The sequence below is a fragment of the Bactrocera dorsalis genome, chromosome 3 (genome assembly GCF_023373825.1).
Source record: "Bactrocera dorsalis isolate Fly_Bdor chromosome 3, ASM2337382v1, whole genome shotgun sequence".
NCBI classification, from domain to species: domain Eukaryota; kingdom Metazoa; phylum Arthropoda; class Insecta; order Diptera; family Tephritidae; genus Bactrocera; species Bactrocera dorsalis.
In genome coordinates, this window is record NC_064305.1 from 88,873,196 (window position 1) to 89,119,715 (window position 246,520).

The window sequence follows — 246,520 nt, forward strand, 5'->3', positions numbered from 1 at the left end:
TGTTGCAGGGCGATTAGCGTGTGGCGAAAAAATTTACTGTCCTCTTTGTGAAGGGGGTGAGATGGGATCGCAACGACGAGTATTGACTACCCTTTGTTATTCCACGAATTTGTTTTGTTTTTCATTTACTTTTCATTTAGTTCTTCCCCATTTTTGTTTACGTTCTCGCTTTATGTCGAGTTGTTACTACTTTTTATATTTCTTCATTTCCTTGGCTGAGATTTTCTTAAGCCACAAGAGCAAATTTGTATGGCAGCACACACATACATATGTGCATATGCAACTATAAATGTGGGTGTTTGCGGCAACACACACACACACATGCATACAAATTGAACACTTGCACTTTATGCGACTGAATCCCCTTTACATGCCGCTGGCCTCTGCCACAAAGTTTACGATCTTCATATGTGCTGTGCCTGTCGTATATGTGAGTATTTGTGTGTATGTATGCGAACATTCTCAAACAAAGCTGACACTCCTTTGGCCCTTGATTGTTATCCACACATAGTGTCGCCCTCGTCCGTCCATTGAGTGCACCATGCCTTGCTTTCCCTGCCACCGTGCGGGCCATTGCAATTACTTATGTGGCAAGCGAGGCAAACAAACGCCTCTGTTTGTCTTTACAATTTATATATGAGTAGACATGTGTGAGTGCGCTTGAATGTGTATAAGTCTGTAAGTGTGTCTAAACATGCACTTGTTTTGGTGTAATGGAATATAAGCACATTGTAAATTGGTTTGTAATTTTCGGGATTAACAAAGACATGCCACTTGCCACACAGACCCTGCATATATGCAACATATGGTGCAACATATTCAACCCCACATTGTTTTTATTGTTTTTGCCATTGCAAGTGTTCTCTGGTATTTTATTGCATTTTCAATTGCTTTTGTTGTTATTTGGGTGCTTAGTTTAAAGTGAATGCGAACACTCTCAGGCGAAAGTTAAGGCTCTGCAACAATAGCAATACGGTACTCGTATTTGTGTTCTAAGAACCCAATATGTGGCCATAGATTTGACCAGCCAACAAGATGTTGTCGATAACGTCTTAAAACACGAATCTAATTTACTTTCCAGAAACAGAAATATTTCAATTCAACACACACAAGCACACATACATGAATGCATGCATATGTATGTGTGTAAGAGTTCAGTAGTTCGGGTGGTTCGAAAAGTAAAGAGGGTGTTGCATGTTAATTCTAAATTTATAAAAAAAAATTGTTGGCTTACAATATGAAGCTCGTAAGTACAATTTGCGTAGTTCTGAGAAAATATAAGTTGCAAATTCCATTTATTAGGCCATGAATTCAAGTCCCATCCTATATAAGTGATATTTTATTTATACTAAAACTAGTAACGAACTAATAGTCCTTGTAGTTCGCTACAATAAAGCTGTTAATAACTTACATAACAGGATTTGTCCGGAAAGTAGTAGGTTTGAGTCGATTTAAGAAAATTTATTGAACTAATTGTTACAATTCTTTAGAAACTTTGTCCGAGATCATACTCAAAGATCCTTGTTTCGTCACCTGTGATTACGTTATTCAAAAAATGGGGTCAATTTCACACATTTTCAAATTTTCTTGACACACTTCCACTCGCCGCACTTTTTGGTCATCAGCGATCACTTTTCGGACCATCTTCCCACACACTCTGTGTATTTTCAAGTGCTCCGTCACACCACAGATTTCGACGGTCTGTGTTCAAAACTTTTCACACACGAGTCACATTATCTGTGTTTGTCGAAGTCACATGTCTCCCAACACGATCTTCATCTGCGACCTCTTCCCGGCTCTCCAAAAAGGCCTGGTAACACACCACTTCGTGCTAAAGCAATATCTGGGTAAGCCTGGTTAATCCTATCAAATAAAAAAGTCGTTTTTACAACGGATTGGGACTAGTAATGAAAAATGACAATCCTTGATGCAACAAATCATATATTGAACCTTGCCAACCAACGAATCAACGACATATCCGAATATCCATGATGCCAGAGTAATGCCAGTTAAAACTATTTGTTAAACAGTGGTTGGGAAGTGTTGTCTCACCCGCCTTATATCCCTGGTCCTGCGGCATCTAACTATCACTTGTTCCTGTCCTGTCGATGGAACACGCTCACTGAAGCATGATTCACATCAGATCAGGATATCAAAAAATTATACAATACTTTTAATAATACTATTTTGAATTTGTTGATTATAGAATCGTTCAAATTTTGAGGAAAAAACACACGCACAAAGGTAATTACAAGGAGCGTTCTAAAGTAAACAGGACTTTATAAAAAAAAAAAAACAGGACGAATGGTTTAATAGGCAAAATCAATTTATTTTATTCAAAATAGTCTCCTTCTGCTTCAATACAGCTTTTTGCACGGTTCAAAAGCATGTCAAACGAGTGTTTTAGCCGTTAGCCGGTATGGCCGCCAGTATGCCGGTGCAAGTCTTTTAACTGGTCTCTAGGTCTGCATAACGCTTTCATGAGCAAAGGCGTTTTTTCGAAAAGAGAGAAGTCGCAAGGTGCCATATCAGGTGAATACGGGGAGTGGTTAATAGTTAGAATGTGATTTTTGGTCAAATAATCGGTCACAAGCGTCGAAACGAATGTTGGATTCCGAGCAATTTTTGGTCGTCAGTCAGTTTGTGCGGTACAAAATATGCACACACTTTTCGTAAGCCCAAATGTTCAGTCAAAAATCAATGTTTTGGAGATCTTCAATTCCGTTTCCATGAATTTTCATGCTGATTTCGACTGATTTTTGATGAATCCACGCACAGTTTCGATGAAATTTCCGGTGATCACGAATTTTGATTGGCCCACATGTTGATCGTCATTTATGTCCTCACAACCAGATACTAACGCAACAGTCGACATATACATAGATGCGGCCACCACCAGTTTGTAAAAGTCCTGTTTACTTTGGAACGTACCTTGTACCTATCCACAGCACCATGGTCAGTCTAATCGCTGTGTTTACAGCTGGTGGAGGACTACCATCTGAAACTTGTCGTTTTACCGCTTTGACAGAAATGCAAATAAAGAAAACGTAGGATTCATCAACCCACACAGAATTTTCAATTAACATTTTTTATCTCTTTTTGCTTAAAATATCATAGTAAAATATTCTCCAGCTTTCGAACACGGCTAGGATAAAGCATAGAAAATACAACAGTTGTCCGCGACGCAAAAACTATCTAACCTAACGAAGAGAGCAAAGACCTTTGAATGACTTCGACAACCTTTTCTTTTTCTGCATATCTTGCGACAAAGTTTGACATTCAGTGACTCAATGGTTGGTTGAGTTATGCCTCAACTAATTTAATAAACAGCCGATTGTTGAACGAGAAGGAAAGATTAAATTTATACTTAAAAACTGAAAGTAAAGCTGTTGGCTTAGAAAAAGGGATGTACTGATGCTTTCATTATATTCAAAACGTTTTAATAAAAATGATATCGAAAGAGAGCTAGGATATTTTGTTTTTCTTCAATTTTTATGAACATATTTATAAAAGGGAGAAATTTCGTTAAACTATTATTTAGTATACATTTATATAAGAAATACATAAGTAAATTATTGCATTATATTATTATTATTTTTTTTTATTTCATATTTCCTCATTTAACTGTTTGTTTTTTCGAACCACTTCTTATGCCTTTGTATAGATTTGCATATGCTTTTGTTCAATCGCCCAAATGTATGCAACACCAGTCAACCCTTCGGCTTACAAACTCGGCGAGCATAACATACCACAGCCGAGTACATGCATATTAGCGCACACACATAGCCATGCACATGTGGATCAATGCAGGAATTTTCAATATTAGGGGAGTTGATTGGCAGTACCCATTATAAACATGTCGCCTGCCACAACTTTGTGCAGCTAATAAAAAGTCCACACAATTTGCGACAAACCGGAAATAACTCACACCAAACACATGCATAAATGCCAGTATGCCAGTGTGTGTGCATGCATAATAAATAATACACAAAGATGAATTTATGGAGAGAGGGAATGAGGTTGTATGCACACATATACATACATACATATACATTGCTGTAAATATAAGTAAGGAGCGTGTTGGGACAAACAGCGGCCCAAGCAACGGAAATCGCATGCATGCGTCAAATTCTCACAAGTAGCCGCGAAGGAGAGTGTGGTTTGGAGTTTGGTTTGGTAAAACATTTTCGAAAGCATTTGAGGCAATTTATATTTGGACTGCATTAGGCGGCGGGGCTTGTGTCTGAAGTCGGTTTGCACCCTTAAACTTGACGTTTGTTGCTTTAATTAAGAATTTTATTAATGGCCTAGGCCGAGTTAAACGATCCAAACAAGTGGCGAAGTGGGAGTCATTAACGGAACTACACTCACATGTGGTCTACCTTAAGGCATAATATGAGAACACACAAGCATTAGCATGGAATTTCAACACTAAACTTTAATTAGTAACTTAATTAGTTTTATTAATTATGCTTTTTGGTATCACAAAAGTATTTGGCTGACTTGAACAGGAAAAAGTTTTCAACTACCTCATAATGAGTATACATTTGCTAAATAGTTTAAGTTTTTGGCGCTTATAGGAGAGTTGCTTGTAGAACCATCTTTAGAGCATCTAATCTCTGCTTTAATGCCAGCTGCTGCGTAACTTCTTCTGCCACAGCCACTGCTGCACTAAAACTGCCTACTAAGTACCCGCTATTCTTCTTTAACTGTCTTTCTCTTTTTATGCTAAGCTTCAGATTTCCAACAGGGATTGATTGCTGTGTAGGAGTAGTCGCTGCAACAATGTTGCCACCATTGCGGCACACCAGTATGTGCCAATGCCCGTTTCGACGCGCTGGAAAGTGCTCACGGCCCGTCCGCGTCCCGTATTGCAGAGCGACTTTTCACAGCACGAGGTGCAAGCGTACAGCTTCGTTCGCTCGCCGATCACGATGCAGCCGGACTCACAGGTTACAGCGCAGCGTCGATCCAGCGACCACATTTTTGGTGCGCTGGTGGAGTTCTCCGTGCTGGTTGTGTATGAGAAACGTTTCACCTGCATGCAAAACAAAAAAATATATATCAATGCCCAGCTTTGCTTGGAAGTCCCCTATGACGCTCCGCACTCACCATACAAATGAACTCCTCACCCTTGCATTTGCGTATGAAATTGGTTAGATTGCGCGTCATGACATCCACGCACGCCTCGCCATGGTCCATCGTATCACATTCGTAGCAGGAGAGATCATTAACGCGCTCCGTGGCAGCTTGCGTGCGATGCACCGTATTCGAAATCGATTGTCCATCAGCTGTGTGTAGTAAAAAGTGGCACAAAATTCATATTTCCCGTTATGTGTTTAAATATTGATTTTTTCTACTTGCAGCCAGCTGCACGCCTACCTGATTGCATCGCTCCCAATGCCAGCCAAAGCATGTATATTGCTATTTTCAGTTTGTGCGACATCTCTAAACGATTTCATAAGATGCTGAAGATATGTTTCAAATTTGATTTATCGTCTAATCACTTTTAACTTGGAACTTTCAGAGAAAATAAATTCTTTGAAACAGCTTCCGTTTTAGCTTTTGTATTATTTACACTTGTATTGACAAGCTCAACCACATTTGGTATGGGGTAGAAAGTACACAGCCAGCGAATGTCGTGAGAAGTGGAAATGTGTGAAGGACATGCGCAGTACGAACTTGGTGACTACTTGAGGTGTGTTCTTAACGGAAATTTGAAAAGCGCAGCGAAACAAATGGGTCTGGTCATGAACGAGGGAAAGACAGACAGTTGACGTACTCGCTACTTGGCTCCCATCACTGTTCACACAGTCATAACTTGGTAATCGTAGATAATTTCGTCTATCTTAGAACCAGTATTAACACCAAAAACAATGCTACTTCCAACTAAGTAAGCAATTGAGAAGTAAAGTCCTCTATCAACGAACAAAGACCAAACGTTGTAATTCACTCACTATTCCCGTGTTGTTATATTTTACAGAGGCATGGACGATGACAACATCTGAAGAGTCGACGTTACGAGTTTTCGAGAGAAAGGTTCTGTGGAACACTTATGGTCCTTTGCGCATTGGCTACGGCGAATACCGCTGTCGAGCGAACGATAAGCTATATGAGATATACAGGGTTTGTCCGGAAAGTAATAGGACTGAGTCGATTTAAAAAAATTTATTGAACCAATCGTTACAATTCTTTAAAAAGTTTCAAAATAGGCTCCTTCTGCGTCGATGCAGTGCTTCCAGCTCGATTTCCAAGCATTGAAGGCGTCACGGAAGGTATTTTCCGGAACAGCCTTTGAGTCGAGGTGCATGCTGCTTGGATCCGCTCTGTCGTCTCAAAATGCTTACCTTTCATCGACCTTTTCAGGCAAGGAAACATAAAAAAAACTCTGAGCGGCTACACCTGGGCTGTAGGGCGGCTGCGGAAGCGTTGGCATGCCGGTTTTGGTTAGGTAGCTCTTCACAAGAAAGGCGGTGTGAGCTGAGGCGTTGTTACAACTGCCAATCGGTTGGCCTTCGTTTGAGTCTCGTGAGAACTTGGGGTTGACGGTTTGTCCAGGAGGAACCAATTCATGGTGAACGAAGACTTTGAGTACACGAGTCACATTGTCGATGTTTTGAAGTCGCAGATCTCCTAGCATAGTCTTCATCAACGACCTCTTCCCCGCACTCAAAAAAGGACTGGTGCCAACGAAACACTCCACTTCTTGCTAAAGCAACATCTGGGTAAGCCTGCTTGAACATATCAAACGTCTCTGTCGCAGATTTACCGAGTTTCACACAGAATTTATTCGCGTACATCTGGTCCAACGAACGCCGTATTTTCGGCTTACACCACTCACAGAAACACGTCGCGAGAAAATGTTTGTCCCGACTTTCCAGGAGCACGGAGACAACTCACCAGACGCTCGTTCATAAGCTAGGAACGCGCTCTACCGATTCCAGTCGGTGCGCGCACGCTCCGAAGTACAGTCGCGGCGAAAGAAACGCTGTTGTCCCTTCCGTATAAAACTATAGAATTGTTTGTTTGATTCAGATTTTGTTTTTGACCGTAGACTAAAGCATCAGAGACCTTTTTATACGAAACTATAATTCTAAATAGTAGTTTGTTTTATTTAGTATTTTGATAAATATATCATAGGTTTCAAGGAAGATGGCTTGTCCACACTTGTCTTTAGCTTTCAAGTTCATTTCTTCTAATACAATCTCAAATACTGCAGCGCTTGCCGACTCTGTATGGGATACAGTTCACCGACATGGAACATCAAATCGACAATATGTGTGGGTCGCAACATGCGCCAAGGCATAAATTTCATAGTCTTCTTATCGCAGTGAGGGTCATGATCAATCTCCACTGGCAGTGGCACTTCGTTGAATAATAGACGACCGTCGACGGCGCGTTGCAAGGTACACGGCAAACCGATTTGATCGGCCAGAGCTTTGAAGAGGATTGCGCGCTCGAACTGGCAACCAGTGTGTACCATGCCAATGGGTATGAAGTTGCAATGCAGCGCACGAGCTATGTCGTACAAATGACACTTGACAGTGTGATTGGAGCACTCTTCGGTGGTGTTGAGATCCAGACGTTTAAGGTTACTGCAAAGTGCAGCCTCTACTATCTCGGCGATGACTTTGGCACGCTTGGCCAAGTTATCGAAGTCAATACAACGACTCATTTTCGCGGGATTTTGCATTAAACCGTATTTCTGTGAGATCGAAGAGTGATTGGTGGTTATTAGCTTGCTACAGCTTTTTATATGCATACACAGTACTCACTTCCAGTTCTTCATTTAGTAAATCCAATATGCGCGGTAGTTCGCTATCACCTGGTTTACGACAGTAACACCAGCTACCCGCAACATCGGGACGCTCATCCAACGGGAAACATTCTATAGGTACTTCTATAATCAGATCTGGTGGTGATACTTTGCGCTCGAAATTGACGACTAAAATCGGATGTAGCGGTGAAACATCCTCTTTGAGAATGTTTTGGAAAACGCGAAAATCATCGAACTTCCGTTTGGAGACAAGAAAGTCATTGCCAGCAGTGCTATCTGTGAAACCGAGGTGGTTGCGTATGCAAAACTTAAGACTTGGGCACTTGGAAAGTATAGCCTCGATGGCAGGTCCCCAAGTGGACACACACATAGCCAGACGCTGGTTTAAAATAAGTCTAAAATTACGAAAAAAAAGTAAATTAAAAACGAACATAGATTTGTACGGAGAGTGCGCTCACACTTCTAAAACACCCGCCTCGATGTATTCATGCACCATTTCGGGAAAACGTGCGGTTTGCATAATGAAATTCGTTACTGAGGTCTTAACCAGATTCGAGAGAGACTTCAGACCGCGCTTCATGGACGGTGCGATGTAGTGTGAGAGTAGCACGGTCCGTACTGGCGCCTCATCAGCCAAAGTGCAGAGACAGCGGAATATGTTATTCACCAGTATTGCCGTGGCGAAGGAGTTCTGCGGAAAATTATATAAAGTCAAGTTAAACGAATGTGATGAGCTGTGTGCAGAGACGAATATTGAGACCGCACCTTCAGCATGAGCGCAATATTCATGGTGAGCAGTGTTGATTCACCCAAAATTTCGCGATAGTCCTCATTTTGCGCCAACTGCTCGATGATATTTAACAGCGATAGTAAAAAGTCAATAGACAGATCCTGTGGCTGTTGACCAAATATGCGACCCAGAACCAGAGAAATTTGTAGTGCCAACAACTGGTGCGCGGTGTCATGGAAAGCGAAGCGCAGTAAATTGCCAATCAAATCGGCAGCCTGTTCGCGTGTGCGTATATCGATGCCAGGTTGAGAAATGATGGCTTTAAAAGAGAGGTGCGAAAGAAAAATAAAGTTAAAAGACTGTCGAAAAGGTATATAAATTAGTTTCGTACATGCCAAACGCTCTATCACGCCCGCTTCATAGAACTGTAATATGCGATTGGCCGCATTCGGGTTCTTCATCATGCGATTCATACCAGTTATCACATAGGGCGCTGGGCCATACGGATCCACTTGCAATAGACAATCCAGGAATAGATCCGTCACATTTGCCTCGTAGATGCGCTGTAGGAAGTGCTCATATTTTGCGTTCTCGGCAAAGATCCAAATCACCTTGCACTTCACACTCGCTGCATACTCCAGCAAATGAGCGGCCACATTCTGCATAATGCGATCGAAGAAATTATGCTCGAAAAAGAGTTGTGTCACCTTCTCGGTACGCATTGCCGTGGCCAATGCCTCGATCGCTTCGTTGCCGTGATCGGTGATGGCGTAATCGCAAAATAGTTGTGTCAATTGCTGTAGCGTGAATACACAACGACTTACGTCGGCGAATGCGGACTTATCGCTCGTGTCCACAATCAGATCTTTGACGATCTTCAGCGCTGCGCTGCGTATGTCCACAAATTCGTTTAAGATATCGCAAAGCACACGGTCGATTGGAAATGTTGGCAATGTGCTGAACGCCAGCAACTTTTCGGCGTCCAACAGCAGCAACATTTTGTGTATGGCCTCGAAGGATTGCCACAAGATGTCCGGATTTTCGGTGCTTGAGACCTGCATGAAGAACTTCTCCAGGAAATCACTCTTTTGTAACATTTCATTTGCCACTTGTGGATCTTGCAGGCACTTATTTATGATCACCGTTAAATATTCCAGACTAAAATCATCCACTTCCATTAAATACGCCTCCAAACATATTCCTAAAATAAAAATCACTCTCGCCGGCTCCAAATCACGCAACACATCCATGCTCTCAACTAGCGTACAAGCCAAGTATGTGGCGAAACGTCGGATCATTACCGCATCGGATGTCATATAGAACTTCTTCTCCAATAGCAAATCGAGCAGTTTCAATCTTTTGAGTTCCTCCACGTTTTCGTCCTGCTTGCGCGCATACTCGGTGATGTTCTTGAACACGGTTACCAGCACTGCGTCCTCCTGTGAGTTGAGCAACAACAGCGCTGTTTCGATCGCTTGTACAGGCACGATCACCTCCTTGAAAGACTCGTTCTCCTTCTTGGCACGGTCTGAGTATGAGGAGCGCGAAGTGTAAATACTCTTTGGTTTTTTCTTGTGCATTCTCTAATGCAAATACGTTTTTTTTATCAAAATATATGCACAATTGTTTTCTAAAAATAAAAAAAAATTTCAATTTTTTTTGTGCTGCTCTTGATTTTTTGTTGTCTGATCGACAAAACTAAAATTTTGTGCGAGCAATGAAATTGGAATAAGTTTTCATGGCGTGAACAATATTCAACAAAAATTATGCCAACGATTTAGAGGTGAAACATCGTAACATTTTAATTGTTCAAGTTTTTTTTAGTAATACTTATGTGTGTGTTACGAAGAATAAATTGTTCTCGCCATGGAGTTTAAATGATTGTTGATTTTGGGCCAGCGTTATTAGACAAGGTCTAGCGGAAAGTTTCAAGACCGGAGCATAGTTTCGTAGGACCCAAAGAGGTGATCTAGTGGCCGATGTCCAAAGCATACTGAATTTATGCTGAACGCCAGTGAAAGTGTAACATCTAGAGATGACGAACCCGATTCCCCAATCGATGATAATGGATTATAAGTATGTTCCGTTGCCCGACTATGAAGAAGCTCAAATAGCAACTACCCACCTGAAGAACAACAGAGTGGCAGGGACCGATGGATTTCCAAGCTATTGCTATTTTAACGACAGAGTTGACAGTCCTTGACTGGATAAAAAATCCGTTCCGTTCCGGTTACGTAGACTCGATTGTCGTGGAAATGGCGGTGTGGCAACGCCAGATTCAAAGACGGCGGCAAGGTGTGTGTATCAGTCAACAGTTCTATACAGGATAAGGTCGGATGAAAGCATATCCCACGATTGGAACCTAAATGTGCCTCGCCTAATCCAATTATCGTGGAATAAACCTCCTTAATATCACATATAAGGTCATACCGAGCGTAGTGTGTCAACAAACTAATTGATTGAAATCTACTAAATTCGCCAGTAAAGAAGAAGAAGAAGTTTAGTAATTAAATTATTGATTTTATTTGTATTTTTTGTTATGTTTTGTATATAAATGAGATGGTTAGATTACAATTTCAATTTCAAAAGATAAATTGGAAAATATCGCAAGGCAACAGATAAGCCAATAAACCACTTTTATTAGATAATATATTTTGAATTAAATTATATGAATTTGTAAATATTTATATATGTATGTTTGTGCGTGTGTGTATGTATGTATGTATAAAATATTTTGTATTACAAATGCAGAGTATTCGATTTCTTCTGAATTGGCATTAATATTTAATATTAATCAATTTTTTCAGTGTTATTCATATATAGTATTTATGTATATAAATATCCGTTTGTATAGCGAATGTTTGTGGGTAAATGTATATAGTTGTATGTAAATATGCAATAAATTGTACACTTAAAAAGCTAGAGGCGTATAAAGACGCGCTAAGGAATTAGAAACAGACTAAAGTTTTAAAAATAACTGCATTTCGTTTCAGTAGTTATGTATATATGTATGTATATGTGTAGTCAGTTTAAAGTGTTAACTTAATTTTAAGAGTAAAAATATAGTTGTGTTGACAATATTATAATTATTAGTGAAATGCAATACAACGAATGCAATAAGTACTTTTCATGAGATACACACTCGCAGTCGAGCTGTGCTACAATGGTATAAGAATATGTATGTATGTATAGGTATAAAAATATTCAAATCGCTCATAAGCCAAGGCACATATGGAGATTTCCTCGGTGTACGTGTTTTCAATTTCATTGACATCCGGCAACATCTGATTCAGAGCTGATTCAGCGGCGCATTAATGCGAAAAGGCACTGACTGGCTTTTGTTTACAGTTTCTGTTTCTGTTTTTCTTTTGCTTAAAGATTAATTTTTATTTTGTATGACACATGCGTGTGTAAGAATGTAAATATGTTTTTGCTTTTGTTGTGTACATGAGCTTTTGCTGGCACTTCTACAGTTTTTCGTTTTTGTTTTTCCTTAAAATAAAATTTTATTACTTTTACAATGGATACAAAATATATGAACCTAATCGTTTTCTTTCGAGCAAAAAGTAATCACAATCAATTTTTAGTATTCGCAAATTGTAAAAAATCAACATAAAAAAGTATTTTTGTTTTGAATTCTTAACTCTAATTTCGTGGCGCTTGTCGGTTGAACTTAAAGTTTCAATTTGATTAATTAGCATTTATTGGTTTTTAGCTTGAGCGCCGTTGTGTGTAAGTCCCAGTCGTATTTCTGTAAGGCCTCCACGGTGGCGGCCAGACTCAGTTCTTTTGCGGGTAAAATGTTTTGTAGCTTAATGATTTTGATCGCTTTGTGCACATCCCAGCCAATGAATTCGAGTGATTGCAGGCAACGTGTCGGTTCGACAATCTGAAAAGCAGGTAAAGAGAGGATTTTTGAAAGTGCTCCGATTGAAAACAAAAAACTAAAAAACTTGTTTATTGCTACTCACATTCTTCCCGAGCACTTTCACCATTATGCGCACTTCATCCGAGTCCACGCCACGTTCGCAGCCCTTCGGCTTTTTGTCGGAAAACTCTAGCAGATCTTCGCAGCTCACGGAATTCGAGTCTTTTAGACGCGCAGCGGCTGCTGCAAAGTACTCCGTTTCGGTTTGGGGGCGTGTCGTTGTTGTGGCAATAGAGGAAGCACGCGCTACTTTGTGAGTTTTGTTGGTGTTACTAGAGCCAGCGTTACTGGCTGCAGTGTTAGTGCCAGACGGCTTCTTATCCATGGCTAGATCGACGGATTCGCGCACTTTTTTAAAGAGCGCATTGCCGGCGAGCTCATTATCGGCTGTCAGGTTACACTTGCCGCTCTTCTCTCGGATAACTGCAGCCTCCGGCGCTGGTGCTGTTACAACTTTTGGTGTTGACGCGACTTCAGCAGCAGGGCTGGCTAACGTTATGGTGGCTGTGGTGACCACAGAGGCTGCTGTTGTATTGATTGTTGTGATTGACGCCGCAGCTGCTGCGGATGCTTGTGGCTGTGTGTTTGGAGCAGTAATGGTTGCCACCGCTGTTGTTGTTGTGGCTGACTTGGCTGCCGCGGAGCTCTGTTGCAGTTTTAAGTTCCTTTCGATATCCAGATTGCGCAGTTCATCTTCATTCACGTATAAACCACACATTTTGTTCGCGCCGAAATCTACCGTCTTGTCTTTGCGGTAGTGCTCTTTTTGTATGGAGAAATTGTAGAAACCATCCGTCACATCGGGTGACTGCAACACGTTGCCCTTGTCGTAGTCGGCTTCCAGTATCGATTCGAAATGCAACGAAGCGGAGTCAGTGGTATTCACGCCCGAACCACTTTCCGCATCGGCTAATTTTTCCAAGTTTTGATAGGTGTGGCCGTCGCTGGAGTGACGTTGTGACGCGTGCTTTGTTGTTGGCGTCTCTGCCGACGCCACTATCGGCGACGCCGTTGTGGCCGCCTTGTTCGTTGTCAACTTCGATTGTGCAGTATGCGGCGTTGTTAGCGCACGCTGTATCACGCCGTTGCTAAGTGTCAGCGCTGTGACCGGCTTTATGCCATCCTCCGTGGGTGTTGTCTCCGTCACCATATTTAGCGTGCGCTGCAGACCGTTCACCGGTATTATAAGCGGATATTTGCGTACATGCCGCTTGACATTGGTCTTAATATGTTTCTTGCCTTCACGCGACGGCAGCGGTATTGGATTTGTTGTGTCGTCAGTGGGCGTTGTGGCTGTTGTTGCCGGCGGCGGGTTTGTATTAGCGCTGTCGGGAAATTTATAGAATGTATTCGTTAAGTAGCTGGGGCTTTCGCAGGGCGAAGAACCGCCGCCATTACCGTCTCCATTGCAGGTCGTCGACGTTGCAGTCTGCTCGCTGGACTCACTTGTGCCGCAGCCATTAACTAAACGCGCGCCAGTGGTGCCGTCCAGTTTTTTTGCGCGCCCAGCAGCGCCGCGTGTAGGCAATGTCATCGGACGTGGCGCATTGTGCAGTGGCACCACAATTTGATCACCATTGTCACGACAAGTAATGCCGCGCGCAGGCTCGTTGCGCTCTTGCAGATGCATGGAGCGCCGCGGCAATGTTTTTGCGGTGGTCAATTCGAATTCGTTCGTGTCCAGATGCCTTAACAAAGTGGCTGCGGGACTAAGTCCCATACCTAGACCAGCGCCAAGTGAGGATTTACGCTCAATCAAACTGTTGTAAGCTTCGCGTCCCTCCTCGCCAATAATAGCCTGTAATGATATAGAAATATTGACGGGGATTGAAGGACGAAAATTATAAAATAAAATAAATGAAGAGCAAATAAAAAATAAATATACGCAAATAAAAGAGAAGAAATATATTTTATAGGAAAAAAATTAAAAAAAAAAAATTTGTCAAAAAAATATTTATAAGAAAAAATATTGCGTGCAAAAAACACTATTAAAACCAACACAGATTATGCAGAAATCATCTAAAAAAAAATTAAATTTCAAGGTTCATAGTTGAGAACCACTGATACTGTATTTGCGAAAATTTGCTCCTTCTTTCATATATACTTTCATTCATTCAGCGTCAATTTCGACTTTCTATCTGCACCTTTCGCCGGCGTTTAAATCAATAACACTTTCATCCCCCTATAACTTTTAATTCGAGCTCTTTCCTTCAGAGTCAACACATTTAGGTAGACTGTCTTTTAGATCTCGGTATTCGGTTGCAATCTGACAACTCACTTTATGACCAAGTTTGATACTTTTTATATAATACATACACAGAACGTTTTAACATGCGACCGCTTTTCGTATTGTTTACAGTAACCTAAAATATTCTTTTCGACCAAAAAATGGGATTTTATTTTTTTTTTTTACAACTAGATGAACTAAATTGAATTTTAGCGATGAAGCTCCATCAAGCATTAGGGTTTGTCGTTGGTATGGTGAATTCAATCGGTTTCATAGATCACTTCAATACGAATTGCGGGAAGTTCGTCCAAAATCAATTGTTGTTCCGGAAACTATTGATGCTGTGCACAAACTGATATTGCAACACCGTCATGTGACCTATCGTGAGATTGAGACAACTATAGGCATTAGTGGGACCAGCATACATCCAATATTGCCTCAACATTTGATTGTAGAATAGTATTTTCACATTGGCTGTCACTTCGGCAGATTTCTGCCGGTACAAAATCAAAAAATACGAAGACAGTGCTTTGAAACACGACTATGATAACGTGGCATGTGGTGAATCGTGGATTTATACTTATGAGCCTGAAAGTAAACAGCAGTCGATTGTATGGGTGTTTCAAGGTGAGTTGATTTCATCTAAAGTGGTTTGCGTACGAAGCACTTCCAAGCAAATTGTTGCCAGTTTTTTAGAAAAATTGAACATGGCTCAAACATACCTCTAGAGCAACGCGGATTAAAATTAACTAAGAAGTCAGAGTTTTTCCAACACCTGAAGAGACGGTTGATGCGTTCACAATGCATGTGTTGGAGAATCAGTTTGGCAAAAGTGTATAGAACCTAATCCCAAACTTTTAAAGGGAAAGAGAGAAATTAATTAAATGACTTGGAAAAAGCTTAGATTTCGTTGGTCTATTGCCAATAAGGTGATACAATCTCGACACAACATTATGATCTGCACCATTTCTGGTTACACCGCAGCTATTAAATTACTTGTTGTCAGCCGAAAATCAACGGCAAATAATACAAAACGTTTATCCAACGTTGAACCCATATTTTTTTAGTAAAATAAACAAATTTTCTTGTATAGAAATACAATAATGTTTTATTTATTTGCTTCTGGTAGTTTTAATTCCTTCATTATTGTTGTTGTTAATTCATATTTTTGTTGTATTTTGTAGATGTCAAATTGCGAACAACCGAACACGTTTTTGAACTGCATGCACTGAATTCCTGTACTTTCTTGTTTCAATATTTCAATTGTTTCAACTATGTGTATGTATGTATTATTGTTTGATTTGTTACGTTAATTTCACATTTGTTTCAGTTTTTGTTTTGTTTTACTTTATTTTGAACATTTTAATTAATGCCGAAAGTTAGCAACATTTTGATTCAACAGAACGTTCCAACAGTTTTGTTTGATTTTCATTAGTTTTGAAATATATAATTTTTCTTTTTATCATTTTTTCGCTTTTCTTATGGTTTTGTGTATAATAAACATGGGTAGCGTATAAGTAAGTATTTATGTATGTATGTATAATATTAGTTTGATTATGTTTTAGGCGTTTTTAAGTTGTTTTGGTTTTTAAATCTCATCATTTAATAGAATAGAAAATACAGCTGACTTTTATTTTAAATATTTTTTAATTTAATTTTTTTTATTTTTAGTTTTTTATTTTTATTTTTATTTTTAATTTTTGTTTTTTTTATTTTTTTATTTTTGTTTTTTTATTTTATTTTTGATTTTTATTTTTAATTTTAATTTTTTTTTATTTTTTTTTTAATTTTCATTTTTAAATTATTATTTTTTAATTTAATTTTTTTATATTTTTTTTTATTTTTATTTTTATTTTTTTTTTTATTTTTAATTTTCATTTTTTAATTATTTATTTTTTTTATTTTTATTTTAATTTTAATTATTATTTTTTTATTTTTATTTTTAATCTTTTTTTAATTTTGTAATTTTTATTTTTATATTTTTAATTTTTATATTTTATTTATTTTTTTCTTCTTGCTTTAATTCTTATTTCTAAAATTTTCTTTTTTCATAAATATTTTGTTTTGAAACATCATAAATGCAACCGGCAATGCAATACATGCAAATACAATAAAATACAGTAAATACATTTTTTGTGTTTTTTTTTTCTTTTTTTGCTTTTATTGCTTCCAAATAAAAGTTTGCTGCTTTGCGTTTCTTATTTAGAATTTAAACCTCGCTTCTTAGTCGATCAGAATTGAGTCGTAATACGAGCAACTAGGAGTAGAAATAGACTTTTTTTTGCCTTATCACGCTAATTGTGAATTTTTGTTATTTTTTTGCTTTAATTTTTGTCGCCAAGAAACCAAGATTCGAGTACATGTACATATATACATATGTACGCATACTTAAGTATACTTATAAGATTAAATATATTTATATGTAAATGGAGTGTGTTGCTTCATAATTATTAACTAGAATTTTGAATCAACCGCAAAACGGGATTTTTCAAATAAATATGCTGATAAGTATGCATGTAGAAAGGTCAAGTGCAAATGAGAATATAATAAATGGCATTGACCATACATTTACGATTACATACATATGTATGTATGTGGTAAATATGTATGGACATATAAGGATGATTTGAATTAATCATCGTGCTAATGTCTATGTATGTTCGCGAATATATATGGCATAATAAAATAGAGCATAATATAGCATATAATATAAATGTATGTATGTATGTAATTATAATATGAATTTAAATTTCCGCTGATGATATCGCCAAATGTTGTATACCTAAGGATATAATATATAATACGAGTAAATGTGGAGAGATATGTATGCAAGCACATACTGCCACCTATACTATACTTGTATATGTATGTATGTAATTAGTACTCGGCTTCAAATAATCTCGTTTATCAATATTGCGAGCGTTTAACATTTCATTGCTACGCTAAAAAACGCTAAGCTGTCAAGAGATCAATTCTTATATGTAACGGTTTAACTGTATTTGTGGACTGGTATAAAGTGTCTAGTGCTTCAAGCATAATTATATTAAGTTAAGTGTCTACTTTAGTAGAGAAACTAATTTTAGAAAAAGTTTATTCCTTCTACATTTAAGAACCATGTAATATGGAACACTAAGCATGCTAAAATGTGTTTTTGTTGTTGTAAAATTGCGATAAAACATCTAAAATGCCGTCAGGTCGTTGCTTGGAGAGGCGATAAAAGCGTTTAAAAACGGTTGGCTATGCTAAAAAGTGTTTTGTATTTCCTTTACAGGCACTCCTAATTTTCGGAGTATAAGATTTTTTAAAAAGACGTACATATGTAATATTGGAATTCTTCCAAATAAAATTTGAAGCGTGGAAGAGTCGACAATGAAAAACTATAATGCTCTAGAGTACACAAAATTCCTATTGGCATTCGATAGAAGAGATTGTAGGAGCATGATGGCAGTTACTATTCACTGTCTGGTGGCGATACACGCCCGCAGGATGGGGCTAACACAACGAGAAGACTGCAGAAAATGTCTAGAGCACCAGGAAAATAATGCAGCATCTCTTGTGTACCTGTCCCGCATTGCAAAGACTACGCTGTAAGTATCTGGAGTCCCCACGGTATTGTTCACTGGGGGAGGTATCGATAGTGAGGCCGCAGAGTGTGTTAAAATTCGCGTCAAGTGCAGACACTTAGCAACTGAACTCCATCTGGTCTCGCAAAGACTCAAATTGGTCTATGCGTGGCTTATTGGACTACCAGATTAACCTAGTCTCGCCTAACCTTAATGCTCTAGAAATCAAGTCATATAATATATTTAGTGTGTGAAAATAATGTTGATGAGGAGTCAAAATGATCAGCTGGCATTATAATGGCGTCAGAAGAGATACGTTGATTCCATAATACAACTCACAGTTGCAGCCGACAACTGAGATCAATGTGTGTTTTGATGTGGAGAGCGACAGATTCGTACGGACAATCATTCGGCAGACTAACTCTCAACTTTTTCCATACGAAAAAATAATAGAATATAATAAATTAATTGAGGCTATGCAAATCTATCCTTGTCTGTGGGACAACAGTATAATGAAACACCATAATCGATTGGCCAAGAAAAAATCTTGGAATTATGTGGCACAAAATTAGCGGTAATAAAGAACAGCTGATTTATGTTTACTTGCGCTACGCATACGTTGGCGTACTCTACGTTACGTACGCCACTTCACTCGCATATATACATTTCCATCATTGACGTACGAGAAGCCATTCTGACGCCGCCATTACCTTGTATGTCGTAATTTATCATTCCCTAAGTTAATTACAAAAAAAAAAAAAATATTTTTGATATTTTGTAGTCACAACCATATAACTGCTATGTAAAATCAATAAGAAAAAAATAATAGTGTTTCGGATTCGAAAAAAAAAAAAACAAAAAAAATGAATCCTTAAGATCTTAGATCCATCAACAGCAAAGATCAGAGATCGAATATAAGTTTTTGAAAAGATATTTGGAGCGGATATTGAGAATGGATTTCGAATATCGAGTATAAATTCTGAAAATGCAGGAATTTCATTGCGTCAGAGAGTCTCCTAAATTAGTTCGAGAGACCAGCGTATTGGTATCTCTTAATGTTTTAAAGACCGAATACCTGGGTTTGAGTGCCTGTAAAGTCGAAAATTAAAAATTTATGCTAAAAATATTTTTTTACGGAAATGCGGATCAGTTTGTGTGTGTATTTAAGGCGGTTTCACAATTAAGTTTACTAGCAATAAAATCAGAGAGATCTTTGTATTATCTGCTATACATGTATGTATGTATATGTATTTTTGTATATTGCTATTTATTTTTGTAAAACATTGGAATTCATGAGTTTTTTCTCAACACCAAACACTTGTTAAACACTAATTATTTAGTTTATTTTGATTTTTGTTCAACTGGCTTTTCGGTCATCGTTATGAAGCAAATCGATGATACGTGTATAATTCACCAATGAATACATGAATTTAAATTTCAAAGCTCTGCATTTATTTTTAATTAATTTTTTTTCTTTAATCTTCAAAATTTCGCTGCCAATAGACTCAAATAATTACAGTGGTAGTCAAACACACATCTACTACAGCGGCTAAAATACCAGAAAAGACAACTTTTGTGTTTCCAAATAAAAAATGTATCTGAAGGCTTTGGATGTAAGGCAGTTGAACCTTACAAAAGTCCCAGTTTTACTAGCAAAATGTTTCAGTAAGAGACCTATGCATATAAAATCCGAGTAAATTTCTTCATTTTTTCATTAACTTCTTTGAATAAGATAAATAGAAAACATTTCAGAATATTTTGGTTGCTGTCAGTTAGCTTGAGTCAATAGAGTTATTCGTACTCACAATTAAAAAATTAGTTAAAGTTTCAAGAAAATTTACTTTTAGCCCTGTTAACTTATTACATACATATATTGTACATTTTAGCTGAGTATCCGTAAAAAAAACTATTTCCGCCTGCTGTTTAGCTGATGTACAACATATGTATATTGGTAGTCGAAAAAGTCTTTTCGTATTTCTAATCAAAATTCAACATTTTTTTACGAAAAGACTATTTCGGCATACCAATATTTAATACAAGTAAGATTTTTGATGAATATTTTGCCTTTTGACTTTAGCCTCACTGTATTGACAAAACGAAGAAGTTATAAGAGAGCGGAGAGTTGCCTGATGCTATAAATGGACTACGCTTTGAAATGACAATGTATCAATATATGTATGTATATTTTTCGGAAAAGTTAACCTCAACAACTATTAAATGTTTATTATATTTTAATTATTATTTTTTTTTTTGAGGAACCTCTTTTTTATTCCTTAGCAGTTATTTTTCGCTCAATTCTCAACATGTTTATCTTATTCGCAGTTTAAAGATTATTGTTTTCACGAAGCTTCGCTTTCGCTTCTTGTTTTTGGTAAACAAATTTATAAATTGTAAAAAATATGATTTGTAAAAAATCCGTTAAGCTATTGATTGTTGCGCGTAAAAAGTCTGCAAGTCTGCATTGTAGTTGTTTTTGCATTAGGGAACATTTCACATTTATGTATGCATGTGTGTATGTTATATTATTAATGGGTGACGATGACATAAATTCGCAATTTCATGACTTATTGTTGCACGTTGCACGTATGTATTATTTGATCAGAGTTTGAGCTGCGGAAGTTGTGGAAAAACGTACGAGATGTCAATACAAAAAATACTGCGCAAAAATGTGTGAGTGTATGTGTGTGTGGGTGCGTTTGATGCAGAAAATAATTACTTTCGATAAGGCACTCCCTATGTTAAGAATTATCTGCGCTGCTGTTGATATTTTATCAATAAACATTTCGGCAACAATTCCCAAAATCAAACAACAAGCTTCGCAGTGACGGACCTGGATCAGCTGCTGCTGCCATTACAAGCCTTTGCCTTCTGCATAAATTAAAATATACGCATTTGTATATGTATATTCTCCCTTCAACATCATATTATATAAGATTTGTATAATCTCGGGGCACTGCCAACAACATTCATGCCCAACTAGTGCTTATTATTCTGAAAGCAACGATTGAGACCGGTCACAGGTGACAGGGTTAACAGCAGTCGCTGCCATGTAACATTTAATTATACATATATGCTTGAGGCCTTTCAAAGTTTTCTGCTGTTGCAACAAGTAGCATTCCTATGGTAGCGTTTTCGTTGCTTTAGAACATATACTTTTGTTTTTGTACAACAATAAAATACTGCTTTGAATAGGTATTATATTGCTTATAACTAATTCAATTCTTCAGATTACTGTACTTTCAATTCTCAACACTTCTTCGGCTTAATGCTGCTCGTCCAACACATTGCCGAAAAGTAAATTAAAAAAATATCTCAGCATTTTTCTTAGTTATGGAGCTGGGCTTGGTGGTATGTGAGGTATGAACTCGGTGCGAAAAGCGAACTCCTCGCTATCGCTGGAAGAACTGTCGCTCGTGTAGGACGCTTCGCCTGGCATGCCGCCACCGCCGCCCAGTGCAACGCCGGCAGTCGCGCTGCTAACGCGCATGCTGCCCAAGAACGCGTTGTGTGATTGATGTTTGGCAGACGTTTTGCTTTGCTGCCGTTGTTGTTGCTGCTGCTGCTGTTGTCGCCAAAGCAGCTCATTCTGCTTCACCGTTGACGCGTGTATCTTCTCCGGCCAGTGGAATTCCATTTGCTGCTTGGCGCTGCCTAAACTCTTCTGCAGTGACGTTGCGGTGCCAGGTCCTGCAGCTGGCGCTGCCGCATTCAACAGCGGTAACGGTGGCAGCGGCAAAGACTTGGGCGGCGAGGGATGTGCGCGGTTACGCTCCTCTGGCGACGAATTGGCGAAGTTGGAAGTGGGACTTTTGCCGGTCAAACGACTGACATCGAATTCATGGAAGACTGCGTTACGCGCACTGATGCCGCTGAGCGCGCTAAAACTACGTTCACCAGCGCTTCCCATGCTGGTGATAGGCGCGCCGCTATTGTATGGTGGCGCCGATGATGTAGCCGAGGATGAACCCGAACCGGAGCCACCGCCACCACCCAAACCCATACCAACTACGGTATTACCAACGCGGCCACTGCTGCCATTCATGTCCATACCTCTTGTGAGACCCCCCATAGTGGGCGCTACACTGCCGCTATAATTATTACCCGGCCCACGGCCACCGCCAAAGTCATAAATACGGTCTTCGTAGGCAAATTGTTCCTCCAGCTGACGACTGTAATGATGCGACATGCCGCGCGCACCGTAATTGTAGTGCGGCGCCGACTTTATGCTCACATTTGAACCGTACAACTTTTTCTGCGATACCGTGGTCAACTCCGTCGGGTCATCGTCCTGCCAGCCCGGCGTCAGCAATTTATGTGCTACACCGTTGCCAGCCACACTGCCACCGCTTGCTGGTCGGCGACGACGGTAGAGTGAGGAGACACGCGCGCGTATGTCGCACTCCGAACGCGCAATGCTGGGATTGCAATCGCTTATCGGGTCATCATCGCTGGATGAGCTCGAGTCCAATATGATGGGATTGTAGCTGAGACGGCGCAATGTGCGTGCGCGTATGGAACGCGGTTTGTAAGATGAAGCGCTGCGCACATGCGGATTGTGTGAAGTGCGATTCTCCATAGCCGAGTGCGTAGAGCGGCGTTTCAAGCGCTGCTGTGGTTCGGACAGCACCGGCGAGATGGGGTTCATGGGATTGTCGGTGAAAGACATGGAGCGCTGACGGTGACCACTCTCTTTATATTGTTCGGCATCGACAATGGCCAAAGCGCAAGCACTGCTCTTCAGCTGATTGCTGGAGTACACCGAAGTATTGCTCGCATTCAGAGCAGACGTTTTATTTGGTGAAACGCAGTTGCCGTATTTCGTGGCGCTGAAGCGTTCTGTTGCAAGCTGCAGGCTGTCATCCCTATGTGTCATATAGCTGCTGCTGCTGCCGCTGGGGCCCAACGTCGCTGTTTCTTTGGGACTGTAGTAGTTTTCCTGTGGACTATAATTTGACTTTTGGCTGCTTCGACGCGAAAGCGAGATGTTCGTGTCACGCGAGGCAAACCCCGTGTCCGGTGTGCTGGAGCGTTTGTCATCGGCCACTTTCTGGTCCTGCATTAGATCACCTAGTGCCGACTGCGCCTGCGCATGGCTCTGTGTATTGATATACTGCAAGTGCTTGTCCAAATGACTGGTCGCGGCATTGAAGTCGAACATTGTCTGCACGCCATTGCTATAATTGTAGATAGCGGATTTGAGACTGCCGGTGGCACTACTGATTTCATCCTCGATCGACGATACGATATTGGAGAACTGTTCGTTCAGCAAGGTCTCATCCGAGTCGGTTTTGTCCAATTCCGTGTAGGTGTGCATGAAATCCAAATTAAGCGCCTTCAACGTATTCTCGATATCCATAATGTTCTCGCTGATACTTTTTTGATTTCGCACAGAGCGATGGGATTGCGAATCGAGTGCGGAAGGGGGCGATGTGGTGCTTTGAGTTAGGGACGGCGGTGGATCTAAACTTAATGGACGACTTAATATTTCACGTGATTTTTCAAAACAAAAATCAGAACTTTCTTTATCGAAAATTGGTATACGCAAATCGGGGCCGTTAACATTCTTAATTTCACTTAAGGAGCGAAATCGCTATTTCAGCAAACCATTTGCGGTTTTCATTTTCATAAAAAAAATATACAGACATAAATGAAACAAAACAACAACAAACAAAATTCCAACAACAAATAATGATAAAATTTTAATTTTTTGTTTTTCAAATTAAATGATACACGTTAGGGGGAGGGAGAAATATACAAATTTTGTTGTTAGTAACTCGGCGAAACATAGTTGAGGGTTCAGTATAGAACGAAGCAATGGGACTTGGATGGAAAATAACACCAGAACTCACCTGTAAATCGGGTATGCTCTCCAGTTGTTCAGTGAAGTTTTTCTTCTTCGAATACGGCGATAAGGACTTTTGGCCTGCTGCATTTGCGTTCGCGCTGCCAGCTGTCGGCGAGGAATTACCGCCAGACGCCTTGTCACTGGCATTGCTGCCGCTACTCGTTAAATGCGGAAATCGGAAACTAAATTTGCGTTTTGGACTTTGTGTATTGGACGATTGGTCGCATACTAAATCATTCATGGACCTGCAAATAGAAGCAATTCAAAGAGTTAGTAACACAACAGGCTTTTCGAAAATAATGCTCTCACCTCGCGCTGATTTCGTTAGCGATTTCGATCGCTTGATTCAAAATGCGCTCATCTTTCACCGATATGGGTTTGACAGTGCCCGATGACTTCTTCTTCGAGGATGTGCCGAACTTGCTGCTGCTACTATCACCACTTTTGCCCACCAATTTCGAAGTGATTTCGGCGAATTCGTTCTTTTTGTTTGTGTGCTCAAAATCGGACGATTTCGATGCGGCCGCACTTGTGCTGGCGCTCATGGAGCCAAACATAGAGTTGATTTCATCCAGCAGTGACGGTCCAAAGTCTAATTTGTCAGCAGTCATTTCGTCATCGGAAATTTCATGGTATTCATGTGGATCCTCACTACTGCCGCCATTCTTGCCGGCGTCACGCCATTGCTGCGAACTACCTGCAGCTATGTCTCCTTGGAAGCCTTGACTATCTAGACCGTAATTATTGTTTTGCATAGCGAGTGTGCCACCACTACGCATAACTTCATCGTCACCCTTATGGGTAAATGGATTGAAAGACTTGCTGAGTGACTGTTGACCAGGAAATTCGAACGATGACTGTCCGCCATTGCCCGTATTGAAATGCTTGGGTGTGTTTTCCGTTGAGGATATAAATGTGGGGTTCATTGAGGTGCCATGGCCCTCTTCGGGGAAATAACCACTAGCCGTTTGTAAGGAATCGGGACTGGTTGGTGTCGGTGGCAGTAAAAGTGGTGTTTGCTCGATATCTTCCGATGGCTTATAAGGTGTAACGATTTGCCGTGGCACATGATTGTACTGAAAATCAAATAGAAATTAATAATAATTAAATGGAATGAAAGAATAAACTTTACATTTTGCGAATTGCCAAGAAAAGCTATATCGCCGAACGAGTCACCATCGATGCCTACATGCCCGGTGTGTTTGAAATCATTCTGCGGCTTTGATATCATTTCTGTGCGTAATTTGCGTTTGCTAATGCGTTCACTGGTGCGACAAAATGAGTCCCTAAAAGCAGTTTGAGAAAATTATTAGTAAAATGATTTTAAAAATAATTAAATTTAATCTAAATTTACCGGTTAGCAGTGGGTAAACCTTCCAAATAAGCAACAGTATTTGAGGGGTTGAAAAATCCCGTCTTTCCCGATGTAAGTACACCCTTCCAAAACGGTGTGCCCGTATTGCGGTCAAGTACTGTTATGATATCGCCTTGTCGATACAGTAAATGATCCTTCTTGGGCTCCAAACAATGCACAACCGCTTTCAACTGCTCGGGCTTCATGTCGGGCAGTAGCTCGTAGATTTCCGTGAACTTTGGACGTTTTACGGGATCATCTTGCCAACATTTTACCATGAGCGTGTAATATTCCTGCGGACAGCAGTCAGGTTGCTCGAGGCGCTGTATATGAAGAGAATACATTTTATTGAAACTTCTTTCGCTTTTTTTCACAAGCATATTCACCTGATAGTTTGGTGCATCTATAGCTTCAAGTATCTGCAACCCGGTAAGTGCAGCCCAAGGTTGAAATCCATAGGAAAACATTTCCCAGAGGCAAACACCATAAGCCCAAACATCTGAGGCGTTGGTGAAACGCAAATAATTGATGCATTCGGGTGCACACCTGTAAGGCATTAGATACAAATGTTACAAATCCAAATCAATAAAAAAAATGTATGCTATTACCAGGCAATAGGAAGTTTTAGGTTGACATTAAAATTTGTCTTGTAATAGTCTTTGCCTACACCCAAAGCTCGTGACAGTCCGAAATCGGAAATTTTAACCTTATCTTTGCTGAAAACCAATATGTTTCGCGCAGCAAGATCTCTGTAATGAGTAGGATCAGTAGGAAAAACATATAATTTTTTACAAACATATAGAAATTGGAAAAAGCTATGTCCACCTGTGTATAAGACGCTTATTTTCCAAGTAACGCATACCGTTACAGATTTGCATGGCAAATTCGCAAAGCGTTGGAATTGTAAGAAAGCTTACGCGCAAACCGGGATCTTTTAGACATTCCAATAAAGAACGCAAATGCGCCAACTCAGTAACTAGCATCAAAGAGTCTGTGGCCAAAACAACGCCATACAAACGTACAATATTTTCATGCTCAATAGAGTGCATTATGGCGGCCTCCTTCAGAAACTCCATAGGGTTCGATTGCATACGCTCGCGACACAAGCATTTAATAGCAACTTGTATCTGAAAAATAAAAGTAAATACATTTACTATTATTTGAATTATGTTATTTATTTCGGCGTGCTAACCCTTTCCGTGCCATTGGTCCATACGCCTTGTTGTACTATGCCAAATTCGCCAGTGCCCAGTTGTTTATTCACCGTTATAGAATCGGCTGGTATAATATGCTTATTATTTGGTGCCTTGCTGGGTGAGTTGGCGGTGCGCGCTGTAGAAGGCGACTCCGCCGCGCTATGCAATGATGCATTTGAAAGTGTTGTACTGCCATCGCCGCCGTCACGCTTGACGATTGTGGCAGGCGCCTGTAGTAAACGCTTTATTTTACTCAGATAGCCATGTGGAAAGAGCTTCTCGTAGTATTTGCGCAGACGACGTATTTCTGGGCGAGACAGTCCAATGTGCTTGAGGTCTTCGTCAGTCGCATATTTGACGTGGGCAGCATTTGTAATTTTCAGTTCATTTCTGTAAAGCAAAAATATGAAATGTATTCAGAAATGTGGGCGCTGTTTAATATCCATACAACTTACTTGATTGCATTATAATAATGTTGCAATTCTGCTTCTGTTAGAAACTCATATAAATCAATTTGGGAGCATTCTGGAAAAGTAGAAGGGAAATTAAAAGAATTAATTATGTTTCAGTATGAAAAATTTTTAAACTAAGGCATAAGCTCATTTTAGACTAAAATAGCCAACTCATTTTTTTCTTATGCTTCAACTTTTTACGTGAAACTTATAAGAGTGCCATGCAAATGAAAAACATTTTTGTTGTAGAAAAAATGCAGTTGTCCAAACGCCCGCGTACATCCGTTCCATCTGCCCATGGAGACAAAAGTCATTTCTTTGGATTTTACGTTTCTTTTTTATTATTATTATCGGTTGCATGCCGCATGTGGGTGTGAAGTGGGAGCGCGCAACAATTGTCGTGCTACAGCTAAATCTAGCATATGCTAGGCCGACTGTCATGGCTACGGTGAATTATTTTTGGTTGCTGTTTGTTGCTGCTGTTGCAGTTGTCGTTTGCTGCGAAAGTTGCTCTGGCCTAGTTTGACAGCAATGCTACACACACTTTGCAGTTTGTTGTTCGCTCTACGCTGTGGGAATGACTTAAAAATAGCCAACGGCGCTTATTTCGAAATGTTCCATAGCATCGCAAAGCGAACAAAAGTGGCAGCAGAGCCCTTGCAGACTTGTTTGCTTTCTGGTCGTCCCACTACCCGTGCATGAACGGTACACATACATAATATACATACATATGTACATCATATGCCGTATTGCGAACATAATTAGTTATCGCACTTGAAATGCGCTGACTCAACCCTCTGCTATCCGGTAGGTTGGTATGTTGTTTTTTATCCACTCATTACGGACACCGCTGTTGCTGTTGCTACACGACATTACAGTCCAATTCACAGCCAGCAGCCAGTAGCCAGTCTACCCTGAACTATTGTCCGTGAATTTGGTTAAATCGATTGAAGTCAGTTTGTGACTTAAGGTGGTAACTGCAAAATTTCAGAATACAAAATTCTTCAAAATATGTATGCATGGATATATATTCCTTGCCACGGTACGTAGATGACGCCGGTGTCAGTTGCGCTGGTGTTCGTCATAGGCTGGCGTCGGATTGCAAACGCGTTTGTAATCTGAATTTTATGCATATATGCACATATCAACTTGCAAAGCATTTTTTAATGTTTGTCATACTGGCATTCACAAATTTTTTCTTTGTTGATTTGCTCTTTGCTCCACTTAAGCACTGCTTACCCATTTTAGCTGCTTCTTCTGTTGTTGTTGCATTTAAGGAAGTGCTAGTGCTGCAAGTTCCGGCGACGTATACCCCACCTCCCCTCCAAAAACAATGCCTTTAATAATTATAGACAGCGACGTTCACTGTTGCGAACATAAATCTCTGCTTTTATTTTCCCTGCTGCTGTTGCTGCTATCTCTGCTATCTCAAACGCAGTATAAAAGGTCCCACACATTTCCCAAGCTACACTTTATCACTTCACTTTTGATTTATATGACGCACAATTGCAATTTTCAATTTCATATACACATTTTCTCAATTAGTACACCAATTGTACAAATTTTTATCAATATCTTCCGTAGTGCACTTGAAACACGAAGCACAACCAGACAAATGCAGAGAAATGAAAACTACATCGAAAATGAAAACAGAAATTTGATAAATGTACCCAAGCTGATTGGCAAACATTGGTTGGGAAGCACTAGAGCATAATGGTCTCATTAGTCCAATTGGAATCTTTAATGTTCCCATTAAACTCATATTTCGCAAATGTAATAAATTGGCTCTTAGGTGGTATCCAACAGAGAATCTAAATTAAAATAAATTATTTCTTGAATACAACTAACATTATTGAAAAGGAACAGCTGCGCGTATAATTTTTTAATACTTCCAATTGTCTCCCATTTACGAAATTCTAGTGTGCGGTCTCGTGACGTTTTACAACACAGTTTTCACTAGACTGTCAGCACTGGTAAAGTTTCACAGAAAAACGAGACACTGGCAGCATTGGTTTTGCTTTATTTTGATTTTCATTCGCCAATATTTGACATTTAGAATGTAAACATTGAAATTTCACATGTTACATTGATAAGCGATTCACGATTTGTGGGATAAGCATTTGCTCGGATCTAAATAGTAAAGTTCTAATTGAAAAGTAAGAAGTAAAATGACGAAGGATTACAGTTCTCGTAAATTAGAGCGTAAACAGCGACGGTGTGAGGCCATAATCCACACTGACGTTGGGATTGAAAGTAGTGAGAAGCCTACATGCTTTCTTGCTATCTTGAATGCCGGTCTTTCTACAGGTCTAACAGAAGAATCCGTTTTATCTAATGCAATCCAATATGCACCAGTGCAACAAGTAATCATGTTGCCAAACAAATCTTATTGCTTTTTGAAATGCGACAATGTGAACAATGCGGAGCGCATTTATAACCATATGCACGGACGCGCAGGGTTAGAGCAACGTGGTGGTGTGGTTTATTTGTCATATTTTAAAAGTTTACCTATCTGCAAAGAAGAAAATATTTGGACTAAACCGCTCCCAGAAGGGCTCGTACTATTGCCAGATTTTTTGACAGAATCTGAAGAAAATATGTTATTGAAAGCAATTAATATAGAAGACGTCGAACAAAGTGATTTAAAACATAGACGTGTAAAACATTTTGGTTACCAATTTATATATGGAGAAAATAATGTTGATCCAACAAAACCGTTAAACGAAAAAATACCAAACGAGTGTGATATACTCTGGCCGCTTCTAAAAACTGAAATGACTAAGCTGGGTCTACCAACATGGGATTGGGATGTACCGGATCAATTAACAGTTAACATTTATGAACCTGGGCAGGGTATACCTCCACATGTAGATACGCATAGCGCCTTTCTCGACCCTATTTTTTCATTGTCACTGTTTGGTGATGTAGTTATGGACTTCCGCCGTGGCTCTGATCGACAGCCACTCAAATTGTTACGTCGTTCAATGCTGGTAATGTCGGGAGCATCGCGTTATGACTGGACACATGGTATTACTCCGCGTACACTTGATGTTGTGCCCTCAGAGACTGGTTTGACTGTGATGCCGCGTCAAAAACGTATTTCATTAACTTTCCGCCGTTTGCGACGAGGACCGTGTGACTGTACATTTCCGACACTTTGTGATTCGCGCATAAATGCACAAAGTAATTTATGTCCTGTCATAACCGATGTGATAGCTGCACAATTAGAGGAAAAGAACGTGCACAGCGTTTATGATTGTATTGCGCCACACTTCAGTGAAACTCGTCACACACCTTGGCCACGCGTTGCGGAATTTCTGCGTAGCTTTCAAACTGGATCAGTGTTACTCGATATTGGTTGTGGCAATGGAAAATATCTTCAATGTAATAATAATGCTTTAACAATTGGTTGCGATCGCAGTAGTGGACTTATTAACGCGTGCTTAGAGCGTGCAAAAATCATTAGCGAGACCAGTACAAATTTGCCAAATGCTTTTCGATGCGATTGCTTACACGTACCAGTCCGCAGTCAAGCCGTGGATGGTTGCATTAGCATTGCGGTTATTCATCATTTAGCGACCGCTGAGCGGCGTTTGGCTGCGATACGGGAAATGGCAAGGCTGTTGCGTCCAGGTGGACGTGCGCTTATCTATGTTTGGGCGAAGGACCAACGCGCCAATGATAATAAGAAATCGGCATACTTACTGCAAAACAAAGCTTTAAATAAAAACAAGACAACCGTTGAGCAGCAGCGACAATGTGCAGCAGCGGAGGTGCAACAGCAGCAAACAGAACAATTTGAACCTTTAATACCCGGTGCTCCGCAACTGCCTGTACACACAAATCGCACCGACTTCATGCAACAAGATGTACTGGTGCCGTGGAAATTGAAGGGCGCTTCAGTTGCGAACAAAGATGCTAATAACTCTGCACCCTCAAGTACCTACTTGCGATACTACCATGTATTCGAGTCCGGTGAGCTGGAGGCAATGTTAGCGCAAGTGCCAGATGTAGAGTTAGTGCAAAGCTACTATGATCAAGGCAATCATTGTGTGATTTTCGAGCGCCGCCAGAAATGAAATAAATAGTGTATTTGTATTTACTATATTTGAAGTTTAATTCCCATTTATTTAATGACAGTTTTTATCTGGTTTTTTTTCCATGACAGGTCTCTAAAACATATACAAATGTTTGTATTTGTAAGCAAATATCGTTATAATAAATTAACATCTAGACATTCTGAAATAATCGTATATTTAATTGACATTTCATTAATGACAAAATTTGTTTACTCCTCTCTATAATTGTTGCATTAAAATTCATATTAAAATTATGTTTACTTCACTAAAATGGTGTCTTAATTACACGTTTTTTTTTATTAATTTTCAAATAATGTTGTGTCGATTCGTAAATACTTTGCATTAATTCAAAGTGAAATATGTATGTACTTATAAAATATTGGTTTGATTTTACATTTTGGCTCGGATGAACTTATTTAACTAATACGAGTATGAAATATTACATAATTCTTGTATATTTTGTGGTAATTTTAAATAAGACACTAATTTCTTAAAGAAGCCATAAACCTTTGTTGAAACTTTTTATTTAACCTTAATTAAATTCCTTCGTTTACTTGATAAAATTTGCTTTTATTAGCAAAATTAATTCGCAATTGAAATAATTATTATTTTATAAAGCGTTTAACTTAAAGATTAAAAAAAATACATAAAAGGGTGGAAAATATTTTTTAATAATTAAGCCCAAAGTTTACGTTTAGGTATGCAATACTCTCATAATAAAAGTTGTAATTTAAAACGTTTAATTTATTGTTTTATTATATATTTATGTATTTTATATGAAATAATATTTTTTTACGCTTCTTTCATGCGTATATTATTGACTTCATAGTTGTTTTTTTTTTAATTTTTTTATTTGAGTGTGATTACGAAACTATTATACTGATTTCAATTGTTTTTGACATTATATTGGACTTGGGTAAAGCTTTTGGAATTATTTTAGAATAAATGTTTTTATTACACTTATAATGGACATTCGAGTGATTGTATATTTATGTAATACATGGCTTTTATGTTGACATATTTTTGTTTAAATACATAAATTGTAACTTAAATGTGACATTTTCGCAATATTTACTTGTAACAGCTGTTCGTTGAATAAACCAGAGACGTAATTATTTTTTCTTTTACCCATTTTTTTTTAAATAATCAACATAAACAAAAATTTTGAAAAATGCAAAAAATTTCTTATTTCAGAAATAAAAAAATAACAGATATTTAAATTGAAATAGAAAATTATTATAAATAGAAAAAAAAATAAAAATTATATAAATAGAAAAAAAAAACAAATATAATAAAAAATTGAAAAAAAATAAATATAAAATTAAAACCGTTGCAAATAATATTTCTTCACATCAAAATAATGTGGTGGCCACAAGAACAACTTTTCCTTTGCTTTTATCAAATACAAAGTGTAATGGACCTGTGAGCTTGAGCATCTGCCAAATGAAAAAAGTTAATTCATTATAATTCATCATATTATTTTTATTGTTTTATCAAAACTTGTTGGTGTTTCTATTAAAAATTCGTTTTTAATAACTCTTTAGTTAACATTTAGTTTATACTGAAACCGCAAATTCATTTATCTAGTTTGTTCTTTTAGATTCTATTATTGTTTTTGGAACTTTTACATCAGTATAAAGTACACCTATGAAAATATCTGAATTACATAAATATGTATGTATATATATTCATTGGATGTACATGTTCTAGACATGTTCGAAGAAAATAATAATTAAAATATTTCTACTTTGTAGTGGAAAAGACTTGAATTCTGAAGGGTTCCAATGAGAGAACAGTTAATAAGAAATATGTAAGCTTATCATGCCAGAGTTTTTGTTGTTACTGTTATTTTGGGAAATACTGCCGAATAGACTATTTGTGGTTGTACATAAATACATACACGTACGTTTCGGTTAAAAAAAAATATTTTTTCATAAATTAAAAATGTTTTTTTTTTTAACTAAATTTTTTATAAATTACATTTTTTTATAAATTATATTTTTTTTTATAAATTGTTTTTTTTTTTTTTGTAAATTAAGTTTTTTTAGAAACTAATTTTTTTTGTAAATTAATTCTTTTTTAGAAACTAATTTTTTTTTTTGTAAATTAAATTTTTTTTATAAATTATTCTTTTTTAAATTAAGTGTTTTCATAAATCAATAAAAAATATTTAAAATTCTCCTTTATCTGTTGAATGATTTCGCATAGAAATCTAGTACATTTGAATTTCAATCTTTTCATTGACATGCTCTGTTACATAGTTCTCCAAGATGTCAATAAAACTATTTTCTTTTATAAACATTGAGTATTGGCAATATACTTATTGAAATATTCTCTCTTTGTATAGTATATACTTGCATGTGTTTAGCTCTATAGGTAGTCATTCAATTCATGAATTTATTTTTCTATGTGCATGCTTATATACATACATATGTATATTTACATTCTTTCCTTTGGTTTTATGAAAAATCAAATCCTTCGGTTGCACTGTGATATTTGGTAGGTGTTTTTGAACATTTCTCGTAAATATTCCTTAAACACTGTGAAGTATGTATACTTCAGTATTTTATACAGTAGTATAAATGTATGTATGTGCATAAAATCTTGTTGCTTACATTTAGATATTTATTTGATAGGGGAGAGTAAAGCTTATACCATATTTCTTCATTAAGTTTCAGTAGGTGTAAACATATGTATATAAATATATATTATATATGTATTTATGCGTGTAGATATTGTTTAGGTCATGATTAGTTTGCTAGTACGAGTTGGTATAAATACTACAAATATACATACATATATGTAAATTTTATACGAATCGGGTTTCGGGTCAGGGTCCTACTTGGCTTTTAACATTTCAAACTTCAAATAATTCAGTGGACTAGATGCTAACTTCTATCTATTACTAAATTTCTAAGTATTTATTAGTGTGTGAATGCTGATGTGTGTGTAGTGTTTAAAGACGATTTATCTAAATGTATTTAAGTTGCAATGATTTATGATTTATTCTTGAGCTTTGATTTTGGCCTGCCTTTGGAGCCCTGACATGCCGTTAAATTCCTCTGTGAGTACATGTTTCTGTAATTTTAATAAATATGCATAATTCATATACGATTTCTTACATTTGTACATAATTTTAAATTTTTTCATAGTTTTAATTTTTTTTTGTTTTTTTCTTTTTATTTTTTTAATTTATATTTCTTTTATGCATTTGATTAAAGCATAAATTTAAAATCTTTTCCGATTGAGTTATATTCCTTCATTTCCACAAAATTCAAATATGCTACACTGTTTATTTACAAAAAAAAAAATAGCTTTTTAAATACCTATAAATTTAAAAAATTAAATTAAAATATAAATTTCGGAAAATAATTTTTGTATATTAATTTTTGGAAAATTATAAAAAAATTATTGCAAATGACAATTTTATTTAAAAAATGTCAATTTTGAACATTGTTGCAGTATACTATAATAGACAAAAAATAGTAAGACTTTTTAATTTAAACTTCGCCCGAAAACCCTTTCGTCGAAATAATTTTCTTTCTGGGTTGGAATGACCTCTGTGCCAAATATATCAAAAGAATCATTAATGTTTAGTATACGCTTGTCTTTCTGAAGTGCTTAAAGTGCCCTCGGCGGTTTTTACTATTAGAGAAATTATTCAACAAAGAAGTTCTATTAAATTTTTTGTACGGTATGATGTCTTTGGGTCAAAATGTTCAGAACGTTGGAAAAGTCCTTCGATGGTAATGGTTTTTCGTGAGCAAATGTTTTTGATTGGTACAAATTATTTAAAGAGCGTGGAGAACGCGTTGACGACGAACCACGTCCAGGATGGCTATCAACATCAACTTATGGTCAACACTTCAGTAAAACAAAGAAACTGATTCTTGAGAATCGACGATGAACACTTAGAGATCTTACTGGCATCGTTGGAAAATCGGAAGGATCAGTGCAAAGTTCATTGGAAGATGATTTGGGTCTAAGAAAAATGAAAGCAGGATTGGTTGCAAAATCATTGATGCTTTTCGAAAAGAGGCGGGAATTATGGTCCGACAAGTTTTGGTTCTTGCATCACGATAATGCACCGTCGAATACATTGAGTCTTTGTGAGGACGACATACATTTTTGAAAAATAAATTACGAATTTTAAAATCATGAAGAAAGTCTTACTAGTTTTTGCTTCATTAGGGTGTCCGTATTTACCAAGTTTTTTTTTATTTACATAGATTTAAGAATACACACCGAAAATTTCATATTGTTTCGGCGAATATTTTCGAAGTTACACGAAAATTCGAAAAGGTTTGGAAGTGCATTTCAATTTTCAAAGCCTGTGACCAGCATTACTCAAAAACGGCATAACCGATTAGTCTCAAACTAACACGAGCTTCTTATATATATTTTTTAGTAATTATTCGACGATTTTTTCTCACCAATAAATATTTTTTTATAAACTATTTAAGACAGAAATTTTGTGCAAAAATCGATTTTTTTAGAAACCGCCATTTTGTCAAATATTTTTATTTTGCTTATTTCTTCGATTGTAGATTTATTGCAATCTGTTTGGTTTTTTAATTTCAGAGAATCCAGTTCAGAGATATAACGGTCAGAGTAAAACTACTTTTTTGAGAGGAGCTGCCGGAGATCAGCTTTAGTTCCATCCAAATAAATATTTTTACTAATACTAAGTATTAAAATACAGTTAAAAACACCTTAATATAGTATGAACAAATTTTAATATCATTAAATTTAAAAGTTTTCTCAGAAAAAAAATCGTCTTTTCCGGTATAGTAACTGTATATAATTCCTTAAACATAATACGCAGTTTAAGTTATGCAGCAAATGTTCTGTACTCCGGAACAAAAATATGATTGAGACACGTTTTAAATCGAAAATAAAGAGCTTGTTTACATTGGATCCTTACTTTTTAAGCAAAATCCGAAACTACAGTGGGCTTTTGGAAAGAAACATTCAACTTGGAACATATCGAACACCCTAATGTTTATGTCATAAGAATTTTTATATTTGTTTACGCGCTTCAACCCAACATTGAAGTTGTCACCTGCAAGATGATTTCCCTTTAGAGTATTAACACTTTTACAAAATATACAAGTCATGCTACATATAAATATTATCTTCTTGTATATATATGTACGATATTAGCCATGTAGGTATGAATATAAAACTTACAAATACATATCTAAGCACATATTTACTATTATTTAAGTACATAATAAAAAAACTAGTCACTATTTATGTATCTATATTGGATTTCACAAAGAAACGCAATTCGAAAACCTACAATGTAAGCTCCCTAAAATCCTAAGTACCTATCCTAAGCAAGTGCTTGCATGTGTTTCTTTTTGGATACATGGAGAAGTAATGATAGTAATCAATTATTCTATGACTATGTTGTTGTTGTTACTTCCTTCGATTGCTTAATATAATTTGTTGTCAGCTGTGCTTAAATCTATACAAACATATTTACATAAATACAATAAATAATTCCATACATATATACGTATATATATACTTATAAATGGTAAATAGTTGCACACATACATATGTATATGTATGTTACACTAATAATATTGATCAATAATGAAATATTAATGACGAAAAAATGTTATAAACAGTATTAACGGTATTTGTAATATTAAAGCTTGAAAGTTTTCAAGTGACTTGTTAAAGCTTTTCGCCAATCTACCAATGGCTCGGGTTGTATTTTGGGAGCTAATATCTAGTACTAAGGTTTAACAGTTTCTGATAAATATACAGACCTACATGTACACTCTCTTGTATGTACATATGTGTTTGTTTCTAACGGTTTTTTCAGTAGTTACGAATAGTTCAGTCAGTTTTGAGATTTTTAGTTAGATTTTTGACGATAGACAAGCCCAACGCGTGTGGGCCACGAGCTGTTCCAATTATAGCCGAAACATTTGTAAGTGTGTGAGCTAAGTACGTGAGCTGGAAGTTAGGAAGAGTATAGGAAAGATTCCAATTATATACTTCGCTGAGGATATGGTAGCAGCTGATTTTGTGCCTTATTGAATCGAGAGAAGCCTTTAAATCCGTCCTTTCCCCGCTGCTGCGCCGCACGCTTGCATTCCCTTCATATATGCCTCCCATCTACCATGTCAACGTTGCATTCACTTAAACTTAAATAAATGTTTCGGCTGCCATTTGTTACAAATACTCCGTTTGCGGTTGTGGCGGCGGTTTCTCGTGCGGTGGTGATGGACCCGACACCGACACCATTGGTAACGCTGCGATCTTCGGTTTGGCATGCTTTAGCGCTAGCGTCTTGGGACTGCGGTGCGGTGAAATGGAGACGGTTGAGGAACGCTGACGCACAAGCGTACGCGAACGGTTTGTTATGGCTATCTCTGGCAACGGCACCGCCGTGGCTGCGACGGTTGGCACGAGTACTAACTCCTCGACAGTGTCGTTGGAATCGCGCGAGACGGAAGTCTTCGACGACATGCCGGCAAAGTTGTTTGGACGCTGTCTCTTCTCGCCATTCTGCAAAGCGACGATGGCGGTGGTTGTGGCTGCGATGCTGGCTGTGCTGTTGTGCAGTTCATCTTTGATGTGGGAAGGTGGTGTTTCAATTGAAATGCTGCCCACAACCACATTCGTGGCGGCCATTGAAGCCGCTGCGGCCGCTGACGTGGATGGATGATCGCAGCTGGTGTTGGTCGTGAGTACGGAGAGTGTTCGCGACTCGGCGCAGCAGCCTGCACTGCAATTGTTGGCATTGGGACGGCATTCGCGTAGCTCAATGGCGCTGCCATCCATATCGTCTTGCCTGCGGTTCGATGCATTCGGATCGCTGTCATTATGCCCTTCGTTGCGCCACGAACCCTTATTGTCGGAGAAACTTTTCTGTAGTAGAAAGTGGAACCGAAAATGGTATATGTATGTATATATATAATAACGTAAATATTTAAGTTAGTCAAAAAATGTAGACGCGTTTCTGCACTCACCTTGCGCTCATTGTCGGTGATGTTCTCGGCGCTGCGTGCCTTCCGACACAGCACACTCTGCGAACCGTGTCGACGCAGAAATTCGATTGAATCAAATCCTCTGCCCTCGGACGACACAAATATGGCCGAATTGATGCGACTACGTGTGCATCGTTCCGAAATGGAGGCAGAGCGCTCCTCGTGCAACATGTGGAAATGCTGGAAGCAGAGACACAAATACGTTTTCAGTGTGGTGGCGCACAATGTGTTGGGCGTATTTCTGTCGACAGGATACATGGGACAAAAATAATACAAAAACATGGCGCGTAGACGGACGACAAAAGCATATATTGAAACTGCAAACATTTATTGAACGTTTATTGAAAAGTGAAAATCGTGCTTCCACACGAAGATTCGCTATTTTGATTTGTTGATTTTTTTCCTTAAACATACACATACGTAAATACATACAGTATATACATGTATGTATGTACCATCAAAGGAATATATGCAAGTACAAACACACACCTCTAAAATAACAAACGTAAGAATCATTCAAAATTTCTACAAAAATCGGAAGCGAACGATTTGGAAAATTGGCGCAAAAACGGGTTAAGCGGATGTGTATTACTAAATAATTTATATTTTTGCTTTGTATGTGTGTGTGAACATATTACATTTTTTTGTGTATATAAGTGTAAGTGTGCGTGTGCATAGTGCGTTCACAATCTTGTGTATGTTGGATTGAATCTTACCGTTATTATATTTGCTGCTAAAATTGTGTCTAAATTGATTTATGTTATTTATGAGTCTTTCTAATTTCAGCTATGACTTTGTTCAATAATAAAGACACTTCTTTTTGGGTGTTACAAATTTCGTAGCAAACTTAATATACATTGTTCAGGGTATAATAATAAATTTAGAGAGGAGTAGCAGCTGATAATCTAAAAATAAATGTTATTTGATGCGGTATGTGTACTAAAAGAGTTTAGTGAGCCCATCGGAGTTAGCAACGTTACTCTTTTCCGAGTTATGGAGTTTTCATCAAGTCATTGTCCAGCTGTCGTCCACGAGATTAGAAATTTATCGAACGCCACTTGGTGAAGTTGTCTGAGACTATGATACACTACAGGTATATCCTGACAACACAAAGGAATTGTTCAAGGAAACTTGACCTAGCCTGAGATATGAACTCACTGAAGCCCAACCAACTGAAGTCCATGAACTGAAAGTCTGCAACTCAAATGATGATTGAAATTTTTTTATCTTCCTCTAAGATCTTCAAATTTAATATCTTTGAGAGCCTAGTAAAAGCTGTAAAAGCTATGCTATACATTTAATTAGCCCTCTATTTATCAAACTCGCAAAGGTTAAACTGTTTATTCCAAAAAAAAAGCATTAAATTTAATGCCAGCACTGATTGCATGACTAGATATAGAGATTGAAATGTTTATTCCGTGAGTGAAGGAGCTGCTATGTAGAGCAGCAAAAACCACTGCATTATAATTAGTTATACCGTTATACCGTCCGATCAAATTTGACCAGCACTGCATGCAAACCGAATAGCTGCCTTTTTCTTAGATAGGTAAAACCCTCTTCGATGTTCGCTTAAAGTTTATTTTCTATACGTGAATTAGTGTGTGGTTGGCAACTGTTTGCTGATGATTCGAAAAATTTGTTTCCTGTATCTAAAGGAATCAAGGCTACGGAATCGTGAAAAATATACACAAGTGTTTTTTGGGGAGTCTTCTTTGTCACGAACCCAACTTTTTAAGTGTCGTTTCAGCCATTTTTAGTATGTGTTGAACTGCAATTTTTTTTCATTATTTTCAGTGATGTTTGCAATTTCCTCATAGAAAGATATACGCAGAAACAACATTTAAAAAGTATTAAATTTTATTACCAAAATAATCGTTCTCCAATGGCAGCTTTTTGTGCGCTTTTGTCATTTTATGGTCGTAATTTTCGCACACCTCGCTATTCGTCGAATAATGTTCAAGTATCGATAAGCCAAAGAACCGAGGTAGTGAAAATATTGTTGCCGTTCAGGCAAGTGTTGCTGAAGACTGCAATTTGTCGATTCCAAGACGTTCTCAAGAATTGGGACTGTCTCAAACCACAACCTGGCGGATTATGAGAAAAGATTGGGGCTCGTTTTCGTTTAAAATTGTTCTCACTCAAGAACTGAAGCCGTTGGACCACCGTTAACGTGAATTTGCTGATTTTGCCTTGGAATAATTTGAAAGAGACAACGGTTTTTTAAGAAATAAAACTGTCGGATCTGGTGCGAATAAAAACCATAAATTATTCATGCATAACCTTGACATTCAGCTAAATTGACAGTTTGGTGTGGTTTTTCTAGTGGAGTCGTCTGTTCGCACTTCTTTCGAAATGAGGCTGGTGACACTGTGACTGTCTATGAAGAGCGGTATAGATTGATGATAACCAACTTTTTTATGGCCTCAATTGGAAGAAATTGATTTTGACAACATCTGGTTCCAACAAGACGGGGTTACGGGTCACAAGGCACGATTATTTCAAAACACTGATGTGATTTAAGTCCATTAGACTACTTCTTGTGGGGTTATTTGAAGTCTTTTAGCCATGAACCAGACTCTCATCAAGCTCTAGAAGTCGATATTGAGCGTGTTATTAATGACATACGACCTGATTTAGTGAAAAAAGTACTAGAAAATTGGGTTCATCGAACTCGCTTCTGTAAAAGGAGTGGTGGGGACCATTTGAATGATGTTATATTCAGAACTTAGTTGTATCGATTGTGCTTTACACCAAATACAAAGCATTTTAATTACCTTAAATATTTGTGTGTGTTTTTTTTAAGAAATAAGAGTTATATTATTGGAAAACCCTGTATTCACAAAGTATTTTGTTAAGGTCGTGAAACTGGCAGCTTTGATGAATCGATTCAACAAAAATATTTTGGTTACTATTTTGGGTTATAAAATTTGCCAATGCTAGACTCGTACCAAAAGACTTGAATCTTTTGAAGAGCTGCATTTTCAAGTCATAGCTGACGGCCCTGCATTCATAATTTTTCCTTCCGAAACTTAGATTTTGGAGTGCTCTACCATAGTAAATGGTAATATCACACATTAGAGCTATCTTCGGAGTAATTTTCATTTACCATGGAACACATTCTTTTGCAAGTGAATCCTGTGTATATACCTGTATATGATAATAAATTGGTATGTTTATAGAAACGCATGCATACACACATATGTATGTATATAGATTCAATGGCTTGCTTTATGGCTTTATGCGCAATCAGGAGCAAGTGACTGCATGTTTGCACAGTTAAACCAATTTACTACCGGTAATTTCGAGCTACTGAAAGGCATGTTTTGATACGGCACAGGTATATGATAAGTTAACAGATAACGGTGGGCTGTAGCTTGATGGTCGTCAAGACTGAATGGACATATCAAATTATGACTTGTATAAAGATGGTGGACGGAGAACATGTCGCATGGGTGATGGAGGGAAGGCGTTTATGTTTGTCAACCACGTACACAAGCCATCTCCGCATTCTAGGTCACTCATTCTCCATAAAAGTATAATATATCAGCGGAGTATGGCGAGTACAAACAGTGCATTAACGAATCAATATACGGACAGTGTCGCATAGGCAATTAAGGGCTAATAAATTGAGTTAAATCAAGTTATTGGCTCATAAAAGCGCAGCTATGTACTCGTATCAAGGGAATTATTCGCTCTCATTATACAAATGCTTGTATTACAGCCATGAGCTGTGTAATGTGAGTAAAATGGAAGCTTTTGTTACACACTTCTACCTCAGGCAAACTTATTGCGCAGGATTTTTTTTAAAACATTTTTGGTGTAATGTGAGTAAAAAATTGGGGCCTTAAGTACACACATGTAGAGAGAGTAATGCAAATTTTATTATTACACATATTTTTGAAACAAATTTTTCAAATTTGGTGTATTAGATTGCTGCTATCAAAACACTCTGAATGAAACATCGGAGATATGACGAGCTGGGTCGTTTTAGTCATATCTGTCTGTGTAATATACACATATTGAAATAGAGATCTCAAATTTTCATAACGCTATTTTTCCTGCTCATTTTTAACAATATTTCCTTGATTATTCTTCTTTTCTTTAAATAAATAATAATTTTCCATATATTTACAAATCCATATATGTCAAATTTTGACTTTGCATAATTTAATTTTTCCAAATTTATCGTAAAATTTCGGATGTTTATTTATTATATGTATATTCCTACCGCTTTAATTAGCATTTCGACAGCTTAAATAAATATATATGTGGCATTTGTTATTTCAATTTGCAACGTCTCATTTGTTTATAGCAATAAACAGCGTTTGCTGACTTGAAATGTAAACGGCTCATGGTTTTTCACATTGCTAATACATAACAAGATTTATTTAACTCAGCTGCTAAAGGTGTGCAGAATATTTCTACAAAAAAAATAAGTTTACATACATACATATATTTGAATATTTGTTCAATGGTTTTGCGTTATTGAAAATTTCGATTTTCACAAAATAATTTTATTCGTTGTAATGTGTGCCTTGGGATGGCAATTAAAATTTATTACTCGATAATTGTGTGAAACGATTGACTGCAATACGAAAGTTATGATAATTGCGGCAAGTTAATCGATTAATCAGCAATTTTGATTTATGGTTTGCAAAAAGAAATATTTTTCATTATATTTACAAAAAACAAGAAAGAACGTTAACTTCGGCTCACTGAAGCCATACTAACCTTCACAGGCACATTTTTATAAAATTAAAAGGGTATAAACAATATACTACTATGAGCAAAAAATTGTAAGACTTTGCTAAGAATTTTAAAATGCTTCCAATCCTCGAAACAGTAGTTAGAATCAATTACCGGAATAGTCTAAAATGCGCGTAGCGATTCACTTTTTAAGTCTTCAATTGATTAATAACGGCTTCCCCGGAGTGGTCGATTGAGTTTGCTGAATCGCCAGAAGTCACACGGAGCCAAATCAAGCGAATTCGGTTGTTCTGGCATGATATTCGTTGAAAATTTGATGAAAAACTCACGAAGAATCAATGCATTATCCGACGATGCATTATCATGGTGCAAAAATCAGGAGTTGTCCTATAATTCCGACCTCTTTTACGAATAACTTTGCGCAAGCGACGCAAACATTCAAATAGTATTCCTTCTTGGCAGTTTGGCCGGTCGGAAGGAATTCGGAGTGCACCACACCTCGACGCTGGTTTTCGAAAAATTTTAATTTACTAATTTTGGAACCAACAATGCCAGTAAGATCTCTGACTGTCGATTTTCAAACAGCAATTCCTGAATTTTATTGACGTGTTGATCATCAGATGATGCTGGGTGTGGTTCGTCGTCAACGCGTTCTCGATCCTCTTAGAATAATTAAAACACTTGTTCGTGACAAGCAATTATCACTGAAGGCCTTTCCCAAAATAAATAGAAATATTTCGACGAAAGGGTTTTTTGCACGAAATTTTAATTAAAAAGTCTTACTATTTTTTGCCCACAGTAATATTTATCTTAATTTTGAGCAGTCAGTTTGAATGACAGTTATTCTGTTCGGTTAATAATTATTATTACTTGGAACTAATGATTCAAGTCAAATTTTCATTTTGATATTTTGATATATAATATTTTCTCCGAAGTAAAATTTTAGAAAAAATTGTAAAAATAACAATAATAATAACCATAACAATAAATATAACGATTAAATCCAATTAAATTGTTCAATTTTCTCACTCCGTGGCATTATTATGTACATAATGTAATAGCACTCTAATAACTAATTAGCGCTTAAGTTGGTGCTACTAATTATTTCTTCTATTTTGAGGAAATTTATTGAGAATAAAACGCTTATTACAATAATGCTTAATTGCCATCGATTTCACGAGAGCATTGGATTGGTTGTCATTATGAGTATTTACATATATATTTATTTACATACCCATGAATGCAGGTCACACATGTAACTCTGTTTACCCATTGACATGGGCTTCCGATTATGCAATCCATATTCGTTCCATAAATAAATAAACCCTTTTGAGGAATTTTCACACATTCACATACAAATTAATGGAGGTATCGAAATAATTACATAAAACTGTTTTTCCAACCGTCAGATGTATGAATGTGTCGCTCCGAGAAAGCAAATTATAACTTTAACATAACTGTGTTAATTAATATTGGCATGTGGCACACTGCATAACGTTTTATTCACAGATACATTCTCTTTGCATTGGAAATTCTTCAAATCGGCGCTTAATTTTTTTTATTATTATTTATGGACAAATATTATTTGGACGTTGTTAATCGATTCTCTTCAAGAATTTTTGCTTAATAATTACAAATTTTAATTTGTAGTAAATTATCGAAGCTACATTTTGGATTATACAAGTATGTTAGTTTACCTCATATTCTTCCCTCATGAAGTTCATATTCTGAATGTTTTCAAAACAGTTCTATTTAATATGACTCGTCCAGCTTGTAATATAAAGAACCGCTCCTTTTCTAAAAAAACTAACTCTTAAATGACTTTAAAATCTGTACACTAACTTATTGAGTTTTTTCGCCTTCACGGATTGTCTATTAATAATTACTACAAACACAACGGAAAGAAATTGAGTTGAACGAAGCAATTTCGTTAATTAAATTCACAATACTCAAACATCGCTCCATGTAATGCTTAATTTCGTTGAAGGTCACCTGTTTTAAATACAAAATTGATACAAGGAAAGAATACTACAATATGTCTAACTGATTAAAGAAAATTGTAAGTAAGGAATGGCTAAGTTCGGGTGTAACCAAACATTTTATACACTTGCAACTAGCAAGAATCAAAGCTAGAGAAATACTTTAAGGTTAAAAGCAATCTTATGGAGTAAAGTCAGCCGGAAGTTCGAAAATCCTAATAGTAATTATACATATAGGGGCTAGGCCAAGTTTTCGCTCAGATTTATCTATTGTATTTTAGGCACAAAGATGCACCGTTACGAGTAAAACACATAAGGTGGCGCACACTAAAGGCAATATTCGTGCAAAGCTTAATCCCACTTCTTTATTTGTGTACTGGAAACTGAACGACTCAAGTGGAATTAAAATTGTGCTATATTGGAAGAAAGCGTGGTTGTGGTACGAGTTTGCCCATTTTGCACAATGTGACATAAAAAATCGGTTCAGTCGTGTCCCGAGATACGGAATTTTACCAAAATTCACCAGTGCCGCGCCCATCGTCCAATTTTTATCATTTATCATACCATCCCAACTGAAAATGTTACGTTTCTGGTGCATTTAGTTATTGATTTATTGCGCTTTTAGTAGTTTTGAACACTATCGTTAAATGGGGAGTGAGGGGGGTTTTCATCCATTTTCATATTATCGGTAGAAGTTCTTATAATATTTGTGCTAGAATTTGAGGTTATGTGCAAAAGGTCAGTGAACAAAAGTTATAGATATTTTCGTTAGCCATAACATTGTCATACAGTTTTTTTCTATAGCACTTGTAGTTTTGTCGGAAATCAGGATAACCCGTTTTTAAAACTTATCTATTTATTAAGTAAAAGTTGCTTGAATACCTTTGACCAAACAAATTGATGAAGTTAAGTCAATATTCAAATATTATTCATACGATCACAGTACACGATAATAGTATATCAAAAGTCTTCAATTTACGTAAAAATATTTTAAATTTTATTTTGCCGTTACAAGCCATACTTCTATAAGGCAATGTCAAACCATCCAGACTATCCTTTTGGACCCTTCTTGTTATAACACCATGTTTCCGAACATTAATCCAAGTTATAACTTTTTAAACTTTTTTATATTTTACTTTTAAATCATTTGGTTTTTAAGCTTTTCAAAAGTTTTTATGTAAATTCCAAAGCGGTGCTAGAAAATCTCTGAAATGGTTTGCAAATTTTACTGAAAGTCTTAAGCAAATTACAAAATATAAGCTTTAAAGTAGTTTTAAACTTCAAAATACTGGAATAGTTTCTATGTAACGGAAAAGAATTCATACAGGATGCTCTAAAAACTTCGAAGCAAAAGGCAAGCGAGAATATCGAAATAAGGTGTTGAGAAAAAATTAAATGCATATAATTAAATATGATAAAAATATAGTTTTAAATAAAAGATGAAGAAGCTAGTACTTTTAATGTAAAAGTAAAGTGAATTTACAGTTTTACAGCAGAACAAGTTTCAAAGCTCACTATGTAAAAGTAGAAGCGCATAAAGTTCAGCCAAAATCGCAGCAAACTTATCTAAAACTAATAAAACTTTATAATAAAAACTGTTTTCTAGATAAGCTTTTAGAAGAAATAAGAATGAAGGAAGAACAGAGAAATTTAACTCAACCCAAACATCCTTAATCCTTCCACTTATAGCGCATCGGGTGCTACTCTTCGGGTCATCGCAATTCGACAAATATCGGAACCAAACAATCAAGCAGGGTTTGAAGCCAACTAGTTATGTAATGAACAAGGTTTTGCTCGGCGGCCAACAAGGTGGTTGGCTCTTGCATTTTGTACAGGGTGCAGTGAGATGCTGGTGTTCGTGTCGACGCTAGATATTTCAAGCGGTGGTTTTGTTTTTATTTACAAAGTGCAACTACTAAAACAACGCTAACAACAAACAGTAGTTGTACGGGGTGCAGCTTGCCGACGGCCAACGGTTGAACAAAGTACTGCCTTGGGAGGCCGTCGTGTGAGTATCGAGTGCCATTGTGCTTTCGTTGTGCTTTAGGAAGAGCTTAAAAATCCCACTTACACTGCGACGTCCCATTGTTGAGTAGGGTTCGATTGATTCTTCACGCTGTTGCAGTTGCTGTAGCGGTTGTTGTGACCGTTGGTGTGATTGTTCTTGTTGTTGTTGTTCATAGTTAATATAGTTAGCGCTATCGGTATTGAATGATTCGCTAGCCATCACACTGGCGCCCTTGTAGCGATGCAGCGACGACGACTCACGACTCTCGCGCGAATCCTCACGTTCGGCACACGAGTACTGCCGCCTGTACTGGCGGCGGCGTCGGAATGCGCCCTGCCCCTGACTGCCATAACCGCCAGCATAGTTGGTGGTCGACGCCTGGCCGATTGGCAGCGGTATGGCGCGATAGTAGCACGGATCGTAGCTGAATTGACGCCGACGCCACTGCTCGTACTGACGGTAGTGACTGAAGAGCCGTCGTCGCCGCAATATCAATTGCTTTTTGGCCTCCAGCAGTTCCTGCTCATCCTGATTGCTTGAACGCTCTGTTGAATTCTTCAATATGCTTCGTTGTTGAGTGAAACGCTTCTGCCTCAGCTTATGTTCGCCTCCTCCGCCGCTGCTGATACCGCCACCCGCTTTCGATTTCGACTGTATGAGCAGTTGATGTTGTTGTTGTTGATGATATTGCTGATGCTGCTGCTCGTGGTGCAAGGAGTGGTGATCGCGTTGCATTCGACCATCTGTGTCAATGTCGTTCTCATCAACAGCGCCATTCTCATCCGCTTCGCTAGCGCTACAATCGCTGTCGCTCAAATTATTGCGACTATCAGCGCCGGCGCCACCACCTCTGGCAGCTTCGTTCTCAAGTCGCAGACAACTGATGGCGCCACAGCTGTGCAATGGTGTCGCCAACGCGGCAGTTGGACTATCGATGCTATCGACTTTGACGTAGCCTTCCGATGATGCAACGCCATCACCATGCGCTGGTTGCTAGCTCTCCACATCGGCCTTATGCAGCAATGCAAACTGGCAGCCGCAATCGCGCTCCAGCTCGCGTCGCGGATATTGAAAGCAGCGATCGAAGATGCCACAACCCTCGCAACGCGGCAAACACTGAGCGCGTGTGTGTGTGTGCGTTTATATAATATGTATGTGTATGTGTGAGCAGCAGCGAGTGGACACACACATACAAATGTAGTGGACACGCATTGGCGCACACGGAGCACACACATTAATTGGCACGAATAATAAGCAGAAAAGCCGGAACAAAGAGAGAAAGAGAGAGAGAAGAGATAAGAAAGAAAAGGGGAGAGATGTAAACACTTTGGCTTTTGAGTGTCGACGCTGTGTATGCAAGGACAATGAATTAACTATTGTACATACATAATAACTACGAAATTTTGATGGGTGGACAGGCGCAGCTGTCATATTATCTACCGCAATGTGGACTAACCAAATATATACCTTAAATTTATAATTACTTTTATAAATGCAAGTATTGTGTAGAAATTGATTCAAGCGCTACAATTGTTACATATTTTCTTTACTTAAATACTAAAATGTTATATCATTTTTTGTCACATAATTACATAGATATTTATGTATAAAAGAGATGATAGTGCATAAAACCTTGAAATCCAAAAATTAAATGAAAGAAATAAATTGCCAAATCAGCGGAAGTGGGCCATGGAAATTATAACGAGCTTCTTTTCTTTGGGAGTATCCATTGCTGTGGGTTTAAGGTTAGCTATCATGTATTAAATAACTCTGTGAAAGGACTCACGCCTCATGAATTTCGATAGAAGTACTTGACTTGCGGTGTGCATGGTAAAGGGTGATTTTTTGAGGTTAGGATTTTCATGCATTAGTATTTGACAGATCACGTGGGATTTCAGACATGGTGTCAAAGAGAAAGATGCTCAGTATGCTTTGACATTTCATCATGAATAGACTTACTAACGAGCAACGCTTGCAAATCATTGAATTTTATTACCAAAATCAGTGTTCGGTTTTTTTTTTTTTCGGACAAATTTTGTTCAGCGATGAGGCTCATTTCTGGTTGAATGGCTACGTAAATAAGCAAAATTGCCGCATTTGGGGTGAAGAGCAACCAGAAGCCGTTCAAGAACTGCCCATGCATCCCGAAAAATGCACTGTTTGGTGTGGTTTGTACGCTGGTGGAATCATTGGACCGTATTTTTTCAAAGATGCTGTTGGACGCAACGTTACGGTGAATGGCGATCGCTATCGTTCGATGCTAACAAACTTTTTGTTGCCAAAAATGGAAGAACTGAACTTGGTTGACATGTGGTTTCAACAAGATGGCGCTACATGCCACACAGCTCGCGATTCTATGGCCATTTTGAGGGAAAACTTCGGACAACAATTCATCTCAAGAAATGGACCCGTAAGTTGGCCACCAAGATCATGCGATTTAACGCCTTTAGACTATTTTTTGTGGGGCTACGTCAAGTCTAAAGTCTACAGAAATAAGCCAGCAACTATTCCAGCTTTGGAAGACAACATTTCCGAAGAAATTCGGGCTATTCCGGCCGAAATGCTCGAAAAAGTTGCCCAAAATTGGACTTTCCGAATGGACCACCTAAGACGCAGCCGCGGTCAACATTTAAATGAAATTATCTTCAAAAAGTAAATGTCATGAACCAATCTAACGTTTCAAATAAAGAACCGATGAGATTTTGCAAATTTTATGCGTTTTTTTTTAAAAAAAAGTTATCAAGCTCTTAAAAAATCACCCTTTATATAATTTGAACATCTTATATTATCTTGTTTTGAGCACAAGCAAATTTCAAAATATATTTTGTGTTATTGTAATAAAAAAAGGTTGTGGAAAATATATTGTTTTCTTGACTGATGTTATCATAAAATATTGCAATACTGAAACCATAATTTCTGTTTTATGGAAGAAAATAAAATTAATTTATATTATTTTGAATTAAAGAGACAAATCAGCCATAAATATTCGACGCAGATGTAAGGCATATACTTGATTCTTGATTTTTAAATTTGGTTCAAACAAGCCTGTTGTGAAGACAAGAGTCTATTGTTCAATATAGGAACAGTAATCAGAGTTTCATCGGAACGAAACCGATGAAACACCTTTATAAAATTTAAATTTATTTAAAGATAGCGAAGAAGCATTAGAGAGTAATTCGATCAAATAAATTAATTTAAATATAACTGGTGCTTAACTATTTTTTTGGGCTGGGACCAAACTTGAAAGAAACGTTTTTTAGGGAGGCTCGGTTTAGATCTAGAAGAACTTTTTTTCAGAAGCACTACGATAATTCTATTTGAAGCGTATGATGATTCACTGTCTTATTTCACACTCAAACACAGCTGACTGAGCTAATTTTTTACTGAGCTTGAAACAATATGATTTACATCTTCACACGTGGAACAGAGAGAATAAAATATTGCCGCACTGCACCATTATACTCGGCCTCTTATTGAAATATTCTTTCTATGAAAAGCGCCAAGAGTTGATGGAGGCCATAAAAACAAATGCGGTGAATGAACTGACAGCGCTCATAGCAAGTCTATGCAAATTTGATTATTTGATGGAATATTTTCTAAAACACACATGATATCTATAATTTTTTAATTGACGTGACCAATTTAACTACTTACATTGTGACAAAAAAGCACCCAGAAATTGTAAATAAAAAGCAAAGCATTTAAATATTTATTATGAGATATGTATATATAAGTATATATATATTTTCCCTTAGTTCCTGGGTGGAGCATAGGGCCTCAATATATATACACTGGTCGGCATATATATTTTGACATGGCGATGCCTCAGTTTCGGTTTGAAATTTTATTTATTTTAAAGAGAAAAGTATTTATGGATTGTACATAGTTCATTTAGTTACAATATATTAAATTATAAATATAACAATTTTTCATGTTTAACATTGATTTAGATTTTTTATTTAATTAAAACTAAAAACAAAGTACTTTCATGGGTGGCATAAGTATTTTGACAAACATTTTTTTTTATCTTAATTCACTATTTTGTTTTATAAATCTATTTTAAACTGGAAATTAATAAAAAAATATAACCTCCTTTGGTGTCTATGACCTTTTGGAGGCGATTCGGGACGGATTCGACCAAGGTTTGGAGGTATTTCAAAGGAATCTCTTTCCAATTCATTGTGACCTCAGTGATGGTTTCTGGTTTTGTCCTGGTCAGATCAGTGCTTCTATTTCGCTTTATTAGCGACCACACATTTTCAATAATGCTTAAGTCAGGACTTTGCGGTGGCCAATCGAGGGTTTCCACCCCAACATCTCTTAAAAACCTAGTAATTAATCTCACCTTATGGCATGGAGCATTGTCCTGTTGGAGAATAAATTCTTTTCCTATTAATCTGTCGCCGGAAGGAAGTGCATAATTGTTTAAGGTTTCTAAATATCGGTTCTGGTTCATGGATCCGTCTATGGGAACCAAGTCTCCCACACCATTGTATGAAACTGCGCCCCAGAACATTACGCTCCCACCCCCATGGCTTACTCTTTGACACACAGAAGCAATTTTTTTACGATAATTCTTGTTAATTCTTACAAAAACTTTCTTTTGAGATGCGTGGAATTCAAAACTACTCTCATCCGTCCACAGGATTTTACACCAAAATGAAGGGGACTTGGTGATGTACCTTTTCGCGAACTCCAAACGCTTTAGTCTATTTTTTAGGGTGATGAAAGGTATTGGCTTTGCAATATATGTTTTCATATCTGCTTCAATCAAACGCCTGCGTATTGTTCTCTCACTTATGGAAGTGGATGCAGTCTCATTCCATTCCAAGGACACAGCCTTTGGTGTTTTTAGAGGGTCCTTCTTAAAAGCACGGACGATAAGACGGTCGGCATCAGCTCCTGTCTTTCGATTTCTGCCTTTACGGCGAACATTGGTGACATCGTTACATTTTCTATATTTATTGATTTGATAGTAAATGGTCTGACGAGACAAATTATATTCCCTAGCGATGTTTATTACGGAAAAACCCAAGTTGTATTTGATCACAATTTCTGATCTTATTTTGGTGCTCAGCTCAGATGTTTTAACCATTTTAAATATTAAAAGATCAACTTTATGCAATGTTAATGAAAACTTGTAATAATATTCTTGAACCACACTTTCAGCTTGCCTAGAAACAACTAAATCACGCAATGACAAAATATATATGCCGCTGCAAAAATCGTTGCTTGCCGGCATTCTTATCAGCAGAACGAAAACCTAAAGACAATTGACGAAATATTTCGCATATTTACAGTTATTAATTTGCACTTCTCTTTCATCATCATTTTCGGTTCTAATAATGCACCGGTACTTAGTTCAAGAGTCTAAAGGTCAAATGAATGCTATGACAAAATATATATGCCGACCAGTGTACATTTAGTACACTTGAAAACGATTTTTTCTGCTCCCGAAACACTTTTCGTAGAGGAAAGAGGACTGTTTCGGTACTCTTTTTGGAAATAATTCAGCTTTATTGGGACGAGTCGAGCATGAACGTGTTTCCTACCCAAATTATCCACCAAAATCTTTCGAACGAACTTGCATAAATGACGACCCTTCTTGTCATCTCCCTACCACTTGCCTGACGATTTTCAAGCACCATATTTCTTACTTTTTTTTAATATTGTAATCAGTTGAAGAGGTTGAAGGTTGTCCAGAAAGATGCAAGTCTTCAACGATCTCTCGATGGTCTTTGAATGCTTTTTACCACCTGTAGGCTGGTGTTTTTGATTAAGCTTAATCACCGCATATGCTCTCCAACATTCGCAATGATTCTGCACACGAAATTCGGTTGAAAATACAAAATTTGAGACAAGTGCTTTGTTCGATATTTTTATGCATTATAAAAATCGCAACGTACTACTGAGATGTACCGAATTGATCAACTGCTGTAAACAAACTATTTAACATGTCGCTCATGCTTGGCATAGTAATTAAGGACAGTACTATCAACTTAGCAAAATACATTTTTAAATATCATTTAGTCGGGGAATTTAATTACAATTTTCGGGTGCTTTTTTGTCACAATGTATATATATTGAAATAGGTTATGAATTCGTAAAAAAATGCTAACATCTGCGTAATTTTGGCAAATCGCCAATCTCTGCTGAAATTTATAACACAAACAACAATTAATGTCTTCGTAAATATTCCTGTACATTTATCACATTTGCAAATTTTTAATTCTTTTGGAAATATTTTAGCGATTGGCATACATATACAAACCAAAATTTAACCTTTAATATATTTGAAAATAAAATAAACAAAACAATAAGTAACCCAATTGATGGACGAGTGATTGGCAGAAATTATGGTTTGCAGTAAAGTTTTAATTGTTTAATTGTTTGTAATATTAAAAGCTGAATAGGTGTGTATGTATGTTTATGTTTACTTCGCAAATTTGTTAGCAAAATATGTTTGTGACTATGTAACTACACTGAAATGCTTAAATTTTATATACTTTGTTGTATACAAATACGATAATAGCTGAAGAGGTTAAAACGGGGAGGAAGCATTCAACTAAGGGTTGTGGACTCAGCAGCCCGTTCAAATAGAGGAATTACTAGCTATGCGAGTATACAAACTACATATAGGTATGTATACATGTAGGTGTCTTGTATGTATGCATGACAGTAAATATATTTCATGATTGATATCTAAACCGATATTTACGAGTCAGCAGGTTTAGGTTTTTATTAATAAAATGCAAGTAATAAAATTAATTGAATTGTATTAAATTTTGTAGATACCTTTACGAATATATCTGGGTGTAGGTTCTAAAAATATATAAAATACAACAACAGTAAAGAAATGTTATTTCAGTTAAAGCCGTGAGTTGGTTAGTACTATGTTTAGTTGATGAACATTTGATAGTTTATTGTTTTGCTTAAATACGAAAAAACACGATTTGGGTATGAGTGAGAGGAGAGCTGAAGTGTACGCTAATACATAAGAGACTATGTACACATTTATATTCTATATAAAATAAGTACATAACTAAGTGAATGGAGTAGTAACTAAAGCTAAGCACATTTGCATGTAAGTTGCCACATCGGAAAGTTGGTAGTTGGAGCTATTTATGCTAAATTAGTGAGCAAGTTGAAACACATTTGCGATGTTGTTATATTCATTAAAGTGGAAACTCTAGTTTGGGACGTTAACAGTTGTGTTCGGATGGAAGAAGAGCGTATATCGAACATGAAGACATAGACATTTTGGTTTAACCTTGAAAATATCAATAATAATTTAGCTGCTAAACTATAACTTCATGACAAATAAATTTTTTCAGAACATGCACCAAAACTCTTACCGCTTTGATACATCAAACAAGAACACTTCACTGCCTAATTTCTTCCTTAACGCGACTTAGGCTCCTCTTCCAAGCAAACACAGTTAATTTGCTCTAAATTTTCAAAAAATACTACAGCGTTTTATTTGTTGTTCTGAGCTACCAAAATAATCACAAAACGATTGTGAAGCCAGCGCTAACGAAAAATGTGCTGTATTGCGTATACTCCGTGTAACACTATGCGATGGTAAGTTGCGTATACGCCGTGTGGCATTTCGCTGACACGCATGCTTTGCGTTCGTCAATTTTGAATAATTTTTTCCTACTATTTTCAAAAAATGTGTTGTTTTAACATTTTTCTGATATTTTCTATTTTATAAAAATTAATAGTTTTGTTTTTGGGAAACCGCTTTTGAAATAAATATTTTATAGGAAATACCCGATTTTTTGCTTATATTAAGCACAAACACTCACTAGCATGAGTTCTCATTTCGTATTCAACAACTTAAGGTGGCTAATGAGGCACGCACCTGGTACGCAATCACGCGCTAGCAACCAAAATGCAAAACCAAGGCATGAAAGGTGTATTTGAACGCTTTAAGAAATGCCTACAAATCATACCTGATGCGAATGTTGGCCGTTGCAGCCAGCGCCAGTGCACACTCCGGTGCCGGGTACCTTCAGCTGTTCGTGCTTGTAGTCCGGTTGATAGGGCAACAGCATGCGAATTTTGCCCCAACGGTTGAAGAATAGTGCTATAGCACCAGCCCACACCATCAGAACAATCAGCACAATACCGATTTCAACGCCGCGTATCTGAGAGAAAGTGAGAGAATCAGAGAGAAACAATAGATTAAATTCAGTTAAGCGGAAAGATCACAAACAAGCTAAATAAATTCTGCGAAATTGATATTACACCAATTGAATAAATGAAATCAAGTAAGAGCAAACACACTTTTGCAATTCACACTTCAAATTGCACTCATACATACACACACATATACATAGATACACTAATAAATTGCCGCGGCTTAACACACACTTACCGTTGGCAATTCACGTGGCCGTTGCGCCATTGTATTCGTCACTGTTGACGTTACATCGTCTCCATACGTGCCATTACCGTTCGCTGCTGCCGCTGCGCTAGCCAGATTGCCGCCGATAAGCCCCGTGCCAGCAACCCCCACACCACTTCCACCGGCCGCACCAGGCGCACCACCTCCGGCGATACCCGCATTAACATTGCCAACGCTGTTTTGGCTTCCCAGCGCGCCGGCCGTATGTCCGGGCGCATAGTCCTGCTGTGACGATGTCTTGGGCATATCTGAAAGCGTTGTTTTGATTGTGCCGCATTTTTGTAACATTCCCATTTTGTTTTTCGTACATTGACATTGGTGTTCGCGTGCCATGCAGTTAGATGAGCAATTGTCGCAAGCACACACACACAAATGTACGCGCATACCAACCAGTCGCAGTTGGGTGTAAAACAACGAAATTGCAGAAGAGAAAAGTGGAAAGTGGAAATATGAATGATTGAATAGGACATTTGGGAAAAAGGCAAAAATTCGATTAGTTTTATTATTGATGTACTCGAAACAAGTTGATAAAGTTCTCAAATATTCTATTACAACTACTTATTTATATATACTACTTACATATATACATATACTTATGATTGTTTATATAATAAAGTATGTGTGTCTCAAGGTACAATGATGGCCAAATAAAATTCAACATCGCAGATACTCCACAATTTTATGGGACTGAGATATGTGTAGGTCTTATTCCATATACTCGATAAAGTAATAACACTTGCTATATGTTGTTGCTCCTGTATTTATTTTCATTTATTTATATTATGTATTAGCCAATTTTTATTGTTTATTTGAAGCGTAGTATTTTCGTATTGCGTAGCGGTTTATTTGAGAACGCCATTTTTAGATTAGTACACACAAAATAGTCTAAATACAAGTATTTTTATACATTTATTGACATTAATTGATTTAAGGTAAAAATAAAGATAAGAAAAATCATAAAATTTTCAGTTGTGATGTTATCTAAAGTTTTCGTGGCAGTACATCACTTTAGTTTACTTATAAAAGCTAATCATGGGTCTTTACTTAGTTGGAATCTTAAATATGTCATAAGTGATAGGGAAGATGACATTTACACTTCAAAAGTGGAACTCCTTTGTTCCCTATTTCGCAGTTTGGAGGGGAAAAAATCACACGGAGCCAAATCTGGTAAATACCGTGTTTGATCTAAGGCGTTAATTACGTTTTTGCCTTTAAATTCGGTCACAATCGTACTCTTTCTGAAAAGAATTCAGCTTTGATACGCAAAATATCCACCAAAATCATTCGAATGGACTCGCAAGAGATGTCAAACTCTATCGCCAATTCTTTAACTTTTGTTTAAGGATTTTCAAGCACCATATCCTTCACTTTTCGAAGGTCTTCCAGAACGAGTCGTATTTTCAACGATCTCTTGTACATCTTTGAAGGCTTTTTACCACTCATGGGGTAGCGTTTTTGTGAACCACCGTAAGAATGTCCAACATTTGGAACGATTACGCATACGAAATTTAAAAGAAATACAAAATCCTTTGTTCCGTATATTTATCCTTTGTAAAAATCGCAAGGCACTACTGAGGTGTACCGACTTAAGCAGCTGCTGTAAACAAACCTGTTGACAGATCGCGCTCATATTTGGAATAATAATTAAGCATAGTCCACCAACTAAGCAAAATAAATTTTTTCGAAAACTCTGGAGAATTTAATTACAATTACCGGTTTTTTTGTACTATTTGTAGGTTGAAAATATCCTGAAAATTTCAGCCGAAATTAAATTAAAACAATAAGCATTATGATGACATCACGCAATGACTTACGCCGACATAGTCTGCTTCCCCAAAAATTAATTCTGGAGAGGAGTCAATTGTTTAGGTTTTCAGACTACTGATGTTCTGGAATAACGACATTGATCAAATTGAAAGGTGAATTTTGATATATTTTGATATATTTTTAAATATTTATTTATTCTTTCAAATCCATTTCATCTCTTTCAAAGTAATCCCCTCCCACTGCAATACACTTATGCCAACGAATTTTCCAGTTATCATAGCACTTGGAAAAATCCTTCGTCGTGATGGCCCTCAGAGTCTTCTTCGATTCCACTTTTATATCCTCAATTGAGTCAAAAAAGTCACACGAAGGTAAATCAGGCGAAAGTAAATCAAGCGAAAACGGTGGATGCGGAACGATATTTGTTGAATTTTTGGCGAAATGATCACGAAAAAATGCGCTATGAGATGGTGCATTATCGTGGGCGAATAGCTTCATGTAAATGGCGCATAACGCTCAAATAATATTCCTTGTTGACAGCATGGCCCGGTGGAAGGAATTCATAATGCACCACACCATGATAATCGAAGAAAACTGTCAACATGACCTTGATTTTTGAGCGATTTTGACGTGGTTTTTTCGGTTTCAGCTCGCCTTTAGCACGACATTCGCTCGATTGATCGGTTGTTTCGGGATATCGTAAGGGTAGATCCAAGTCTCATCTCCAGTTACGTTATGATGCGTTTCATCACGTTTTGATAGTGAGAAAGTATTGTTTCACAGATGTTAACACAACGGGTGTTTTCAAAAAAATTAAGTGTTTATGGAACTATTCGAGATTTAACTCTTTTCAAGCCTAATTCGTTTTTCAAAATCGCCTGCACCGATCAGCAATGTCTCTCATACTAAATCGACGATTTTCAAGCACCTTCGACTTGTTTGACGTGTTGTTCATCAGCTGATGTTTTCGGCCGACTTGACACCACATTTTTCTCAACACTCTCACGACTGGCTTTGAACTCGTTATGCAACTTGTAAACACTTTTAAAAGACGGAGTTTGATAGCCAAAGGCTTTTTGCAGCATCCTCAACATATGTATATTCTCAAAAATTAATATATCTTATTGGCCACCACTGTTGTGTCTAAGTATGCATAATAAATAAACCTAAGGGAATTGTCCAACTTAAGGCAAAACACTTTAGTGTGCCTTTTTGGTGTCTGATTTAACTCATTTCGAATTTTTTTTGTCAGCCCTTGCATATTTATGTCAAAATTTGTGTATATTTACTTATAGACAGAAATATAATGTGTGCTCTAATAAGTATTTTAATGATTACTTACCCAATGTACGAAATATGATCTGTCTGCTCCGATACTTCTTGCCAAGCCAAATGGCCGTCACCGCTATCGAATACTGAGTGCTGGGCGAAAGACGATCTAAAATGATTGCCTCACTATTGCCGGCGACATCCTGGACAACCCTGTAACTTAAATTAATTCAATTACCACTCTTTGCCACAAACTACAAGCGTCACATGAAAACACAAAGGATGCACAGATGCATGGATGCTGGGTTGCAAGGGAGCAGGAAAGCAGGCTAGCGAACGGACGAGCTGAGAGGCTAAAGGACAATAAAGAAAGCGAGAAGCAAAAGAGAATAACGCCGCAAAACTAGATGACTATGCAAGCAAATACCTACAGATGCATAGATATGTATGTATGTACATAACTTTGGCTAGTTATGTATGAGGGGGTGAATGAATAAAACACGAGCTGCCACGACAAATCCGATTACAATGTTTTAAACGCAACCGAGCTAACGGTTGCTGATCTTGAGGGCAAGAGCTGTTTGACACAATAGTCTGACGAACAACCACACAAATTAGAGGATTGTGGAAAAAAGTAAGAATTTCAAAGGATACGAAAGAATATGGTCATGAAGGGATGGGGGATGTGTTGAACAACAAAAACATAGGTTGTTGGGTTTATATGAAACAAATGTAATTTGAAGCAGTAATTGCTACAACAATAACAACATAAACTACACATAAGTGATTTATACATATACATAAAATGAAATCAAAACAACAACTGCTGTCGTATCATAGCTATAGCACACTTAACAGGTGTGTTTCTTATAGAACAAAGGGCATAAGAGACCTTTATCTTAATTTTGATCGATCAGTTTGTATAACAGCTATATGCTATAGTAGTCCGATCAGAACAATTTATTCGGTAGATTGCATGTTTGCTTGAACAAAAATCTGTGCCAAATTTGGTAAAGATATCTTGTGAAAATCTGACACAGAAGGCAACATCATAATTTTCTCGCGCCAGCTGTAGCTGAGAGCCCCGCCCAAAATCTTTACAGAAACTCAACAAGTTCTTCGTACTAGACGCCTGCAGCTATTTATTACAAAAAGGCTAGCAAATACTCCGCGGTAAGACCGAAAGTTACATAAAAGTTTGCAAGTGGTTTTTGTTTGTGTGATTAAAAATTTAATTAAAACGAATGAATGAGCGTGAGAATTCAATGAGGAGCATGAGAATTAAATGAGGCGCAGAATGATGCTCAATGAATTGAAAAGCGTTCGTTTTGCTGCCAAACAGCTCATTGTGGCTAAATGACGGCCGCAATGGGTGGCGCTTGATTGCTTACAGCATCGTCCACTCGCCCAGCTCGACTTTATTATTCTCGCTTGATTGCTGCGGGCGGACGGCGGTGCATTACACGAATAGCAGCAATTTCTTTTTAATTTAGTTGCTAATTTCGTTATTTGTTTAACTGTTTGTCGTTTGATGTTTGTTGATACTTATCCACGCTCACGGCGTTGACAAGGATAAAAGGCGCTGAGAGTGATGTTGTTGCTGTTGGCGCTGCGTAATGACATTTTTAATGGCTTTTAATGCTTCTCGCTTGACGATGAAAATATTTATAAACTTGAACGTGTGACTTGTGCCAGTTAAAATGAAATTTGCCCACAAATTGTGAATATAAAATGTGTACGCAGAAGTTTAGTTCATAGCTAAATGACGGTTTAACTCAATCAAAGTTTTATTATAATTAATATTATAATTACTATAAATGTCTTTTCAGCTGTTATATACTTTAAACCAAATGCTTTAAAAGATGACGTCCATTTTTCATAAGTCGAGTTTTTTCAAGTTTAGCAAGAAAACCCCTTAACTTCAGTCGTACTGGGTATGAAACGTCTTTTTGCTCGACTCGTCTCAATAAAGCTGAGGTTTTTTCAAAAATGGTTACGTAAACAGGTCTCTTTGGACATGCTTGAACGTGAGAATTCCGATCCCTCATTCATGGAGAGCTTTAAAACTACCTCTGAGACATGGGTATATGAGTTTTGCATGCAAACACGGAAAAAAACAAGCCGAAACCAAAACAATCACGCCAAAGCCGCTCAAAAATCAAGCTGATGAGAACATTCATCGAAAACGGCTAGAATTGTGGACGAACAATTTATGGATTTTACACAATGATAATGCACCATCGCACCGAATTTAAAGCCAAAACACAATGAAAACCATCGATGAATAGTGTGATTCTTTCTTGCTCTCCAAACTGAAATAGCCGCTACGCAGTCGATCGAACAGATAAAACAAAATTCTCTGAAGGAACTGAAGGCGATCCCAAAAAGTGCTAATGAAATGTGTTCCGAGAACTGGAAAAATCGTTGGCATAAGAGTTTTACATCTAATTGGGGTTACTTTGATATCTTCTTCACATTCTCAAGTGTGAATACCGCACACACACGCTCTCTTCATGAGAACAAGACCATCTCAAAAAAAAAAAAGAAACATTTCAGCAATAAAATTAAATAAATATTAATCTGAAAACCGCATAATTAAGTATTTAAATGATAAGCTCAGAGCTCCCAGAAATCCTAGAATGACAGCAGGACATTTTATTTAATTTAAACGCACAATAATTTCATTAACCATTATATTAGATTATCATTTCATTGTAAGCCACATGCTTTGCTGAAAGAGAAAGACACAAATTCACTGGAAAATGACCACTTAATCCCAGTGGTTATAAAAAATTTACGAGCACCAGATAAAAGAAACAACAACTACAAATAAAACAAAAATAAATTAGAATTGTCAGTAGCACATAACATATTGTACAGTTGTAGACACAACAAAAAATAAACAGAAAGCAAAGCATTTGTACGCACAGACAGATAAAATATAGCCGAGATACAGACGCGTCGAAATAAGAATTAAACAGCAAACACACAAGCGCTGGGAAAAGTTAATAACCAGACACAATGCCCTCATTAAACTCATACATTGCCACATGTATACTCCCACATACACACGCACGCGCAATTTTTACGGTTAATTTCATTTGATGTATACAATTGAATAGAGTGGCTTTCACGCTTATCCCGACACGTTGAGAATACCAATATTTTTTAATTGACTTAATTAACTGGTTGACAGCGAATGAAATGTCAAACCCACATTTGCAACAGCAAAGGAATGGCCCTACACGGCGGGCATACATACAAATGTTTGTGTTAGCATATTGACTTGTTGTTGGTGAGTGTCTATCCTCCAGCCAACATGCACAACTATCATACCAAAATTAACTCACAACCACAGCACTAACGAACACAATTAAGTTGACAGTGGAAGCAACAAGATCCTCGACACAAAAATCGTCGCATATTCAGCAACAAAATTTCAACGAGTGGCATGCGTATGCGAAGAGCGATGAGTACTTTCACTGAAGGTAACGACACTTACTCAGTCAACGGTATTCCCCAAGGGCTCATCAGCGTGAATGGGGCTGAATGCAGAGTGTTGGAAACACTTAACTTCAGGTAGACAATGCCAACAAAATACACATATGAATATTAACACATTGGTGCACACATATACATACATACATGCGTGCTTTATATATATATATATATTTATGGCTTGTGGCTCCCGAACAGGTGCATCGTCTGGCAGATGGCTCAATTGATTTCAGTACGATGGGACTCCCATGGCCATAAGCCCAAGCAAATATGTCTGCCGGTCGCTTGTGGTAATATGCGCGCGTGTACATTGTGCCTTTCCATTGTTCTTGGAGCGGCAAACACACTTGGTCACTACACTTAATCTCAATTTCCCCAGTGTGTACAACGGGGACTTCAACCAACTGACGCACAAACCAATGTCATAAATGCACTTAAGAAGTAACGTTGCAGCTTTATCTTGAGTTTAAATACACACAGCGGGATGTGAGGGTAAACACTTGATAAGGGTTTGTCTTTATAAAACTTGCATATATTTAGTGTAAACTATAAAAGGTGCTATAAAGCCGGGCGCCTCTAAAAGAAAGGTACTTTGTGTTCTTATTGGACCAGTTTTCTTCTACTGGAACCTTTTGAGGTATTAATGAAGAAGACGTTAGTTATTTATAATCAGCTGAAAATGCAGTACTAAATTTCGAATTGAGAGATTAAGACAATGCTTCTACAAATCTTGAGTTACCCAGGCTTCGCCATTTCTGAGAATGTACACATCGCAATTTTAAAATTAGCTGAAAAAGCTCTCAAATTGAGGTCGCTCCATGTATAGATTAATACGGAATCATGAAAGAAATCAAAAGGTAAATGTATCAGTTTATCGAATAGACCCGGACTGACAAAAAATTGGTTTTCACGCATTTAAATAGGAATATTGAGTAGTTGAAAAAGTCTTTTCATATTTTGTCAATAGATGTCGTTGCAGTCGTATAACTCCAGTGCTACCATGCACATGTGTCACACCATATAGTGTTCGAAAAGTGAGATTTTAAGCTTCATTTAACAATAAATTAAATTCAGGGAAGTTGAAAAATACTTACAGCTGTTCAAAAATCAGTAAAAATAATGAAGAAATTTGCTATATTTTGAAAACGATATAAAATCGAACCATTTCTGAAGCGAATTATAACAGAAGACGAAAAGTGGATCAAATATGGCAATAATGTGCGAAAAAGATCATGGTCCAAACGACGTGAAGATCAACAAATGGTCGCAAAGCAAGGATTGACGCCTTGAAAAGTTATACAAAGTGTTATGTGGGATTGGAAAGGAATCACTATGAGCTGCACCAGCCTGGTCGAACGATTGATATTTTACTGTCAACAATTGATGAGATTGAAGCAAGCAATCGACAAAAACGGCCAAAACTGATCAACAGAAAGGGTTTTGTCTTCCATCATGAAAACGCTAGACCACACAGATTTTTGATGACTCGGCAAAAACTGAGAGAGCTTAACTGGGAAGTTTTAATGCATCCACTATATAGCCCTGACCTTGCACCATCGGACTACCATTTGTTTCGGTCAATGCAGAACTCCCTTAATGGACTGAAGTTGACTTCAAGAGAAGCCTGTGAAAATTACTTGTCGCAGTTTTTCGCCGAGAAACCAGAAAAGTTTTATACTGATGGAATAATGTCTCTAGCGAAAAAGTGGCAAAAAGGGGTCGTACCAAAATGGTATTAGATCAGAAATACGAAAAGACTTTTTCGACTACCCAATGGATGGAAGCTTACCTATATTTGCAATAAAAATGGGAGTGACTTCTGCATAGGTTGTTTAAGATATTTCCTTATTATTATTATTGAAAGCCACACACTGATACCACTCAACCACGACGACCAACGCAATCATGTTCAATTGCAAACACTTATTTTCTCACATATTACCTTTCTGAGTTCTGACAGGGTGCTGTCAAGTGGTTACGCGCACGTACGCTCAATTTCCACGCCAAGCTGTGCTTGTGAATGTCAACACTTGTGGAAATCGCAAAAGCGACAGCAGTAAGTGTTGCACATAAATTGCTCACTTTTTAAAACACCGAAGCCAAGAGTCATAAATTACGAGAGTCAAATGAGACTGGCCAACACCAGACGGATAACAACGACTTACATATGTATGCGAGAGCACATATAACTGTATATAAGAACTGTCTTGTTTGCTTTTAGAAATTGTGTTGATAAGCAGCACGCCAACAAAGTCAGACGGATGCTGAAAAATTTATAGCAAACTGAGAGAGTCAATAACTTTAATGTGGCATTACCGAGGAGTGTCAGCAATGTATAGATAATGCCCAGCAAGTTTATACTTCGAACATGAGCAAGATACTAATAAGTAAAACGCTTTGAACAAAATCATAAAAAGTCGTTTAATGCCACGAACTTGTAGCGTATAAACACCGCTGGAGGGGCAAGTATCGAACGTTCAATGCTTATGATAAATGATGTGCCAAGAGTGACTGTGGCAGCCACAGCTAGTGAAGCCAACAAAGATGGTAAGTCAAAGGCATCCATACCAGTGCCAGCGGCAACAAAAAACAACAACAAAGTAAATAAATTTAGATATGCAACAAACGCGATAAAGTGGCAAACGAGCTGTGAAAGCGCACGACAACGGGACCACAAGGAAGTGAGCAACGCTATAGCATCGATTGAATGAAGGTATGGAATACTCGAAGGAATTGAGGAAGTAGGTTACAATGTACCATCTATGTACCTCTAATAGTTGGCGTATGGTGGAAACGCTGCTGTGTTGCTGCTAAAATGACAGAGTAACGGTGTAAAGGCACTCAGGGAATCATATAAAATGATCAAGCACAAGAGCTAAGGGGAGCGTTAGTAACGTTGGTATTCCAAGACACCGTGCGTTGACTCATGTTCGCTACAGTCGCGTTGACTGGTGATATACTAGCTGATTTGTTGCTGCCATTAGTCGCTTGCTTGCCACCCGCATGACTTGCGCGCTGCCAGTTGCAGCGTGATTGCACTCGGAAATGCGGTGACATAAAGCGGAAAATCATTTTGCCCCTTAGTCATAGTCACTCGCTACTGCATTTTGCTATAATGCCATTCACGCATGTGTATGTCTTTGTTTATGTTTTACTTTGTGCTGTGCATTTTATTGATTTAATATTTAAATGGGTTTTTCTTGTAAATTAATTGCTCGACAAATTGTGTTGAGTATACGCAGTGGCATGTGCTCTCACTAGTGTATTACCACTATCTACCTATATATGTATGTATGTGTTCAAGTGTGTCCTAGCTACTGGTGCAAGTACACACGTGTGTGTGCGCTGTGCAGTCCGAGTATTAAGCGTGTTTAAAATGACGAGAAATTGTTGTAATCATCGTAAGATCAAATCGTTGCTCCGCTGGTGTTTAATTTCTATTAAAGGGCGGCAATTACGCTAGGATTTTCATTTTAATTTTATCGAACGAATTTGCATTTTAAATATAAATCGAATGTTCGAAATTATCACTCAAAACATTTATTCTAGAAAATGTTTTTTTATCTCATGCTAAATGTTTTTATGTGAAAAATTTTTCGATTAAAATTACTTTTTTGTTTACATAAAAAAAAACATTTAGACCTTCAGAGATTATTTGCTTCTATATTTCCCTAATACTACTAATGTAAAGCTAATGTGGTATTCAGTGTAATTTCAACAAGTAAGAAAGGGTTCGGGTACAATCGAACATTTCATATGGTATGAAGCAAGGCTGATATCTTCAGGTGCGTAAGGCTTGTTAGTTACACGAGGTCTAGTGCGAGTTTTCACCCGTTTTTATTCGTTCTAAGCACGAAGAAGTACCATTATAAAAAAAACACGCTCTCTCAATTTTATTATGATAACTCACGTTTTGGCCGATATATGCAGTCACCCGGAGTTCGAAAATATTTATATTATGATAAAGTATTCAACCTGTTATTGACATACCATTGTCAGGAAAGAACGATTCTGAATTTCAATTATATACATATCTCACACATTAACCGATATTTTCGGCAAAAAGTCAACCGTAAGCACTGAGTCCAGAAATTCACTATCTAGGGGGTGGAATAGTTTTGGTTCGATTTCGGCAATTTTTAGTCATAAGGTGACTAAGGTGACGTGTGTTAGGTGTTAGCTATTATTTCAAAGCTTTTTGCTTATATTAATCGATTTTGTATTTGTTTTATGGAAAGTGAAAGTTTCAACTGGATTTTAAAATTGTTTTATATGGGAAGTATAAGTAACATAAGAATGCTAGAGGTTGAAATCGATCGAACGGATCTCAAGATATGTTATTCCACTCAAAAGTGGGCCCTGTCTGACCCATAGTCCAATTTTGACCCCGGCTCCTTTAAAGCTCATATCACCTCAGGAGTAAAAATCAGTGCCTCTGGTATTTTCAGTTATTAATTTACTGGTCATTTTTACACTGTCGGTAGAAGTTCTTATAATATTTCTGCTGGGTGAATTTGGTTATTGTTGCTTTATTGGTTTAGTAGGTATTTATGCACATTAAACTATTAGAGGTCTTTTGTGAGCGTGGCAGTGGTTCGATTTCACTCACCGTCCTTACTTTTTTGCCGGCAAGCGCGTTTCAAAAAGGTATCTCTATTTTTGCTCAAATTTTAACTAGCACGGACTGACGGACAAACAGTCATCCGGATTTCAAATTCGGTATATTGAGGGCAGTTCCTCTCTATTTATGAGGTTTAGGATAGTTGCGGGATGGATAGATGTACAACTTGTACTTGCATGGTTATAAGATGCTTTTTACAAAAGATATCGTTGGAATAATACGGACACCAGTATTGGACTGAATTAAATATGGTCCTAAAACGCTTCTTAAGTACCACTTAACATTATGGCCAAACTTAACACTTAACATTATGAGCATTACTGAAACATATACAAGTACATATAATGATAATTGATTTTTTATTTGTTTTTTTGTGCAAACATCCCTGTCGCTTCAGTTTTTGCCCTAAAAGAAAGGATCCAATATGAATATACTTGTTATTGGCAATTTAAACCGCGCCGAAATTACATATATTTTCCCTTATTTTTGAATATTTCGCATTAAATAAGTAAACCTACAGCCTTGAAAAAATTATTCCTAGTACAATTTGTCCCCATCAAAACCTACTTCACATAGTACACCATGCCGTATGAACAACACACAATCTATTAGGCACTTGTATGAATTCTTAGTACCCTTATACATTATTTTAACTGCATATCAAATTTATAGAAATGTGCTTATAAAAAATTTTTCAGACCTAATTTGTAGAGCGTAAAATTTTGTATTCGAATATCATTTCAAAGTTGTAGCTTCATTTTCTTTGGAAGTAAAAAATTTATTGCAAAAGATAAAAATATCGCATAATAAATATAAAATAAATAATATATTTATTAGTAATATTAAAATTTAAAATAATGAAAATATTATCGTTTGATCCTTTTTCAGGACATAAATTAAAACTTCAAGGGCGTTTTCAAAAAACAAAAAATTAATTGGAAAAAAACGGTCACATATACGTATATAAATATTTATGTATGTATATAATCGTAAAGACATTGTAAAACGCTATAATAGTGCCTGCCACCATAACGGTTAGAGTGTAATAAGAAATTTAATGAAGTACAATGACGAAAGCCACAATTAGAGAACAATGAAAACTAAAACAGTAGCCGTAAATAGACACGTCATTGCACTGGCGACGTCAGAGTCCCACACATTTCATTAAAAACGCGATAAATATCAAAGTCGTAGATATGTCCTCTTGCTAACACGTACACAAACACAAACACAGTAGAATTTGTAAGTAGTGTTTAAACAAAAACGCACTGTTCCAAATAACAACACAAAGAAATTATTCTAAATTTCGCTTTCGGTAAACGCACAAAGTGGTCGTAAGCGACGCCAACGCCTGACTAATGGCGGCGCACCAATACGCAACGGTACTCAGCACTCAACGCAAATAAAAGGTCAAAAGAATAGAAGAGTGCATAGGTGTATGTATATCTACTCATACATACATATATACAGTATAGTATATGTATTTTTTGTTAGGGAAAAACTGTTGTCCGTTGACTCGTCGGGTGGCCGCTGTATGCTTTGACTCTGATACCGTTGAATTTACTGCTTTTTTAGAATACCTGTTCCCATTGGTGTTGAAAAGACAAACTAAACCGCATTTTGAATCGGAGGGAAGAGATGGTAGAGTTAACAACAAACGACAGGTTGTAAATAAATGCTGTGCAGGTTGAGGTAGTTTGTGGGAAGGCTGACAGCAAGGAGTACCGACAGCAAAATGAATTAATCATTCATTGCGGTCATAAAAAACAACAACGGTGAGTTTCTCCGAACAGCTGGTGTTTTAAGTTTTACAGGGTTGGTCAATGTGTGAAATTTGATTTATGAATGCATATTAAATTGACAAAACTTATATTTGCAAAAAACTTAAAACTACTAGAAGTAAAAAAGGAATACAATTACGGTTTCCGGAAGCTTTAACAACCTTCACAAATAAAAATAATAATAATCCAGACATAAACTTGATTTTCATCGACCAGTTTGTATGGCAGCTATACCCTATAATGATCCGATATTGGTCAATTCGACAAACGAGATGCCTCTTGGGTAGAAAAGAATGTGCGCAAAATTTCAGATCAATACCTCAAACACGGTGTATCTAGGCCGATTAAGTCAATGACCATACTCAACTCCTACGAATGAAATGATATTAATTTCAAAACTTAGTACTGGATAATAGATAATCTCATTTTGTGATTGAAAAATTCGTCCAAACTAGGTTATCAACTCCCTAGTACCAGCTTAGTTAGGCCATATAATCTAGCTAACAAATTCTGCTCCTATTGGCAAACCCTTTAATACTGAAGGCAGTAAAGATATACACCAAAAGTTATAAAATAAACAGAAATGTAGTGAACCATCAAATCTGCCGTTTAACGACCAAAAGCTCATCAAAATGTACAAAATAAAAATCAATAAATCTAAAATCCAAAAATTGAACAATAAAAGCAAATGTGACAGAATGAAAATATAAAGAGAAATTCCTAAAATATATAAAAATAAGCAGAAAAGTTAACTTCAACTCAACGTAGCTATAATATCCCTCTCAGTCGCACTTTTTATAGAACATAACTACAGAAGAATTAGAGTCTATTATAATAAAGTCAGGTAATGACTATAGAGGCTTATAGAATCCCCAGAGTTGAACTACGGACTGACGCTCAGAATATTCTGAATTTGTGGCAGGAACACTTCTCCAGGCTGCTAAATGACAGTTAAAGCATAAAACAAGGAGATGATGAACCCGATTACATAATCGATGACGATTCCATAAAGAAGTTCGAATAGCAATTTCCCGTCTGAAGAACAACAAAGCGGCGGAGCCGATAGATTGCCGGTCGAGTAGGTACAATCTTCTATAAGAATGTACAGCTGCTGGCGTAAGCCGATGATATTGATATCATTGGCCTCAACAATCGCGAACTAACGTTCTGCTTTCTCCGAAAACCGAAACGAAGAAACGACTGCCGCGTTGTTGTAAACTCGACTCTAACCGCGTAAGCGTTGTCTACGCCAGTAAAGAGGAAGAATGCTTGCTTTTCAAATTTAAGAGGTGCTGTAGCAGAAGCTCGTTTGTTAATAATACAGGGTAGGCCATTTAAAGTTGACCCATCTGGCAACGCTGTAACTTTTAACAGCGCTGACAAATCGGCTAATGTCATACCGCGTTAGAAGCGTCATTCGAAGACAATTTATACCATGGAACAGTACACTCCAAAAGAACGCGCTGAAATTGTTCAGCTTTATATTCAAAATAACTTTTCAATTGTGTTAACTCAACGTGCGTTTCGCAAAAAAAATAAAGTGAAAAGTGCTCCAGTTAAGAACACAATTAAGTCTTTATACGCAAAATTTGTGAACACCGGTAATCTCAGTAACTTTTCAATTGTGTTAACTCAACGTGCGTTTCGCAAAAAAAATAAAGTGAAAAGTGCTCCAGTTAAGAACACAATTAAGTCTTTATACGCAAAATTTGTGAACACCGGTAATCTCAGTAATGCCAGTCATGCATCCAGACAACGCACAAGACGTTCTGATGAAAATATCGAAGCTGTACGAGCCAGTATTGAGGAGACTCCATCGACATCGAGTTATCGCCGCTCTCAGGAATTAGACATCTCTCGCACCACTCTCCGACGCATAATTCATAAAGATTTGAAGATGTTTCCATATAAAATTCAAATGGCACAAAAACTAAACCCAGCTGATTATCCGCGACGCCTTAATTTTGGCAAATGGGCCATCGAAGCGATTGATATCGAAAAATGGTGATGTTGACTGGCCACCGAGATCACCAGATTTGACGCCACCAGACTTTTATTTGTGGGGTTATTTGAAATCCAAGGTATACGCTAATAAGCCAAAGAACTTAGCTCAACTGAAAGCCAACATTCGACGTGAAACAGCCGCCATATCATCCGAAACATTGGCCAAAGTCATGGAAAATGTCGAAAAAAGAGTGCATTTAGCTGTCAAAGCTAAAGGTGCCCATTTACGCGATCTAATTTTTAAATATTAGCTGAAACAAATCCCCTTGGACCAAAATAAATTATTTTTGAAATGAACAAAAAACATTGTTTTCTTTTGTTCTTTTTTTTAGAAACAAATGGGTCAACTTTAAATGGCCTACCCTGTATATTTTGAAATGACTCTTTTGATGAATTATAACCATTATCACGGAAATAAGAGGGAATGCTACAGCGCCTACGCTCTTTAAATACACGAACTATCTCTAGTCAGCATAAACGCTTTTCGAGTTTGAGCGACAGACAATTAAGCCCACAACGCAGTATGCCCCAACAGCTGCTCTCGCACAATCTATACAGGTGTGCTTCGGAGCATATGTGCTCACCCAGCTATGTTCGACTTTTTAGGCCGTTGCCTTTGGGGCGTGCATTTTCGTTGCTACTAATCGGTGTACAAGTGATGACCGCCTCCAGCAGACTAAAATACTGACACTTCCACCAACACCTACACACACAACATTCATACAACGGCGCTGGACAGCGAGTTAGTTAGAGGCGAAAACAAGGCAAACTACGAAAATTTCACAATGGACAGGAAAACGACTATTTGGGTAACTTTCGCTGATAAATGGCCAAATGTCCAACTCAATCCACGAAAGCCTCACGGCAGTATGGCTTTACAAAAAGAGCTGTTTAAGTGGTTTGTATTGCACACACTCATGCCCACAAACATATGTATATGCGCAGCTCACGTGAATATCCTTGCAGCAACGGTGAAAATACTGTAATGGCAGAGCGTACAACCCCACATACTTGGATATATAATTATGTGTGGCATGTGAACGATTGCGGTAGACGGAAGGTGTCTGCTTGTAGCCACGACATTTTTCCATTAATTCTTAAGCTAGTGCAGAGGAGCGTTTACATTTAAACCGCATTTTGTATTTTTCATTTCTAGGTATATTTATTATTTTTTCTTTTTTCTTCTTTGTTTTTTCACTTCAACGTTTGCCTTGTTTCGGTTAAACGAACGTGACTAGCTTTGGGTCATTCGACTAATCCAGAAATACACAAAATGTGCATGCATGCAGGCGTGTGTGTGTCTGTTTGCAAAGGACATACAATTTAGTAATAGTGAGGCAGATAGCCTGGCAATCTCTACAAACACACACATTAACTATATGTTTTTCAGCTTTGCTCACACACAAACACAAAGCACACTCATATACGATTATTTTTTCTAGTTCACAGCTGTTGCTGCCGAGAACATCCCGGGAGGAAATCAATCGGTTTAAAATTTAATTCCCTAAAGTGAATTTTCTTGTATTACTTTCTTCAATTTTCTGCTCGAGCAAACGAATGGTACACAAGCACATACAGCACAGGGTCAAGGAAATATTTTTTCAGTTAAATTAACTTCACTTAAGTTCAAGGTAATCACAACACAATACACAAGCTTGGATTTTCATTACAGGGTCTCTGGTCATTCAATATACACACACTTCCAACTGAAACTATGATATGACGTTTTAATACAAAAACAATGTAGCCCGTGCCAAATTTATTGTGATTCTAGGAAAATTACATTTGGAAATGTTGCACTTCTTAACATCCACATGCATAGTGTATGCATATATTATATATACAAGTATATGTATATATAAAGTAGGTAGTATACCACATCGCACTAGTTTCTAGTTCACTTTTGTTGGTTGCGCCTATCTAAAACTGTTTAAATATACATACGGATACACTACTAGTCGTTGTTGTAGTTTGGAGTCGCCTTATGTGGTAATTGGATTTTTGCAAAACGCCAGTCATGATAATAAATTAGTTTATTTCACGCATTTGACTTTGGTATAATATACCTGTATGTATTATAAGCTGTAATTTTACTTAAAAATTTCTGTTATTCAAATATGTATCATTTTGGTCGACCACTTTTTGCCATTTTTCCGCTAGAGACATATTCCAACAGTGTAAAACTTAAATCAGTGTAAATCAAAATTTCGAAATTTCCAGAACGGAAACGAGCGAACCATTGTTGTGCTACACGAACTGATACAGCATTGTCTTCGTAAACTTCACAAATTTGCTTAAAATCTTACCTTTGCAACACTATGTGATATGACACAATGTGATTGGTAGCACTGGAGATATACGACTGCAAAGACATCTATTGACAAAATACAAAATGAATTTTTCGACTACCCAATATATTGTACTTTTCTTTATAGGTTCTCAGGCCTTTCCTTGTGTGTATTAAAAACTTCGCGGTAAATTTATAATACCCTACTCAGGATATAAAAAGGTAAACGGAAACTTTGTAGACGTAGAATACTAAAATAACCCGTTTTAATAACGGGTGGGTGATCTAACGTTTTAAATTTGAATTATCTATATTTCGACATTGGAAACGTCAAATACCATTCGGAAAGTGACAAATATTCAGTAAAAAGTCTAAAATTTACGAAATGGGTTGCTATTCACTAGAAGAAAACTGGGAAATATTGAAAACTTTTTTCAAAGATCGTTTGGCCGAGGATGGCCAATTTTACCGAAAAATCATCTTTTCGGATGGTGGCGCTGGCTCATTTCCACCTCGATGGTTACGTTAACAAGCAGAACTTTCGCATTTGGGGCACAGAAAACCCGCACGTAATCGTCGAGAAGCCAATGCACCCAGCACGAATCACTGTATGGTGCGGATTTTGGTCTGGTGGAATCTTCGGCCCATTTTTCTTCGAAAATGAAGAAGGAACCGCCGTAACCATCAATGGTGAGCGATATCGCGCAATGTTAACCGAATTTTTTTTCAAGCAAATTGAAGAGAAAGCCTTGGACAACATTTGGTTCCAGCAGGACGGCGCTACGTGCCATACGGCAACGCCAAACTCAATCTTTTACGCCCTATCTTCGAAAATCGGATAATCAGCAAAAGAGGTGATGTGAATTGGCCTTCCAGAAGCTGCGATTTAACTCCGTTGGACTATTTTCTGTGAGGAGCTGTTAAAGATAAATTTCACGCTAACTATCCAGAAACAATTCAAGATCTAAAGTACGAGATTCAAGCTGCTGTAGCTACTGTAAACTGAGCCGTGGTGGTCATTTGTCCGAAATTGTTTTCCACAAATAAATTTCATAAAGCAACCTTTTAAATAAATGTTAGACCTTTGAAAAATATCAATCCGTTGTATTGACTTTTTAAATTTAAAATTTTATGTGGCGCACCCAGTATACTCGTATCATAAACTTCATTGGGTAAGAAAATATTGCCAATAAGTTGAAAACACTTTTGAGTAGGGCTAACACTTTTTGAAACCATTATTATAAAATGGGTATCAAACAAAGGAGATTCGATATATCTTTAAGTAGTATTACCACGTTTTAACAACTTTTTTTTCTGTAAAATAAAAAAATTAATATCAGTGATCGCAAAGCAGCCATATCGTTCCTTGTTATATGTTTCGAAATTCCTAAGGAAGCTTCGCTTCTGTCACTCATAGTTCCACGCACCAAATGTACCACGTTTTCAACAAGTTTTCTAAACTTAGTTTAAGCACTGTATCCATCATTGATAAAGTAAAAAATATATAATATATAGGAGTATTATATATTAAAAGGCGTATCACGTTGTTTGTCCGCGATGGGATGAGCTTTAATACGAGTTTGCTAAATACCAAAAATTTGCTCATTTAAGCCATTTAACAACAATTAATTAATACATTCCATTAAATATCGATTAAACTCACTTAGGCATCAATTTCTAAGCTCTTTATGAAGCGATATTTCTTCACTTTTCATTAAGTTTATACAACAGCGGCCTTGGCTAGACAATTAATAAACTCATTCATAATTTATTTGCCATTCCTTCAAGGTCGCCACTTCAGCCGCCTTTCGAGCCAATTATCTATAAATTAACGACAGTTTATTGACCACAAACTGCAAGAATTTTAAGTATATTGAGTGGACAAACAGTGGTGAAAGAAATATGTAAAACAACTGTGCTTCACAACTCTACTCTTTAGAAAGTGCACGCCAACTCCGGTGTTTACTCAAACACCAAGCATAACATTTAGTTAACTAAGTTGCAACGAAGGATAAAATCTCATAAACCGCAAATCCTCAGAATACTAAGATACACAAAGTTAAAACTACGCAAATGTAAAGGCAGGAAAGGAAGTAAGGAAGTACTTACTGCGGTCCTAACTAAACGCTAGAGACTTTCGCATTTGTGTGAATTAAAGTCATGTAACATATTTCGAGATTGTCGTAACTTTTCTACAACAAACATAAACCCATTTGTGTCATTTAATTTATGCTGTATATAGAATTTTCAAAACTAATACGCCAAGAAGTCCCTCAGTTTTTGAGGTATCGAACAGAAAATTTTCACTCATCTTTTTCTGGACCAGAAACGACTCTTTTCTTTAAACTGCCGATATCGGGCCGCTATAGAAAATTGGTTTCATACAAACTATTCGATCAAAATGTAGTCTCGGTCCACTACAGAATATTTTAAGTAACCAGACTTCGATTCGAAAGCTTTCTACATCAAACAACGTTACTAGAAGGAAGTAGTAAAACCTTTCCTGCTGGATACAAGACGTTTGCTTCTATAAGGGTATTCTAGCTTAGATACGGCCGAAACAAACATTTTTTCTTCTTAGGTATATCATAATATATCTATCGCTTTAGTTTCGGGCGCTCCCAACATACGTTATGTGAACAAAACTATTATGCCTGGGCAATATGTTGCATTGGGAGAATGCAAAAAATTGTGCCTTTCTGCACAGTGTCACTCAGTCACACAGCCGCGTTGATAAATGAAACTATAAAATTCACAGAGAAAGAACGAAAAAGTATTACCGACACACACGCACCACAGAGATAAACGAAGTGACAAATGTGATTATGGAGATTATTATTTTTATCGTAAATTTTTAGTGCCCACCTTCACTTTATATGCTAACAAGTTGTGCCAACGTCTCTGTTAGCAATAATTTTCCGGATAATAAACTCGTGCATAAATAACGTTTCTGCGCGATGACGTTGCTCATTTTATAACAATTTCCATTTTTGCATTATAGTGTTTTGCTTGAACGGCTTATTTATTTATATAATAGGTACTTTCTGCATATTTTTTTTGGTCGACACTAAAGGAATTACATTCAAAATATTTGCATTCTGCGGACACTCGTCTAGCTTTGCCTTGACTTGTTTGCTTATGCATTGCATAGCCTATGGAGAGGCGTGGGACGGCACAATTCTATTTAGTTTGGCGCCGGGTGTCAATTTTTTTGTTGTTGTGTTTGAACTTTTCATTGAGGTTTCGCTCTTCTTTAGTTAGCATACAACAATGGACTGTGCAGCTCTCCAACGAGTCTCTAGCAAGTGCTTAAAAGATTATAGCCTTGTTATTATTGTTATTGTTGCTGCTATATGCAGATTGTCTTTTTTATACTGTAATTACGGGCATTGTGTTGCAGTTGCAAGTAACTAACATAGCGCCTCAATGGCACTGCGGCCCTGCCTTCGTAATTCAGTTCACTGCCTCTTCCACTGCCGCACTCGCTCCACACGGCCACAAGGGTCCCTCGTTGGTAGTTAACATAAAAGTTTCAAATTCCCCATTGTCTACTAGGAAGTTTTACCGCTCATATCGTCGCCTTCGGCTTCACTGTGACCTGCCTGGCGCAGCGCTTGCGTTTAGACTACATGTCAGAAGTACTGAAGTGAGTCACAGGCAAGTGAATTGTTGGCGTTGTCGGTACAAGTGCTTTAAAAATAGCATAAATAATCGGTCACAAACTAACCGACCGTCTTTAAGGCTCGCTCCAACAAACAGCCGATTTAAAAAGTAAAACGGCTCTTAACGCATGTAATCTCTGGGTGGAAGTCTCGTGGCTTCATTGTTCACTCAGTACTTTCGTCCCATATGGTGTACTATATGTCCTGCTCGTTGTAGTTTTGTGTTTTATTTATTTAGGTTTATTTTTGTTGCTGTTAAGTTTTTGTGCATTGGCCACAACTTGCGCAAGTTGCAACGCAAAGCGTCCAAAGTCAAATAGGAAACTCAAATTACTGCATTTTGTATGCCGCCTTTGATACATTTTTACAACAACAATCTAAAAGTTTTCCATTCTGTTGTTTTTGTGTGTTATTATTGTACGTTAGGTGCACTGGTGCTATCGTGTCATTGCTCAAAAGTATTTGGACTTTAACCCGTGAATGCAATGTCGATAATTTACCGGGGCTAATATAAGGGGTTATTATTTGGTCGATTATAAATCCGACTTCATTCCACTTATGTCGGACGAAATTATTCATTTATTAAATTGAAACATTTATGATTGTAGTATGATATTGGTAGTCGAAAAAGTCCTTTCGTTTTTCTAATCAACTTTTCACTTTTTTTTTAATTCATTGGTTGCTCCATGTTACGGTCACAGTATGAAATTTTCTTTTACTCCACTTCATTACCATTTTTCGTTTCGTTCAATTTCTTTTTCGAAATTTATGTCATATATTTTTCTTTTGTAAAAAATAATCAACTGACATACGCAACAACGCAAACTTAAATATTTACTTGCTTAGATTTGATTAAGGAAATCAGCTGATATTCGTGAGACCACGAACAATGCCACCTGCACTGCTAGAAATGGTTACGTGAGAATGAGTAAATTAAGGTTTTCTAAGAAAATGATGTGACACTGCGTATACGTAACATACTTGTCATGTATTCTAACATAAACAACGCTAACAGTTTGGAACTAAAAAAATTGTGTGGCGCTGCATATACGTAACTACTTCTCATGTATTCCACATTTCATTAATATACATATGTACATACATATGTATGTGTGGCAATGTATAATAATAATAACAAATTTAGGTATTCAGAATTTTTGCAGACTTTAGCATTAGAACTGAATACTGGAAACTCATACAATCATCATTAAGGGGTTACTTGGGTTAAGGGTTTCAAAATAAATTTTTATTTAAAATTTTCTTGTTTTATTAAATTCTAGAACAGCTCTAGAATATTGTCCTACATTTTCAAGTTGATCCGAGTAATAGTTTCGGAGATACAGCCTTGAGAACTTGTGCGTTCGAGGGTAGCTAGGCTTTCTCGAAACAGTGTTTTTGAAGTCGGCTAGCAAGATTTGTCCAGAACTTCTCAACCGATCATCATGAGAGATACAATTTGGACGAAAGATTTTTTTTCGATTACAAACATTAAAAAAGAAACTCCGAGGAAACCCATGTAACCCCTTAAGCTAGGTTAAGCTGAATTGTAAATTAAAAAAAATATATTTTGAGTTTTTCATATAATTGTATTGAAAGTACAATTATTTGAGAAGATTTTTTCTAAAATTTTAAGTAAGTTCAAAAGTTTCAGAGATATCAGCGCCTATGTGCAGGAATATTTTAGCTTAGTGTTCTCGACTACCGAAAGCTATCATCAGAGACGATGAAGAAAAATTTTTTGATCGACGAGTACGAGTACGAATTGAAGTATTTATATGATCTTCTTAGATAATATTTTCTTAGATATAATTTCAGATAATTTTTCAAGAAATACGATTATTTATAACAATTTTGATATAGTTATAAAGCCTATCTGATACATACAGTTTTTTCCAAAGAATCGACCGTTTTGGAAAGCCGACAATTCATTAAAAACCACAATGAAACTAGTATTTCAATCATTTTCTGTATTTAGTTAGAATACCATTTTTCTGTTTTTGTTGTTGCTGGATTTGAGGTAATTTGAAGTAAAAAATTGTCCTCACTTCGTAGGTCCTCGTTGATATTGGCTACGGGATCAAGAAAATCCAAAACATTTCGAAATTAATTGCTATTACACATTAAGGTGGGTCAAAAAATATGAATGTTTCTTTTCTTCGTACTCTGAAAAAATTGATTGATAGACACCTCTATGAAAGGCTCTCCAAGTATGAGCTCTTAATTGTAACGGTAAATATTTTCTCAAATATTTGGTAGCGCGTTACAAACTTTTTTATATGTTAATAAAAATATATATAAAACATATAAACTGAAAATCTGCCTGTTATAATTAAGGGTTCATATTTGGAGAGTCTCCTTAGAGGTGTCTATCAACCAATTTTTCAGAATACCAAGCAAAAAATCACTTTTTTGACCCACCCTAATGTGTATTAATGTAGTTTTAAAACAAAAATCAACTTTTTCTGGCTTGCAAGTGGTAATAATGCCCTTAACTATCCTAAAACATTGACTAAGGCATGTTATATTTCCACTTTTCCCTTTGGGGAAGCTAACGCACACAGCTATAATAAGTAAATGTAAGCAGGAAGAGACTCAAAAATAAAGCCATTACTGACAACCAAACTAAATTAATCGTCCTAATCTAAACAGTGTTTCCAAGAAATTTTAGGGAAGCCATGAAAGATTTCATTGAAGATTTCTTGGTCGTGGAATAAAAACTGCAGAATAGATATTAAATCAATAAAATCGTTCACTGGCATCGCTGTAAATTATTTCTATATACTAGAAAAAATGCGAAATTCTTCATTGAAAAGCCTAATTATTTTCTCATTTTACCAACCAAAAATAAATAAATTTCAAGGGTTAAAGCTCTAAAAATGTCTTGCGGTAAAGTATCGTCGAAATCGGAAGCGAAATCGCTTACGTCGTTAACGCTGTGCATACATATATGTATTTCTCTTTGCATGCTATTCTCGTAATAAAAATGCGGCTAATGGGCAATTGAAGTGAAATGCAATTTAAACAAAATGCATGCATTCAAGTGCGCCAAAGTATTTTCGTGGCTGGCGGGCCATAAAAGTGACACTCGTGCCACTCGACACCCAAACTTTCTCATAAACGGACACAGAGCGTCAATGCCAAGCCAAACAAATGCTGTTAACCAATAAAGCCCACAAATTTACGCTGTATTTGTACAAGTTTTATACAACAACAACAACATAAGTATCAACACAAACACAATTGAGAATACACTTGATACAAAAATATCACAATCGCATTGCCACTTGTAAATGTCAAACGAACAAACGAAAAGGGCAAATTGCATGCAGTGACGACAAACAACAACAGCAACAAAATAAACAATCGCAATTACAATTACAATAAAATATATGTACACAATAACAAAGCACAATAAAAAGTGATAGAGCATTGAAAAATTACAACAAAACGGCGCGGTAGGGGGCGGAGGGGGTAGAGTTTACACGACAAACGGCGCTAAAAGCAGGTGTACAAACAGCTGGCCACGGATGAAGGGCAATGAAGAACGTACGAATGCATGCATGTAAAAAACACATGCTAGCCAATTTGTTTTTGTACTAATTTCGGTTGCAACCGCGTGCTATGTAATTTACCGCTATAAATAGATACTTATTTATATCAAACTTATAAACACATATCCTTCATAAACATGTTTTTCACAGAAACTTCACACTTTTATGATCCTTCTAAAATTCATGAAAATGCCACAACACTTTTCACATATGAAATCGAATTGGATTCACCGGTGCCTTGGGGTTAAATGCTACAGTCTTCAGCAAAGTGACTAATTTACATACCTGTCATCTGTCGGCTTGTATGTCACAATATACTTTTCGATTGGATGCGCATTCAAATCGATCATCGTTTGCCAGGAGACGCGCACCGTTGTGGGCGTGAGGAAGGTGACGGTGATGTTTTCGGGTGTGGCGGGTATGGTGCCTGCAAAATGATAGCAAGTAAAAATACACTTTAATAAGAATAATATTAAATTAATCATTGAGTGCAAGGACACAATGCCAATACAAATATCAATAAACAAACACCCGCACACACACGCACACACTCAATACCAACACAACAGTACCCACGAATGATACTGTAAAAATAGAGCTAGAGCTAAAGCTAAGCGCCACACGCTTAGTGGCGTCTAAAAAATGGGGAAATGAAATTACTTATACGCCAAAGTGGGTCATGGCTGCAGCGCTGGTGACCGGTTCGTGGCGGCATGGGCGGTCTTGGTGTAACGAAACACGAAACAGTACAAAAAGTAGTAAATAAATTAAATAAAAGCTAAAGTTAACGCGCCAGCCACTGCAACGACGGAGCTGGCTACTTGCGAGGACAAATATGTCCACAAATACTCGTATGGTGCGAGCGCGTGTTTGTTTGCACAATGGCATACCGCCATGTGCGGTGTAACGTCAGACAAGACAGCACGAACCGTTACAACCTGCTGAGTATGACAGAATTGACATAGAAATTGACGCTTGAACAGTTGAATCGATGGTTGAATCAATGCAGAAATGAACGCCTCAACGGAGAATTGCTGCATAGGCGAATGGGTTTACGAGTGTACTTAGAAGTTTGTAAATAAAGGTGTGTGTTTATGAGTTGCCATATATTTGCATGAATATATGTATTATTAAATAAGATGAATTTGTACTACTTCATGAAAGTAAGGTTTAAAAAGTATCTGTTAGGAAGTATCTTCACACGCTTCTATTCATTATTCAATCTACCACTAATTCATTAGAAAATTTTGTGGTAAATAGTACTGAACAAACGTACTAAACGCTATTTTAGAAGCAATTCATGACATGAGGGTTTATTTTCTGATTTGGCGCGAAAGACTAAACCACATGTAATTAATTATTATTTTTATAGCATATGATCAAAATTGACCCGGACTGACAATTTTCAGGTATTTTAACACAAGTTTTTTAAAAAGTTTTTTATTCTGACTTGGCGCGACAGAATGAATAGTAGTCTAAATTATATGAAATGAATTATAATTTTTATAGCATATGATCAAAATTGACCCGGACTGACAATTTTCAGGTGTTTTAACAGAAGTTTTTTAAAAAGTTTTTTATTCTGACTTGGCGCGACAGAATGAATAGTAGTCTAAATTATATGAAATGATTTATTATTTTAATGGCATATGATCAAATTTGACCCGGACTGACAATTTTTAAGTATTTTAATACAAATACCTAATTATTATCGGCTTCACAATAGGCTCTTTTTGAATCAGTAAAAGCTTGCCAACGTTTCCTCCCCGGGGATGGCCTTCAGTGCCTCGAGCGATTTTTGGATTTTTCAGTTTTCAGCCATTCGCCAGATTGTTAGATAGTGCGACGTCGCATTCATTAACAAACGTCCCCTATCAGCGCTATGTTTGATGACTGCAGGGTCCTCAGTGGCTTTTTTGCGTTCTCTAGTCGAGATAGTTTTTGCAAAAGATTCCAGTCTTTGGGTATAAATCGTGCATTGACATGCTTCATACCGAAAAAAATCAAAGGTGTTGAGTTGATTTTATCTCTATGATTTTTAAGCACTGTTTCTTTAACTTTTACGATGGTATCGTTATCGTATTAATCAGAGGTGGTTGAACGATTCGCATGAGACGAGTTTTCAATGACTTCATGATCTTCACTGAATGACTCATATACTTTTGTTTGTGATAATATAGATTCCCCAGAACACTTCAACAGCAGCTGCCATATTCACACTAGTAGACATAGGGAGAAATTTCACATCAAATTAAAAAAAATTTAAAAAGTTAAATAAAGTAAAGTATAAAAGTTATTCCCATAGAGGCAGGCTTTCAGATTTACCTCCATTTTCATGAAAATGAGAACTATTTACGGATCTTCAAGTTGCAAGATATGTTGTTGTCTTACATAACAGTAACTCATTACTTTTGGTTCTCGCTCTAATGCAGTTTTATGCCATATAGTGACCATATTTAGCAAAAAACAAACGACCATTTGCTTCATCAACTCTTATCCTCAACTATTTTTTATACTAACACCCAAACTTACCACTCAAATAGATTATCGAAAATATTTGCTATGAGCTAACCATTACTCCCCAAACATGTTTTCATAAATCTGTTATAAAAGTAAGAATTTTATATTAATTTTCTAAGGGATAACAACCCGAATGAATTGAGTGCGTTATTACTACTGCTGCTTAGTGCGCTTTATTAATATGTAATTACTGCTATAAAATCTTATAAAAATTATATACTTCCTAAGTGCTTTACTTCCTATTTTTGTTACCATTTTTATTTTATTTTTTGTTTTGCTAATTGAACTCTTTCCGCTCGGGAAATCACATACACGTGCGAGGATAAGCGAAAGTAGTTTACTAACCGCAACACCAAACCAAATTTCGTGTATAAATTTTTCTTTCCCTCGTCTTCCACCTACTCCTCCTCCTTTGCCGAACGAAATTAATTCATAACTTCCTATTCGGCGGAAATCTTTCTTCCACCTATATGGCTAGTCAATAAATTGGAGGGGGCGTCACGACGGTGTAGTCACGGTGAGCGCCAGTTAGTCAGCTAGTCTTCTATAGCCGCTGGCGATTCAGCATAACTGAAGCCAAACAAAAGAATAGTGAATTGAGCGAATGTGTCACGGATGAATAGACGGACGGTGAAACATAGCAACTGTGACGCGGCCGGGGCAGCGGTGGCTACGGCAAGTGCCGTACTGAAATCACTTAAATAATTCTGACCGCCGGCAGTCAATTCCATTAGCATTTTATGGCATGGCAGCTGCATGCTTACAATGTGCCATACAGTTACGCTCCGTTGTGCACACATAAGCATAAATACATACATACATACATGTACATATATAACGGAATAGTTACTTTATGCAGTATGCCATGTACATATATAGGTATGACAAAAACAACGATGGATATTGCAACAAAAAACCGCAGACACACACACACGACCAAACTGTGAACAGTTATGTCTCTCTAAAAGAGAGTTTTACTATATATTTTTGCATTATTAATTCGTTGTTGATTGAAGGTAATCGACTTCAAATTCGGTAAAGTGGAAATTTATGTTCCTGCTGGCATTGTGTCAGACAGCCTTGAATATCAATTAGTGCATGGAATGAAAGAAAGACAGTTGGTAGCTTTCGGTGTAATGCAAATATGTACTATGTTGTTGGTTTTGTTTTTGGCGTTGAATTATTTCATTGCAGTAAGAACAGTTACCGGCGGCGCCAGCAAACAATGCACGAACATGCTTTATCTTTGCCTAGTTTCTGCGCTTTCACTAAACTCCTTCCTAATACCCAGCCCAACCAACCCAACCAACGCTACCAGCCCAAACAGCTTTTCCACAACTTTATTGTCTTTCACCGGCAGGCAATGACAACAGTGGCTGCCAACTTGTGGGTAAAGTATGTGTATTTGTATGTGTGTATGTATGTATGGCCCCGTGTAAAACGTCAGCGCCCTCGACAAATATTCAAATTTCCGCAATTTGTATAAATTTGATGAGTTGATGGCTCGTTTTGATGGTTGTCTGCTTGCCGATTTGCCACTCACTTTCGTCGGTTTGTCGGTTTTCCGTTGGCGGTTTACTGTTGCACCGTTGCTCGGGTCGCTGTCACTCCACGCATCCGCTTGCTTGCCAACACGGCGGTTCGTCGAGCTTCTTACTCGAGCGCCTAACCCTGCAGGTTCTGCATAATTTGTGTGCCTAACAATGTGTTTTTGATACTCGCTGATTGTTGATTGTCTCACAAATTGGGCCGCACATTTTTGGCATTTCTCCAGAGTTTCTGCGTGGTGTTAAATTTCGTGGCCTAACCATACAGTATGTTATTAAGGTTATGAAAATTATATGAAATTACACACATGATTTATGTGTTTAGTATACTTTTCTCAAGGCTTCGGTGGGCAAATTGTTATAATGGAAATATGAACTGATTTCTTGCTTGTAAAATTTTAAATAAAATTAAAAACGGATATTTTAAAACTCTTTAGAAAGTGGTTAACAATTGTTACATAAATAAAATCGACCACTGTTGCTACATTTTGTGCCGACAAGCAAGGGTTAACCCAACATAAATGTCAAACACACACTCGCAGATGCTTTTTAGATTTATGGTAATTCATTCGAATACACATTGTGTGGCTATTACACCACCACACATGTAACCATAAGTATGCGGTCTGGAAGTTATATATCTGTATATATAGTATATGTATTTATTTATTTGTATGCACGCTTTGTAACTTTATCAAATGGCACAAAGCGTATTTGCGGCACAGGCAAAAGTCTGCCACTGAAACGGCTGCTGCTGTTGCAACTAATCAAGTGGAAAATTCTAAGAAGAAAAGGGGCAAAATTCCTGCACAAAAGCATTTGTGAAAATTGGTAAATTGAGATGTTGTGCAAACGCCTTTTATTGCGGTTTTCAATTTTTACGTATCGCAACTGAACCCCTTTTCCGTTACGCGTGTTTTATTCTCTTTTAAGACCTCTTATCAATTTCAATTTAAAGCGCACTTTATTCTGTTTCTGTGACATTTCACTTTATTTGCTTGACAAATATTCAATTGCAAACTTTACTAAATCAGGGAAAATTTAATTTATGCCAAATTCGTCGACCCAAATTGTGAAAATTTCGTTGAACAAGCGCCTTTTCAACAAAATCCTCGACTTAGGGCAAAGTGTGTAAAACAAATTTGTGGCGCTTTAATAAATTACCAGTGTGTGTGTTTGTACGTGACAAAAGCTTTTTATTTGTTGCTAAGCTTAGCATAATTGTCACTGCGTAAATTGCAATAAAAGTTATGAGTGTCTATAAATCCTCTTGACGGAGGACCCAGCTCGATTCATGAATATTTGAAAATTCGGCAACACTCGCGCGATAAACATTTGCATTTTTAAAGCCATTGAATTTTAATTTCACATTTGAATACTTAATTGTTTAATGTAAATAGCTAGAGGGGCTTAAATTAAATGAAATTGTTTGAATACATATAATGCGAAGTGGGCGAAGATGATAGAGAGCAAAATGATAATGTTTTAAATGTGTTATAAATATGAGAAGGGGATGGAAAAGCTTGTTGTAAAACAAACAAAAACATATATATCGTCACCTAAAATGCAAAACAACGTATCATTCAATTCAATTCACTACATTATATTACATATATGTAACATAAAAATTTTAGCTTCCGCTGTCTGCTATAATTAATATATAACCATTTCATAACTAATATATAACCATTTCATAACCGACATATAACCATTTTATAACCAAAACTGAATTTTTTTTCAATATGAGTAGTTTCTGTTATATCGGCTTTCCTTCACCTGCTCTAATTGTATTAAAAACTAATTTTTGTTTGGAAAAAGCTAGTGATTATATTATTGTATTTATATCATTCAGGAATATCATTCTTTGGTAAATTAATGATTTTGTCGAAAATAGTAAATTTTTATTAAATTTATTTTGCTAAGTTGCAGTTTGTTTACAGCAGCTGCTTTAGTCGGTATACCTCAGTAGTTCAGTTTTTACAATGAATAAAAATATCGAACAAATATCAAATAAAAATGTCTCAAATTTTTGCGTGAAAATCGTCAGGCAAGTGTAAGAGAGCTCGACATCTCTCACGAATCCGTTTGAATGCTCGACTCGTCCCGATAAAGCTGGATGCACCATTGCATCGAGCCACGATTTTGACCACGTTTTAAGCCAAAAGCGCAATGAATACTACCGATCAGTCACCATATTCCTCAAACTGAAAGTTCCGCTCAACGCTTCGTGGAACCCGTTTTCAGTCGATCGAAGAAATAAACAAAATTCGTTGAAGGAGTTAAGGGTTATCGCAAAAGTGTTATGAAAAGCGTTTTGAGGACTGGAAAAATAATTGGTGGAAATTACTTTGAAGGCAACAAAAAAAACATTGATGAATAATAAAATAATTTGCGTTTAATTTATACTTTCAAGGCTTTCAGTGAATTGTCATATATAAAATGTTGACTGGTGTTCGAAGGTATAATTGGAGTAAGAGGCTTAGATTCGTTTTTACGAGAACTGAAGGAAATCAGCAATTGCGATACATTTCATTAGCTGCTAGATCAATGATGTTTAAACATTGAAATACTCCTATGTTTTACCAAAAAATACGTAATGATTTCTGGCCGAACTTACAGATTCATGCTCCATTATGAGAATTTTTAAGGTCTTCTTCTTCTTATAACTATGGCAAAAATCCCTTGAATTACTTAGTTCGAAATTTTTCTATGTTTTACCAACCAAAAGAGCGACTTTCATTCTATGGAGAGCTATTTAAAGTTCATTTGCGAAAATACCTCTAATCAAACCGCCAACCTTCAAGTTCAGAGCAAATATTGATACATACTTTTCCGAACCCTCATCAGATGGTTTAATATACTACTATAAATTTATTGACTATATTCAAAAAGTTTCTCAAAGTACCTAGTGAGTAAAAATATACGAAAGCAAACGTATTAAGTTTAATTATATGTGGGCTTAATAAATCAGTTATATAACCTTTCTATTCTATTCCATACTAATTTGAATAGTTATTTGACTGCTGCTCATATAAATATTTATGCCTAAAGCTGAAGGACGTTGCGAATCCTTTAATTTGACACGTATTTGTCATTTATTTGAGATAATCCGTCAACGTTTTACTGCCAGCGCAGCCATAGCTCATTCGCAAACTCACATACCGTATATTCAACATATGAGTTATGGCCAATATGAGTAACACATACTCGTACGTAGGTTTATGCAAGGGCGCGAATTATAATTCTCATTAGCGTTAACCATTAAGCGCTTATAATTTGTTATGAAACTTTGGAAAGTTGCTTTCTGTTGGTGTAACCTTAGTTACCTTGCGGTGATTAAATACAAACTTTGTCGGGATGATTCTGATGAATCTGCACAAATGGCACGTGGGTGCTTGTTTATCAGGTTTAAGGTTTCATTATCACACATTTCATTGGACGCGCTTAACTTTGGCTAATTGGCATGTATGCCTTTGTGCTCCTCGAAGAGAAGGGTAAAAATAAGCCAAAAACTCGTGTGATTAATGGTTTTGCAAAAATACTCATTTAAGCAATTTATTTCAGACGGAAATATTTATTTAATGCATATATAGTATACCATTGGTGGGTGCATAAGTGTTGTTTAAGATAACGATTAGTGATGGAAATATATATATTAGATTTGGTATAAGTAACAAATAAAACATCTCCATAATACAATTTGACCCATTCTCCCAACATATACTCTAGTAAGTTACATCGAATAGGTGCTGTGTTTCTTTTCATGAAATGCTTGAAGCATAAGAAAAAGCTAAACTAAAGTGAAATGCATACGAAGCAAAAGCTTTAAGAGTCCCATTTCGCCTACTTTTACTTATTTCTAAAAAAAATTAGAATTTTCCCTAAAATTGTTTTCTTGGTCGGTTAGCAGGCAAAAATTCTCTTACAACTTCTTCTAAACCGAATACAGACACATCTTGAAGGTTCGTGGAGGAAGTAACAAGCAGGAATTCCCACAAACAGAAGGTGTTCAGTTCATATTGTCACACTCCACTGTACACTGAAGCAAGTCAAGAAGTGGCAAGCGAATATCCACAACAGTTTTCGGGACTTCAGCAGCGCTTTTGGTAGTGTAGAAGCAAAAGTTCATAAACGTCATCACAGCTGGCTTTGAATGCAAAGCCTGTCTTACCACTGAGAAAGATGTCATTGTTTTAAACGATATAGCGAACAAGGCGAACCTTAGAATTTTCGGGAAGATCTCGAAAACCTGGCTTACAAGGATGATATTCCTCTCTTGGCGATAAAAAAAGTCAGACTTTCAAAGTAATATAAGTAAGTTTGACGAGTGCGCCGCCGCGATTGGCCTGAAAATTGACGTAGATACAAGTAACACCAAATTAATCTCTAACAAGAATGACACCGAATCTTTACCATGTATATTACAAAGAGATATTGCACAAAACAGAATTATGCTACCTTATGGTACTGATCAACGGACATCTCACAGAGCTAACAATCAAACGTAGACGGTTTGTCTAGATAGGACATCCACTACGCAAAAATACCGATGAGATTTGCAGAGCTGTTCTTTGTTGAAATCCACAAGTGTCCAGAAATTGCGGACGTCCAGAAACTTTATGGTGATGCAGACGTGAAAGACTCTCAGACTAACTGGAACCCGGAAATACGAAAAATCTATACATACATATATATATATAATATATAGTGGGAAAACTTGTTGACTGTGATTTGAAAACATGTTAACTTCTAAAATGTCTGCTCGTTTGAAAAATTGGGAAATTTTACAGGCAGAAGTTTCGTGTAACAGCTCTTAGGTAGCTAACATTTTAACTCGAGTTAAATAAGATTAAGTATCCATAGTTTCAAAATAAGTTTTCCCTAAATGCATTTAAATTACGACATACAGCTATTTAGTTGAGGATAGCTCACTCAATATGGAAAATATGCGATATACTGTTGATTTCTGAACAAGACTAATATTCAAGAAGCTTTTTCGAGTGCAATTGAGAACTAGACCACAAAGAGGTGGTAAAAGAAGAAGTTTCACATATCTAAATATTCAATAATATTTTTCAAATGCCATATAACAGAAAGCTTTTTAAAGTACCCTCATAGCCCTATACGGTTCATTAAACTAGGATCCTCTACTCTCATAATCTGTCAGATCAAATTTGAGATTTACAAAAACCAGTCCTGTGTAAACTAAACTTTGAGTTGAGCTTAAACTCAAACAACTTAACTCAAAGTTACTTGCAAGTAACCTCCGAGTTCCGAGTACACCGCTAATATAAGACAGCTATTAGGATTTAAAAACCTGAGCAATAACAGCACATTAAGTATTTACCAAAATGCATTTGTATTTTTAATACACACATGGCTGTGTGAATTTACTTCTTATTTACCTTACACAAATGGCATATGTATGAGCACACTTGAATAATTAAAACATACTCCTGTAAATATGCGGATACACGAGTGCCTCTCTGCTTCCCCGTCCACACACAAGAGCAGCATAAAGCATATTCCTAACTGAAGCGAGTAAGAGAACAGACAGCACTTAATTCGACACACACTTTTATCAAGAGGATTGCAAGTGCTGCAGTGGCAGAAAGCGTCAGAGCGCAAAGGATCAGGCGGAGGATGAGCTGTCAAGCATAGTGCTGGAAAGTGAAAAGGTAAGATCTGCGCACACATAAGCTTATAAGGCAACGAATAAAAAGGCAGATTCACCAAGCCGCTGCTGAGAGACGAATGCACACAAGCACCCACGCACAAACACACACTCAGAGATAATAAACTTAGATATTTATTAATTTTTATTGTTATTGCCTTGTACTCCTCACATACACGCGCAAATAAATGGCAGTGAGTAGGACTGCAGGATAATTAATTCAGGCAAAACAACGCAAATTTGCATAAAAAGCGAATATGGTGTTTATGCAAGCGTTTCTTACTTCGCAAAATTGAGATGTGTAAACAGCAGAAGTAAACAAAAAACAAAAAACAGAAACACCAGTAAGGATGCTTGCATAACTGAAGAAAAGTTTGCTAAAATTAAAAATTAATTTCACAGGATTCTATTTGAGTCTCATCGCGCACTGCAGCACTGTGCTAAGTGAATGTGTGCCTCAACGGTTGACTGAGTCAAGTAATGAAAGTGAGGCAAGTATCTTGTTTTTGTTGACTCACGTTGTTTCATTTTTGTACAAAGGCCGGTCTATATTAGCAAATTTAATTTTAAATAGCACAACAGATGTCTTTACTGAGAAAGGAAGGTAGGCTGCTTCCACGTAGTGTCTAGTGACGTATAGTTATGGAGGTTAAAATTAAGGCAGCTGCTCTTTTGCATAGCTGAAAAGGGTTCGGTATATAAAAAACTGTGAAAGCATACTATACTAATAAAGAGTTGTATTTTTTTTTAATTCTAGATGATTTGAAGTTACATGGACTCTTTAATGGAAATATCTAAATATGGCTCACATTTAGACTATCTACTATAAGGCAACATACAGCATAACATATGAAATACCAAAACTACCAAACGTGACGATAAAAAATGTGCACATTTATTTCAGGTTCAACTTTTTATGTTCCAATGAAGTTAGAGTTCTTTATGTCAGTTAAAGTTTGTTTGACCGGTGTTTGTTTACGACACGAATAGTTTGTCTCTTGAAAAGCTAGTTTGCTTAAAGTTTTGTGTTTTCAATGGAATTATGGCTTCGGAACCGTTGAGAATACTGCAGGAGTGTTTTGTGGAGTCTTATGATGATCTACAAAAAGATGCTATGATTAACAGAAGGTTTCAAGATAAGAACATACTTTTGTAGAACCCACACAAGTGATCTGATACCTAGAACATACTGAAATTATGGAGGGGACACCTTCTAATAAGCTGAATGGCAGTGAACGCGATTCCCCAATCGATGATGACAGATTGCCGCCCGGCAAATACGGCGGCGAAGAACTGATAAGGAGCTATCACGACGGTTAGGATTTAAGTGTGCTCTGCCCAATCTACAAAAATAAGGACCGCCTAATCGCATATAAGATTGTGTGAAAGATTAAAGCCCACCGTCAACAAACTGCTTGTACCTTATCAGTGTGGCTTTAGTCCTGGAAAATCGACAGCCGACCAGATATTTACCATGCGCCAAATATTGAAAACGATCCGTGAAAAGAGGATCAACATATAACACCTCTTCGTCGATTTCAAAACTGCATTCAATAGCACGAAAAGAGTATCCCCGCAAAACTAATACGGCTGTATAAACTGGCGTCGAGTAATACCAAAAGCTCCGTCAGGACCGTTAAGAACCGCTCTGAGTCGTCTGATACTGAACGAAGTTTCAGGCAAGACGACTTCGTATCGTGCGATTTTTTCAATCTACTTCTGGAGATAATAATTCAAATTGCACAGCTGAATTGAGAAGGTACAATCTTCTACGTGAGTGTACAACTGCTAGCGTAAGGATAAGGAAGGGAAATGGGTCTGGATCTTCGAAGTCGTAGATAATTTCGTCTACCTTTGTGTTAATACCAACAACAATGTCAGCCTCGAAATCCAACGCAGAATAACTCCTTCCAACAGGTGCTCTTTGGACTGAGGAGTCAATGGAGAAATAAAGTCGTCCCTCGACGAACAAAGGCCAAACTCTACAAGTCGCTCATCATTCCCGTCCTAATATTTGGTGCAGAGACATGGACGATGACAATATCTCGACTCATCAGATTTAAAAGTTTTCAAGAGAAGGGTTCTATGGAAGATTATAATCCTTTGCGCGACTGGATAGCTCACGTCGTCCGAATGGATTGAAACAATCCAGCTCTGAAAGCTTCGACGCAGTACTCGCCGGGAGAAGTAGAAGAAGACCTCCACACCGTTGGAAAGACCAAGTGGAAAAGGAAAATCGATCGGCGCGTTGTAGTAAACTCGGCTATAACTGCGTAAGCGGTGTCTACGCCAATAAAGAAAGAAAAATGTCCGTAATATCGAGAAGAAGAAACAGTTCTTGAAAATAGTTATGTTGGTATGAGAAAAATTGGGATTTCAAAATCTTTATGCATCGACTAATGCTTAACAAGTGTATATAGATTTGGATTAAGCGCTGGCATGCTTGTGTTGGTTTAGGAGACTATTTGAAAGACGATAATAAAGATTTGTGAAAATGTTGTTGTTAATTTTCTTGTCGGTGATCATTTTTTTTTTTTTTTAACGTTCCTTATGCTATATTTCGGAGCCAAAATTAGAAGGAGAAACTTCTGATAGCTTAATCACCTATTCCTTTATATCACGTAAATAATGATGCATATCTTAAATGCTAAACAAGTATTAACATTCTATAGTAGCTTGTTGAAAGTATAGTTTCAGGCGCACTTACCTGCTACACAGGCATTTGCAATCACGACTGCCATCAGCACTAGAATTTTCTGCTCCATCGTACAACTACTGCCGATGCTGGTACTGCAACGCTTGCGATAGAGCAGTCTGTCGCTGCTTTCCATATTGTGGGTTTTGAATTCGCCTTTAGTTGTGCGCACTCGTAGGCGTCTTCGTAGTTGTGTGCGTTACACAGTTGTTTCGTATATCTGTTAGTTTCTAACTAAACAAAATCAGTCTTCATAGAAATTGTCGTTTTACGAGTAATTGATGTGTGGCATTTCATCCTCCGTCAGATGCGGTCTTCTGCGGCTGCTCAACTTTTTTATAGCTTTTTTTATTGTAGTTGTCGGTTGAAATTTAGTTTTCTTAGTTTTTGAAATACACTAAAGTTTTCAGTTAGTATTTTATTTGATGAATAACATTTTTTGGTTTGTTTTCGGTTATTTGTTCATTGTCTCACATTTTGCCATACTGTTTCATATTTCTTTTCGTTCTTTGCTTGATATAAATATTTTTCTTTCTAAAAATGTATGATATTTTAATATTCTAAAGATAATATATTTTTTCATCAATTGTAGCACGGATTTTATATACAAAATATTTTTTTTACATTTTTCACTTTTCACTTTAAACAATGCAATTTTATTTTAAATTAAAACCATATTTAAAGGTGACGCACAGGTTACAACTTTTATATTGGGTAATCGAAAAAGTCTTTTCGTATTTTCCCAATTTTTTTTTTGGTTAAATGAAGCTTTAAATCTCACCTTTTCAACACTATATGATATCGGCATCTATTGACAAAATACGAAAGTACTTTTTCGACTATGCAATATAGACCGCTTTCCCTACAAAATTTCATTTGAATTTTCTATAATCGGGAATAGAAGAAAAGAAATATAGTCAGAGAATACATTGTCTTAGTCTACACAGAAGAATCTAAGAGCGAGAATTGTACAACTTCGAAATATAAAAGGGGCCAAAAATTCAAGAAGTGGAGCCAGGTCAGAAGCGTAAACCTCTAGCGCGAGTTCCCGGCTGTAATTATATGAAGTGTGGCTAAATAGCTGAAGAAGTATATTCTTACTCATAGCTATAACAACAATATATTGACAATTCGGAGACTCTTCTGTGGGAAATGGGTTCCAAAAAATTTCCATTGCATCATTTAATAAAAAAAATAAAAATATAATATATAATTATTTTTATATAATATAAAATAAAAACTTCTATTTTAAAAAAATTTGCTATTTTTGAAAAAACATTTTCCAGTTAATTCATAACCTTTAAGAGAGGGAGTCCTGCTAGGCTTAATTCCTTTCAATTATACTTGTAATCCAGCTGTTGTAACAATCTGCATACACTCATTCAAAGAACATTGTACGGAACCGTTCTAACAGAGGCAAAAACAATATGCTATTTATATTAGTAGCAGCAGTACTTTCGCTGGCATGTTTTTTGTTGTTGCGTCTGCTTTGTTTTGTTCTCCCCCCACAACTGCTTAGGAAAGTACTAGTTGAGCATTGTTGCCGCTGGCGATTACTTCGGGCATTTTCTACAAAAGTTCAAAACATTCCGCAGATTGTACATTTACTTTTCGAAATTCCACTTCCTTTTTCTATTTTTTTAATTTAAACATTCGACTTTGTTCGTTTGCTATGGCGCTTAAATAAATATTTGTGTTTGCAACTTTTGTTGTTCGTGTTTTTGCGTGCGCTTGACATTGTGCTGCGTGTAATCTTTGTTTGCATACGCCAAAGGACGTTCTGTTGTTAGTAGATTTCTACGTTCTTCAGTCTTTTTGCCAAAAATGTGTATTTTTTCTATTTATTTAACGCTTTCTTCTTTCAACTGCGCCAATGCTTTTGTTTATTTTGGCCCCGTTTGCATTATTTTTTCGAGTAATTACGCGTTCATTCAAAAATGCGTTGCCATTAATTAAGAATCTAGTAAATCTTGCCGCGTTTTCACACTGATTTTCACTTTAGTCTTTCATTGAAGTGTCATAGCAAATTTAAATTTATGTCTTGTCAGAATTTGCCGTTTATTAAATGCATTTCTCAACCAAGTAAATTTTCTCTCCTACCATTTTTCATGGCGCATATAAACTTTGGCATTTGTGGCGAAATAAAATTGCATTTAGTGTACTTTCAATTAGAAATTAAAATCTGCGTGTCTGTGAACAGCAAATTTGCACTTTAATGTGGTAATAAATGTGTGTAAATGAATGCAAGCGCCTTTGAGTGGAATATTCTGCTGCAATGCCTTTCCGTGTGGTGGCTCAGGTTACATGTTTTTATGGTCGGCATTTTTAAGCCTCATCAAATGGTGATTTGCTGCAATAGCGCTTAAAATCAAAGCTTATGACGCCAATAAATTTTTATATTAATTTATGTGAGAAACCATTAAGCAATGCTTCATAGAAGGTTTACATTTTTGGAATATTATTCAGAAATAAACTTTGAGATAAAGATTAAGAGGAATAACTACTGTGACGGTATATAAAAGGAAATATTTGGGATTTTAATTTAATTTGTTTTAAAATATAATTATTTGTGAAAATTCAAAAAATACACTAAAAAAGTTTTTAGGAATGAATTAACTATTTTTTGAGTTAAATGACGGCGCTAAGTGAAAGGTCTACGACAGCTGAAGTGATTCCGGTATTTTTCGTGAAACCTAAAAAGATCCTCTACTAAAAGGTATTGACGTACAATGACAGACTTTTAAGGCTATAATACAAAAACTATTTGAGATATCGGTGTAAAATGTTGGTATGTTTTTTAACGGTATAAGCTACATACAGTGAAAATTCTTTTTATTTAAAATTTCACACTAAGTGTATCCCATAAAACAAATATGAAGCGCTTAAAAAAAGTAACGTATACGCCAAGGTCCTCAACCATTATTGAATTAGGTCAATATAGCACATACCGGGTGATCCAAGTAGAGGTATTTACATACTCTTGTAATCAGTTGCTACAGAGTATTATAGTTTTGTTCAGCTAACCGGGAAATATTGGTTCGATTCAACCCATTTTTGACATAAGGAGATACCATAATAAGAGAAGGATTATTCCTTAACTTCAATTATATATATCACACACTGACCCCATATACTTTATATAAAATTTTTCGAACTTTGTATCGCATATATCGGCCAATATGGTATATGAGTTTTCTCAATGAAAATAAAAGAGCTTGTTTTACTCTAAACAGTGTATCTTTCTGCCTGAAATAGATGAATTTGAGCGAAAACTTGGCCCAGCGCCTATATAATTAATATTAGGACTTTCGAACTTCCGGCTGACTTTACTCAATATGATTGCTTTTACACCTTAAAGTATTTCTCTGGCCTTGATTCTTTTCATTAAAGCATAAGTGCACGTCATTTCCATTTTATTGAGCTTTAAAAACAAAAATAAATTAATTTAAGGCTTAAGGCTTAAGGCATAGCACTCACACAACATTATAAGCTCAAAAAGTGAAATATACACATACATGTAATATAAAGAAAATTCCATTTGCTCAGTATGAAAAGTTTTCAATTTAATGCATCGTACACCGATACACTTATGAAACGCTTGACACTCGTTCTTACTAAGTAAGGAAATTACAAATTTCTGTAGTCTGCTTTACGTAATGCATTAAAGAAGAAATTGATTTAATTACAGCGCATTTACATCCATTTAGTAATCGCACAACAGCGTCAGTATGTAATAATTACCGTTGCTACTGTGTTTCCTACGCATCATCCGATTAATTACAATGTAAACAAAGTCGCATGCAGGTGAAACAGCTCGGCGAATGGACAAGCAACGGCAGAAAAGGCAAAAAACGAAAAATAACAGAACGCAAACAAGCCAATTACGGCGCTGATTAAGGTGTTTTTCCACACATAAACACACACACGCACACTCGCGCAAACATATTTAAATATTATATGAGAGTGTGAGTGTGAGTGCGCTGCCGCTGGTGTTGAGTCATAAGAAAATTCGCATTTCATGTGAAGACCGCCAGCGCACACCGCGCGCGCCACGAACTGCGCTTCCTCTTGCGGTGCATTGCTCTGGGCCACGCTCGAGCGCGTGTGTGTGTGTGTGAGAGAGAATGAATTCTTGTGTGAGTTGATGGGTTAGCCGCCAGTGCGAAGCTGCTAACAAAAGAGCTGTCACAAGCAATATCCAAGTTTATGCGCATTGTGGGCATTCCGCCGCGTCTTTTGCACAAAGGTATGACAGAAACGCACACATACATACTCACATACATATGCATACTATATGTGTTGGAATTATAGCGCACTATCTTTATTACTTTTACTTTTCCCATTTCTGTAGTTCTATGCACATTTATGCATGCGCACGTAATTCGCCATGTAATTATGTATTTATGAATGGGATTAGATGAAGATGGTCCAGACATGCGACATAACCACGAGCACTCACAGCATATCGTAGTGTACATGAGTGAACATAAGTAGCTTTGGAATATTGACATCGAGCGCTGTTTGCGTAAGTATTGACTCATATAAGTAGCGATTGCGGTGACGTGCGGCGAGCTTTGGGGGCATTAACAAGTCCATGTAACCACAATCTGGGAGAACGAATTAAGACAATGATTGTTGTTATATAGATTAGAATCCATAGCAATAATTAGAATAACTTTAGAGGTTTGGCAATACTGATTGCCTTGGTGATTTATATTATTACTACTATTCATCACTATGGATGACACTTGGGTCTATCACCATGATCCTAAATTAAAACAAGGGGCTGAAGAGATGTGTGAACTTGGTTGTTCGGCTTCTAAACGAGTTCGTGTCCGGAAATCAGCAAAGAAGGTTATGGTATCAGCTTTTTAGGATGCGAGAGGAATTTTGTTTGTTGATTACTTGCAAACTGGTAAAATAATTAATTTTAAATATTATTGCCACCTTTTGGACCAGTTGAAAAAAAAATCGTGAAAAAAGATCCGGTTTGCAGAAGAAAAAATGCTTTTTAATCAGAACAAAGCACCGTGACACAAGAGTATTTTGACAATGGCTAAAATCCATGAGTTAAAATTCGAATCGTTGGAGCATCCATCGTATTCATAAAACTTGGCCTCCAGCAACTTCCGTTTGTTTCCAGAACTCAAAAAATTTATGCGTGGTAAGCGTTTTTCATCAAATGAAGAGGTTATAACGGCTGTTAAAGCGTATTTTGCAGACCATCCGGATCCTCACTTCAGTGATGGGATCTACAGATTAGAGGATCATTGGAGCAAGTGTATTAATGTTCAGGGAGACTATAATGAATAATAAAGTGTATTTTGAATCATAAAATTGTATTTTTCTTATCAAACGACAAAATGTATTAAACAATCTGGTATAAAATGTTGTTTTGTTTGTTATGCGTAAAGCCAAAAAATTTCATAAAAAACCTTGCATTCTTAATGAAACCAAAAAACTCTAATTTGGTGTCATTAAAAACTTCAAAAGAGTGATTTTATAAGGGGCCATTCTTCTATTTAAATTTGTTTTAATTTTTTTAATATATTTTCACGAAGTATTTTGTATTTTACCACAAAATTTAATAAATTTAATATGGCTTCTGCTAGCTTCATTCCTCCCACATCCCACTCTCTCCCATTCAGCTGCTTTATAAATAGTCAAGAGTTCGCGCAACTTTCGCGCCCAAATTGTGTGCAAACAAAGTAAATCTCATCAGTTTTGCAGGCTGTCGGCTTGTCAGTCTATATTTGCTACGCGCAGACATGCCCTATTGTAAGTGATTTTTTGCTTGTTTGCTCTGCCTTAGTTCCAGCGCAACTGAGTTGCGTTGCCTGAAATCGATCCGAAATAGACAAAATCACAAATAAACAAACGCGCTTTAATGAAAATTGAAAAAAAAAAAACGAGACACAAAGCACAAAAACATATGTGCCTATGCAAGCACACACACACGCACATGATACGCATCCAATAAGCAGCGAATGTGGCAGCCAGGTGGCAACCACATACAGACATCTATTAGTACATATGTAGTCAATGCACTATTTGCTCATCAACAAAACATGCACCTAAATGCCAGAACTCCAATAACAAACGCTGAAATGAAAGCGAACGTTTTAAATGTTGAGTGAAATGTGAGCATGTGTGTGCGCGTTTGTGTGCATGGGTGTGTTTGTGAAAGTGAAATTGTGCGTTGTTCACCGAATTTCTCAATCACTTGTTGGCTCACTGCCTGGCACACATACAATCGCACACACACGCATACACAGCGATATTTAGGTTACTCGTGTAGTATTCGGCTGCGTGTCGTTGTACTGCGTGGAAATTCAAAATAAAACAACAACTATAATCAAGATAAAGGGATATTGGCAAATTGAATCATTCATTCCGCAATCGGTTGGTGAAATCGGTGAAAGCGATATTTTGTAAACAAATGCGTGAAATAGTGAAACGCCAAGCTATTATAAGCGGAACGGCGCGGAAAATGCGGCAGCGAATTGTTGCGCCCAATGAGTCAGGCGTTCATATCGCGTTGCCAAATATCAGCATCAGGTGGATGTTAGTTTCATGTTTGCTTTCGGCAGCACACAAGCCACACACACGCACACATATACACATGTGCAATCGTGTGTGCTGGGCAAGGAGCGCGTATTTTGCCTATTGATTGCCAATTTTTGATGCCAGAGGCAACGAACTGCAAAAGTTCATTCATTAACTCGAAATTGCCAAAATAATCGTGGTTGCCTGACCGCAAAGATTGCCGTTAAACAAATTTAGTGCGTCTACACATACATAGTTATTTCCACATCGTACTTAAAGTAAATTGTGTTGTTGGTTATTTTGTTTGCTTTTAAGGTAGCTATTGGTCGCATTCGCTGTGACCTGTTGTTTTATTGAGCGGAAGAAACCGATATTGAAAATCAATGAGTCGAAACAAGTTTTAAAATAACAGAAATAACATTTATGTTTGAGAGAAAATATTCTTATATGGTTTATGTACAACACAAACACACACAAATATCATTAAATGCTTTAAAAATAACGCAGTGAAATGAAAGAATTTATGTTCTTGGCATTTTCATTATTACTCGCCATTTTGTGGATTTGTAGGCTATTGACATCTCATTTTTATGGAACTAGCTGCGGGATGATTGAAACGAGAGTAGAATTGTACTCATAACTTGGCCGAAAACTTACACAATTTATATTTTGAGTTTATATATATATATTAAAAAAAAGTATAAGTCTAAAAATTTTGCTTTTTTTAATCTGAAAATGGACATTTTGACACATTTATGATGAAAAATAATTTTAAATGAAATTTTGTGGATAGCTTCTCAGTTTAGCGATTTGTTGTTTCCAATCCAACCAATGCGTTCGGGATTTTGTGTCAAAAAACCTTTTGCAGATTATGAAATTTGCTCATTGTTATATAAGTTAATTGAAAAAATGTCCAAATGAAGCCGTTACCAATATAAAAAATGCCTCAAAACCAATTAAAAATAGTGATCTATTTCGAGGTTCCCAATTAAAAAAAACATTAGCTTATTTTTCGAGATTATCTTTTTCAAATGTTATCCTTTGAGTTCAACTTTCGATGACTGGTTTGGGCAAGTACCACACGTGATGTTTTGCTCAAAGATCTGAATTGAAGTGGGATTGTCTACACATACTTTATACTTTACATATCCTCAAAGTAAAAAGTCTAACGGTCTGATATCATAAGATCTTGGTGACCAATCAACCGGCCCAATAGTGAAATTATTTGCTCACCGAAGTGTTCTCTCAATAAATCCATTGATTGATACGATGTGGGGGAAGTAGCGCCGAGTTGTTGAAATCAAATATTGCCAAGATCACGAGCTTCTATTAAAGACATCAAATAGTCGGTTATCATGGTGCGATTACGGTCCCCATTAACGGTTACGTTCTCCCCGGCTTCACTTTTTAAACAATATGGACCGTTGATTCCACCGGCCCACAAACCACACCAAACCATAGCTTTTTTAGAATTACAGCTCTTGAAACGCTTTATGTTGATCTCCATCTCAAATGGGTCAATTTGGCTTGTTAATAAACTCATAGAGAGAAATGGACCTCAACACTGAACAAAATTTGACTCGAAAACGTCGGATGTTCTTTAAACTTTTCAAGAGCCCACAGAATGAAGCGATGTCGCTTAGGAAGTTCCAGCGGCTGCTCAGATGAGCAAACTTAACGATAAAAATCAAGTTATTATAAGGAAACTTTTATGTTGGAAAAGGGTATTATAACTTCGTTGCAAACGCATTTAACGTTTTTTCTTCGTTTGTTTTTTTATTTTTATTTTTTTTTTCTGTCTTTCATTATTTCATAGCCTTTTCCAGTGCGTTGGCAATTATTGCACACATTCATTTCAATGGACAGACATCTCATCCTCGCTGGCTATAAATAAACGCTCCCGCATGATTTGTTATATGTTTTTGCGCTCATTCAACTCTGGCTCTGTGCTACTCATTTTTCTTATTAGAATTTTTGCTACAATTTTTCATTGTTTCCATGGTTAATTATTTATTAATGCACATAGCGCGTGTGGAAGCGTGGAATTATTGAAAATCTGTTGACGCGTCGCTTTAATGGCCGCGCTGACGTTGACAGCCAAAGGAGCATTGTAGGCAGCAGCAGAAGAAGAGAAGCACATGAGACATAAATCACCGTGTAACAACAGCGAAATCAGGCACAAAGTACAATATTTAATTGCAGCTATATGAGCTCGTATGCAATGTAATGACAAGCGTTGCTCGCACACATACACACATGCACATGTGAAGAGTTGGTTTCCGCCCATTACTTTTGCACTTTTATTGCGCTTTTCGCATTTATGTCTTTCTGCTAGCCTTCGGCAATTTCGTTTGTTTATTTAGCTGTTGATTATTGAGATGTCCTATAAGTCATATGCATAAACAAACACCTACATGCCGACGCTATGCTTTTGCCCCCACACACATGCGTACAATCGGTGGTCTTCTTGCAATTTATTGCCTTCCATAAAGTGAATCATAAAAGCGCCGACAATAAGTGGCAGTGTTCATAAATCGTTCAGCGCGGATTATTAAGGATACAACCTTAAATCTACTGCACAAAAATATATGCAAACTTGTATGTACATACATATGTGTTTATGAATTCCGCTATGCACATTGGGAAATGTAAGGCACTTCGAGTTGCAAACACTCATATCCACGCGACCTACTACTGTTTCTACATACGCGTAGCGCAGCGGGCCTGAGCAGTAAGTACATTGGTGCTCACACACTCCTATCCATATAGCGTTCATATGTGTGGGTGTGTGTTGTGCGCCCACTGGGGCGTATAAGTACTCTTGTGACTTAGTGTCAGCACTCGTGTTGCTTTCAAGTGCCAGTGAAAGTACATGCAAGCATAAATATATATTTTGCTACAATTATATACATATATACATACGTATGTACTATGTATGTTTATCTGGGTGCACGCAACGCGCCACATTCGCTCGTGTTTTCGACATTACTTGCTCGTATTGTTGCGTTTGCGTGTGTTACGCGTCCTGCTGTCAACCATAGATTTGGAACTTTGTTGTCTAAATTATGCCATCTAACGGCGTTGTGTTGACTCGTGGAAGCCATAAATTTACGATTTTTATGTGTTTAAAATTATGTCAAATGCGTTTGCTTCGTACTTTGGAGCAATCTGTTACCGTTCACACACTCATCAAAATATTCGTACTTGAGGCTAAATTATGACTTTATTATATGCATGTAAATATATTATATAAATATTGCTTAGAGTACTGTTAATGACAGCTAAAAGCGATAATTTGTGTTTTTAATATTATTTTATCGTCGTATAATAATATTAGAATTACCATTGTTGCTTAGAGTTCAAATTTGTATGGTTTACATTTCTGCCAATTCTTGGTTAAGTATTGTAACTTGTGGCAACGCTCATTTGATTTTTAAATGTTTCCTCTGGAAATAATGGTGTGAAAAAAACATTTTAAATGTTTCTATTGCTGTTGTTGTTGTTGTTGATATCAGTGAATATTTAACAAATTAAGATATACTACTTTACTTGACGTATCTAAGAGTGTTCTTGAACCGTGAAGAGTGACTGTGAAATTTCGATTCGGAACGACTGGGCGCATTTTACGACGTTATCGCGCCATGGCAACCGACTATTTGATGCCTGAAATTAAAGCCCGTGATCTTGGGCGATATTTGGCTTCAACAAAACGGCGTCATTTTCCACACATCGTATGAATCAACAGATTTATTGAGAGAACACTTCGGTGAGCAGATAATTTCACGTTTTGGGGCCGTCGAACGGCCACCAAGATCATAGGGATATGATAAAGTCCAAAGTCTATGCGGACAAACCCGTTTCGATTCACACCTTGGAGCGAAACATCACGCTTGTTATTCGCCAGTTAACAGTCGAACTAGTCATCGAAAATTGGGCTCAACCGATGGACCATATAAGGCGTAGCCACGGTCAATATTTGAAAGAGATAATCTTTAAAAAATAAATGCCAAAGAATTTTCTTTCAAATGATAATAAACATTTTAAGTTTCTTGGTTTTTTCTTTAATAAAGTAGGGAACTTAGAAATGGATCATAGAGCTTTGAGAAATTTTTTTGTTAAGGAAAACCCGCTTTTATATTAAATGGAGCGACTGATACAAAAAAATGGTGAATGGTGAGCCTTACCCAGGTCTGAGGCAATCCAAGCCGAAACAAATATTAAAAAATGAGGTCTTTGCTTGCCTACATACATCGTCTTCATTAAAGCACAAATACACTATGATAAAAAGTTCATTTTCATTTCGCTAATAATCATTTTCGTACAGAGTCATTTGTCCAAAAAATATTCAAATAGTATTACCCAATTGCGGATAGCTCAAGTTGTATAATAAGAAAATTGTCTGATTGAGAAGATTGTGTTTATATTACATTTTATTATTTACTGTCATTGTTATTACTTTTTAAATGTGTGTAGTGTTTCTTTTTCAACTTAGTACAAATTTTGTCTGTCAATATTTTCTATGATTTTCCTTCTCTCTCAGTGTACCTCATATGAATTTATATATCTATACAATGCATTCTAAGCGTTTTGTAGTTTTGTATGTATTTATTGTATGACTTTCTAAGTAGCATTGTCCAGACATGAAACTACAAATATTTTCTCGTCTAACACAACAACCATGCACACATACGAAATTATATAGGAAAACATACAGCTATGGACAGAGATTTAGCGCACTTTCTTAATGTGAAATATAATACTTAATAATGTTATATTTAAAGAAAGTAGAATCGTTATAATGTAAAAAAAAGTATTTATTACTTCACTAAAAACTAAAATAGTCCAAAATTTCTTAGTTTTTATAATAAAAATACAACGTTTTGTTCAGTTTACATTATTAAGTCAAAATTGGCTTGGACAAGTATTTAGCGCACTTTAAAAGATCAGTACGGAAAAATAAATATTATTAACACGTGGCGTGAAATTTCTCTGATATTATATGTAACTTGGTTAATACTTAGTGGAATAACCGTTATTCGTTATCACCGCTTCACATCTGCGTGGCAAGCTCTCTATTAACCTTTGGCATCTGTCCAAAGGAATAGAGTTCCACGCTTCCTGTACTCCTGCCCAAAGCTCGTCGCAATTTTTAAATTTTCTTTGCCCAACTTTTTCTTTGACATCATTCCACAAGTTCTCGATCGGGTTTAGATCAGGACTTTGCGCTGGCCAATCGAGAAGTGGAATTTTTTCTTGCGCAAGCCAGTTTTTTACCACATTTGCTGTATGTTTGGGATCGTTGTCGTGCATAAAGATCCAGTTTACAGGCATAATATCATAGGAATATGGCTCCATTGTATTCCTCAGTATATTAAGGTATGTAAATTTATCCATATTCCCTTCAATCTTTACTAGGGGTCCAACTCCACGCCATGAAAACGATCCCCATACTTTTAAATTTCCTCCCCCATGCTTTACGGTCTTTTTGGTGTACCTTGGATTGACTGCTTGGTTTTTTTCACGATGTACAAATGTTTTACCATCAGGACCAATACGGTTTATTTTAGTTTCGTCCGTAAAAAGTATCCTTTTCCAAAAATTTAAATCTTTTGATCTATGGCTATGAGCGAATAACAAACGCGCTTTAACATTTTTTTTCGACAATAGCGGTTTTTTTCTGCTCACACGTCCATACAAATTATTTTCATTTAAACGTCTTCGTACTAGTCTACTTGACACATTTAAGTCCAATTCGGCATTGACTTCGGCCATAATCGCGCGTGAGGATTTGAAAGGATCAGCTTTACACTTTCTAAGAATTATTTTATCCTCGCGGGGGGTTGTTTTGCGAGGTGGAGCCTTACGAACTTTGTTTTGTTTCAACAAATTTGGATCACTCTTAACATTTTTGATGGCATTGTACACCATTTTTCTTGAACATTTTACTATTTGAGCAATTTTTACTTGATTTGTACCGTTTTTGTAAAGGTCCCAAATAATTTTTCTTTTTTCAATCGAACAGTATTTCCCTCTAGCCATTTTATTAAAATTTGTAATATTACTAAAACTATTGAATACAAATTTACAACTGAGATTAATTCTTTGTTGGACCAAACACAACTAATGACCGAATACTATAAGTGCGCTAAATCATTGTCCAACGAATTTATGAGGAAATGTAACAAAAACAAATTAACGGTATCTGAGGGGTAATGATAACGGTTATTTTCCACGCATTTAAAGAGGCGACAGAAGCAGTATTGATCTACTAATAACAAATTCATGAAAATATCGCTCTCTTAAAAGTAACGGTAATATTTCTAATTCTGAATGCAAGTGCGCTAAATCTCTGTCCATAGCTGTATGTCAGGTGGTGTTGTCGAGTATTTATTGACGAACTTACATTTGAAAGGATTGGAAGCAATTGCCCTGGGTTATTTACCTCGCGTGCACCTTCCCACATCCCTTTGACTGCGTAGGTTTTGTCTCTTCCGTTGCATAGTTGTATACACACAGGAATGTATTTTATTGACTACGAATTCCGGCTGTGATGGGCACACACTTTATTGATCATATTGACTTTCGCTAAGAGAATTTATGGAGTACGCAATGAACGCAACGTTGCATACGAAATGAAGTAGTGCCTAGTAGTAAAAGGATAAACATATTAAAAAAAAATAGAAAAATTAATTAAAATAATTATTTAATATATACCATATTATTTCTACTTAACCTCCAAGCTGCTGGTTGAATTCAGATTTAACAGAATGCAAGAGGTGGCCCTAGATTTGGAAAGCTCTCGATTTAGTCAAAAATGCTAACACGAATTAGGGCAGTACATATATATCATTCATAACAACATGTGTATATCTACATATTTTAATCGTGCCAACTGTTATTTATTCAAATAAAAAAGTCTACAAGGCATTTCCCCTCTTCAATATGTCTCTCTACTCATTCGTGAAGGAATATAATGATATGAGCAATTATATGAACTAGTTTTGTGCATAAAAAATCAATTTATTGTAGATGATGAACGTGCATTTAAGTAATTTCAATTGTGAACCCCGATAAATGCTCTATGTGCCTGCCCTCCTCTTCTAATTTACTTATTAACGTGAGAACTTTGACAGTTTGTTTTTCATTAACCTACTCTGCTGACCAAATCATCATTAGCGGGTTTCACCTTGGCAAAGGTTTCCATAGTCAAAACAAAAAAGAACAAAGTTCAAGTAACCAAGTCTCTGACAAAATCGGATTTATGAAGTGGTTAAGAAACAACTTTTACATATGTATACGTATGTATATACTTACATACCAAGAATAACAGGTATCTAATTGCCAAATAACCCGGGGATTTGTCTTTCTGAAAACACTTGAAGCATTTCATGTAACTCAAAGAGCCAGTGTTAACAATCACCCCGAGAATTATGTGTGTCATTAAGGAGACTTACGGTCAAGTAATGCCTTACTGCACACCACACCGCTCACGACAAGAGCGGGCAGCGTATTAACGCCACAACAAATCAATTGTTTTACCAAGTGCTTAAGATACCTAAATTTATATTATACATGTATGAAGGAAAGTACATACATAATTATGTATAAATATGTGTGGGCCTGCATTATTATTTATTATATCGAGTAGTGGCCTAAAGCTCCTTGCTGCCAGCCGATTGTCTACCCTTCGAGTTCGTGTCACAAATATTGATTAAGTAACATTTTTTTTAGTTTATTCCAAGCGACGAACTCGGAAATGCAGGTAGACGAGTGACTACAAATTACATGCAAACCTACGCATATACAAACACATAAGTACTAGTGAGAGTGTGTGTGTGTTAAAAACACAAGGGTTGTAGCACTACAGACCCGGTAATTGCTGGTGGAATGCGGGGCAAAATAACGGGACAAAGTAGCGGTAGTAGTGGCAATTGGTAGTAAAAAATATTGTGTCTTCAATTCTCTGAATAATAGAGCACAAAATAGAGGACAGATAAACAATGTCAAACTATATTAAAGTGACGGAAGTCAGCGGAAGCTAGAACTAAGACGGCAGCGCGCAAGTGACAAGTTAAAATGCTGAAATTCGGAGTGATGGACAGCAGGTGGAAGTGCAGGGCATGGTCAATGAGTACTAAACAGGCGGCATTTAACAATTCTGACAACTTAAATTGATTACGAATTTAATTTGAATGGCACAAAAAATTTCAATTTAAATGGCAAACGAAATTGTTTTCGAAACTACTTTTGCGTTTGATTTGTCGAACTTTATGTGCTCGCGGCAGGTGTTTGTGGCATTCAATATCGTACCATATATTTTTTTTCTACAGTTATCGTCAGTGCTGTTATACTGGTAATAAATATTTCATTTTTAATCGAATTTCACAGTTATCTCTACTTTGTTGTGCGCATTTCTGTGTTCACCGACATTTTCTGTGTGTGTTTGTGTATTTGTGACAGGAATTCAAATCATTTAGTGAATTTTGTTAATTTGGTATTTTTGTTATGCGAATGTTAAATTGGCTACCGTTAGACTGTACACAGCTACAAAGTTCGCATTGAGCAACAAAAAATTTATCCAACGACTTTTTCACAGCAAACGCTTCAGGGGGGTAGGTGGCTTTGAATAAAGCGAAATCGTTTTAAAGCCTTAGAGGCTAATTATTTGTTTGTTGACATTTTCAACCAATTAAACAAAGGATTAGTATTGTTATGTGTTGTGTTGCAAACACAAATCACGGTTTTATAAAAATTAGGAAATATAGAGAATTCAGTTTTCATTAAAATTTAATTTAATAATTTTAAAATAATTTTGTAGCGATTTGGAGAAAGAATGATTGATAATAATATTATTTAGTTTATGTTTAACTCAATTTCAGCCACGCTTCCGAAATCCAAATAATGTTTTAATTTTTGTGATCATATTTTTCTATTAATTTCAATTTAATTAATACTCCGCTGTGCCAGCAAAATAGATATTTCAATTGAGTATCGTTAAAATTCGGTATAAGTTACAGAGATGATTATAATTTAATTAAATTCATGTTATAATAGTATGAAATATGTACACTTTCGGCATTTTTAATTAATTATGCGCCTAAATGTAGTCAAGGTTTAGAAAATTAACGAAAAATATAAAAAAAAAATTATTTTGCTTTCTAGTGCGGCTTTCTTTGCTCGATAAAAATATGTCCTCATTATATAGCTTCATCTACACCTTGTACAAATTTTTCAATAAACATAGTTAAAGGATGATCCATTTCGAGGTGCCCTACTTAAAAGAAACACAAAAACTTCAAATTTAATGAAGAATGCTTTATCATTCGAAAGAACATTTTTTGACATTTATTTATTAAAGTTTATCTCTTTCAAATGTTTGCTGCGGCTATGTCTCAGACGGTCAATCCGTTGAGTCCAATTTTCGACAACTCTTTCGACCATTTCGACTGGTAACTGCCGAATGACACGCGTGATGTTTTGCTCCAAGGCCTGAATCGAAGAGGGATTATCCGCACAGACTTGGATTTTGCATATCCTTATAAAAAAAGTCTAACGGTGTGATATCGCACGATCTTGGCGACCAATCGACCAGCGCAAAAGTGAAATTATCTGCTCAACAAAGTGTTCTCTCAATTAATTCATTGACTGATGATATGTGTGGAAAGTCGCGCCGTCTTATTGGAACCAAATGTCACCGAGATCACGGGTTTCAATTTCAAGCATCAAATAGTCGATTATCATGGCGTGATAACGGTCGCCATTAACGGCTACGTTCTCAATGGCATCATTTTTGAACAAAATATGGATCAATGATTCCACAGGCCCACAAAACACACGAAACCGTTGTTTTTTCTGGATGAAATGACAGCTCTCAAATGTGGCAGTTTTACTTATTTATATACCCGTTGAGCCAGAAATGGACCTCATCGTTGAACAAAATTTGGCCAAATTTGGAAATCTTCGGATCAACTTGGAACTTTTCAAGAGATCATGGAGCGAAGCGATGTCGCTTGGGAAGGTCGAGTGGCTTTAGTTTTTGCACAAGCAGTATTTTGTACGCTTTCAATTTAAGATCTCGACATAAAATCCTCCAAGTCATTCCATACGTCAATCCGAATTTCTGCGAACGGCGCCGAATCAACCATCCAAGGTGTTCATGTACACTCTCAGCTTTTACTTTACAGTGAGCCGATTATGTTGACCACAAGTTGAGCGAAGTACGCGAAACACTTTCCTTACAGTACAGGACTTTTCGTATTAAAGTTGAAGAATTTGTAAAAGTTGTTCAAGCGATATTCTTTCCGTGACGAAATGCCAAAAATGAAGAAAGTGATAAAATGGCAAAGCTTGATACGACTAACGCGAGATCTGTCAAAAAACGGTTTTTGAAAAAAGTACCTCTACTTGGATCACCCTTTATTAGTAGCAAAAAGTTCAAAAGGAGAAAAAACCTCTAAATATTTTTATAATATTTGTTTTTGAAAATAGACCTCTTTCATGTTTTCTACTCCACCTCAGTGAATAGGCGTTCTTTAGTCAAACTAGTACCCTTAGCAGTCGAAGAGCTAGAGTTGGTAGCGCCTCAAAAGTTTCTTGCGGAACTTCATTCTAGATACTGTGGCTAAACATAAACTTATTCAGAACCGCCCTCGACATAGCAAACTTATCACGTGTATGCAAAGAGTTTCCACATGACTCTATCCACCTCTTTGTATGCACTATTAAACCAACTCGCCTATCATCCTTTTTCGTATGGTTCTACCCGATCGAAAAAAAAACAACTTTCCAGGACCTCCCGTTAAGTGAGTGTCTTATTTTAATTCTCACGCAACATTTGAAGTAGAGTTTTTGATTCATTTTCCCCCACTCCTTACTTATTGAACAAACCTCGTTTGCCTTGCGACGAAAGTATAATTTTAGATAATTTAGCTGAAGTGTTATATTTTTATTGCTGTTACGAATTATGTTAGAATCCCTGTTAAACTTAAACGAAAACTATAATTTCAAATTTTAATTATGCTTGCTACGCAAACGTAAAACCCCAGAGATGCTCCGAATTTTACAACCCAATGGGAATGTGGCAACAACCACTACAGCATTTCGCAAATTCCAAATGCGGTTTGATGAAATTCGTAGCGTAAAGTTTTGGGACACAAATTTGCATAGCAATTTATGGAATTTCAATAAGAGCACAGGCATACATACATAAATAGGAGCGAACCACACACAGTTGGAAGGAGCTTATGCATGAAGGGAGTACTTTCGACTCGACTGCTCATTAGCTTGAATGCTCGCGGTTGCCAACAACATTGCGTTACATACAACAAGTCCCTTTACCGCCGACAGCAATTCAGTGTGCCTAACGGGTCAATTGAAAAGTTCCAGGCCTGACATGTAGATGACGCTACTATTAATAAAGGCATATGATTTGTAGTTAGAACTAACGTTCAAAAGCGGGTTAAAAAATTTGACAGTTGTCGGGTCATTCGTTTGCGAATTATATCATATTAAGTGAAAGAACTTTTGTTGTTGTAAAAAAGTGTATAAGGTATTGTTTTTTGAAGGAAAAAATACAGTTGAAGCAAAAACTTGGCTTGATGACGAGTTTTCGGGCATTTGGGAATGAGAAAGCTCTGAGCAAAGTGTTTCACTTTTGAGCTCCCTTTTGACCAAAAATACCTACCAGTTGATGATCGGAGTAGTGTTTGGGCATGTAAAATCATAATTGAACCGAGTTTTTGCGCGGATATGTCACAAAGGGCGAAAGATGGCTCTATCATTGCACTCCTAAGTCCAATCGACAGTCAGCCGAGTGGATGAAGAGTGATCGCCGCAACTGAGCGGCCACACGATTGGTATAGATGCCAGGCCACAGCGGAGTCCCAAGAAACTGTAAAGCTGATGAGCTAGCAAGAAAAGGCAACATAGTATCGCTATTAATAGAATGGAAGCGGGTCGGTACTACCGTATCCTCTTTTGTTTTACTACTAGATGGCTGGGCTTCCCGGAAGTTCGGCCAGCGCTGGGCCACCATCGGTACATGCGCTGTCGCTGAAGTCTTTTGACCAAAGATCGAACGCAAGAGATCTGGTGATCTCTTTATCCCCAGTAAGGATAGTATCTCCCTAGTTTGGGACTTTTAACAGGCATTGCTCCATTGGCGTCCACGCAATAAGCCCGAGAATCCTACCAGACGCTATCTGCAGATGCTGTATGGAAGAATATGAAGTGAAAACAAGTCAACACTTCCTTCTCGACTGTTCCGCATTTGGGAGTTGAAGACTTAAACACTTGGAAGCGCATGCCTTCATCCATCCCACCGAGTTGGCGGGAGTAAAGAACAAATCTATACTAGAATCATACTACAAAAGTGGTATCTAAACATTGGAGGCTCGCTATAATCAGTTTATCGGCCTAACGTTGTTCCTGTTAAATAAAAAAAAAAACATGAATTTTACCAAAAAAATTTGATCTCCTATGTTAGGCCGGGGACTTTTCAATCAACCTGTTATTTAAGTGTTTAAAAAATGCGAAACTTTTAAATATAAAATCAATTTGCAAACAATTCGGCGAATTCTCCCCTTCAATTATGTGCGTAACAAATTTTAATTCAATTTAGCTGAATTCGCTTTAGAGCACTAAACTGAGTTTCATGCTATCCATTATATTTTAACGATTTAAAAGTCCGTCGGGTCACTTATTCTATGTGTGTGTATGTGTGTGGCAACGTACGTGCAACACTTGGCGTGGCCGTGTCGAATAGCAAGTGGCGAGCGCTAGTCTCTAGTGACTGCTCTGCTAGCCACATTCTGATTATTTTACTATTCTGGCCGCTCGCTGCCGACTGCCGACTAGCAACTTTCATACATTTTGGATGACCATTTCCTGAGTAACGCCGAGCACTGACAACCATTTTTGTTTTATTCCTTAATTCCTTTTTTCAGTTTTGGCTTCACAATTCCATTAATGACACACTCACACACAGAGACACACACGAAACTCGAGCATGAGACGGCATTTTAGTTGTTGCTAACACAACTGTTGGTTGGTTTGGTAAATTACTATATTTTATTGTTGTTGTTGTATCATAGTTTAATGTTATTTGAGCTTAAATTTATACACGTATGCTTTATATTTCAAAAATATATTTATAATTTGTTATTGTTGTTTGTCCATTCGCCCGCTGCAGCTTAGTGTCCAGTCTGTTTTTAATGGCGTTTCCACAGCAGCGACTGTTGCTGCGCGTGACGCTTTTAATTGCACAATGAAATGCAGAAAAATATTCATGAAATGGCCCACTGCTTGGTTGGAGAAAATAAAAATGCGAAAATCGCATTCACCTATGAAATTAAGTGCCCGTGCCACACACACACACATACACGAACAACTATTGGACGCAGCCTTAAAGCGACACCGCCACTTAAATGCAACTGTTTACTGTTAACGCATTAAATTGTTAAAAATTGCACATGTGTGTATTTGTTGTTGTTGCAAAATATATATATCGCGCTATTGTCTATTTCCGGCGCCGTTTTCATGCACGATTTCATGTTTTAAATAAATTTGCATATCTTTCACATGCAACTGCGGCTTTTTTATTAGATTTTCGCATTCTTTACAAAACCACCATTTCCTCTTCATTGCCAACAATTACCGTTAGGCATGGAAATTCACAACAACACTTTCGGTTTTTTTGTTTTTACTTTTTTCCACTTTAAACACCTTTTGGTTCATTAGTGAGCGAAACAGACAACAAATTTTTTGTATTTTCAAGTTTAACTACATTCTTGCCACTCGCCGACAAAACTCACTCACATGTGGCACATACAAATATGAAAACAATAACAAAGCGATCGCCACCAAATATCCTACCAGTGTATTCACCTGTGTGTCACCATTAAAATTCCAACACTTTTTACTTTGTTTTTAATTGTATTTATTTTGTTGTTTTTGTTCTCACTTTCACTTTATTTATATGGCGACCTTATAATTTCCACTTTGTCCGCTTCGCGTTGTGCTTACCGCCGGTTCGTTGAATTCACTGACTGCCCAAACGGTGTCGTTGGTCGCACGAAGCTCCACCAGCTGAGTTATAACCCGAAACAGCGAAGTCGCAGCTGCGGCAGCGCTGCTTAACTGTCGGCATAGTGAGGCCGGTCAGGCAGGTGAATTGTTGTGCGGCGGCATACCATACATACACTTCGCCTCATTGTGGGGTGGCAAGCAACTCCGGCCGTGCGAAGCGACGTCGGTTGTGGCGAGTGTTGCCGCACGAAGGGACTTCTGAACAGCGGAAAGAAAGCGAAGCACAGTGCAGTTGTTCATTGTTTTTGTTTTTATTTTTGCATTCGTCTTTCAAAGTGTTTGTTATTGTTTTCGTTGCGTTCGACAGCTGCTAAGGCTCATTATGACCCCATATACATATATACCACTTATACATACATCCATATATATACATGCATGTATTTCTGTTTCCATAAAGAGCGCCATTGTTACTTGTTGGTTTGCGCTCTCTTCCGCCCCCTCTCTCACACTATAGTACGTTTGTTGTATGGTTCTCTCTTGCCACAGCTATAAAGCTTATCTCTGTGTTCTTGTTACTTTCTATGGCTACGCTGCGCTGCGGTTGTTTCCGAGAGCGCTCAACTTTTATCTACCGAACCCAACGCCGTCTCGTGCACAGTGGTCGCGTCTCGGAAATAATGTGGAATTTCTGGAATAGGTAGTCGAAGAAGTCTCTTCGTATTTTGGCAATAAGTAGATGTCGTTACAGTCGTACATATATCTCCAATCACATTTGGTCATACCATACGAGTATAATGTTGGAAAGGTGAGATCTTAAGCTTCATATAACGAAAAAAAAGTTTTATTCGGGGAAGTTGAAAAAAAGTTACAGCTGTTCAAAAATGACAGAAAATAATGAAGAAAATCGCTATATTTTGAAATTATGTATAAAAAGGGAAGAATGTCACGGAAGACACCAATGAAATTCATGAAGTTTGAGGAGACGATGCCGTATCAGTTCGTGTAGCACAATAATGGTTCACTCGCTTCCGTTCTGGAAATTTCGATGTAAAAGTTGCAACTCGCTCTGGTCGATCTATCGTTGAAAAAGTCCATGAAATTATGGAAAAGGTTGACTAGGACCTTCACATAAGCAGCCATGACATCACTAAGAAATTTAGCATTCATCATCAGACGGTTTCGAACCATTTAAAAAAGGCTGGCTACAAAAAGAAGCTCGATGTTTTTGGACCAGATGAATTGTCTGGGAAAAATTTAATGGACCGAATTAACATCTGCGATTCTTTGCTGAAACGAAATGAAATCGAACCATTTCTGAAGCGAATGGTAACAGGAGACGAAAAGTGGATCAAATATAACAATAATGTGCGAAAAAGATCATGGTCCAAGCGTGATGAAGTTCAAGAAATGGTCCCAAAGCCAGGATTTACGCCTGGAAAGGTTATGCCGCGTGTTTGGTGGGATTGGAAAGGAATCATCCAATATGAGCTGCTTCAGCCTGGTCGAACGATTGATTCTACATTTTACTGTCAACAACTGATGAGGTTAAGGCAAGCAATCGAAAAGAAACGGTCATAACTGATCAACAGAAAGGCCTTCGTCTTCCATCAGAACAACGCCAGACCCCACACATCTTTGATGACTCGGCAAAAACTGGGAGAGGTTGACTGAGAAGTTTTGATGCATCCACCATATTTTTTTTTTTTTTGCCGAGAAACCAGAAAATGGTACATATTTGGTTCATTAAAGTACTTAATAAAAATAAAACAAATAAGATGAAGTTTGATTAGAATTACGAAAAGATTTTTTCGACTACCCATTATACATATATATATAATCCTTAATCAATAATATATATATAACGGGTGATTTTTTTGAGGTTAGGATTTTCATGCATTAGTATTTGACAGATCACGTGGGATTTCAGACATGGTGTCAAAGAGAAAGATGCTCAGTATGCTTTGACATTTCATCATGAATAGACTTACTAACGAGCAACGCTTGCAAATCATTGAATTTTATTACCAAAATCAGTGTTCGGTTTTTTTTTTTTTCGGACAAATTTTGTTCAGCGATGAGGCTCATTTCTGGTTGAATGGCTACGTAAATAAGCAAAATTGCCGCATTTGGGGTGAAGAGCAACCAGAAGCCGTTCAAGAACTGCCCATGCATCCCGAAAAATGCACTGTTTGGTGTGGTTTGTACGCTGGTGGAATCATTGGACCGTATTTTTTCAAAGATGCTGTTGGACGCAACGTTACGGTGAATGGCGATCGCTATCGTTCGATGCTAACAAACTTTTTGTTGCCAAAAATGGAAGAACTGAACTTGGTTGACATGTGGTTTCAACAAGATGGCGCTACATGCCACACAGCTCGCGATTCTATGGCCATTTTGAGGGAAAACTTCGGACAACAATTCATCTCAAGAAATGGACCCGTAAGTTGGCCACCAAGATCATGCGATTTAACGCCTTTAGACTATTTTTTGTGGGGCTACGTCAAGTCTAAAGTCTACAGAAATAAGCCAGCAACTATTCCAGCTTTGGAAGACAACATTTCCGAAGAAATTCGGGCTATTCCGGCCGAAATGCTCGAAAAAGTTGCCCAAAATTGGACTTTCCGAATGGACCACCTAAGACGCAGCCGCGGTCAACATTTAAATGAAATTATCTTCAAAAAGTAAATGTCATGAACCAATCTAACGTTTCAAATAAAGAACCGATGAGATTTTGCAAATTTTATGCGTTTTTTTTTTAAAAAAGTTATCAAGCTCTTAAAAAATCACCCTTTAATAATACTCCACTTTATATCAGTCAACAATATATATCCGAATTCGCTCTCCCGCCAGCTCTAAATTTAGACCAAACAAAAATATTATGAAAATTCAAAAAGAAGATACACGACAAACACTGAGCGCTGTTCGAAGCGAAAAAGTCAACAGCTGGTAGCGCAATGCTTTGCCGGAATCTTCTTCGCAATTCCTGTGGCGTCGATCCTTACCCCAACATGCTTGGCTGCACATGAACAGAGCAAAGCAGAGCGCAGCACAAAAATAAACAGAAATGCACACATACACACAGACTCAAGTCATCACTTCTATTTGGTCGTCTTGTAAGTCATTTCGAGTGCTCTTCTCGTCAATGCTTATAAATAGAAGCGCGCTTTTGTGTTTGCATACACACATATATTTTCGCATTTTTGACATCTTTTATGTTAGTTTACTCGCTGACCGAAGTTTCAATGACTTTTCGACATTCTGCATTGCCGTGTCCATCTGTTGTGCTTAATGTACATGCTTATTTACTCGTTGCAGCAGCGCTGCAAACGAGCGCTAGCACATGTTATAAATAAACTGAGGCGCACACGCAGTGATGCAATTTGCATGCATGTTTTTGCTGCAGAGAATACAAATTGGATTTACTTTTTATGCGCCTACCGAGGGAAAAATACCACTGACTGTTAATAAAATGTTTCGCCAACCGCTGAAATTAGTAGGAAAGCGCAAAACTTTACGCTGCATAGTGAACATTTTCAAAATTAGGCTTGTCTGTTGTTTTGGACGTTAACGTATGCCAAATTTCATGAAGATATCTCGTCAAATGACATAGATTTCTATACAAGCACTTGATTGCGATCGTTCAGTTTAGTAAACAGTTTCTTGGAGAGGAAAGAACGTGTCTAAAATTTCACATTAATATCTCATAAACTGAGGGACTAGTTCGAATATATACAGACGAATGGGCCGACAGACGAACATGACTAAGTGACAAAAAGTACACCTGTGAATAAAACCTAAAATATTTAATTATTCATCAATATTTATTTGTCGCATTCAAAGTAATCCTCACTAGTGATATACTTATGTCAACGATTTTTCCAGTCGTCGCAACACTTTTCATAAACATGGAATGGCCCTTAGCTCCTTCAGCGAATTTTGTTTTATCTCTTCGATCGACTCAAGGCGGGTTCCACGAAACGGCAATTTCAGTTTAAGGAGAGAAGAATCATACGGAATCATACTGATGAAAACGGAGGTTGATCGATGGTTTTTATTGCACTTTTGGCTTTAAATTCGGTCACAATCGTGGTTCGAAGCGACGGTGCATTATCATCATGTAATCAGGAATTCTTCTTCCACAATTCCGTCAGTTTTCGACAGATATTCCCACGTAAATGCTTCAATACGGCCATAGAACTCCTTATTGACTTTCTGTCCCTCCGGAGCAAATTCATGATGCACCAAATCACAAATATCGAAAAAACCAATGAGTATCATCTTGATTTTTCAGCGGCTTTAGCGTGGCTTTTTGATTTCGGCTCGTTTTTTCTCCATTGCGAATTCCATTCGAAACATCAATGCGGAATCGGAATTCGTACGATCAGGCATGTCCAAAGAGACCTGTTTATGGTACTCTTTTTGAAAAAACCTCAGATTCATCGGGACGAGTCGAGCAAAAACGCGTTTTATACCCAAAATATCCACTAAAAGCATTCGAACGGACTCACTAGAGGTGTCGAGATCTCTTGTCATCTCTCTACTTACCGATTTTCAAGCACTTCTTCACTTTTTTAATACTTTATTAAAATAGGTATGTATAAATATACCCTTAACATTTTAAAACAATTATTTTAATTCCAAAAAATCGCCAGCTTAACTGTGCACAAGGTGAGCCTTTAGTTCAAACTCGAACAGGATTATTCGAAGCGAAACTGATTAAGGGTTAATATACAGTTAGAAGGCCGAAAAAAGTGAATTTTCCAAAAATTTTCTGAGAAAAATTTTAAATTTATTGATGCAAAAATTTTTACACATATTATGGTTTTTTTAACTGTATTTCAAGACTTAGTATTAGTAAAAACATTTATTTGAAAGGGAAATACAGCTGATATTTGGGAGCTCCTCTCATAAAAGACGTTTTACGGTGACCACGATATCTCTGAACTGAATCCTCAAAAATTAAAAAAATAAACAGATTTCGTTAAATAAAATATATTTTCAGAACGCTTTTAATCTTTTTTAATTAATTTATTATCAAAAAAAATGCAATGAAGTGAAAGATCAAGTAAAATTTTTAAATTTAAATTTTTTTTTGGAATTATATATATATTTCAACATATATTTTTAACTCAAATATATTTAGTTTTTACTATTTGTATCTGTAATATTAGAGCAAATTGAATTATTGCAACATGTATATGCTTTTTCCAAAAAAAAAATCTTACCATTTACGGCTCTATATATAATATAAGAAAAATATCGACTCAGCTGATATTTTTTTATTCATTCTCCATTTTATAATAACACAATTAATAAAATGTACATTAAATTGAAATTGAAAAGAAATTTTTACCACAACCGATATTAAACTAAACTTTCTACTATTCACCCGAATACATTAACCAACTGGCCACATGTTGCTCATACGCACCGCGCATTTCACGACAATTTCAGCGACTGAAGAGTAGAAATTTATGTCACTCATACGCCTAGTGTGCCCACACTGCCGTGATTTACTGTACATTATTGAGTGAGCTCATTTGTTTATTGTCTTCATCGATTGATTTTTGTCAACGCTGAAATTTTGAATTTTCAAAATTTTTCTTTTGCTTCATACACAAAAACGCATATATTTTTCACGCATATTTTGTGAGCTGCTTTTCTGTGTTTTGCTTGTTGCATTGCGCGCAAAGCGGTTGCGAACCAATTTGTTTGATCAATGATTGTGTTGTTTGCTTTGCGAAGTGAAGGAATTTGCTGAATTTTACTGTGAAGGAATTTTCTTTTGTGTAAACTCAATTTAGTTTCATAAATAGGCGAACCCATGGAGCCGAACAACGCGGGCGATGCATCAGCTGCAGCTGTTAACATACGACCGAAGAATATCTATGGTTTGCGCACGGATGTGGTGGGTAATATACACTTTAATCTGTATCAGGAAGTCATCTATCCTGTGGAAGGTGTGCTGGCGTTCCATGACTATGTGAGCAATAAGCAGAGATTTCTCAGGTAAGCGCCTTTACAATGGCTTGTGGTGTGCTACGTAAATTGAATTTATGTATTTTATACAGACTGCCGGAGGGTATATATCCGGAGTACATAGCGATGAGTGTGCAGCGCAAATTGCTGGCGATTATTGAGACGTGTCCCAAAGTGTAAGTTGAACGGGTGACATGTTCACTTTTCTCTTTTTTTTTTTGGAAAAAATGACGGTGGTGCATTCAAAAGAGGATGTGAAATTGATATTTTGAATGACTCTTTGTCACTCAATTTTAATTTTAGCAATTACAGTAATTAAGGGATTTTATACCATCCTTTCATTTGTATTTTAATAGTTAGTTCGTAACTAACACCTTCTATGATCCTTCGTAGTGGCACCTCGATCTCCATCTATGATTTGGCAACACTCAAGAAACGCCGCAGTCTGCCATTTCCGAACGCCAACGCCAAAGCAGCCTTTATGGCGTTCACCTGTGATGCCAAAACGATTGTGCTACTCACCAAACCACCCGAGGAGACCTTATATATGCTAATGCTAGACAAGAGCGGCACTGTGATCGAGGCGCGTCCCACGGCGAATATGGCAAGAGGCAATGTCGAATGTTTGGCTTGCAATCCGCAAGATCATTGTCTTATATCCGTAGCCGGCGACGGTGTGTTGCTCTTAATGACCAAGTCCGAGAAGGGCATAAGCATTAGCAATAACGTTAAAGTCGACTTTCGAACCACTTCGATCGCCTATATTGCCTCGGATTTGATATTGATCGGCACCAGTCACAATGAACTACTGCTGATAGAGAACGGCGAGATCAAACAAAGGCAGAAGGCATACGATGCCGATCTTATCGATATTATATGGGACCAGGATTTGTTGAACAAAGAGTTGGAACATAAGATAATGACCGACAAAAAGCTCACCGATCAACGTGTTTTGTGTCTGACCGCATTTCCACGCGGTTTCGCCTTTGTCATGTTCAATAAGGTGTTCGTTTTCGAGCGTGTCTCCAAATTCAAATTGGAACGAAAGACTGTGCTAACTATACCCATAGGTTTCGCGCCAGAGCACACTTATCAAATTACAAATATGGCGATTTGCTCGCGTCAAGAGACGGTCATTGTGACGACTAAGCATGCGCAGATCTATGTGGGCATCTTGATTGTGCCGGAGACGTTGAAGGCCAAGCAACTGCAATTTCAACCGCTTGGTGCGTGGATCCATCTCGCCGAGATCACCAGCATGTCGGTGTGCGCATGGAAGCCGATCATTATGACAGCGTGTGAGTAGATGAGAAAGAGTGTGTAAAGGTAGAAGTGCCCTCAACTTGTTGTTGTATTTTTAGCACGTGATCAGACTGTGCGCATTTGGAATTACGAAACGGAGAAGGTCGAATTAGTGCGCAAGTTTCAGGTGGACGTGAACATCGTAGAGCTGAATTCGACTGGTCTGATGGCCGCCATTGGATTCTCGGACCAGCTGCGCATCACACAAATTTTTATGGACGAATTGAATGTAGGTGACTGTAGGCATAACTGAAAAATAAATATCGAGTTCCTTTCTTTTCTTTTTTCAAGATCGTTAAAACATACAACTTTCCACGCTGCAAGGATGTCAAATACTCGAATTATGGCCATTTCATGGCCGCCGCCTATGATAATATCATTAGCATAACCTCGGTTTATAACTTGGACATATTAAAGCAATTGAAGGTAAGCCAGAGTCGCATGCTTTTAATTTTTTCATATTTCTTCTTCCGTTTGTAACGGTTTTGTCGTATTTTTGAGAACCCGATTCGTTATCATGAGTAATGGTAACACAATATTTATTTCAGGGACACAACGGCATAGTGCTCTCTTTGGCTTGGACCGGCACGGACAAATATCTTATATCGGGTGGCGCTGAGGGCGCGATCTATCAGTGGGACGTTGAAACGGGCACACGCGTGCAGGAGATTGTGCAGAAGGGCACCGAGTACCGTTCGGTCTGCTGCACCTTCAACGAACCACTCTCCATCTATGCGGCAACAAACTTTGGCGTGCTGCGCGAATTCCAAAATTCAGAGATCGTACGTGAGATTGTTGTACCCTCCAAGGTGCGTGCGCCACTGACAGATATGTGCCTGTCACGTTCGGATCTCATTATGTTTGTGGGCAATGAATACGGTGACTTATTCAACATACAACTGCCATTCATGGATGCGGGGGGCGCTTCTTGTACGCTCTTTCGTTTCTTCACCAGCCAAATCAACAAACTCTTCTTCTCGTATGACGGCACGCTGCTATTGGCGATCTCAAAGAATGGCACTCTCGCGATATGGGCGATGGACAATATCGACGGTAAAGTCGCCTCAATGGATGCCGATTTGCTCCGCAGTCAAGAAGTGCTTATTCCACGCAACATCTTACATGAGAAGAACGAGCAAATCACAAACTTGGAAATACGTTTGCGACAGCAAGCCGAAGAGTTTCAATATCAGCTGAGCCAGAATGAGATCTTTGATGGCCAGCAGCTGGCCGAAGTGCATCGCAGCTATTGTCAAGCGCTCGAGGAGCTGAAGAAGAAAAACAACGAGATTGAGCAAAGACACGCCGAAGAGATGAATCAGGTTACATTCCAAATAAATGATCTACGTGATGAGCACAAAAAGCAATTGAATAACTTGGCGGATCAATATTCGGAACGCATGCTGATTGAATACCAGAAGTTTAGCAATTTACGTGACAGTATGTTGGCGTTACGCGAGAATTATGAGAACAAATTGAAGACTTCTGCAGGCATACTGCAAGATACTGTGGAGGGATTGGAGACAGACTACAAACGGCAGTTGGACGAACGTAAAGAGTTGATACGTGGTCTGATGAAAGAGATGCAGGACAAGAAGATCGAATTCTTCGAATACTGTCGTCGCGTAGAGGAGGAGAACGATCGGAATATGGTGGAGATGCAATTGCAGTATGAAAACAAGCTGAACAACGAACAGAATTCAACACAGCTGTGGCGTGGCAAATCAGGTGTTTTAGAGAAACGATATCAAACACTAAGCCATGATATTGAGAAATTGCTCGAGGAGGTAGATACTTTAAAAGAAGAACACAATAAATCGCAGAAGAACATCACACGCTTAACCCGTTCTATTGACGACTTGCTGAAGGACATTTCCGATCGGGACTACGCCATTAACGCCAAGGAGAAACGCATACAGGAACTACTACATAAGAATCAGGAATTAGACAAATACAAACAAGTACTATCGCATAAAATCGCCGAACTCAAGGCGCAAATAGAACCACGCGAGTTCCAAATTAATGATAAACGGAAACACATACTCGAAATGGAAAATGAATTGGAGGGTTTGAATCAGAACAATATACAATTGGAGCTACAACTGAAAGAACTGAAGGACAAGTACCTCAGTAACGTGGAAGAGCTGAAAGTGGAGCGGCATCGATCGCGCGCCGGTAGAGAGTGCATTACAAGCATTTGCAGTGAAATCTATCACGTCGCGGCATTTGTAGATCAACCAAAGCGGTTGCAGGTGAAGGTTAAAGAGTTATTTCAGCGTCATGCAAGTGATGACGAACTCAAAAGACATATCTCGTTGGATGCCGAGGTACGTGATGAATTTCAGCGACAACGTGCACAAATCGAGCGCATATTGAAAATTCATAAAGATCGCAAACCAACTCAAGACGAGAAGAAGAAATATGAAAAACTTTTCAAAGAAAATGTGATTCTTCTTAGTGAAGTCGAAAAATTACGCGAGGAAAATATCCAAATGCGCAATCGGTTGAAGAAGGACATGGCAAAACAAAATACAAAAGGAAAACCGAATTCTTAACTATTGATATACATGATTTGCAATTGACGAAAAACATAATTATTTCTAAAAATAATAATATTTTACAAATTCCTGGTGTTGATAATTCATACTTGCATACATGAAATTAAAACGCATTGTTTTGTTTTTAAAACTTAATTCCGTCTTCTTGTAATTGATCACTTATGCTGTTAACACAAAGGAGGCGCAGGCTTCAAGCGACATCTGTCAAATATTAAAATACTCACGTTCATATAATCAGAGTTAAGTAGAGTTGCAGCCTTGGTTGCAGCTGTCTGAACTGTGCCCTTAAGAACGTGTGTATTTTAATCACAAGAAAAAAATTGTTTTTTGTAATTTTTCCTTGTCTGGAAATAACGGTATTTAGAACTTTTAACTACTGAGAGCACAGTGTAAGACTTGCGTTTCGTTCGTGTATAACAGATTGTAGTAACCATGATCTATTGTGAACGGCATATAAACAGTAATTAATGCAACAGCTGTTTTAAGTTTCTGTTATTATTTTATTCTACCATTTGCACATACGAAACATATAAATTTTTTAGCCGAACAGACAAATTCGTGCCTAAATATAAGTCGAAAATGTTGCCCGGTGTTGGAATTTTCGGTACTGGTGCTATAACAAAGGTTTTAGTGCCACTGCTTCGCGAAAAAGGTTTCGATATAAAGGCGATATGGGGACCTTTAAAAGAGGCCGAATCGGTAGCCCAGTCGCAAAAGATTTCGTTTTTTACTAACAAAATCGATGATGTGCTTCTTCGTAAAGACGTCGACTTGGTGTTTATTGTGTGCCAACCTTTTCAGCATGCAGAGATATCCAAAAAAGCTTTAGGTATTGGGAAACATGTTGTCTGCGACCGACCTATGGGGCTACATCAAGCGGACGCTTTAAAAATGGTACATGCATCACAGTACTATCCTCGGCTAATAACACTGGTTAACTATTCGCTACGTTTTCTTCCTGCATTTACACATATGAAACGATGTCTGCAAGAAGGACTTATCGGGCCTATAAATCAAATTTCTTTGGTGGATATACGCGTACAATTGGGTACACTATTTCCGGAGAAATTTGATTGGATGTGTGATGCAGCAATGGGTGGAGGAGCTTTAAATTTGGTAGGCAGTCATGTTATCGATCTGGTAAGCTATCTTTTACCACAACATGCAGTGCGCGTACATGGGGTCGTGCGTTCATACACGAAAACCACTGCAGCTGTTAATGGCATACGACAAATTTCAGCCCCAGATTTTTGTACATTCCAAATGGAATTGGCTGGAGGGGGTGCACTAGTCACTGCCTCCTTGTACAGTCACACGGTACCCGCAAAGTCATTCTCTCAAGAGGTATTGATTTGTGGCAGCAAAGGTCATTTAGTCGTGCGGGGCGGAGACTTATTCGTATTTAAACAAAAAGCAGAACCACAGCAAATGAAGGAAGAAGCAATATATGTGGATGTTCAAGATTTGCACTTTGCTACCTCGGAGTCCTTGTTACCACGTCCATATATAAAAGGTTTATGTAAAATGGTTGGTGCACTAAAGGAAGCTTTCGCCAATAAAGATGCATCATGGGTAAAGGAACCTGTCCAAGCCGCTGCAACATTTGAAGATGGACTATATGTACAAGCAGTGCTGGACGCCATACGTAAATCAAGCGAAACAAAATCATGGCAACGCGTTAGAATTACACCAGAGACGCCTTCGAACCATGAACAGATTATGACTTTTGCCCGCATGTCAACAATGTAAAATATTATGAAATTTATAACAGATTGCGTATAATTTCTATTTTTACAATTCGGGCAAAATTCTTTCATACAAGATACCTATGAACATTTAATTTACTTGACTGGTGAATGACTAATTATTAATATATATATGGACATATAAGACATGTAACTAAATGTCGAATGCCTTCTGAACCTTAAATCATAACTTACTTTACCACTAAAAAGTATTTAACTGTATTTTTCGTATTTTCATTTATTTATAAAACATTTTATGTATATTTACTAACTAAAATCAAACAGAAACAAATGCAGGAATTCTGAACCTTAACTTATTACTTACTCTTTTTTAAAACGTGTTCAATAAAATATTTGTATCTTTCGTATTATAAATTTATTTATAAAACTTTTTATGCATATATATTTAAACTAAGTGACTTAGTATTAATTTAAACAATAAAAGCAAACAAAAACGATTGTAGACGGTGTTGCCGAATCTAATTGAATACGAAAGTGTAAAGAGATAGGTATTTACATATGTACATTTACGCTTCCACAAGCACTTTTTTATCTTGCTCTGATAAGTTTTTGCGTTTCTTTTTTGGCGCATCAGCATCAATTTCAGCAGTGAGAGTAGCATCTTCTACCATTTCATTGGCTTCCGGCTCAGGTAAATCTTCAGCTGGTACCTCAGGTAACGAACTTGTAGCCTCTTCTGCAGCTAATGCGTCCAATTCAGCTAAAACATTTTCTTCGTCTTCTTCGCTGAGTGCTCCTGATAATATGGCATCTATTTCTTGTTGCTTTTCCACTCCTTCCCTTGTTTCGTCCATAATCTTTTCTATCTCATTAATATCCATTAAATCGTGTACTTTCTTAAGGGCTACATTACCCTGCTTCAAGCCTTCTATCACTTGCAATTCTACCTGAGCAAACTCCAAGTCAGCAGTCATTTTTTCCAAATTCTCCAATTGCTTATCCGCATTGCTAAGTTGTGTTTCTTGGAACTTTTTCTTCCTGAGTAGTAATTTAGCCCGGCTAAACAATAAAAATGTCATTAATATTAAATTCGTAAGATATCTCGTTTGAACTTACTCCCGTCGCCCTGTTTGAAGGCATTTTCTGGCTAGCTCCCTATCTTTTTCAAGCTGTAATTCAATTCGTTTCTGATACTGTTTCAGCTTATCTCGTTGTTGTTTCAATCGCTACAAAAGGAAACAGAGAAAAATTATTCGATAAAGGTTGGGAATTGACTAAACTTTTCGGGAAGGTGAAAATTACCAGCACAGCCTTGTCGTGTTCAGTAACACGGCTTTGCTTTTTACTTTTTGAAAACAGTGAACCCATCGGCAGTCAATTTGTTCTTTACTAATTAAGTATACGAATTCTAAAAAAATATTTTAATACAAATGGCAAAACAAATAAATTGCTGCTTCTTACACTTAACAATTCACAATACGGTTGTATAACGATGCCAGATATAAAAATATAGTAGAAAACGTCTAATTTTTAAAAACTTAATCGAATAATATAAGATAAATACAAATCACAAAAAACTGAGAAAATTAACTTTACAAAAATTAAATTAAGCTTCCAATAATATACCCATATTAATTTAAGAATACAGATGATTTAGAAAACTAAAATAATATTGGAATAGTGAGTGTTTGCAAAGTAGGTCATTCGCAATGAAGTGGTGTCCCAGTAAGAAAATTTTTGTGCGTTTACATGATTATTTTGCTCTACATATTGGCTAATGGGTTTAATATTCTGTTATCAGTATCAAAAAATTTAGCGTGAAATTAACGTGTGAGAAGTACTGACCCGTATCATTCTTACTAGATAACAAAAATAAAAGAACCGGCTGTTAAAACTGCACTGCCAAAGTGGTTATCGTGTTTTCGTTATGTTGTTAAAAGCTTACCACAGTAATTTACTTTGCAGTCACTTCCCAATGTTGTTGAGATGTTCGCGAATTTCTTTTAACCAATCGCAGAGAAGTGCTCTTAGATACTACAGTTCAATGGTACATGGTTATAGTTGTAAATATTGTTTGTTTATTTTGATATTGAAATCTTTGTTATATCGACAGGAGTCATCACGGGTCAAGGTACAAGTAAGACAAGGTGTTGTCGTTGGTCGCGAAGGTCGTTTACCAAATGGTGAACCATATCATAGCTTTCTGGGTGTACCGTATGCAGTACCACCACTCGGTGAACTACGATTTAGGGTAATCATAACGTGAAGTATAATGTTCTTGCACGCAACCCATATTTTGGTCCAAATCTATTGCAGTCTCCCGTCCCACTGGAATCTTTTGATACACCTATTTTAGATTGTACACGAGAGAAATCGCCTTGTCACCAAAAAGAACCTATGACAGATAAGATATTGGGTTCAGAGGACTGCCTCCACCTTAATGTATATGCTCCAGCTAAACCTTCCACGACGGGTCCGCTTCCAGTTATGGTATGGATACATGGCGGAGGGTTCTTATTTGGTTCTAGCAATGGGTGCGTATGTTGTTTTTTTTAACTGCAATACTATATTATATATGGAAATAACTTTCTACGTATATTCGGTTTTAGTACATTGCCACTAAGTTTAATATCCGAAGATGTTATTGTGGTAACATTAAATTATCGTTTGGGCGCATGGGGATTTTTGTGCCTGCCTGAGGAAGGTATTTGGGGAAATGCTGGCCTAAAGGATCAGGTAAATGCTTCATGTTTTAAAATTTTTCGTGTATCTTATAAATTTTATCGTTCAACTTTATTTAGCGTTTGGCTTTGCAATGGGTGCACGATAATATTTCGCAATTTAATGGCGATCCAAATAATGTTACTCTATTCGGAGAAAGTGCTGGCGCGGCATCAGTTCATTTGCACACATTAGCATCCCATGCCCACAAACTATTTCACAAAGCGATTATGCAAAGTGGTTCGGCTAATATGAGTTGGGTATTTCAAATAAATCCCGCGCGGAGAGTTCGCCGATTTTGCGAATTGCTCGGTTGTAAATCAAGTGATACGCGCGTTATGCTTAATTTTTTACAGTCCCATGAAAAAGTGACACCAATGGATGTGCTTAATAACCTTTTGCCTGTACTATCGTCAGATGAACGTCGCCGAGGTTTGCCTTTTACCTTCCATCCCGTAGTTGAAGATTCCAATAGTACAGATACTTTTATTGACACGCCGGTTTTAGAACTATTACAATGTAAAGACACACGTGCCATGCCAACGATAATGGGCTACAACTCAGCTGAGGGTGTTCTGATGCTGATAAATGCGGTGCGCAAAATCGAAGAAATAAATAATGACTTGGCCCGTTTTGTGCCACGAAATGTACCACTCGCTACTGATCATGCGGAAATTCAATATGTGGCACAAAAAATGCGCGACTTCTATTTTAACGGTCACAACATAACTCATGAGCAATTAGAATGCATGACGAATTTGTTGACAGACTATCACTTTATGGTTGACTTGCAGCTGGCTGTGGAATATCAAGCAAAATATAAAACGTGCTCACCTCTCTATTTCTACCGTTATGACTATACCGGTGGCCGGGATCTTTTTAAAAGACACATGCAGTTGGAATTCATACCTGGCGCATGTCATGCTGACGAATTGCATTATCTTTTCCAAACACCAGGTATTGATTCAACGAAATTTGCAGAGAAGGATAGACGCAATATTAAACGTCTTAGTGTAATGTGGACTAATTTTGCTCGCCATGGTAACCCCACTCCAGCAGAAAGCAATATCACAAAAGACTTGGGTTGTGTTTGGCAGCCCATCAATAGCGTAAATAGTGAGGAGCAGGAGGATTTGAGCTTGAATTGTCTGATTATTGATGAAGAATGTAGAATGGCTCATGATCCAGATAAAGATCGTATGGATTTTTGGAAAGGAATTTACCGAAGCTATCCAGCGTTGGATTACTCACGATTCAGTGCTAAGCTGTGAAATTAAAGTAAAAATAGGTTTATAAATAATGCTGTACATTTGAAATCATTTTGTTATCGGATTATTGGCGAATTGATATTATATAGCTCATAGCTTAAGTCAATTTTGATATTAATAGAAATATGTTTTCCTTTTGTATATATGTACATATGTGTGTTTCCACTTCTAATTAGGAATGGTTTATAAAATATTTTATTAAAATAAAATATTGTTGCTTGAGTATAAGATGACACATGTTTGTTTTAAAATTATTACGCGCGTAATGAGGATACGGAGAGATTCAACGTTGATCAAATTAATTTAATTATACTTACTGACCTAATTTGTGTTAAAGGAAGTATCCTTTGCCATCCAATGCCAAGTAACTTCGACCTAAAGCCATAATTTCTTATGTTTTCAAAAATAAAGTTAAAGAAGAAATTTGTGCATAGAGTTGTACTTTTAAACGATCATGTACATATATTTTCATTAAATATTTATTCATTTATTTGACTAGTCCATTCGCTTAGAGACTATTTAAAAAATCCTTTTGCTTATAAAATACAAATTATCGAAACTTAATTTATTGTTTAGTGAAAATAAATGTTTTCTTATGAAACAATTAAAATCGAAATTTTGCTGCCGATGTGTACAACTTATTGTAACGGACGTTTTAAAATCGCCTTGTGAAAAGTAATTGGAGAACAAAATTGTATACAACTTACTACTACAGTTTTATTTTAATACCATATATTTTAAATAATTATGTATATTTTTTAAATTTAAATTTATTGTGTATCATTCTGTATTTGGCTTTGATTGATTTACTACATATTATTTCAATTAGAATTTAATTGCAGTAATTCATTGAAAATTATTTTTGGAGTCACGGTGTTTCGAATTTGATCGAATCGAATCGAATTGGATTGTATTTATATTTTAAAGCGTATAAACCAAACGCGTACAAAAACCTATATTTTACAACATACACATACACAAATACATATATACATACATATGCAAATTGAAAGTTGCAAAAAATATTATTCACTAATTTCGAGTTTCATTTATCTACTATGCGTACAATTCATACATACATACATTTATACTAACAACAATTACATTTAATAATATTTGAAATTTTCGTGTTAAATTTTCAGTTTTTGTTGTTAGGCTTATTACGCCACGCTTTATTTTAGACATTCCAATGCGCCATCAAGGATCGTGCTCATATTCACGTACATTTGCGTAAAGGCAAACAAAACTTATTTGAAAAAATGTGGTAGAATTGCCGTGTTTCTAAAATGCGTTTTTTGATGATATCGATTTTTTAAAATATGCTTAAATTACTCGCAATTTCTAATATTATATAAACGGATTTATAAACTTTTTTGATTTTCAAATCTGTTTTTGGTGTTTGGACACAGCTGTTCAAGCATGCTTGTTTACATTTCAAGGTAAACACGTATTATTTACTTAAATGACTGCATAACCCAATTTGGGCATAATATTCAAAACGTAATATTTTAATATTGGATCCTTCCCGATTCAGAAAAGTGTTTACAAGTCGATTTAGAAAAGACTTTCGATTTATTGAGATTGCTTTTGCAGGTTTTTCGCTTCTCATCTGACAATATAAATCTAACTGGCTTTGAACTAATTCATTTGATTAAATCAACGAACTAAAAACGTATTTAAATTAATGCGCTTATATGTAGTCTTATAGAAAAATAATAATAAATAGTATCGTAAATCGAAAAGCTATAAAATACTCCATCTTCAACGGAGCTGTGCTCGGGTATCAAAACTAATAATTATAATTATGTTACATACAAATGCATTTGCTAACAGTCAACAGCTTTAGCATGCTATTCGATACGCTTTGAGCTAATTACTTATTACGTGAACTTAGCCTTGGAGTGTTACTCCTGCAAAGATATTGCTAAATATTATTATTTTTAATTATCTTACGATTTTGAGCTTAGAAACGCTTCAACGCAAATGTACGCTTCAAATATAGACATACAGCTCGATGGATTAATTCGTACTGCTCCGAATTTTGTACCATGCCACCGCGTTGGAGACGCAGATTGCAGACAATGCCCAACACATCGACAAAAATGTCGGGAATTTTTGGCAGATCATTTATAGTTGGCAATGGCCAAGGCAACGACTCCGCTTCAGCTGTTACTCCATCTAATTCGTGGTTATCCTTATGCTCATCATCGTCACTTTGTTGCTGCTGTCTATGTCGCAGTATGTAATTGATGTAGTAGAGCGTATTACGTGTGAAACTGCTCTCCGTGTCGATTACCCCGTTCGGCGTTGTAATAGCGCGCTGCGCTTCTTCTACGAACCGGCTAGGTAATGCAAAGTCTACAGGGCTGAGTAGCGTTTGTGCGGCTAATTCACCGCCAGCGCCAGCGCTGCTTTCCTGCTTTTTGCGAGCCTCTGCGGCCATTGTGGTTAGCGAATAGGCGAATGATTGTCGTAGCTGTCGAACAGCATTTAGTATGGCTGTCAGACAGCCAGTGCGTCCGATGCCTGCGGAGCAATGTATAACTGGCAGTGGCTGCATGGCATTGAATATATCCTGTTGATACAAATCTACCGGTTGCGCTGCAATATGCGAAGCATGCGTTGTTTGTGGTTGTAGGACCGAAATAACGTCGTCGTCGTCGTCGTCTATTTCGAAGGAATCAAATTCCGACTCGCATTTGCCGAGGTTAAGTATGTGCAAACAAATGTCGAGCAATGTATTGATGTCGCGTGGCGAGCGGTGGTCGGGCCAATCGGGATACCAATAATGATAACAGTACAAACGGTTGATTAGCAAGATTGTGTTGCGGTTGCCAGCACTAGACTCCTTAGTATTAGCGCCGATGTTGATGCAATACAAAATGACCAGCTTACGTATCGAGAAACCGTTCTTACGCACGATCCCAATGTTCTTGATAACGAAGTAATTGCCACGCGTCGATGGTAGAAAGGGTTGCAGTTCCTCGCTAACTTCGGCCTGATAGTATTCGATGCCGATGTGAGGTTCAGGCTCTGTACCGCCATCAGCCAAGTTTAGCGGAGGTGGAGTGCTTTCGTTTGGCAGCAAATATGCGTTAAAAAAATCCGCTGCCGCCGCAGTGGGTGTAACGACCTCGTGCCAACTGGTCGTTATGAATATTTCGTTCAGTTCGATGGGAAAATAAACGGCACATTTTTGTCGATTGTTTTCCGCGAAATTCGTGAGCATTATGACTTTTTGATAGTATTGTATCGTACCCGCCTTATTGTCGGTGGTTTGAAAATATCGACGAGTATTCTGGTATACCATTAGCCAGAATTCGAATATCGTGTTCGGCAAGGGCCCCTGAGTGGCCATATAACATTTCGATGTATAGTCCGGACCCTACGAAAAACAAATATTAATATTATTAGAATAAGTTTAAATTACACTAACTAACCTTTATGTAATTTGCGTTGATATAGGGAACTTCGTCGGATATGTGTAGTTGCCGTGATATGTGCTCGGCTAAGTCTGCATGTTCTTCTCGAATATCTTCGGCCAATTCAGCCAGCTGTTTCCCCTCTTTTTCCAGCAACACGCGCGAGTTTTCATTTGGTAAAATCGTTTTGTACCGATTCTTGGCCTGTGAGCCGAATACCATCGGTTTCTCTTGGTGATTCAACGGAAGATCCCAAAATTCTTTATGCAAATCGCAGAAGATTCGCTTTTGCTCATCATCGTCTGGTTGTACCGTTGTGAGCACCGATTGCACTGCTGCCAAATAGCGTTCAGCTACTTCGCAGTCTTCGGAAGTAGTAACTCTGGTGCCCGGCGGTGTTTCGGCCTCTTTATTAGCACGGACACTTAACATTGGTACTGCTTGTTCCGCTAATCCTTTGTTATGCGACGCATAGGTGTTGTCGAAAATGTAATTCAGTTTAATTAAATCAAGCTGATTAAGGGCATTGGAAGCATTCTGTAGCATCTGTATATTGGCTAAGTAGATTTTGAACTCTTCACTTGTACTCTGCGGAGACAATGGGCGCGTCATAATATTTCGTACACCAGTGCATGAACACACGGTGCTATCCTGAAAATTGAAGCTATCACGGCGTACTTCGCCCAACTGTTGCTGACTGCCAGTGCCTGCACCACCTCCACCGTTAACGGCACAATCCAACAACATACTGGCGCTTGGCTTAAGATCTGATACGGAACCAAAGCAAACTTGCTTAGCGTTTCGTCGGTGAGCTTGATTCAAATCTGCAAAAGGTGTGGAGCCACGATTCAGACTTTCGCTACTGAAAAATCGCCTATGCGGTGTGGGTGGTGCACAGCAGGATGGCTTCGAATGCAATGCACTCATATCGGATTCTTCGACACAAGTGTCACCCAAAAAGAGACTACTGCTGGCGTGCACTTGTCTTTCGGTGCCGATTCCGCCAAATGAACTGCCCATATTCAGTGTGAGGCTCTGATTGGAGCCACGTCTTTCCAAAAGCCCACGCTTAGTCGTAGCATTACTGGTGGTGTTCTGAGTTTGTGTGATAAATGAAGAAGTGCGTGTAACCTTGTTCAGCGAATGTTGGCTGGCGTAGGAATTGAGATTTCCGCATGAGGCTGCTGTTAGACTTGTTAGCGTAAGACTTTGATTAGAACCGCGTCGTCGGAAAAGGCTCTGTTTGGCACCTTGTGTTGGAGTAGCATGAGCATGTGGCTGTGTTATAATGGGCGCACCACTTAAATCTATATTGCAACTTGATTTCGAATTTAAGTTTGTTGTGGAATTAGTAACGGCGGGACCAAGACTATAGTTGGAGACACTTAAACCGCTGCGACAATTACCAAGTAAATTACTGCACGAACCGTGTAGATTCAGCGTTAGACTGTGATTGGAGCCGCGACGCTGTAGCAAATTCGTGGAAGAAGCTGATGATATCGGTTTAGGTCGCATCGTAGCACTGGGCAGCTCCATAGACTTTTGTTTATGCGGTTGATGCGCACTAGATGCATTCGTCGTTGTTGAAAATTCGACCAGTGTTAGGAATTCAGGAAGAGTTTTTAAATTCGTATTTGATGCGTGTAGCATGGCGTTATGCTTATGGATTCCACGATGTGGTGTGAGAGCCAGCGTTGCCGTTCCAGGCGCGTAAGGCGCTGTCAACAGAGTGTTGTTACTACCTGTCCTTCCTCCATTGTCGGTACCTTCCGGCAGAACGACTACGGTGTCGGCATCGGCTTGCGGGTGTTCTGACAACTCAGATTCTCCTCCAATAGTAGCATAGGCGTCTGCAGAGTTTCGGTTGCGATGATAGACCGCCAACCATTCGGTAGACGCATTGCTGCTCGCGCTACTACCGCCGGGTAAACGGCGACGCGGTGTCCGAGGAAAACTACTACCACTCAGTGGTGTTTTTAATGAAGATGTAGTACTACTCGGACATAAAGATTGAGTTTGAAGATGGGCATGTGTAGTAAGCATACCATCACCTAGCAGTGCCAGTTGCGAAAGGGAGGTGGAACGATTACTTGCGGCCGCCGAGGGAATTCGCAAAGAGCGATCACCACTTACCCGCTCGAAACGTGCACCACTAACGCTACGCGGCATAAATTGTTGCAGCGGAAGATAGCCACGGCGAAGCGTTTGAGCGTCGATCTCATCACAACTGGCGTGGGAATTGTTTCGCCCGCCAGACGAAACTATAATTGTTAGTTCTGATTCCTTTGCTGCTGAGTCAAGTGACAGTGCTTTCTCTTTGGTGCTTTTGATTGTTGGTGTTTTCGGTTTTGATGAAGGAGAAGGAGAGGTCGGTACGATCGCGCTTGGTCCCTTTATAGTACAGGGCACATCCGTAATTTTTATAGTCAAATTATTTTTATTTTTCCGATTTTTTTTACCGTCAGCTGCAGTTGAATGTATTGCACTTGGTTTGGTGGACGTTGATGTTGTCGTTGGATCGTTGCGTGATTCCTGGCAATTCCTATTCAAACATGTATTTGAATTGCTATTAGAGGAAACTGACTTTTGGCGTTCTTTGCTGGACCCATTGTTCCGTTGTCTGCTGTTTCGCGTTTGTTGATTGTCACACACACAAGGGGAGGCATCCTCAGTTGGTGGATCAGGACCGGATTGATCATGTACCACTTGATCAATCTCTGGAAATTTAAAGTAGTTGCCATTTTTATATCCCGCCGAACTAATCACGCCAAGTGGAGAACCAGTTAAATTCAAATTATTTAACGAAGCCAACAATTTGGGGGAACAGGGCAGCCGAGTGCTACTGCTGCTACCGCCAGCAGTATTAATATCGAGTATCTTTGGTGAAACAGCATCAGCTTCCAAAAGCGCTATTGGAGAACTATTGCCACTATTTGAACGTAGATGCGGATCTCTCCTTTCCGTCATAGCCATTCCTGATCTATATAAAGGTTTAGCATTCTCTTTGTCCGCCATTGCGGCCACACATTCCGTGCTGCTATCCATTGAAGCGGATACCGCATTTTTTATTAAAAGCTGCTGCGGTGAACACGATCTTCTTTCATATAGGGAGAATCGTCTTAATTTTCGCGACACAACCGGCGATGTACTGCTGGATAACTGTTGCCTGGCTCCTGCTAAAGAACGTGACGCAGCGACATGAGTTGGCGTGGGTGTTTTTCTTTGTAAAACAATTTCCGTTTGTTCGGACGCAGGTGGCGACGAACAATGCAACTCAACTATGTCTTCCATGTGTTCCAATTTTGTGGGCGACGGAAACTCAAAGGTACCATGGATAAATTCCAAAGGCGTATAATAGGGCGTGCTTTTATTGCTACTAATATCATCATTATCCGTTGACGCATCGCCTATAGGTGGTGTATATTCAAAAAAGGATCCACGTGGCTGCTCGGAGTGAACTGGCGTCGCGCAATTACTATTACTATTCATTTTTACAGCAGAAACAGAAGCTCCATGTTGATGTGTATGTTGCTGCTGCAACGTTGTTGTTGGTTGATTGTTGTTTTTACAATTCTCCATATTACAAGTACCAGTATAATAAGTTGTGATGTTTCGTTTTATTAGTACTCATTAGCGACGACTCCTTTTAGCTTACCCACTATAGTTGTTCGAATATCAAACAAGTCATCGCGTCTAGCTGTAAGAAAATTAGAAAATTTTAGTAAAATATAAACAATTAGGCGAAGAAAAATTAAAAAAAAATTAGATAGATCTCTAGTATTTGTGAATACCCATTTTTTTCAATATCCATTTTTACTCTTTAATTAATTAATTAGCGTTTCAAACAATAGAATTCAAAAATAAAATAAAGTAAATACTCAAGGCTAAAAACACACAATCGGAAAACTAAATAAACATACCCCATTAGACAACATTTAAGTACCTAGCTCCAGTGGCAGATTTATTAACAAAACGTAAAAAAAATGTTTGTTAACATTAAAAATTGTTGTTTTGATTTTGATGTTTTCTGGGGATTTAAATTGTTTCTCTAATGAGGAAAATATTTTTTGTATCTCAGCATGTACACTATTATCAACAAAATGAGTAGTTTTCAGTGTTAATATTGTTTGAATGAAATTGTATCGGTCCCTGTATCTGAGTCTTGATATTGAGGGATTACATTTGTGTTAATTAAAAATGTTTTGATTCAAACGGCAATAACATATTTTTGATGTTCAATTTGGAGTGCTAGGGTGTGTGCTTTGAAGCTTAAGACGCAAAAATAATACAATAGCAAGTCTACAGTAACAATTTGCTACATATAGTATTTTATGGATATTGTTCTTTTTATATAAATATTAGCCTAGTTATCCTCAAAGCGGAACGGTAGTGGAAGTATAAAAGCTAATGACCAGCACACAGCATCTTGTGCAGTGTACCGGAAGGACTTTCACCAACCACAATTAACCATCACATATGTGTTCATATACATATACCTATTCTATTATTATTTATTTCTATTTTTACATAAGGGTGGGGGAAATAGGCACGTTATTGCTTCACACAGTTTACAACTTCTTTTTCGTTCAGATTTTATTTCTATTTTCGCATTTTCTATTTCTGTTTAGGTATATATTTTTTGTGTTGCTTTCTACGTTTTACATTTGAACTTAGCCACATCTGCACTTGCAAACTGCCTATCGATTGTTTTGTATGCCATAAATTGGAAACATATATCTATATTTACTATTTAATACCCATTATTTGATTTACTCCAGGCGCTTCATAAGCAGGACAACTGGTTTCCATGTTGAAGTTAATCGAAAACACATTTGGAGATCTCAGAGTGTTGCACTTTTCCAATTGTAGATCTCTTCACATTTCCTCTATGTTTATGTTGATTTGTTTGTTACAAGTGCCAATAATGGTTGTATAGTGCCTATACTAATTGCATAAATTAACTCCAGAAAAAATTGCTTGGGTAGTCTGAATTTATAAAATTTTTCTTATTTTTGAATGGCGTACTGAAAAACAGCAGGAGCGAAAAATCACTAATATACACAATAGTGAACTAAATTTCGGGTGCACAGAGTATCTAGATACAAATTGCAGAGTTGCCAAGTTTATCTTATAATTGTATCTATAACTTGACAGTTCTGCTGCAGTAAGGTACCCAGAGTTGCTTGGCTGATTTACCGAATCAACGCGGGCTACTATTGAGAAATAGGTGAACAAATATGTGAAAAATGAAGAAACTATAGTTTGCAAGTTATAACATTATAAATTTGTTTAAATTGAAGTTTTCTAATATTCTTTTTTTTTTTCTTTTTAACGATCGTAATCTGTTTCGAATTAAAATATATTTTATTATATATTATATATATTATTTTTCATATATGAATCCATTTTTTAAGTGTATTAGCATACTATTTTTTGGAAATTTAGATCTGCAACCCTGTTCTTTATCTGCAGATACAAGTGCATTTTTTGTTTAATATCACAGATTTAGAAATAAATTTGCTACGCGAATTAGACAACTGAAAGTAAATCTTTTAAAAAAATTAAGGGTATATAGTCGGCAATAACAATTCCTATTATATGCAAAAATATATTAACAAAGGTGAACCAATTCCGTCGTGTATAAAGTGAAAGCTGCACTGGAGGAGTTAGGAAATTGTATAGAGACCTTTGTAATGTTTGATAATTTGCACAGCTGAGTATTGGAAAATTTGTAAATAATAGAAAAACTGTGAAAAGATGATTCATCAACAGAAAGGAATCATGCAGCAGTAATAGATAGGCCCTTTGTAATAAATGGATTATTTTCTACTGTCTAAATTGCACTGCACTCATGGCTTTGAAGAAATAAATCCAATACGATTTTGTTTGCGTATGTAGATGCGTATTAACTGGAGGTAAATGATAGAATCGTTTTTGAAAAGGTGCTGTGGGTGTATATGCCTACATGGAAGCCGTGCAGGTTGCTGGACCGGTTGATGGGCTTATAGTCACATAGCGCAAAGTGAGGTGGTTTGAAATTTATTATATTGTACCTATAAATGGCTGTGCAAATAGTTTGCAAAAATCGTTAACATCTGTTATAACTTTGAAAAAATTAATTAAGACTTTTGGCAAATATTGTAAGTTTTAGAAAAGCGTTGTACCCTCAAATATCACAAGCGGGTATAATTCTTGAATCTTGAGGGCCGTTATGTTCCTCTGTGATACCCAATCTGAGGTTTTTACAATATTTTGATTATGATGTGTTATTCCACAGGTTAGATGGCAACAACGAACTTAACATTGAAATGGATCTTGTGGATATAGACCAAGTTTTAGACAATTTGGAATTGCGGGAGGCGGCCGATGAACACAATAGATCTATATCCGCAGGGAATACGACGACAGCACAAAATGCTGCCGAATCGACTAACAATCCGTCTAAAGGGGATAATGGAAGTGCAGTTGTTAGCTTAAATAGCTCTAATCACAAAAGTGGATTTGTAGGTGTCTCCCAGGTATTCAACAGCTTAGATGACTATCAAAAAAATGTAGAATCGCTGGAGACTGCACCCACACAGCGGTATGATGAAGAGTGTCGTCTGATATCGGACGAAGCAAAGCCGACACAGGATTTGGAGAAAATTTCAAATGAAAATGAGTTTGTTGATGGAGTAATTTCAGACAACTTGGCAACGAATCAAATACAAGAAAACACATTAAATAATGATATGGTTGTGAAAACAATAGATGCTCGAAGTGATAGTAGCATAGAATTGGCTCATGACAAATTGTACGAAGATGATGCAGAAGATGAAGAAGAGGCAAGTGACGACTTGCACAAATTTACTGAAGATAACAGACATATTCGTAGAATTGGTTATGAAGAGAACGAAGTAGGTGGTAATAGCCCACTTTCGTCAGACTCCTTGACGACATCATCGTCATCGACATTCTCGTCAGGTCCATCTCCTGGTATTGTTTCCACCACTGACGAGCACTCAGCACCGCTAACCCCTGATGATGAGTGCGCAAGTGATGATCGAGATGCTTTATTGCCTGTACATCCAATCGGAACTGAACCAGATGATGAGGACGATGAGGAGCCAGGTGTAATGACTGACGAAGATATCGCTGATGATGGAAAGGAGAGCGACTTGATGAGTGCACCGCAAGCTGAAAGTACTGGTGGAATAGAAGACATAGCGGTAGGTTTGTCATCCATATCATTGGCAACCGGAAATTCTCAACTTAATTTACCCACGGTTTCTTCGGTTTTGCAAAACGTATTGGAGGATTTGTCGGAGACTACGAGTAACTCGCTATTAAGCCAGCAACGAAAAGAAACTGGAGAAATTCAAAATTCGGAAGTGAGTTGATCAACTTTTTTTATGTTAAAAATACTATTATTTTTAATATCAATGATATAAATATTTCATTTATATATACTGTTCACAATTATAGTCTGCTCCACTTGGTAGCGATGATTTTAAAAAACTGGAATCTGCAGGTGAAGCAGCTGATGAGAAAATTGCAGGCAACAATCTCGAGTGTGATGTTCCGCCACATAAACCACTACCAATAAAAGTTCTCCAGCAACCTATAACATTTGGTTCGACCATGGACGAAATCTCTGATGCAGAACTGGATAGCATGTTACAAGAGATGGACATCGATGATGTTAGCGAGGCTGACGTTCTGCCAAAATTCAATGTTTCAGCAAATCACAACTCTCCTCCTCAGCCACAGCCAACAGCTATAATTGCAAAAGAGGTTGAAAATGTTGTTGCATTTACACCACCAAAGTCAACAACGAAACATGAAGAAACATGTCCTGATTCTGAAGTCAACGTTGCCAGTGAAACTTGCATAGCAGGGAATAATGTTGCTGAAATGGCAGAGGGATGTGTTAGTAGTGATCATGTCAATGCGGATAGTTTTTCACAGGCGTCAACTGTTGAGTTTTCTGAATTACGTGCGCATTCCATAGCTGCAGCCCACACTGACACGAATATGATGCCAGTATCTAATTCCGTTGCATCTTCGTATACTGGTTCCGAGTGTTCCTTAGAAGGAGGCGTCATTGGGGGCGAACGAATCAGCGACGAAGAAGTTACAACAGGCACGGTCGATTATCTAGTTAAAAATTCTGCGGAAAACACAGACGATGAAAGTGGTAGTACAGATGAGGGAGCTTATGGTGAAGGTGCTGCGCAACGACCACAACGCCCAACATCACTTAATTTGCCTATGATACAGTCTAACTTATATGAAAATGCCGGACAAACGCCACCAGGAACACAAACAATGCAAAATTCAACTATGCACATGGAGAATACCAATTCACATGCGCCAAATGCAAGTGATACGAATTCAACTCCAATAGGTTCCCCAGAAGATGAAATCGGCGCCATTAACGAAGTGGCCGAGGCCACAGGCTACAGTGATCCATACGCAAATCTAGGCAAAGTGCCTCCAATTTGGGTGCCAGACAATATGGCTACAGGTTGCATGCAGTGTCACGCTAAATTCACCATGATTAAACGGCGCCACCATTGTCGTGCTTGCGGCAAAGTACTTTGCTCAGTTTGCTGCAGTCAAAAATTTAAGTTGGAGTTTCTCAGCAACACCGCCGAATCACGTGTTTGCTTACAATGTTTTCTTATACTTACCCAAAGGCAGCAAGGTGGCGGCGTTGTTGGCAGTGAGGTTAATGCTGGAGTCGATAATGAAGTTGCATCAGCAGTAGTTGCAAACACCAATGCTGCAGCTGATCAAACGGAAGGTCAAGTGCGTTCACCCAATCCGAATAATCCCATGGAATACTGTTCCACCATACCGCCCTACCGGCAGGTGGATGCACAGAACATACAGCCGCCATCGGTTATTGTGCCAGTGGGCGTGCTTAAAAAAGAAGGCAGTAGCTATTCCTCGAATTCGTCGAACGGAGGCGGTGATGGCGGCAAAAAAGGGCGCAAACGGAAAAGCGTTATGTTCAGTGATGGAATAGCGCCCGGCAGTGACTTGGCTAGCATGGAGCATCAATGGGCAGACGCAAAACATGCGCGACGTGGTGCCCATCAGCAGGGTGATAAATCAAGGGGCAGCAGCGGTGCAGTGAATAAACCACCAACACCGGTGCGCACGCAACCAAGCGCAAGTAGTAGTAATAGCGATGCAACCACAATAGGATTAGTAGCATCGCTGTTCCGCGGTTCCATACCACCAATGGCTGCAGCGGCAACAATGGCAGCAGTGCAAGACGATGATAAAGGTAAGCGCGAAACGAAATATGAAATTTGAGCTTGTGCTTTCAACTTTTGCCATTTCCACAGGATCAACGAAATCAATAACAAATAAAACGAAAGGCTCCAATAGCAGCGGTAAGGTTGCAGATGCAGCTATAATTTCGCGACCTAAACGTTTGCCACCTTCGGGTAGCGATGAAAATGGCTGCTTCATTCCACCGGGTGACAATAACACTTTGCCACCAGTTTATGTGCGCAAAGATGAAAGCAACTGTGATTTTGACTTCAAGGAAGTGCAGAACAACCAAGAACTTGTGGCGCGGCTACGTAGCGAAACGCTTAGATTTGCGTTGGAAAAGAACTTGTTCGTAGATGTGAAAATATTAAATCGTAAGTAAAAATAGTTTCACATGTGCTTATTGAGCGAGAAGTGTGTGAATTATTTTTTGAATATACAGTAAAATGCTGCATGAATCGCACCGTCATCAACTTCACAACTAGTGGCATGCATCATGTTGGCAACGATGAGCTTATTATTCTATTGGAACTTGAATCACAATCCACCAATGCAGTGATCAATAAAGAAACTGCTGCGCCAATACCAAAGGACATCTTTGTTCATCTATATGAGATCTATCGTGATGCTGAGTTGGGCAACCCAATCGCCGAGCTGTCTTACACCAGCCCCAGATCGAGTAATTTTCTGGGAACACGTGATTATGGCGGTTTCATCTTCATACGCGCTACATTTCAGTGCTTGCAAGATGTGTTAGTGCCGGAGCAGCCCTTCCTCATAGGCATACTCATACATCGCTATGAAGTGCCGTGGGCCAAAGTATTTCCACTTCGCTTAATGTTGCGACTGGGCGCGCAATATCGCTACTATCCCTGCCCGCACATCTCTATACGTAATCGCGAATCAGTTTATGCCGAAATAGCGCAGACTATAATCAATTTCCTAGCGGTGAGTAAGCTTGTTGTCTACCATATTTATCAACTTTTTATGGGTGTGCAATATGCGATTATCTATTTCAGGATTTCCGCAATTATTCATATACATTGCCTTGTATTAAGGGCATGTACATACATATGGAGGATCGACAAACGACGGTAATGATACCACGTAATCGACAGGATGACGTCATTAAAGCAATTAAAAATGCCAGCGATCATATATTAGCGTTTGGTGGAAACTTTTCAAAAACTGCGGACGGACATCTGGTGTGCATGCAAAACGTTAATGACATGGGCACCGAAATGTATGCGTACTCAACGCAAGCCATCAATATACAAGGGCAGCCGCGCAAAGGTGAGAGGAGGCAATGTGAATGCTCGCATTGATATTTAAATATGCAAATGTATGGCGTTTAAGGTTATGTTGAATACATATTTTATTCATTCAACTAATAGTTAATTTATGTAAATTTTTTTTTTTGTATTTTTTTATAATAATTATAATTATGTTTTTTTTAATATTTTTATACATAATTTTTATGATGTATTTTTTATATTTTTATTTTTTATATTTACATTGGTTTTACATTTTTTTAATAATTTTTAGTTTATAAATGTTTTTAGAACTTCTTTTTTATATAATTTTTGTATATTGTAAATTTTGTTAAACAAATTTTTTTTTATAAATTTGTTTGTGTTTTATAAATTTGCTTTTTTTATAATTTTTTTTTTTTGTAAATTTGTTTTTGTGTTTTTTTTTCATAGAATTTTTTTCCTCAAAATACTTATAAATCTTAATAATAACGATTAATTAAGTCTTTGATTTGTTAAATTCTTCTTTTTTATTAAAAGTTACTGGCGCTAGTTTCTTCGTGTTGAACGAGTCTCTGAAAAGTACGAGCGGCCTCTCGGGCAAATGTAGCATCGTCGAAGATGGTTTGATGGTGCAAATATTACCCAGTAAAATGGAAGAAATTCGAAATTCTCTACAAAATCATAAAGATGTGGAAATAATATGCGGTCCGGTGGACGCCGATGACCAGCAAACTGAGGTTGTGAGCATCAAATGGGTGGAGAACGACACCGATTTTAATGTCGGGTAAATTTTAGAACACTACTCTAAAAATACATGATAAAATTAATAAATGCTAATTTCCAGCGTCAAATCACCCATTGATGAAAAATCCATGGAAGGTATTTCCAGTATGCGTGTACACGATAGTTTTAACTACGCGAACGCTAACTACGCTATACGTCTTACAGATATTTATATACTTAAAGTGAGTGTAGTGACAATTACCTAAAGAATCTTCAAAATTAAATATGTTTTCAACCGATTTGTAACAGTATGACGAGTGGTACACATCTGCGCAGTCTGCCTTGGCAGCCACTTCCATGGACATCACGCGCATGGCCGGACAAATTGCACGCAGTGCATGTGTCGCATTGGTGCCCTTTCTTGATCTGCTGGTAGCAAGTGGCAGCCGGAAGCTAGCTTTGCGTGCAACCCTTCATCAAGAGAATGTAAGTTCTGTAGATAACGAAAATTACCTCCAATACCCATGTAATTGCTTTGCAGGTTTGCTACGAGGCTGGCACACGCGGCAACAAGCTCCCTCCGCTCTATATGAATGCTTTGGACGACAATTTAATACCGACATTGCATGGCGAATCGTCCGGCATTGAGGATGCAATAATTTTAGAGCTAGTTTTTTACATTTTAAATTGTTAGTCTATACTATTCTAAGCGGTATATTGGATATGTGAGGCAGTATTGCAAATAGTGGACAGGAGCGCATCTCTACGCTATATATTACTATAACTGATCTATAAAGTTAGCGTTAAAGCTTAAAGAAGCATAACATGTATAAATTCGTAAATTGGGAATGTAGGCCACAAAAAAAATTGTTACTTTACTCTGGCATTGGCTTAGCTATGCCATACGAGCGGCAACTAAATTACGACAATTGGCAATATAATGGAATGTAGTTAAACAAATATTATCATTTAATCAGCGCTGAGACGTTTAGCATGTATTATGAGTTCTTTTTATCAATAAGGCTGCTTTAAAAGCTAATTTTGTTGGTATGGGGGGTCACACATACACTTGTGTGTATATTGAATATACGTAGTTAAGATGATTAGAGACCTTTTTGTGTAATTTGTTTTTAATGTAAAGAATAATATGTAACTAAACGAATTGTAACTTCATTTTATTTGAAACTTTAATTTCTTTACGACAAAATTTTACAAGAAATAAAGTACCTATCTTATTAGCAATTATATAAACAAACTATAAAGCTAAAAAAATGCTTTCATTTATAGCTTTAGGGAATTAAATAAAATAATATTTCTTAAAATTAGAAATTATTTAACTTGAATGGCTGTATAACTGTCTAGGGGATTTGGATCCACAACTGAGAGTCAAACATAAAATCGAGTTATAAAGTTGGCACAGCTCAACGCTAATGGGCAACGTGAATGCGAAATGCGTTCTCTATGTGTACTACAATTTCAAGCTTAACTTAATAATTTCGACCCCCTCTTTGCTTCATTTGAGAAATACGCTCCCCTTTCTCCTATTCAATCCACGAGTTAGGTTATTAAGTTCAACTGAACAAGCCTTCATTTGAAACTCGGAGACATTGTTCAGTATTTTCTGAAAACTTTTCCAGAACCTATAGTCTAGTCAAAAAAACTGCCAAGGAAAAAAACTTAAATTTTTTTAAATAAACTTTATTTCACATTTTCCTCCATCCAATACAATATTTGCCATAAAAAATGCTTACACATATTGTACAAACTATAAATTTTCCATCAAAATCAGCATTGCTCATATGTACAACATAAATTACAATGTTAACATTTTACTTAAGTGTGTATGGTTGTTTGCATGTGAAAAAGTACAAAAGAAAATAAAATCATTAATTTAATTTATTGACTATAAAAAGCGAATAATGATGAAAATAACAAAACACAAATTGTTTGTGGACTTTTTATAGCTAAGTAGTGCCTGTTCCTTGCTTTTGTTCTAGGTCTTGCTTTATAATGGTGGAGAGATGAAGATTCTTGCGTCGCGATTATAAATAAAAATCTTTTCAAATTTATTTAATTTCATTTCAGCGCTTGCTTGTAAAAATATTTTATGTACATACCATACATATGTATGTATATACGTATGCTTAACCTCATTTTCCTACAATGCAATTTGTTAATTGTTTTTTATTTATTATTTTTTTAAGTTATGTACGCATATTTTTGTGAACGTATGTGCGTGTGTGTTTGTGTTGTTGCGAATGTATGAGTGTGGGATGAAGCACACGCTTCAGCTACCCATTAATATAACTACTATTGTACAAGTATATTTGGCAACTTTGCCACCACTCGCCAGTCGCCGTTGACTTAGAGTTCGTCGTGTTTGGGACCGGAGAACTCGTCGTGCGAGATGAAACCGTTCTTGTCCTTGTCTTCATGTTGGAAGATCTCCTCAACAAGTTTGTCGTTCTCCTTGAGCATATTTTTCAGCTCATCTGAGTCTTGACCTTCAACGGCGGTCATTTGTTTCTTAAGATATTCGCTGACCTGAAGAAAGGGAAAAACATTGAATTATGGCAAAGTTTGAATAAAACTGCTGAAATATGTATGTATGTATATATATATTATGTATATATGTATAAGGTGCATAAATGATTGTATAAATTAGTGTTAGTTAATCATGCAGTTTGGAAAAGTATTAGTGCACTGGAGGTTTCGCCCATGCAAAAGCTACCCAAAACACAGAAAAACTTTTGAATACACGCACATACAGGATTTGTCCGGAAATCAATAGGACTGAGTCGATTTATAAAATTTATTGAATCAATCGTTACAATTCTTTAAAACCTTTCAAAACAGGCTCCTACTGCGTCGATGCAGCGCTGCCAGTGCGATTTCCAAGCATTGAGGGCGACACTGAAGGCATTCTCCGGTATAGCCTTGAGAGCCGAGGTGCTTGCTTTTCATCGGACTTTTCAGACAAGGAAAGAAATAAAATTCATTCCAATCGATTGCGATTGACGGTTTGTCCAGGAGGAACAAATTCATGGTGCGTCCACCATGTGACTTTGATGTCAAAAAAGACAATTAGCATCGTTTTAACTTTAGATTTTTCGAAAATGTTTGTCTCTCCAGGTGCTCGGAGGCAACTGATCAGCCACTCGTTCGTTAGCTAGGAACGCCCTCTACCGAATCCAGTCGGTGCGCGCACGTTTCGAAGTACAGTCGCGGCGGAAGAAAATCAGTCCTATTACTTTCCGGACAAAATCTGAAGCAACAATTGAATTTTCATCCTTATTATGACGTCCGATGCTATGGAGCTTTGTAAAGGAAAGACGTGGGGGAGATCGAAGACGATGCTTCCCGAGCCCGAAGTTTCCAGGGAGTCCAGGTACTCTCTAACAACGTTTTACAAATTTTTATCACCAACAATTCACTGCAATCATCCCCGAACCCCGGGTTTCTATCTATCGCCCTGACTATATACAATATACATATGTATATAAAAGTAGGTATAATTTACTAAGGCATCATCACCACCATCACCAATTCCATTGAACGTTCAACATAACGTCTTAATGTAACTAATTACGTGGTGAAGAAAGTGCGATCCATACATAAACGTTTACCTCATCACGGCTCAGCTGCTTGTCGCCGTTCTCGTCGATCTCCTTGAAGACATTGGTTGGTGGTGGAGTGTTTCCGATATTGATCAATTCGACTTCGAAGAAGAGTGTGGCCTTTGGTGGGATGACGTTGCCAGCACCACGGTCGCCATAACCCAACTCGGGAGGAATGACCAATTTACGTTTCTCACCTGTGAAAATATGAACACATATATAAATTATAAATAGAATTATGGCCATAAAATAATTATTATCGTAGAATATTATTTTGCACTCACCGACGCACATGTCCAGTAAACCTTGGTCCCAGCCCTTTATCACTTGGCCAGCGCCAATTTGGAATGTGAAGGGTTGATCGCGGTCAAAGCTGTAACGAAGAAGGAAAAATGCATTGTTTAAAACATATTTATAAGAGTAATAATAAAAAAAAACACTTTAAAATAACTTTTTAGTTCTCCTTTAAAGCAAATCTTGTTACTGATTCTAGCCTTTACTTAAGGGAACTTAAAGAGATAGAATACCCCATAATTTTAAAGACAAAACACTTATGTATACATTTTTAACAACAATTTCAAAGTAAAATTGTAAATACCGTTATGTTTACTAGCGTTTAATACCTGTACCACAACCAATGAAATAATTCATCATCAGCCTTATTCTGAAATTTACGACGTGAGAAAAAATTAATGGCAGCGAGTGGATTTGAACCACCGCCTTGGAGTGTGCAATGGGAAAGGGTGATAGAATGGTATGAAATAGCTCTAAATAGAAGCGATGGGTAGTAGCATATACTCTGCCACTCATATTAGGCAGCCCAAGAAAATAAATGTACCATTTGCTGCCGAGTTAGCGACACCATCGGCAGCCAAGACGAGCCAAGACGCTATCATAAGCAGAGGTGCATATTTGATAATAATTGAGTGCGATACACTCCATCAAACGGCGATATAAACACAATAAAAACAGCATTGCAAAAAAAACTGGAATGAGTACCTTCTCTCAAACACACTCACAAGTCGCGTATGCATAAGACATGGTGCTACTGAAAAATTGAAGAGAAAAGCGCGACAGGGAACAACTCGCAACCATCCTTCAAACACGACAGTCAGCCGCAGCCAAGCGTCATGGCGCTGGTGAATGGTTGGTGCCTCCCTTGCAGTTATAGCTTCTTAAGAATTTATGAAAAACAACCGTTATTATGTTACCCCCACAACGACGTAGACATGATGCGGATGTTGATGAGTTTGCGGAAAACCAAATGTTGACATAATTTTCCTTTTCTAGAGTGAGAGCCGCTGAACTGATCAAACGAAAATTCGTTACTTGAGGTATTGGAGGAGAAAATTAATTAAACAATAAAGTTTATGAGCCATATTAACTAATTTAATGAAAATTTTGTTCTATATTAAGAAGTGCTAAAGAACGAGAAAAATATTATGCTAATGCTAATAATTATTAATTCGATCGATGAATTAGGAACCCTTTGCCCTAGCTTCAGGGAAGTCCAGCTTAGAACACAAGAGGATACGAGAGTACCGACCCGCTTCCATTTTACCGCTTGCGGTTCTAAGATGCCTTTCCTTGCTAGGTCATCAGCTTGCAATTTTCTGCGAGTCCGCTATATGCCATACGACTATGGCCCGGCACCCATACCAGTCTTATCACAAAGACACTCGATGCTATTGATAGCGAGGTTAGGTACTCCTCGACCAACTCTGAACGCACTGTAAATGACTTTAAGGCTAGTATCGTCGCTCTGCTATCTGAGTGAATGGTCACTTCTCTGAAGGAGGCTGTACTCCGGAGCAGCAGATCTACTGCTACCTTAATGGCTGCAATCTCGAATTTCGGCTTCCATTAAAGCTGCCTATCTAGGATGAGCCCCAGATATTTCACTGTATCCGCCAGATGCAGACGGATGTGTTCCATTTACGGCAGCGGTGCCACTGGGATCTTATATATTCTAGTAAAATATCTCGATTTTTCTTGGGCTGTTTGTGAGACTACTTCTGACAGCCCAATTTGCACTCGTATACGGTACTCAGGAACCTTCCTTTAACCATAGCTGCTACATCGTCTGCATAGCAATCACCCTGCAGCCCTCAAGTTCATAGAAGAGGAGAGATAACTCCACCTTGTTGGGTTCCACTACTCACGTTGCGTCGAGCGCGTGTGTTGCCCCATTCCGTTTTAATTACTCCGTCGCACAGAATACTAATAATGGCTTAAGAAGGAAATAAAGACGCTAACATTAATCGGGAAAAGTTTGTAGGCGAGAAGAAGTTTTGATTTCAAACACCTGAAACCAGTATTTGAAACATTGGTTTCTTTACTGTGAGTACGCTGAATTTTTAGTAGCTTTTAAATTTGATTATTTCAAAAGCATCTACATTGATTAGTTCAAAAATAATATTCGAAACTATATTAAGTGGAAGCGGAATGTTCACTGCCAGGACAGGCGGGTCTATGTAATCGGGATGAGCCTGTATTTTTAATCGCTCAAGAATAGTAATGTAAATGAAATGAATATGAGAATTGTTTGCACAGTTCTTTGCTACAATGTGCACGAACAAGTATTTTCCAATGCCAAGAGAGCAGGAGACCAATTAAGAAACAACATACTCTACACTTGTCCTTAGATTCTTAAAAAATTTACAATTTAAAATAATATGTAAAAGCATAAAAGTTCGTAGGAAATAACACAACTCCTGAACAACACTTTATTATTCGTTGTAAGTTGACATTGGCAAGACGGGAAACATTGGGAGCCACTGTTTTTGCCTCAACTTTGACAAGCAACAAAGTTAGGCGAACTTTGGTGAAAAATGAAAACTACACCAGCGGGACTGCGCACGAACGACACCTTCGGTGTAAGTAAATAAAACTGCAATAAAAAATATTCTTAACAGCCATAATAGAGGCGCAGTTTTTAAAAACAATGCAGCGATGGTCGGATAATGATAATGGAAATTATTTAAAGGAGAGGGACAAGCTGATTCGAGAATTTTTTTGAACTAGAAAACTGTTATGTTATATGCTCCGGGACAGTACTGGGACATAGGGAAGAATTTTTGACAAATTCACATTATTTTTGACAAAAAATTTCTTGGAATGTACAGTTACATATTTCAAATGAGCGGTTAAAGAGATAATTCTTTAAAATATGTTTATTATTCACATGAGGCCCAACTTAATTAAAAAAATTAGTTTATAAAAAAGAAGTAAAGGCTATTTTGATTCATTTCATCTCAAGTTGAACTCTAACCTCAATCCAATTTTCGTTAAAGCACAATTTTTATATTTAATGATGAACTCCAAGTAAGTTTTCTTACAACACGAACATCTTTGAATATTTTTCGAAGATGACACCCAACAATACTGTAAATTTATATCTATTTTTATGTCGCATCATCTTCAGCGCATCACTTGGGACCGTTAAGTCGAATATGATTATCACGAGTTGTCCGCCGGCAGCGTGACTATCACCGCAGAGCTTACTCGTCGCTGCGACAGCACTGTGAAGAAGCCAGCTACTTGCCACACACACACTTTGCCGTTCTTTGCTCACTTGCCGCTAGTTTCAGCTACAACTTTTATTTGCTACTTCAGCCGCTGGTGATGCTGCTGGAGAGCGCTTAAATATTTTATTTGGCTCTTTTGGGCTTTGTAACAATTCAAAAATATTGTATTTGAATTTTGCATACAACTTGACTGCTGCTCTTGTAGCTGCGTGTGTTTGCTTGTGGTTGTGTGTGTGGGGTGAGGCGCCTAAGTGTATGCTTCCCACGGTGACGCAGCTTTAGTGTCAAGCGCACATTATCCACCAAAATGCCGCGAAATTGTGGCGTAAAAGTGCCATAACCCCCTCCTGCACAAGACGCCAAGTACACAGCCATGGGGGGGTCTTAAGCACTCATGTTTTTTTTTCCCAGGCAAATCTCTCGGTGGCAAACAAGGAAAGCATGCCAAAACACAAATTTACAGTTGTGTTGTACATTTGTTTGACATTCCACTCTAAAAACAAGCGGATTGTGCACACTTTGGCAGGGTTGCATGTATCACCGTGCGAATTTTTATTACACGCTACGACGTGAATTTCCAGTGTGATGTGTTTGTTCGCATGTGTGTGTGTGTATATATGCATAGACGGTTTTTTACAGCGGAAGCAAGAGCAAATCATTCGCGCGTTTTAAGTGACGGCGTACAATTTGAGTTGCTTAAATATGCAAGTGTATTACATGTGCACCTTTACCGTTTACATGTTTACCGTTATTCTAAACCTTCATTCATACGTTTAGATGTTCATGTGCTTAAAACAAGTGAATCGTATAAACGTAGATTTTATATTTACAAATTTCAAATATGCTTTAAAACACATAAGGACATACATACATACACACACATATTGCTGCACATACAAGTATGTTGCAACCTTGCCGACATCATCAACAAGGCTTAGGTGTCATTTTAAAGCCGCGCTGATCCCCATAGATTTATGATTTAGGCTAGATAATTGTTATTTTCGCGACGTGTTGCGAGCATAAACATATCTGGTATATAACTGGTATATATGTGGATACATATGTGTGCTTACGATGTCAATTGCTATGTGCGTGCTGATACACTAATGCCCACGCTTTGTGGATAACCGTAATAAGGTTATAAATAAAATTTAGAAACGCAAACAAATTGGTGTTAAACGCAGCGATTTAGTTGATCAAACGATAGGTGAACGGCACATTTGTTGTTGCAAATACACACTGTAACAATATTTATGTTTATGCAAAAATCGTGCGTTTAGCATTTGCTGATATGAGCCATTGGAAGATTTGGAGAGAGAAAGAGGTATTATTTAATTCTGAGTGCAAAACAAAAAATAATTTAATAAGAAAATGTTTAAAGAGTTCTCCTATAATTGGTCTCAAAATTTAATATGAAAAATAATGTGAATGTGAATCGTCAGTCAAGTCCAGTCCTCGAAACACTTTTCATTAGCACTTTTTGGGATGGCCTTTATCTCTTTGATCGACTTGTTCTTCCACAATTCCGGCCGTTTTGGACGAATGATCCCACGCAAACTCTTTACTGACTGCCTGTTCCTAATGAACAAATTCATGATGCACCAAACCACGAATATCAAGAAAAAAAAAAAAAAACAGTGAGCATGACTTTAATTTTTGAGCGGCTTTGGCATGATTTTTTTGTGTTGGTTCAAACTCATAAACCCATATCTCTTCGGCAGTTATAATACTCTCCATGAATGTGAGATCGAAATTCGCACGATCAAGCATGCCAAAAGAGACCTGTTTACGGTGCTCATTGTAAAAAAAAAAATCAGCTTTATCGGAACGAGTCGAGCAAGAACGCGTTTTATACCCAAAATGTCTACCAAAATTATTTGAACGGAAAAATTTAGATATCTCTTCCCAATTCTCTAACACTTATCTGACAATTTTTATGCACCATATGCTTCACTTTTTTAATATTTTTATCAGTTGAAGATTAGAAGGTCGTCCAGAACGAGGCATGACTTCAACGAACTCTCGACCGTCGTTGAAGGTTTTGTACCACTCGTAGGCTTGTAGTTTTGATAAAACTTAATCACCGAAAGCCCTTTCCAACATTCGCAACTAACTTTGATTAGAAATACATAATTTTAGACAGTATTCCGAACTTGTTCCTACAGTCTCTTCTTTCGAGTGCCAATAGGAATTTTGTGTTCTTCCGATCTACCGTTTTGTACATGACTTTTGCGGTCTTGCACCAGGGTAACTTGTTCCATCGGGTTTTGATTTTCTTTTCCATGATTTTATCTAGATCATCGTAAAGAAAACGTATGGTTTTCCCAATGTTGTTCACGCTTTCGAATGTTAGACTACACCATTTTTGGCATTCTTGTCCACTATTTCATTGCCCTCGATATCTTTGGGCCTGGACCAGAAGAAGTGAAGTTGCTTGCTTCTGGCAACACTTTCCACTGCTGTCCTGCTTCCCAAGGCATTTCTGGCCGATATTTGGTACGAGGACACTGCCTTGATTGCTGCTTGACTATCTACGTAGATGTTGACTCTGGAACTGCCTGCATGTGCATTAGAGACGAGCTCCGCGGCTTTTGCAATAGTAAAGACCTCAGCTTGAAATGTATTGCAGTGTTTCGGAAACTTGAAGAATTGCTTGACAACAATGGAAATAAAAAATTGAACAGTATCGTTCTTGGAATGACAATCAGTTCTTTGATCTAAGCTTATATTGATACTTTGATACTGAAGAACGGATGTGAATGAATACGAGAACATCTAAATAAATTTGACTCGGACAGACAATATGAACCAGTTCGGATAAAATTTGATCAGATGGACGAGAAACAAGCTGAAGTGATTTGGTAGTGAGTCAAGGAGATATGCTGAGTAACTGTCTGCGCAGTCTTGCGTTACTTCATATAATCAAAATGAGCTACATGAAGTACTTAGCTGATTTTTCTTAAATTTGTTATACTACACTTCAATGCGAATCGGGGAGCAAAATTTTTCGAAAAATAAAAATCAAACAAAAAAAAATATTTTTACCTAAGAGAAGCATTAAACCTAACCGTGAATATAAAATGAGGCAAGTAAGCCTACCACTGATAAATAATTGTAGAAATCATAACGGGATTTTCTCATGAGCAATTCAGAGTGTATTTAGTAAAAGAATTTTAGATAAATTTCAAGAGAACCATTTGCGAAAACCTCACTTGTTCTGTTAACATAATGAGTAGTGAATCAAAACGTGCGTTAATCAATCTGAAGGACTTCAAGTTGTTCAGGGATAATTTAACTACTCAAAAATTCTCGGTCTACTATATGATTATGTGCATATTTTGCAATGTTTCACTTGTGATAGTGGCTTCGCGCACGTGCTGAGGCACATGAAGCCGACTGACTATACTATATTTATGGTATATACATACATATATATGGATTTTTCATGAAGCCCCCTATATGTTTAAAGTGCAGTGAAATGAGTGTGCTTGCTTCCTGCCGCGCATTATCATAAAGTCAATGGAGGTTAACCCGACATTACATCTTTACCGCACAAATACTCGTTTTTTTTTTGCAAAATTCCAACGCTTTACTTCGTTCACGGCTTTGCACAACACTTCCCCCTCACCCTAAAGCAATGCTTTTTATTTATTTTGTTGACTTCGCACCTAAATATTTGATAAGCTTCGATTTCGATTCTGTAAAATGTAATGCAACAACAAAAACAAAAGGCAGAGACAGTAAACAGCGCACACATCAGGAGTGTTGTAGGATTCAAATGAATTGCGGTGGAATGTGAAATTTTTTATTCATAGCAGCAACAAAAACATACGAGCAGGACTTTGTACACTCTTTAATGGCGCTGGAAATGGAGCTCTGAAGCCATGTGTGCCAACAATAAATGTAAATGTAAACAAACTCAACCCGACGCTCATTAAATATGCGACAGAATGGCTCATTGCCACTGTCATTGCGTCGAGCGGTGGCAGGTATGAGAGCGCCAAATGCTGGCACAAGCCACATATGCACAACGCAAGCTGATGCCAGCTGTAGTCGGCAGCAGCTGAAGCGCTAAAAAATTATTTCATTTCAAAAGCAATCCAATTCAATCCTTTTTTGCGGATGCGTACGAAGTGATTCATTCGACTGGTCGTGCGTTGGCATGTGTGTTTGTTCGTACATTGCCTTCGGCTACAGGATGCGCGCCAGCAAATCCCATAACGGCATCGATTACTAAATAATAAAGCACACAACGTTGGGATTTTTATGTGTTGTAAATCGAAAATCAACAAACTCCGCACCCAGAAAAGGAGAAATAAACTCATTGGGAGTCGTACGCTCCCCCTGTGGCGCTTGAGGAGGGAGCGTGCTATTCCCAAATACAAATGTATTGCAGAAAACTCAACTACCAGCTGCCATATAACTTACTGCAGTTAAAGATACAAATATGAGCGGCCATCAAGCAGCTGGTGTGGGACCGGCTCGACTTTCTTCAAAACGATTTGCGTGTTAAAAGTAGCAAAAGTCGCTGCTTCTTCGGCTCTTCGCCTCTATTTTCACTGATTGAATTGATTATGTAAGATCTACACACATATATATTTCTCCAATTCTTCTTTTTACGCCTCCTGGGTATCGTAATCGCTTGGTCACCACATTGGACTCTCGAATTCACTGACTCATCTATACACACACACATGGTAGCCAGTTTACTTGAATTCGAAGTCGCAATTACTCCGAAAAAAACTTCGGTTAAGTGTAAATTCGTTGAAGCTCAAGCGCTATGCTCTGCTGCTCCCTGTGGAAAAATTGCAAGAAGCGCGTAAACTTGAAATTTATGGCTGGCGGCTCTGCAGCACGTAGAGCCATTGGCGCACACACATATATTCCTACATACATATGTATGCGTGTAATTTTAAATAAAGTTGGTGTAAATTTGAAGTGAAAAAAAGCAGAAAAAAATTTTATCGTAATAAAAATGTATCCGCGTAAATTCAATCCGCCTAAGCTATTCACAGTGGGTATGAATTGCGAATTCTATGGTGAAAATTTAAAATAAAACAAGAAAAATGTTTAACTTCGGCTCCACCGAAGCTTCTAAAACTCCTAAACTCCTAAAAGTTGCATTTCTTTTAGCAAAAACGGGCTTAAAAACATTTTTCATAACGTGTGATCTAAGTAGAGGTACTTTTCTATATAGCTGAAAGTGCACACGAAGACCGTGGAGAGTCAATTCGGCACCGTTCGCAGCAACTCTGACTGACGTACAATATACAGTCTGGATAAGAACTGGAACCGCTCGACCTTCCCAAGAGACATCGCTTCGCTCTAGGGGCTCTGCGAAAGTTCCAAGAAAATCCGACGTTTTCGAACCAAATTTTGTACAGCGATGAGGCCCATTTCTGGATTAATGGGTATGTAAACAAGCAAAATTGCCGCACTTGGAATGAAGAGTAGCCAAAAGAGATTCAGAGCTGTTATTTCATTCAGAAAAAATTACTGTTCGGTGTGGTTTGTGGGACGGTGCAATCATCAATACATATTTCTTCAAAAATGATGCCGGTGAGAACGTAACGCACTATGATAGTCGTATTTGAGCTCGTGATCTCGGCGATATTCGTTCTCAACAAGACGTCTTTTTCAATGAATTTATTGAGACAAAACTTCGGTGAGTAGATAATTTCACGTTTTGGGCCGATCGATTGGACACCAAGATCGTGTGATATCACACCGTTAGACTTTTCCCTATGGAAATATGTAAAACGTATGCGGATAATCCTGTTTCCTCCCCGTTAACAGTCGAAATGCTCGTACCAGTTATGGAAAGTTGGATTCAACGGATGGACCATCTGAGACGTAGCCGCAGCTAACATCTCAAAGAGATAATCTTAAAAAATAAATGTTAAAGCATTTTCTTTCGAATGATAATAAATATTTCTGATTAATTTTCAAGTTTTTGTGTTGTTTAAAAAAGTAGGGAACCCCGAAATGGACCACCTTTTGTTCGTCCGATATTGAATGTTCCAGTAAATGAGCTTCTTGAAGAGAAAAAAATGTCTACAAAACGTCAGATCCATATCTTGAAAACTGAGGGGATAGTTTGCGCTTACTCAGACCGACCCACAGACGGATGTTAGTTATTACGGGCTTGGAACACATCATCTTAAGCAGGTAAAATTTATTGTTAATATCTTGTATCTTTAGCTTTTTATCTAACTAGCACATTTTGTGTCTGAAGGGAGTATATTCGACACACTGTGCAATGATATTTTTGAATCTACTTTGGCTAGTCGGCGGTGTTATGGAGCAACATTAATTATTAAAGCAATTCTAACACATATATACTCGTATGTTATGGCAATTGCACTTACAATATTTCAAGAAAGTGCTGGCACAATCTGCAGTCGCTAATGTAAATCACGCATTCGTGAGAAATTTTCAAAAAATAATACCTTACTTAAATTTAGAGTAATCCAAATCACTTATAACATGATGTAGCAGAATATTACTAGTAAATCTACACGTATGATATCAAAGGATAAAATTTAAGGCAAAACTTTAGCACTAGCTTTAGCTGAGCTTTGCTTAAGAAAAGTTGGCTTATTTCAACTAAGCCTTATTTTGAATATGATTGCTATTGAGTGAGGTTATAATAGACAATATACGAGGTTGTGGTATGCGGACGGTGGAGGAAGATGGAATGCTTTATTCTTAGTAATAGCAATATGTATTCTTCTTCTTCTTCTTTTTCTTTACTGGCATAGACACCGCTTAGGCGATTATAGTATTGGGATAAATAATAATAATAATTACTTCCGATCGCAGCTGTCTAAACGTAATCCACAAGGCAATCGATAAGGTAATCAATCGTTAAGAGTCGCGAATAACGGTAAGTAATAATTCATACTTAAAAGAAAAGTGTGTCAATTGACACAGCTGCCTTGACTGTGCCTATTATCAAGCGCCAATTATTGTAGCGGCGAGAAAGCTGCAGCTTAGGAAGCGGAGGGCGAGCAAGCGGAGAATACAATTGGTACTGTAAGCATTGTAACAATGAGCTCGAACAACTCCGCGCTTACCTTCGATAGAGCAAAAAACCATAAACAGTGTAATTTAATGATAGCTCCATATGAGTGCCCACATACACACATACATATATACATAACAACAAACATATGATTATATAGCCATGAGTATGCGACAAGTTTGCAACTGCCGCTGCCTATTACCAGATAAAGCAGCTTATTGTCGTCGTCGCCTTGGTGAGTGACCGTGACAATTATAGTAAATATTGTTGCAACTTGGCAGTGGCAGGCAGTCATTCAACCGCGTGCTGCAGGCATGCAACATGCATTAGAGCGCAGCGGCAAGGCAATTAGCTGCAGCAAAGCAGATACGAGTGTTAATGCCAACAACTGTGTACATGTGCCGATGTACAACAACAAATACCGAAGCTAAAAGCGAAACCTTGCCACTTGCCACTCGTGTGCAAAAAAAGGTGCAATCAAGTAAATATGTTTGCTGTGTGCGTAACGTGTTTTAACGCCGCTGCTGTTGACTTCCTGATTTGTTGCGTTAATTGTTGGCGCTTACATCCAGCTTGCTTTTTGTTGTTGCTGCGCATGCATTCGGCCAAAGGAGTTGCATTGGCCAGCGCTTTCGCAGCGCGGACAAGTTTTTCTGGCCAACTGCCTTCGGTTTTTGTTTATTTGCGCATTTATTTGTCGTCCGTCGTCATTGCGTCGCAGCGCACGCAATCCCTAAGCCGACTTAAGCCTTAATGGGCGGCGTAAACACAAATGGCCGACGCGCCGAATGCGAAACAGCTGGCGAGTGGTGCGTAGCTTGCCAAGCAGATGGCCGCGGCTGCGAATTTACTCTTAATTTTTCTTATTTTGTGTTATTTAATCGCGTTTTTTCTGTTATTTTCGACGCTCAATTAACGGCGGCGCGTTTGCGGAGCCAAAACTTTCACTTGGCTTGGAATGCTGGCAAATACACAGGGACACATACACGCACACATATTTTATTGTCGTCGTATATCTGCAGTCATCTTCCCACCATTCACCTGCTTATTTAATTTTATGGAGAGTATTTACGTTTTTATTTCATAATCCGCGTATGCACCTTGTAAATTGCATTGCCCTCGGCCAAGTGTTTGCCATTCCATTCATGCACACAGGCTTCCGCGCTCACTAGCTGGTGTGTTACTGCGTTGTTGCATCGTCCATCCATTCAACAACATGTCACATGCCTCTCCGGGCCATTAAAAACTTATGAAACATCTTCAATTTATGTTTTCACCAGCGCATTCCTCCACGCCACTTTCCATAAGTTAGCGCATCCTTTTAGCTACTGAGATGTGTGCTGTTGCTTCAAGGAGTGATAGTGGTTTTGCATACACGCATGTGTTTTTTGTTGTCTTTGTATTGTTATCGGTGCCGTGAAGAAGTTTTCAGCTAGCACAAGTACTTGGTAAGGTGTGAAGAAGAAGAAATGGTCTTTTCCCTATTCATAACAGGAAAACATACACCTGAAAAATGAGACGAACGACGAACTGACAGGTGGGGATGCTACAGTGAGCTATTTTGTTAAAGAGTAGAGTAGTAAGTTCTAAACATAATGAGTTTACATTTACGGTAACGAAATTGAATATTGATTGAATAAAAATGAGATGGTCTTTACTATATATACATCGTCATCATCATTTGCCGCATCTCCCATTGGAGTAGAGGACGATTATAAATTTCGAACTTTCTCGACATAATATTCGAAAAAGAAATTTCTTTTAGTATTTTTCATTTTAGTTATAAGGGGTGTAATTTATATTTCCGATCTAACAACGGCAGCAAAGAACTAATAATGTGCTTGCATCAGCTTCTTAGTAGAATATGGTCGGACATAAGCATGTCCAACTCTTCGAAAAGACTCGAGAAAAGAGCCACCACATCTTCGTCGATTGCAAAGCAGCTTTCGACAGCACGAAAAGGAGCTGCCTTTATGCCGCGATATCTGAATTTGGTATCCCCGCAAAACTAATACGTACTGACGTTGAGACCAAACTCTGTAAGTCACAAATTATTCTCGTCCACCAATATGGTGTAGAGGTATGGACCACGATAATATCTGATGAGTCGACGTTAGGAGTTCCGCGAAAGATTTTTGGAGATGGAACGATGAGCTGTATAGGTCATTATCAGACATAGTTCAGCGAATTAAAAGACAGCGGCTACGCTGGCTAGGTCATGATGAAAAGACTCCAGCTCTGAAAGTATTCGACGCAGTATCCAGCGGAGGAAACAGAGGAAGAGGAAGATATTCACTCCGTTGAAAAGACCAGTTGGAGAAGGACCTGACTACACTTGGAATCTAAAATTGGCGTCAAACAACGACAATGAAGAACGACTAGCGCGCTATTGTTAACTCGGCTACAACGTAAGTTGTGTCTACGCCAATAAGGAAGAAGAAAATGACATACTGTGCATGCTTTCAACTCAAGAAACTTTGGCAACACAAAAAGACCGACCACATGAACGTCAAAAGAGCGAGTTATTGTCTGCAATTTTTTTAGCGGTTGGCGTGATGTAACATGAGCAACAAATTAATATTTTTTGGAAATACCCCAACCACACCATAATATTTTACAGCGACGCTGGGCGCTAGTTGATTAGTTTAGAGGCAAAATGTGTCATTGCAATGCGATACAAAGGCACAAAAGGAGTTGGCATGGGGTGGGAGATGGAATGTTATCAGTTCACGTTATGAAACAGGAGATGAGAATACATATGTTTCATGAAAATGTATGCTTTTAGGCGCGGAGCTGCTGACCCACTTTCTTTTGCATATACTTAATTGATCAAAATGTTGGGAGGCAGCGATTTTTCTTAATATCTCGACTCTCACTGGGGGACATAAATTACTTATCGTCTCTTTGACAGTCATAAGATAGGACTGCAGGTCACTGACTAATTTCAGTAACCTCCCAAACGTAACCAGAGAAAGTGATGCCCCACATAGTTGTGTATTTAAAAGCAAAAACAATTTATTAGCTCGCCAAGTTGAGCTGCCAGTCAAGCAAAGAGATGAACAGTTGTGGGGAAGATATGTGAGTGAACGGGACAACAAGTGGAACTAAGATAAGCGTAAATAACTCCAACAATATGCTCCAACCTTGGTATAAATCATTTTGCATTGTTCTTGAGTAACTCACGTGCTGCCTTTAATATGTATAGTTGGCCACATAACCAATTTCTTCTTCCAACTAAGTAAAGCACTCGCTTTACTTTGCCGCATTGACACAGCGCACGTGCTACATTTACAAAAACAAAGCGACAACTTTCAATGGCGAGCGTTGGCTGTTGACAACTGTGTCCTATTGTCCTTGCACCTGTCTCTGCAGCCTTTAAATCTATCTGTTTTTCTGCTCATTTACGAGGGGGTGGGAAGATAAAAGCCGTGAGAACGTGACCCGACTTTTTTCGCTGTGCCACTGCATTCACTTAATTATTTATGAAATTGTTATAGTCTGGTTTGGTCCGCTTCCACTTCAACTTGCCCAGCCACTAAATTATCAAACTCAACTTGTGGACACACATACAAGCATAGGTATGTATTAAAATGCGTTGCCATACCCGCTCAACCTCCGCTTGTTGCCATTTTAATTATGCAAACGTTGATGAAATTGCAAACAAATGGCTACGAACCCGTTATGAGGATGCTACACTGTGACTTTCTTCGTGAAGGAATACCCTGCACAGGCTGCTTATATGTAGATATGTATGTATGTATATTTACTATATATTTCGGTGTGTTTGAATTTTTGTTTGCATTTGAGTGTTCCGAATTAATTTTTCAATTTAATTGTCTGCCCAATTGAATGGGTTAAACGGACTGAATTATATTATTATTATTTTTTTGTATTACTGTTATATTAAATTGAATATAAATAGAGATTTCAAACTATACATGCAAACATATTTCCCATTGCAAAGTCTTATTTTTGTCATTTGACTAGAGTTGCCACAAGGTTCCAGGTAATCTTGATTACTAATAACTGAACAAAAACAAGGTAGGAAAATTATGCAAAGTGTTTTCGAGATCAGATGTTGATTCCAATTATGGAATCCAAAAAACTTGGGACAGAAATCGAACACTTTGCTGAAAATAGGATTTTGTGTTTAGTGTGATTCGATAAGCCTCAATTAACACAAGGCTACTCCTGGTGGCTTCTTTGCAGCCTACAAACCGACGAGGGATAGGTGGACGGCGAGAAATCGCTGGCAGAAGTGCCTGCTATTAACGTAGAGTAGACGTACTGATCCGAAGGGTAACCTCTTTCAGGGAGGTGATCATTCACTACGACAGCAGAGCGGCAATACTAGCGTTGAGCTTACTAACTATGCGCTCAAGGTTAGTTAAGAAGCGTCTATTCTCACAAGAAGAATTATTATGGGACATTGAACAATAGACATTCATCCGGTGCGGCTAAAGAACTTTTCGGATACAAATTATTGAGGTGGAAACTACCTCTTCTCCTTTTTTCCTTGTATTTTTTAAATTCTACAGTACCTCTAGAATCTTCTCCCAAAATTTCAGGTTGATTCGAGTAATAGTTTCGGAGAGAACTTGTACGCTCAAGGCTAGCGAGGCTAAGAGCGCCGCCTTTAAACGCGTTTTTCTCAAAACTGTGTTGTTTAAGTCGGTTGGCAAGTTTCCCCGAGAACTACACAACCGATTTTCATGAAATTTTACACAGGTCTTTGAGATACAATTCTTAAAGACTTAGACGAAGGATTTTTTTTCGATTACAACTATTTGAAAAAAAATATAGCGAAATTTTCATCAAAATTTTATTTTTTTTTGTAAAAATATTTGCCAAAAATCCAATGTTCAGTGTTTTCCTTCGTTCAGATTCTACGTTAAGGTTTTAACTAAAACACGGGTTTTTATACTTTAAATGATCCTTTAAGGAGTTATTCTGGCAATGCGGGTGCATCCTTTTTCCGAAGCGTTACCGGAAATGGTGTCGCAATGGCCGTGTTTAAAATATTTTTGTCCAAAAATTTCAGCATTTTTTGGTTAATAGTGTATATTTGTAATAATAAAAAACTTTAAAAAAATATTTAATTTTTTATATGAGAAAAAAATATTTGAAAAAAGGCGTTTTTTTCACCCGAGCAAATCCATGTAACTCTTTAGGCTAATCTATCATAAATTTCCAAATAATAAGAGAACTATGGAACAAATAAACTTTTTTTCTAATGTGTGATAAACATAACCTCAAACATAAACTTTAAGCTGAATAATTATGTAACATATAAAAATGAATTCCGAGTTCCTGAGATTTATTAGCAAAAAGAGAAAAAAATCATCATCAATGTCCGGTTATGCTCAAAGAATGTTGGCAACTCTCTGTTTTCTCACAGTGCGCATACCTTAGAACTAAGAAGGTTGCCTGTTAGTTTCACATTTTAGCCAATTTCCTGTGCATAATGTAATTTTCGTCTCTTGGCACGCCTTCTACATGAGCAAAGAAGGATTAATCCTTTCTATAATTAATCAAGCACGTACATATGTATGTATGTATGCAATGGAATTTTTCACCGCTTCAACGGTTGAATGAGTTCACTGAAATACTCACAGTGCTCCCTTATTTTTATTGCATAGATGTTTCGCTGGCAATGAGCATTCTTTTTGTTTCAACTATCAATTGCAAAAGCACAAATGAAGGAGTAATAAATGAAAAGATGTCTTTACTCATAAGATTGCCAATCTTGAGAGTTGAGTGGTTTTGACATCAATCGGCTATTGTTTTGTGTACGAGTAAGGAGTGGGAACTTTATCGCTCGAATGGCTTTGATTGGGTCAGTGTATTTTTGAGTTGCAGAAGTTAATGTTAAAGGCTTAGTTGGCGCTGAATGAAAGAAAGTTATGCGTGTTTGTGTTTCAATATGTCAACCGCTGTGGCACGCGCACAAGAATATGTTGAAAATATTTTTATAAGCCATTAAAAAGCTGCTGGCGACATCAGAAAAACATTTTATTTTTGTTGTTGTCGTCGTATTTGCCTACAAAGCGCACACGCTACGCTAAGCGCTTGTTTACTTTATATCTTCAACAGCTTCTTCTCAACGTCCGTGTACAACATAATTGCTACATTATAAGCCAGCAGCAATCCGCCAGTAGATGCATACATGTCTAACTACTTTGTTGTTGCTCCTTTTATCTTCATCTGCTTGTTCTTGCAGGCTTTTTTTATTTTTACTAATTGTAAAGGTAAATCTTTATTTAAAAGCAGCAGCCAAGGCAAGTTGCAAGGCGTCTCTCAAGCTGCAGCGCCAACGCATAGAACAAGTTAAAGCCGGCGTAAAAGAGTGGCATGCAACCGCCACTTACAGGCATTTGCACAATCAGCTTCTGGCTGCTTGACTTCTTGACTACGCGCTAATTTCCGGCGCATATCCGTTGTGGCGGCTAAAGTGTTGCTCATACGCCTCGCCGACTCCGCAGCCACAAAAGCTTTGCAAGTGGCTAAGACACAGCGCTGCACTGCGCGGCTAACGGCACTTTTGGCATTAAATAAACTGAGAGTTATTTTACATTTTTGCACATTTTTTCTCGCCACTTTTTGTTTAAATTGCAATAAGCAGACAGTTGACGATGCCATCAAAACGTTTACCCAGTCCGCCGCGGCTCATCGAAACTGATTGTCTAAATGTTGACTAATGGTCAGGCTAAGTGGTGCTCAGCCAGCAGCAACGTGTCGTGTGGCACGAGCACACTGTGTCGCCACATAGGAAAACTCTTGCTTATCGCCATTCTATTTGTGTGTGTGTGTGCTTGTGTAGGTGGCTGCAACAAGTGACACTTGCCAGCGCTAAGAGCCCAACCGTTTTACCGAATTGTTTTTTTTTGCATATTTTTCCATTTTGTGTGCTTTGTATGCCTCACTACCTGGTTGGTTTGCTGATTGTCGGGTTGTTTGGTGCGCCAGCGAAACTTGTGAACTAAAATGAAATCACGGTAAATTAAGCAGAAATCAAAAACTTTCTCCTGCGTTCCAACGTCGCTTGCTGCAAGCGTCTAGCTGCCACAGTTGCCATACACATCTGCAGCCGCCGAGTCGCCGCTTGCTACCCTAACACAATTTGCTCATTCCCGCCTAGCACAATGTACTAAGCATGCATGCATGTGTGTGTGTGTGTGTGTGTGTGCGCTGTGACGACACGATTCCAGTTATCAAAGCATCTGGTTTTTGACTGCGGCGCTGACGTTGATAAAGTCAATGGCAAAGTTGCCGAAAATGTTGCATGCCACCACACAGACAACCGGTTGGCCGGGGGCACTTAAAGCGACGACATCAGCGCTACAACTATGGCAATTGATGACTGATGTGCATATGTACGCGTGTCGTGTTGCTTTTTTTGCTTCATTCACTTTTGCTAAACTAAATTTGAATTTCAAGTGGAGCGATCGAGCGAGTCCAAGGTAAAATGTATATTAAGTGCAAGTGCTTCGTAATCATTACGACTTTATTTTCAATATACATACACACATATGTAGTGTTATGTATGCATGTTTGTATATGTGTGTTTATTGCCTTGGCTTTACCGTTAAGCTAGCGTGATGCAAGTGGCATGCCACATACAAATTTTCGTTTACCATCATGTCTTGTTGGCATGTACATACATATGTATGTATTTTCAACAAACAAGTGTAGTCCTGAGAAAAACATCAAAAATCTGTGTATCTGTCGTAATTTAATTTTTATGAGTAATTTCCGCTACTTTTGCGTTTATATTTTATCAATCATTTTAGATATTGACTGGTTAAACCATTTTAGGAATTTGCATTTTCCTCAAGTTTTTATATTTTGACATTATTAAAAATTTGAATAAACTAAGCTGTAATCAAAAACATGAAAAATATTAAGTTCGTTATCTAGACTTCCTGCACTTGCTGAGGATATCTTGCCAAATAAATAACTTTTCCATACAAAAACTTAGGTTTGATCGTTTAGTTCGTACATCAGCTACAGGCACATGAGCTACAATGGACCGATATCGATAATATCGACTAATGAGCAGGTTTTTTGGGGGGAACAGAAAGGAAAAGAAAAATTTCAGATCGATATCTCAAAAACTAGTTCGAATTCGGACTAGTTCGCATATATATAGACGGACAGTCGCACTGACGTACATGAGTAAATCGACTGAGCTCAACACGCTGATCAGTATCTGTTACAAACTTCGAGGTTTGATAAACACAGTTCAGGTTATAAATATCTATTTTGAATTATGTGATTTTTAGGTTAGGTTATATAAGTATCATAAACAAAACCTTTAGTTATATATTATGAGTCGTAATCTCAGAATCACATTTCTCCAGCTTGCTAAATCACACTGAAAGCATAACACTAGGATATAGGGGATCCGATTTCCCACCCAATGACGCTCCTTTGCCCTACCATCAAGAAGTTTGAACAGCAATTACCCGTTTGAAAAACAACAAAGCGACGGGAACCAATGGATTGCCGGCCAAGCTAATCAAATAGGGCGGCGAAGAACTTATAAGGAGCATGCAGAATAGTATAATGCTTCTTTGTAGAATATGGTCGGACAAAGACATGCTCAACAACTGGTATTTACGTGTCCGCTGTTCAATCCATAAAAAGGGACATCCTACAATCTGTGCTAACTACCGTGGAATAAGTATCCTAAACATCGCACATAAGGTTCTATCAAGCGTATTGTGTGAAAGGTTAAAGCCCACCGACAGCAAACTGATTGCACCTTATTTGTGTGGCTTTAGGTCTGGAAAATCTAAAACTTTAGGTTCACCATGCGCTAAATCTTAGAAAAGACCAGAGAAAAGAGGATTGAACGTGGGCAAGACGAAATATCTCCTGCCATGAAACAAGCAGTCGTCGCACTCGCGACTTGGCTCTCACGTCACTTTTGACAAACATAACTTCGAAGTTGTAGATAATTTCGTCTATCTGGGAACCAGTATACGTATAAACACCACCAACAATGTCAGCCTGGAAATCCAACGCAGGATTACTTTTGCCAACAGGTGCTACTTCGGACTGAGTAGGCAATTGAAAAGTAAAGTCCTCTCTCGACGAACAAAAGCCAAACTCTATAAGTCACTCATTATTCCCGTCCTGCTATATGGTGCAGAGGCATGGACGATGACAACATCTGATGAGTCGACGTTACGAGTTTACGAGAGAAAAGTTTTACAGAAAATTTATGGTTCTTTGCGCATTGGAAACGGCGAATATCGCATTCGATGGAACGATGAGCTGTATGAGATATATGACGACATTGACATAGTTCAACGAATTAAAAGACAGCGGTTACATCGGTTAGATCATGTCGTCCGAATAAACGAAAACACTTCAGCTCTGAAAGTTTTCGACGCAGCACCCGGCGGGGCAAGCAGTGGAAGAGAAAGGCCTTCACTCCGTTGGAAGATCATGTGGAGAAGGACCTGGATTCGGCAGGTATCTCGAATTGGTGCCAAGCAGCGAAAAGGAAGAACGACTGGCACGCTGTAAACCCGGCTATAACCGCGTAAGCAGTGTCTACGACAGTAAAGAAGAAGGAGAAGAAGATTATTTCTATAGAGCTGTTTGCTTTTAGTTGTATATTTTTTTCCAAGCGGAAATAGTTAAGTAATTATTACTTTTAAGATAATTGTATGTAAACTTGCTATAGCACAGAAAGTTGTTTAAAACCTATAAAACTTGTATAGGTTATAACTATTTTATACTATAACTATACTATAGTACTATACACACTATTCACTGCGCTTCAATAACTGAAAAATTTGAAAATATTATTAACCGCCATTGCTATAATATTTACGATTATGAGATTTTTTACACGGATGCAAGTACATATCAACATGTAGGTATGTATGAACATATACACATACATATACATATGTATGTATTTCGTCACATACTTTCGCATGAATTTCTCCACTTTTAACGATTTGCCAGACCAAAATGCGCAACCCTTTGTTTGTTGGCTTTTGTTGACACGTAATTTAATTACAATAGCGGCGCTCCACCAAAGTCAACGAGGGCCAAATAAATCACGACGTCACAAAGAGTGCCTGGGCATGTAACTGAGAAGTAGTTGGAGCTGCTGTAGAAAGAGGCAGCGTGTCTCATTAATTGGGTTTCAACAACAACAATAGTTTTCGGCAACACTGTGTTGCACTAACGCACTTTTGTGGCAAGTGAATGTATTTTGACTCACTTACATACATATGTGTGTTGGTATCCGCTTTCACCGCTAGGGTGACTTGCGTGTTGGCCTAGTAAAAATTAGTCACTTTGCGGCATACATCACACACACACCGAAGCAAAAGTACACAGCCATCTGTGAATATTGTCTGTGGTATCAACAGCAAGCACCAAAAGCCAAATAATTACAGGGAAGCAACAACAACAATTGGTGTTATAAAAATCAGCGTCAAATGCGCAGCGGTTATAAATAACACAAACACAAAAGCGTCAGCAAAGCTTATCTTCTTTGCGTATCTCGCTGATAGCGGCGCCTAATTTATGAGCGCATTGAGCTTGCCACGCGGCGCAACAAGGGTTTGTACGAGTGTGTGCTGTCATAGGTGTAGGGTTTTAAAGGCGAAACATTGCGCTCTTAGGGACACCAACATACATACCATACAACGCATATGTATAATAATACATATTTACATACATATATACTATATACTTATGTATGCACAAAGTAGCAAATGGCGCCTAAAAAACTTGACTCAAAAAGTTTTAATGACGAATTTAAACACTAAATAAATCCATGTTTATATGCCAGCTAGTGGCAACATGCCTTCACTTTCACTAAGTACTGTTATCAACGCGTCATCTCGCGCTCTCACTTACCTCGAATCGAATTTCTTGCCGTCCGTCAGCGTGCCGGTGTAATGCATCGTCAGCATATCACCATTTTTCGACTTCTGTTCGCACACCTCTGGCGTACTGACGACATCGACTTTCAGTTCTTGGGCGCGCACGCTCGACGCCAACACAAGGCACGTTGCAATAAGTACGAATTTTGCCATTTTGCTGTTTTGTATTTAGTTTCGCGTTTTCAGACTATATTATCTGCAAAGAAACGAAATTTTATTAATGAGGCTGATAGGAAGAAAGGGATGTCTGATATATTTCTGTCTGTATGTCTTCCATAATTTTGAAAATCTGACCGATTGCATAATAAAATTGCTTTGAAAATATTAAAATGGTTTTCTAGTTTAGAAATATTTTATTTTTCAAGTTTAACTATTCAAAAATATGTCCATGTTTTTCAAAAAATCCAACCAAAACTGCTCAAGCTCCAAGATATCGAGTATGTGGACCCCTGTATCTATAAGTTAATTATGACGGAAATTATCGGTCAATGTATGGAATATTTAGTGAGAATAGTTTCCTAATAATAATATCTTTGTGTATGAAAAATGGGTTGAATATGGTCAATACTTCCCCATACACCTAATACAAAGATGTTCGAAATTCGAGGTAACCAATATATGTGGTATTGGCCAATATGTGAGTTATCTTTATAAAATTGAGCGAGCGTGTTTCTCTTATAACGGTGCATATTTGTTCAGGATAAATAAATATCTCCAGCATAATTGCTTTCTTATGAATCCCAAGATCACAAATTATGAAAAATTTTTCTCGCATAAACCATGCTACAACAGCTAGTTGCATATGCATAGCTAAATCGTCATTCCGAGTCGAATCGGTTGCCAATCAGTTGCACTTTGCATGCAAACCATCAGCTTGCTTGATTTCAATGGAATTGGCCACAACTTGACTCGATGCACACGAAACTGCTTATATCATTGCTTTCGTAAACTGTGCTTTGTATGCAGTTAGTGTCAGGTGGTCCGGATGATGGCCAGCGGTTGCATAATCATTTGCCAAAGTTGAAGCCGAAGCATTGAAAAATAGATTACACACCGCCGTCGAATGAAACAACAATGCAACAACCGGCGCAATAAAAAACGTATGAAAAACTTATAGGCCTAAGTTACAGTATGGCAATTGAAAGTAAATGTCGTTAAAAATATTTAAATTATTTAGAATATTATATTTTAAATAATTATAGTTAAATAAGGATGTATATCTATGCTAAACTGCAGCGATGACATCGCTAAGGAACTTAGCAATCATCACCAAACGGTTTTGAACCATTTGAATAAGGCTGGCTACAAAAAGAAGCTGGATGTTTGGGTACCACATGAATTGTCTGTGAAAAATTTTTTGGACAGAATTAACATTTGTGATTTTTTGTTGAAACGAAATGAAATTCTGGAACGAATTATAACAGGGAACGAAAAGTGGATCAATCACGACAATAATGTGCGGAAAAGACATGGTCCAAGTGTGGTGAAGCTCAATAAATGGTCGCAAAGCCAGGATTGACGTATCGAAAGGTTACGCTGAGTGTTTGGTGCGATTGGAAAGGAATCATCCACTATGACCTGCTTCAGGCTGGTCAAACGATTGATTCTACATTTTAATGTCAACATTTGATAAGACTGAAGCAAGCAATTCAAAAAAACCGACTAGAACTAATCAACAGAAAGGGCTTCGTCTTCCATCAGGCCAACGCTAGACCACACACGTCTTTGATGACTCGGAAAAACCTGGGAGAGCTTGGCTGGGAAGTTTTGATGCATTCACCATATAGCCCTGACCTTGCACCATCGGACTAACATTTGTTTCGGTGAATGCAGAACTCCCTTAATGAAGTAAAATTGTCTTGTGAAAATTACTTATCGCAGTTTTTCGCGGAGAAACCAGAAAAGTTTTACACTGATGGAATAATGCCTCTAGCGGACAAATGACAAAAAGTGGTCGATCAAAATGATACATATGTGTTTCATTAAAGTTCATTATAAATATAAAAAAAAAATAAAAAATAATTTGATTAGAAATACGAAAAGACTTTTTCGACTAACCAGTATACCAGCAGGTGTGCTTAAGGTCTTTCTATATACCGCTGGCAAACTTTGCATCAGATATGACCACTTACAAGTTTACGCAACTCAATTATTCATTTAATTTCACTTTTCGCATTGGCAACGCGCCCACGCTGTTTCGATTTTTTACTTTTCCTTTTAATTTTTTTCTCATTTCGATTGTTTCCACCCACTGTGCCGCAATGCCACAGTATATCTAAAAGTAACAGCAAGTGCGTATGTATGCATATATCAAAGTTAATGCGCAGAGGCATGACTCTTCATATTCATACGCACACATACACACAGGTGTATGGGGTATTTTTCTGCAATTTCGCATTGTGTTATGCAATTGCGGTTGCTTTGTGTAGGTAGAGTACATTGTGAAATTCGATTTTTCTTCTTCTCCATCATCTGCAACCACTTCGTTTATATTCAAATGCGCCGTTGTACAAATTCAAAGAAAGCCCACCGCGCATGCGCGCCAACTGTTGCTGGCCATTTTGGCCGACTGCTGGTGAAATCGCCACTTCAAATGCAGCGCGTATCTTTTGGCCTTATTTTTTAATTACAAACTTTTGGCAAAGTGTTACAAGAAATGATGACCGCACTCCAATTAATGCTGCTTGAGTGGGCGTCTTGTTTAGCCAAATCAGTGCGCTTTCAAAGGGTGAACCAAATAAGTACTTATTTTAGAGAAATAGAGACTCAGCAAAAGAAAGTTTTGAAATCACATAACGCATACGAAACGATGATTTCATGGTAATGTTATGTGAAACTCCGTCAATGGCGTATAATTTGATTATTTTAATGTCTGGTTGTGCTACAATTGCGCATTCATGGTGAAGAGCGATACATAACAACCATTGAAGACTTTGTTTTATTATATAAATATTTCTGTATATGTACATATGTGTGTGTGTACATGAAAGTGAAGAAGTCTTATGCTTGTGCAGTAAACTTTTAAAAGGCTTAATTAAGCCGAAATGACACCTAAAATCAGACAATTAATTAAAAGGTGAAGAAAGCGTGGCGTGAGGAAATAAAATTATTACAAGCGGGAAATGAAATCTTTCGGAAATGGTGAGAAACTATGCAATTAAATTTGAGATAAGAAGTAAATGTGGTAACAGCGTGGCAATATACATACATATGTATGTACATACATATGTACAAATTTATTCACAAATGTCTGAGAGTAGAAAGGCTGTTACCAAAGAGCGGCTAATTTGTTATAAACTGCGAAGAAAAATAAATACACAACAAAAAATCGGAAATAAAAAAGTTTTCTATAAAAGACCTTAATTTTTATCGTTCAGTTTGTATGGCAGCTATATGATATAGTGCTCCGATCGGAAAAATTTGTTCGGATATTGTATCGTTGTCTTAGAAAATAAAGCACAAGATATTTCATGAAGATATCTTGTCGAATAAAAAAAGTTTCCATAAATAATTTGATTTTGTTCGTTCAGTTTGTTGGTCCTACATCCGCGATACTGACTAAAGAGCAGTCTCTTGCGGAGAAAAGGACTTGTGCAAAAGATGAATGACTTAAAAACTGAGAAACTGAAACAGACATGACTAAATGTCTCAGCTCGTCATGTTGATTATTTACATAAATCTATATTTGTGGGGCATTCGAAGTTTCCGTTTAGGCTTTACAAACATCGAAACAATTTTAAGTGGTCACATGGGTTTACGGGTTTCAAAAAATCGATATTTTTATTATCTTATTAAATTCTGCCACGCCCCTAAAATATTGCCCTAAATTTGTAAGTTACTTCGAGTAATAGTTCCGTAGATACATCCTTGAGAACTCATACGCACGAGGCTAGCTAGGCTAAGTGCCCGTCTTTGGACACGTTTTTCTCGAAATTGTGTTTTTGAAGTCGGTTGGCAAGATTTCTCGAGAACCGATCTTCATGAAGTTTTACACAGGTCTTTGAGTTACATTTCTTAAAGACTTGGACGAAGGATTTTTTTTTCGACTACAACTAAATTTTCAGTTTTTGTTTCCCATCGTCCAAGTTCTAAGTTAAGGTTTTAACTATAACACGTTTTTTTCACTTTAGATGATCCTGTACAGAGTTATCCTGCCAACGCGGGCTCATCTTTTTTCCGAGGGGTCAACGGAAATGACATCGTAATAATCGAGTTTAAAATATTTTTTCGAAAAATTTCAGAATTTCTTTGTTAATAACGTATGTTCGTAACAATACAAATTTCTAATAAAATATTTAATTTTTTACATGAGAAAAAAATTGTTAAAAAAATACTGTTTTTTACCCGAGGAAACCCATGTAACCCCTTAATTCACTCTGTTCGGGGTATAATGAAAGCATAAGTTCACAAAAATTTAGATGAAAAATTTACATAGAAAGTACATTTAATGAATTGATATAAAATGAAGGCTTCGTAGTCCAATTTCTAGAAATATGCTAGGAAAACAATATTACAAAATTTTGTTTAGACAAGAACGACAAATAAGCAATAATTTCAATATTGATAGTTTTTCGTTTTCGCTAAGAAAAGTACAAGTGGTACATATACAGTCAAATACATAGTATGTATATCCGTTTCGCGACCGTATAAAATTTTTCATTCAAGACTTGAACGAAATCTAATGCCTGCCCGTGGAAATTTTACAACGAAAGAACCTGCCCACTCGGCTTTAGTATTGACTGACATTATAAGCAAAGGCCACTAAATTTGACAATAAAAATCGAAATATTCTTCTTCGCTTGTTTCTTCATATGTTTCATACACATAAAGGTTTATGACCTCAAAAGACACACATTCTCTCTGTTGTTTTTACTTTATTTGCTTGCTTTCTTGCATTTTTATTCTACCTTAGCTTAAGTAGTTTATTTTATTACTATTTTTTTTGGCTGCGGCATTTCCTCTTTCGCTGGTCGTTAGATATGTATGTATTTAAATGAGTTGTTTGCTAACAGTTAGTTCACGATCGACAATAAGCAACTCACGCACCGCTATGAGAGCTAGACTCATACATGTGAACTTAAAAAATATGGCACAAATGTTCAGAGAATTGAGTTTAATGTGTGAGAGGTGGAAACTAAATTTAGCCGTGGTTAATTGAGTTGCAGTTGAGGCTTTTAAAGTTAATGTTTAGACTTAAGTTTATTCTCGTCTTCATTTATTATTTTTAAGTTCTCCATAAGCTACTTTCTCGTATGAACCCATAATGCTTACAATTTGTACTTTTGGGATCCAAAAAACGAAGTTAAAAACTAAAATTTACCTGGAGCAGGGATATAAAAAAACATACATACATATGTACATCACATAAGAATTAAATTAATGAAGCTTTCGAATTTTTTCATGCCACTATTCTGATTGGAACAAATAAACAATCGACTGTGCCATGAGATCAGCCGGCGAGAATTCTCGCACTTGTTTAGGAGAGAGCTAAGAGCAATTATTGTTTTTGAGTAGACACACAAACATTTTAGGGTTTTGTGTGTATTCTTGATAATTATAGTACGCTGTTCTTTGACTTCATTTCCTTCTTTCGTCAAATGTGCTGATAAAATTATTTGCTTTGCTGGCATAAATAATCAGCGGATTGACTTCTCAGCAACCGCACAACAACAGATTACGGTTGTAATACACTTACTCTTATCTGCGGACACGTTTGGTAGGAAGCACGAATTTATGTACACAGCGCTATGCATATATGTATACATACATATGTATGCACGCATGAAGAATGGTACGTGTATGCTCCTAATTTGTTGACTCTAAGGTCGATTTGTTTTGTCGCTGTTGTTTTATTAGATTTCACTTTAGCCGCACCATACAATGCGCTGAACAATCGAGGTTCTCTGAGCACTTACTCTCAACCAAGAACTATCATTTTTCTTTTTTCATTACTGTCGATTTGACAATTTTTTATTGCTGAAAATTATTGCTCTCCATTCTTCACATTTAATACACGGATGTTTCCATAGACTTTTATATACATAGATATATGTATGTATGAATACGCCGAATAACCACGTCATAATTACCTGCCAAGTATTACGGAGTATTCAAGTATGCAATTGCTTTGAACACCGGCGAACTATGCGTTAGTAACGCAATAAAGGAAGGAAGTAAGTACTTAGTTAGCTTCCCAAAGCGGTTGGAAAAAATTCACAAAACGCGTACTAAATGCGAACTAAATAAATAGCATCACCGATTGGATCGACGAGCAGACCTCAACTGAATGATGATCGTTTTGTGGCATTACGAGCAAAGCTACAAAGCTGACGAATTAACATTTTAGCCAACAACAATGTAAAAAAACTCGTTTACTCGAGGAATGAGCATGTACTGAGGAATCATATGTATGACTATTTGTACGAGTACATATTCACATGTATGCCATGTTAAGATATTTTCTCCATTCAATATGAATCCAAAGAGCGTGACTCTTTCCTCCATTTTTTTTTTGTGCTTGCGTGTGAGAGCGTCAAAGAGCATAAAAATCAGGGTTTCGACTCTATTCAAATATTAGTAGAAATTATAATGATATGTATTTATATTAAATTTAATCATACACTATATTTATACTATTGCAACATGTTGTTGCAGTGTTTAATAGTTTTGTTCACGTAATGGTTGTCTGTAACACCTAAAACTAATCGAGATAGAGTTATATATACATATATACAAATGATCAGCATGACGAGACGAGTTGAAATCCGGTTGACTGTCTGTCTGTCCGTCCGTCCGCCCATAGAAGCTGTAGCTTGCGTAAAAATTGAGATCTCTTAACGAAACTTGGTATGCGCATTCCTTAGTAAAAACAAAGTATGAGTTCCTAGATGGGCGTAATCGGACTACTGTCACGCCCACAAAACGCTATTAACCGAAAACGTAGAAAGTGCCATAAGTAAGCACTAAATTAAGATACCTTAACTCACGGAATTGCAGTGGCAAGGGGCACTAGCTCCTAAGCCACGAAAGCTATAATAATCAAATTCTTCCAGCGCAAATATTATAAGGCATCCTACTGACAATGTGAAAATGGATAAAACCTGATGATGCCTCCGCTCATTCCCCATATAACCGTATTGTTAGAAACTACCAAAAGTGCGATAAATCAATACACATATCTCGAGACCCACCCTACCGTCTTAAACCAAATTTGGTACGTGACATTATTATGTTACAGTGTAAAATGGGCGAAATCGGTCTACAGCCACGCTCACTTCCCCTATAACTCACTTTTAAATTCCATTTAAAACTTTCACTTTTCAGCACTCAAATTAAGAATAAATTAATATACTTATGAGGATAAAACTTTGCACGAATAGTAGCACCTTATGGCAAAAAATTGAGTGAATCGAACCAAAACTGTTCAAGCTCCTAAGTAGTCAATATGTGAACCCGGGCTTATAGTTGACTTTTTACCTCAGAATCGGTAAATAAGATATACATTCAGACAGAATTCTTTCCTGATAAAAGCAGTTCTGTGGCAAAAATGTGTTGAATCGGATCAATATTTCCATGAACCACCATGTACCTAATATAAAGGTTTCCGGATGACTTTATTATCGAATACATCGGCCAATATGTAAGTTATGTTGATACAATTGATAGATCGTGTGTTTCTGATAACGGTGTATCTTTGCACCTAAAATGGAGAAAATTGGACGAAAACTTGAGCTACCTCCCATATAACTAATAATAGGATTTTCGGCTGACTTTGCGCCATATATTCAATGATTGCAAATGAGGAATCTTGATGAAACCATGAAAGCATTTTATTAGCATGTGGCCTTTTAATTGCATGGAGTACTCGAGAAAAATATAAAATCGAGTAAAATCCATATACCTATTGTAAGATCTTCAAACTTTCGTCTAAATTAACTGAATGTATAAAATTGTATCTATTATAATGATAAAAATATGTAAAATTGGTCTAATTTCTCAAATTCTCTTATAGTACTACATACATATAATTATTTCCATCGCTCCAACAAATCTTATGTCAAATATGGCGATGAGTGTATGACCTGCAAGTTGCAAGCATATGAAATGTTCGGTTACACCTGAATAAAACTTTTCATACATGCGTTTTTTTGAAGTTTGTCGGGGAATACCATTCTCTTATTAGTCTATACAAATCAGAAAATTATAAAGAACTCTTTAGTTAAGCGTAATAATGGTTTCTTATTTGACTGTCAAAATGCTTCATATATATTTAATAGACTGAATTAGCTAAGCGATTAATGAGTGTGGTGTTTAAGAGAGAACAATTGCACATTTGGTGATCATTACAATGGAGAATTAATTTAGATAAAATTATGAATAATTAAAGAACTGGTTCAAAGAAAGTATTATAAACTCAGGAATATTTGCAGCAAAATTCTACATATAACTATGCACAATTACTGCAATTAGTGCACAATATTGATATCGAGGTAATTTATTGATGCTTACTAATTGAGCGAGCTAAAACGTGTCTACAGCTTTCAATGTTTTGGAGCGAAAGTATGAGTGAAGGCAATGCATCATAAGCGTGTAATTTCACGTTGTTGTAGGTAAAACTTTGCTTTCCTGATTTTATGACATCAGGGTATGGGAATTTTTATGTCAAATTCACTGCAATAATTCGGAATTATATTTTTTACCATTGCTGATCCTCATATAATAGCGGGGGTTAATATTTTAAGATTTTAGAGCTTTTTTAAATAACAATCCTAACATTTAGATTGAGTTGCACGAGAACTAGCCATTTATGAGACCTATGCGTGGAAGAGGTCTACCACAAGAAAAAATGGTTCTATATTTTAGATATTGTTTATGTTATAGTATATCTCCTATATGTATGTATGTATGTAAGTAGGAAATAACTTAACAACTTATTCTTTGTTTTGTGAGGACTTCTTATAGATCTAATTGAGGTGAAATGCTTCGGATTTCAACTGTTAGAGCACTTTTCATTTCGATATATTTCATCAGTTCAGTACACCCTACTTAAAAAAATTTTTTTTTGGTAATGTTATACGAAATTTTGCACATTTTATGGTTACGGATCTTCAAATTTTTTGAACCCAATATTTGAACACATTTTGTGAGAAAATATTTGATAACTCACTAGACTATATTTATTATATTTCTAAGAAGTCGTACCTTTACTCTTACAGCTTAACACAATTTGTTGTTTTTTTTTTTTATTTGATTTGGTATTTTTGTTGTATTTATTTTGGTGATATGTATTATTTTGTCAATTGTTGTTAAGGCAGCACTTTTCTAATGTTGCTTTCGTAGTTTTTATGATGTTTTCATTTTCTTTTATGTAATTATCATAATAATCACACGTAATTAAATCGGAGCACACGTCACAAGTCACAAGCAACAAAAACAAATTGTTAAGTCCACACAATTGCGAAGATGGCCAAACAACGACTAAAACACACTGTTGCATATTGTCCATTGTTTGGCCGTGAATTTGCCGGCGAAAGCTTTTCTATAGGTGTGAGCTCGAAGTTTTATGTGTTGCTAGCAACATGTTGCTAGACACATCACGCGGGATACGCTTATTTTCGGGTTAATAAAATAAACTCCGCCCACACGGACATGCGCCCTTCTAAGCGGTATAATGATACATACTTCCTAGTTCATACAAAGACTCATAAAATGCAGACCAGTCGAGGCAATAACGATTTTTATTGTATTAAAAATGTATGACATTGTCTAAAGAATAAGAAATTAAATTAAGAAATAAGTTCAAATTGTCAGTTCGAAGAAGAAGTTTACAAACATGTTTGAGTTTTTTCGGTAAATGTTTAATGTTATTTATGAAGTATTTTTCCGGTATGTTGAACCAGAATAATATTATGGTAAGTAGCCATAAGTCAGTCAAGGCACCAGGGAAACAATGGGGCATCTCTTGTGCACTTGTCCCGCATTGGTAAGACTATGCTTTAAGCATTTGGGGTCTCCACGGTATGATATACGGAAGAGTTAGCGGGTCCCAAACCTAGTGCACAACCCTGTGGAGGGGATGTTTCGCCTTCTCACTTTAGCTCACCTTCAAACGGATGTTCTTTGGCTACCCAGAGGATACTTGGTCTAGGACTGCAAGTCGTGAGCTGCTTGAGCCATATGTAAAATAATCGTTTTTGGCCACTCCAAGTGAATGGCGATCAGGAACTAGTATCAACACCAACAACAACGTCAACCTCGAAATCCTGCTTCGGACTAAGTAGGCAATTGAGAAGGAAAGTTCTCCCTCGACGAACAAAAATCAAACTCTATATGTCACTCATTATTCCCGTCTTTCCATATGGTGCAGAGGCTTGGGCGATGACAACAACCGATGAGTCGACGTTGCGAGTTTTCGAGAGAAAAGTCCTGCGAAAGATTTATGGTCTTCTACGCATTGGCCACGGCCAATATCGTATTTGATGGGACGATGAGCAGTATGAGATATACGACAACATCGACATAATTCAGCGAATTAAAAGATAGCGGCTACACTGATTAGGTCATGTTGTCCGACTGAACCAAACACACATAACAACTTATGCTGTAACTATATCTCGACTTTTGAAAGACTCTATATATTTAAATATGTCGAAAAAACACAGGCGCGTGTTGCCTAAAAACGGTTCTAAAGCACGAACTTGTAATTCGTTTGACTGTCAACAAAAAATTTTTGGTGCAGTTTATTTTATTGACCAATATTCCCTGGCCAGCTATCAGTTAATTGCCTTAAAACGACAACTAAAAACTAAATCGTTAGCGGAGCACTCTGAAAACGCCCCATAAATAAAGTTTTTAGTTAAATTTATGCATATCTAACAAGTATGCGCTCACTTACACACGACTACGTACTTAGTACTAGATGCGAGGTAAGCTGCAAAGCGCGCTTTGATTTCAAAAAAATCGAATAACTCATTGACCACACCTCGGAGAACACAGGCATCGATGTTGGTTTAGTTTATTTTGCTTTAAATACAAACAATATAAAATATATGTTTTAAATGTTTTAGTTTATCTGTTTGTGCGATTTCACCCTTGAACAATTACGCGCCTCACTAATCACATTCAAATTCGGAAGCTGTGTGTGTTTCGGGGTGCGATCTGCCCAATTAGTGCGAAGTGATCGAAATATTTCGCTGAAACAGTTTAGAATTCGCATTGCTAAGTGACGAACGGTATCGCGGTGAACACCAACCGATCTACAATCAGATGAAATACTAAGCAAAAAGTGTATTGAAAATATAACCAAATAACGATTTCAAAAAAAAAATTAAATAATAATTTAATTAAAATATTGTTTACAAATATTATTGTGCAAACGAAACAGTGAATGTAATGAATTTTGTTCTTTAGATTAAAAATTTTTTTGGTGTTTTTGGTTCAAAAGTGTTTGGAACATTGTGAAAATTGTGAAACTATAAAATTGTAAAGAAATTGCGATTTATTATTTACATATAAAAATAGTGCAAAATTCGTCTATTTCCATATTTTGAATTGAAAACTAATATTCATTCATGGTGCCAGGAAAACAATTTTAATAAATTTATATATCGTATTAAGTTTCATTACGAATCTGGATTTTTAAAAGAACGCGTATCTGAACACTCGGATATCCTCACACACTTTGACTGCATATCGCATCATCTAGATCATGGAGTCGCCAAATCGAACTCTGGCGGCTCCTTCTCTGACCATATACCGACGAGGGAGCTATGGGTGGGAAGAAGCAGTTGGGGGAGAGAGAAAGGGAACTTATTTACGGATGGGTTAAAGCTTGGGGGGGAAAGTTGTGGAGAAGTTTACTGTCGGGAGCTCTCTATCAACTATAGTTTCAGACTTCTTGACTATTTCAGTGTCTTCCAGGCTTAGATTGCAGCATCAAGGTAGCAGTAGATTGCTGCTCCGGAGTACGACCTCCTTTAGAGAAGGGACCATACACTAAGATTGCAGATCGGCGTACTAGCCTTGTACTCATTTACAGTGCGTTCAGGGTTGGTCGAAGAGTGCCTAACCTCGCTATTAATAGCAGCAAGGGTCTTTATGATAAGACTGATATGGCAGGTAGTTGCTAAGCTGATAAGCCAGTAAGAAAATACACCCAAGAATCGGTAGAATGAGAGTGAGCCGGTGCTCTCGTATCCTCTTGTGTTCTACTACTGAATAGCTGAGCTTGGGCAAAGCTGTTTCGAAGAAGATGAGTTAGGAACAACTCAACACTTCCTTCTTGGCTGTCCCGCGTTTGGAAGATCAAGACCTAAACATTTGGGAACGCATACCTTCAGACATCCCACTGAATTGGCAGGTGTTGATATTAAGCCTGTAAGTTCGAACACAGGAGTTCTTATTTTCTATAGCTTCATAAAAGACTACATATACCAGTCCACGTGCCCTGCGATCATTGATCAGCCATCTAACCTAACCTAAGTTTTAAGCTACAGCATTTCATCAAGTAGAAATCAGAACTTAGGTGTCATTGAATGCATTTCGATCTATGTGGGTTCGATTCTTATCACTATGAGTATGCCTTCTATACACAAATTTAATTTTTTTCAACATGGAAAAAACAAAGAAAAAAAACAGATTTTTGTAAAAAAAAGTGCTCTTCAGAAAAGTTTATAAATCGGTAATATTATCAAGAATTTTATTTCTTTGATCACTACCTGACAAACATATGTATCTAAGAACAGCTCTTTCGAAGAAAATTTGAGCACCGACCCAGAAGATGGTGTTTTGTGTCAAAACATACTTAAAGACTTCGAAATTGACTGCAATGAGTTACACATTTCTTACAAATACGGAGATATACTCCGAAACTATTTTCAGCATCAACTTCAAAATTCGGAGGCTATTTTCAAATATATTTACAATCGATTTACATACTATAGGTATATGCACAACAAAAAATTGATTCCTTCAAATTCACAAATAGATACTGCTTCTTCAGAAACTGGATGAAACATATACCTTTCAGGAACAAATATGTATCTAGAAATATTTTCCCATAAATATCTAACTTAAGAAACTTCACTATTTGACTTCTTTTGTGGGTATATAACCATTCATATATAAATATTCAGAGGGGGTTATATTGAAATTGTACGCGTAAGAGAACATGACCAAAAACGATACATTTTGAATAAATTTATAAATCATTCAGTCAAGGAACAGTTTGAGTTAGTTGGCACTACACATTCTTAATTAACGCCAAACACTCTTAATTTCAACTTCGAAGTGTTTCAAGTATTGTGAGAAAACTTTGTTAAAATTTTGATTTAAGACATTACGTGACGATAGAATTCATGAAAATACATCAAGCCACAAAAATGAGTGGGCAAAAGAAAAGAATTACTGCGGTTTGTCGTCTCGAAGGAATAGCAAACCCCGCTTATGAGCCGGAACCTGGATATGCTTGGGATGGTTGTATGGCGTCAGCCAATAGCCAGCCGGAGGGCAACAACAATAATAACGGAAGCGGCAGTGGCATTGGTGCCATATTAAATGGGTGCACAACAAAATGGTAAGTAGCAACATGCTTAGCAACATCCTTAGCAACATGTTTAGCAACGTTTTCTTGAAGGCCATTAAGTTTGTAAATAAAAGCTTTTGGAGGTTTTCACACTAACAGTGGCATTCGAAAACTTTATTTAGTGTAATTTAGGTAGCCTTTCGGTAGATATTAGTTTGTAAGTTAAGCTTTTGGAAGTTTATAGTTTTAGACCTTAGAATCCTTAAGTTTAAATTTAAGAGCTTTGGAGTTAGACTACCTGCAATGGTATACACATGTGTTTGAGCTTCTGGAGTGTGTACCATGGAAATACTTATTTAAATAAATTAACAAAAGAAGCTTCAGAATGTCAGGGTTTCTCCTTTTGTTGGAATGCAAATTTTCGAAAAGAATTCGAAGTGCAACATACCTCGATAATCGAAGAAAACTATCAACTTAACCTTTATTTTGAGCTGCTTTGTAATGGTTTTTCGGCTTAGGTTCATCTTTGCCACGATATTTGATTGACTGATCGTTAGTTTCCGGGTCGTAAGAATAGTTACAAGACTCATAGCCAGTAATAATACGTTTCGTGACATCTTAGTAGTCGGAAAGCATTGTTTCACAGACGTTAACACGACACTGTTTTTTCGAAAAAATGAGAGATTTTGAAACTAATCGTGCCTTCACTTTTCTTAGGCCCAAATAACCTTTCAAAATGATTTTCACTGATGCTTCCGATATTCCAACGATGCCAGTAAAATCTTATGAAATAGAGTATTTCCGTTTGTACAATATTCGCTTCCGTGGTAGCATAAAACAAATTGTCGTTTTTACGCTCTCAGAAAATGCGCCCTTAAAATACCTTTTATTATTTTATTAACTTCACTACTCTCTGCTAGATGTCGCGCCCCAATATTTTTGTTAAGAATTCTTATTTGACACTTTCATCGCCGTCACCGTCACCGTAGTCGCATATTTACCATCCACTCCTCTTCTCCAGTCATTCGCGTTGACAGCTCCAATATTCTGCTCGCGCTGACCGAACCAGAGAATGCTCCAATGGCAATTTTGACGTCGCAGCGAACGGTTGTGTCTTGTTTCCGTCGAGTTGTAGAGGGGTTAAAGCACAGCTAAGTGGCCAATTTGTTGTACTGAGTCAGAGAACACATTTCCCAATTGAATAAAATAGCGTTTTAAGTGAATCAATTATAGAAATCTTCGAATATAAAACGGAAACAACGAATTCGTGCTCACAGCCAAGGCGGTATTATACGCTCTTAATAACCATACAAAGAATAAAAGCAAACGAAATCAAGTGAGGAAAAAAAATCGCTGAAGAAAAATCATTAGCGAGAAGGTGAACAAGCAAATTATTGATTTTCCGTGACGAAACAGCAGAATAAAGAGAACTTAAGAGCGTCAGCTGAGGTGAAAGACGACAGTGTTAAAAAGAGAGAGAGAAAAAAAACACATTACGAAAATTTGTTTTAACAAAAATATTGAAAAATAACACAAAATTTGCTAATTAACAACAACAAAAGTTAAAACGGTGTTTGTTCTTGTTGTTGACTCGTAGCAGCAGTGAAGTAGTAAAAAATATACGTAAAGAGGCTCCCGAACAGCCGCTGAACATAAAAAAGGTAACCAGTGTGCGAGAAATTTAAGAGCTAAGCGGCGACTTTTGCAGCGGAAGTGCATTTACATTCAGGTCACGCGTCGCGCGCACACACTCACGTACGCACTCGACTGCCGTCAGTAGGGAGTTGCAACTGCAGCAAAGGCGAAATAGCAACTGATAAACCAATAACAAAAAACAACAGTACAGGTGAGTTCTATTGTGTACGTGGAGGCGCTATGCACGAGCGAGTCACTTAGTTACTTTGGTGCAACTTGGTTGCAGCCTCCTCTTTGCCCGCATGCTCTGCACCGCAAAGGACACACGTAACTGCTGAAATGACAGTCGTTGTTGTTGTTGTGCAGTTACGCTTGCTCCGCCTGCGTGGCTGTGGCTGCACCGTTTGTGCCTCTCCTTGAATAAAAAAAAAACATACATACATACATACGCAGTATTTGTATTATATTTAAGTACAAATGTATGTATGTGTGTGTGTGCGTATAATTTTTATATTAGCGTTTCTCTCTTTGCTTCTGTGGCATTATCAACACATAACATACCATCACCTTACATTATCATCACTTTGTTGCACATCGCCTAACACATTTACATACATATAAATCAACTTTTTATTCATTCAACGCCACGATTTGCATTACTCAGCCCTTAGTTGCCCTATGTAGTATGTAGGTAGTATTCTATGTATATTCGTATCATTCATCTGCACACATCCATGTTGGCCCGACAGGCGTTTTCATCTCAGATAGCTTGTCGCTTTTAGTTTCGCTGTCGATTCTCTACTTCTTTTGCTGCCACAACTATTAATTTAGTATGCAGTAATACATCTTAACCGTCATCATCGCATTTACCTTCAACTTTGAACCGTTTTTACACACATACATAAATACATCTGTAGTTTTCCAACCTTACCAGTGTATGCATTTTCGTCTTAACTAATTTGTTTATCTAAGTCGTTTCTGCTTATTTGTATGCCACTCAAAGCCACAATCTTACCTGACCGCATAAAATTACCTCATTTTGCACACTACACCGCATTGTTTTTGTTGTTCATATTCTTTATCCTTTTACATATCTCTTTGAATCTAATTTTCTAAATAGGATTCCATTGCGGTTCTCATTTATTATGAAAATCCCTCTATACGTTTCATTTTCTCTCTCCGCGTGGTATCTTTGTGAACTTGATTTGTTTTTTGTGTCTTGAATATTTAAGATTTCGATAGAAAAAGGCTCTAGCTTATTCTCGAATAAATTTATTTACTTAAATATAAAAGTTTGATTGATATTTTCTCGAGTTGATGATTTAAAAAAAATATTAGAGTCAGCTAAACTTCCATTAGTTTTTAGAATTTAGAGTTTCGAAGATATTAGCGTAAGAATTTTTTGACTTAGTGTAAACTTTTAAACTTTTTTTTAGTTTTTTTAAGCTGTTTTCAGAGTCTATGAGGAAAATGTTTCCGAAACGGCTTAGCCAATTGCCTTCAACTTTTCATACGATCTTCTTAGATCTGTCAACACCTTTTTCTCAAAACGCTGACTTCGATTGACTTGAATTTTTCACACGATCTTCTTAGCTTTGTCAATACTTGTTTCCCAAAACGCTGATTTCAGAGTCGGTGAGGAAAATCTCCAAATCCACTATGTCGATCTATTTAAGAAACACATTTTTTTGGGAAGCCGCCGTTTTGTCAGAAATCAAAATTTTGGCTAGTACTTCGATCATTACTGCTATTCATCAATAGTAATAATATTTTTTTATTTTGGAAAATAAAATAATTTCAAGCAGAAAAACATTTCTCACTACTAAACACCCTTTATCGAAGGTCTTTCTGGAGATTGCCAAAGGAATCAAGGGAATCCAAATTTTTTCAAAACTTATAGTCGCATTAAATAGCATTAATTCCTGTAAAATCACATTATTTCTTGTTTAATTGTTAAATATGATGTATAAAAAAATCATTTTCTTTGAATTGCAAGAGGTTATAACCACTTAAGCATCACTTTTCATCTCTTTGTTTTTACAACAAAAGCGATTTTTTTTTGATTTTCAAGACCTTATAACATCTAGATCATTACTTTATATCTCTCAGTTATAACTTATTTTCTTTTCCGAGTAAAAAATGTTAGCTAATCTCTGAATTCATAAAAAATAAGAATTCCAAACACTTTTATGATAATATAATATACATAATTATTGTCAGAAACATATTTAATACAACGTTGTAAGTTATATATGCAACTAAATATGTATGTATGTATGCCTGTATATATATGTTCCTGTATGTTCCACTGATTGGAAGCACTAACAACTTTAATTATAGCTGCAAGTATACATATACATACATATATCACACAAATAAAGGTATAGAAAAACACTCAAAATTCTCATTCACAAACTAATTAGAGTTTAGGTGCAAAAAATTAATCAAATTGTTGTTATGTAAACAATTAAAATTACAGTGTTACGCAAATAGTTATGACTGCATGACTATAAACAAGCTTTCGACCATTTTTAGAAACACTACATATGAAACTTGTCTCAAAAATTTGCTAGTAAATAAAATTTGATATAAGCTATGTAACCGTTTAATCGCTTATATACACAAATGACATAAATCGAGTTCTTTTTTCGACCTCTAGCCACTACTCAAACCATCGCCGGGGCGATATGGCTTTTACAGACTGGTGCCTGGTGCCTGCTACCCAGCGCTTGGCGGTTGGCGGTGTCTCCAGTCAGGCGGCCGCGTTTGTTTTTCGCGTGCCAGTCGCTCGCATGACGCTCATAGCGCTGGAAGAGCAAGAAAAATAAAACTACAAAAAAAAATACAACAATGAGAAAAGCTTAGAGCAGGTGCTCGCCAAGGGCTAAACACGTTGTTACACAAAACAACAACAACAATACACAACCCCTACACAACGCCGTTGTGCCGATTGAACTCGTCTGACAATCGCTTTGTACTCGTTTCCAAAGCGCTGTAATGACGTAATGCGCTGACTGTTCCCACTGGCGTCGCGCTTTGAAAATTCTGCTTTCTGATAGCGCTGGTGTTGGTGTTGAAATTGCGGTTGGAGTTTGTGGGTTAGTTACTTTGTCCAGCGGAAAAATTATATGGTATAGTATGGTATAGTAAGTAGACTTGCTGGCATAAAATGTAGTAATCAACAGTATTATCAACAATTCGGCGAGCTGTTTGGGCTCCGTAATTACTTGTCCTTTCTTACGCTCTAATTCGATATATTGCTCTCTGTGATTGGCCCTGACTATGTATTTTTGGGTTTTTGGTTTGATATGAAGTAAATGCACATAAAACTAGAAACTTGCTTGTGATTTTAGCCACGAACTTAGCAGTAAAACTTTTATATTTAATTATGTGCCTATATACATACATATGTACATACAAGTATATATGTACATAAATACATAAACGAAATATAGACATATGTATGTGCACTGATTTTCCGCCTTATAGACTTTTTCCTTAGTTTTCATCCAGTGAACTGAGCAGTTCATTGGTAGCTGGCGAGTCGTCTGAAGGCGTTTCTTGGCAAAGTTCTGTGCCCGTTTTTTCACCTGTCGCCTCTGTGACCTTTGTAAATCGAAATTTAGTTTATGAGAAAATTAATTTTTGCGGTTTATTTGCAGCTGCTTCTACCCACCAAGTGTTGTTGTAACGCATTTGTTTGAAAAATTTTTAATTATGACTTATTGCCGTCGTTTTATGGTTATGTGGACATAAATTATGTGGAGGAGTGGTCGCAGTTTTTCCTATTTCAACTGTAATAGGCAAAATTAATAACTAAAACTAAAAAAATCACAGTTTAGAATTCAATGTTGGCTTCAATTTAAATTTTTCTTAGCTTCATATATCGCGGATTAAATATTTTGTCTTCTGAAGATCCGATATTATTTTTGTTATGAGGTTTCTCAAAACTGATTAAGTTCTTTTAAATTTTAGGAATCTTAAAATTTTACAAAACTAATACATATATGGTGTTCCCATATCTTGACACTTAAATCCAGAACTAACTTACTTTTTCATGTATTTTGATACAAATCTTTATTATCATCTTCAAAATAGGCTTCTGACCCCTCGATTTCGGCTAATTTTTTACCGACTTTCTGATGATTTTGATTCATATTCATAAACCCACGTCTCGTTTTCACTAATGGTGCGTTTAATATGTGTAAGGTCTTTAACTCCGTAGTTGAGATTCCAACACGAAATGTCAAGAAACCGTCTTTAAGGGGTTACATGGGCTTACGGGTTTCAAAAAATCGGAATTCTTTATTATCTTAACAAATTCTACAACATATATAGAATATTGCCCTAAATTTTCAAATTGATCCGAGTAATAGTTTCGGAGATACAGCTTTGAGAACTTGTGCGCTCGAGGCTAGCTAGGCTAAGTGCGTCGTCTTTAAACGCGTTTTTCTCGAAACCATGTTTCTGAAGTCGGTTGGCGAGATTTTTCGAGAACTACTCAATCGATCTTTATGAAATTGTACACAGATCTTTGAGATACAATTCTTAAAGACTTGGACGAAGAACGTTTTTTTTTCGTGTTTCGCACAGTTTAAATGACCCAGTCCGAGCCAAATTTTTTCAGATGCTATAAAGCTATTTTATGCTGAAAATCTACATCCTCAATAGCGGTATGTTTTAAATATTTTTTCCATAGCTAAGCAAGCCTCAAAACCTAAAACGCTTGGTCCATTTATCATTCATGTGGTTCATAGAAACACACATACTACACAATATCCGCTTAGTAGCTTAAAGAAATATAAATTGACGCAATGAAAGAAATCATCTTGCTGCAGTGCTGCTCTGTAAAACAGGATATGAAACCCTTCCGTCCCATTATTGCAACCTGAAGCATTCAATATGAATGACAAGCGCAATATTTTCGCTTAAACAATGTTCATAGGACTCAAGTGCATTCGAGCAAGAGAGCAAGCAATAAGTACATGTGAGTGTATTTGTATCAAGTGGCATCCACACGCGTTTGCTGCATGAATCCCGTCAAGCGTACTCACTCAATACTGCGTGGTAACCTTGCACCGCGCTGTGATAGACGTTTACCCACATAATCCTGGCTACACAAGAATCGCCACGTCCAATTTCCGGCAGCGCAGCAACGCCAGACGTGCGGAATGCTCCACATGGTCAGTTATGTAGCATGTTGCAAAAACACTGCACTGAATAAATACATACATACAATTCGGTATAGTGTTGTTGGGCATATCTAATACTCATTGCATATCTCCGTTCGCAGGAACTTCTCCTTGTTCTACACACGCACACAGACACACAAGTAAACATTCTTGAAGCTTTCTGCTCCCAATAAGTGTGCGCTTAGTATAATTGTGCGTGTGTGCTTTGTCTGTCTGTTGGTTCAGAAGACAAGTTTTTTGCTTTGGTGATTGGTGGATATTATTTTGTGCTTTTTTGCACATTATCTTATGCTTGCAGCATGCTTCGGGTATAATTTCACACTTTTTCATTCGCAATCGCCACTGCCGCATGCAAAGCTCAATTGAAATCTCTTTGCAATGGTAGTAACACTGACGCATCTGCATTGGTTTGATAAGACACACTAAAGCTCGTTCTTTTCGTCTCACTGTACGAGGATCACACGCGCACACAGAGACAGAGAAAGCGTGCAGTTTGATTCTTTCACAGCTTGTTTGCCATGGTGCGACCGGATAAATCTATCATTGCGGTAAATACTTTTCAAAAGTGAGTTTGAGTCTTTGTAGGAATATAAAGGGTGGATTAGAATCTGCACCCATTTATGATTCTTCGGAAAATTGAGGGTCTTAAAGTCTGCTAAAAACTCCATAATAGTTGTTACTTGTAATTCTCATCTCAAGAGGGTTGTTAATTTTCTGTGACACCTCTAACACCAAGAAGAAACATCGTAGACCGAATGTGATGTTGATGACAAGAGATATTCCGTCGTCCGCGTTCACAACCAGAACCGTACGCTTCGCTTCCTTATCCAGTCTGTAGAATGTGAGCTGAAGACGCGGTTGTTGAGGCTTATGATGTCAATATCATCGGCGTACGCCAACAGCTGTAAACAACTGGGAGTCGCTAGGTTGTCTGAAACCTCGTTTGTTATCGAACGACTCGGCGAGGTTGATTTTCCTAAAGGCCTAAAGTCACACTGAAAAGAACCAATAAGTTTGTTGACGGTGGGCTTTATCTTTCACGCAGTACACTCGATAAAATCTTCTATGCGATGTTGAGGAGTCTTACCCTCGGTGGTTGGCGACGATTGTGAGGTCTTCTTTTTTGTGGATTGGAAAAATATCACTTAAATTCCAATTGCCGGGCATGCCTTCGTCTGACCAGATTCTACAAAATAGCTAATGATGGCTTCTTATCAGTTCTTCGCTGTCGTATTTGAATAGCTCACTCGACAATCCATCGCCCCCCTCGCTTTGTTGTTTTTCAGACAGGTAATTGCTATTCGAACTTCTTCATGGTCGGGCAAAGGAACGACCGCTCCATCGCCATCGATTGAGTACTCGGGTTCACCATCTCCAGGTGTTATGCTTTCATTACCACTTTCGGCCAGCTTGTCAGCTTTTAGTACTCACGCATTTCGACCTCGCCCTGGTTTAGTCTGCAACGGATACTGGGCCTAAGGCCGAAAGTCATGAGTTGCTTGAGCCATATGTAAAAAAATCGTTCCTGCGCGCACCCAAACGAATGGCGCTCACAGAACTTTCCTCACTTGCATGAACTTTTACACATGGCTCCGTCCTCTAACTACTATAAATATATCTATCAAAATACCTAATTAAAGAAACTTCTTCTTCTTCTTGCTTTCCAAGGTATGAAGGATTTTACAAGCTTACATACTCTCAAAAAACCTTATGACTTTTATAAATAAAAAGCTTTTTTAGTGAAAAAGTTCATTAAATTCTTACAATTTAATAAATTGTTTTCTCAATTCGAAAGTATGTCTCGGAAGCCGATCCCAAAACTTCCCGAGTGGTAGTCTACAATTTCAGTTTCCGACGGCCATTACACTCAACTTCTATAGTTCGTTGTAAGAATACTTTAAAAAAGTTGATGCATTTGCCATTATGATTAAAACAATTCCCTTTCCATGCATTCAACCCTTTTGGAATTGTCACTAGCTGTAATTTTCACGGATTCTTGGCTGCTAATTAGCTTTAGGGACAAAGCTCCAAATCACATTTTGGCATTTTCCACACTGTTGCTCCTTAATAGTATTTATGTGTTGGCTTCAGTATACGAGTACATGTACATATATTTATTTGCTGCCACTTTGCAAAATACTCGTGCGATATGTGCAAGAACAGGAAACAGTGATTTTCCAGGCGACAACATTGACCTACTCTCACTTTCACATGCACGAAGTTCCAACTGTTTCGATTAACTCTTACCGCCAACTTTCAGCACTGTGTTGGGCTGTTTGTGTTTTTTAGTAACCTGGCATCGATTCAAAATGTCACACGTTACCTAAAGCACGCCTTCCACTTTTTCTTCGCCCGCCAGAAATTTCCGCCAACTCTCAAATACAATTTACCCATTTGGCAACCAGTTCACAAGGGCTGGCGGCTCAAAGTTCGCAGCTTCGAACTCCATTATTTATACAATTGCCACTGTGTTGGTGTGGTGTGGTGAGTTGTTGTTGCTGGTTAGTTACTGTTTTCATTTTCTTCGTTCGTTTGCCTCCACCGACGCGTCTACATACTAGCCAGGCAACAAAGGGCCGCACCTCTGTCTCGTTTTCCGACGCGTCTCCTGCCAGTTTTTCGTGCCGAACCACGAATAGTTTTTGCATTCGGCCGCTCATTCCTCGTACATAATTCCTTATATTACATATTTGTGTGGAATTCGTCAGCAAGGTCGTTTCCTCAAACCAATGTAGTAGCTGCGAAGGGGGTTAATGGTTCCTTCTATGAGTGCAAATTATCCAAATTACGTAGATGAAGTGGCAGGTGAAGCGCGACCTCATAACTAAAATTTTGGCATTTAATGCTTCGCGTATTTCGCTGGCGTCGCCGAATATTTGCTCGCCACACACACATACCTACATGTGGGAGTAGAGTACGTCCTGCGCCAACTGAACGCTCTGACTATTACGTAAACCGAAGTCACATGTGTCAGCGGTTGAAGTTATTGGTAGGCGTACATACGTTGGCGTGACGTTGTAGGCATTTGTGGCTTCGTATGCTTCCTGCGGAATATTACCTTGACTGCTTGGCGCCTCTTGTGGGGCTTGATTTTCTAATTTTTGAATACATTTGTCATTTGTTGGTTATGTGGGTGAGCTGAGCATTTGTTATGGACTCGTACGAGAGTGTTACCCATGGTTACACATTTGCACTCCGCTCAAGCGGCGGTCCCTGTGGGTGTGCGTGCAGTTTGCATGTGACTTGTGCTACAATAGAGCATTTGCTGTAGGAGGGTGTATGTGTGGGGCGAAGTCGGCACACGCGGTAACAATTCCAAATATAAATGCCAAAGCACACATACATTAACGATTTTTACGAGGGATTTATTGAATTTTATGTATTTTTATGGTAATAAACTTTCCATGGAGGTGGCTTTTTCCATAAAAGTCTTATTAGATTAAATGAAACAGAAATAATATTGATTTCTTAGCTTAGTATTTGCGCTTATTAAATATTTTCTTCGTTATGTGTTATCGTTAGGTATCAGTACCAGAAATATTTAAAGGGTTACATGGGTTTCCTCGCGTAAAAAAAAAAACATTTTTCAACAGTTTTTTCCATATAAAAAATGAAATATTTGATTAGAATTATTTATTGTTACAAACACATGCAATTAACAAAGAAATTCTGAAATTTTTGAGAAAAAATATTTTAAACGGTCATAGCGATGCCATTTCCGGTGACCCCTCGGAAAAAGGATGCCGCGTTGGCAAGCCAACTTCTAACAGAGTCATCTAAAGTGAGAAAATAAGTGTTTTTATCAGGGACAGAAATTTTTATATTGTAACAATTTTAAAATGCGCATCGGTAAAAAGTCGATATTCGGTATCTACAATATCATTTAGCACTAGTCTTCAAGATTGGTGCCCTGGTATTACAAAAATTAGTTTATTGAGTGCCTTGATTAAAATTTGGTACCATATATACATAACTATCCAGTTATTCCTTCGAGTACGTTTAAAAGCCTACTTACAGGCGCATACGCTTCAGAGCTGAGTGTGGCTATGAATAGAAGCCTATTTGAACTTTTCAACGCCTCAGAAATGCAATAAAAATATTTAGTTTGCATAATTTTTATTGCGTGAAACCGTTCTGCCCAGCACACGCAGCACACAAAGACGAAAGCACCAACATGAGTGCTGCAAAGTTTCAAGTGCTTCAGAAATGAAATTATTTCCCAAGTCAAACAAGAAAGTGTAACAATTCACAAGTGTGTGGAGCAAAAAATAAAAGTGTGCATTTTATTGTGAGCTACAGCGCGCATTAAAAGGATCATAAAAACCCAAACAGTCAAGCGCCCAAAAGTAGGACGCTGCGCCGCTGACCTGCACTAACCCAATTGTATGGCAGAGCTGGATAAGCGCTGCTGCACGCCATTATATTGTTTATATAGTATATAGTTTTGCGCTGGCGAACTACCGTTACACGAATAAAATGTTGTAGTTCCTATTGATTTTTAGTTTTGCGCTTTTCAAAATAATGGCTCTTGTGCATAATGCATGACTATCTGCTCCATTTTAGTGTGTTGGCGCATGATTTACGTGGTGTGTGGTGGTGGTATGTTTGTTCAGGCGCGAGATTCGACGGTGTGTTGAGTGGGTTTCTAGTGGGTTGAAGTTTAACATTGCTTGGGTTTTTAGTTGTTGCTATGCTCGCTTTTCCGGTTTTGTGCTGTCCGTTTCCGAATATTACACGAAGTTGCAGCCTGCGCAAAACAATTGTTGTATTTGTTTTATTTTACTGTAATCTAGGTGCTAATTAACAGAGAATATAGTATTTCACCTGTGCGACTGTGCCGGCTCGGAGTGCGTATGGTTGTGTAAATTTCTATAGGAGTTCGCCAATTGATTTGGCATGGCACTTCAAACTACCAAAGGCCACTAGAGCTTTTTCAACAATTTTGCTTTTCCAGCGCCAATTTGGCACGAAGCAATTTAAGACTCTTGTGGCATAATACAGAGAATTTATATTTATTTTTATGCAGTGTGGGACTAACTTAACAAAGTTAAAGTTTGTGTTCAAAGCCTATAAAATATAAGGAATTAAGTAAAACTCTTGAATCTCAGACGGCACATCCGTTGAGTCCAACATTCGATGACTCGTTCGGGCACTTCGACTGGTAACTGGGGAATGAGACGCGTGATGTTTTGCTCCGAGGCCTAAATTGAAGCGAGATCGCCCGTATAGACTTTAGCCTTTACATATCCCTACAGGAAATAATATAACGGTGGATATCACACGATCTTGGTGACCAATCGACCGACCCAAAATGTGAAATTATCTGCTGAACGTAGTATACTCTCAATTAATCCATTGTTTGATGTGATATGTGAGAAGTGCCTCCGTTTTGTTGAAACCAAATGCTGCTGAGATCTTGAGCTTCGATTTCAGTCATCAAATAGTCAGTTATCTTGGCGCGATAACGGTCGCCGTTGACAGTTACGTTCTCACCGGCATCATTTTTTAAGAAATCATTTCACCGGTCCACAAACCAGACCAGACCGTTATTTTTTTTGAATGAAATCGCAGCTCTTGAATCTACTCAGGTTGCTCTTTGTCTCAAAATGTGTCAGTGTTGCTTGTTTTAGATCGCTTGGGAAGGTCAGGTGGTATTTAAGATCTCCACGCCAAGCTGTTAAGAACGGCGCCAAACCGACATTCCACGGCCTTCGAGTACACTCCAGTTTTTCTTCACTGGATGCTGAATTTTGAAAATATTGTTTACCTTTTAATCTTTCATAGGTTATGTTTATTAGAAGGATATTTCGAGTTGAGTTCCCGGATCAAAATTGGTTATACTGAAAAGCGATCTACTTATCCCTCAAGTTTCCCAAGTGTAATATTTATTATTACCAGCAAATATTAAGTGCGGCTAACTTCCCACTTGGGAAGCTAACACCGTGCTTATATACTTACGTACTCCAAATATATCTATGTGATTAGAAACAAGTCCATTTGTGAGTGTGTGTGTGTATTTTCGCACCACTTGAAAACTTTTTGTGCACTCAACAGTAAAAACGTTGAAAATACTGCGTAGTTGCCAGCTTAATTGTTAGCTTACCTGGTAAACATTTTACTACGCATTGCCAAGCGCTCAGTTTACGCCACAATTAGAACATCCCAATTGACGAAACATTATGAAAAATTTTGTTTTTACTTTTCATTAATATCCTACTTGACGTCCAAAAGGGTATACATATAATTACGTACTCATATACATAAAATACTAAGCTCGCCTGCTGATGTTGACTCTGCGTGGTGATGAGCCTCAGGAGCCTTAAATATACGCCTTCTTGAAGTCACGCAAGCTATTTGTGTCGTTAACTTTTTGAAGGTTTGAAGATGGACTGCCATAAGTGAACAGTCGTAAGAGATCTCATCTTAAGCACTTTGATACTGCTTTGACACTTTAGGTGGAAAATTTTGCTCTGCGCACATTTCGCTTTTCTCTGGCATACTCGTACATCTTGTAATTCCTTTTTATTTGCATATTTCTCTATTACGTGCTAAGTATAATTTTGTGATTTAATTAAACTGATTCTTAAGTATGTACTTATGTAAGTATATACAAATATTTTCCATTCCACCTTTCGTGCTCTTGTTACTCTCAGCGTTGAGTATTTATCTGTCATTACTGTTACTTGCCTCTCTACAAATCGTGTTTGAGAATCTTAGCTCCTATTTTAATGAACCTATTAAGCTAAGTTTACACTAATTGCTACTTTAAGCAATCATTATTGTTTTTAGTAAGTAAATAAATAATGAGTCACAGAAGGCAGTCTCTGTTAACATATTGTGGAGGCAGCCGTGAACTCGTTATTGATAATCGACTTGAGTCGAAATTTGCCATTATAATTCGCTGACTCGCTGACGTCGTAATGGCGAATACTTATAAGAGTTTCGAGTTTTTTCTTCAGCTTTCAGAGACACATGTTTATATTTATTTATATATACATTATGTTATCTCTGATTAATAATAGGAATTTGTTCAAGTACTTAGAAGAATAAGCAATAGAAATTGCTGAGGCGATTAAATTGTTGATATTGGTGGTCGATACGATATTGGTTTTCGTATTTCTAATCAAACTTGAAATTATTTTTTTTCATATTTATAATGAACTTTAATGAACCAAATATGCACAATTTTTGTAGACCACTTTTTGTTATTATTCCGCTAGAGACATTATTCCATCAGTGTAAAACTCTTCTGGTTTCTCGGCGAAAAACTGCGACAAACCATTCCACAGGCTTCTCTTGAAGACAATTTTATTCCATTAAGGGAGTCTTGCATTGACCGAAACAAATGGTTATCCGATTTTGCAAGGTCAATGCTATATGGTGGATGCATCAAAACTTCTCAGCCAAGCTCTCCCAGTTTTTGCCGAGTCATCAAAGACGTGTGCGGTCTAGCGTTGTCCTGATGAAAGACGAAGCCCTTTCTGTTGATTCAATTTTTAGATTGCGTGTTTCAATCTCATCAGTTGTTGATAGTAAGAATCAATCGTTCGACCAGGCTGAAGCAGCTCCCACCAAACACCCAGCATAACCTTTCGAGTCCTAGCTTTGCGACCATTTGTTGATCTTCACCACCATTATCTCGTCTCTTCTCATTCGCTTCAGAAATTATTCGATTTCATTTCGTTTCAGCAAAGAATCGCAAATGGTAACCGTTTGATTATGAATCTTAAGTTCCTTAGCGATGTCATGGGTGCTTATGTAAGGGTTCTGGTCAATCTTTTCTATAATTTCATCGAACTTTTCACACGACGACATCTATTGACAAAATACGAAAAAACTTTTTCGACTACCTGATATTTTTTGCAAAATTCGAACAAGAGAGCAAGAAAATAGATCGATTTTATTTGAAAAATCACTTGTCCATTAAAATCAGTTCGAATGAGTGAAAAGTTTACCTCTGGCACCGCACTATCTATAAGCTGCGATCTCATAGTGAATCCTTCCGATATTTCTGAAAAGTTTCGTTTTCGTACAGAAAGCAAGCATTGAACAGCTGTTCTGATTTGTTTACACGAAAAGTATATGTAAAATTGAATTGCGTTGTTTTCTACTTGTTTATCTCTGATTACAGCCATGTGAGTAGATATGCATGTAGGTATGCGCGATACAAATAAAAATGTGAGCGCCTATTGTCTGTGCGGCAATTGAAGCTTCTGACTTAGATCACGTTGTCTACATTAACGTGAGTTGTAATCGTTGTTGTTGTTGCACTTAGCTTGCTATGCCGCACCGTGACAGATACATTTCAATGATTTCTCATGAGTTGCTAACCTCAAAGTTAAATATGCACACTTCCACTTTTATTTACACATCGCTTACGAGCGGTCGCTTTAATTTCCCGAATACTTCTAAATGCATTTCCATTATATTTATTTACTTATATTTGATTGTCAGTTGAAATGTGTCACTTTATCAAATTATTTGCACGAATTTACGCATACATACATACATGTATGTGTCATGATAAGATAAAGCTGTTGCTTTGTTGTAGGTTTATTTAATTTAAAACTCTCTGCCGACGTCGCTTTTGTCAACAGAAGATATCAAAGCAGAGTTCAAAAAGTTTCTATATCAAAGCGAGCAACAACAAAAGTACAATAAATGAAAACACATTTAATTTAACAACAACAAACAGCAAATCTGATGCGCTTTGTTATTGAAAATGTCTGTTTTAGATTTGTGATGCCGATTTAAACCACTTGCCGGTGGCATTTTTATTTGATTGCTGCTGCAAATGGCACTTCAAATTATTTAGTAATATCCAGAATTTGATTGTTCAATTGGAAAAAAATATATTTTTTTAGATTAGTGATAAATTGTTTCGTAAAGTTCTCGAAATATGTATGTATATGTATGTATGCCTCGATATATGTATATATGTATGAATTGAGTGTAAGTTTTTAAAGAGACATACATATGTACATACTTATATCAAGAATCCGTGAAAACTGGTTTTTGTGTTTGCTTGCTTACATAACTGCGTCATTTTTCGTACCCATTTAATTTGTGGTAAAAATTTGTTCTTGATACATACTATATACGAAAATTATATTGTGCTGAAACTTTTTGGGGTATTTTTAGATTTACTCTTTGCTGTTTTAACACTTTACATTGTTTGTTTCTAATATTAATTTTTTAATAACCCATTTTGCGGTTATTTGTATAGGGTGATACATTTCGAGTTTCCTTACTTTCTAAAAGATAAACTTCTAATTTAATGGGGAATTTTGTGGCATTTATTTTTTGAATATTATCTCTTTCAAATGTTGACCGCGGCTACGTCTCAGATGGTCCATCCGTTGAGTCCAATTTCGATGACTTGATCGAACATTTTGACTGGTAACTGCCGAATGCGTGATGTTTTGCTTCAAGGTCTAAATAGAAGCGGGGCTTCCAGCATAGACTTTACCTATCCCCACAGAAATAAGTCCTATGGTCTGATATCACACGATCTTGAGGCCAATGGACCAAAAAGTGAAATTATATGCTCGACGAAGTGTTCTCTCAATAAATCCATTGATTGATGCGATGTGTGGAAAGTAGTATCGTCTTGTTGGAACATCGGATCTTTTCTGGAACTTTTCAAGAGCCCAAAGAGCGATGTCACTTAGGAAGGTCGAGCGACTTCAGTTCTTGCACAAGTAAAATGCGCCAAGGCGTTCCATTCGTCAGTCCGAGCTGCTCCGAATGCAAAAAAACTCTCCACGGTCTTCGTGGATACTCTAATCTTCGACTGCTATATTTTCTTTACTGCGTGCAGGACGTGGTCTATTCGGTCGAATACGAGTATTATCAAATAATTAATGCTGGTCTCAAGATGGGGGTGATGGTGTTGCAAATATTATGCTCAATAGGTCGATTATGTTAATCAAGAATTGAGCGAAACACGTGTAACTCTACCATTTAAAGATCATTTTAAGTAAAAAAATTCTAGCGAATTTGAATAAGTGCCAACAACAACCTAACATAACCTCAGTAGGCAGCTTAGAAAGCTCCAGTGATCCCCAAAAATTCCTATATAAAACAAAACGTTTTGAGCCTTTTACAAATTTGTTGACGCGATTAAAGCATTTCGTCTATGTTCGTCACACTGGCTGGCGCAAGACATGATTGATACTCAGTCTTGTAACTCCGCGAAGCACACAATGGATGATAAATGCCTGGATGTTTCTACCCCACCCTCTTTCATACAACTTTGACAACTGGCGTCCGACAAGACTAACCACATGAATACTTATTGGACAATGTCTACTAAGAAATGCTACGATTGTGGCAAAATAAACTTTTCTTATTGCGGGTAGTTCAGTCAGTCACGATAGCGAGCTAAATTATTGCCGCTCTGCTATCGGAGTGAATGCTCGCCTCCCTTCAGGAATCTGCAATTCAGTACAGAATGTGTACTGCTGCCTAAACAACAGTCAATTCTGGTTGAAAAACACTACAGTGATTCAGTAGCCTAAAGCTAAGCTTAACGGAAAGTGCTTTTCAGAAAACTCCTCTATCAACCTTCCTACTAGCTTCCTAATGTTCACCAAGAAATTCTTAGAAATCGCATTAGATTTAAGGAGCTTAGAAAAACTACTTCCCTTCTTTACTTTGTGTGTAATTTTAATTATTTTAATGTTCTTTTATCAATCTATCATAAAAGCTGGCGGTTGTCAAGCATACAACTGGTTTACTTTTCACCCAGGTCGGTTATCTTTGATCTATCTAACGTTTAATGTTGCTACAAAAACTATGACACACAGCAAATTTATAACGAGAAGGTCATAAGCAAGTGTTGCAAGCATTGAGAGTTATTTATTGTTGAGAAAATTAATAATGGTTTCTCGGAGACAAATTTCAAGGGAATTAAAAAGTAGCAAGCTTGTACTGTATGTAAGCAGGTGCGGCCTTCTTTGTACCTTTGGTAGTAGTAGTAGTGAGGGTGAATTATTACGATTAAAGCGAAGTATATGGACCGCAAACGGAAGTTTGCTAGAAAAATTAACTTAAAACTAATTAGCTACTAGAAAATAGAGGCAAATACATACATACATATTAAATGCATTTGAAGTTGATTTTGATATATATATAGTATATCATACATATGTATACATATAATGAGGACTTTGCGATAATATAGAATTGTCGTAAATATATTATGTCAAACTGTCTTTAAGAACTTAAGAAATAGGAAATAATAATGAAATTTAGTAAAAACTGCATTTGACGAGAATTTTTAGCGATGTTTTTTGTGTTTTGAAAGTTCTTTAGAGTGTAAAATGTCCCTGAAAAATATTTAGAAATTATAGATTAGATCTTCCTTTCACGGGCCTTTTCCTAGATTTTGCACATGGTGAAAATCTGGTCGATAGTAGATTTTCCAGGACTTACGAACTTTTCGATCCGCAGATAGCCAAGTAGCTTGTTGAATTTTCTTATGCTGCATCTAGTACTACATACAAATATATGTATTTCGGGCCCTTGGGAAGTCGATCAGACTCAACCCATTTCGAGAGGTTTCGCCATGTAGGCTGAATTTTCCGACTGTTGCAGCAAAGATGCTTTTTTTGTCCTTCCTGGCATTAAAATCGCCAAGCAAAATTTTTACCAGCCGCTCATAAAAGGCATATTTGGCCATATCGTCCTTTTCTTCCATCGGGGCGTGGGCGCAAATCAGTGTTATGCTGATCAAATCGCTGGTATATTTAGATTTTCTCACTTGGTGTGTCCCTTTATTTATTTATTTTAATTTGATATTGGGGTCAGTATTATACCTTGCGGTGAGGCCACACACCGTATAGAGTTGCTCCGCACGAAGTAGAGGGTGGGGAGAGAACGGCACTGGCAGCAGACAGCACGTTTGTGCCACGCCAATCTATTGCTGGGTGGTTATAACCTTACAAGGTTTAAATATATGATCGGGAAGTTGATCAAGACAAATTTCACGCGCTCTATACAGGGTACTGTAAGGTCAGGAAGCACTTGTCCAACAGGGGCATCATCTCTTGCGTAAACTGTCAGTTATGCGACATGGAACAGGAAATTCCAGAACACCTGATTCTAGATTGCAGTTTGTAGAAGCAGACTTAAGGCTTTCGGCCATTTACGTGGTCAGGGATCAGATCACCTCAGTTGCGTCCAGCAAACTTCTGGGGTGCTGGACCTTTGCGACCATATGTGATATAGGACCATAGGTCGCAGTGAAAAACCTCAATTATTTTCTATTTTCTATCGATCTATCTACGTTTTATTTTATAGCACATTTTTTCTAAAAAAAATTTACTCAGAGTTTTTCCGCTTTGAGTCTACTTTATTTCGCCACCGAAGGAGCCGCCATCTTTCCTTCACAATTCAAAAAGATCTTGAGTATTTAATTTCCGTCATCGTTCACCATTTTAAATGCACTTTTTACGCTTTCATCAAACTTTTCACACTTTCATTGTATTTTGCAAATCCTCATTCATTTATTTGCTCACCATTCAATAATTCGGCATACTTCGCTTCCGTCTCTGTATTGCAATATGAATTTACTTTAGTAATCCCGTATTTACACATAAGTACTTATTTAGATATCGTAAAGTGGTATTGTATTTCATAAGTTGTCTGTATGTCTTAGCAGCACTAACACATGCACACAACCAAACGCACATTCACAATTCGCTGTTGCCGGTACTCATGCACCTAAGATTCTGCTTGTTTTGCAAATTATATTTTCTTCATTTATTGTACTTCCACACACACGAAGGAAAAATGCGCCTGTTTTTGTTTGTGCTTTTTATTATTATGCAAGGAGTATTATTTGGTTTTACACTTTATTTTGGATTAATTTTGATTATGTTTTATAATAATTTTCCTTTTTTACTTTCCGTTTATTTTTCGATTTGTTTGGTACGAACTCGAATGTCTGTCGTACTGAAAACTGTCATTTGCGCTCGCTGACGTTCCAAAACAAACCAAATAACCAAAAATGCACTCACAACACGCGCTATGCAACAAACGCAATACCGCCTAACAACCCAATATAAAATACATAAATAACCGTTATATACACGCTTACATATGTACATATATGTATGTATGTATGTGTATACTTAAACGAACTGTAAAAACTATATGTATAAATAAATGAAAAAATAAAATGCATTTCTTAAAAAATTATATAAAATGATAAAAATGCACCACTGCCTGCCTATTGGATTGTCTGCCTGTTTGCCTGATTGCCGTATAACTGCATTTTGTAAAATAAAATATTTAAACATTAATTAAACTATGTAATAAAAGTAAAATAAAGAAAACAAGCAAGCTCAAGGCCAAACGCCAACACAACGCCGGGATTGACACAACAGCACAGTTTGGCCTCAACCACAGACACACACATACGCATACACAAACATATCGGCTACCACAAGTGCCACTCATTATACAGCCACCAAGCACCTGTGCAACAAGAAATACAAGAACAATAAGAACTACAACAAATCACATTACGAACTCTGAAGCCAATTGAAAAAGGAGAAAGGGAAAGTAGCAGCAGTTGCTCGAAATAAAATTCGGTTGTTGTGGTGTAAGTGTTGAGTTGCCTTGAAGATGCCGCAGTCCGAAGGCGGCTACACGGCGCTCGATAGCGCCGGCACCAATGGTCACGATGGCAGTGGTGGCGCCATCTATCAGTCCACCACAGAGCCGACCGGTCCACACTCGGTTTTCGAATCGATGAAACGCGCCATTGGTCAGGTGGTGGGCACAACAAATGGTAGTTCCCAGGATACCGACGATTTGCTAACGACGACCAATGGCCGTCAGGCCACCATTGTTGGATCAAGGTAAGCGAAACAATGTCTGAACCGTTTTATTAACTAGCAAATTAACGTTGATATAAAGGAATGCAGTTAATTTGTTGCTTGTTTTTGTTGCTTTTATTCGTTTGCTTTACTAAAATTGTATATTGTAAATATAATAAAAAAAAATTTAATTCCACTTACTAAAAACGCACACATTTACAAAACGTTTATAAATAGACAGAAAATTCATATTTAAAAGCTCAAAGCTTGTAAGACGATTATGTGGTGTTAAGATTTTATGGAAAACCAACCAACTACCAACATTGTTTTTCATGTTGAGTCCGTTCCATATGATATTTTGCACTTTTACAAATTTTGGGGTTTTTCTTCTCCTTTTTTGACGTCAGCATGTTTTCCTCCGTCCATATTCTACAAAAAAGCTGATGCATGCTTCTTATCAGTTATTTGCGCCGTATTTAAATAGCTCGGTCTGCAATCCATCGGCCCTCGCCACCTTGTTGATCTTCAGAAAGGTAATTGCTGTCGAACTTCTTCATGGGCGGGCAATGAAACATCCGCTCCATCGTCATCGTTTGGGGAATCGGGTCCATCACCTCCAGATGTTCCACTTTCACTGGCGTTCAGCAAGCTTGAGAAGTTTTCCTTTCTTAATTTCAGTATAATCTGGCATCAGTTACTAGATCACCTCTGAAGGTTCTACAAGAACTCCGGTCTTGAAACCTTCTGCTTTCAAGTGGATCGTCAAATTTTTGTATGTCCTTTCAGTTTCATTCATATACAAGAATTTAATTTTGCCTGCCGAAGATACTAGTCGAAGTATATACCTTTAGAATCTTGGAATTCTGGTTATTGATTCTAGAAATTTCAATAGAATATATTTGCTTTCTCTTAAATATAGTATTTGTTAGATATTTTCGAACAAATTTTACTCAATGGCGGATGTTATGAGATTTTGGTTGAGGTATATCCTGTACTACATAATATGTTTGTTTAGAGGTTCGTCGGATTATTTTTAAGCTTGCCGGGTTACCTGAGCGAAATTCAGAGGTCAAGCCATCGCGAAGGACAAACTTTCTGGTCAAGTGTGACCCGGACTGAACCTTTTAAGCTGCGCGGACAAACCGAACAGATACATTTTTCCCTAAATTGGTAATATTATAATGCTTGTTTGAAGTTTGATCTCCATCTGTCCAATTAGTGTTTGTTTGGCAGCTTTTTTACGATTCGAAACGTTTGCGGTGTGATTTTTACCATAGAAAACAATTGAAGTTTCTTGAAGTTTTATAAAATCTTTGGGAAGCCTAATTTATCGAAAAGAAGTATTTCCGTGATACAAAGTATTCAATAAATGCCGAGAGGTCATCAAAGTCTTGCCTCCTGTGGAGTCGTCCCTGTAGATCTGTTAATGACGATAGTATCGAAAATATTAAGGAAAAGGTGCTTGAACATCGTCATGTGGGTTCTCTCTGCGGATCCTATGTATCGACTCTACACATTTTGGTGAATGTTTTAGGTATGAAACTCAAACTCATACCGAGAGACCTAAGTCTTTTGAAAAACAATATCGGACAGAGTTCACTAGAAATTTTAGTATTTTTTGTCGCTCCAGGTCAATTTCGATCGGATACTTGACTATTGCTTGCATATGCCTAGATGTCCATTTATTAATAAGTGAGGTATACAAGTAATGCATCGATAGAAAATAAACCTAAAATGTTTATGAAATTTTTACAACTTCTTGTAAAGGGTTGACCTACGATTCTCAAAACCCGTGCGGCAAAGAGCGGCATGGCATTAATGCTTCAAGGTGGCAAAACTAAAAATGTGTTCAGCAAATAGTCGTGACTAAAAATGCTAAATTATTTTATGGCCAATTTCTCATTCATAAGTCCATTACAAATTTAAATAGCACTTAAATTAATTGCACTGTCAGTTTGGTAAGCTTCTTCGTCAAATAAATTAACCATATGAAATATAAAGTATAATTGCAAATGCCGGCTGCGATTTCGCTGTAATATTGATTTGATTAGTGGGAATAATATTCAAATTTCTGTGACTTGTCGTGCCTGAAGCGACGGCACAATACACAAGAGGTGGCAAATCAATGGAAAAGTTCAAGGCAACATCGTGTTTGTGAATTTGGTGAACCGCTCGCAAGGCACCCAATTGTACACAGAGAGACAACAAGCAGCCAAACAAACGTGGCGTCCAATAAAATCGACGCTATCGAGCTAGTAAATCAACATTACGGCAGCAGCGACGTCAAGGCAATTGTTGGTGCCATATGCCACATGCCACAAAATACGATTTCGCATATGCGCATTGTTTTGTCAATAATTTGTTGCAGTTCAGTTCATTTGAGATGCCTGCTTTTATTGTTTTTGCTTACCCGCACTGCCATTTCGCATCTTTTTACCCCTTTAGCGCTGTTGGGTCCACATTCATTGGCAATCTGCTCTCAGCGTTATTACATAAGTCATGCTTTTTCTTCCATTTTTTGCACATTTCCAAACGGCTGGGCGCAATAAGTTCAATTGCTGGTGGCAAGCATGTGGCACCAAATAAATCGCACGAAAATGTCGAGTGACTGTGTTAAGTGGCTTGGCCGTTGCAGTCGATGGGTAGTAATGACCCGGCTGACTGACTCGTCGCCCGTCGTTTGATTGGTTGGCCGGGTTGACAGCCCAAAGTGGCCATGTAACTCTGCATACGTGCTTTTGTAAATGCACGAACATGTCATTTGCCACTTGCCACATGCCACATGCTGCCTGCACTTGATTCCATTTCGATTGTGTGCCATTTTGTTCTTCTTTTTGGGTGTGCTTTTTCGCACTGAGCACTCGCTTCTTGTGCTTATTTGTGCTAGTTCAGGCGGTTGTGGCCTCCAGCGCCAGCGCTCGCCTGTGTCAGCTACTCTTCAAATGATTGCGCTTTTTGTTGTTGCATGCTCGTTTAAATATTGCACAATTTCTTGCTTGGCATTGCGCAAATCTGGCGCAGTTGGTCAATTCCATATTCCAATTTCCAACAAGCTAACGACACTTGAACGGCAAGCAGCGCTCGACTGTTGGCAACTGGTGTTGCAGCACCACGCCCCGTCCCTCGCTCGCTCGCTCGTGTCCATTGACCAAACTGCCGCTGCTGCTGCTGCTGCTGTTGGCGAATTTACATATGTAAATGTAATATATGCATGTCAATGTTGCCACAAGCAGCTGAAATTGGAACCACTGTCATGAATAAATGGAATTATGTACTTATTTAATACTTACAGCCGTTTGCTTTGCACACACACACACACACACTCACATATAAACCCATACAAGTGTAAAACTGCCAATGTATGTGTGTGTGTGTGTATGCGTATGCTTTTGACTTTTTGACCTCTGCTTTCGTACAAATTTTCAGTGAAATTGCACTTTATACTCACAGCATAGGTCCCTGTGCTATTAGGTCATTTCGCCCATTTCACTGGGCCCCGTGTTGTTGGCTACTGGAACAAAGTCAATTATTGTTGCGTGAATATTACAAAATACTTTATATATTACACTTTAGTTACCACTTTTTCACCATTACCAACACCAACACCAGCAACAACAACAATGTCATTATGGTCATTAACAAAGTTAGTCATCAGTTATCGGCAAAGTACCATCAGCCATCGACGTTCACAGCAACAACAAGCCATTCTGTGTTTGAATATGTATGTCAGGTGCATGTACACAAACACACACACACTACCCATACACCCACAAGTGCCTGCGTAAATTATTCACTCTAATTTCATAAATGTTTATCACATTTTCATTGAAACTGAGTGGCGAGTTGCAGCGCTCTTTCCGCAGGTCTTTTTGCAATTTCCCTTAGCTGTTATATTTAATTACATTCGTGCGGCCAATCGCTGTTCGATCGCATTTCACATTGACTCATTTACCGTTTCTGTCATGCATATATTACATGTTTTCATATGCATTTCGCTGGTTGGCAGCTAATACAGGGTGACTACCGCTATACGTGGTTTAACTAGAAAGTTATGGAAAAATTATAGTGTGAAGTCAATAAACATTGAAAAAATGTAGCATTTTGAAAGGCATACATTTTGGTAATTTGAAAAAATATCAACAGGTGACTTGATAAGTCTTATCCCGATTTTGCGAAACGATCATTCCTAAGAAGTTTCTAAATTCCGTAAATGCCATATATGACATCAAAATGGGGCTGATCTGCGAAAGCTTCTATGTTATGGAGCTTTTCATGCAACAAAATTTGATCTTGGATGAAACAAAGCTCTGTAATTTTGTTCCGAAGTTCAAGGTTAAGATTACTGTTAATCAAAAGCAAATTTTGCAAAAGCAGATGTTGGATGAATAATACGAGAAAATATTTAGTTTGAATAAAGCAGTTGAAGATAACTATTTATCAAATTCTATCATCTTTTCTCTTTGTTAGGAACACGATTGTGGAATTCGGAATGCACTAAACTTCGATAATCAATGAAAACTGTCTACATAACCTTAATTTTTGACCTGCTTTGGTGATTTTTTCGGCTCCGACTCACCTTTGCCACGATATTCGGTCGATTGATCGTCTGTTTCCAGATCATAAGCATAGATCCAAGATTTATCGCCAGTAATAATGCTTCACAGACGTTCACTCGACGCTGTTTTTCGAAAAAATTCAGTGATTTTGGTACCAATCGTTCTTTCAATTTTCTTAGACCCAATTGATTTAGATTTTCAAGTTCTTTTTTGCTTCTGCGGAAAAAGTCATGCTTTTGAAAACTTATTCCACACATTCATAAGTTTGATCGAGTGAAATGACACGGTCTGCGGTCTTACATCGATGTGTATTGGCAGCTTAGGTGAGCTTATAAGAACGTACTGTTGAGCAAGATCATTTCTCATATAAGCAACAATGGGAAAATATAAATAAATTTAAACTTTATTTATTTTTGTGATATACAGGACTAGGCAGACATTTTTAAAAATATTTTTTATATAAATTGCAGTAATAACAATTTAATTTTAATTTTTGATATTTTTTTTAACAATTATATTGTTGTTGGCGTGTGCTTGATTCAGTAAAGAATTTTCATACAGATCTTATTCTCACATAAAAGAAATAGGATTTGTTTTTTATTAATAATAATTTATCCATATTTTATACAGAAACTGAGGGCGTGGTAGTCAGATTACAATTCGAAATTAGCAATAATTGTGAGTTGCTTTGCTTTGCTGCAGGAATTCTAATTAATTCTGTGAAACTCACATATACATATATACTTAAACACTAATAAATATATATATCTTTGTGCTAATTACTTAAATTTCTCTCCGAGTTGCACCCGATCCCTCCCCCCTCAACAGTGTGTAGACAAATAAATCGCATATTTACTTCAATTAACACTTCCTGCCAGCCTGTTAGTAACGGCTGCCCACGCCAAGTTATCTCTTAGAAAACGCTCAAATAATTCAAATAAATTCTGACCCGTACAAAAAACTTACTCATTGTGGCATATCCACATTCATACATATAATATATAGTTATATGCTCTGAGTAGATGTATTTGTATAATCATAAGTAGCGCATTTTAGTCGGCCGCTTTTATGGGCTCAGCCGTTTGACCGGGATGACCGTGAACGGTGAATGAACAGCAGCTTTTGCCTGCAACTGAATGCAGCTGGTCGATGTACTGTTTTTGTTTGTTATTGTTGTTGTAGCAATTAGCATACACCGCGCCAGCGTTTCACCGCAGCTGATAACTTGAAAATCACACAAATTAGCTAAATTTAGCTCTTCAATTGCCCAATGCAACGCTCTGCCCTTCACTTGTATCGTCGAGTTCCACGTGCACGAAAATGTGAAATATGATTTTTTTCCAACACGAATGAGGTCGCGAGGAACTCCCTTTGTGCTTGATTCCCTTTGAGCTTTACTAAGTTTAGAAATAATTAAGCGCTTTTTGATAAGCAATTAAAAATGTGTTAAGAAAAGTATTTCGTGTTATGTGATGGCTATACGAAAAAATAAGAGTGATTGAATAATAAAGAAGAAATTAAAAAAAACCAAGAAACCCAGTTAGAATTTCTTTGGTTCACTATTCCAGATAACAGAAGAAAGGCAATACGACTTCGAAAACTCCATAACTTCCCTAATTATTAAAATATACCTGCCTACTCACCGACTTTTGTACCGACTCCGCCTAAGAAAGGAATAATTGCGATCACCGAGACGACATTTATTGACATTTTTATACCCTAAACAGAGTATATTAAGAGATCCTATAAAGTATATAAAAGCGCTACAGAAGTTTGGGATATCAATGAAATTCTTTATTCCTGGGAAAGTACATTCTATGACATTATGTCTGGTACTCGACGTTTGCAGAAGAATAGACTTTGAACCTAATTTTCGACGGTTTTCAAGCATAAATCAACCGATACTTGACGTGGTCCCACAGGAAATAGTCTAACATCGTCAAAGCGCAAAATCGAGGCGGCCAATTGAGTGGTCCATTTCGTGAGTTAGCAGGTTCACCAAATTTGGTTTATAATAAATCGATTGTGACATTCGCTGTGTTGGTTGTGGTGCCATCCTGTTGGAACCACATATTGTCCAAGTCCATATCATCTAATTTGGGTCAAAAATATTCGGTTTTCATGGGGCGGTAACGATTCTCATTCATAGTAACGTACCGGTCTTGATCATCACGGAAGAAGTTCGACCCAATGACGTTGCCGGCCTATAAACTGCACCAAATCGTAATTTTTTCGGGATGCAATGGTGACTCAAGGAGTACGTGTGGATTGATGCCTAACTAACAACTTGCTTATTTTTTTTTTGCTTATTGACGAAGCCATTCAACCAGAAATGAGCCTAATCGCTGAAGATGATTTTTCGATAAAAATGCGGTTCATTTTCAAGTCATTGGGTTGTTGCTCAGCCCAATTCACGAACATACGACGATTCTGGTGGTCAAGCGGCTTCAGTTCTTGTGTCAATTTGGTCCTGTAAGATTGTAGGCCAAGATCTTTCCACCACAATGACGTCACAGAGATTCCCAACGCTTGAGAACGACATGTGAAAGACTGATTTGGATTTTCCTCAATAGATGCGCCAGCGGCACACTTTACTAAAAAGAAATGTCAAAACAGCGGGAAAAAATATGGCGTCGTTTGAAGTCCCTATCTTGGATCGCTATAGCATATAGTTACTATACAAACTTGTAAAGAATCTTTGTGTTTGTGAAGAGCGCAACCGAAGTTAACGTTCTTTCTTGTGTATTCTTCTTCAAATTTCGATGGAAGTATTTTCTAGTATAATTTTTCTTCCCTTTTGTTCTGAGTAACTCTTTATTTGTGGGGAAACAAATTCGAAACACGATACTGTCGCCCTTAAATTCCAATATCGTTTCTTTACGAACCAATATGGAAACTCTTTAAAATAACTGTTCTCAAACCTTTTTGGTCTGTTTTATTGCTTGCCCTCTTGTTTCTTAGTCTAAGTTTCCAGGTTCTTGGTAGTGATAATAAATTGAAAATTCATAAATATCGAGAAAATGATGATGTTTAAAAATAGTTTATATTTGTGAAATTTTGCAGATGTTCTTTGAAATACTAAATGTGTCACTTATCGATTTTTGAGAATTTCTTGTCTTAAAATATTCTTATTATACATATATACTGTTATAGTACTCAATATATAAACAGAATACAAACAAAAAAGCATTGTGTGTGGGCGATTTGTGTCAATTTCGATGAAACGGCGTCCACAGTGAACGACAAATCGGTCAACTCATATAGTATATAAGTTTGAGGACCGACCCTGCACCCACATTAATTACATATACGGGTACAAGGTATATATGTATGTAGATATGTAAATATGTGTGCATGCAAACCAGCGGCTACAAGCTTTGTGCATGTTCAAGCGTAATTGGTGCATCGCCGCCACCACAGCTTGTAACCTCCATCGATAATGGCGTCAAATTATTGCCCTCCCAGCGTCAATGTGTTGTAGATCTTTCGATACAGCATTGCATTATTCTTGTTTTTGTTTTCCTATATTTTTTTTACAGTTTGCGTTTATTTTGTTGATTTTCTTGTAATTTCTTGGAATTCCCTTTTTTGCATTTGCCGTTGCCGCTGCCGATGTTGCATGTTACCATGCATTTTTTATATGACGCTGAGTTGTGTGAGTGCTACTTTCTTTGACGCCCACCAGCATGCCACGCCGCAGTTAAGTAGCCTCTCTGGCATATATGCTCTGGCGTCATGTGTCGATGTGTGTGCTTCTCTGTTTTCCTATGAATTTTTCATGCAACCGCATTGAAAATGAAAGCAAATCTTTGCTGTTTCTGGTTTGCTTGTTTTTGGAGGGAAGAGGCGTGGTTGGGTAGAATAGGTATATTTAATTTATCAACTATTCCTTTCACATGCTGAGTGACCGTATTTTATATATGACGTACTATATATACATACATATGTACATACATGTGTGTTACATAACTCAAACTGCTCTGTAGAATTAGCTCAGAAGGAAACCAGAAAGTAACGTTCGAATTCGGCTGTCGCAAAGCTAGAATACCTTTCACTGGTGATATTTTATGGCATAAGTTGGTATAAAATGCTCTTATTTTGAGTTTTTCGGTCAGTTTGTAGGTTAGCTTTATGCTACATATATTTGTTCGATCTGAAAATTTTCTACGGAGATTGTAGCGATGCCTTCGCTAATAGTCTATGCCAAATTCTGAGAAGATACCTTGTCAAAAAAAAAAAAAATTTGCCATACAGAGACTTGAGTTCGATTGGTCAGTTGCTATGGCAGCTACATACAGGGTTTGTCCAGAAAGTGATAGTACTGAGTCGATTTAAAAAATTAAAATTCTTCAAAAACTTTCAAAACAGGCTCTTTCTCCGTCAATGCAGCGCTGCCAGCGCGATTTCCAAGCATTGAAGGCGTCACGAAAGGAGTTTTCCGGAATAGTCCTGGGCTGTAGGGCGGCTGCGAAAGCATTGGGATGTCGGCTTTGGGTGGTTGCTGTTGACAAGAAAGGTGGTGTGAGCCGGGGCGTTGTTGTGGTGCAACTTCCAATCAGCTGCGATGGCTTGTCGGACCCGATTAACCCTTCGTCTGAATCTCTTGAAGATTTCCCCGTAAAACTTGGCGTTGACGGTTTAACCAGGAGGAACAAATTCATGGTGGACGATGCCTTCGATGCCAAAAAAGACGATAGCATTGTTTTCACTTTGGATTTGCTCATTCTTCCTGTCTTCATCAGCGACCTCTTCCCGGCCCTCCAAAAAGGCTTGGTGCCACAGAAATACACCACTTCTTGCTAAAGCAACATCCGGGTAAACCTGCTTGATCGTATCAAACGTCTCTGTCGAAGATTTAGCGACTTTAACACAGAATTTAATCGTGTACCTCCGCTCTAACGAACGCTGAACTTTCGGCTTGCACCACTCAGGGAAACACTTCGCGCGAAAATGTTTGTCCTGACTCTCCAGGTGCTCAGAGACAACTGACCAGCCGCTCTACCGAATCCAGTCGGTGCGCGCACGCTCCGAAGTACACGCGGAAAAATATCAGCCCTAAAATGAGCAGCTTCTTGAGGAAGAGCAACAAGAACTCAGAAACTATCTACTAAGGTACTAGAACAGGTTATTAAAAAGGTGTGTTTAAATGATATATATACATATATATGTATATGTTAAAAAAAATATAATTCAAGCCAGCGACGTTCTACTGTACTTTAATTAATTATTTGAAAAATATAAATTATAAATTCACAGCTGCGTTCAGCTAGCAACATTTTCCCCCTACACACACACACACATAAGTACATAGATTTACTTAACATACAAAGTGTTCCGCGTTTATTTACAGTTGCAGTTATGGTTTGTTATTAAACAAAATAAACGTGAGCTAACAACAACAACAACAAAGTCTTAATATTATTCAAAAAGTGGGAGTGTGCCATTGCTTCACCTTTGGCGCGCCAATCAGTACCTTAGTGACCATGTGCACGATCGTGACTCTCGTGATTATTGATCGGTTTTAGCATTAGCGCCATATATTGTATGCCCGCAAGTTTCTTCGAGTTTGCCGGCTGCATTTTGCCACCGGCGTCGACTCTGCGACCAATCGCTGACGTTGGCACTGTCTTTGTTGTTGTTACAGTCGCGTTCACGCTTCCATTCATACTTCGGCAGCGGCGCTTTGAATTTACTTGCATTCTTAATGACTGGAACTCACCGTCACCGGTTCGCACCGGTTCAAATCCGGTGCATTCGAGTGTGTAATGTTAAATGAGATTTTTTTTCATATAAAAGTGAGTTGCTTGCATACATATGTACATATTTATTAAATTTACTACATTGTAGCTGAAAATGTAAACAAATAAGAATGACCTTGTAGGGAAAAGTATCAAAAGACCGTATTTAGGCCAGAAAGAACTCGCAGTCGTCTGAACGTTCTTCTGCTGTGAGAAAGCTTCTCTCAGAATCAATTGACTTGTTGTTATTATTGTTGCGACGCGTACCTAATCCCCATTATGATGGTAAGGATTAGATAATTTGTCGTCGTCGTCATCCAACGGTAGGTCCAAGAAACGTGCTTTTTCGACGGAGTCGGACCAAAGACCAAAAAAGACACCCCTCTCGTCAGATGATTAGGGTCAGTGGGGCATGCAAAGAGGTGGCTAGTGTCATGCGGGGACTCATTGCTCGCAGGATATATATTATATATGTCGGGTTATATTCTGGATAAGTAGGAGTTTAACTTGCTACAGTACACAGGACGAAGTTGCGCAAGGGTCACTATCATTTCTTGCGGAAACTCGAGCTCTTCGTCCGCAATGGATGGTGGTTTGACTCCAAGTACGCTGTTTACTGAGAGTGAGTCGGGGAAAGTGTTGATAGCTTCACTGTGAATGGCGGTCAGTGCTTGTCGGAAATTAGTTGCGTTCGAAGTCTGACCGGCGTATTGTTTGATGTCGTCGACGTAGTTGAGAAATGACCTCTTAATGCTCCTGCAGGACCTGCCTAGAGAGGAGTTCATTATGCTTCTTTACTGGGAACATACGAGCCTCACTATGCAGGTGTACGACAAAAAATATCGACAGACGTCCAGTCGTAGTTCGGAGTTCAGTGTTCTGACAAGTTTGGAGCTTCTTTGGCTGCGTTTTACTGCATCCAGGCAACCAGTTAAAGACCGGCCGGCCGATTGCCTTGTAAGTTGCCAACAACATTATCTTTGTCCTTTCCTTATGTGCTGCCGGCTAGTGACTTGAGGATTTTGTTGCGGCTCTGTTCTTTGGCGATAATCGCGCTCGTATGAGGAGTGAAGGAGCACAGACTCACACACAGAACCAACGAAATATCAGCGAATTGAACGTGAACTCCTAAAGATACGCGATCACAGCAGAAACCTGTTAAGGTCAGGTTCAATCCGGTTGCAACCTGCATGCTCTAGGCTGATGGATTATCTTTAGTAAATGTCAATGCCTTTGTACTGAGGTCGAGAGGAAATAAACTGAAGTTTTAAGCGCTCATGTATACTGATATAAAAATTATATAATATGTTCAGTACTTTAATCTGCGAAATGCCCAACTAGTTGTTTAATTTTAATTTCTTCATTCCTTAGTGAAAATTTCTGTTACTTTTTCTGTATTTCGGTATACTTCTGAGTAACTCGCTTACATAACAAGTAAGCTTTGATTATGAGTCAATTCATACATTTCATTGTATGAATATGTATGTGTGAGTTTTCTTGTTTTTCCTTTGTCCTGCAAACTTTTTATACCTTTGTCCACCCGCACAGGCACCAATACTGGCGTTCGTTATTTCGTTCACCTCTCTTTTATTCCTCATAATCAACTTTAATTGTGGCCAGCTAATTGAAGGCAATTATATACAACAACAAATTAAATAAACACACAGCACTAATATGAGTTGCAATAAGGGTCTGTCGTCCTGTTAGTCATAAGCTATCGCCGGTGCCATGAAATTTATTTATTATTTGGTTAAAGTTTATTTTGTGTTGTGTGTCCTCTCTGATGGCGCAGCCAAACAACCTTTTATTGCAAACACAAGCACCTGTGGTTGTCTTATTTACTTTTACTTCGGACTATAATTTCATTTGACAGGTACCTTTACACCTTTTTACATATATGTACCCATACTTGAGTGTATGTTGACGGCGCTATTGAGGTTTATTAACCCGTCACACAAGTGGCGCCGTTGAATTATGGCACAGAAGGGCCACAAAAATTCCTCTACCAAAAATATACCCATGTACAAGTGCGCGTGTGAGGATTGTGTGCGAGTGCCCTCTTTGCTTTTGGACTTCTACTGAATGCCCTTTGACTAGTGTTCGCGTCGTCGAGTCTCCGCCATTTTGCTTTGAGTGCGTATGACTAAGCCACTCGTTCGGTGCGATGGGTTGTGTGGGTGGCCAGCGCTAAGTGGGAATCAAAATTTCGATTTCCGCTTCTGGCTACTGAACATTTTAGCAAACACTTGTTTTGCTAATGGATTTCAAGGCTTTGATGCATTATGCCATACTAAATTTGGAATTTGTGTGCCTGCAAGTGCTCTTGCTGTGAATATAGTGTGTTTGAAAAGTTTTGAAAATATTTTCGATTGAGTGCTGCTGCTCTGTGGTTATACGTTCGGAAGATTTCTAAATTTAATGTAAGATTATGGAAGATATGGCCGTTTCAGTAGAATAACTTAAATTCCATTTCATGGCTATCTTCAAAAAATCAAAGTGTTCTGTTACTTATGAGCTTTCAAGCGTTACTTTAAAGGTTCGAGTTAACAATATATTGGGTGGTCGAAAAAGTATTTTCGTATTTTGTCAATAGATGTCGTTGCAGACGTATATCTCCAGTTTCATTAGAAATACGAAACGACCTTTTCGACTACTAAATATAATTTCAATGTAGCTTCCTTTGAAGAGAGATGAGGGTGTTTACCAAATATTTTGATATTTTTATGCTCACTACTCAATAACATAACTCAATATTTGCCGGATATCAATTTGATTACCATTTCTTTATTTCCAATCTGCTACTTTTTGACATTTTGGAGACACACTGTAACATTTTACACACTCTTCTCAAAACATGCAGAAGAAATGCTCCACTCCTTTTTCCAGTGTCTTATTGTATTGGTAAGCGACCCGTAAACATATTCACACACAAATATTCATATTTATGAGTTTGTGCGAAAGAGATTGTATTAGTTCGAACGGTTTCAGATTATGCCGGCTTCGATTGGAGCGACTCGTGCGTTAAGTAAGACATCCGTTGAACGCTATTTGCCTTGGGTGGGGTTTCATTTATTTTTAAGCTCTGGCATATCTTCCCACTTACACGCCTTTCGCTAGTCGCTTACCGAAATAGCAGTCAATGGGTTTGTTTTGGACAACATGCGTCGTTTCGATGGCGCCTGATTTCGAATTTTACGAGCGCCATACTTCGCATTCTATGGAATTAGGCTGAGGGCATCATTTACAAGTGTACATATGTACTAAAAAGTTATGTGACGCAGCACATAATATATATATAAATGCTTATTGCGTATGTTATTATATACAAACGCGTATATTTTTTTAATAGTTTTCATGTTTTGATTAAATTTTTCAGCATTTTGTTTTTTTTTTTTTTAATATTTTCACAAATCTGCTTATGCTCATGCCACTCACTTTAAGGTCGCTGACTCATTTTTTGTACACGCTGCACATATTTTTCATTACATAAGGCACGCTGAGATTCTGTACCACATTCACTCACATTACAGTCTCATATATACATACATACGAGTACATTTTACAAGTATATGTCCTTTTATTATGCATAAAAATATATGTGCTTTTGTGTTTGTCGAGGATATGCTCTGCTTTAAGCAGAACTATTTAATATTTTCATTCATAATATCTACATGCTCATATCCATTTTGGACATGCTTTTCATTTTTTCCACTACTTGCCCCAGCATGCGCCTGCTTTTATACTTTGCTTTTTGGTACGCATGAATTTATGTTCGTATTTACGGTTACATGGCGTAGTGCGCTCGTAGTTTTTCACTTTCGGGCTCTCAATGCCAGTCATGCATGTTGAAAATTATTGCTTTCTGTGTTATATTTATTGCTTTGTTTCGCCATTTTGATTTCTCGTTTTGATATGCGCGTCCATTTTGTTGTTGTTGTTGAATAGAACTTGCTAGTTTCCTTTTTTTGCACCAAAAGGCAACGGCATTTCGTTTATTTAGTTACATTTGGTTAGGGATTCATCACTTCACAAGCCGTTTTACTAAAAAGGCGAACTGGAGGAAAGATCCATAAAAAGCATTTAACTAAAACCCAGTCAAGCTTTTCGAACATTGCGGGTACGGAAGTTCATACATATTAATTCATTTTGGAGTGTCCTTGAGCGGAAATTGCTTGAAAAAATTTAAAGAGAGTTGGTGTTTAACTTTCGTAATGACTAATTTATATACGATTTTCGTTAGAAAAAAATGAAATTAAAATAAAATTGCAAATGTGAAAATTTAAAATGCGGAGAGCTATTTCAAAATTTTTTTTTTTTTTTCATTTTCCCACTTCAACTCTTCAACTAAATAATTAAATTATTGCATATATTAACCACATTTTCGCATTTAGGTACACCCCTAATGTGAATTAGTATCAAATTCTTAACTTTCGCTTTTCATCTCTTTTCACTCACACAAACATACATATAGTACATACTCATATAATGTATTACATTTAATTCTGTTACTGTGATGGATTGTCTTTCTTTTTCTTATAAAAAAATTATTTTATATTAAACCAAAGGCATAATTGCAAGCGATATTTATTTGAGCTTTGGCGATTTCGAACTAGCTTAAACAATCCTGAACTATTGAAATTTAGTATAAATTCCATATATGTATATAAAATTATTTTTGCATTTCGGATTAAAAAAAAAAATAAAAAAAAATTAAAAAAAAAAATTTAAATAAAAAAAAAATTTTTTAATTAAAAAAAAAAAATTAAAAGAAATTAAAAGAATTAAATTTTTTTTTTAAATTAGAAAAAAAATTAAAAAAATATAAAAAAGTAATTAAAAAAATTTAAAAGAATTAAAAAAAAATTATGAAACTTTGAAGAAAACCGAAAAATAATTTTTTCCTGAAATAAAAAAAAAAGCGGTGAAAATAAACATTCAAAGTTGCATAAACATACAACAAGCTGAACGTTAGTGAATATGAGCGGGAATAGATTGTCCAGAGTTAGACATAAGGCAGCCTAAAAAATTACTACTCCTTATGGAAAACTGGTCTATGAGTGGCCTATTGGCTTACCACATTAACCTAACCGAAACTGGTGAATATATTCAAAACTAGATTAAAAATACTATAATAAAACTCCTTGACATTCCGATATCTAAAAAAATAACCGAAGTCAATAAAAAAAATGGACTTCTCGGAAAAGCGATTTTTTAAATCATAATATGATATAAAATTTTCGTTTGAGGTAATCACATTATAGAACATATTGGAAACACACATTTTTGAAATTTGACCTTGAGAACTTTTTTTTATCGGAACGTTGAGCGCTTTTAGTATGTTGTTCCTAATAATGTCTTGAACATATTCACTAACTTTCGGTTTGTTATAAATATATTTAACTCTAATTATATTTTTTGTAATAAAATAACCGCTTTTGCTTTACTCCCACATATTGAAAAGCACTCTTTAGAAATGTACACCAAACACTCCGAAAGCTCGTCTAAATCCATGAATATCGCTTGTGGCTGACACTTAGTTTTTAGTTTTTTGTTCGACAAATTGTTTTCTTTGCGCTTGCATGTCTATAGTGTTTATTTCAGAGACCGGGACAAAATCGGTAAGCCACTGAACACGAAGATGCCATCTGCGCCGACACACACGGCCGAGGAGGCACGTCTGTTGGGGTAAGCGCGCTGATTATAAACGCCTACAATAATAAACTACAATTACAACTAGCAACTACAAACTGCATTAAATAGTTTCCATAACAATAAAACAAAAAAAGTACGAAATAAAAATTATACGAAAATAAACGACTTCTCACATAACGAAGTGAAGATCCGAATAGCCTGCTAAGCAACAACTCATAACATACAAATCCCGACCTAAACGTGTACTTTATATGATTTCTTAAATATTTTCCATACCTTAGATATATAGTATATTATATACGTATATATATATGATTCCATATATTTTTCTAAATGTATTTTCCTTAAGCTTTTATATTTCTTAAAAATAATTAAATAATTGCTGAGTTGGTATGACTATTTATTTTATACTTTTTACTGAATTAATTTTATTCTATTTTATTAGCTTAGTATGTATGATTTTTTACTTAAACTTAGCTTAGCATTAGTCTTGAAACACGTAGCTTAGCAACTGGTATGAGCAATTAGTTGCATTGACGCATTAGAGAGCATCCCAAGTATCTACTTGTACATATAGGCAAACAGGAACTGCATCCAAGTACTTGATTGTATTGTAAAATATAGCAAAAACTGATTTGGATTCAAACCTAGAAACATACGCCTCAGCATAGCATCCATACAGTTGAATGTGCCCAGCATACACTTGCCTGCGATAGATGAATGTACACTAATAGTTACTAAGCAAGAAATGCAAACACTAACGCTAACCTAAGCAAATCGGAATGAAAACTAAAAACTTATACAAAGGCAAGGGTCTCCTGCTAGTTTGTGAAACCTAAGAAAAAACAAAAAAATAATACCAAACCACTACACAAGCTCAAACACATTTCCACACACCAAATGCTCCAGTACTCGAATATATTATAGTAGCTATGAACCGCTCTCACATAGAAATCAATACCATACGGTTCCCACTTAGCAATTACAACTAAATATTATACACATACTATAATGCCAAGCAGTCAGTTGAGTAATTATGCAAGAGTTAGGTTATGTTAAAAAATGTTATTCAAAATAAGTCACAATTTATACTAATATACTATTATTTTCACTCCGTTAGCACCATGCCCGTCGATCCTATGGACGATATTGAATTACGCTCCGTGTGGCTGCAATTCCCATATACACGCGGCTCCACATTGCAGGCTTGCGAGCAACGTCTTGTGCCCACTGATAAGGGCGATATACACGTGTCCGTGCAGGGCGATACTACAAAGCCGGCAATTTTGACGTATCATGATCTGGGATTAAATTGTAAGTATGAACAATTTTTTACTAACTTCGAAGAGTGTGGAAAGAGAGAAGCAGAGAGAGTGAATCATATATGGCAAACAAATGCTTAACGTTGTTACAATATCAGGTCTCTATTGAAAAATTTGGTTAGAAAAATTATTACAAGGCTAATACAAAGATTAAACCGTATACTAAGAATTTTCTATCAAAAAATATTATGTGTTTATAGATTTTTTATAAAAAATGTTATGGGAAGTCGAAAAAGTCTTTTCGTATTTTGTCAATAGATGTCGTTGCAGTCGTGTATGTATATCCATCAATCAAATTGTGTCATACCTTTCTAATACGGAAAGGTGAGATTTTAAGCTTCATTTAACCAAAAAAGAATTGCAGTGAAATCGGGGAAGTTGGAAAATAGTTAGAACTGTTCAAAAATGAATGAAAATAATGAAGAAATTCGTTATATTTTGAAAATTTTGTATAAAAAATGGAAGAATGCCACGCAAGCCACAAATGAAGCTTACGGAGACGATGCTGTATCAGTTCGTGTAGCACAACAATGGTTCGCTCGCTTCAGTTCTGGAAATTTCTATGTGAAAGATGCACTTCGCTCTGGTCGACCTGTTGTTTGAAAAAGTCGATGAAATTATGGAAAATATTGACCAGAACCGTCACATAAGCAGCCATGACATCGCTAAGGAACTTAACATTCATAATCAAATGGTTTTGAATCATTAAAGAAGCTCGATGTTTGGGTACACCATGAATTGTCTGTGAAAAATTTAATGGACCGAACTAACTGCAGCTTTGCTGAAACGAAATGGAATCGAACCATTTCTGCAGCGAATGGTAACCGGAGACGAAATGTTGATCAAATACGACAATAATGTGCAAAAGAGATCATGAGCCAAGAGTGGTGAAGCTCACTCGACTGGTCGTAAAGCCATGAATGACGCCACGAAAGGTTATGCTGTGTGTTTGATGGGATTGGAAAGGAATCATCCGCTATGAGCAGCTCCAGCTTGGTCGAACGATTGATTCTACATTTTACTGTCAACAACTGATGAAAAAACGACCGGAACTGATCAAGAGAAAGATCTTCGTCATCCATCAGAACACCGCTGGACCACACACATCTTTGGTGAATCGGCAAAAACTGGGAGAGCTTGACTGTGAAGTTTTGATGCATCCACCATATAGCTCTGACCTTGCGCCATCGGACTAACATTTGTTTCGGTCAATGCAGGAATCCCTTAATGGAGTAGAGTTTGCTTCAATAAAAGCCTGTGAAAATTACTTGCCGCAGTTTTTCGCCGAGAAACCAGAAAAGTACAACCTGAAGGAACAATGTTTCTAGCGGAAAAATAGCAAAAAGTGGGCGACCGAAATGGTACATACGTGTTTCAATAATAAAAAAAAAATAAGTTGAAGTTTGATTAGACATACGAAAATACTTTTTCGACTACCTTATATTTGCTTTATTCAGCTCTCCACATTTTTCAAATATGAATTTAAGAGCTCTCTAGATTAGAGAAATGTTTATATGGAATGCATGTAGAAACCTTTCAAATCTTTTTTTATTTACTTTCAGATGCTACTAGCTTTGCTGGATTCTTCAATTTTCCGCCACTTCGCAGTTTGCTTGAGAATTTCTGCGTCTATCATGTGACAGCTCCTGGGCAAGAGGAAGGAGCACCTACATTGCCAGAAGAGTAAATATAAATAAATTATTGTGGATTGATAAGAGAAAGTGGCCAAAATATTATGTTTGAAACCAATAAACACGACGAATTTGGCTGGAATTGAGAAAAGCTTTCTTACTCGACGACAGATCGACGAATGTTAGTCTGAAATCTTGAGTTTTAGTAGTTTTGAATGTTGTAATGAACGAGAGATATTTTTATAAACAAATCAAGAACATATTTATCAAATTACTGAAACATAAATGTCATTTAAAGCCGCAAATTTCAAAAGATCTATTTAGTCAATTCATTTTTTCGAGTTCATCTCGAATTTTTTAATAGACAAACCTCGTTTTCAAGTTTATTGGGTTACAAGTATTCTTATCAGTTCACAATATTCGATCTTATGCATAATTGTGCTATTTAAACACAGTGATGATTTCATATAAAATTGCAAAACACTTCCACTTTAACACTACTTCCCGCCCGCAGTTATGTCTATCCAACCATGGATGAGTTGGCCGCTCAGCTGGTTTTCGTGATGTCGCATTTTGGTCTCAAATCAGTGATCGGCTTCGGTGTTGGCGCTGGCGCCAATATACTGGCACGCTTCGCCCACAACCATCCGGATAAGGTTGGCGCCTTGGTGCTCATCAATTGCGTTTCGACACAGTCCGGCTGGATCGAATGGGGCTACCAGAGTTTCAATACACGCTTCTTACGTACCAAGGGTATGACTCAGAGCGTTATCGATTATTTGATGTGGCACCATTTGGGCCGCAATCCAGAGGAGCGCAACTACGATATGGTGCAAATGTTTAAGCAACACTTTGAACGCGGCGTCAATCCCACTAACTTGGCCATGTTCATCAATTCGTACATACATCGCAACGATTTGAATATTACACGTACACCACCTGGCACTCCCGGTACGCAGCCATCGTCGTGCACACTGAAAATGCCGGTTATTAATATTACTGGCGCCTTGTCGCCACATGTCGACGATACCGTTACCTTCAATGGGCGCTTGGATCCAACAAACTCATCTTGGATGAAGGTTTGCCAAACAACTTTTCGGCTATTTTATTGTATGTATATGTAAACGTTGATTTTCTCTGTGCTTTGCAGATCTCCGATTGCGCCATGGTGATGGAGGAACAGCCGGCGAAATTGGCCGAAGCCTTCAGGCTTTTCCTGCAGGGCGAGGGCTACGGTAAGTGTTAAAGCACTGCGGAACATAACTTAGCATTACAAAGATATTACCATCACCTCCACCACAAACCACAACAACCACCAATTACTTATACAATAAACCACATAGTTCCCATTGCCATTTGTAGCTGACATATTTTCGAAATTTGTAAGACATCGTGTAAAAATTAAAAGCAATTCATCCGGCGCATTCTTTGAAACAGTAAATCATATGCGAAAGCGAAAGTGCTTACACACTAGCGTTATGCAGTATATGCAAAAACTAAACGCGCATAAACTTTTGGTCAAAATACATTAATATATTTAATATTAGGAAACACTCGTTATTTATTATTAGAAATGATTGGAAATCGCATTTATTATTGAAAAACGTTTTCAAGTGACGAAATGTTAAGCTTAACTAGTTTATTTCAATTGAACAACATACTTTACATACACACTGTGCATAAATCAAAATATTTTTAGTGTTCGGACCTTAGCAGTTTTGATCATGACAAGAAAAATAAATTGCAATCTGCCTATAAAACGAAATGCGTACAATTTCCTGAACTATTCGCTAAATCTCAATTTCAAGGCATGGAAACTTTTCACCATTCTCTCGCGTACTAACTAAGGTGACCTATTGTCGAAAAAGTAGTCTGAAAATTTAACGTTAGTCGGGCAAGCCGACACTTTTTTCAGCAACTCTGTATTTCAAATTATGTGGATCGATTACACTAAGTTGAAAATTTTTATAAATTATATAAATATCTCGGAAACTATTTGCCGAAACTTTTCGAACAATGTTCTTAAATCTACCTACGAGTATATTCGATATATCGTCACCAAAAATGCAAAATAAAGTAATATCACCTTTCAAAAGTTTACAGGCCAACGAAAAGCGATATAATAGAAACCACTAACATTAAAACGAAATTTGAGTTTTGGTTATAAAATGGTTATATATAGGTTATATATTGGGGTATATATTGGTTATATACTGGTTATAATATACTCATATTGAAAAAAATTAAAGTTTTCCCTATAAAATGGTTATATATTGGTTACCATACCCTGAATAAAATTTCAGTTTTGGTTATAAAATGGTTATATATTGGTTAGTATATTTGACAACGATTTCAATTTTTTTTTTATGATACGTTGTTTTGCACTTTAGGTGACGATATGTACATATATGCAAACAAAAAAATCGATTTTTCAAAATTCAAGTGGATATAATTCTTAAATCGTGCCCAAAGCAGAAAGTTTTGCAATACAGAATTAACCCTATATTTAGGCTTTCTGCTTTTACTATGTGTGAATTTCTCGCTCAATTTGCGCACACGTGAGTTATTTTCAGACTCTTAACGCTCATTATACTAGATAAACCCTCAGATGCTCACTGAATTCCAATATTGTGCAGAGCACTTTGAGTTAGTTTAGGATTTCGAACTTCTTTAGCTGCTTGAAATAAGTTTCTACTATATTCCCTGCTGTTTAACGTTTTTCATGCGTTTCTAAGCAATATTTAGTAGCAGGGATATGCAAATAATTTGGATTTTGAATAAACTAATGAACTTAAGCGAGCTCGAAATTAAACATTAAACAATCAAAATCGCATTACGCTTTAATTATATGGTAACCTGGAAGCAAAGCAAGTTATATTTGGCTTTAAAGCTTTAGTAAAATTACTAACGAAATGCGAGACGCCAAAAAGATTAGCAAATATAGCAGAATTGTCGTTGTTTTTTAACAAACAACGCCAGTTCGAATACATACGACTTAAGCCTAAAGTTAAAATAGTAAAATTTTAGCAAACTTGCAAAGTGTATTGCATATTAATTGTTGTTTGCTGGAAATACATACTTTGAAAAGCCAAAAAGAAGTTAAATGGAAAAGTGAGTTTTATTTAAAATTGCATAAAAACATTAAAGAAACATATAAACGAACTTCATATACCATACATACAAGCTTTAATTAAACACATTTATACAAAAGTATTTACTGAGATGATATATTCAAACACAAAGCTACGCCGAATGCTACCAAATATACATACATTAACATGCATTGACATTAATTCAATACATACAAGCGTTATTATAACGTATTCGTGCACACACAGCAGCTATCTAACGCTACTTACTACAACATTTACTCATACATAACGACATTTATTAAAATCAAATAGTTTGTATGCATAATCGTACAAAATTGCATTCGTCATACATATATACAATTATTATATTAAACTTATGTAGGTATGTATGTAAGCATAAAAAAAAAAATTTGAAATTGGCTATGAATTTGAAAATGTCCATACAAGCAAGCATACATACTTTATTTGTACTGAAATATAGTAATTAAAAATTTGTTAAAATTATTACTTTTGACGAGTATTGGAAAGATGTGAATTTAATTGGATTTATTCAGAAATAAAATAAAATGTTGTTTGAAAACAAAATGAGAAAAATGCATAAATGAAATTATTTGACTCACTTCTGTTTAGCTTATTAATCAGACCATCCATCCGGCAGCAAAAGCCATGGGCGCACTTAAATTGCGGTGGTATTATGTAAAGGTTGAAGATAGGAGCTTAAGACGAAATATTTTAGAGAAGTTGAGTTGGAATATTACCATAAATAAGCATATTGGGCTATGCTGCCTTTTAGGTTAACTTTCCGACTTGCTTCACTACTTAGTAATATTTTGATGGAAACTAAAAAGTCGCAAAATTATTATTTTCCTTTTAAGTGGTTATACACAGATAGAAGGCCGAAAAAAAGCGAATTTTCCAGAATTCTTTCTGAGAAAATTTTTAAATTAACTGATCCAAAAGTTTGTACACATATTTTGGTATTTTTTAACTATATTTAAGACTTAGTATTATTAAAAATATTTATTTGGAAAGGTACTATTGCTGATCTTCGGAAGCTCCTCTCAAAAAAGACGTTTTGTGATCCTCTGAAATTAAAAAACAAAACAGATTTCATTAAAGTAATGTTAAATCTAGTAAAGAAAATCGAAGAAATACGCAAAAAACATTTTTTTGACAAAATGACGGTTTCTCCAAAAAAAATTCGATTTTTTACTAAAATTTTGGCCTATAATTGTTTATAAAAAAATATTTATCGGTGTAAAAATCGTTTAGTTACTAAAAAATAAACTTAAGAAGCTCGTGTTTAAATTTGAGACTAATCGGTTTAGCCATTTTCGAGTAATGTTCATCACCGACTTTGAAAACACCACTTGGAGAAAAACGCTTTTAAAGTTTGGCACCTTTACAAATTTGCGTGTAATTTCGAAAATATTCACTAGAATGATATGAAATTTTCTGTGTGTTTTCTTAAATATATGTACATTAAGAAAATAGAATTAAAAAAAAATAATTTTTTTGAAAATTCTAACTGTATATAACCCTTAAGTTAACCCACCGGCTTGCTTCAATTTGGAACCAGCTGAGCTTGGTTGTCAGTTTTTCTGTTTTCACCGGCGTGCTACCGTAAATATAGTCGGATTATTTTTTTTTTTTAATACAATATAAAAATTAAAAAAATAATAACAATAATTTTCTTGCTATTTTATTACAAAAATTTATTGTTATACTTATTTTTAAATCAATCATTAATTTAAAAAAGTTTTCAAATGATGTTGCGCTGGAAGTTTGTTTTAAGTTTCATTGAAATAATTTCTTACGTAAAATTAAAAATTCCAGAGGGAATTATACAGTGACGTTTCATTAAAAAAATTTACCATTTTAATAAAAATTATTGTTTTTGTTGGGAATATGTGATATTTAAGACACATTTTTTTCACATATGTATTTCAAAAAGTTTTCGGATTTTAATTTTAATTTATAACTAAATTTTTTTTTCTATTTTAATATTTGTTAACATATTTAAATAGTTTTCGAATTTTAGATTTAATTTATAACTAGAAATTTTTGTATTTAAAATTGTAAGATCTCTGAAAGTTTATCGAACGCTATTTCAAATAAAAAATATTAATTTTTTTTTAAACTAAAAAAATTAATATAAAAAATTAGAAATCAAATTCAAATTTTTAATTACAAAACTAACAATTTTAAATCTGTGTCGCAGCTCTTCAAAAGTTTAACAGTCATTTTCGTAATCACCATTCTCTAATTCGCCTCACCCCATTACGCCCAACATTGCTCAACGAAAGCCTGTAATGTGTTTTATTTTTTCTGAATAAACTACAAGCAAAGGTTTCTCACACACACTGCTCTCTCACATTGATTAATACAAACTACCAACGCTGTGAAGAAATTGAAATTTAATTTGGACATACAAATGTTTTCTTTTCTTTTTTCTCTCTTTTATATCTCCTTTTCAAATGTTTATAATACAAAACGTAACGAAAACCCACACACCAAATCATCCAAAAACAAACAAATTCACGCCTCAAAACGCACAAAACTTCAAACTGCGTTGAAATAAATTTGCATTCCAACAAAACGCCATCAACATGCGACATTCCCAACACACACACACATGCAAATATGCGCCATTTTTGAATGTTTTGGGTGTAAACTTTGAATTCTGAACCAAATTATAAAATTATAAATAACTGTATGTGTAATATCCTTCAAAAAATTATTTTTAATACAATTTTGAACTTTTTACTTTCAAAAAACAAAAAAAAACAAACGTGAAAAAACGCGTGGTGTGTGTTCTAAAACGCGCGCTTTGCTCAACCAAATGTCTAAATTGCAAATACAAAAAACAAAAAACATATACTTAAAACAACTTTATATACATTTTGTGGTATGTATGTATATTTTGATGTAACTTTGCTTTTTGTCGCCAAACTAAACCCTATATATAACAACAAAAACTCGTTAACAAATAATTTCCAAAAATGAAACCTCAAATACCAACGCATTTTTGTTGCTTCGCTTTGCCCCCCACTCAACAGCAGAGAAATCGCAATAAGGCCTTAGATTTGAAAACCTTTTGTCAGAAACAGAAATTTTAACTCTAGTATCACTGCTTGTTGTAATCTAGTATTAATATGTGCATATGTGTTTGTGACGAGCGCACGCCCTTGTCTACGGAAGCAGGCGTTGCCCCAGAGACACATTGAAACGCTGCCAACAAAAGAAAAAAAAAAACAGAAAAAAATGCAGTCAAAAATTACTCTGAACGTCGAACTCTCGAATTCGCATTTGTATTAAATGATTGGTGTAGTTGAAGCGATTGTGACGCGGTTATTTTAGAGCCCAAAACGGCGAGACAAAATTTACACAAAAACTTGTTAATAAAAATTAATAACAAAAAGCTATACAATTAATTAAAAATCATAATAAATAAAAAAAATCATGAAATGAACCTTTTGCAAACACATTACCGTTAGCATGGGCTCTTAAATAACGGCGGCAATTCGTTTCAATAGCTTAGCATACTTGTAGTTTCCTCAATGCATATCGCACTGTCATGGTAAACGTAACCCACTTCTTCTAAATATTTAATACAAAATATAAAAAATAAAACAAAAAAAAAAATTATTAAATGAAATTTTCGTGTTAGTATGCATTATATAACCACACAATATAATTGTTTTATGTCTTACATAATTGTTATGAATATTCATACATATATGTATATGTACGTATTATGAGAAATAAATAAGCATTCACTAATGAGGAAGACAATACTACAAATAGCAAGTGACTTTTATTACAAAATCATTCTTCTAGGTCTATATTTGTGAAGTTTCTTTTTAATAAGTGTGTAGTCTTATGCAATTTTATAACTGTAGATAATCACATTGTAAACTTACATTTTTGTCAACTTTTTGTGTAATATAACTTGATGCTTGAAACCCTGCACACCGGCGCCGGTTGTTGAAATATAATATGTATGTATTTTACAAAACGCACGAATTTTTCCAAAAAAAATTGTTTTTATCGCTTGTTATGCTCGCATATTTGAGTTCCTTTATTATTTTCCTTTTGTAAGCGAACCGAACACGGTTAAATCGTCGAAACAATAACCGCAGGTCGAGTGAAATCCGGCCCAATTCGGTAAATTAGAAATGAGTTTCATACGAGTGCTTTGAAACACGTTGAGCGACAAGTTCTCCGACCTTGTTACAAGTTTACAAAAAATTGATCTATTATTGCTAGAGTCTTTCTTTGCTTTTTCGCTAATATCTATTTACTATATCCGAAACCTAAAAAAATATTTTTATTTTAAATCTATAAGTTTGAAATATATTTCGATATTTCATCTAGGTAGAAACAGATAACGTATTAAAAACAACACTACGTCCTGATATTATACCATAATACTTAAAGGACGGATACATATTTGTGTAGGGCACAATAGACCTAAGGTCGCGGTGAAATCCTCGTCTCTTTATCTTATATTTGTGCTTCGAAAACGATGATAAAAACTAGTATTTGAGGTATATCGTTTCTGGCCACTCCCAAGTGAACGGCGCTCAGCGAACTTTCCTCACTTGCGCGAACTTCTACACATGACTCCATCTTCAAAAAATAGTTCTACGGACAGCACGGATATATATTTGTGCTTCGAAAATGATGATAAAAACTAGAATATGAGATACTATATCGGATTTTCCAATAAGCATGATGTGATTTCCAAGTATCGTTTCGGCCAGTTTTAATATGCCTTGATCTGTATTTTTTATTGTATTTAATAATGTTTAAGATTTACTTATGGAAAGATATACGAAAGATCAAAATTTACAAATTATTCAATTTTACTACCAAAATAATCGTTCTCTAATTGCATTTTTCGTACGTTTTTGCCATTTTATGATCGTAATAATCGTGCACCTGTGCTCGCTATTCGTCGAATTGTTGAAAATTTCGAGCGTACATTTTCCTTACATTATATTAAGCCCCAATAAAACAAAGCACCGCTCGAAGTAATGAAAATATTTCTGCTATTCTGGCAAGTGTTGCTGAAGACCGGAGTTTGTCGATTTCAAGACGTTCTCAAGAATTGGAACTGTCTCAAAACACAACCTGCCAGATTTTGAGAAAGGATTTGGGCTTGCATACGAATAAAATACTTTTCACTTAAGACTGAAGCCATTAGACGTCGTGGCTGATGACTTGATTTTGCCTTGGAACAATTTCAAGACAATAACGATTTTTTTAAGAAAATCATCTTTGCTGATGAGGATACTTCTCAATGGAGAGCGATATAGATCGCTGAAAATCATATTTTTATGAGCGCAATTGAAAGAAGTTGAGCTTAACAACATCTGGTTCCGACAAGAAGTGCCACACAGCAGGTGCAACAACCGAATTTTTGTGAGAAAGGTTTGGAGATTCGATTATTTCAAGAAATTGTGACATTGAATGGCCTCCAAGAAGTTGTGATTTAACTTCTTATGGGAGTATTTGAAGTCATTGGTCTCTAGCAATAAAGCAGACTTTTTTCAAGTTTTAGAAGCCAATATGGAACAAGTTATTCGAGACATACGACTTGATTTAGTAGAAAGAGTACTGGAAAACTCGGTTCTTCGAATTCGGTGCTGCAAAAGTAGTCGTGGGGGCCATTTGATTGACGTTACTATCAGAACATAATTGTGTCGATTGTAATTCACACCAACTGAAAAATATTCAAATTTCCTTAACAATTATTGTCCTTTTTTTAAGAAACCATATCACTTTAATGGAAAAACCCTGTAAAAATTTATTTTTTCGAAGCACTCAGGATGGGGAAAGGTTTTGTAGAAATATAAGAGAATTTTTATCGTGTAGCTCTGTAGTAAAAGTAAGCATTCGCAAAAAATCCATTGCGAAAAGTCTAAGACGTCTTTCGTTAATGTAATCAATTGAACTGGAAGTTCTAAAACGTGGCAAAATAACGCTGTCCATGCAATTGCAAATAAATGTTTAGATCTTTTAGATATTTTCATACATTTTTTTAATACAACTGTGTTAGTTTTAAGTTGTTTTTGGATCAGTCTTATATTGATGCGAGTTTTATATGTAGATCCGATCTCTATGATGCTTGTCAAATTATATAAATGTCCTGCCAGATTTTAATAGTTTTTGTTTTGACAGTAACTTAAAACTTTATTGGGTTTCCTTAAGCATGCAAGTTAATTATATAAAGTACATACAATATTTTGGCTTACCGTCGATAACTGGAAATATTATTGAAGTTAAAAGTTGTGAAAAGTTTTTTTTAGTGTAAATTATTGGTAAAAAAAGGTCGTTTGTTAGTTTCATTCCGAATATATATATTTTTGTGCGTGTTTTTTCTGTATACATCTATCTGCTGTTATATAGGGTAGTCGAAAAAATCTTTTCGTATTTTATTATATTGCTTACATCTATAAAATTAGTTGCTTAAGTATATATACATATTTAGAAAAATATCTGCACCAATAGACTTGAGTAAATAAGTTGTGTTGCTTGCCGCTTTTAAACATTTAAGTTTGGCTTTTATTTTTGTATTGCTATTATATATTTATTTCATATTCTTTCATATGATTTATTTTCTCGTATTTTTGTTTCTTTTTTGGCAAAACACACAAAACCATTCTAAAGCTGTTGGTAAACTACAAAAGTTGGCACGCAAATTCTCCACAGCCAGCCAGAGCAGTTCGAACCAAATTCAGCTTAGTGTGCAATAAGCTCAGTAGCACCGCAAACGCATCACCAATATCATGTACCAATCACAACCACCGCCTTCATACAACCCCACCAATACGACTACAATGCATCATCAACAACAACAACAACAAAATTCGCATACTTCGGCCGAAATTTGTAAAACGAAAATGCCAAAAATATGAGTATACGAGTAACTGTATGCAGGATTTGAGGAAGTGCAAAGCGACTGGAAGATGGGACGCACGCTTTGGAGAACCATCTGCACTGGATTGGTTTGAGCATCACTGCACTTGCTTTCTGTTGCATTTTTGTAATTTGTATTTTGGCTTTTCGGCTTTTCACATTTATACACCCGATTGCAATTACATATCTACACATAAGCGTTGCTGTTTTCGTTTAATGCAAAACCGATGTTTTTTATGAGAATTATGATGACTCTGCGTTTACTGTTGTAGCTAATTTCATTGTGACTATTGTATAATTATTATTATGATTACGAAATGTATTTTTGCTGTTATGATTATTATGATTATTATCAATGTATTTATGTGCTAGATGTTGTCTTTTTTCACATCAATTCGCAAAGAAAAACAAAATCATTTTATAGCCTAATATTTACAAGATGTTTGAAATATATAGACAATTCGTGAAAACAAAAACAAAAAAACGTGGTTATTTTCTAAACTCAAGCAGGGTAAAAGCGATTATTACGTTTTTTTTTTAAATATGAAACGAAGGTTTTTGTTTAGAAAATCCAGCAAATTTGAATATGTAAAGAGGGAGAGCGCAACTTAATTCAACACACGCTTTGTTCCTGGAATCTATGCATTTATAACTACCATTGTAACTGCCTATTTAGTATTGGAATGTTCGAAGCACGCATTTTGGAGTTGCCACCCTATTGCAGTGCCATCAAAAGCGGAAGCAGTCGCAGAGGAGAGTTAAAGTACATCGTGTAAATAGTTGAATGCAACGTGGAAAGGCAATACGAGCGTTGACCGCCTTTAAATCGTTTTTAGAATTGAATAAAATGTCGATTTGGGATTGTCGTTTGAAATGTTCATTTTTTTAAGTTTGATTTGAATACTTTAACCGTATGTAATAGTAAGTTGGAGCATAAAAAAGAGCATTTATGAAACTAAAATTTATTAGAAACTTGTTTATAAAAAAACTGAAGTCCGTCAAAACCTTGTCATGAATAAGTGAAATGTAAAAGTGCTGCCATAAATGAATAAAAATACACTAATATTTCGAAATCATAGTTAATTTTGCAAGAAAATTTTTCTCAGTATATTGGATACTGATACCGGATATCATGTAAAAAACAAAACGTTTCACTAAAATATGCTTTTATTATATTAAATGCTTTATTGTTCACATACATATAGTAAGTTTACGGTAAATCACAAACTCGAGTTTAAAGTGTTATGTTTAATAATAACTGCAACATTTTCTGTAAGGTTTTTTTTATAAATTCTCAGTTTCTGAAAGAGAGTTTGTAATACATAAAAGGAAACGTCGGAGACCCTATTTATATTAATATACCATAGGAAAAAAATAGTAAGACTTTGTTTACAATTTTAAAATTCTTAATTTAAGTCGGCCCACTCAAAGTATTCCCCTTGGCACAAATACACTTGTGCCAACATTTTTTCCAATCCTAGAAACATTGTTAAAGTCAATCAAAGCTTCAGGCAAACGACGCATAATAGCCTTGACAGACGGCAGCGTTAATCCGGATTAACTAAACACTTAATCAAATTCGAATTTGTAGCTGACAGACGGCAGTTATGCGAATTTGAAACTCTCGTAAACAGCTGATTGCATTTATTATAATATTTTCAATGAAAATGGATAAAAGATAAACATTGCGGTTGTTGGCCGACCAATTTTTACAAAACCATTTTTTATTACAAAAACATATCAACACGTTATTTTTAAAACTGCATCATAACATAAAACTTCTTGTTTTATTATTCGAAATTTGAAAAACAGCTGTCAGTGTTGTTTGTTTTTCACTCACAATAGATTAAAATTGGAAATTTTAACAATGTTGCTAACTAGTTTCTAAAATTTTGAGGGTTAAATGGCAGTTTGCAATGGATTTATTTTCAACTAACTCCTGACTTAACCCAGATTAATGCAGTTAATCCAGTTTAACGCAGCCGTCCGTCAATGCTAAGACTCAATAAGTATTCCTTGTTGACAGTTTGGATGATCGGAAGAAATTCGGAGTGCACTACACCTCGTTAATCAAAGAAAATTGTCAACATATCTTTGATTTTTGATCTGCTTTGACATGGTTTTTGGGCTTCGGATCAACTTTGCCACAAAATTCAGCCGATTGATCGCCTTTTTCCGGGTCTTATGCATAGATTCAAGACTCTTCGCTAGTAATAATATGTTTCATGACATGCTGGTGGTCGGAAAGCATTGTTTCACTCACAGTGTTAACATGCGTCTATATATGATTGTACATAATAGCCTTGTTCGATGAGAATTAAGTGCTTCAGTTTTTATGGGAACTATATGCTATATATGGGCCGATATCAGCCGTTCCGGCATATAAGCAGCAGCAGCTCGACTGGTTCGCATATACACAGACAGATTGACGGACTTAGGGAGAAGGCCAAAAAATGATCATTTATACTCGTATATATACTATGGGAAAATGTGGCTTGTATAGAAACGTTTTTATTTGTGAATGGCCTTCTGCCTTAACGTTTTTTCTTGTTTTAAATATTTATCATTGGTCACACAAAAATGTTTCTTCTAAATCGGCTTGCACGCAAAGTCTTTGGTATTAATGGAGATTCAAGCACATTTTGTAACAAAAAATTGGTCAACATGAAAATATATTTATGCGCTTAGATAACTGTTAGATTTTGGTTGAGTTGAAGACAATTTATTATGTTCACAACGCCAAGTGTTTGCAATTATTAGACACCAGTTTGACCAATAAACTCGAGTTTGTGGCACCACATAGGCTTTAAGCATATACAATGCATACCATAAACTGTAGCAACTGTAAAGTAACTGTAATTTTTATGCTCAATTAAAAATCCGAAATATTTTGAAATAAAAATTAGACACTAAGAGAGGAGTTGGATATAAGAAAATATGTAAAATGGCTGATCCTCAACCATATAACCTCAGACACAAATAAAATATCACTTCTTTAAAAAGGAAATGTTTGAAAAAAATTTTGAAGTTGAGCCCAAATATACCTAAAAATTAAGTTATTATTAATTACGCATAAGGAAGCTTCTTAATCGAACCAAAGAATGTGTGTGTTTGTGTGTGTGCGGCAATTGTTTTGTGCGTGTGTTTTAGCGCTACACAAGCTGTTTCGCATTTGGACGAATGTGTCATGCCTCATTGTCATGCCATGCATAACATAAATCAATAACACATCATACCAAAACAACAACAACAATACATTTGCATACAGCAACTTTAAATGGCATTAAAGCCGAGTTTTAATTTACATAAAGTGTACATAATGACTCACACATACACACACAGCTTGTGCTTAAAATATTTGCGGATTTCGTTCATTAAATTCAGCCGCACAGCTGCTGCACCGCCCCCACCGACACACAGTCACATATGTGAAGCGAGTGCTCAGCCATACAAACACATTTGCCACCCAAAGCACACACACATGCACAAACACACAGACGCACTCAAAGCGCTAGGCAAGAACTCGCAAACATTCGCCAGACAAAAACAAAAACAAAACGATTCTCTCAACCTCCTCTTTCAAACTATCGACTTTCAATTCGTTGAACTTAATTAAAACAATAACAAAAAACAAAAACAACAAAGAAATGAAATAAATTCGCTAAATAACATAAGCAAAATTCCCACTCCCTCTGTGTCCACCCTTCTTTAATGTGCTGCGATTCTGTTGCTAACCACCACACTGTGATACGGAAATACAACTCAACTGAACTCAATCACCTACAACAACACCATCACCACCAACAGCCACGCCGCTCTCCACGCCAGCCACCTCGCCATGTGGCACCAAGTATCAGACCTACTCGTCCATCTTCTTCGCCAACTTCAAGGAGCAGCAGGAGAAGGAGCGACGCGAACAGCTAGCTGAGCAACAACAACAACAACAGCTGCAGCAGCAGCAGCAGAAACAACAAAAGAAGCTGCGCAGCAATGTGCGCCTCTGTCGCGAAACTGCCATTAACAACAACAACACCACGAATACCGGTTACGCCTCGAGTAGCGGCGACGCCTCCGGCGGCGAGTCCGACGGCAACGGCAATCAGTCGATTGAACGCGAACGCCACTTGCCCGCCTGCGACATGCAGAAAAATTTGGACGACTTGGACTTCGAGGCGGAGCCGGAGGTGAGCGTCAATGGCACTGCATACACGAGCGCGCAGAAGATGCGCATCACGGAGAATCCACTGCCGGAGGCTGTCAGCTGTTAAACGAAAGCAGAAATAAGTTGCAACACCTGGAGAACTCAGTGAGTGTGAATTAGAAGTAGAGAAAGGCAGCGTAAGTTAACCCAAAAGTAAGTGAAATGTTGTGCGAGTGTAAAGTAGCGGAAGAGTAAGCGAAGCGAAGTAAAAATGTATCATTAAAGAATTGCTGCGTCTCTTCAAGCCACAATTGAGACGCGCATCATTGCGCTCATAAATTTATTGTAGTGAAATAAATTGCATATTAAAACTAAATTAGAAAATACACAATTTTCGTAAGCGGCATTAGTGCACGCGCGCATTTGACACCAACAAGCTGCTGAGGCCGCGCTATGCGCCACACATACATACGTAAATGCAAAAGATCAATAACGAGCGAATTAACACTGCTGCAGCCGAAACCGCCCATAGACATGTATAAACCAAAAATTATTTTTTATTATTATAAATAAATTTATTTTGTTAAAATTATACTCAGAAAAAAAAATTAAATGTTAGAAATATAGTTAAGCCGTTCTTCAATGTCATACTTCTATTTTGAATTGGCCGAAAATTAAACAAAAATTTATTTTTTAGTAACAACAGTTAGTGTTTCAACTATTTTAAAAATTATCTTTAAAAACATTTCACTTAAATCGAAAGGGCTGAGTATCAAATAAAAAAGATAATTTTTTTTTTTTTCAGATTTTTGTATGTATTTCGCTATTATTTTTCCAAAACAAAAATATTTATAGCTACCCCATTCTATTAGCTATAATTGCCATACACAATTTTTAAAATATTATCAGAAAAAATTCGCAAACGAGAGAATGTTAGCTAGCATTGCAGTTAGATACAAAAAATTTATGTATCTAAAATTTATCAAATTAACCCAAAAACGTTGAAAAAAATTAAAATAAAATTTCGGCTGAAGAGCTTAGTTTTGTAAATTTGTTTAACATAAAAAAATGTATGCAAAATATTCCCATTTAAAAAAAAAACAAATTTTCTTAGCTGCAACTCTTCATTCGATGACCTACATGGCGTATACGCAACACAAGCATTTTGCACGCGAGCAGCGCAGTTGCAAAGTGGATTTTCTTGACAAAAACGCACGGTAAATGGAATTTATAGCAATAAAATATGTTCATTCAATGAAAAAATATTTAAAAAATCTAAAAAGAAATTTTAATTATATTTTTGGCTTTTTTGTTTAAGGGGCTATTCCAGTGTAATCCATGAAAAATTAGGCGATTTTTGTGAATTTTTTTAAAAGAAAGCATTCAATCGAATGTTTCGAAGTTCTTTGAACATAATAAGATATATTTTTAGCTACACTTAAAATTTTTTTTTTACAAAAATGTTGAAAAACAACGGATTTATGTGCTGTTTTCGGAGGTGCAAAAAAAAAGTGCCCCAACTGCTGGCATGATTCCGGCCGAATCAGTAGCTGAAAAAAAATCAAAAAGGATATTGATGCCAAAGGTATTTCCTATACAGTGACCTACGGTTTTTGAAAAATATCAAAAATTAACAAAATTGCGTAATTTTGAAAAAATTTTCGTTTTTTTTTACATAAAAAATGTTTGTTTTTTAATGCCAAATTGACAATTTTATATCAATCAAACAGATCGTGGGTCATTATTTGGTTTTAATTGGAAGTCGATTGGTTAATTTCTCGTTGAGTTATGATGTCAGAATTTTTGAAAAATGTCGCTTTGAGAAAAACGCGCCTAAAGTTTCACTTATATATGTTCATACTTGCGAGCGGATTATTATTTCACATTCACATTATTAATGGGAAAATGAGCTGTCGAAAAAAGCAAATAAAAAAAATTTTTTGGAAGTGTCACACTGGTGTAGCCCCTTTAAAATTTCTAGATCATGCATGTGTACAAAAATTATCTCAAGACAACACTCGCCAGATCAACAATATCAGTTTCTTAATGTTCAGCAGAGTTCTACTTCTATCTGTCATTTGTCTCCTTAATTCTCAAATAATACATTTTTTGCTATAATCTGTAGAGAAATCATTTAAGAAAGCAACAACCTGAGAAAATCTACTGAATATGTATATAAATGTGCATACGTACATATATCGTCACCTAAAAATTTCGGATATAACCAATATGTAACCAATTTATAACCATCTTATAACCGAAACTCAAATTTTGTTTTAATAGGAGTTTATGATAACCAGTATGTAACCACTTTATAACCTTAATATGGGTATATGGTAACCATTATATAACCATTTTATACCCAAAACTCAATTTTTTTTCAGTATGAGTGGTTTCTTTTATATACTTTTTCTTTCTACTATAAACTTATCATACGTGTTGCTACATTATACGTACTTTAGGTGACGATATACACAGTATATCCTTAGCAAAATCCACTTTTCAACTACGCTGCTGTGCCTCTGGCATGAAAAACAAATCGAAATCATAACGAAAATTAAACAGAACAAACCCCACAATGTATGTACTTATATATCAGCTTAATTTGTTTCATTTCACTTTGTGCCTGAAATATTTTATGATTACTTATATTGTAATGAAGAAAAACACCGTTAAATAAGTTAACTTATATTTGAAAAACAAATAAAAAAAAATAAAAGCGAAAACCAGGAAAGTTGAACAAAGTGCAGGGATTGATGAAAATCAATAATAACGGTTATAGTTATGAGGTAGCTGATTGAGAGGAAAATATAAAATATATTAACGAGCTTTCTTGTTGCAAGCGATTTTTGCTTATTGTTGAATTTAGCTAAGCAAACGATTATTTTAAGCTACACAAACAACAAACAAAGCAATTGAAATAATTTAAGAAATCACACACACACACTAACACACACAGCTGCAATCACACACAGTTAGAGCAGCTGCTGAATATGAAGAATGTAGTTTAGTAAGTATTTCATTTCGAGATCAATGTAGTTACACACAAATACTTGAAACTCAACGAAAGCTTAAGCGATTGAAGCTTTGAAGCTTTATAAGATGCAGTAGGCCACAAGCGATTGTAGATATGAGTAAATAAAATTTATGTAATTAAATACAACGCTGTTAACGGTATGTGTAGCAAAAACAAATTTGTTCAACAAAGAAAAAAAAACAGAATAATAATATTATTAAATATTAAAAAAAAAAAATATATATATAAAAAAATTAAAATAAATAAATAAAAGATTTCGAATACTAAATATCAACATACTTTAACAGATAACTGTAATTATTTTATGTGCTAGTAAAACGAATTGAGCAAAGTCCCTGAAATGAGGTGTATTATTTGTGAACTGTTCCACTGTGCGTATAATTAGCAGATTACTTTGTTTTAGAGCGGAAATCTTGATCCTTGCATATCAGAAAATATGAAATGAAATTAACTAACACTAAATACACAGAGGAAAAAACAAGAAACACAATTTTTTTCGGCTTTGAGTGACTATTTATGTAAAAACATAGGTACATATGTGTGTACGGTATGGGAGGTAGAGCGAAGAGCTAGTTCTGGAAACAAAAAAATATAGACTAAAGCAGTATTGTTAGATGTAAGTTTGAGAAGAGCTTTTAGCTTGAAAACAAGGGAAACTTTGCTGTGCTTGAAAGGAAGACTAACATAAGTTCTAAATGGAAACCGTGCTTGTCGCGTACTACGGTTTTCATAGACTGAGTTCTCATAGATCGGATCATAGGTAAGTCGTCATACTGAAGGAAGTGAAGACCACACGTCACAACAGTATAGTCAAGACGATCTGGAGCAGTTAACTAGAGGTTTTACCGAAGTCATTAGAATGTTCTCAAAATGTAGTAAAATGCTTATGGTAAAAAATTGGCTTTTGAAATAGAAGAAACAAACTAAAAGGCAAGAGAACAACTTTTTATACTCAAATCTCAGAATATACCACAGTGAGAGATTTCTTTCTCCTTTCTTTCCTTTTATACTATAGTGAGAACTTTCCAATTCCTAAATGGATATGAGCTCATTCGTTGTCCCTCCGTTATCGCGAATACATGTACAGCTACTAACAAAAACAACTCCTTATATCGATAAAACGATAACTGGTAAAAACAGCGAAACCCAACTTTTTTTGTGTATTTCTAAAATTTTGCTAAATTACGGTGTAAAATGGTAGAAAATAAATTTAAAATTAAAATATTGTTCTCTCTTGAATGTTGGAACTGTTTTCACACACATATATGCTCGATACACGAAAACTAAAAATGTTATCGATAATACATAACAACAGCAAACAATGAAAGCATAAAAAAGAAAGCAAATTGGACAGACATAACAAACTACACAAGAAAATAAAAAATAAAAACAAAAAAACCATAAAGAAGAACAAAAGAAAAATAAATTTACGTATAAAATATGCAAAGCAGAAATTTAAAGAATTGATTCACGCTAAAAGCAAAGCAATCAAATGGACAGACACACACGCTTGATGTTAATATCATTGGAAAAAATATGTAAAACAAAAACAAAAAAAAATATAAATGAAATTTATAATAAATATTGAGTGATTACATTTATCTGAACGTAATTAAAGAAAACAAAAAAAAAAACAAAAACAAAAAAAAACACAAAACCAAAAAACAAAAATAGAATGAAATACATATTACTAAAGATAAAACAAAGCTTGCCTGCAAATTAAAAGAAAAAAACCTCAAAGTATTCAGTGAAAGAATTATATAACATAGAAATTATTATAAAATACAAATACAACAAATTGTGCATTTGCAAAATACATTGTGCAGCAGCAAATTAGTATTAAAACGCTGCACCAACAACATTCAACATATTTACACCGTTTCACTAACACATACATACGAACACTTATACAAAACATACACGAATATACAAATAACCAAACAACAATAACAATAGCGAAAATGTAATAAAAATTGCTTTTATAAAGAAAGAAGTGGAGTTTTATTTTTCAAAGAGGTGAATATTAGAAGGTGACAGATTGATAGTACATGAAAGAAAGGTAAGTGATATACATAAATATACGACAGAACGATTACCTAAGTGTACTCAAGTCAATTCAAGTCAAGTCTGCTTCAATATATAGTATTGCTATGAAAACACCTTTTCCTTTCAGTCTTCAGATCAGACTTCTAAAGACGGATTTTGGACTACTTAGCGTTTTTAACGACAAATTGAATATAAGCGCATTGCCTTACTCCTCCTTCGAAAATCATCAGAAATATTAGTTTTTTTTCAATAACGATTATATTTTAGAGCTTTGGGCATATTTCCATAGCTTTGACCATTTGGTGTCGGCTCAAAACTTCTAAATCCCTGAACTGGGCGAAAGACATCAAGAAAGTCATAAAAAAATGGAAGAAGATCCTCAACGAAACATCTCTCAAAGTGATATAAACTACTATAAGTACACAGATATGGTATATAATGGTTGATTCAAGTAGAGTTACCTCTTTCAATATGTTTTTTGATAGATTACGCGTGAGTATTGTGTCAAGCTGTCATTTTATTTCTGTTCAGTATTGTTTGGTATTTCGTCATGGAAGGATTAGCTTGAACAACGTTTACAAATTCTTCAACTTTACTACGAAAATTCCCGTTCTGTAAAGAATATCGTTTCGGCGCCGTTCTCAGCAAATCGGACTGACATATAGTAGGACTTGGCGTTTTTTGCATAGAGATCTTAAATTGAAAGCGACTTTGCTTCGCTCTATGGTATCTTGATAAGTTCCAACAAGATCCGACGTTTTCGACACAAATTTTGTTCAGTGACGAGGTCCATTTCTTGCTCAATGGCATACCGTTCAAGCAAAATTTCTGCATTTGCGACAAAGAACAACCTGAAGAGGTTTAAGAGCTGCCATTTTATACAGAAAAAATACCGGTTTGGTGTGGTTTTTTGAGCCGGTGGAGTTCGTATTTCTAGAAAAATGATGTCAGTGAGATCGTAGCCGTCAATGGCAACCGTTATCACGCCATTCTAAGTGAATATTTGATGCCAAAATGGAAGCTCGTGATCTCAGCGACACTTGGTTTCAAAAAAACTACGCCACTCCCCACACCTCGCATCAGTCAATGAATTTATTGAGAGAACCCTTGGGTAAGCAAATAATTTCAAGTTTTGAGCTGGTCGATGGGCCACCAAGATCGTGTGATATCACATCATTAGACTTTTTCTTGTAGGAATATGTAAAGTTAAAAGTATATGCGAACAATCCCGCTTCAAATCAGGTCATGAAGCAAAACATCAGGCGTGTCATTCCCCAACGAAATGCTGGAACGAGTCATCGAAAATTTAATTAAATGGATGGACCATCTGAGGCATAGCCGCGGTCAACATTTGAAGGAGATAATTTCCAAAAAATAAATTCCAAAGAACGTTCTTTCGAATGATAATAAACATTACCAATTAAATTTAAAGTTTCTGTGCTCCTGTGTTGTTAAAAACTAGGGAATCTGGAATTGGATCACCCTTTAATTTCGGAAAAGAAAATAAAATTGAGGGAGAACATATTTTTCGTAAAATGTAGTACAGTATTCCAAGCACAAACCATCTTACTTTCTGCCCTAGGTTTTATTATTCAGTTATTTTTCTTCGTAGAAGATCCGATTAATATTAAGTCCTTGGCACAATTATGAATATGCGCTTGACTTTGTCTGAGAAAAATGTGGTTTCATCCAAACCCACTGCCCCTAACTACCACCGCCGTGAAGGAGAAAAGAGTTTTTTCTTCATATCTAGTTATAATAAGATCTGAATAAAAAATGTTTATACTTTACAACTGATTTTGAAAGATTGATAATATGTGTGTAATATTTGCAATTTTAATTTTTTATTTCCAAATCTCTACACAAATTCATAAAACATCTTATTTGGCTACCCCTAGAGGCTTCTTTATAAGACCTTTCGATTATGCAGTTATTTCGGCTTCAATCGGACTGCATCGCTGTTCACTTAGTCCAATTTACTGTGCACTCTGAGCTGGCTGTTCGGCTGCTGCTGGTTGCTCGGCTGCTGCTGGTTGCTCAGCTGCGGGTTCCTGGCTTTGAGCTGGCTGTTCGGCTGCTGCTGGTTGCTCAGCTGCTGCTGGCTGTTCAGCTGCTGGTTCTTGGCTTTGAGCTGGCTGTTCAGCAGCTGGTTCTTGGCTTTGAGCTGGCTGTTCAGCTGCTGGTTCTTGGCTTTGAGCTGGCTGTTCAGCTGCGGGTTCCTGGCTTTGAGCTGGCTCTTCAGCTGCTGGTTCTTGGCTTTGAGCTGGCTCTTCAGCTGCTGGTTCCTGGCTTTGAGCTGGCTGTTCAGCTGCTGGTTCTTGGCTTTGAGCTGGCTGTTCAGCTGCTGGTTCCTGGCTTTGAGCTGGCTCTTCAGCTGATGCTGGCTCTTCAGCAGATGCAGGTTCCTCTACCTTTGATGGGTCATCGCTCTGTGGCTGTTCATCCTTTGATGGCTGCTCGGGCTTAGTACCTGCTAGCTTATCCTTCTCTTCTTGTTGCAACTTGAAGAGCAATTTGAGTAGAGCTTCGGCAACTTCCTCAGGTACTTTAATGTGGGCCTCGGCCTTCATGTGAGCATCAATGACAATTGGGGGCAGTCTCTTCTTGTGGTCCTGTGGCTTTTGAGCAACAACTTCTCCTGATCCTGATTCAGATGAAGAAGCAGGTGACGAAGAAGAAGAAGAAGAGGACACGGGCAATGCTACGGCCGAGTGGACCAGTAGGTAGGCGCAAAGCACAGCGGCAACGGTGAAAGTGGCTTTCATTTTGTTAGCTTGGTACAATTAACTTGACTGATTGACTTTTCCTTGGACAGAGTTATTTATACTCAACCAGAGCAGAAGTACAATTCTAATTGTCAAATGCATTTTATCAATGTAATTCAATTAACACTTGGAAAGTTTGGTTAATTGAAAGTCGAGTATCTTTTATCGGCGTGATTGGTGGGAAAAGCCTTCCGCTGCTATCTGAAGTTGTTTTGCTATTTCTTTATTATGCAATCTCTAGTACGCTATATGCTGTGTAATATCTAGTGCCTATGGGCTCTCGTAAACGTTTACTTTGTTACGTGCATAAACAATTTATTGGCGCAGTAAGTTTTTGAATGATGACTAATAGCTTCAAGTGGTAAAAAGTACTCGAATATGCTTATGATATACATTCAAAGAGATATCTTTGAGTACTTTCATATATTTGCGATAATGATTCGTCTGTATATATGTCGCAGTTATTGCACTTCCTTGTTATTGCCGGAGTAAATTCATTAATTATACCCTTGAATATTGTTATCTTTGCCGTCAAGGGCTGCATCCTGTCTAATAATGGCCATTCAGATCTCAATTACTGCATGAAAATTGTGATATTTTGCGTGCTAATTTTCTGCTCCCCTCCTTAAATAGTGAATAGTATAGGGGGTACTGAAAATATTTTCATTCATTATACTCTTTCTGTTTGCGTTTGGTTTCCTTAGATTTATGCAAAGCTTTTGCTAACGAAATTTTTATTAATAGTCGTAATCTTTTTAAATTTGATCTGATCTGATCTTCTTCTGTTGGCTTTATGAATGCAGTTGCCAAAACTAAAAATAAGATAAAGCTTAACTTCAGCTTACCTCAGCACCTCAGGGCTAAGTTCGGTTGTAACCGAACATTTTATACTCTTGCAACTGGCAAGGACAAAGCCGGAAAAATTATTTTCTAATTTCAATATTATTTCTGATATGTAGACCTATATTTTCGGTAAAAAGTACGCAATAGGAACTGCGGTGGGGTCCACATGTCGTTCAATGTGTGAGTTATACAAGTAACTTTTATAAAATTGAACTTAAAATATGTTGTCAAGTAGACTTCCTCCGCAATGTCAAACTTAATTCAATAAATAAATTTCTGTCCCCAATAGGGTCTATACAATAACTTCCGACATTCCACCTGAAAAAATTGTATGACGCTTTAATAAAATGCACAAGTTTTCCTAAAATTATGTGGTTTGTTGGTGAACATGGATGAAATTGGTCCATACCTTAATAAATGAATAATAACGAGTGATCCAAGTAAGAGGTATCTTTTTCAATAGAATTTTTTGACAGATAACGCGTGAGTCATGTCAAACCGCCATATTATTTTTGTTCGATCTTGTTTAGCATTCCATCATGGAAAGACTTACGCTTGAACAACGTTTACAAATCGCTTAACTTTACTATGAAAATTCACGTTCTGTAAAGAATGTGTTTTGCGTGCTTCGCTCAACTTATGGTCAACATAATCGGCCTACTAAACTTACTATTCGCAACATCATCACTCTCCTTGAGCTTTCATTATTGGATAATATTCGACCGAATGGATCACGTCCAGTATGCAGTGAAGAAAATATGGCAGCCGCAGCTGAAAGTGTACACGAAGATCGTGGAGAGTTCATTCGTTACCGTTCGCAGCAACTCGGACTGACGTATGAAATGACTTGGTGCATTTTGCGTTGAGATCTTAAATTGAAAGCGTACAAAATACAACTTGTGCAAGGACTGAAGCCGCTTAGGCCGGTCGATTGGCCATCAAGATCGTGTGATATCACACCGTTAGACTTTTTCCTGTGGAGATATGTATAGTGTCAAGTCTATACGGACAATGACCCTTCGATTTAAGCCTTAAAGTGAAACATCACGCGTGTCATTCGTCAAAAACAAGTCGAAATGCTCGAACGAGTCATCAAAAATTGGACTCAATGAATGGTCCATCTGATTCGTAGTCATGGTCGCGCGAGAAAGAGATCATCTTTAAAAAATAAATGCTAAAAAATGTTCTTTCATAAGCAGGAAACCTCGAAATAGATCACCATTTATAATGAATTGTGTTCGTAGTTGGAATAGTATAAAGTGTTCGGTAACACCAGAACATTTAGTATAAATCTATAGCAAGGCTGTCAACACTGTATTGAATTTTTGAAGCACCATTCTCTGTATTGGTTTGACGTCATATTCATAAGCCCTCGCCTTATCACCAGTATTGATGCGTTTGATCAATGTAGGATCCTCATCTAAGTGGTCAAGTACCTCTTTTGGGATCTCTCTGCGAAGTCGTTTTTGCACGCCTCCATATATGGAAAGCTCTCTTAGCCGGACAGAAACACTGCAACGGTGGATGTCCGGTTATGATGAATTTCACTCTATGTATTATCTGCATATATTTGTTTCTTTGTGCTTCAAAAATTTCACTGTAGAGGGCGCTTCTCCAAAAGTTATCCGAGTCAAGAACCATAGGCATACAGTGTGTCAGTTTCGAAAACCCGCACGCATATTTCAATTACATAAATCCATATTAAGATATTAATGAGTAGAGAAACATGAGAAACACATGGGCACAGCGAAAATTACGTTACCTCTTTAGTATATCAGCTATATCACTTTGACACAACATTCTATGACATAGAATAAAACTAGCCTTTTTTAGAACGGATAATATTTTTACAAAGTTCAGTAAAATATTGCAATTATTCATATATGACCGATAGTTCATAGTTCATTTGTCCAAAAACCTTTCATTTCTAACCAAATTGCGTGTGCGGGTTCATTGCGAATACTGGAAAAGGTTACGGTGATTCAGTTTTATCAAAACCACAAGCCTACGAGTAGTACAAAGCCCTCAAATACGGTCGAGATATCGTTTTGGACGACCATTCATCTCTATAACTGATGAAAATATTAATAAGGTGAAGGAAATAGTGCTTGGTCAGGCAAGTGTTAAAGAGATGGCAAGAAAGCTCGACATCTCTCGCGAGTCCGTTCGATAGATTTTGGTGCATAGTTTGCGTATGAAACGCGTTCTTGCTTGGCTCGCCGGGTAAAGCTGAATCTTTTTTAAAAATAGTACCGTAAGCAGTTCTCTATGGACATGTTTGATCATGCGATTTCCGATCCCACATTCATGGAGAGCAATTTAAATGTCCTTGAGACTTGGATTTATGAGTTTGACATGTAAAAAAGTCAACAATCATCGGAATGGAGGGAGAGAAAGAAACGAGCCCAAAACAAAAAAATCCCGTCAAACCCGCTCGAACATGAAGGTTATGCTCATTGTTTTTTTCCCATATTCCTGGTTTGGAGCACTTTACATTTGTGCCGGAGGGACAGACTATCGATAATGAGTTCTCTTTGGCCATATTGAGCCGTTTACATGAAAATAGAACGACCGGTATTGTGGAAGAACAATTCATAGATTTTACACTGATT

The 246,520-nt window shown here is 37.0% G+C and overlaps 14 protein-coding genes across 40 annotated transcripts; 6 read left to right on the forward strand and 8 right to left on the reverse strand.

Moving 5' to 3' along the window:
• Nucleotides 1-4,073: 4,073 nt before the first annotated feature.
• LOC105222851 (uncharacterized) lies at nucleotides 4,074-5,569 on the reverse strand. The gene is made up of 3 exons (XM_011200372.4): nucleotides 5,383-5,569; nucleotides 5,113-5,291; nucleotides 4,074-5,038 (listed from the first exon to the last, which is right to left on the reverse strand). Exons 1-3 carry the CDS (start codon nucleotides 5,444-5,446, stop codon nucleotides 4,736-4,738), a joined length of 546 nt encoding a protein of 181 aa, XP_011198674.2. The 5' UTR covers nucleotides 5,447-5,569; the 3' UTR covers nucleotides 4,074-4,735.
• Nucleotides 5,570-7,079: 1,510 nt separating this feature from the next.
• On the reverse strand, nucleotides 7,080-10,235 carry LOC105222850 (uncharacterized). Its single transcript, XM_011200371.3, has 5 exons — nucleotides 8,899-10,235; nucleotides 8,543-8,826; nucleotides 8,236-8,468; nucleotides 7,776-8,172; nucleotides 7,080-7,705 (listed from the first exon to the last, which is right to left on the reverse strand). Exons 1-5 carry the CDS (start codon nucleotides 10,085-10,087, stop codon nucleotides 7,196-7,198), a joined length of 2,613 nt encoding a protein of 870 aa, XP_011198673.2. The 5' UTR covers nucleotides 10,088-10,235; the 3' UTR covers nucleotides 7,080-7,195.
• A 913-nt stretch (nucleotides 10,236-11,148) lies between these two features.
• Nucleotides 11,149-28,719, reverse strand: LOC105222849 (activated Cdc42 kinase-like). Of its 2 annotated transcripts, XM_011200370.4 has the most exons (12): nucleotides 28,312-28,713; nucleotides 27,076-27,145; nucleotides 26,617-27,010; nucleotides 26,250-26,551; nucleotides 26,033-26,173; nucleotides 25,811-25,970; nucleotides 25,425-25,747; nucleotides 25,203-25,356; nucleotides 24,380-25,146; nucleotides 24,075-24,315; nucleotides 12,479-14,233; nucleotides 11,149-12,396 (listed from the first exon to the last, which is right to left on the reverse strand). In XM_011200370.4, the coding sequence occupies exons 1-12, from the start codon at nucleotides 28,313-28,315 to the stop codon at nucleotides 12,202-12,204; spliced, it is 4,506 nt and encodes a 1,501-aa protein (XP_011198672.2). In that variant the 5' UTR covers nucleotides 28,316-28,713; the 3' UTR covers nucleotides 11,149-12,201. The 2 variants fall into 2 exon arrangements, with proteins under 2 accessions (XP_011198672.2, XP_049306887.1); XM_049450930.1 differs by lacking the exons at nucleotides 11,149-12,396; nucleotides 12,479-14,233 and adding an exon at nucleotides 20,507-23,815 and having other exon boundaries at nucleotides 28,312-28,719.
• A 373-nt stretch (nucleotides 28,720-29,092) lies between these two features.
• On the forward strand, nucleotides 29,093-31,751 carry LOC105222847 (alkylated DNA repair protein alkB homolog 8). Its single transcript, XM_011200369.4, has one exon. The coding sequence runs from the start codon at nucleotides 29,241-29,243 to the stop codon at nucleotides 31,149-31,151; it is 1,911 nt and encodes a 636-aa protein (XP_011198671.2). The 5' UTR covers nucleotides 29,093-29,240; the 3' UTR covers nucleotides 31,152-31,751.
• A 229-nt stretch (nucleotides 31,752-31,980) lies between these two features.
• On the reverse strand, nucleotides 31,981-112,776 carry LOC105222846 (uncharacterized). 10 transcript variants are annotated; one of them, XM_049450927.1, is made up of 10 exons: nucleotides 112,604-112,776; nucleotides 92,151-92,672; nucleotides 79,988-80,129; nucleotides 58,372-58,517; nucleotides 55,233-55,510; nucleotides 54,808-55,002; nucleotides 53,648-53,674; nucleotides 46,916-47,503; nucleotides 38,141-38,338; nucleotides 31,981-38,039 (listed from the first exon to the last, which is right to left on the reverse strand). In XM_049450927.1, exons 2-10 carry the CDS (start codon nucleotides 92,272-92,274, stop codon nucleotides 37,341-37,343), a joined length of 2,397 nt encoding a protein of 798 aa, XP_049306884.1. In that variant the 5' UTR covers nucleotides 92,275-92,672; nucleotides 112,604-112,776; the 3' UTR covers nucleotides 31,981-37,340. The 10 variants fall into 10 exon arrangements, with proteins under 10 accessions (XP_049306884.1, XP_029404772.2, XP_049306883.1 ...); XM_029548912.2 differs by having other exon boundaries at nucleotides 112,569-112,776; XM_049450926.1 differs by having other exon boundaries at nucleotides 92,151-92,698; nucleotides 112,569-112,776.
• Nucleotides 112,777-118,280: 5,504 nt separating this feature from the next.
• On the forward strand, nucleotides 118,281-122,683 carry LOC105222845 (cilia- and flagella-associated protein 57). The gene is made up of 6 exons (XM_011200365.3): nucleotides 118,281-118,718; nucleotides 118,781-118,864; nucleotides 119,082-119,986; nucleotides 120,050-120,219; nucleotides 120,282-120,416; nucleotides 120,539-122,683. The coding sequence occupies exons 1-6, from the start codon at nucleotides 118,534-118,536 to the stop codon at nucleotides 122,543-122,545; spliced, it is 3,486 nt and encodes a 1,161-aa protein (XP_011198667.1). The 5' UTR covers nucleotides 118,281-118,533; the 3' UTR covers nucleotides 122,546-122,683.
• A 309-nt stretch (nucleotides 122,684-122,992) lies between these two features.
• Nucleotides 122,993-124,597, forward strand: LOC105222844 (glucose-fructose oxidoreductase domain-containing protein 1). Its single transcript, XM_011200364.4, has one exon. It carries the CDS (start codon nucleotides 123,128-123,130, stop codon nucleotides 124,295-124,297), a length of 1,170 nt encoding a protein of 389 aa, XP_011198666.1. The 5' UTR covers nucleotides 122,993-123,127; the 3' UTR covers nucleotides 124,298-124,597.
• Nucleotides 124,598-124,646: 49 nt separating this feature from the next.
• On the reverse strand, nucleotides 124,647-125,729 carry LOC105222843 (charged multivesicular body protein 6-A). Its single transcript, XM_011200363.4, has 3 exons — nucleotides 125,557-125,729; nucleotides 125,371-125,480; nucleotides 124,647-125,313 (listed from the first exon to the last, which is right to left on the reverse strand). Exons 1-3 carry the CDS (start codon nucleotides 125,620-125,622, stop codon nucleotides 124,821-124,823), a joined length of 669 nt encoding a protein of 222 aa, XP_011198665.2. The 5' UTR covers nucleotides 125,623-125,729; the 3' UTR covers nucleotides 124,647-124,820.
• Nucleotides 125,730-126,058: 329 nt separating this feature from the next.
• Nucleotides 126,059-128,474, forward strand: LOC105222842 (esterase B1). Its single transcript, XM_011200362.4, has 5 exons — nucleotides 126,059-126,301; nucleotides 126,368-126,505; nucleotides 126,571-126,788; nucleotides 126,864-126,990; nucleotides 127,056-128,474. The coding sequence occupies exons 1-5, from the start codon at nucleotides 126,182-126,184 to the stop codon at nucleotides 128,244-128,246; spliced, it is 1,794 nt and encodes a 597-aa protein (XP_011198664.2). The 5' UTR covers nucleotides 126,059-126,181; the 3' UTR covers nucleotides 128,247-128,474.
• A 230-nt stretch (nucleotides 128,475-128,704) lies between these two features.
• On the reverse strand, nucleotides 128,705-136,765 carry LOC105222841 (uncharacterized). 2 transcript variants are annotated; one of them, XM_011200361.4, is made up of 3 exons: nucleotides 136,423-136,765; nucleotides 131,684-135,362; nucleotides 128,705-131,628 (listed from the first exon to the last, which is right to left on the reverse strand). In XM_011200361.4, exons 2-3 carry the CDS (start codon nucleotides 135,242-135,244, stop codon nucleotides 130,207-130,209), a joined length of 4,983 nt encoding a protein of 1,660 aa, XP_011198663.2. In that variant the 5' UTR covers nucleotides 135,245-135,362; nucleotides 136,423-136,765; the 3' UTR covers nucleotides 128,705-130,206. The 2 variants fall into 2 exon arrangements, with proteins under 2 accessions (XP_011198663.2, XP_019844709.2); XM_019989150.3 differs by having other exon boundaries at nucleotides 136,413-136,765.
• A 311-nt stretch (nucleotides 136,766-137,076) lies between these two features.
• LOC105222840 (zinc finger FYVE domain-containing protein 9) lies at nucleotides 137,077-144,067 on the forward strand. Of its 4 annotated transcripts, none has more exons than XM_011200358.4 (10): nucleotides 137,077-137,232; nucleotides 137,943-139,035; nucleotides 139,130-140,939; nucleotides 141,001-141,303; nucleotides 141,372-141,877; nucleotides 141,949-142,222; nucleotides 142,720-142,966; nucleotides 143,027-143,147; nucleotides 143,215-143,391; nucleotides 143,447-144,067. In XM_011200358.4, exons 2-10 carry the CDS (start codon nucleotides 137,974-137,976, stop codon nucleotides 143,597-143,599), a joined length of 4,653 nt encoding a protein of 1,550 aa, XP_011198660.2. In that variant the 5' UTR covers nucleotides 137,077-137,232; nucleotides 137,943-137,973; the 3' UTR covers nucleotides 143,600-144,067. The 4 variants fall into 4 exon arrangements, with proteins under 4 accessions (XP_011198660.2, XP_011198662.2, XP_049307718.1 ...); XM_011200360.4 differs by having other exon boundaries at nucleotides 137,110-137,232; nucleotides 137,948-139,035; XM_049451761.1 differs by lacking the exon at nucleotides 137,077-137,232 and adding an exon at nucleotides 137,267-137,285.
• Nucleotides 144,068-144,783: 716 nt separating this feature from the next.
• Nucleotides 144,784-177,460, reverse strand: LOC105222853 (uncharacterized). 4 transcript variants are annotated; one of them, XM_049451778.1, is made up of 5 exons: nucleotides 177,188-177,460; nucleotides 167,961-168,182; nucleotides 146,807-146,895; nucleotides 146,532-146,719; nucleotides 144,784-145,449 (listed from the first exon to the last, which is right to left on the reverse strand). In XM_049451778.1, exons 2-5 carry the CDS (start codon nucleotides 168,137-168,139, stop codon nucleotides 145,270-145,272), a joined length of 636 nt encoding a protein of 211 aa, XP_049307735.1. In that variant the 5' UTR covers nucleotides 168,140-168,182; nucleotides 177,188-177,460; the 3' UTR covers nucleotides 144,784-145,269. The 4 variants fall into 4 exon arrangements, with proteins under 4 accessions (XP_049307735.1, XP_049307733.1, XP_049307732.1 ...); XM_049451776.1 differs by having other exon boundaries at nucleotides 146,520-146,719; nucleotides 177,188-177,454; XM_049451775.1 differs by lacking the exon at nucleotides 177,188-177,460 and adding an exon at nucleotides 174,076-174,278 and having other exon boundaries at nucleotides 146,520-146,719.
• A 3,898-nt stretch (nucleotides 177,461-181,358) lies between these two features.
• Nucleotides 181,359-238,473, forward strand: LOC105222839 (protein NDRG3). 10 transcript variants are annotated; one of them, XM_049451763.1, is made up of 8 exons: nucleotides 182,573-183,358; nucleotides 201,672-202,203; nucleotides 218,045-218,140; nucleotides 219,228-219,421; nucleotides 220,992-221,112; nucleotides 221,575-222,139; nucleotides 222,211-222,295; nucleotides 234,884-238,473. In XM_049451763.1, exons 2-8 carry the CDS (start codon nucleotides 201,968-201,970, stop codon nucleotides 235,342-235,344), a joined length of 1,758 nt encoding a protein of 585 aa, XP_049307720.1. In that variant the 5' UTR covers nucleotides 182,573-183,358; nucleotides 201,672-201,967; the 3' UTR covers nucleotides 235,345-238,473. The 10 variants fall into 10 exon arrangements, with proteins under 10 accessions (XP_049307724.1, XP_049307720.1, XP_049307719.1 ...); XM_049451762.1 differs by having other exon boundaries at nucleotides 182,573-183,354; nucleotides 201,662-202,203; XM_049451764.1 differs by having other exon boundaries at nucleotides 182,573-183,354; nucleotides 201,662-202,203; nucleotides 218,057-218,140.
• Nucleotides 238,474-242,122: 3,649 nt separating this feature from the next.
• Nucleotides 242,123-243,103, reverse strand: LOC105222838 (cytochrome c1). The gene has a single exon (XM_011200356.4). The coding sequence runs from the start codon at nucleotides 243,063-243,065 to the stop codon at nucleotides 242,277-242,279; it is 789 nt and encodes a 262-aa protein (XP_011198658.4). The 5' UTR covers nucleotides 243,066-243,103; the 3' UTR covers nucleotides 242,123-242,276.
• Between the last annotated feature and the right edge of the window lie 3,417 nt (nucleotides 243,104-246,520).

What these genes read in the sequence shown, in the direction of transcription:
- LOC105222853 (XM_049451776.1), bottom strand. Translation starts at nt 168,139, where the DNA reads ATGGCAAAATTCGTACTTATTGCAACGTGCCTTGTGTTGGCGTCGAGC. An exon ending in GGCAAGAAATTCGATTCGAG is followed by an intron (nt 146,896 to 167,960) that starts GTAAGTGAGAGC and finishes TCTTCGTTACAG; the next exon opens with CTTTGACCGCGATCAACCCT. An exon ending in GTGATGAGGTAAACGTTTAT is followed by an intron (nt 145,450 to 146,519) that starts GTATGGATCGCA and finishes CCCTTTCTTCAG; the next exon opens with GTCAGCGAATATCTTAAGAA.
- LOC105222845 (XM_011200365.3), top strand. Translation starts at nt 118,534, where the DNA reads ATGGAGCCGAACAACGCGGGCGATGCATCAGCTGCAGCTGTTAACATA. An exon ending in GCCGATCATTATGACAGCGT is followed by an intron (nt 119,987 to 120,049) that starts GTGAGTAGATGA and finishes TTGTATTTTTAG; the next exon opens with CACGTGATCAGACTGTGCGC. An exon ending in ACATATTAAAGCAATTGAAG is followed by an intron (nt 120,417 to 120,538) that starts GTAAGCCAGAGT and finishes TATTTATTTCAG; the next exon opens with GGACACAACGGCATAGTGCT.
- LOC105222844 (XM_011200364.4), top strand. Translation starts at nt 123,128, where the DNA reads ATGTTGCCCGGTGTTGGAATTTTCGGTACTGGTGCTATAACAAAGGTT.
- LOC105222850 (XM_011200371.3), bottom strand. Translation starts at nt 10,087, where the DNA reads ATGCACAAGAAAAAACCAAAGAGTATTTACACTTCGCGCTCCTCATAC. An exon ending in CGTGATAGAGCGTTTGGCAT is followed by an intron (nt 8,827 to 8,898) that starts GTACGAAACTAA and finishes TCTCTTTTAAAG; the next exon opens with CCATCATTTCTCAACCTGGC. An exon ending in GAGGCGGGTGTTTTAGAAGT is followed by an intron (nt 8,173 to 8,235) that starts GTGAGCGCACTC and finishes TCGTAATTTTAG; the next exon opens with ACTTATTTTAAACCAGCGTC.
- LOC105222849 (XM_049450930.1), bottom strand. An exon ending in GGACCAATGGCACGGAAAGG is followed by an intron (nt 26,552 to 26,616) that starts GTTAGCACGCCG and finishes TTTATTTTTCAG; the next exon opens with ATACAAGTTGCTATTAAATG. An exon ending in GGTTTACCCACTGCTAACCG is followed by an intron (nt 25,357 to 25,424) that starts GTAAATTTAGAT and finishes AACTGCTTTTAG; the next exon opens with GGACTCATTTTGTCGCACCA.
- LOC105222841 (XM_011200361.4), bottom strand. Translation starts at nt 135,244, where the DNA reads ATGGAGAATTGTAAAAACAACAATCAACCAACAACAACGTTGCAGCAG. An exon ending in TCAACGCAAATTACATAAAG is followed by an intron (nt 131,629 to 131,683) that starts GTTAGTTAGTGT and finishes TGTTTTTCGTAG; the next exon opens with GGTCCGGACTATACATCGAA.
- LOC105222840 (XM_011200358.4), top strand. Translation starts at nt 137,974, where the DNA reads ATGGATCTTGTGGATATAGACCAAGTTTTAGACAATTTGGAATTGCGG. An exon ending in AGATGTGAAAATATTAAATC is followed by an intron (nt 141,304 to 141,371) that starts GTAAGTAAAAAT and finishes TTGAATATACAG; the next exon opens with TAAAATGCTGCATGAATCGC. An exon ending in GACACCGATTTTAATGTCGG is followed by an intron (nt 142,967 to 143,026) that starts GTAAATTTTAGA and finishes GCTAATTTCCAG; the next exon opens with CGTCAAATCACCCATTGATG.
- LOC105222846 (XM_049450927.1), bottom strand. Translation starts at nt 92,274, where the DNA reads ATGGAAAGCAGCGACAGACTGCTCTATCGCAAGCGTTGCAGTACCAGC. An exon ending in TGCAAATGCCTGTGTAGCAG is followed by an intron (nt 80,130 to 92,150) that starts GTAAGTGCGCCT and finishes ATCATTTTGCAG; the next exon opens with GCACCATACCCGCCACACCC. An exon ending in ACGGCCAACATTCGCATCAG is followed by an intron (nt 53,675 to 54,807) that starts GTATGATTTGTA and finishes ATATATTTTTAG; the next exon opens with AACCTACACCCAGATATATT.
- LOC105222839 (XM_049451763.1), top strand. Translation starts at nt 201,968, where the DNA reads ATGCCGCAGTCCGAAGGCGGCTACACGGCGCTCGATAGCGCCGGCACC. An exon ending in GCCACCATTGTTGGATCAAG is followed by an intron (nt 202,204 to 218,044) that starts GTAAGCGAAACA and finishes GCATGTCTATAG; the next exon opens with TGTTTATTTCAGAGACCGGG. An exon ending in CCTGCAGGGCGAGGGCTACG is followed by an intron (nt 222,296 to 234,883) that starts GTAAGTGTTAAA and finishes CACCACCAACAG; the next exon opens with CCACGCCGCTCTCCACGCCA.
- LOC105222851 (XM_011200372.4), bottom strand. Translation starts at nt 5,446, where the DNA reads ATGTCGCACAAACTGAAAATAGCAATATACATGCTTTGGCTGGCATTG. An exon ending in ATTGGGAGCGATGCAATCAG is followed by an intron (nt 5,292 to 5,382) that starts GTAGGCGTGCAG and finishes TACTACACACAG; the next exon opens with CTGATGGACAATCGATTTCG. An exon ending in GTGAGGAGTTCATTTGTATG is followed by an intron (nt 5,039 to 5,112) that starts GTGAGTGCGGAG and finishes TTTTGCATGCAG; the next exon opens with GTGAAACGTTTCTCATACAC.
- LOC105222847 (XM_011200369.4), top strand. Translation starts at nt 29,241, where the DNA reads ATGACGAAGGATTACAGTTCTCGTAAATTAGAGCGTAAACAGCGACGG.
- LOC105222838 (XM_011200356.4), bottom strand. Translation starts at nt 243,065, where the DNA reads ATGAAAGCCACTTTCACCGTTGCCGCTGTGCTTTGCGCCTACCTACTG.
- LOC105222843 (XM_011200363.4), bottom strand. Translation starts at nt 125,622, where the DNA reads ATGGGTTCACTGTTTTCAAAAAGTAAAAAGCAAAGCCGTGTTACTGAA. An exon ending in AACACGACAAGGCTGTGCTG is followed by an intron (nt 125,481 to 125,556) that starts GTAATTTTCACC and finishes TTCCTTTTGTAG; the next exon opens with CGATTGAAACAACAACGAGA. An exon ending in CTTCAAACAGGGCGACGGGA is followed by an intron (nt 125,314 to 125,370) that starts GTAAGTTCAAAC and finishes TTTATTGTTTAG; the next exon opens with CCGGGCTAAATTACTACTCA.
- LOC105222842 (XM_011200362.4), top strand. Translation starts at nt 126,182, where the DNA reads ATGTTGTTAAAAGCTTACCACAGTAATTTACTTTGCAGTCACTTCCCA. An exon ending in TTAGATACTACAGTTCAATG is followed by an intron (nt 126,302 to 126,367) that starts GTACATGGTTAT and finishes TTATATCGACAG; the next exon opens with GAGTCATCACGGGTCAAGGT. An exon ending in TCGGTGAACTACGATTTAGG is followed by an intron (nt 126,506 to 126,570) that starts GTAATCATAACG and finishes AATCTATTGCAG; the next exon opens with TCTCCCGTCCCACTGGAATC.